This window comes from Malaclemys terrapin, chromosome 6 (genome assembly GCF_027887155.1).
Source record: "Malaclemys terrapin pileata isolate rMalTer1 chromosome 6, rMalTer1.hap1, whole genome shotgun sequence".
In the NCBI taxonomy this organism is placed as follows: Eukaryota; Metazoa; Chordata; order Testudines; family Emydidae; genus Malaclemys; species Malaclemys terrapin.
Window position 1 is genome coordinate 93,961,007 of NC_071510.1, and position 288,358 is coordinate 94,249,364.

Genomic DNA, 288,358 nt, shown 5'->3' on the forward strand with positions numbered 1-288,358 from the left:
GTTTGTCTTTTTAAACAATCATTGATTCCTTGATCAAAAATGGGTCCCTAGAATACAAAAACAAATATTCTTGTTATGGAATTTTGCATATCAGAGAAAATGCTCTTATCTGAGGTTAGGGAGGGGAGATTCTGCAGTGCACAACACAAAGACTCAACCCTCAAACAACAGTCACAACAGACCTTCTTCCTGGAGGGTAGAAAGCATTATATAAACATTTCTTCTCGTTTCCTCTACACTCCTTGAATCCCATAATATTCCTGTACAATGGGGTGAAGCATGAAACACCCCAGGGAGCGAATGCACTTTCCTTCTCAGAAGGAGAACGCTGCTATGCTGTGGTAAGATTGGCTCAAGTCATCAGCCACTTTCTCCAAATCTAATCAGACATAGCACATCCCTGATTCATCAGGCTTCTGCTCTAACCCAATACCTCAGGTGCTGGGCCTGACTACAAATCTATGCTCCACCATCCCTGTTAGTAGTAATGCAGTAATGGTCACTTCTGAATTTGCCTCACTTGAGGTATTGCACAATAGCTTTCTCTACAGCATGAAACAGAATTTTTCATAGTACAATGTGGGATATTTTACATATATAGCATCTTTAAGACCAAAGGCGCACGTTACAAACTCTGAGCTCAATCTGCCTCTGAAGATGCACATGGAGATTCAAGCACTCTAAGGGACAAGACTGCAGACCTGTTTCCAGGATACACAGAATGGAATGCAGACACCTTTATAGCCTTGTCTACATTCAAATTGTTTTCTTAAAACTTCCCACCAGTGCTCCTGTCAGTGGGAGCAACAATGGAAGTGTTAGTATAGATTGGGTATCAGTGGTCCCCATTGTTGTAACCACTGCTCTGAGCAGGGTTTGATGACATTGTGATTATAATGCTGGTGGCGTCTATTTTGGCACACTACCAATGTTACTATCACTGGTGGAGCTGCAGTGGTTGCAGCAGTGGTGGAAAATTTTTAGGGGGGAAAAAACACTCTAAAGTAGATACGGTCTAGGATGGAGGGCGGCAGCGAACCACTGGCCAAGGACACCGGGCCAAAACCTTACTTTCTTTTTTACAAGAATTGCCATGGGATCTTCAACAGCCAGACAGAGCCGAGAGGATATCTATTTACAAGTGCCATTTGAAAGACAGCCCATTTCCCTTTTCACAGTAAACTGCATAATATACTGCTGGGGATACAGGGCTGAGTCAGCGTTGCAAGCCTATGAATTTATGTTTCAAAGGAGTTTAAGTACCATAGCTCAACCCCTATGTAGTAGTAGTAATAATAATACAGTACTTGGTACTTATAGTGCTTTTCATTGGTATATCTCAGTGCTTTACAGAAGTGGGCAAATATCCTTATCACCATTTTACAGATGGGAAGAGTGAAGCCTAGAAAGATGTGAATGATTTGCTCAAGACCACACATTGATTCATTGGGCAGAGCCAGAAAAAACATAAACGTCCAGGCTTCTGTGCCTTTAGCCATGGGACTACACTTCTTCTCTAGACAGCAAAGATATGAAGGCAATTTCTCCTCACACTGTCATTGTTTGTTTATTTATTTATTTGTTATACTTTCATAGTACAAAGCACCATTAAATCACATCACAATGAACAGTAAACACACCACCTGGGAGTCACTGGCCAGCAGCCTTCCTACACAATTTACAGTCTTCACGCAGCTTTGAGAAGTGCAGCATACCGCATCCTGTCCAGTCAGCCCCATCATCTAATCACACTTGCCGAGAGTACCCCTTGCCCCAGCACCAGAGCCTGCAAAACTTGCTTTGTCACTCTTCCTCTGCTCATCTGACTCACTTGTCCCACAAGCTCAAGTTTTCTTCCTTTTGTCGTCTAGATCAGGGGTTCTCAAACTGTGGGTCAGGACCCCTCAGGGGGTCTTGAGGTTACTACATGGGGGGGTCATGAGCAGTCAGCCCCAACCCCAGACCCCGCTTTGCATCCAGCATTTATAATGGTGTTAAATACACCTCTACCCCAATATAATGCTGTCCTCGAGAGCCAAAAAATCTTACTGCGTTATATCGAACCTGCTTTGATCCGCCGGAGTACGCAGCCCCGCCCCCCCGGAGCGCTGCTTTACCGCATTATATCCGAATTCATGTTATATTGGGTCACGTTATATCGGGGTAGAGGTGTATATTATAAAGTGTTTTTAATTTATAAGGGGGGTCACACTCAGAGGCTTGCTATGTGAAAGGGGTCACCAGTACAAAAGTTTGAGAATCACTGGTCTAGATGATATCAGGTATCATCCCGGTTATGTTGTAAGTTTGTGCACTTATCTCTTCATTATTTGCATGCAAAGTATAGCTAAAGCACAATAATTGCCTGTGGCATTTCAATTTGAAGGCAGAAAGCCTCTTAATGTCCTATTTCCTTAGCATCCACACCTCACATGCATATAGCAAGAGACTGCCATAATTTCATTTTACATGTCATAGTAATACCTTTACTACTCCAAATGTGGCTCAGTGTTGCTAGAGCAGTATTTGCAAATCCAGTTCTATTTCAGATCTCTAAGTGATGTTTAGCATCCCTTGTAGTCATGCTACCCAGCTATTTGAAGTGCTCAGTGCACTCCAATGCCTCCTCAGATTTGGGTAGGAATATCTTTTCAACAGACTAAGATGTCAACGTTATCTTTGGACCTAACTTCTCTGCTTCCACCATTACTCTTTCTAGCAATTTTTGCACTTATTCTTGCAATGTTTCAATCGGATCAATATCACTGGCAAAGCACAGATGACTAATTTTTCACTCACCAATGGGTACACCGTCCTACATTGCCCTTGCAGAACAAAAAATAGTTATCTTTCCTAAGGAACTGAGTTTCAGCTATTGGAGTTGCGTGTCTGAAGAGCTGGTATATCCAGTGTAAATAAATCATTAGAAATTAATGAGTTCTACTTACTGGACCCTAGTGTAAACCAACTGATGTCATCGGGACTACATCAAGGATGAATTTGAACCACTGAATTGATGCAAAATGACATTTTAGATAGTGGCTAGATAAATGGCCAGGGACTTCTGATATTTATCTTATTTGTTATAATTTAAAAAATATATTTCCCAGTTTATAACCATCTAGGCATGCACGTATTTGGCTTATGCAAACACATGTTTTTATTGCTCTTTCTCACATCCTCCCTCTATTGTTTCTTCCTATTTTTTGTTGCACCCAATAATTGGCATCTTGTTTTAAATTATATTTTAACTTTTTGAGACAGGGACTGTCTTTTACTCTTAGTTCATACATCACCAAGCACAAAGTACTCTAGTCCTGTTTGGAGTGTCTAGAAGCTGCCATAACACAAATAACAAAATAATGATAATAACAGCAAATCCAAGAAAGAGTGCATTTTTGTTTGATTGTATATTTCGTATATAGGGTGAAATCCTGGCCCCACTGAAGTCAATGGTAAAACTCCCATTGACTTCAATAGGCTCAGGATTTCACTCATGGAAATTTTCACCATATGAAAATGAAGTAATAAATCAAATGAGACTTTACATTTTAATGTATATTTGGCACAACCTTCAACTCCCCACAATCTATGAGGCATTCGTACCTGATGGCTTATATTTTCAAAATGTCCCCATTGTGGAATGTATATGAATTCTGTTGTTTTCATGTATAAAAACGCTGATTTTGCAATTGTCAGTTTTTCTTGGTTTATCCTTGCAGCAGACTTTTGAGATCATCATGGAAAGTTAAGGATTTCATGACATCAGAAAGGTTACTTAGGAGTAGCAGGAAAGACAGAGAACAAGTAATTCTGAAATGAAGAAAAAAACAGTCAGTTCTGTACAGCTTCTTGATTCTCAAAGTCTTTGGGGAAGAATTCCAAAATACACTATCAAAGACTGCCTCTGAATAAAAGAAAATGAGGATCTACTTGAAATTCCTACCAAAAGGAAACAAAATCGTCTCCTGAGTAAAGGAGGTATATTTGCAGCAACATGTTTTTTCTGAAATTATACAGAAACAAATGTTTCCCTGTTATGGGAAGAGGAGGAAATGAGAGGTGTACAGAACCCCATTAAGGGACTTATATGGAGTCCTGAAATAGATGAACGAATGCAAGAAGACCCTGGTGTGTACAATGAGCTCAAACTTCAGAAGTTACAAAGTGTCAGCCTCCTAGTTTATTATTTGTATTACCATAGTGCTTAGGAGGAGGAGTTAAACATTCAACTATCTGGCAGGGCAAAGGAGGGCAGAATCCATTCCATTGCTAGTAAGCCTCTGCATCCTAGTTCAGAATCCTGTTAATGTTCACCCTAATTTTCATCCACTCCTGGCAAGTGCTGCTTGACAATTTTTCATGCAGCAGGACCTCTATTTATTTGGTCAGATTTCTGGGCAGGGAAAACTTGCTAGCACCACCCTGGTAACTTACTAATTTTCTCCACTCACTGATGTGCTGTTCAGTTACCAGACACCAAAAAAAATTCTCCTTTGCATGGATAGATGGAATTACACCACTGGCCTAGGAAACTACTTCCTTTTCCCATCTGGTACTTCCAAGAGATTTATATCTTCTAGGGCTTTCCCCGCCTGAAATAATGGTAACGCTGCCCTTGTTAAGACTTCTCTTCACCCTCCCTCTGCTAGATCCAAATTGTTAATTTTTTTAAATGAAATGAATATATAGTTCTTACCACAATATGTCTGTGGAGTGCCAACGTTAGCAGGAGATTCTGAACAGAACAATTCATAAAGGAGTAATGAAAGCATTCCAGAAAGATTAAAAAAAAATCAAACTATGTCCTTGTGTTGATGCAGAATGTAGAGTGGGGGAATTTTTTTCCTTTTTCTCCCCAGGACAAAAAAAATACGTGCTTTCATTGTCTTGGAGCATTTCCATCTTAGATGGACCTATCCCCCCATCCAAGACTCCTACGGTCAGGATTATCCATCAATGGAGGAAATGGATGAGAGCCAAGGTTGAGATATTTGGCAATATGAAATGATGACCCTCTGAAGTACTGCAGGCACTGGAAAATGCGGGGGTTGGCTGGGCAGTGGACATCTCCATGAACTGGAGTGGACAGGTGTGCTCTGTGTACTCCACCCCAGTACAACCTGCACACACTGTACAGAGCAACCTGTTCTGCAGGGGAAAGGAGAACAGGAGGAGCACTTCAGATATCGTCTTCCACTACCATTGAGACAGACAGACAGAAGCTTGGAGTTTGGGGTTCATATAGTTTCACTGTTCTGCACTGGTTTTCAATGTTTTACACACACACACACACACACACACTTTAGTTCACGCTACACACTAGTTAATTCTTATTTGTGAATAAGCAGCTGGTATGCCTGTAATGGCTTTGTAACATTTTTTTCCCTTTTAGTTCTGTTGGTGTTGTTAACAGATTGGTTTGGTTGTACAATAGGTTGTTGTGTGGGAGTTTGCAAAGGAATGAAGAGCCAGGAAGTTGTGTCCTAAGCTTTTAATAATGTTGCAAAATCTCACAATCACATAAATCCTAAAAATCACATTAAACCTACAGTCACATTTAAAACCTATAACAAACTGACAGTTCATAGACTCATAGACTCATAGACTCATAGACATTAAGGTCAGAAGGGACCATTATGATCATCTGGTCTGACCCCCTGCATGCTGCAGGCCGCAAGACCCTTCCCTGTACTCTACCGTTGAAGTCCCCAGTCCTGTGTTTTAGTGACTTCAATCGGCTGAGACCCTCCTGCTAGTGATCCCTGCCCCATGCTGCGGAGGAAGGCGAAAAACCTCCAGAGGCTCAGCCAATCTACCCTGGAGGAAAATTCCTTCCCGACCCCAAATATGGCGATCAGTAATACCCCGAGCATATAGGCAAGAGTCTCTAGCCTGACCCTTGTTGGCCATTATGTTGTTCATGTACCATTGCTTGGTTTTCCTTGGCTACTATGTTTTATCATTAAACCATTCCCTCCATAAACTTATCCAACTTAATCTTAAAACCAGACAGGTCCGTCGCCCCCACCGTTTCCCTCGGAAGGCCGTTCCAATATTTCACCCCTCTGACGGTCAGAAACCTTCGTCTAATTTCTAGCCTAAACTTCCCCCCGGCCAGTTTGTATCCATTCGTTCTCGTGTCCACATTAGTACTAAACTGGAATAATTCCTCTCCCTCCCTTGTATTAACCCCTCTGATATATTTAAAGATAGCAATCATATCCCCCCTCAGCCTTCGCTTTGTCAGACTAAACAACCCAAGCTCCTCTAATCTCTTTTCATACGACAGGTTTTCCATTCCTCTGATCATCTTAGTCGCCCTTCTCTGCACCCGTTCCAGTTTGAGTTCATCTTTTTTAAACATTGGAGACCAGAACTGCACACAGTACTCCAAATGAGGTCTCACCAGCGCCTTATACAACGGAAGCAGGACCTCCCTATCTCTACTAGATATACCTCGCCTAATACATCCCAAGACCGCATTGGCTTTTTTCACCGCCACGTCACATTGCCGACTCATAGTCATCCTGCGGTCCACAAGGACCCCTAGGTCCTTCTCCTCTTCCGTTACTTCTAACCAATGCGTCCCCATCTTGTAACTAAAATTGTTATTATTCGTCCCCAAGTGCATAACCTTACACTTTTTACTATTAAATTTCATCCTATTTCTAATACTCCAATTCACAAGCTCATTCAAGTCTCCCTGCAGAGTATCCCTATCCTCCTCCGAGTTTGCAACTCCTCCCACCTTCGTATCATCCGCAAACTTTATCAGCCCACTCTTGCAATCTGTCCCGAGGTCAGTTATAAATAGATTAAATAAGATGGGTCCCAAAACCGAACCTTGAGGCACTCCACTAGTAACCTCCCTCCAACCCGACAATTCACCCTTTAATACGACCCGCTGCATTCTCCCCATTAACCAATTCCCTATCCACCTCTGGATTTTCATATCGATCCCCATGTTTTTCATTTTAACCAATAGTTCCTCATGGGGTACTGTATCAAACGCTTTACTGAAATCCAGGTAAATTAGGTCCACCGCATTTCCCTTATCTAATAAGTCCGTTACTTTCTCAAAGAAGGAGATCAGATTCGTTTGGCACGATCTGCCCTTCGTAAAACCATGCTGTAATTTATCGCATTTGCCATTAACTTCAAGGTCCTCAACTAGTTTCTCTTTCAGAATCTTCTCCAGCACCTTGCACACTACTGATGTTAAACTAACAGGCCTATAGTTACCCGGGTCACTTTTTTTCCCTTTCTTGAAAATAGGAACCACATTGGCTATTCTCCAGTCTAACGGGACTACCCCCGAGTTTACAGATTCATTAAATATAGTCGCTAATGGGCCTGCTATTTCCCGCGCCAATTCCTTCAATATTCTCGGATGAAGATCGTCCGGTCCACCCGACTTAGTCCCATTAAGGCGTTCTAGTTTTGTTTCTACCTCGGATGCGGTAATCCCCCATCCCGAATCCCCCTCTGTAACGGTGCTAGTATCCCTAATACCTTCATTGGCCTCATTAAACACCGATGCAAAATATTCATTGAGATATTGCGCCATGCCTAGATTATCTTTAATCTCCTCTCCGGCTATAGTCTTCAGCGGTCCCACTTCTTCTTTCTTTGCTTTCTTCCTATTTATATGGCTGTAAAACCTCTTGCTATTACTTTTAATTCCCCTCGCTAAGTCCAACTCTTCCTGGCCTTTGGCCTTTCTCACTCTATCTCTACATTCTCTAACTTCGCTAAGGTAAGTTTCCTTACTGATCCCTCCCCTCTTCCACTCTTTGTACGCTTTCTGTTTTTTCCTAATCGCCCCTTTCAGCCGGTCGCTCATCCAGCTCGGTCTAAGTCTCTTGCTTAGTAATCTTTTTCCCTTTTTGGGGATACAGGCCTCTGACAGCTCTTGCATCTTTAACTTAAAGTAATCCCAGGCTTCTTCTGCCTTTAGGTCCCTTAATACGTTTGCCCAATCCACTTCCCTTACCAGTCCCCTTAATTTGTTAAAATTGGCCTTTTTAAAATTATAAACCCTAGTCTTTGACTTAATTCTGGTACTCTTTCCATTTAGTTTAAAGCGAATTAGCTCATGATCACTGGAGCCCAAGTTGTCCCCCACTACCACTTCCTCAACAAGGTCCTCACTACTTACCAGAATCAAATCTAAAATGGCCTCCCCCCTCGTCGGCTCAGCTACCACTTGATAAAGGAATTGATCCGCAAGCACATCTAGGAACATCTGAGCCCTATTATTGCTACTAGCGTTTGTTCCCCAATCGATATCCGGGAAGTTAAAGTCCCCCATAATTACACAGTTTCTATTAGTATTTACCTCCCTTAATACATTAAACAATTCCTTATCCATATCCTGGGTCGATCCCGGCGGTCTATAGCACACCCCAAGCACTATCCCCGGAGAGGCTCTAGTAGTACTTTTACCCAGCTTGAGTATCGCCCAGACGGACTCTGTATTATCTATTCCATCCACTATTATTTCTTCACAGCTTAATTCACTATTGACATACAATGCCACCCCCCCCCTTTACCTTTATCCCGGTCTTTCCTAAACAGCGCATACCCCTCCATACCTGCGTTCCAGTCGTGACTGCCATTCCACCACGTTTCAGTTATTCCTACGATATCCGGTTTCAATTCTCGGACCAAGAGCTCCAATTCCTCCATTTTATTACCTAGGCTTCTCGCATTGGTGTACAAACAGCCTAATATATGTTGTTTAGCCTGTCTCCCATTACTAGCACTGTATGTTGCGCTCCTCTTTGTGTTCGTCCCCCCTGTCCCTCCTATGTCCAATCTCATTTCCCCGGCTATGTCTCCTCTTATTACACTCAGCTTTTCAATACCGGAAACTGGCGTGGAGATTAACTGTGCATCTCCCAACCATCTCCCCAAACTTCCTAGTTTAAAGCTCTTTTGATAAGATGAGCCAGCCTCCCTCCCAGAAGTCTATTTCCTTCCCTACTCAGGTATTTCCTTCCCTACTCAGGTATTTCCTTCCCTACTCAGTTGTATAGTAGTATAACACAGTCTTGTCACAGGGTGGCTGGTTCTTGAAGGAGAGATGGGTCTGAGCCCCGCCTGTGACACAGCCAACTCTCCTACCCAGATGGGGAAAATGAAGGTCATGTGACCCAATCAGGCCTCTGGAGTAGATAAGGAAGAAAGGCCTGGGAGAGACTTAGGGTGGAGCAGAGGTCTGAGCCAGAGGAGCTTCAGGGAGCAAAAAGGCTCCTGCAGGAAACCCTAAGACACCAGAGGAGACAGTCTAGTGGAAAAAAGGACTGAGGTGATGTGATGTGACCTGGCCTCCAGAGAGGGAAGGCTGGAAGACTGCAGCCTAGTAGAGATGCCCTGGAGGAAGGGCTACTGTTATGAAGGTTTTGTTTTAAGTTCTGTGTCTTGAAAGACTTTGTTTCCTGCCTGTCTGGACCCAGCAGAGGGCAATTTAAAGGATTAGGCAGAAGCACAACACAAATTGTGGAAAGGGGGTTCTGTGTGATCCCTTAGCCAAGGGGGAAGGATTTGGTCCTGGAGGGCCACTGGAAATCATCTAAAGATTCAGCAAATTAGACCCCAGAAGGGGAATCATGTTTTAAATATTTGGACTGTGGAAAATTACAGGAAGACTCAGGACAGAACTGAAGAGTATGTGTGCGCCTACAGCATCATCCCATGTTATATGGGGTTGCTTTGGAAGTGGGGGTCTTGCTACAATCAGTACAAAATGATTAAAACAGTTCAAACCATTACTGCATTACAGGCTGCTATTGCAGCATCACATCTCCTCATGCATGTCACCCAGAATGCAGAGAATGCAGGCACACAAGTCATCCCTTATTTCCCATGCCCACCTGGACCCAGCCCCAGTGATACTAGAAGCAGTTTATGGTTGCTTGTACCAGGCCTGCAAATCAGCAGCATCTTGAGACCACTCCATGTGAGAATACTCACTTTTAGCTTTGCACATGTTATGCAGGATGCAGCAGGCCACAATCATATGGAAATTGTAACAAACTTTGGCCAAGCCTCATTGGCTGGGTATAAAGATATTAGATGGGGGTACTGGAGAAGCTACAGGAGCAACATAGAATCATAGGAGTGGAAGGGACATTGAGAGGTCATCTAGTCCAGTTCCCTGCACTCATGGCAGGACTAAGTATGATTTAGAGTATTCCTGATAGGTGTTTGTCTAACCTGATTTTAAAAATCTCCAATGATGGAGATTCCACAACCTCCCTAGGTAATTTATTCCAGTGCTTAACCACCCTGATAATTAGGAAGTTTTTCCTAATGTCCAACCTAAACCTCCCTTGCTGCAATTTAAGCCCATTGCTTCTTTTTCTATCCTCAGAGGTTAACATCAGTAAGAGTATTCAGCAAAGCTAATGCCCATGTGATGTAGCAAAGAGGTAAAAGGATAGAAAGTACAGGTGGAAGATAGAAAGCTTGTTGTAGGAAAAGCTCCAATAATGGAAATTCATGCACCACTGTAGTCACCTGATATTTTCAAAATGTGGTCATTACTGAGGCTGGCTAACTTGTCATATTAGCATATGCAAATTGATAGTGACTATGGAAATCATCCCAATACAGATCATGATAGTTTGCAGCATCATGCTTAGGCTGGCAAAAATGTCATCTTTCTCTTTCCAGGCTATGTAAATGTCTCTCAAGAGACTGTTAAAGACACCTCAGTCATGTCTTGAGGATGCCAAAGACTCTTTCTGGTACTTACCTTGTTGCACTACTTCTCTGCTAGAGTCAGAGAATGGGTTACAGAGGTCATGAGCCAGATGTGCCTGGGTAAGCTATAAATTAAAGGATTTACCCTTGTTACACATTGTGGTATTGTATCAATATATATAGATTTATGTATAACATGCCTTTGGCAGCCCTCAACGAGCAGCCAACCTACCAGGACCGTACCATCAACAAAGAGCTCTGGAAAGTTCTGATTGTCCTAGGATTAAGACGTTAGGACAGGAACCTGGGAATAGGTCCACATAGCAGCAAAAACCTTTCTGGCACTGCAACCAGTCACCATACTCATAAAATGAGTGGATTTCCTATTTTCTTGCAGGCCACATTATGCATCCTGGGTGCTCACAGCAAAACATGCATATTAATCACTGGATCCAGAACAGATGGGAACAGTAACACACAATAGATTCCTGCATTATCCACTATCTCACCGTTTTGGCTTGTTCCTTGACTTCCTCCCTGGCAGCTGCTACTACTTTTGTATAGGAGCCATGAGAGGACTGAATGAAGACCATATTGTCTTGTACCTCCAAGTTAATTGAACCACAATTAATCTGCATATACCAAAGATGGCTTGGCCAAATCCCACATGATTCTGAAGATAGGCTGTGGAAGTCTATTTTAGTGACCCACCCTCAAGCCAGCCTGTTTGTGCACACCCATCCTTTGGTGGTCACAGGCTGTGGGTACACCCAGCCTCCAATATCCTCCCATTTCTCCCTTGTGTCCCAAAATAAACACCCATATGTAGAGTTGTATGCAGGTCTGCAAGCTTCTGAAAATTTGGCCATCAACATATAGAACTCAATAATATCAGTGAAATCCCAAAAAATGGCAATAAAACCACATATTCTCTACTTTCAAACTGTGTAAATGTAATTTGACCATTTCATTTATCAAAAATCGGCACCATCATCAAAACTTACTGATTATGGTGCACTGAGAGGTCAAAAGAAGGAAAAATCCAGAAGGTTCTAGAGTTGGGGAAAAAAAAGTTCCAGCATTACAAATCTTTAAAAAGTAGAAATTGAAAATGATTTCTGACAAGATCAAGATCAGTTTATTATGAAATAATCAGCAGGGAGGAAAGTAGACCATAGGAGACCAGTTTAGCCCAAGGTATAACTCTACAGTAGTCAATGGAACTGCATGTGCTTACATTAATTAGATATGAATTTATCACTACTTCCCCTTTTATATGATAAAAAATTAATCAAAGAGAAAATAAAACTGTGTCTAAAAATTAAAATGTAGTACAGATAAACTTCCATGTTAATTTATATATAATACAGTCTGGCAAAATTAGACCTTACATATAAGAATTTCATAACATTCACAGAACAAAGACAGAATCCAGTGGTTTCAAACTATAGTTTTTCATGTACCTCATTTTCAGTTTAAGGACTTAGACGCATTTTAACAGCTAACAATTAATTGGTTAGTTTTAGGTTCTGTCAGATCCTGATGACTGATATATCTAGTGACATATTTCATTTAAGCAATCATGGATAGTTGTCAATAAAATATGAAAAGAAATACGGCAGTGCAATAAATCTGTACATTGTTTACAGAGCAGCGATGATTAAACTTTCAAAGGGGCAATAACAGAATCAACAAGAGCAGTGTAAGAATCTGAATAGAATAGAACAAATAATGAATAAGTATGAAAAGTGGTGGTTTTGTGATGCAGCAGTTGGACAGAAGTGTGGGCGAATACAGCTCTGGCCAAAAAAATGTTTGTTAAATTAATATTTTTTAAACATACTGATGGAAGCCTACTCAGAGAATGCAGTGTTTTGGCTGTGTTGTACTGGCAGATTGTTTGGTGGCCATCTAGAGTAAATAGTTTTATGTATTACAGGTATGAATTGCACCCTCTGTACAGTTCAGGGTACATGTACTTAATTTAGTAAAAACACATGCAAGCCTGCCACTTTTCAGAAGCAAAACTATAATGTCTAAATCCCAAACCAATTTTTCTCCCACCTACTCTTTTCAGAAAAATGTCTGGGGTAAGATGTGGGCTTTGCACTATACCCTAAAGGAAAATAACGTTATGCTCTGAACCAGCTAAGAAACCAATTCCAGAGTCAAAGGCCCTCTACTGAGAACACCCAAGTACCAATACATTGATGTTACAATCCAGGAACTGCTAGTTTAAGTGCTCCAAATGTCTTCTATTGAAGTGGCTACTCATGGAGAGGGGTGGTCTTTCAAGTAACCAGGATTCAAGACATATTAGCTTTGACATAGACAACAATGGAACAGTACTGCTGAGATCTGCAGACCAGAGATGCCAAGTAGGAGCCACTGCTAAATGAAGCCATGAAAATCCCATAGCACTTGGAAATGGACTGGGAAAAGACGCAATCCAAAGCTGTTGAATGAGTGCTGTTGACACAAAGTCTATTCAGATGCCCAAGGATCTATAAGGAGCTCTGTGAACATACCCTTCGACAGTGAACTTGTAAAGAAAGAAAACGTTTAGAAATTTTTTTAAAAACAGGGGTTTAATTTCCACCCTCAAGTTTAATCTTAAAGGAGAAGTCTAACAGGCAGCAAGATACATCAGCATGTGCAGGAGCCATTCAGGGCTCTTCTGGTATTTACCCACCCTGTCGACAGAAGTAGAACTCTGCACAAAATTGCTGAGTAAATTCTGGTTACTGATTGTGGCAAGTGTGGCTTCTTAACTTGCCAAGGATATGAGAGGAGGGCATTAGGGAACTACAAAAAGAGAAAAGGGAATCCTTCAGAAATCCCTCAGAAGAGCCAGGCTTGTGGAAAAGCTTAAGCTGAAATTTGTGTTTGGCTAATATATGAATTACCAATGCAGCCAAAATCCAGGAAAGGCTAAGGCTACGTCTACACTACCCGCCTGAATCGGCGGGTAGAAATCGATCTCTCGGGGATTGAATTATCGCGTCTTGTTGGGACGCGACAATTGATCCCCAAATCGACGCTTGTACTCCACCAGCACAGGTAGGAGTAAGCGCCGTTGACGGGGGAGCCGCGGAGGTCAATTTGCCGCCGTCCTCACAGCAGGGTAAGTCGGCTCGGATATGTCGAATTCAGCTACACTATTCGCGTAGCTGAATTTGCGTATCTTAAATCGACCCCCGCTCCCCCCCCGTAGTGAGGACGTAGCCTAAGTGTGATCTTATATAGCATTAAAGACTGGTTACAGCAAGGTGGGAACGTAACCTCCTCACATGAGGAAAACGGACTTAGGCTCAGAACCACAAAGGGAATGAGGTATGGCAACAATCAGCATTGCAAGCCTGACTTGTATGTTCCTAGAAAATCACAGGAAAAACGATAGGAGCCACAAAGCCTGAGTTAGGCACCTAGATTCCCTATACAATGCATGGGGAGAGATAGGTGCCTAAGAATGGGATTCCCAAAAGCCAGCAACTAGGCAGAGGGTGCCTGAACTAGCCAATGGGAGATGCCCATGAAAGGGCTGTGTCCTGAGCTCTGCCCCTCTCAAAGTTGGGTGCATATGTCTCTTCTTCTGAGCCACAGCTGGGAACCCTCTCCTAGAATCAGGCAGTCTAGACACCTAAGCAGTTTCTTGGAGAATGAGCTCGCCCCACACCCCCTTCACACAAAACGAGTGGAGGAGGAGGTGCTGGTGCCTTCCTTAGAGGATTTAGGCCAGTGATTAGAGCACTCGCCTAGGTTCCATTCCCCGCTCAGGAAAAGGGAAAGAAAGGAGTTGCACAGGGGTCTTTCACTTCTCAGGAGAGGTGTTCTGCCCACTGAGCTATGGGATATTCTTATGTGAGCCTCTCTCCATCTCTCCTGTTGAAACTGCTCCACAGTGTATAAATAATTAAAGAGTTGGAGCTGGGAGAATGTACTCTGAGGCCTTGACTACACTACAGGGGAAATTTGATCAAGGCTACACAATTTGAGTTACATGACTAGTGTAACTCAAATCCATGTAGCTTAGATCTACTTACCATGGGGTCCACACTACGTGATATCGACAGGAGATGCTCTCCTGTCGAGTCCCCCTACTCTTCTTGATCCAGGAGTCAATGGAAGAGCGATATATGGTCAATTTAGTAGGTCTTCACTAGACCCACTAAATAGACCACTGATGCACTTGATTGCCGCTCGTCGGTCCCCCAGTAAGTGTAGACAAGCCCCGAGTCTCCTACCTCCCAGATGCTGGCCTAACCACCCAGGTACAAAGTCACTCATTTTCTTTCTGGCCCAATGACTCTTATTTATACACAGTGGAACAGCTTCAACAGGAGCAATTGAGCACAACTACCAGGTCAGACCCCATAGGTGAGATAGGTGTTCCTCCACCTACCTTTCCCTGGCTTGTGTATTGTGCTCAGGTTTATGTGGGAGACAGGGCTTAGAGTGAGGAAGCATTGTGCCTTGGTAACTTTTACAGCAACAATTTAGGCTCTTACAGTGTTAGGAAGCAGCCAAGAGAGGATTTTGTGGGTTGCAGTGGTGCCAAAAACTGGGATTTAGGTGCATAATTCCTTGTATGGCTATGGACCTTACTAACAGTTTAATACAAGGTATTCAGCTTAAGTGAGCTAATAGACTAAAAAAAGTAATTAAACTTTGTTATACAAAATAGACAAATGTTTTAAAGTTCCTACTGCTGATTCCTGCTAACAAATTGTTTTCCTAAGAATTTTATATTGCAAAGATAAAAACGTCTCTCCGTGAATTGCCATTCACACCATTGATGCATATATGAATGTTATATAATAATTTAGAGAGGGAATGTATGTAATATTTCAGTTGTACATTTGTCTCTTAAATAAATGAAGCTACAGTAAACCTTGCCAAAGTTTACTAAAGGATAAGGCAGGCTCAAAAGTAAATCAAGGACATTGAAATGTGACAGAGTGTGTTTAGTGTAGTTAAGCAAATATGATTTTGCTATTGTAAAGAAGACTTAAAAGAAAACTGAAAGGTAGTGACCAGGAGGTAACCTGGGAAATAACTCAAGAAAGAGGATGCAAAGGCTTTGACAAAATGTTACATTCTCCTGATAAGGAGATGAATGAACATCTCAAAATTAATTAAGTCACCATGTATCCAGGGATGAAAGTAAAATTGAGCTGGTACGGGGCCGACTCTGGCCCCACCCCGGAAGGGGCAGAACCTTGGGTGGAAGGGGCAGGGCTTAGGGTCAGCGTCCCCCAGCCAGCCCATCTGTGCTACCTGGCCTGCGCCGCCTGCAGCTCCAGTGGCACTTTAAAGGGTCCACAGCTCCGGCTGCTGCTGCTGCTACCGCAGCCCAGGTCATTGCTGGGGGGACCTGGCAGGGCCATCGATAAGGGGGCGCAAAAGGGGCAGCGACTTTAAAGTCAGTGGTACTGGCTGGTACTAGTGGCCACTTTTTTACCGGTACGCTGGCCCGTACCGCCTTACTTTCACCCCTGCATGTAACATCAAGGCTTTGGAAACCATTCTGAACCCTCCTCTGCCTGCCAAGTGAGTTTGGCTTTTGTGGATCTGTCTGTCAAGGCTTTATCAAATTTGTGCTCTCCTGCATATAGTCATTGAAAAACACTAGCTAGATATACACTGGGGGAGAGGAGTGGTACTGTAAACAAGCTTTACCCACAATACAATGTATATTTCTGTTAAAATGATCAGATAAGATAGAGTTAATGTTTACATATAAATTGTTATTATGCTTCTGAGTTAATACTCCATTGAGATGAATAGAACAGATCATATCCCTCTTAGAGTTATTGTTTTGGGCTGTTAGTCTGATCATTCAATTATTTTTCACATTTAGAAGTTTATTTTCTTAACCATGAAGACTAAAGAATTTTATTTTTTAAATAAAAACTTAAATCCTGCAGAAACTGATGTGGCCTCCATAAAAGTGTCGCTACAGCACACCACAAATACCAGCCCAATCTGTCTTTTGTACATGGGAAAGGCAACATTGCTGATTACTACATTGAGACTGTCTTGTGGGCTGAGTCAAGTGTTCCGTGAACTTCTTATAAAGAGGCTTGGGCTCCCATCCTGCAAACACTTACACACATGCTAAACTTTTCCACCATGAGTAGTTCTACTGAAAGCATACAACTCTTAACGTCAACATTGGGAAATCATGCACTGCTGGTGTCTGTGCTGTATCTTTTCTTAGGACGGTTGGCATCTTCATCTATGACAGATGGTGAGAATCGCAGCCTATGATGTAGATGGTTTCCAATGTCTCATGTGACTGACTAGTCCAATCTGAGATTTGCATGATCTTTGGCAGTTATTGCAAATGTATGTAGCTTGGTTGGGAGCTGCTTGCTTCCTACGGCCTCTTTTCTCTTCAAACTGTAGGAGCCAGCGCCTGTCATGGACTTCGATGCCCCGATGGAGATGATGGCGCCACTTGTTATGATCACTTGCCAAGATTTCCCATTGCTCAGGATCAATTCCAAATTCCTTTTCTTAGGACAAATTGAGGAATTTATGCTTCGGGCTATCAACTCTCTCATTTTCACAAACACTAAAAATTCACACTTTTAAAATGCAAGAGAGAAAATTTGCTCAAGTCCTATAAGTTTTGATCAAGGGGGAAACAATTTATGTAAATTTTACTTAAATATTCTGTATTTCTTTGTGTCCTATAATCTGCTTATAGTTGTATCCAGATTGTGAAAATGAATGAGATATCCCGTGATTTTTCTGATTTCTAGAGATTAACAATCTACAATTTAACCTTTTTTTTGCCTTTGTTCTAACATGTATGCAATAACTAGTAAAATATGTCACACATGCTGCAACAGCTCACTCCAACCTGTCTTTTTTTACACTCCCAGATGGCTACAAGTGTCATGATAAATGTTACTGCAAAATGAAGCCATAAAACTGGTACTACAAATTCATATTTATTCAAATTATTTTTGGACCAAAGTGTTCTATGCCTGGTCTCTGCTGTAAGATTAATTTTCTGGAGAAAATCAGTGCCATTTGTGTTCAGCCATTTTTCAGCTGTATGTGTGTGTAATGCACTTATTATACTACCTTTTTTTTTTTAATTAAGATAGCTCAAAACAAAGGTAGTCCTCAGTTACGTATAGAAATTTAAAAGAAAAAATAAAGCATTTATTTTCACTACTTTAATTACATTTATTGTCAAAGGTATTTATGAAATGCTTGCGAGTATTATCTTATTATTTTGATGAATTTGCAATTTTGATAGTTAAACAACTTCTGGTTTTAGTTGTAAACTGAGCAAATTTGATATTCATATCATTGGGGAACAATACATATGAATTATCAAAAAGTCATTTTAACAGCCGTTTTCATACTATCACTGCCATTTAATGAAGGCTTAAATATTCTTTTAATCGGCTCTGTCTAACCCTTTGTTCTACAGGCATAAACACAGAGCGGTAGTGAAATTATTTAGATTCACGCCACAAAAGAAAGTGAATGCAATCATTGCAGGATTCTGCTGTAGGATATGCTGTAGAGTGCCATGGTGAAAGTCATGTAACTGTTCTTTTGTTAAGCTAGTTGGCAGGGACTGGTTGTGGGGGAGAGGAGAGGAGAGGACAGAAATCCTCCCATGCTTCTAGATAGTAAGACCTTTGAAATAGGAGGCCTATCAAAATAGGTCACTGTAACAGCCTGTTATTTTACCTTTAGGGTGCACCCTCCTGCCCAGACATAGCATTGCAGGGGACTTCACTGCTCTCATCTCCCTCTGGTGGCCACTTTCTTGGCCATGATAACCAGTTCCAGCCAGTGTCTTCCCCCAACTCCTCCCTGGGAGTGAGTCTTCTATGGCTCAGCCCTCCAGGTAAGTCACCTAACAGTTCAGTCCCCTTTTGGGGTAGCAGAGTCCCAGTTGGCATAAACAAAAAGATCTCTCATCGCACTGAGGCCCAACTCTGAACCAAAGGTCCTTCACCTCTCTGGGGCTCAACTTCAATACCTCATCATGTCAGGGTGCTGACTCCCCGGCTTTTCCTGACGAGAGTCCACTCAAACTGGCCTTTGGCCCCTTGTGGGCTTCTATCTCATTCCCTGAGCCTCACAGACCTAGCCCAGGGCTCCCCTCCTCTCTAGGGCCCTGCCACAGGACTTAACCCTAGTCCTGCAGCAATGCTTTCTGGCCACAGACAATCCTAAAATACTGGCCCTTCCTCTAGGCCCTTTGCAAGGGAGTTCCCTCTCCCTAGCTCACCTTTCCTCCTCAACTTTGTCTCTATCTTTGTTTTTTTGGTGCAGCAGCCTCACCATACGAAGCTATGACTGCCACTTTGTTCATTCATTTTTGGCAAGTCCCTTCCCCCCCGCCCCCAATCTAGTATCCTTAAGGAAATGCAGCAAGAAAGACCTTAGGGAAAATAAAAGTTACTTGTCAAATGCCTAAATTCCTGATGGAAGTAAGCGGGGTTATGTGTGGAGTCCGACTAGGATTGTCTGAGGATGATATCAAAAAGAATACAGGTGACTATAAAGTATTGTTTGTTGAATGGCTACTTAGTAAGAGAGAGGAGAAAAGCGGCCATTATGTGTACATTCTATCAGTAGATCTCCACCTTGCATTGTTTTAGCTGTTTGTATGTCACCATCACGTTGCTTTATCCATTCTGTCATTTTTGGCAGTTAACATCTCCTATTTTCACAGCTTCTGTCACTGACTAGACAATTATAAAATTTTGACTTTAATCCTATTTTCATTCTTCATTTCTACACATTCCTTCTTCAAATCCTGATATCGAGTCTTTTTTTCTTTTTGCTGACCTGAGACCGTTCCTCATCCCCTGCTTCTCTTTCATAGTCCACGGCAACTTCCCCTACCCATCCGTTTCCGTGGTCAGCCTCCTTTCAGCTGGGGACCAGCTGCAGTCAGCCTAGTCGCCAGCAGCCTCCAGCGTAGTCCAGCCAACTCAGCCAGTTTCTCCCAGCCAGGACTCCGCCACTCAATCTTCCAGCCAGCCTCCTTAACTGAGCTCCCTCAGCTCATTATAAAGTCTAGCTCTGCCTTTGGCCAGGTGGCAATTAGTTCAGTCACCTTCCAGGTGTGGAGCATGACTATTCAGGGTTCTTTCTCTTGCCTTGCAGGTGATGGGGGATCACCCCAATCACAGTCACATTTAATATATCTTATTTTAATGGGATATTTTTAAGTGGTTCCATGTATTCATGCCTAATTCTTAATACCTCCTGAGAGGTAAAATTAACCTGATCTAACTTGCATCCATGAGTAATAAATAATCTGTGCCACCTTCGCTGTTAGTACTAACAGCAGTCTGCAGAGGCAACAAGTTTCATTGTGTAAAATGTCATTGAGATCTCAGCAATCTGGTAACATAGGTGCTGACTAAAGCTGCACATTTTTTTGGATGAATAGTTTATTCAATGAAAAATGCAGTTTTGGGTCAACTGAAACTAGTCGTGAGTTTGGATCAAATTCAACTAAAAAGTTGGGCTGGGGAAAAAAGGAATAAATAAATCTGAAAAGGTCAAAGTGTTTTGTTTCGCCATTTCTGAGACTTTTTGTTTAGAAATGATGTTTCATTTGGCAAGTTAGCTAAATTTATTTAAAAAACAAAAGAGGGTTAAAAACACCACAAAAACTAAACAAAAAAACCCAACTTGTCCTGGGGTGAATGAAATGTTTTATTTAACTCAAAACTAAATCTTTTCAGTTTTGGTTTCAGTGAAGAAAAATTGAAAAATTTCCATTCTGAGTTGACCTGAAATGTAATGTTGGAGGGTTTTTTTTGGTTGTTGTTCAACCTCTGAATTGAAAAATCAACTCTTCACTCTGCTTTAGTGCTGACACTAGTGTTTCAGAGAGGACACCGCTCTAGTTCATGGTAGATGGGTAGGGCTTCCTGTCAAGCTGCCATGGCTTGGGAGAGGATTGCCTACTTTCTCTGGTCAGCATTGTGAAGGGCCCTTCAATTCTGGGCCCCTATTATTGTCTGTGAAGCAGGGCGGGGATAATAGTGTCCATGTGAGATGCTACACATAGGCACCTGGCTGAGTGTGGGAGTGAGGGGGAACCATGAGGGCAGCACCCTGAGATGTTCATGGACCTCCAGCTAAAACACCAGGGGTTCCGTGACAGCAACAGCAGCTTCTCTTCCCCCTCTAGTGGGCTTGGCCTGCCCCCTCCTCCGCTCCTGAGGGAGTGGGTGTTCAGGCACCATCTTGCCCTGCTGGGGATGTGGGGATGGAGCCTTTGTTACTTCAGGAGCAGGGCGGCTCCCCCTTTTCCGCTGCAGCTGGGCCTGGGGACAAGGACAGCCCCAGCCCCTGCTCAGAGCTCCTAGACGAGAGCCAGAGTGACCTAGTCATCCTCCACTTCAACAACGTGTATGAGGTGGAGTCCAAGCAGAAGGAGCCGGTAGGAGGCGCTGCCAGGTAGGAGCCACACCTGGCCCAGCCTGGATACTGAGATATGTGGGTGGGAGGGAATCGCACTCCCCACTCTCCTCCCAGGGAGGGAGGGGAAGAAACACCCTGTCCCTCCTGGGGTGCGTGAGGGCAGGCATGGCTGCCCCGTCTCACAGGGCACGAGCACGTTTGACAGCTCCGTGCATTCCCGCTCCCTGGCTGGAGCCTCGACCACATTGCAGGGCTGAAGGAAGGCAGCCGCCATAAGGCTGTAGTTCCACCTCTCTGCCACACAGGGCTCCTGTGGGGCCTGATGAGCTGGTCTACAAGTGGCCTCTTTGCCTTTCCTGTTGCTGCTTCCTCCGCTGGATCCCAGCAGGGTAAGAGCAGGTGGGAGAAGCAGGCAGTAACTACAGGGGCCAGCTGGCTTAGTACAGGCACTGGGCTGCCCCTACTAGTTCCCAACAAGACTGCCGTCCCACACACAGATCCTAGTAACCCTCCCGGCAGCACACCACTAGCACTCAGGAACCCCCAAAGCCCCCACTCATCCTTCTATCCCACCCACTCCCAACGTAACCCCATGTACCCTCCAGACCCCAAACACCCTAGATCCCTACCCTCAGCCCAGATACTCCAGCACCCATGCACTACAGCAATCTCAGCACCCTTCAGACACTCCAAAACAACACTCTCAAGTACCCACTGATCCAGGCACTCCTAGAAACCTTCCTGCACCCACCTACCTACCACGCACCCCGAGGCACCCTCGTCTTCCCACACATCCAGAAACCCACCCAGCCACAACTGCCTAGTTTTGTGCTACTTCATGTTTGACTTCTGGTCAGAGTGTGGATCCTAAACTGAAGCTTATGGTTATTTGCAAATAATTTCATTAAATAATTTGCACAAGATGTTACACACAGAACTACACAAAGTTTGGCAGCTGTTAGGGGTGGGTAAAATCCAGGAAATATCCTTTCCCTCCCCCTCTCTCTTTCTGGGATATGAGATGCAAAGAATATCCATTCCCTTCCCCCCTCCCCCCGTTATACCAGGAAAGATGAGGAACTAAGGAAATAACTCTCCCTGCACCCTCCCATGCTGACATAAAATGTTTGTGGGAGAGATGGACTGTAAGGGAAAGTAACTTCATCCCTACCCCCTCTCACAGTTCAGGGCAACTGCACCTGTACTCCCCCCTCTGTGGGCCACCAACAGCACCCAGCCTAAGCAACCAGCTCATCAGCCATCACCTCTCTTGCGTAGAGACCCCAGTCTCCCTTCCTCTGGACTGGCGTTTCTCCAGGCTGCACAGTTCCCTGCCTAAATAAGATATTCCCAGCAAGTCAGACTGCTTAAACAGCCCAGTGTCTGCACTTTGCATTCTCTTTGAAGACTATGAACAGCCTAATGGCCTACAGTTATAAGTGATAGAATAACTCTTTATAAGCACACGTTTATTTTTCAGATGAAAGCATTACAGAGAAAACATCTTAAAAAAAAATAAAAGAACCTACACATATGCTAAATATCTTCCCAGAGGTCACCCCCCTCTCTGCAACTCCAACCTGGGGCTCTGGTAGGTGTCAGTTGTTCAAAACCCACAACTGGGTTTTCTCTGTGGTTACAAGTTCATAATTTTGTCAGATTCAGAACCAGAACCTCCAAGAATGTTCAGTCTTTTCCTTTATATAGCTTGGGCCTTTGATCTTGGCCTCCTGTAACAGGTGATCAGCAGACAATGGCTCACTTCTCAGGGTAAAGCTTCAAAAGGCTGGGTATTTGCATAATCAAAGGTGGGGAATTTGCATTCACTTTCCCCTAGATATTCCCCAGGAAAAATACTTAACACATTTTGTCCTGAGTCCATTCTTTTCTGGCACATTGTTCAGTGTAGTCCTTTGAACCCCCAGGTATCACATCTGTCACATCTGCCCCCTTGAGAGGTTATATAGAATCCAGGCCCGCAATAATACATAAACCCTTCATTTAATACAATGGACCCTGAAGATACTTAAGCCTAATTCAATAGGATTTCCCAGGTATATTGAAGGAAATTGCTATATCTGTACGTAACAGGGTGTGCTGACTCCAGAGTTAACTCAGCATCCTGCCACTCAAATCCCCACCTGTGTACATTACTTGAACTTTGATTGAAAAACAGGCAGAAGGCAGAAATAGGTAGGACTGGCTGCTGCTACAGTACCCTTCCCCTGAAGCAAAAGAGGAAGGTAGTGACTCACTATAAATATAAAATACAATAAAATATGGCAGTGGGCTCTGGTTAAGGACCAAAGGGAATCAGGGGACCACCTCATGATATTGTCACACACACTATTCTTGGATACTGAGAAAGGGAGGCACCAGGCACCATTCCTTTCAGGCTATTTTGTGACATCAGGAAAAGGAGTGCTCTGAGGAAATTCTCCACCTTTTAATTCCCACCTAGGATACCACCAGGAAAAGTATGAGAACAGGGAAGTGCCCCCTCCTTTTATCCCTCCAATCCCATTGTAATAATGGAAGAGGATGGAACCAAGGAATCTGGCCTTATACCACTGTCTCCATTATATTAGGAAAGGGATAGGGAGGCAGGATTTGGCCCATGGTTCCCAGGTTGGGCAAACAGATGCAGAAATCAGCAACAACCACCACAAGCCTGTATAGCATTTGAGAAAGCTTACACTTATAGTGTATAATATTACTCACTATGGTGGCACCTGGTTGTGAACCATAGTTGTTTGTATTCTGAAAAGGGACATAAATTCTTGTTTTGCTCTAAAAGCAGGTGGCTGATTATGTGAAATTAGTTTTTATGTACTTTTGAGTTTTCTCAGTAGTTTTTGTTTGGTATCTCTTTATACATTTTTCCATTAGTAGTCCTTGAAATTGGGTTTTGTCTGAAATTTGTCCTTGGCAATCCAACCTTTCATTGTTGACTGATATCTTTTGAAAAGTATTGTCTAGATAGCCTAAATTTGGTGCAGAGGTAAATTCTGAGTAGATGTGGTACAATGTGTAGTTGTTTGGGTGTTTTAAAATTTGTACTTAGGGTCATTTTTATTGTTATTCATTATAACTGAATGTTAATGTGCCAGCACAGATGCATAAACTTTTTGTGTGTGCTGGTATATAAACTGGCAGATAAACACCTGTGTACCAGTGCATACACGAAACTTTCTATGTCAGATAAAACCTTCTCCATCAGGAGCTATACTTTTTTGTTCAGATTTTTATGCTACAGTGTGGAAGGGTTTTATGTGCCACTGGGCATAACAGAGGAAGGGTTTTGTGTGCTGTGGCTGGCAAATTAAACTTTTCTCTGTGAGCAGCTGCACTTCTTTCCTGAGCCAGGTTCACCCCACCCTGTCTCAACCAAGTCCCAACCCCCACTTAAATGTTATAAAATCTTAGGAATTAATACACAGAAAATTCATTGTGAAGCAGTTATGATTACTGCACACATAACACAGCTGACATGCTCACACAAAAGCAAGAATATGAAAAAGTAAGCCATCTAACAGTTTATACCTTCTTCTCTTCCATCCACAGGCACATTACTGTTACCACTCCCACAACCACAATACACTAGAGACCATGCACCAGAACCTTAATACAATCCCCTATAGACACTGGCCTTCCATCAACCTTTTCACCAGAGGATCACACCCCCACTTTAAGAAAACAGCTTAAATTTTTTATGATTACTGGATTCAGACATTGAAGACAGCTGGTGGGGAGATCCTGCAGAGATTCAAAAAGATGTAGCACGTCCTTATATTAAAACAAGCTTTTAAAATTCACAAGTATTGTGTTGCTGTCAATAGCTGCTGCTACTTATTCCCTGTCTAGGTTGAGTTAAAAATTGTGGTTTTTTTTCTTCAGAATATAGGATTTTCTCTTTTAAAATGTAGATTTGAATTATAGTTTAAAAGCAAAGAAAAGATGGTTAATTTCAAATGTTTTGTTCATTTGCATATTCTTCCTCATTTTTCCTTCTTCATCTTCTTTGTTCTTCTGTCACCTGTTCTTTCCTTTTATTTCCTCATTGTTTGCTTCCTGTACTTCCTACTGTTCCTCTATTTTTATATTTCACTTGTCTTCCTGTTCTAATTTTACTATTTTCATCTTTCTTTTTGTCCTGCCCTTTTCCCATCTCCTTTCTCATTATTCACTTTTTCACACACATTCTGATCTATATTTCCTGTATTTTTCCAGACCAAGTGGACGTGTTCATTGCTTTGTTTTCTGGTGTATCCAAGTGAGAATTAGAATGATAGTTTTGGAGCTAGGATGTTTGATGTGCAAATAAGATAGAATTCAATCATCTTTTCCTTGCTTTGGGGCTAAAGCTGGTAAGATTATGAAACACCATCCTGAAGAATTCATGATGAGCTGATTTTGACCAAAATACTATCTGTACTTATAAATGGAAAAAAAAAAAAGTTAGAGACAACTTGATCACAAGATGTAGAATCTATTCTGTTGGTAAATATAAAGGGCCAGATTCTTAGCTATGCCCCGGCCCCTTTGTGCTGAAGAGATGATGCAAAGAGCTGTCCTATTGTGGGGAATTCCAAGATTGCATATAGTATGCATAGCTGTAGCTATTGCCACATGCTCTAGGATAGGGGACTGTGGGGGCTAGGTGGGGCATTGCTAGAGAAAGTTGCAGGACTGATTTTGTGCTGGCAGATGTTTGATCTTGCACCAGGATTGAGGCAGGAGGAATCTCATTGGAAATATGGGAGAAAGTCACCTATGTGCCCCCAAAGGTGCATTGAGCAGAACTCAGGTGCCTGATGCCCTTGAAGATCTAACCCAAAGTAGGAAGAGAAAGAATTAAAGCACTGTCAGTCTATAATGACTGACACAAACTGTAATACACACTCTTGTATAGGTAACACTGAAATTTAAGCAGGATTGATTAAATTAAATGTACTGAGGTGTAATGTAAACAAATCTCCTAATTTTGAAAGGCATGGTACTGATAAGTGTTAATGTGTGTGTCAGGGTATTATATTCATTAACTAGAAGTATTTTAGATGGTTTGAACATATTAAGCAGACATCTGTTTAACATTACCCAGGCCCCATGGGAAAGTACTGTACTTTGTTAGATTCTATTAAATAAAGTATTTAGTCTGAATGTTTAAATGGACAGGATAAAAAAAAAAAGGTGATCCAGACATGAAGTATCCATGCCCTTCTGAGTGCCTCCATATGTAAATCTGAAAAATCAGCTGTCAAGGAAGTACAAAGAATGTTGGACAGCTAGTTGAAAAGACATAAGATTGAAACTTGAAGCTAGGAGACAGTGCTTTGTAAGACAGTAGTAGGATGTGCTGGTGTTATCAAATCTGATGCCTATTTAAAGGACAGCAAAAAGAGTCAGACCAATTCTGTTTTCTTCAGGAACAAACAATGAGTTGCACAAACATATGACCTTTGTTATTGGGCCCAAATCAGTTCTTCACATGCAAACTATGACGAATGTGCACCTCCATGTGGGTCATAGACTTCAGTGTAATGAAGGGAAAAGGAACAGAAAAGCTCAGGGGTCCATTAAAATATCTTTAATTTAAGATACCATAGGAAGTAAGAATTCAAATCACTAAAGTTCCCATGACAGCTTCATAAGAAACACCCCTTTATAAATTTTTCCCATAAAAGGTCTCTAATTGCATCCTTTCACAAAGCCTCCCGCTCTCCTTAAACATGAGCCAACTTCCAACCAGATTAAGACCCACAGGCTTCTACCTAGACTAAGCTTTCAAACTGGAACAACACCTTTAGGATTTGAGATCACCTAAAATGGATTAGCACACTAGAGTGAGCCCCTTTGCACTGAAGCAGGCTTTATAGTTCCCGAGCTCCACCTCTAATAAATTCTGGCCAATCATACACCCTCTCCTGACTTCAGATGGCCTCTCACTGCTACAGGAGAACTCTATTGATAAATTTTCCTACATTATAAAAACATTTTAGTTCAGGACAAAGGCAACTAACCAAAGGAAAGGAGAAACTGACTCTGTCAAACATACTCTTCAGTTGGTTTCTGCTTTCCGGTTTCTCCTTGTGACATAGGACTCATCTACACACAGACTTGCACAGGTTTTTTTTTTACATTCTTTTGTATTTTAATGTAATGACTATGCAATTGTCATACCATATAGTCACTGTGGAATGAACACTCACAATATAAAAAATATTGTTATCTAGTTTAGCATCCAAGAAGCTTAAAATCAACCTTAGATTTAAGGGTAACACCACTTCAATTATGACTAGTCATGTAACTCTTGGATACTGAGCCTTTTCTCCCACTGCATTTGCCATTCCTGCCACACTTTTTTCACTTTGCAGAATCAATATTGCTGAAAGCAACCTTTATTGTCAGTCTGCTTCAGGAAGTGCTGTTCTCAGAAGGATTGACATAGAGCACTGGTAAAGTGATTTAATGGCAGCAACATCAGCATTGATGAAATATTCCAGTAATTTGTACATGTTTTAAATATGAGGAGGATAGAGTAATATGGAAGAAAGAAAGGAAAGGGCTAGAAATGTGTGTTTAAAACGAAGACAGGGGAGAAGGCTAAAAGATAAGAGACAATATTTGGAAAAGAAGAAAACAGATAAGATGGAAATAGAAGAGGAAGGGCATGGGGGAGTGAAAGTTGAAATGAAGAAATGGAAAAGACAGGAGGGATACGGTTGTTGTTATTTATTATTTGTGTTAACATAGTGCCAAGGGGAAAATGCTGTTGCTATTTTCTGCCTCCAACTTCTCCCTGCTTCTTTTCCTCCCTTTCTGTTCAGAGATTCTCTTCTATAAAAACTCAAAGAATGGAGTGAACACTCCCTCACTTTTCTTTTGTGTCAAAGCATGTTTTCCTAGTTTGATGCAGTTGACAAACTCTAAAACAGAATTAATTCCACCCAGAAAAGAAAGCTATAAAGATGGTCCAACAGTTCTAACCATCTAATAAAGCAAGCTGAAAGTTGTGTTTTTTCTTGTAGCTTTGCTGCAGCTATAAAAAAGTTCAGTTCCCTGAATCCACTTAAAATATTTAGTGGAGACTGTTTAAATCCATCAGCTTTAAGTTCAATAACAAAAGGAAAACATATGATTCCTATATTAAATGCAGTGGGAGTACACTTCGCAGTCTTTGGTAAGTAAATGTTATTTACAGATGAAGTTCATAATATCTGTTAGTTTATTTACAGCTACCTTTTACAGGCGCACCCACAGTTAGATTGTAAGCTCTATAGTGACAAAAAGACTTAGATTGTGTGTCTCTAGTGTTCTTATGTCTTGTAAAACACCATTTATGTTGCTGCATGATGGATCAAATCCTCAACCCAGCAACTAGTCTGAAAGCTGGGGGGGCCTTGATGGATGAGCAGAAGTGTGTGGGAGAGAAATTGTCCCCTCCCTCAGGAAGGTGGGGAGCCTTTCAGTAGAAGATACCTGAGCCTGAGAGCTGAAAAGTGCTCTGCAGACACAATGTGTCTTTTCTTCCATTGGAGCAAGCACCACAGGATCTGTATAATGGCAGCTCCTTTGGCCTTGCCCCTGCAGGTTACTACACAAGGGAGTTTCTGTGGAGCAAGGCTTCACAATGCACAGGGGAGTGGGTCCACCCTGCAGAACCCTCCAAAACCCACCCTTTTTTTTGTGCAGCATAACTTCACTGCCGCCCTTTGCAGGATGCCCTCTGCAGCTATAGAGGAGGTGGCAGGATTTGCCTTTATAAATAGGGGACCAAAGAGGAAAGCAAATACTAGAGGCAAGGGCTCATAACAAAGAATGCCCTGCCAGCAGCCACCTCTTCTTCTTTATATACCAATCAGGCTCTAATTCAGATGCCTCTGATATTCATGAGTATGATGACATATGTCACAGGAGAGAGGAGGCCTCTTAGAGTCCCTGGCTATTTAGGGCTTTATAAGATTTTGGTTTTTGTCTTATAATCAACCTGCAAACCAATAGGCAGCCTGTGCGAAAGATAGAGCACATGTTTAATGTGTTTGTGAAAAGGAACAGCACTTAGCAAACAGATTAATATAATCTTCACATGAAACCAACTTTCTTTTTGATCCTGGGAGCAAGTGCCCACTCCTCTGAATAACCTCGGCCCAATAATGTCAGCACCAGTAGACCAGCTAAGCTAACTGATCTTTTCAGGTAGAAGAATGTGTTCCTATGAACCATAACAAATCAAACAAACACAAACTCTAGCTGGGTCTAGAGTTCTCTTAGGTAAATATATTGTGACGTTGTGCAGTCTATATGGTTTTATAAAAACATGATAAGTGAATATAATGTAACTGGGATAGTTTTAGAAAAATATGGTAAAAAGTGAATATAACGTAACTGGGATGTGCTTCATGCAAAAGGTCTCTTGTAAGGTATCATTACAAAGCTTATAATCTACTGAGTGTGATCATCCAATTTGTATAAATGTACCACTCTTGTATCTAAAACTAGAAATATAAAATATAACTCTGAGGGCCTATTGTAATTATGTAAAGTGTGGACCATTAATGATGGTTTGGAATCTTGATGACTCCCATTGTCTGCAGATGGCTGTGTTTACCTGTGAGTCTTCCTGTATATGTGTGTGCTGGCAAGTGGGCAATGAAGTCTTGCGGTGACATGTAATCATGTCACCTGAACTGGAATCCATCTTTAACCTGGTGCTTTTCCAGTGAGGGGGAGTGAAAACCCAGAGGGACAAAGGGTTCCCGCCTTATGCAAAAGATATATAAAGGGGTGGAAGAGAACAAAGGGGAGAGAGGAGCCATCATGAAGAATCCCCTAGCTATCACCTGAGCTGCAACAAGAGCTGTACCTGGGAAAGAATTGTGCCCAAGCCTGGAAGGTGTCCAGTCTGAGAAAAAACTTACTGAAGCATCTCTGAGGGTGAGATTATCTGTATTCAGTTTGATTAGGCATAGATTTGCACATTTTATTTTATTTTACTTGGTGACTTACTGTGTTCTGTCTGTTACTACTTGGAACCACTTAAATCCTATTTTCTGTATTTAATAAAATCACTTTTTATTTAGTAATTTACTCAGAGTATGTATTAATACCTGGGGAGCAAACAACTGTGCATATCTCTCTATCAGTGTTATAGAGGGTGAACAATTTATGAGTTTGCCCTGCATAAGCTTTATGCAGGGTAAAACGAATTTATCTGGGTTTAGACCCCATTGGGAGTTGGGCATCTGAGTGCTAAAGACAAGCACACTTCTGTGAGCTGTTTTCAGGTAAACTTGCAGCTTTGTGGCAAGTGATTCAGACCCTGGGTCTGTGTTGGGGCAGACGGGAGTGTCTGGCTCAGCAAGACAGGGTGCTGGAGTCCTGAGCTGGCAGGGAAAACAGGAGCAGAGGTAGTCTTGGCACATCAGGTGGCAGCTCCCAAGGGGGTTTCTGTGATCCAACCCGTCACATATATAATCAGACATATATGTATAGCTAAGGCGAGAGTAGCACTCGAGGTGCCATTCTGCCCAGTGCCAGGGCTTCTTCCTGGGCAAAAAAGGGGGAAGAGAAATGTATAAAGCAGCTACTTATTCTTCATTATATTGGGTTTTTCAAATATCTTTTCCGATGCAAACTTATTTGAGTGGACGAGCAAGGTCAGCTAGTCTTTTATTTTCCTTTCTACTTTTTGGTCACTGCTTTGCAAAGCAAAAAAGCCACTCAATAGACAGTAAAAAAAACAAAAACAACAACAACAACACTTCTGTATCACCAACTTTGTGTTTTCCTAGTCTTCCTATTCTAAATATACAGTGTACATTTGTATAGCACTATATAGACCGTAGCACTAGATAAAGGACCATATTTTCAGAGACGTGTATGTTTATAAAAACCTGTATTTGTGCATATTAACAGACACTTATGCATGAAATTGTCCCCTTTTGCATGTTAATAGAGTTTGTTCCAGGCCTGCGGGTTTTTGTACATTAACGTTTGGACCGTCCTCTCAAGCAGTTTGGCGTACAGAATTGTTTGGCATAATGCACAGTAGATATAGGGTTCCTGAAAGTCAGATACAATACCACAAATAATAGCTCCAAGACTTGATCCACTTACCTGTTTTATCCTGGCTGTACCAAAAGTCTCTCTTAAATAGGCCTAATTATTTACGCACACCTTTGTAATCTCTGGTAGTTTTTGGCATGGTACCAGAAAGCTTTTGGCATGGTACCAGAAAGCACTTTTTTCTTTCCCCCATTACATTTCAAAGGCCAACCAAAGACATGATATGATAAACTGAGAAATGTATCTTAATTTTTCTCTCAAGAATCTTGCCCTGGGTATTACATATGTTTTTTTTTCTAGCCATAAATATTGGGCTTGCTAAAACTTAGATAATCTATGTACAAAAAGAAGTAGATGCATAAAAATGGATATTTTGGGCAAAGCATTGTTGTCCTTTACTACAGTATAAAGCTGGGGTAACTACAGAAGTAAATGGAATGACTAACGGTTTTCACTGTTGTAAAAAAGAGGAATTTGGTTCTTTAGTTTGAAGAAAAAATTTCATATCTCTAATGCTATTCTAAATGAAATATAAAAATTAAAATTATCTCATATGACCACCTTTTGTTGTTAACCTTAACAAGCTAGCTTCTGGACTTTTGTATTTTTAGGAAATGATGAATTTGATTTTGGTGTTGATGTTCTGGAAGATTATATACAACAAATGAAATTTCCATGGTTCCTCAGCAATGTATATGACAGATTTACCTCTAAACCACTAGGCCATGGCTCAGTAAAAAAAGTAGTTAAATGGAATAATACGAAAATTGGTTTAATGGGATTAGTAGAAGAAGACTGGCTGGATACCTTGCCTACCATTAACAAATCAAACCTAAACTACATAGATTATGTCAAAGTAGGTAATAAAATATCTGCAGAACTTAAAGCAGAGGGAGCAGGACTTATAATTGCTATGACACACATGAAATGGATTAATGACATCAGACTTGCCCAGAACACCCAAGGAATAGATCTGGTTCTGGGCGGCCATGACCATGATTATGGAATCAAAAAGGTGAATGGAACTTGGATTGTCAAAAGTGGGTCTGATTTCAGGAATTTCTCAAAAATAAATATAAGAAAGTTTGGTGCATCATTTCAGTATACATTTCAAAGGATTGACATTTTGAGGAACCTAGAAGAAGATTCTTTTATAAAATCAGTGGTGGATGATTGTACTCAAAACCTGCAGGTAGGTACAACTTCCTTAAATATTTTGTTCTAGGAAAAGAAGATAATAATTGTTGTTTTAAGTGATCAGACTGATAACAGTGGGCCAAATTCTGATCTCAATTATGACATAAATCTGGATTAACGCCACTCTATTCTATTCAACGATATAGAACACAGACCCTTCACTGATGTCAGTGAAATTACTCTGCTTGTACAAATACAAATTAAATTGATTTTGCAAACAGATATAAAAGAAGTCATTTCATTTCAAGCCTACCAAAATTGACAGGCCCATTAAGGTGAAATTGAGGGCAAAATTCCTTCTTGATGTAACTCCACTGACTTCAGTGGAAGTATACCGAGAAAAAATTTGGCCCATTACATTTTAATGGCTTCAGCTTATTTTTTTTTAATGGAAAGTTAAACTTTGAAGTAGTGAATCCATGAGTGATTGCTATTAAAAGACACCACCTTATCAAATTTAGTTTTGAGATCAAGTATAAGGACAGAAGCCTCAGAACAACAGACAATTTTATCCATTTTGTATCTACAGTAAATATAGTCCCAACAATATATAATAAACCTCTCCTGGCAAACAAGAACACCATTAAAGTCCCTCTGTCCGTGAATCTGAAGAATTGCAGTGTCTATATACATGTGAATTAACAAAGTAGTGATAGAATCCTTCATTCTATGAGTGCTGAGGTCATTTCAATGGAAAGCCACTGGCCTTAATTAAGAACTTTCCTTCTTTTATTATTACAGCTATTGTCTATTATTTGTATTACTGTTGCACCTGGGAACCTAGAGCTTTATATTTAAGTACATTTCATTTATGTCTGTTGACATTTCCACTGAGAATAAAATATTTCCGACAAAATGTTAAAATGCCAAATAAGCTAGTTCCTCTGACATGCAATATTGATACCATTTATAGTCCTTGGCAGCTTCCTGCACAGCAGTCTTTAGTCTGTGTAGGAGCGTGCATCTATGAACTACTGTATTCTACAATCCTAAAGGGACTAAAACTCACAAGGACATTTTAATTGGATGGTCTGTATCCACAGGGGTACTAAAAACTAGCACACATTATAGGGGGACTTTGAAACTGTTAAACTCAGCTTGACTCTAACGTTGTTTGTAATCCCAGGATGACTGAATCTATCTTTAGATTCTCTATGCTAGGAAAAGTATCCATTCCTGACAATGAGCGTCAACCAGTACTCTTGAACTTGTGCTGAACACGGCTAGCTGAAAGAGTAGCCAAGAACAAACTGTTTTTCAGAAAGTTGTTTCAAAAATGGTGATTAAAACCTCAGAACAGGTTTCTTGATCTCAGCTGTTGTTTGCTGATTACTATTATCTGCACTCTGTATACAATATAACAGCAAGAAATGACAGAATGGGATTTCCCCTACCTAGTCAAACTCAAGAGAAATGTATTTTTGTAGGTCTGTATGGAATGTTAAGTTCTCATCAGTGCAGGTATATAATGGAAGCCAGGTGGCCTTGGAATTGTTGCTATTTGTCCATTGCCAGAATAAATCACCTTCTGTGCATCTATTCAGATTCACAGGGGATTGAGAAGAGACTATATTTTTCCATGGCTTGGCTTTCTTTTTTTTTTTTTCTGCTCAAAATTTTAAACGTTTTTACAGTGTAATCCTTTAGTTTTCATGACATAGTTGTTTCAAATAAATAGAGTCTGCTATAAACCCGTCTCTTTTTTAGCCTCTTTTAGAGGAAGTTCTTCGTCCCATCGACACAGAATTAAACGGTCGTGTTTCTACTGTAAGAAGATCAGAGAGTAACCTGGGAAACTAATAATGCAATGTTAATGATAACTAATGCAATGTTAGAAGCTACTCATGCTGATGTAGCATTACTCAATTCAGGTTGTCCTTTTAAAAAACATTTATTGTAATCCAAAATGTTTGGAATGTTTTAACATTAATTTACTTGTTAAAGACGGTAGCAATGTTTGGAATATTATTTAATTACTTAATTAGGAGTGGTCCCAGCCACTCATCTGAGTCAGAGTACATCAAGAAGTCAAGGGATTTGAAAAGGTCAAATGAGTTACCTTTCACTGATCAAAGCCCCTGAAGAAATCAGGAACTAGAGAATTTTTAGTGGAAAACAAATTAAGGTAAATTTGATTGGTTCATAGACAATGTGACAATTATAACATGTGTCCAAAAATATTAGGATGTCATAGAAGTAAACAAGTAAACTAACTGGCTGATTTTGGTAAGGTTTTGGAGTACATGCTAAGTTTATATACCATACCAAAACAAATGGAAATGGTATTAAAGCATTATATTATCAGGATGTCACCCGTTACCACCTTATTTGAAAACTGTACTCTTTTCTACCTTCCATCTTTGTCTAGTTCCTTTATCTCTTAAAGCATATGCTCTCCAAGGTAGGAACCATGCCTATTGTGTTTGTACTGTTGCTGGAAACAAACTAATGATAGTAATAGTAGTAAATGAGACTCAAAGGGGTTATAGTACAACAGTATCGCAATGAGACTAAATATCTAAGGTGAAATCTTGGCCTCATTTTGTAATTCTTCCCCCTCTCCTTCCCAAATAATAAAAAAAAATAAGAATAATAATGCATTTAAAAACCCTTTCATTTCCACATGTAAACACTTCACATTGGTACAAAGAACGATTTGCTTCCCTTTATTACCTATTCCAAAATTTGTTTAAAAAACACCTTCCACAAGTCTTCATGGACAAAGTTAGTTTGGTTGGATTAAAATCCTCCTTACTCTGCTACTCTTTTCCTAAGTAAGCAATTATTCTTTTATAAATAGTTTCCCTTTAAAACAAGAAATTTTGCTTGGTGCATGGTCTTATTTTTAAATTGGACAATTATTTGTTGTTACAAGCATGGCTTTTCAGTTTAAAAATGAAGACTGATCCTCCAGACACATGTTGCGCATTCTTGTGCAGAATTTACATATGTGAGTAGTCCCATATGTGTAAGTATTTGCACAATCAGGGTCTAAAGATATGCCTACTTCTATTCTGATTTTTGTCATCTTCTGGATTTTGTTTTTTTTTAAAGAGAATGTTGCCAACATAGTAGTTCTTCAGTGTAGAATTAGGCTTTTGATTGGTTCTTGCTGAATGTTTGTTTTAAAGGGAAAATGTTGAATGTACCTTTTTTTAATTCTAAAAGGGAGTTGTTGCTTGCATGTCTTAAAATTGAAAACATGATGGTGCTAGCTGGAGTCTTTTTGTCGGTTTTGTTTTGTTTTTAAGAAGGAAATGATTTGCCATGGTTTTTCATTTTTAAAATGGCAAGATTTGTTGTCAGAAAGGTTTTTGTTAATTTAAAACTGAAATTATTGTTCCAGGAAAACTCACCTTTTTGGCAGAGAATTAAATTAAAACTTTCAGGCCAAAAGATTTTGGAAAGTTAAAAATATGTATAAACAGGGAATTTTTGTGGAAACTGTTCGGTAAGCTTAACTATAGTAGGTGCTATTCAGCATCTACTCTAATATAGCTGCAAAGCACTTTGTGTTTCCCTGAGAAATAAGTCTACAATCTGTAAAGACTTCCACATATGCTTAATTTTATGCAGTGTGAACAGTCCCATTGAAGTCTCTAAAATTAGCATACTTTCTTATTTTTTTAAATCAATAGGACTATTTACAGCACATAAAGTTAGACATGTATATAAATCTTTGCAGTACCAGGGCCCATGACATCATTTAAATAATCATTAACAACAATATAAATCCTTTCTCATCAAGAAAACAAACCTTAAAACTTGTATCATTTCATTAGATAATCATGTTGTTTTCCCACAGTAGAAAAAGGACCAGGGAGTATCTTGATTTTCTTTTATGATGATTGTAGGTACCCTTTGTTCAAACCGTATACATCCTGCAGGAGATTTTACTATGCATGATCTTTTAACTATCCTTCCCATTGTGGACCCACTTCTAGTAGTCAGAATTACAGGAGGACAACTGTTGGAAGCTCTCAAAAATGGAGTCTACAGATATCCAGCTCTTGATGGAAGGTACATAGACTATTTATCCAACCCCTTTTTATATGAAAATGCCAATTGTTCTGAACATTTGTGGAAATTCTCCACACTGTCCCTATGAGTAGCCACTTTAATGCTGCTAACATTCAAATGCTCCAGGTAATGATAATGATGAATTCACAAGCCTATGTGATAACTGTATTGGGCATATTAATACACCACTCTAAGCAAGACAAATGACTAATATAAGTACAAACATAAAACCTATGGATACAGATAAATCTTTGTCACACACAATGTATGAAAACCTATACAAAATAAATGTGGTTCTTATTTGGAGCTTACTTTTTATAGTGAAAATAACAAAAATGAGGAAACCTCTATATGGCTGTCTAATAGGTATTACATTCTGGAACTAACTTGATTCCACACATATTAGATTGATTAATTGAACGTTCAGGTTATATGAATTAAATGGGTCAGTATGACAGGTTGGGATTTAGCAGTTGGTCCAAAAGTTCAGTTTGGCTCTTAAAAATGAAACCTGGAAACCATTGTGACAATGGTGCAAGAATTGGAGAATTCAGACCAATCACTCTGCAATCCGGTAGCCAAGATGTTTAACCCTGGGACCAATGGCCACTGGTAAGAAGAGTAAAAGCTGCCTTTTCAGTGTGGTATTTCATAGAGTAATCAGTGAAAGTCCTGTCTTTGGAAACATAGTATTACAAACATACCTCAAACACTGAATGAATTATTGTGAGTTGATGTAGCAGTTTACTGAAGTGTACCTGTTCAGAATTCTGGAAGGGTCAGTACTTTGGTTGGTTCTTTCTTCATACCAAAAAAATTTTTGTTTTAACTACCAGGTTTCCTCAAGTAGCAGGAATGGAATTTGGATTTGATCCAAATGCAGAACCAGGGCACCGAATTATAAGAGACTCTGTAAAGATTCAAGGACAATATCTCAAGAAGAACAAAGTCTATCAACTTGCCATTAAGTAGAGCTTAGCTAATGTAAGCTCTAATGTATTTAAATATTTTGAATGCTTTTCATGCTTCAAGAGTGTTGTTTTTATGAAATACTGACTTACGTTGATTGCTTAATTATGACACTGTAAGGGATTGCAATTTGACTCCATTGTAGATGTTGTTCATTCCATCCACCCTGTCGGAGAATAACAGAGTTCTCACTTTTTGTTTGGGTACAGCAAATCAGATACTTTATTTTCTCTCTATCAATTGCATAGAGGGAGAGAGCTAAACAGGTCTCTCTCAACAGGTAAACAATTACAGCAAGCATTTATACCTTTTGTTACAGACAATAATGAGCAACAGCTGCATTTTGTTTATACATAGGTCATTCTGATATCTTGTTTTGCTCACTAATGTAGACTCTTAGTCTACATTCCATATTATCTACACATTATCTACATAAGGTCGCAACAACTTCTCACACAGTTCTTTCCCACTCGCCTCACACATTCCTCGCTTCTACAAATCTTGCGTTATTAGGGTTACAGTTAGCCTGACTCTTGCTAACAAACTGTCATGCATTGCAATCCCCTTCCTGTCAGTTCTTTCTCTGCTTCCACAACCCCCAGAGTTTCTATCTGTCTTTATTTCTTATACAAATTTCTATAATTCTCCACCCCTCTTCTCATTCCTTTATTAGACCTGATATTAGACCTGATTTCTGAGTGTACTTTAACTTTCAGACCACACACTAAAATTCTGCTGGTGAATTTTGCACACGCAAATATTGTTTCTGCGTATTTAAATCAAGTGGTAGGTCACCCAGTAGACCCAATTATTGTACTTACATGCAAAATGTATGTGTGTTCAATTTGGAAGTTGTTTGAAAGTCTGTCTCCTAACATTCAATCTTACTCTGTTACTGAATACAATATTTTTAATCAAATCAGCCATAGCTACTATTCTAACAAATTTGTATACTTATGTATAATGGTTTAGAAATAGACAATTAAGTGCTCATATTTTAAAGATATTCTTCATTAAATATAATTATTACTTTTCAGGGAAAGGATGGCTATGTAATGTTTCAGAATTCTCCTAGGATGTATGATACAGAAACTGCACAGCTACTTTCCACAGTTGTTGTTAATCACTTTGAATCTATCAAGATTGTGCATGGCATCAAAAAGTGCATCTCCGGTCACCGAATGAGTTTAATTACCAAGTCCAAATCAGCATCACTAACAGGTAATTTAAAATATATCATATGAGGCACAATGGGCTACAATCCTTACTGTGGACTTCGGGCACCATTGCAATTACAAAGAATTAAGTGCATTTGTTCCTAACTTTCTAAATTTGTTGTGCAGCATTTAGTGATTTACCAAAGAATAATCTCTTTATCCACTAAAGGTAGCAATCAGGGCATATGGTCCATTGTGTGGGAATGGGACTGACCACTTTCTCCCAGAAGGTTGTCTTCTGCAGAGAGAGGGGTGGCAGGCTGCACAGGGAAGTTGAGGGAGGGAGATTTTTGAAGGGATGGAAGGATGGAGGAGGAACATAACAGACTTCAAAAGCTTAAACCCCTAAATTAGCATGAAATTCTGGTCTCCTTTGTCAGTCTTCAGTAAGAGGACTTAACATAAACAACCTAATGGACCTGTGTTTAACCACAGGGATTTGTACTCCTAATTTAGCTAGGTAATTCTGAAAATCTCACCCAGTATTTTGTTCTTTAAAGTCCTTTACCACAATCCCCATTTTTTTAGTGTCAGTCTCTTCCAAATGAATATTAGGCAAAAGCTGCCTTCTTTAAGAATATTAATTACTTGTCTGAAGGAGAGGGTATTGTTTTTGAGACATCCTCAGTTGATTCCACTCCAACTTGTACACCTTATCTGCCAGACACTTGTGCATCCATTCAGCAACTTCAATAGGATGAAATATTAAATTCTTCTTACCTCCATAACAGTAAAAAAGACATAAAGTTGAAGTATAGAAGAGAAACCTAAAAGGTATAATTCCCTTCTGGCAAGTTCACCCAGTCAGTAAAATCCTGTCAGTAATCCAGGGAGCTCTGCATTAAAATAGACTTTTCCTTTAGCCAGGGACATGCAGACTCCAGAAAGAATGGCATTATCCATAGTACATTTCATCCTTGCACAGAAAAAGTCTCTACCCATAACGGAGTAAGTTAAGGAATCCTCTAACAATCTCTGTCTTAAGTCTTTTTCAGTTTTCCCTATTTCCAAGAAACCAGAATCTGCCTTATTTACACATCATAATTCGCCTCACGATATTTCAGAGCAGATTTTCATTCAGAACCTTCAGCGTTCCATAGACAGGACATTCAGAGCATTTTTGTGAAGCAGGATATGAGTTAGCTAGATCTCTTTGCAGTAGGTACAATGTCAAGTATGCTTTAATCTCTTCCAGAAGATGGTCTTGACATTCTGTGGTTAAGCAGTCTGCTGTATGTTTTTTTGTCCAGTCCATCTAATCCTGGGAACTTTGTGGAATGTGAAGATAACTGGACATTAAAATATCCACATAGCTCTAAATTGGACAGGACAGACTGTCATATGTGCCTGTGAGTTATATGCCAAAAAATATAAACAATTTTCTAAAAAGTCTGACTCAAAACTCCATGCATCATTAGCCCTATTTGTAAGGCTGCGAAACTAATTTCTAACCTTAAATCTCACAAAGCATCTGTAAACTCTATAATGGGAATATTGTCTCTGGATTTGACCTGGCTTCTCCTGTATTACCTAAGTAGTGTATACTCTATTCAGGAACACAAGCTAAAAAACTACTGTTAGCAATCAACAATTTAGGTATCAAGATAACACTACTTTGAACAGAAACCTGCATTTTGACAAAAGCATTTGTTCATGTCTCCTCCTGGATGCCCAGTTACCATTTCAGATTCACCTTCCAAAATGTGACCTCTTATCTTTTCTTCTAATCCCTTTCCTCCCCTTCCATCCCTCTTCTCCATTGCCTGTCTTTCCTTGTCTCCTGGACTCAGAGGGCCTACTTTTTACTTTGCACCATTTTGGTGGCACAAAAGGGAGAAAACCTGGCCTTATCTCCCTGTTGGGACTACCTCCTGCATGGGGTCCTCGCTGTGAGCATTAAGGTGGCATAGCTGCTCCCTAATCCCCTTTCCCCACCATCCCTGTCACAATAGCTGCATTGGGTGCAGAGAAGAGGCATGACTTCAGCATGCTGTACTCAGGCTATCCAAAACTGGGAGGTATTATCAGCTGGTGCATGTAGAGCAGACCCCACATTGTTCTACTTGGGTCCAGGACAGAGAATCAGGAAGCCAGAACCTGATAGGCTCCCTTCTGCTGTAGCAAGCAGAACCTCAATGCATCAGAAATTCGGGCCATTTTTCTTTTTCTTTTTTCTTCCCACATATCCAGTCTCTCATTAAACCACATTTCTGTTTAATATTGTCAAAATCCACTCTCTTTACTAAATCCATGGCTAAACACAGGTCCATTAGCTGGTCAGCTGCTTACCTTGTGTGGCCTTGCAGCCAATTAACTCTCTTTTGTGTCCAAAATGCAATGCTGAAGTCATCTTCCTCACCTTCACCTCAAACCACGTTATTTGCCCTCTTTGAATTCCATGTTGGCTTCCTGTCTCTTATCACATCACATTCAAACTGTTCTTCCTTATCTACAGGCTCCTACATACACATATCCTTTTTCTCTCTACTCTTTCTAATCCTGCTCCTATACTGATTCCCTTTTCACACTTTTAGCTTTGTCTTCTATCAGAATGGTAGTGTGTGATGTCCCTTTTGCGCAACATATGCTAGCCTTAATTTGAGTGATGGATACATTCAAAATATCTAAAATAGCTAAATAGTTCCAGCATTCAATCTCCACGAGTCTGGGTAAAATTTGAACTAGGAAACTAAAAGTGAAAGGCAGTAGGTCATCCCATTATTAATCCCTTGAACAGTCATTAACCTCAGATTTATATATTTTAAACCTAGAGAGCTATAACGGCAGATTGGCCCACATTCTGCAAAAATTATTTCCTGGATTCTGGTATTTTCAACAAGCAAGAGAATGGTGCTTACCTTATTTGTTGATGTCTGAGCTAACATTATTAAAATATAGCTCTCTGGGTCTGCAAAGGGAGTACTCATGGTGAGCTTTGTTGAGCGTGTATTTATGAAGGTCCAATCAGAAAATTCCAGTTACTCATAAATAAGGCAGGTTTTTAGTATGTTAATTATTTTAATAGCTTATTCGCAGTATAGTCAGATGCGCATTTAGGTTGTTTACATGAAGAGAATTTAGTTTAATTAGCACTAACATTTCATGAATTTACCACAAGCCTTTGAAACAAGAACAGATACAAGCACATCAGTAGTTGCAGTGCCTGGCATAGAAGGAAGAATCTGTCACATTTCCAAGGAAATGAAGGAACACTTGCGACAACTAAGAATGGCAAGGAAAGAAGGGCTAAACACATTTCCCCCACTTAGCAAAGAATGAGAATTCTGACTCTGACTGACTGAAAGTGATAAATAATGTCACCAGCGATATAGAACCTGAAACCATATGAGCTGCTACTTCATTTGTTATATGTATTTTGCATATTTATTATAATTATTTAGCTTTTCCTTTCCACTGTACTTAAAATGTTCCCTTGGTTTGAGTGTTTATTCATTTGAAACAATTTAAAATAGTTCTTGCATTCATCAAATCTCTCTCTAAGAAAAATGTAATACAACCATTTTCTTGTATTTAAAATAATATACTAATGTTTGTTCATTTTGGAAATAACTTCTGGTTGCCTTTGTTAAAATGATGTTTTTCATATTGTTGCCATTTTACATATAGCTCTACTTGTAATTATAATGTCCACTACCCATAAGTACTAGCTTATAGTGAAGCTATATAATATTTACAGTATTAAATCTGAAAGTTATTTTTGTCTACTGACATAAGCCTAACTAATACATTCATAGAGAAAATGCTTCCACCGCATCACAGTAAAACTCAGATTATAGTAATGGTCAAAGGATGATGATAGACTGTGCTTGGCTGACTATTGCATGCCACTAAAATGTCACAAAATGGGAAAGTGTCATGTCAAATATTCATTGTTCCCTGTACGATCACCACTTAGTACCAATAAAGAAGAATCTGTACCCTCCTTAATGTACTGATGTTTCTAACTTGTCTGATATTTTGCTATGATTATCCATGCTACCTGTAAAGCCTGTGAAACGAAGAAAAACTTATACAAAGGGGTGATGAACATATTGAGATGTTTCTCTAATGCATTAATTGTTTTTAATTATAAAAAGAGACTTTTTTATTCCGATGCATTTAACGACATTTCCCGTTTAGCAGGTTCTGAGACGTCTGTCACAAATGCTCAATGTAGAGCACATTCTCTTAGAAATCAAGGGGGAGCTTTTCAAAGGCACAAATGGAAGTTAAGGCCTAACTCCCAATGACTTTCATGGACAATTACATGTCTAACTGCCATTAGTGCCTCTGTTTCTCCCCATGATAATGGGTCACAGCCTGAACTAAGGATGTCAATCAGCTATGGTGATTTACACCAGCTGAGGATCATACAACATTGGTGAGATATAACTTTTACTCGAATGTTGCAATTTTACCCTTTTCTTAATATCAAATGTAGTCATCCAAAACCAATGCCATAGTCTCAGCCCACTTCTGCCTTCCATCTGTGGCCATTCCCACAGAGCCAAAGGAACAGAAAGTTAGCTTAAAAAAGCCAGCTGTGATTTCCCTAAACAAGGGGTATCCTTGGCTGGTATAAAGCCAGCAAACGGTGGTATAAAGCCAGCATAGTGGAACTGACCCTTGCTAGTCCCAAGATGGCAAGAATTCAGCTTTTCTGGACCTACTTCTCTGGTGCACTGAGCACTGCTCCAGTGCATCCAATGATCTGGCCTTCTATGTTGTCAACTCATAAAGCTCATATGAATTTCAGGAGTAGTGTGTTCATAAACCAGGGGTTGAAAGGGACCACAAGGGTCATCTAACCCCCTGCCAAGATGCAGGATTTGTTATGTCTAATCTGTAAAATCTAATTTGTTGGTCTGTACAAAACCATAATTCCCCAAATTAACTTTAGACTGGGCTTGTGTACTAGCTGGTCACACTTGAAATGATCTGGCTTTGGATTTGAGCATCTTCTGTATCTGGAACTTTAAAGCCTTGCTGCCTAGTGGCATTCACAACCACACATGAGGTGCCTAGGGTGGGATTCACAAAAGGATTTAGGTGCCTAATTCTGACTGACTTCAATGGGATTTAGGTGCCTAAATACCTTTGTGAATCCTAAGCATCCAAGTTCCCCATATAATGCAGAAGAACAGTTAAGCGCCTAAAAATGGGATTCACTAAAACCAGGCAGTTGAACTGGGGAGCCAGCTAAGTTATCCAAATAGGAAATGCAAAGGTGGAGAGGGTGTGACCTAAGCTCCAGCTATCAAAGTGAGGAGATAGGCACCTACTGCTCGGCTGGAAGGAGGAAGGCTGGCACCTCTCTTTCCACTTAGGATTCACAACCACAAACCCTTCCCTGAAGTTAGGCGCTTAAGCCCAGGTAGTGGTTTTTCACAAATAAACAGGGAGGAGGAGTCCCATGTATAATCTTTAGCCTATTGGAGCAAGGGCCCTGGAACCTGTCTCTCCCATTTCTTAGGGCAGTGCCCTAACCACTAGGTTATACAGTTATTCTCATTCTTTCTGCCCAAATGTACCTATTGATACAGTTGAGCAGTGCCAGCAATGGTTAGGGCACTGTCCTGGGAGGTGGGAGAGCTAAATTCAATGCTCTACTTGACAGCATGCAGAGGGGGGAATTGACCCTTGCCGCCTACATCCTGGATGAACACTCTAACCAGCCAGCTAAAAGTGGAAAAGCATGCGACCACCTACTTGGACTGTTTTAGAGGGGCTCTGACCACACCTACCAGATTGGACCCCAAAAGATGGGGGAAGCCGTCATTTGTGAATCCTACTGCTGGATGATGTCAAGGCGGAGGTGGCTGGGAACATCCCCACCTGCTGAAATTTAGGTATCTTAGGGTCTTTAAAGGCAGAACCATAGGCACCAAGGCCTGAATCCACAAAGGGAACTTTTACCCTGAAATCATAGGCCCGACGTGAATTTAGGCACCTACAGGGTGAGGTAGGCGTTTTGTGAATTGCAGTGGAGATGGAGACTGACACCTAAATACCTTTGTAGTTCTGTGCCCTATGCACTTTAGCACAGGTGCCGACTTTTCAAACTGCCGAGGTGTGTGTGACCCCCAGCTCTGCTCCAGGCCCTGCCTCCACTCCACCCCTTCCCCCAAGACCCCACCCCTGCCCTGCCTCTTCCCACACCTGCCCCACCCCCCCGCCCCAACTCCTCCGGCCCAGTTCCGCCCCCTCCCCCCGAGGGCACCGTGTCCTCATCCCCCACCCCCAGCCTCTCTGAACGCCGCAATACAGTTCGCAGTGGGCGGGAGGCACTGATCCGCTGGGCCGCCAGAGGGCGGGAACTGGTGGGGGGGCTGCCGGCATTTTTTCAACGTGGGTGCTCCAGCTCTGGAGCACTCACGGAGTTGGCGCCTATGCACTTTAGGGTTAGGCAGCAGCTGAGCAGGGTTTTGTGAATTACAATGGAGTCTAAACATTGGCCATAGCCAGGGGCACCCCAGAAATTCTTCACATGGTAGGCAGCATGCACAGCCCCTCTGGCTGTTGCAGCTCAAAGTTTCTTTTCCAGCAAAACTCCCGCTTGGAGCAAGGAAACCAAAAAGAGTCCCCCACCAAAGCATGGCAGCTGCCAAGCCCAGTGCAGGGGGCGCTAGCGCGATCCTAGGTGTTATCACCAAAACCTGTGGCATCATACCCACTGCAGCCGCTGGCCCCAGCGCCTCACCCACTATGCTACGCTCAGCCTTCACCTTCCAGCCCAGCCCACCCAGGTGCAGCGTTATTCTCCATCTCTGTGCTGTCCTGCAGCCACTGAGCATGCCCCGGGGGGTGAGCATGCCGAGGAACAGCTGAACTGCTGCCCTTCCTAGCTCTGCCCCTGCCAGTTGTATGCACCACGTGTAACCTATGTACAGCAGCAGGCCCCATTGGACCTAGAGTGGCAGTCAGGTGCCTAAGTCCCGTTGTGAATCTACCCCAAGGCTCAGATTTCACAAAGCACGTTAAGCACCACCCCCCCCCACGTTCTTTTGCAGTCAAGGAGTGTAAGCATGTGCCTTGATTTCCTAAACTTTAGCCAATGTACTGCCTGTCTGTGAAGAATACGGGTAGCTGCAGCTGTTCCGAAACAAGCTAAGGCCTGTTCAAGAAGCAATTGCATACAGTAGAAGATTTTGAGCAATGCAAGCAGAAACTTCTCCCCCAGAGAGAAATTTAAATTCAGTGCCTTAGTGATCATCTAGTAACGCTCTAAAAGCTACTGTGAGTGTCTCAGTTTGTTCCTTACTAAGATACCATGCTTTGATGAGTGTGGGTTTTCTTGTGGAACACACCACTGCAGTGTATCTAACGGTCATTAGTCTACTGGGTCTGCCGAGAAGGATGGGGAATAGCCTGCCTGCATGATATGGGGATATCTACACCGCAATTAAACACCAGTGGCTGGCCTATGTCAGCTGACTCAGGGTCAGGCTGCAGGGCTGTAAAACTGTGGGGTAGTTATTTGGGCTTGGGCTGGAGCCTAAGCTCTGGGACCCTCTCTCCTCGTAGGGCCCCGGAGTGTGGGCTCTAGCCCATATCCAACGGTCCAAACTGCAATTTTACAGCCCTGCAGCACAAACCCTGCCAGCCCAAGGTGCTTAATTGCAGTAAAGATATACCTTAGGTGAGCACACTTCATGCTGTGCAAACTTGCTAGAATAAATGTATTAAAGTATTAGGTTGCTTTTACTTTTGTTTGAATTGAAATGAAATGTGGATGGTTTCAGCTAGCTGTAAATGATGTCTGACATATAAAATGGAACTAGGCTTTTGTGAAAGCCTGAGCTCCCCCCGACCCCACGCCTCATGCTTGATATATTCAAATATTTAAGAGCTGCTCCTGGACAAGAAAGGAACATTTTGTTTCTGAGAGTTTTTGCAGTATAGACTTGTGAGAGAGGATTTTAATCCTCAGTCAGTTTTCTCAGATAGCAATAGCCAGACGTTACAGCGAGCTCTAAGATTGTTTGCAGATCCTATTTTAAGGTAAAGTCTAATAAACATTATAAACAAAATTTGAAAGTAGTAGGGGTTGAACTTTACAAGACAATAAACCAGAAGCACTTGAATACTATGATGATGCACTCTACAGGAATGTTTATAAATAAACGATTAGACATGCTTTAGCTTACAACGCAGGGAGATGGACTATATAGCCAAGGTCCAGACTCCAGAGAAAATAATACAAAAATAGTAACAATAATGACAATAAGTAAATAAAAAGTTTTTGTGGTTCGTTCAAAAGCGGCTGGTGATCCAGATTTGGCTCCCAGTTCCCCTGTTGGCTACCCCTGAACTAGATAATGCAAAAAGGCCCTTTCAACTCTATTAGGAATAATTTTTAGCCGACATGTAGGTCCAGTCCAACTCCCATTTAAGTCAATGGGACCCTTTATCCTGTCTTTAATGGGAGCTGTATCAGATGCTGGAGGAAATAAATTCCTATCATGTCATATCTTTTGGCTGTCCTATACCTTGCACTACTTAATTGTGATTTTCTCTCACTCTCGGTGTTACTGCCTACATCTTGCTAGTGCTGTTGCACTTTAATTAGATTTCTGACATGGCCATCTAAAGCACAGGTAATTTAATTTGGAACATCTGATTGTAGCTTTAAAAGGAGCTGGTGATTCCAGGTAGCAGAAGGTAATGGTCACAAATCAGTAAAACATCCATTAAGTTCTAATGTCTGAGCCTTTCCTCCTGCCTTAGGCATTCCAAGGGCCAGATCCTGGCTTAGGCTCAGTCCTCTCTATGCCACTGCAGCAGCCAAAGTGGATTTAAAAGTGCTGTAAGCTTCTTCCTCTAGTCCAGGAATCCTCAGATGGCTTAGAACCAGTGTCGCTGGCTTTGTACCTGGTATTAGTGGGGAGGGGAGTGTGCAGTCAGAGCACACTGTGCTCTGGGAATGTAACAGCCCCTAAAGGGTGTAACTCAGCAGCTACAAGGTTCTAAGGGCTAGAGTCACAAGGGGAACTTAAGCACCAAAAGGGTCAGGTAAGCACTGAAGTCCAACATTTAGGCACTACTGGCATTCACAAACTACCTCTCAGTTTCTGCCTAACGCTAGAGGTACTTAAAAGACCAGGAGGCTAGGGCCACAAAGGGATTTAGGTGCCTAACTGCTGCATTAAGCACCTAAATCCAAATTTTAAACCCTCAATCCCCCATTCAGCTGTCTCCTACCCCATAGGTGCTTCAATTCCCCGTGGTAAAGACTCCTCAGTTGCAAATTTCTGCTGGTGGGCATATGCATGCCCTCTCAGTGCTGATGCCCAGTGACTAACTCATGTCTCAATCTCAGTCACTCCTGCTGAAGCTGTTCCACTTTGTATGGAATACTAGAGTATTCATTATAGCAGGGACTGCAGGAATGACCAGTGAATCACCGGGGAACAGCCAGCAATGGAACGCAAATTTCCTGACTTGGTTCTCGTGTTTTAACCATTACACCACATTGCTTTCTTAAACAGCTTTAAGTAACATTACAAACAAAAACTGTAAACTTGGGGACATGGTAGACTAGTGCCTTTCACTTCTATAGTCCTGAATGCCAATCACTGGCCAGATCGCCAATCAACATGAGTTGATGATGTTATTTTAATTTTAATTCCTAGTTGTGTAGCAATCTTTTAAAAAGAGAAAGAGAAAGATTACCAGAAAACCATGCTTTAACATCCTTCATGAAAGAAAACCAGGCAGGGCTGTAGAGTGCCTATAACATTAATTCATTGCAGACACTACCCAGATATCTCTTCTTGAAAGGATATAATATAAAGTTACCATATTCTTCCCTCCTCCAGTTTTATTCAAATCATTCCAGAACCAAATTAACTTTTGCAAGATTAAATGCATGGAGATAAAGCCATGGGCAAGGTAACCACAATCTTAGGGCAGGTCTTCACTACGGGGGTGGGGGGGGGGTGGGGGGGTCAATTTAAGATACGCAAATTCAGCTATGCGAATAGCGTAGCTGAATTCGACGTATCGGAGCCGACTTATCCCGCTGTGAGGACGGCGGCAAAATCGACCTCCGCGGCTCCCCGTCGACAGCGCTTACTCCTACCTCTGCTGGTGGAGTAAGCGCGTCGATTCAGGGATCGATTGTCGCGGCCCGACGAGACGCGATAATTCGATCCCTGAGAAATCGATTTCTACCCACCGATTCAGGCGGGTAGTGTAGACCTAGCCTTAGTATGTGTTTCTAATTAGAATATGTCTTTAAGACACGGGCAGATGCCATACAATGACTGGTAATAAGCCATTAAACTCAAACAACTAAAAGTATCTACAGCCCCTTGGATTTAAAGGTTTTGTGTCTCACATTTTGATTGTAGGTTTAAAGAATGTTTCTTTAGTGGTAACTAAATTATATAAAGACTTGATATCCCTAGAAAGAGATCATTGTAGGATTTTGCAAAGGTTTTCCATTTTGCACTTCCTCAGTAAATGAAGACAGTGATATAGACTATTTTATGTCAGAAAGTACCCAACCTCATTCATTTTACAGAAATTCGCTTATGTATATATCTTCCTTTTACTAATTCTGAGTTCCATCCTCTAGTTCAGAAATTTTACAGTATGCTGCAAAATTACAAATTTTAAAACTCCAAATTTTTATGACACAGTAAGTGGGATTTCATGCCACTAACTCAATAGGAAAACAGAATGAGTTGGTCCACCTTTTATTGGCTGCATTTACACATCCCTCTTCCGCCTTGTGGTAGAGGAAAATAAGGACATGTGGAGCACATTTAAGTGATTGCCTGATTTACATTTTAACTTCCAGTAAGGCATGCAGAGATCCTCCTGCTGGAAACAAAATAGTTTGATTGGAAATAGAACAGATTATCGTGACGCACTCTCCCTAGAGCAAAATCTCAGCCTTAAGTATAATGTAACTAGTGTGATTGCTACTGTTTAAAAATGGAACAGTTTTATCAGCTCACTATAAACAATCCATTTGTATTGTTCTTTTTATCTAGCAATAACATCAATGCTAAGGACTAAATTACAGCTGCTTGAACAGGGACGTGTTGGAGGCAATGAAGATGCAGGAGGCCTTTCCTCATTCCAATGTACTCATGCAAGGGGCAAACGTGTAAGCATTAGGAGTGCAAGTTGTGGGAAGGAGTTTAGTACTGCTGGTGGCTCTGGGGAAGGAGTGGTATTTGGTTTAGAAAAGGCCACCGTTCCCATCAAGTAGCCTGTGTAGGAGGAAGGGTGGTGGTTGGCTGCCCATTCTGAAAAGATGTTCTCATTGCATCAGCATTCCTTGAGATTGCGCAGGTGGTGGTGCACCTCTGCAGACCCCTAAGAAGCAGAATTGAGCCCTAAAAAGTTATCGCCCCCATCCCTTTTTGCCCACCCCTGCACACTCTCAAAAGACATTTTTAAAGTGCAAACCTAGCACCTGGATATGGGGTATTTACTGTCTGCAATTGCAGCTTTTAGCTTTTTATTTTCCATTAACAAAAAGAAAAATGGCAGTTTGGGTTCCCCTGGCTCTACTAACTGTTTGGGAATAGTTTCCACCTAATTAAAGAATGATTTTGGGAACCTATAAAGAGATCTGTCTGGCATTTTCCCTGCCCAGGCTACCTCTGAGGTATCTCCACAGACAAGGGTGAAGCAGTCAGTTATATAAGAATCCCCAAATAACAGAAGAATAGATGAAATCTATGGTAGAATTGCCTCAAGTAAGTGCGATACATATCACACAAGATAAACATCTTGAAGGAATCTGGAACTCCTGCCGTCCCTGACAAATCTAGAGAGACAAGGGTGGTGCTTTCAAGCTAACACAGAGCTCTTTTTCAGGTCTCACTACCAGAAGTTGGTCCACTAAACGCTATTACCTCACCCACCTTGTCTCTCTAATATCCCGGCACCGACCTGGTTACACCATCATCGCATACTGAAAAATCTAGGTTGTTTTCAGAAATAAAGAAATAAGTTGTGGGACCAGACTTAATACATGATTTTGTATTAACAACACACTGACCACTGCTGTAATAGAGATTAGATTAGTCAGTCCCCCATATTTCTTCTGGTCATACAGTTCGACCTCATTTCAAAGCATCATATGTGTATTTTTAAACAGTAACATTTTACATTTATTACCAACAACATGCTGAAAACAGTTTTTCCACTGACAGTATCATCATCATGCAGATACTTAGGCTTGGGTGGCAAGTGCGTGCCTGGGACGGAAGCCGTGGGGGGGGGGCGGTGTGTGAGGGCGGCAGTCAGGCAGCCTTCGGCGGCATGCCTGAGGGAGGTCTGCCGGTCTCGCGGCTTCGGTGGCTATTCCAGGATCAGCAGATCACCCACAGAAATGCCGCCGAATCTGCATGACTGCGGTGCTTGGGGTGGCAAAAAACATACAGCTGCCCCTGCCAGTGCCCTAGCACAAATCAGGCAGACTCACCCAGAATCTTAAGGTTCTTGGTCCCTCAGCAGTGTAAGCAATAGGATCACAAGCCACATACCCATTGACACTGGTGGTTTCACACCATCCCAGAGCTTATTTGCTGCCTTGGAAACATTCCACTCATTTTCTTTTTGACAGCAGTCAGCAAAAGAGCTCCTTGCCGTCACTAACTCTTCTCTGTCCTTTCCAGCTTCAGCGGCATGGGGGATCCTTTACTCTCTGCTCTCCAGGCTTTTTTCACAGTTCCTTCATCATTGCTGTCCTGAGAGTGCCAACAAGACTCGGGAAGGAAACTGCTGTAGCCTGACCACTACTTTGATTGCTAACAGAGTTGCCAGGTGTCCAGTTTTCAACCGGAATGCCTGGTCGAAAAGCGATCCTGGCTGCTCCGGTTAGCACTGCTGCCCAGGCCGTTAAAAGTCCAGTCAGCAGTGCTGTGGGGCTAAGGCAAGCTCCCTGCCTGCTGTGGCTTTGTGTGGCTCCCGGAAGCAGCAGCATGTCCCCCCTCTGGCTCCTACACATAGGGGCAGCCAGGGGGCTCCGCACGCTGCCCCCGCCCCAAGCTCCGGTTTTGTAGCTCCCTTTGGCTGGGAAACATGGCCAATGGGAGCCAGTGCCTGTGGATGGGGCAGTGCTCAGACCCGTCTGGCCGCGTCTCCGCATAGGCGCTGGAGGGGGGAAACATGCCCTTTCTTCTGGGAGCTGCTTGAGGTAAGCGCTGCCCAGAGCCTGCACCCCTGACCCCCTCTTGGCCTCCAACCCCCTGACCCAGCTCTGATCCCCCTCAGGCCCTCCGAACCTCTTGGTCCCAACCCAAAACACCCTCCTGCACCCCAAACCCCTCATCCCCAGCCCCTTCCCTCACACCCCCAATCCCCTCCTACACCCCAAATCCCTCATCCCCGTCCCCACACTAGAGCCCACATTCCCAACCGGCGCCTCCCCCCCCACCCCACCGCCTCAGCCTGGAGCTTCCTCCCATACGCCGAACCCCTTGGCTCCACCCCCCAGCCCAGAGCATCCTCCTACACCTCCAAGCCCCTCATCCCCAGCCCCACCTGAGTCTACAGCCCCGCACCCCAACTGCCTTCCCCAGCCTGGAGCCCCCCTCCCGCACTCTGAACCCCTCAGCCCCAGCCTGGAGCCCCTTCCTACACCCCAAATCCCTCATCCCTGGCCCCACCCCAGAGCCCGCAGCCCCAACTGGAGCTCTCACCACCCACCCACACCCCAACCATCTGGCCCAGCCTGCAGTCCCCTCCCACACTCTGAACCCCTCAGCCCCAGCCTGGAGCCCCCTCCTACACCCCAAATCCCTCATCCCTGGCCCCACCCCAGAGTCCACAGCCCCAGCCAGAGCCCTCACCCCTCCTGCATCCCAAGCCACTGCCTCAGCCCGCCACACCCTGAACTCCTCATTTCTGGCCCCACCCTGGAGCCTGCACCCCAAGCCTGAGCCCTCACCCCCTCTCCCACACCCCAACCCCCTGAGCCATCCTGGTGAAAATGAGTGAATGTGGGTGGGGAGAGCCAGCCACAGCGGGAGGGGGGAAATGGCGTGAGTGGTGGGCGTGGCCTCAGAGAAGGCATGGTGCGAGGGGGGGGCCTCAGAGAAGGGGCGGGGTAGTAACAAAAAGTAAATTTCCCTCTGTTGATACGCACACCTTCTTGTCAACTGTCTCATCCACCCTGACTGAATTGGCCTCATTAGCACTGACCCCCCCCACTTGGTAAGGCAACTCCCATCTTTTCATGGGCTGTATAGTTATACCTGCCTCTGTATTTTTCACTCCATGTATCTGATGAAGTGGGTTACAGCCCACAAAAGCTTATGCCCAAATACATTTGCTAGTCTCTAAGGTGCCACACGGACTCCTTGTTGGTTTTGCTGATACAGACTAACAGGGCTACCACTATGAAACCTGTTTTATAAATGTATACATGGAACCCCATGGTGCCACCCTACAGATGACTGTAAGTGGTATGTGCCTAAGGCATGCCACTAAAGACATCTTAGCCCTCTAGTGAAATGTGCCCTAATTCCTTCAGCAACAGGGACTGAAGCTAAAGTGTAAGCCTTGTGAATGCACATCCTATCCCATTTTGATAGTGAGATGTGATTGCTTGACCCTTTTGCTTGTCAGCATAGGACCTCCTAAATTGGTTAGTCCTATTAGGAAAATAAGATAAAGACCTTTTGCATCTGAAGTATGAAGCCTGTTTTCTCCTGCATGTACATGTGGCCTTGGAAAAAACACTGGCAGGTTACCTGACTGGTTAATGCAATATTCAGATACCACCTTAAGCAGGAACTTCAGATGAAGGCTTAGCACCACCTTGCCCTTATGAAAAACAGTAAAATGGGAGGGGGGTGGGAGATGCTGAGGGTGTGTAGTTCACTCACTCTTCTAGCAGGTGTTACTGATATAGCGAAAACAGTTTTAACTTGAGATATGAAATAAAGAACATTCTGTCATTGGTTTAAATGGAAGATTCATTAGCTGACCATACTGAGGTCTCATACTGCAGAAGGGACTTGGGTAGATGTTACTCATCCCTTTCATAAATCACTTAGACTCATATGTGAATACAGATTTCTTATCACTAAGAGTGTAGTACAGCACCATGGTTGCCAAATGCACCTTAACTGATGATAGAGAGACCTAAAAGTTTCAGCTGTAGCAGATCTGGAATGGTGGTTGGGATAATATTATTACTTTTTGCCCAGGTGTTCCATTTCAGGTTATAACTTACATGTTGATTCTCTCCTCCAGATAATAGGACATGTACCTCTAGAGAGGTAGGTTGCTCTCAGTCTATCCCAGTCCATCAGGTGTAGCAAATATAGGTCTGGGTGATAAGACGTCCATTCTGTTGAATCAACAGATCTAGAATAAAAGGGACAGATTGACAAAACTCCCATCCATAGATAAAGGAGGTCTGGGAACTATTGTCCTAGCCATGCCAGAGCCTCCAGAATTACTTTGGCTCTGTTCTGTTTTGTCTTTCTTATCACCTTCTGGATGAGGTGAAATGGGAGAAAGAGAAGACCCTCTCTCCAGCTTTTCAGGAATGCATCCAAGATGGATTAGTGTTCGCTTACTGGTTTTGAGCAAAATCTGGGCCTTTTTGCTGGTTTCAAAGAGATCTACCTCTGGATGACCCCCTTGGAGTCAAAGATCTTGCACATTAATGGTCACTTGTGCAGTTCTGATGCATCTCTGCTCAGCTTGCCTATCAGACTGTTGTCTTTCCTTGTCAGATGTACAGCCACTGGGTAGATGTCATACTGAATAATACTGTTCCCACAAAGCCACTGCTTCCCTGCTTGTTTATATAACATACCACTGTCTATAATGTCCTGTATTGTCTATAATGACTTGTACCACCAGGTGATGTAAGCGAGGTAGAAGAGATTTGTGAACCCAACATATTGCTCTGAGTTCTAACACACACATACACTTTTTCTTTTCTTGGGAATTTCAGTGGCCATACACTATCAAATTGTTGAAGTGAGCACTCCAGCCCAGGCTAAATGCATCTCTGGTTTGTGTAGCTGATGATGCTTGGGGGGTTGAAAGCCACTCCTTTCATAACACTGAGCCGCTGGAGTCCACCATGGCAAAGACAGGAGCTCATTCTTTAGTATGATTAAGGCTACGATTTAGTCACGGAGGTCATGGAAGTCACGGAATCCGGTCAGGAGCTGCAGGGTCCCCTACTGTGGTGGGGAACCCTCAGAGCTCCTGGCTGCTGTGGTGGTGGGGAGCCCCAGAGCTGCCTGTGGCAGGGGTTACTGGTCACCGTGGGAGGTGGAGGAACCCCCAAGCTCCCGGATGCCATGGGCGGCAGGAAACCCAGGTGCTCCTGGCCACGGGGGAATCCCTGAGCTCCCAGCTGCCATGGGAGGCAGGGAACCCCACAGCTCCCAGCTGCCACAGCTGTGGGTGAACCCCAAGCACCCAGCTGCTGCGGGCCCTTGGAGCTGGGGGGGTACCCTGAAGCTCCTGGCTGACATGGGAGGTGACGGTATCCCAGAGCTCCTGGCCCCCATGGGCAGCAGGGGCCCCCCAGAGCTGCAGGCAGCAAGGGGTACCCCACAACCCCAAGCTGCTGCAGGCAGCTCCTAGCCTCTGCGCAGCTTCCCCACTTCCGGTGGTGTGGGGACCCCCAAATCCCCATTTTTGTCATGGATATTTTTAGTAAAAGTCACGGGCAAAAAGGAAAAATTTACGGAAGCCGTGACCTGTCCGGGACTTTTACTAAAAATATCCGTGACAAAAATCTTAGCCTTACATATGATCGATGATACAGACCTACTGTCTACGTTCTGTCTCTAATTCTTTGCCAGTGAATGCTGGAGATATCTCTTTTTGAGTCGGGTGTAAAGTGTTATATATGTGGCTGAGGTTACAGGGTCCATTGATCTGAAAAGATGACTGAATATTGCAGCAGCAGGACTAAAGCTGATTGAATCTTTGCTAGCTCTTTTTTTGGTCAGGAATGCTTTGCCAATTTGGGAGTCCAGTATTGCCCCTATGATAGGAATCCTCTGTGCAAGTCTCAATAATGATTTTTCCCAGTTCATCCTTAGGTCTAACTTCTTAAATAAGGTGCATGTGTAAGCCATGGTTCGCAATACATTTTTCTGCTGCTGATGCTTTGATTAGCCAGTTGTAAGTACAGGTGTACAAAAATCTCTTTTCTCAGTAAGTGCACTGATGGGTATTGTTTCCTCGGATATCTGAACAATGGTGCACCATTCTGGGTTACTGGTATATTCCTAAAAGGGCTGGCTGTAGATCTCATGTCCTTCATGCTCTCATGGACCACATCTGTTTAGTCTTTGTTTCTGGAGGGAGTCTGATGATCTAAGCCAGGGGTCGGCAACCTTTCAGACGTGGTGTGCCGAGTCTTCATTTATTCACTCTCATTTAAGGTTTTGCGTGCCAGTAATACATTTTAACGTTTTTAGAAGGTCTCTTTCTATATGTTTATAATATATAATCTATTGTTGTATATAAAGTAAATAAGGTTTTTAAAATGTTTAAGAAGCTTCATTTAAAATTGAATTAAAATGCAGAGCCCCCCGGACCGGTGGCCAGGACCTGGCGGTGTGAGTGCCACTGAAAATCAGCTCACGTGCCGCCTTTGGCACATGTGCCATAGGTTGCCTACCCCTGATCTAAGCCATATGTATCATCTGAGAGAGGTGGCAGAAGCAGCTGCTCTGGCTAGAGTGTCAGAGGCAAAAAAATAACCCCCTTAAACTATGTTTTGCAATAAGCTGTCCTTCAGAAGGATTGTACAACTACCATCATCTTTTCCCAAAAATGGCATTAGTGGCATGTGACAACAACTTGATAATTAGCCACTCTTATACCAAGCATAGAAGAAAATACCCATCCCATCCATCCTTCTTGCTTTTTCAGAAGGTGTGGAGTGAATCTAACCACAGTAGATTGGACAGTAGCCTCTGGGCAAGTGTGAAAAAACAAGAAACTTTCATGTGGCAATTGGTATAATTTATCCATCTTTTTTACACTGACTGAGGAGATGCAGGAGTAGACCATACTGCTTTTGTCAGTTGCTACAGACTTACCAGAAGTGTAATTCTGTTTTTGGACGGAGAACCAACAATTCCAAAGATTGGGTTAAAAGAACAGGAGTACTTGTGGCACCTTAGAGACTAACAAATTTATTTGAGCATAAGCTTTCGTGGGCTACAGCCTACTTCTTCGGATGCATAGAATGGAACATATATTGAGGAGACATATATACACATACAGAGAGCATGAAAAGGTGGGAGTTGTCTTACCAACTCTGTGAGGCCAATTAAGTAAGAGGAAAAAAACTTTTGAAGTGATAATCAGGATAGCCCAGTACAGACAGTTTGATAATAACTGTGAGAATACTTACATGGGGAGATAGATTCAATGTAATGGCTCAGCCATTCCCAGTCTCTATTTAAGCCTAAATTAATCTAATTTGCATATCAATTCAAGCTCAGCAGTTTCTCGTTGGAGTCTGTTTTTGAAGCTTTTTTGTTGCAAAATTGCCACCCGCAGGTCTGTCATTGAATGACCAGACAGGTTAAAGTGTTCTCCTACTGGTTTTTGAATGTTATGATTCCTGATGTCAGATTTGTGTCCATTAATTCTTTTGCGTAGAGACTGTCCGGTTTGGCCAGTGTACATGGCAGAGGAGCATTGCTGGCACATGATGGCATATATCACATTGGTAGATGTGCAGGTGAACGAGCCCCTGATGGTATGGCTGATGAGATTAGGTCCTATGATGATGTCGCTTGAATAGATATGTGGGCAGAGTTGGCATCGGGCTTTGTTGCAAGGATAGGTTCCTGGGTCAGTGTTTTTGTTCAGTGATGTGTGGTTGCTGGTGAGTATTTGCTTCAGGTTGGGGGATTGTCTTTAAGCGAGGACAGGTCTGTCTCCCAAGACCTGTGAGAGTGAGGGATCAACTTTCAGGATAGGTTGTAGATCTTTGATGATGCACTGGAGAGGTTTAGTTGGGGGCTGAAGGTGACAGCTTGTGGTGTTCTATTATTTTCTTTGTTGGGCCTGTCTTGTAGGAGGTGACTTCTGGGTACTCGTCTGGCTCTGTCAATCTGTTTTTTCACTTCAGCAGGTGGGTACTGTAGTTTTAAGAATGCTTGATAGAGATCTTATAGGTGCTTGTCTCTGTCTGAGGGATTGGAGCAAATGCGGTTGTATCTTAGAGCTTGGTTGTAGACAATGGATCGTGTGGTGTGTCCTGGATGGAAGCTGGAGGCATGTAGGTAAGTATAGCGGTCAGTAGGTTTCCGGTATAGGGTGGTATTTATTGCTTATTAGCACAGTAGTGTCCAGGAAATGGACCGCTTGTGTGGATTGATCTAGGCTGAGGTTGATGGTGGGATGGAAATTATTGAAATCATGGTGGAATTCCTCAAGGGCTTTTTTTCCATGCGTTCAGAAGATGAAGATGTCATCAATGTAGTGCAAGTAGAGTAGGGACGTTAGGGGTCGAGAGCTAAGGAAGCGTTGTTCTAAGTCAGCCATGAAAATGTTGGCATACTGTGGGGCCATGCAGGTACCCATAGCAGTGCCGCTGACTTGAAGGTATATATTGTCCCCAAATGTGAAATAGTTGTGGGTGAGGACAAAGTCACAAAGTTCAGCCACCGGGTTAGCTGTGACATTATCGGGGATACTGTTCCTGATAGCTTGTAATCCATCTTTGTGTGGAATATTGGTGTAGAGGGCTTCTACATCCATAGTGGCCAGGATGGTGTTTTCTGGAAGATCACTGATGGATTGTAGTTTCCTCTGGAAGTCAGTGGTGTCTCAAAGATAGTTGGGAGTGCTGGTAGCGTAGGGCCTGAGGAGAGAGTCCACATAGCCAGACAATCCTGATGTTAGGGTGCCAATTCCTGAGATGATGGGGCGTCCAGGATTTCCAGGTTTATGGATCTTGGGTAGCAAATAGAATACCCCTGGTCGGGGTTCTAGGCATGTGTCTGTACAGATTTGTTCCTGTGCTTTGTCAGGGAGTTTTTTTTTAGCAGATGGTCTAGTTTCTTTAGGTAATCCTAAGTGGGATCAGAGGATAATGGCCTGTAGAATGTGGTGTTAGAGAGCTGTCTAGCAGTCTCTTGGTCATATTCCAATTTCCAATTTATTCATGATGACGACAGCACCTCCTTTGTCAGCCTTTTTGATTATGATGTCAGAGTTGTTTCTGAGGCTGTAGATGGCATTGTGTTCTGCATGGCTGAGGTTATGGGGCAAATGATGTTGCTTTTCCACAATTTCAGCCTTTACACGTTGACGGAAGCACTCTATGTAGAAGTCCAGTCTGTTGTTTCGACCGTCCGGGGGAGTCCACACAGAATCCTTTTTTTTGTTATGCTGGTAGGGAGGATTCTGTGGGTTAGTATGCTGTTCAGAGGTATGTTGGAAATATTCTTTGAGTCGGAGACGTTGAAAGTAGGATTCTAGGTCACCGCAGAACTGTATCATGTTCGTGGGTCTGGAGGGACAAAAGGAGAGACCCCGAGATAGGACAGACTCTTCTGCTGGGCTAAGAGTATAGCTGGAAAGATTAACAATATTGTTGGGTGGGTTAAGGGAACTACTGTAGTTGCTCCTTGTGGCATGTAGCAGTTTAGATAGTTTAGTGTCTTTTTTCCTTTGTAGAGAGGCAAAGTTTGTGCTGTAAATGGCTTGTCTAGTTTTTGTAAAGTCTATCCATGAGGAAGTTTATGTGGAAGGTTGGTTTTTTATGAGAGTATCCAGTTTTGAGAACTCATTCTTAATCTTTCCCTGTTTGCTGTATAGGATGCTGATCAGGTGGTTTCGCAGTTTCTTTGAGTGTGTGTGACAGTCTCTCAGCATAGTCTGTGAGATATGTAGATTGTAATGGATTTTTTACCTTTAGTCCTTTTGGTATGATGTCCATCTGTTTGCATTTGGAAAGGAAGATGATGTCTGTCTGTATCTGTACGAGTTTTTTCATGAAGTTGATGGATTTCCACTCCATACGGCTAAAGATTGGGTTAGAAGTCTCGACTGTCACAGAGGGGATCTTCAATGCATTTGCCATCCTGTCAACTAATCTGTGAAATAGTACTGCATCCTCAGAGCTAGGCACTACTGGAGTCATCTCCACATTTCCACCTGGAAAACTCGGATCCTTCTGTTCAGGATCCATTTGCTGCTATTCCTCAGGCTTCTCTGGCTCCCCCTCTTCTGAGAGTATGTCTGGTATGAGGATAGGTAATTGCTCTTTCTTTATATATTCCAGACAAATCCAGGAGTGTCAGATCTGATGATGGAAATCTTGCCTGCACTCTTGGAGAGGGAAGATTTCTAGTAGAATAGCGATTTTCTGAGGAATGTCTGGGAGAGGGCCATCTAGCCCAGGGGGTACATGCTAATTGCTAATCCACCCAGAAATCTATGCTTAGTTCCATTCCACAGTATCTGTCATGGTATGGATCCTCTGCATGTTTGTTTTGCAGAATATCTGTCCTTATGAAAATCCCTATCTGGCTAACTAGGGTGTTCAGCCTCCACTTCTGATTAAGGTTTCAACCTTGGATTCAACTCCAATAGTAGATGAGAGATCAGTGATCTCGGGGACAGAATAGAAAAGGTCTATAGCATCTTACCAGGAGACCCATGGAAGCATAAGGTGATTATTCATGAAGCTTCTCCACCCTTCTTTTCTTCTCTGGAGGAGAATCAATAGTATGGGGAACTAAAGTTCTTCTCTAAATTATGTTTGTGTTGAGGATCTGGATGGATAGGAGCAACAAATATCATAGTCAGTTGTTGAGGCGGCTCGGAATGGAGAGCTGGGTTAAGAATATCCAAAATGTTCATTTTCTGCTTCATTATAAGATCAGAATCCTTCTGTTTTGATACAGAAGATCTGATGGTCTAGGATCCGTACATAATGGCTCTGTAACATCCACTGAGTGTACTTTTTGGCTCTGCAGACAGATTCTATCTTGTGCACTGTCTTTTCGCAGAGCCAAAGTGACCGGATCCAATCGTGTCCCTCCCATATATTGACTTGGCTCACAGAGGCTCTCACCTGTGTGGTTTCTCTGCTTTTCAATTTTGGATCCAATCCTTTAGGATCATTCTTGGGTACTACAGATTTCTTGGAATTTTGAAACCTTCTACAAAGTTTTGTCCAGCTTCTTGTCCCTAGAAGCATCAGGAGATGATGCTGGTCTATGCTCGCTCATGGATCCAAGAGATATGCCAGATCTGGAAGGCCTGGCTGCCAGAGCCTCCTGCAGATGCACTGCTTGAAGTCTATTCTGACATTCATTCCAAGCCCTCGGGGTGAAAATACTCCAGACTAAGCTTCTGGAGGGAGTCTGTCTCTCCCCAAGGCAGATTAGGCATCATGTGTGAGCATACAATGCCAGAGCAAACAAGGGACATGAGGCACGCCTCTTGAATCCTGGCCTCTTAATCTTCAGATCCACAATCAGATCCTAATAGCAGAACCGAAGTTCTAACCACAAACTATTAAAACTACTGTTTAAAATACCTTTTTTCTTTTTAAAGGAAATAAAACTGATCATTAACACTAAAAATCTAACTATACTAAAATCTAATCTAATGAGAATGATAAAGGTGTAGAAGGCACCACCTAACGATAAGAATTCAGGCCAAGGACCTAGAATGCTTCCTGATCTGCCAGCTGGATTTTGAAAGGAACTGAAGCAGCCAGAGCATCCACCTCTCTTATATAGCCTCACCCTCAGAATGTTCGTGAACAGTGAGGAAAGAGGCAGGAGGAGGTGTGAGCACGCTCCAGCAGCACTGCTATCGAAGGGTCCATTGTCAGAGCTGCACCAGATGTGCAGCCCATGAATGGCAGTCTGCAGAGGGCACTCGACGCACTGACAGTGTTCAGGAATTTTTGCATAAGGAACTTCAAAGGAATAAATTCTGCCTTCAAATGCCTTGACTCAACTCCCAGCGACTTGAATGGGAATTACATGAATGCATCAGATGGCACAATCTGATCCTAATAAAAAGCGGTTTTGAATTCCAATTTAATTCTCTCCTGCTGATAGGATTTCTTTGAGAAGCAAGCCCTGGACTTTTTGTTACTAAGTACATATCTACTAACAAGTCCAGGATCATTCTTCGGATCATATTTGTTGGCCTGTTCAGCATTTTTTCTCCAGAATATATCAGAAATGAAGCTGTTTGTCCCATAAGATTTGACTGTTAATTTTTAATTAAAGAAGCTTAATGAAATCCCATCATCAGCCCAGATACCCCTGCAACCCAATTTTAGGAACAATTTCCCCTCTGATAATAATTTAAATATAAAAATACAATCAAGTAAAAAGTATAGTGTCCTAGATTAAAGATTATAGTTTACAGCTAAGCTTTCACTGCATAATGCAGGAAAGTAATTCCCAAGAGCACTGTTTACTTTATTGTTGGATGTTAATGTACGCTTACCAGAATTAAATTACTAAAGTTAGATAAATGCTAAAGAAACCTGCATGTTTCTAATCCAGTGGATCTTCAGATTTTTCCCTTTTTAAAATCATTGGGATTACACAAGTATAACTATAGGCAGAATTTGGCCATATGTGCACTACAGGAAATATGAGCAAATTAATTTCAGATGTTGAAACCCCTCCTCCATTAGAGCATCCTATACAGTAATGGCTAAAGTTTGCAAAGGCAGAGGTCCAATTGTTCCACTCCTTAATCAGAGGATTGTGTGTGAACAACAGGCGGGAAAAGGCCTCCACAAGGAGAGCTCCTTACCTTTAGACTGCACCTTGGTCTTGCATGCCAAGCGTGACAGCCCCCAGAATGTCTCCCCCCATCCGAAGTATTTCCCCTCACTCCCCCCTGACACAAACCTCAGAAAAAAGTGGGAGGGAGGTGGGAGCGTGTGAGAAAAACTCAGACTTCTGCAGTCCACACTTGACAGTGACCCACACCCCTTTCCACCTACACAGTTGGAACTTCAGAAGGGTTTCTACAGGGTTGAGGGAACATACCATGAAGGAGACAATCCCTGCTCCCCTAAGCCCACAAGTGAGGTATGAAGTCTCCATGTTGTCTAGGGAAGTGCTGGGGACCATGTGGATGTGGAGTAGAAACTTTCTTTCAGATTCCTGCTCTTGTTGCCAATGCTCTTTTGATGCCCAAACAGGTTAGCCTTTTACTCCGAAGATGAATTAATTGTTCACAGCGGGCTTTTTATGACAAGCCATTTCAGCTCTGAGTTGCTTTTTTATTTTTAGCTCTTTTGCAGGCTTGAAAAAACAATTAAGCGAAACATAAAAGGTGCTGATGGCACTGGAAACTCAGTTTTTCCATTTAGCCAGAGAAGAGGCACCTGCTAGGGAGTGGTAATGTGAGCTTCCTCATACTCGCTAATATTACAAGAGAAACCAAAGCGACCGATTTAGCTTGAAGACAGGAGCAGGAGCCAAACACGTCACAGTGCTAATGCTGGTGCTGACAATTACTCCCTCTGTGGCACTGGGAGAATCAAACTCTCAGCTCCATTTCCCCCGGTGTAAAGGGGGGTCCTGTTGTGAGGATTCATTCTAATACAGAAAAAGCTTTATTGTGAAGCAGTTAGGATTGCCACATCCCCACCCACAAAAGAGACTGAAATGTTCAAGTAAGCTCCCTAACTGTCCATACTCAATTCTCCTCTTCCCTGCCCCCTGAGTAAACACCTGGCCATTAGCACAACTACCTTTTACCACAGACCACACAACATAGCCTAACCTCTGCTCCTCTTTCACCCTTTTACACACCTCTTACCCAGATTATTTTTCCCCGGCACTATGGTGTAGGAGTTGGTTGTGTTGGGCAAGAGTAGTTTGTTAAAAAGAGATGAGTGCATGCAGAGAGTAAGGGCCTGTGATGCTTCAGGGGTTCATCCAGACCAGGAAAGGGTTGTGTCATGGTCTGCCCTGTAACGCAGGGTGCTTGTGGCTGTGCAGCTTTGGCTGAGAGCCCTGCCGCCAGTAGCATGCTCACAACACAGTGGTATCACCCTGGCTTCCATCAACCTGGTTACTCCTTGCAGGGTGACCCCCACAGCCCTTCCTATCCTGGGTCTCCCCAAAACCATCTCCCCTGCAGCATCCAGTCCCTCTCACTGCCCTCACAGGAGTTAAACTTGCTACCTTCAAAGAGACAGAATACACACAAGCCTGCTAGATAAGCTGAGGGTTTTACTCTTTAGTTTAATACACAGCACTGAGGTGATTTTGTAAACGTAAAACAAGTTTATTAACAATACAACCTAGATTTAAGTGATACCAAATAGAAGGAGTAGGGATACAAATGGTTACAAACGAAAGTAAAAACTAAAACTGAATTTAAACTAGAGTCTTTTGTTCAAAATAGTTTTCTCACCACAGTCATTCTTCCAGCTCGGCTGGCCCATCTTTAGCCAGGATCCAACATGGAGCCCAAAGCACTTTTCTTTGTCTCCTCAGGTGAAGGACGACAGAATGGCTTCTTGCCTTCTGTTATATCTTCCAAAGTTCATTGTCCCTATTTCAAGAGGCAGGAAGGTTTTCTAGGGTGCTGTCTCTATCCCTTGTCAAGACTTAATTGGTCATCTTCCCTCCCCATTCGCTTGCCTGATGGCATTGTTTACCTTGCATATAAATGTGTTTTTCATTGTCTTAGGTCACATCTTGCTTAATTTACATTGGAGATACGGCAAAGCCTGCAAAACAACATTCCTTTGTAGGACAGGTTGTGCTTCGACACTGTCCACGAAACACATTTGCGGAACATATTTTCAGCAAACATCTAGAATTCTGTATATATCACCCATACATACAAACACTAATGTTACCAGTTTGCATATGACACCTTACATGACAACTTTTAGATACAGATTATGACGGCGAGTTGGGGCAATGAGTGTGTAAGGCCAGATGAGAGTTATGATATGGTGTACCCTCTGCCAGTTGACACTGAGGGGCTCCCTGGGTCACAGGGGGCTGATGGAAATCTGGCATCTCTGGGGCTAGAGTGGAGTTAAGGTTGTGGAGTATGGTCTGGGGCCCCTGATAGTTGTGGTAATGGTAAGGTGTGATCCTTTCATATTCTTCCTTTTGTGGTTTGTCAGTTACATTATGGGTATATGTCTGTGAATATGTTGTGTATTGCAAGCCTGTGTGCTTCACAAAGACATTTTTGTGTATTAATTTCCTAGTTTTTAAAAATGTTTAATGGTGGGGGGGAGGTGGGAGAGGTAGGGGACTATGGGGGTGCAGGGGAGGACTTGTGGCGGGTAAAAGTGCAACTGATAATCAAAAGTTTGTCAGCAGCTGAGCATGAAACCTCATGTATGAGCAATTGTGCACCAGCTGCTAAAATCTCATTAGGTCTCTCGCATTATGCTGTTGTTTAATGTAGTTATCTGTTTGGAAGAATAACATGGGCATTTAGTACTAAATCATCCACAGAATGTATTCAGATCCAGAATAAAGAGTTGATGTGCCACTGTGGGTTATGACAAACTGGATAGTTCAATGCTTCTAGTCCATTTGGGTTTCCACACAAAGTACAAAAACAATTAAGAATGTTAGCATGAAAAAAAGATAATCGTGTTAATTATAACTCCCCTCCCCCCAAAATCTCTATTGCTTCCCAAAAACAGAATTAAAAGAGAAACATAAAATTGGTTGAAAAAAATATTCAAATTTAATTCCACCCAATATCTATTGACACAGCTGCAAAATATTATAAACAACTTCAGATTTTATTGAAAACACTGTAATATGAGGTTAGATAAGAATACATTCCAGAACAAGACCAAGTGCTTAAGAATAAAATTGCTCACAAAAGGACCTACTCCAGTTCCCACTGAAGTCAATAGGATTTTTGTGACAAAATTTCAATGGAAGCACATTTGAGACAGTAATAATGAACTAACATTTTCAAAGGAAAGAGGCAATAGAGAAAAGCAACTACAACTATTCTACCCCTTCTGGGTCTTTTTGAAGGAGAAACAGCTTTATATAAAAATCTGAAACAGTAAGTCCATCTCCTTTATTATCTGATTAATTCATTACTCTTTGCAATTAATAGCATTAACCAAAGCAACACTATAGCCAAAATATATAGCTTGACTAATATGTATATGCACCTTAGAAATGTTATATAAAATAATTTTAACACTAAATTTAGAAGAGTGTATCCATCCACCCACAATTATAGACTCTTGTAATTGTACAGACGGAGAAGGCAATACTACATTTGACTGTCTCCCTTCCTGTTTCATCTTTCAGAATAAACCCATGATAAAATGCTACTAGAAATTTTCTATGTAAGTTTACTTTCATTTAATTGGAGTTGTCTGGAATAGATTTCTTATGTATGAGTACATTTTGAAATATTAGCTAATTGATATATTCATCTGAGAAACATCCTACTTAAATTCTTAAATCTGATTTAATACTTTCCTCCCAAAAATCGTGTTTCACATTTTAAACTAGCACCAAGTTAGTTAAATTAGCTAAAGTAATTATTTCATGATACATCCTTTCAGTCTAATGCTTTTTGACCTCAGGAAGTGCAAATACATTTTGGCTGAAAAGGTGCTTCACATCCCTTCTCTTCGCTGAGCCAGGAACAGTTGATTTGCAAGTTTAAAAAACCAAAAGCTATAACTTGAGTTCTGGCACAGCTGAGAAACATGTTTTAAGTTTACTGAGAGTTTTATTGTGCCATGAGTTTTAATAAAACCTCTGAAGTTTTAATGGTGGGGTCCTGTTATGCCTAATGATCATCTATCAATAGTACAAGACAAGCTATTGTAATTAGAGGTAAAGTAATTGCATACACTAATTTTTCTTTTGCCCACAACTACATTGATGGTGAATTTCAATTACTACACTTCCCACTACCCTGTAGAGCAATATTAAAAGAAAGTGACCAAATCCATTCAGTCAACATAGTTTTAGCTGTACAGGTATTTTAACTGAAAAAAAAATCCTCAAAGGAATGTCTAATCTTAAAAAGTTATTTTATGCAGCTTGTGGAAAACTAAATGCTAGGAGCCAATGTGCTGCTGGAGGTGCCATCTTTCAGATGAGATACAAGTCTGAGGCCTTGCTCATTTCTGGCCTTGAGCCAGCAAAACACTTAAGCACATGCTTAACTTTAAATGGGCAGTCCCATTACAATTATTCAATTCCAACTCATCTCCTAGCAATCTGATGGAATGATATTAGCTAAATTGGAAGAGTGCTACATACTGAATAACCAGCAGCAGCTCCTGAGGTTACCAATGCAAATGCTGAAGTTAATGGGACTACTCATGCTTAAGTGCTTTCCTGGATCAGGGCGAGAGTTCTCAGTAGCTTACAGGACTGAGTCCCTTGAAATTAAATGCTCCCCTGTACTTCTCAAACATAGAAGTTTTAGCCACTGTGTCCTATCTTTGTGTACTGACATTTTACTATAGTGGCAGAAATCCCTCTAGCGGCATCAGCTGGAGAACTTCTTCCATTGCCCCTACCTTAAAAAATGTTTTGTAGTGGCTAGCATTGAAGGGTGGTTGCATCCCACCTCAAAAAGTGGCTGCATTTCAATACTGAGTGATTGATCCCTATATATATATAGACCTTAAAGTGCTTTGGGATCCTTCCACATGAAAGGTGCTAATAACAACTTTGAGACACACACACTGCCTGTGTTGGAGGATCCTCCCTCCATCATCCCTCTTTTACACGTGAGGAAATTGAGGCACCAGTAGATCTGATTTGCTTAAGGTTGCAAAGTATAGAGCCAAAAACGGAACTCCTCAAAACAAATCTTGATGGTTCATTTCTATATACTGGTGATTTTACAAATTATGGGTGGAAACCCTGGCCCCACTGAAATCAATGGCAAAACTCCCACTGACTTCAATGTGGCCAGGATTTCACTTTATGTTTTCAGTAAAGCTCAAGTCTTTGATGCCTATGTCAGAAGCATCCAGTAATTAGATCATTAGCCCCATGTCATGTTTGGTGTAGGCTAATACAATTCTGAATCATAAAAACTCCAGACCACACAAAGAAAGATCTGCATTCATTACTTCAAACCATTTCTATTTACATTGTCTTTGTTTGCATGATTCTTCAGTTTTACTAAACAAATAATGCAGTTCCCTAAAAAGGAAAGAAAAAATAACAAAGAAAACAGAAAACAATGAATCCTATGACCCAGTTGACAGAATAAATGTAGATTATCACCATGTCCATGTCAAACCACCATCCACGGCTATCATCCTCAAAATCCATATAGTCCATCCTGTGTGCAGCATGTGGGAAGTGCCTTCTTGCTACAGGATCTGTATGCCTTTGGAAACCTGCTGGAAAACAGATCATGTCACTTCAGTCCACTTATTCTTAAAAAAAAATATTTTAAGTGAATACAATGCTTATGAAAGGCGCTGGATTGAGAGCATCAGAAATGGATAGCCCCTATCTGAAGAGCTAATGCAGAATAGAAGCAGCACATCTCACCACCAGTGTACATCCCTCTTCCTGGAGAGGACTTTGATGGATCTCAGGGCATCCAAGACTCTGAGTCACTTTTTTACCCACTGTCGCTAATGAGAGGCGTCTTAGGGTAACTGGGCATTCCTGACGCTGCCAGACCTTCAGCCACTTAAGCATTCTCCTGTGGGCTTATGCCAGCCCTGTCTTTGCCTTGCAGGTTAACAAATAGGTGCATCCCCAATCCCCGAATCCCTTTGAATCATTCCCCTATGATATCCAGCCCCAGAGATTGGCTACCCACAGCAATTCCAAATCCTCGACCCCCAAAGGTGCAGTGTATCTCAGTTTAGCAGTTTTATCTTAACCCACTACTCCTGTAAACCACATAGCCCTTATGAGCATTTATAATAAAATAGAAGATTTTTTTTAAGTAAGAATAAAAAATGTACTATAAATAGAGTGGTGGAAGCAAGTGGTTACAATACAAAAAAAATCATAAAACACAAATCTGAATCTAAGCTTATCAATATCTACTTTTCCTACCCAATAAAGTAGATTTACCCCCCAAAAGTATAGTCCATTGCGGACTCAGGAGCCAAACATTTATGAAAGCACTCCCCTCTGCCAGGGGTTTTCCCCTCATTAAATGGATGTAGAATGTCTTTCCCTAAACTCTGTTATACTGTAACAGTTTTGTCTTTATTCACAGGCAGGACAAAATTTGACCGTTTATTCTTATTCTTTTCCCCCTGATTCTTAGCCAGAGTTTGATCCATGAGAATACTTTGCTTCTCAAACCAAAACTACTCAGTTTGTTCAGGTTTCAGAGTAGCAGCCGTGTTAGTCTGTATCCGCAAAAAGAAGAACAGGAGTACTTGTGGCACCTTAGAGACTAACAAATTTATTAGAGCATAAGCTTTCGTGGACTACAGCCCACTTCTTCGGATGCATATAGAATGGAACATATATTGAGGAGATATATATTGTAAGGGACTTTCTGAAAGCCCCTTTGAAAGTCCATATAAATTAAATCAACTGATTTTCCTATATCCACTGTTTACTGATTCATTCAAAAAGTGCTAGTCTACTAGTGATGCACAAATTTCCTTTGTAGAATCTGTTCTGGTTAGACCTTATATAATAATCATCTAAATAGAATTATAAAACATCTAGAAGTATAACTGACTAATTAGATAAGGCTTACTAGTCTGTAAACCCCCCTAACAGTTTAACCCCATGGCATTTTAGAGATCATGGGTGAAATTCTGACTCCAATGCAGTGAATGTCAAAACTCCAATTGACTTCATAAAGGATACGATTGCAACCCATAGTTTAAAAAAATGCCAAGCTACTGTGGAAGAGAAAAAATTATTCTATGGATTTGTACTGGGAGGCTATCTTAGGCCCCAGTCCTACAAAGACTTACATATATCCATTTAAGAAAGTAAGTAGCCCTATTGAAAAACATGAGGTTACTCACATGTTTAAAGGTAAGCAGAGGCTTAAGTTTTTGCAGGATATGGGCCTTGCTTATGTTTACATTTGGAAAACATTACCTTTACTTATTGAAAAATAGTGGAGTCTTGTTTACAACTTTTCCTGATGCTACAAAGATGTGATTTACATAAAAACCACATCTTGATTCAAAACCTGTATTTCAAATCTAGTTTTGATATTTAGAAGCATATTGTTATCTGCTTCTCTTTGATAACACTTGTTAAACATCATTTCCAAATATAAATCCGGATTTATTTGATCTGATTTCCATTTTTTGAATGAATTTGCAATTGACATTAAGTTCTATCACCACTGTTATAACTATGTGCTTTTATACATAAATCCTCAGTATATATTATCCTCTCCAGAGGGTCCTAATCAAGATTGCTATGTGTGATTTGCTTTTATTTATTTCCACTCTTATAGTAAATACAACACAAAATGCCAGAAGGCTATTTTTGCCTCAACAATTTTGAATCATCTTGTAATCAAAGTATAATTATGCAAACATTTAGTGACATTAGTTATGACTGGGTAGTTGCTAGAGCCTAAAAGATTTAGAGAAATATAATCCTTGATTTGTATCTCTATGTGATTTACTTTAAGCAAACCTGCATTAAATTTATCCTGGATTAGACTTTATAATGTAATCATTCTACATTCAAGAACAGCAATTTTAAAATAGGAAACTACTGCTAGTCTATAATTGTTCTTCCTGTAGAAATCCACAGAAATGCTTCTGATACTGCATTAAGAATATATACGACCCGATCCTGCTCACTTTATCCACACGAGTAATCCCACTGATTTCCATGAGCAAAGCAATCAGGATTTGACACTCAACATATGGAATAGATTTTAATTCCCTATTATTTGGATGTGTCTCCAAGCTAGTGCACTAAAAATAGCAGTGTGGACTTTGCAACTTGGGCAGTAGCTCCGGCTCTCAAACCCATTCTATCCTCTGAGTCTAATCTGGGGCATCTAGCCTGAGTCTATGCCAGAGGCACAATGTCCACATGGCTATTTTTAGCACATCCACTAGCTATTCTGAGCCACACTAGCACAATTTGTCTACCTCCACTGTGAGATTCACTCCCAGCTGCAGTGTAGACATACCTTAACTTACCATCTGTTAATCGATTAAGATTCAGTTGAAAGTGGCAATAGTACAACTAGGCTAGAAACTAAATCCTTGCTCTCAACACGTGCTAGTAAAGAAAAAAAAATGTTCCTTTGCCCTGAAATACATCGAAAACCTACTTGGATATGTTTAATTCATAGAAATTGGGGGTATATTTTTCCACACTAAATCATTATGAAAAAATGTTACTGCACAATCATTTAATCCACACTGTGTTTGTGGTCTCCTTTAGAAGAGTTATTCTAGGTGAGTAATTTCTGATAAGAAAAGGCCATTTGGACCATTTTACAAAAATTAGTGTGTTGACAATCACTGCATAATTAAGGTTGCAAATGAGTTTTGAGTACAAGTCTCTGATTCTGGCAGTCCCTCTAAACTATGTAAAAAAGTAATTCGTCTCAAAACTTGCAGACTCTTCTACTAAATTTTCATGACGTGAACAAGGGTTCCTGAATTATATCACCCTAAAAATAGGGGAATTTACTGGTGTTCAAAACCACTTAACAGATTTTGCTTCTTTAGAACAAGCACCCCTCCCAAAACCATCCCATCCAAAAAGCCGCCCCCCCCACTCCCCAAAAAAGAAGAAAACTAGAGAGGTGAAAAGACTATAAAGTCTAGTTTACTAGACTCATCCAGCTAAGATCTAGGGTATAATATTCAAAAGTGATTCAGGCACTTAGGAGCCTACATCCCTTTGACCTTCAGTCAGAATTAGGCTCCCAGGTGACTGAGTCATTTTGAAAATGGGATGGAACCACTAAGTACTTGTGAAAATTTCTCTTTTGGTGCCCAGGCCCAAAATTTAGTTGACTGAAATCTAATTTCAAAAGTTCATAACTTTGGATTATTTGAACATAGCTCAGCAATTTCAGCTTGACAAGCTCAGTTTAAAATGTCACATTACTGGTGGAGATGTAAACCTGAAAGAAAAAATACATTGAAGTCCCTTGTTTCCTTGCACAGATAGAGAAGGTGATCAGGGTGGCCTTCCCCTCTGTCTAAATGTGGACCTATCAAGGTGTGAATGAGAGAAGACTTCAGTTACCTTTAGGAAGCTCATTTGGGGCCACTCCTAATGCCCATAAGCCTTAAGAGGGTTATAGGAGCCACCTTCAACCCTCCTGGCCTTTGTAGGGTCGCAAGTCTCTATTAAAACCACATCAGTTCATTTGGGGCTGAAGGGACATATTGGCATGTGGGAGTCCAAAGAACCATACTACGGCTGAGACCTGTTCCCCATCCCTCCCCATCTAACTCCTCCTAAAGCTCATGAAGGTGCATTGTGGGGCATCAGTGACCTTCCTAATTTAAATATACACATTTGAAGAAAACATAGTACAGCACTCTAAATTAGAAAATATCAAAGTTAAGGTTGTCTGTGAAATCTTAACTCTGCTCCCTTGTATGTATGCATTTTGATACAGTCTTTGACAAGGGGACATACTATTTTAGCCACAGGACCCCTGCCTCATTCACTGTGAAGGCTGAACAGTCTTTAGTGAATGATGCTGCTCTTTGATATTTAGGCTAAGATTCTTAAAATCAAGTTGATATCCATATTTAGATACCTAAATAGGTGGAACTGATTTTCAAGTGCTGATATTTAAAACAAAAAATTAAACAAAGAAAGATTTCTATCATGTGTTCTTAGTAGCATACCACAGCAACTGTTATTTGTTAGACAGCGGTAGAACTTTCTGTCCTGCATATTATGCATATTCTGAGGAGACCTTGCAAGAAGAGCTTGTGTGGAGACATGCTTCACTGAGTGCCCTGTTTTATGAACGGAGTGAAGCAGATTTGTGATCCTGATCTTATTCAACGGTCGTTTTCCATGTTCAATGGAACGAGGCAGGGAGTGCAGCAGAAAGTTGGAGGGCACCAAAAGGAGCCTTGTCTCATTCCATGAACATCCTCACAAATCAAGGCACCTGTACATTAAAACAAGTTTTACTCAACACTTCATAAACATGCCAGCACAATCAGACATTGAATGAGAATTTCCACCCAAATCACAAGAATAAGCATGTAGAGTGCCACAGTAAAAACCTGTTCTTGGGTAACGGAAACAAGTCCATGTGCAAAGTAGGCTTTTTAGCCCTTATAAGTCACAGAAATCAGAAAGGATTTTCACAAGGCACAGAAAAAAGGCACATCTGTTACATATATCCCTGCCAAATTTCAAGTTTCTACAACCTCATTCTGAAGATCTAGTGGTATTCAAAATAAAGTTGCAAACAATAATAAAATTTTTTCTTAATTTTTTAATTTGTCTGAACCCATTTTGCTCCAGCTTAAAAGAAATAAGCCACTCTGAGCTGAGGAAAATTTCAGTTAAAAAGAAGTCTGAGAATAATATGCAATTGAAAAAGAATACTTATATTCGACATGCTGGTGCAACATTGGAATAATGAAGTTAACATGGAAGCATGTGGTGATTCTCCCAATTAAAACTACACCTACCAGTAGTGTGAAATGCAAGGCACTGATGTGGTTTACTGATATTTTATAATTGCTCTTTAAAAAATGTTTTTTAAGTGGAGAAATTCCTCAGAATAGTCTGTTGGTTTCACTAATTTCACTATGAAATTACATTTATAATAAACATCATTAAGAGATTTACAGAATGATTGTAAAAGCATTTACTTTTTATATCACTTGCTATTTTTCTGACTGTAAAATATCACCCATTTTGTTTTGTTACATTACATTTGTAACTTGTATGAACAAAAACACACACTCACTCTTAGCAATGGAGAATTTGTAAGCTAAACCCATCATTTAAAAAATGAATAATTTATTTTAATTAATGTATTTATTGAAATACACAGTATCAGGAGTACAGAGTATGGTTTGATATATAGAAATTGAGAGGGAGCTGCTGGCAGAGCATGTTCTGAAAGCTCGAAGATTTTGAAATTCAATTCCCCCCTTGAATCTGAAAAAACCTGAATCAGAGAACCATCAGGGATCATTGTAAGACTGATCTTTCCCAGGCATCTAAAAATGGAATTGGTGTGGAGCGGGGCGGGGGTGGCGGGGGAAGGGGAATTGTAATTGTAATTGTAATTGTCAGGGCAGTGAATTGCCTCTGGCGGGTTATCTTAAATTGTCAGAGTTACTATATATTTTTAGGTTATGACAATGGCACCTACACTATAGGGATGTGTACCCCTTTTAGCATTTCTATAAATCAAAATCAGTCAAATAAAATTCTGACAATTCTTTTGCACATCAATTAATTATTGTATCATAAAGTCAATATTAACAGTATTGGCCCACCCATACCCCTTTGAAACTGATGCGTGTTTTGCCATTGTTTACACTGACAGCAGTATCAAGTCCTGTCCACAGTTGATCTGACTCAGTCCAGAGCCCAGTACCTGACCCTACTAGCTGGACAGATGCCTAGGGGCATGAAGATCTGGAATCTTCCTCCCAGTCTGGCAGGCTAGAGATCAGCTGAAGAGCCACTTCATGGAGGCTACTCGAAGCAAATGGGTAAAGCAGCCTTCTTGGGGATTTATGTAGTCCCCAGATGAGTGGGAGGACAGGTGGATCTGTGCAGTGGTGGATTCACTGCCCCTCCTACAATCTGCCCATGCCCAGTCCCTGTTTGGTCACCCACCTATCTAGCCCACCCCCTTCTATAGCAGAATTACACCAGTTCGGCCACAAGGAGTCTGGCATAGTCATAGAGAATATGCTGGATGTCCATCTTCTATTATTTGATTAACTTTCATATGGGCAGAAAAAGTTATTCTCTTTGCTTATATATATATATATATATATATAACTATTACTATTATATATATATAACTATTACTCATTTGCAAATTCAGTTGAGCTCCATTAACATGCAGGTTGCCACAGATCCTTAAATAATCTCCAAATTGACTTCTGACAGTCATGTGTTTCGTCAGGATTTGAGCAGTAGTGATACCAAATGATGGACATTCTGTTGGGCTTATATCATTTATACCTGCTTTTCCAATCATTCTGATTCTGTAGGAGTGCCAAATATCCACTATGTTCTACATAGTTATAGCTCATTCATTGAGACCCTGTCATAAGGCAACTAACATAACAATGGAAAGAAAATCATATTAGAGTCAATATTGTGGTATAACCTTTAATTTATCATCAAGCTATTGCTAAAATGATTAACATAGATTTGATTCTTTGGACATTACAAGAAAAGTAGTAATTAGGCAACGTAGAGAAATTTAGTCCCCAGATATCAGTTGATAGGAAAAACATTAGTTCTTATCAAGTAACATCATAACTATTGGTACCTCCATAAGCAATCTTGTATTCTCTCGCTGTTTTATACAGCCCACAGAACTGGGCAATTAGAATCTACATAATTATATTGGAAAATGCTCAATGTTTAAAAATAAAAAAGTAAAGTATCGGATTACAGTGGCAGGATCCCAACAAAGGCAGTCAGCAGCAAGGGTCAGAGCAGGGGCAAACCTGAGACTGGGACTAGCAGAGGAGTTCATAGTCAGGTTCAAGGCCTGCGTCAATATCCAGGGTCAGAGTCCAAGTCTGGAAGCAAAGTCCAAATCAAGCGGAGGTCAAGCCAGGAATTGAGGAGCAGGAAGGGTCATGGTAACCAAGATATCCACACTGTTGCCTGAACACTTCCTGGGTGCTCTTTGGATTTACATAGGGCAGGGAGCCAATCAGGAGCCATGAGGCTGTTGTCTGTCAAACCCTTGAACTTTCCATGGTCTGTGTCCACAGCAGGTCATGGGAATGGAGCACAAACAGGTTACAGTTACTGTTGGGTGGCAGCCTGATGATACAAGTTGCCTGGTAGTGCTGCAGTCCTGGGCTCTGTACCCTAAGGGCCTTATGTATTATTTACATACAAATCTTATCATTAAGTTCTTGCTTCAATAAAGTAATTTCCTATACATACAGTAGTTATTTCACATACATACAGTAGTTATTTCACATTGTAACTTCCAATACTTTTCCTTGAGGTTTTACAAAGGATCACCAATACGTCTTTTGTACTGGTTCCTACAGTACTTAACATATATAAAATTACACTGAGTTCCAGCACAGGTTTCCAAGTTTTAAATCCTAAAAGCCAAAACATATTAAAAAAAAAAAACGCTTCTTTGAGTTCAGCATCCTTTTTGGCCTTTCACTGTTAAGTGCACAGCCAAACTCTTACGCAATTTACGCCTCTCGTAAGTAATATACGGGCCTTCAAAAAAGCCTTGCACCATTGTTCATCTGAAGTCTTTTGCTCTTTGAAATATTGCAAGATTAATTTAATGTAATTTAATTCAAAATTACGAACTTTTACAGCTGCCACAGAAAACTGGCAGCCTTAGTTTGGACAGGAAATGAAGGTGAGATTTTCAGTGTAAATAAGATGAACTGCCATTCAATGAGGTTTATTCTCCTATTTATAAGTTCGATATTTGAACACTAACTCTTGCTATCATTAATTTGAGTTTATAGACTTAAATTCCATGGACCGCTTTTGTCTGTTTTGTTGAAAGCAGCAATAATATTCTGAACATTAAATAGATAACCAAATACAAATAAGTGACAGCAATAACCACATGCTGTTTTATGGAGTAATAATTTGGTTCTCACTGATTAAAATACAAGACAGAAAGCTGAATAATATCTCTTAATGAGGGATCAGATTGGTAAAGAATATAGTGAAAGACAGAGATACTGTAGTGCACGACCTTACAGAACCTTCTGTAGTGCATGAATTTACAAAACCATGTAAAACTCATGCAGGCGGTTTGCAGGTACACTCTTACTTCCATAATCTAGCATTATTAATGTCAACAAAAAGTTGTTTGCTATTTTTCAGTGCACCACATTGACCAGTTTCATTAAAAATATTTAGCTCATACTGGAAAGTGGCTGTGCACAGTCCCTCCCCGCATTCAGAATGTAAAGCTAGCAACAATGTGTTTTCCTGTCTCAGACTTTCTTCTCTTGGACATAAGCACACGAAAGAAGAACTGAGGGTTGTGGAGGGAGGGATGAGCCTAGAATTGCTAGAATACCCATACTTTCTCCATCCGGACATCTGTGCTAATTCTATAATTAATACTTTGAGAGACATGAGCTTAATGGCTTCTCTGCATCTTGGAATGCATGCTAAAATAGGAGTAACTGAATTTTATACTTCAGGATGTAACAGTTATTGCAGGAGTCAGAATGGAATTCTGACACCCACTTGCCAGGCACATGATTGTCCAACTAGCAACAGGTGCATTATGTGGTGGGTTTGGATTTTTCTCCCCCTTCTTCTGAAGCATACGGTATTGACTGCCCTAAAGGCAGCATACCAGATGTTAATTGTATGGCAAATCCTATTTTCCTCTTCTAAAACCACAAAACTTTACCAGTTAAGGTTGCTAAGTAACAATAATATAAATTATGTATCACAGTTTACAAAATCCAAATACTTAAAACCAGTAAATGAAGAAGTAAGGATGTTATACAATAGGTTGCTCTGCACACATAGGGCTAGATAGAACTTTTAGTCTTAGCCCTGTTTAGGGGGCATAGAGCTGCACCATACCAGGGGCACCTCCAAAAGTTACAGTTCCTCCCCTGCTCCCCTCACTCTGATAGGGAAATAAATTGCCTCACCCCTTTTCAAGGTGCAGCTTATATTCCCCTGTGGAGAGGATCATGAAGGCCTGGCTCCTCTTACTCCCTGCCCATCTGCAGCCCCTGCTGTTGCTCCTGCACCTAGGAAAATCCAAGCAGCTCAGAGAGAGGATACTTATTCCCCCTGTAGCACCATGTACTCCCCCTGTAGCACAGGTCTAATATGATGGGGCACAATCTAACCCAGGATAAACACATTCTTAACATTCTGCATTTTAAAGAAACACGTTTCACCACAACTTTATTAGATGTATAATATGTATTATACTTATCTGAATTTTTATAGGTAAATAGTTTCATTCTAGGCAGTGGTTCTCAAACATTTCTATGGGGTGGACCCCATCCTGATAATGACACTGTCTTGTGGAAACCTTCCCTCCATTTGTGATTGTACAGATCATCTCCTCTATAACTAACAATCACACAGGACACCTCCCTTACATTTCACAACCACTTTGCTTTCCTGTGGTAACACATCAATATTTAACATATTCGGACTTCCATGACTTCTCTAGTCTCAATCCCTTCTTCACACACTCTGCTCCTCCTCTTCCATTGACTCAGTCACTGACTTTCTTCCTTGAACTTCCACTACCCTCTATTCTTTTGTCCCTCTCTCCTACCTCAAGGTCAGTTACTCAAAGACAGATTACTCCTAACATACACTTCATCTGCTCCAGCTCACTTCTCAGTGACTTCTTCTGAAAGGACCCACCATCATGCGGACGTCTTCCATTACAAAGTCATTCGCTTCTTCAGTTTGCCATCTTCCTGATCGAACTACACTATTTCTCTACCCTCCTTGATTCCCATGTTCATCATTCTAGAAGCCCATTCACCTTCTGACTTTTCTAAGCCCTTCGCCATTCTTTTCCAATCCTCTCTTTCCATGAAAGATTGCTGATTTTTCCAAAGAGAAGAACAACAAGATTCCTCACACCTTCTCTTTCAACATCCTCTCCTCTTCCCATCATCAACACTGAGATTTCTCACCAGTTTTCCTTCTCTAACCCCTCCAGCTACCCAGTGGCCCCATACCCTTCCCATCACTATTGTTTCCTTTCTCACCCTCCGCAACTTTTCACCCTCGGTCTAGTTTCTTCTCTACAGAATAGAAGAATACTCTGATTCCCTCATCCTTAAAATAAATTCACTCTTGACCCAACCTTCCCCTCCAGCAATGAATTAATCTCTCATTTTCCCTTTCTTTTCCACAATCAGTGAAGTCACCATCACCTTAAATTCCTAAATTCCTCTCCTTCATGCCACCCTTAATCTCCTCCAGACCAGCTTCTAACCTATTCACTTTACTGACACTGCTCTCAGCAAAGTCTCTAATGACCTATTGCTAGCCAAATCTTAGGGCCCCTGTTAAATATACCCTCCTCCGTGAAATCCTGTCCTCACTTGGCTTTTGTGATTCCATCCTCTCTGGGTTCTCCTCTTACTGTTCTGGTTGTTCTTTCAATGTCTTCTTGGCTAGTTCTCCTCCTCTCCCTTTCACTTTCCATGAGGCTTCATTTATGAAATACTCCTCTTTTCCCTCAGCACCCTTTCTTTGGGTTATTTCATCCCCTCTCAAGGCTTCTTCTACCACCATCTTTACACTGAACACTCACAAATCTATCCTTTCACTCTTGTTTGTCTCCGTCCAATTCTATCTCTGGGCCTTTCTCGCTAACATTTCTTCTTGGAAGTCTTGTTGTCAATTTAAATTTAATATAGCACAAATGGAATTCATCTTCCTTCTTAAACTCTCCCCAGTCTCCTTTTTCTCTATCATTGGTGAGAACCAAAGGCTAACTGGGAGAGATGGTCAGGCTTTTAGGTTGACTGGCTTGTCTCTATCCAGGTCCTTAGAAGTTCTGGAGCCACATCATTTACTGAAAGAATATGACTCAGTATCAGTTTTATAAATGTTATTAAAACTTTGAAACAAACACACAAAATCAAAAACAAAATCACTAAAGCTAAGCTTCTATTAATACTAAACTAAGAATAAAGCAATACAACTATCAAATAAAAATCAAATCAGCAGAGATATTCCAATACAGGCCATAAAACAACACTGATAAGTGGAAGTTTGACAATGCTGGTTTAGCAGTTTACAGCTGACAACTTTAAAGTTCTTAGGACATTTAAAGGAACAATACAAATCACACTTTCAGGAGTATCTTCATGAGACTATCTTTTAAGGCTTTTTACAGTTGGGGAAGTTTCTTTCTGGCACTTTCTTCATGTACACTTTACCGGTGCTCATGCACACATACATACAATCACACTTTCACACTCAAAAATTAAAAAATAAAAAGCCTGAGCCATCTCCCAGCTAATAAAAACAAAAAAGACAAACATAAAAGGGAAAACAGGATATTTAAGATATAACAGTGGAACTCTTCAGCTCTCAGTGTTCTGGATTCTCATGAAATTGGAACTGTACCTTCAGTCAATGAGCCAGATAGTGTTGCTGCTAGAACAGCACTAGTCATCAGCGGGCTCTCTTTAAGTGCTGAGTGAGACTGTTGAAAGGCTGCAGAAGCCTATTCATTGATGTCATAACTTCTTGTCCCTGAAGTGATTGGTCTTGGGAAAGGGTGCTAGAACAATTTGTATAGTGGGGGTGCTGAGAGACATTGAACCAAACTATAAACCCTGTATATGATGGAAACCACTTCAAGCCTGGGGGTGCGACAGCACAGCCCCCTCAGCAGCCTTTTCCAGCACCTATGGTCTTGGGGTTCTGGAACTTCAGTCTTCCCTTGGATGACTTGCTGACCCAATAGGCGAGGCTGCTTGCCTTATCCTTGATTCTTATGATTTGTGAGCTTTGCTCACTCCATTTAGCAGTGCTGCCCTCTAAAGACTTTAGAGAAATGAGGTGCAAAGTCTACCTTGGAGGCATGTAACATGGTCTAAACATCCTTGAATTAGGTCATCCTTACCCAATGTCAACCTAGGAAAGTCCTGCTTAAGCCAGTATCTTTAAAAATATTTGTTGTTTAAATACCAGAGACTGTAAGTATGGGATCCCCCTAAAATATCAAAAACACAAAATACAAGACCACTTTTTGAATAAGCTGATAGGGTCTTGTCTGAGTAAAAAGGTCTTGAGAGGACATAATATCACCAGTTTATGGAAAGTTTGACCAAAATCCTATAAATATAAATTGAAAAGATTTGGCAAGAGCCAGGCACTCAGCATTCATTCATCAGCAAAATTAAAATTAAATTTGAACATTTTATACCAGATGTTACCATTCTTGCAAACAAGACAATGTAGTAATCTTTATATATTTAGGAGCAAGGCCATAAAGCAAACAGCTTATCTTGCAAAACGTTCATTTTGATAGAAAAAAATTATTGTAAAGCTTATCAAGACAGAACTCATTTAAAAACGAAAATAATTAAAATTTTAAAATGTCTGTATCACCATATACCCTATTTCCCTCTCACATTGTTGACAAGCCTTAATCCCTGTCCCACCAGGTCTGTAACCTGATTGTCACCTTTGACTCTCCCAACCTTTGTTTTGCAAATCCAGATCATGTCCAATGTTGTCACTTTTTCCTCTAAACATATCTAAGATTCAGACTTTTCTCTCCATCCACACAGCTAAAATGCTAACCTAAATACTCATTATGTCTTGACTTCACTTGTAGTCTCAGCATTTCTGGCTTCCATGAATGACATACATATTCCTGCTCCAGTTTGTTCAAAATACAATTGTTAAATTCAGCTTCCTTGCTCATCATTGTAATCACGTCACCCCATTCTCCGAATGTCTCCACCGGTTTCTCCTTTCCTACTGCATCAAATTCAAGCTTTTTGTTCTCATTTTCTCCAATGTAATTGTTCTCCAATCAATTACACTACTGTTAAAAATTCACACCTTATTTACAGTCTGAATTTGTCAAGTTTCATCTTTCAACCACCAGATCAGGTTATACCCTTCTCTGCTAGATCAAACAGCCCATTATTAAATATTTCTTTCCCCATGTTGATATTTATAATCAAGTCACTCCTTAACCTTCTCTTTGTTAAACTGAATAGATTGAGCTCTTTGAAACTATCACTGTCAGGGATGTTTTTAAATCCTTTAATCAGTCTCATGACTCTTCTCTCAACCCTCTCTAATTTATCAACATCTGTCTTGTGGACACCAGAACTGGACCTAGTATTCCAACTGCAGTCACACCAGTGCTAAATATAGAAGTAATATAATCTACCTACTCCTACTCGAGGTTCTCCTGTTTATGCACCCAACAACTGGATTAGCCCTTTTGGTCACAGCATCGTACTGGGAGCTCATGTTCAACTGATTATCTTCCACAACTCCCAAATCTTTTTTAGAGTCACTGCTTCCCATCCTATAAGTATGGCCTACATTCTTTGTTTCTAGATGTGTACATTTAAAATGTATATTGTTTGTTTGTACCCAAGCAATCCAGATTACTCTGAATCAGTGACCTGTCATCATTATTTACCACTGCCCCAATTTTTGTGTTATCTGCAAACTAATGACAATTTTCTGTTTTCTTCCAGGTCACTGATAAAAATGTTAAGTAGAATAGGGCTAAGAACTGATCCCTGTGGGACCCCACTGGAAACACATCCACTCAATGATGATTCCACATTTAAAATTACATTGAGACCTATTAGTTAGCCAGTTTTTAATCCATTTAATGTGCCATGTTAATTTTATATCATTCTAGTTTTTTAATCAAAATGTTGTACCAAGTCAAAAGTCTTAGGGAGTTCTAAGTATATTACATCAACATTACTTTCATCAACCAAACCTGTCATCTTCTCAAACAAAGATATCAAGTTAGTTTGAAAGGACCTATTTTCTATAAACCCATGCTTATTTGCATTAATTATATTACCCTCATTTAATTCTTTATTGATCAAGTCCCGTATTAGCTACTCCATTATCTTGCCAGGGATTGATGTCAGGCTGCCAGGAGTCATCCTGGGCCATTCCATTCATTGAGCCTTTCTAAAAATTGACATAACATTAGCTTTTATCTTCTGTCCCCTATACCTATGAAGTTGAAAGGTTCTGTCCTGAAACTGAACTTGAGGGTCTGCAATGCTCAGGAATGCCTGTTATTAAGTGTTGCACTGTACTTGATTATCCCCTGCATGGCTATATCTGTGAGAATCCAGATGTCCAGGAAAAAGAACCCCTCCAAGCAAATCAAAGATGCCTATAGAAGTATGCTATAATAAACAACACTGGGTAATTTATAAAGAGTACTTACGATCCAGTTATGCTCTGTCACTGTAGGAAGCGTCTACACTATGGTGCTACAATGGTATAGCTACAGCACTGTAACTGTGCTGCTGTAGTGTCTGGAGCATAGACATGCCCTAAGTGAACTGCTGAATGTGCATGGGTTGAGGTGCACTGGCAGAGCTGTGGGGTGCCATGTGTCCCTTACCTGAGCCCCTAACCTTTCTCCCTTCCCCTACCTCCCATCCCCATTTATCCTGTGACTCATAACACCCCTCACCTTGCTGCAGCCCCAAACCCCAATTCCCCCTTTCCCATCCACTAGTGCCATTCACTCTTCTAAGAAGCATTCACATGTCTGATTTTTTCCCCCCGAAGACTTTGATTATATTCCCCTCAAAAGAAAACTGTCAAAGAAACTCACAAATTGTAGCAAATTCCAGCCACTCTGTCCAAAACTTCCTTTGTCTTAGGTGAGGGCTTGTGATTAACTTATCCTTAGACAAGTCAAACTGAATGGTGAGTTCACAGCCAGCAATCTCAATGACATCTGTGATTCATCCAGTCATTAGTATGTCTCAGACGACATCTACACAGCCCTGAAGTTTGGACTACAGAGCATGAACTGCAGAGTGCATTATGGTGCTGTCCAGGTAAATAGTTTGCATTAATGTTGCCTTTTTAAACAGGATTAAGTTAATGAAAACTAGGTTCTTTTTAGTCCATACCTGCAACATCCACAGCGCAGCGTGATAGTGTGTGCTGCAATTCACAACTCTGTAGTCCAAATTGCAGAGATGTGTAGACAAGCCCTCAGTTTAACAGTGAAAGCAGAAGACGTAAACCATTTTTTGGAGTGGGGGGGAAAGGATGTAATCCAGGAATCCCCAATCAAAAGACTCCAAATTTGGATCAGTAGTCCTACCCTGAGCTCCCTTAAGGCTCAGCAAATTTAAAAACAATCCAATTAACTGTTTAGATTTTAGAGGACATATAAGAGTAAAACTTTAAGGCATATAAAATAGCAGGAATGGAAACTCTCTATCTGTTTTTCTATACTGGCACATGCGCACTGTAAAGTGTACATTTTCTTAATACTGATCTCAGTTTGGGCCACCCAAAGATTAAGTGGTGCCTTGGATAAAATTCAACAGATTGAGACCATGTTGATCCACAGCACAACAATAGTTTGAGCTCTAGCTCTGCACAAAAAAAGAAAAATCTAGAAACTTTTTGAAAAATGGCTATTTTTTCCAGGGCTTATATCTCCACAAACCCTAGCCCATGTTGGGGTCATTAGAGTCACTAATCCTACCCTGCATCTCCTGAGGCACATCATATTACAAAGGAATCTCATTAAGCAAGCTGATTTTAGAAGACTTGCCTATAGGGGCGCTGCCACACCAGCATGATTACCTTGTAGACAGAAAGTACATTAATTTTTTATAACAAAATGTAATGCTCTAATTCAGCAGCTCTCAAACTGTGGGACAGGACCCCAAAGTGGGTCGCGACCCCATTTTAATGGGGTCGCCAGGGCTGGCATTAGACTTGCTGGGGCCCAGGGCTGAAGCCCAAGCCCAAGCCCCACCACCCTGGGTGGCAGGGCTCTGATTCCAGGTCCCCCTGCTTGGGACTGAAACGCTTGGGCTTTGGCTCCCCCCGTCTGGGGCAGCAGGGCTCAGGCTTCAGTCCCCCATCCTGGGGTCATGTAGTAATTTTTGTTGTCAGAAGAGGGTTATGGTACAATGAAGTTTGAGAACCCCTGCTCTAATTGAATATTCGTATACTATATTAACTGGTATTCAAGTGGATCTGGCTTTGATAAGTGTTTTATATAGCGTGAGTTCAATTGTCTTCTTGACTACACCTGTGAAGTCTCATTTAATTTAAGGGGCTTATATAAATATAAATGAATGCAAAATTTGGCTTATGATGTCCAATGTATAAAAGTCTATCTAGGCATGTATTTACTTAATTACACTTACCACAATTTAAAAAAATTAATCCAGTCCCTTCTTTAAATATCTTTTTAAGCTCTGGTTTTGCAGAGGCTCTTCAATTCCAGAAAGAGTTACTTTACAATTTCATCTTCAAAAATAAAGCAAAAATGAATGCTAGAATATAATATAATCTCTTGGTTTAGCTCTGACATAACACAAGTGATCTTTCAGCAAAACATTTCTGATGAGTTTATTTTTCGGTAATTGTATACTTATAGTACAGTTTTATGCACTCTTGTGAAATATTTCAGCACATTTTGAAGTCCCTCTTTTGAATGTGCAGTTAGCACATCTGCAAATACAAATGGGCATTTGCATATGCAAACTGAATATCAGGGCATCTCATTACTGATTAAGACATGCAAATGAGTTATACATTCAAAAGAATTATGTATAAAAGGGAGGCCCTTAATTTTTGTCCCTAAGCTCTAACTAGGATCCTACCAGTTAAAATTTATATCACACAGCATGACAAATTGGCAAAATCAAAGCATCTGCCAAAATTATGGGGTGTACTCATTGTTTCCCCTCCTATTTTCTCCCAGGATAATGATCTCTCTAAACAAGACGGGTTAAGCAAATGCAAGCACGTTTGGTGGAGTGGACTTTGTATGAATAACTTCCTTTGCCTGAACCCTTCTTATTATTTCCATGACCCTGTAGATTTTAATGTTCTATGTACTTAACAACCTTCAAAAAGATAAGACTTAAACAAAATATTTTCTTTCATACAGATTAGGTGTTTTATTATGAAAATTCACACTCCATCTATAACAATACATCATTTCTTGAACACTGAATGTTTTGAAAGCCCAGACATCTGGGCACCCATATATACAATGCACTCCATTTAAAATATGGTTCATACAGCAGTTGGTTGCATTTGACAAAAAGGTTTTCAAAATAAAGAGTATAATAAATATTTTATCTGTTCTAAGAAAAACAATCACAGTGGAGATGTGCTATACTGATGCTTGGAAAAGAAAAGCTAGCAAGGAGTTCAGGACTAGAAATAGAAAAGCTACAGTACATCAGTATTTTTGTGTAAAGAAAATAAGAAACTATGAACATGTTCTTTGCTATTTAGATTCTGAAAGACAACAATTTTACATTTTTCAGGACAATTCTCACAGCAATTATGATATGTACAGTGCCTAGGGATCATTTTAGATCAGTGAATAAATTCAGAAAATAAAATTGCTGGTCCAGACCTCAAGCCTATAATAATCCTGCACTTTATACAAGTTTGGATCAGTTCAGATAAAATAAATCTTCCTACATAATCTAATCTAAAGTCTGTTCAGCTGTCAAAAGCCTCCTTCTGCTGACATCTAGCCAAATCCATTGTGGACTTACACTCTCATCAGATCTGGCATTCTCTGATGGGAGGCTATTATCTTCAAGGTTCATTTATTCTGACTTCCACACTATTGAAGCTGAACACAACATTTTGGGGTGCTTTTGTCCTGTGGGAAGCCTGTCTTGCATTAAATTAGAAGACAACAACCAGCTCTGCACTAACTACTACAGCTGCTGGGTATGTACAGGGATGGCTCCAGGGTTTTGGCCGCCCCAAGCAGCCAAAACAAAAACAAAACAAAAACAAAAACAAAAAACAAAACAAAAAGCCGCGATCGCGATCTGCGGCGACAATTCGGCGGGAGGTCCTTCGCTCCCAGGTGGAGTGAGGGACCATCCGCCGAATACCTGGACGTGCCGCCCCTCTCCAGAGCGGCCGCCCCAAGCACCTGCTTGACAAGCTGGTGCCTGGAGCTGGCCCTGGGTATGTAATAACATCAGTTCTCTGTACACTTCCTTCACAGCCACTAAATGTGTTCTTAAGCAATGCAGTAAAGTACTGTACTGTAAAAAGGAAGGAACCTTCACCTTCAAAGGTCTGGACATTCCAGTCCCTGCCTACATCACTGCTACTTTCTAATCATATCCACCAGTAATACCAACCTCACTGCATCTTTTGTTTCCTTCTCCTCTAATTTCACCTCCTGCCTGAAATCCTTATCCCAGAAACTCAGACTCTCTTCATTCAAATCCTTCCTTAAAATCCATTTCTTCCACAAAGTCGACGAACTCTGACCTATTTCAGTATTACGCTGTTACTGCCCCAATTAATAAAAATATAGTCTAAGCAATAACCATTCTCCAGAGCTTATGGTGTGCTTGTTTGATCATTGCCTTTTACAGCTTGATCTTGCAAACAGCAATTCTGATCGGTGCCAAGAGTGCCCAACTCCCTCTATGCCCAGCATCTTGCCCAGTGGCATCTTAGACTGTAGTCCCCTAAGGGCAGTGACCTTGTCCTTATTTATTTATGTTCTGTCTGAGCTGAGCATGCAATTGGCACTTAATAAATGAGTGAAATAACATTACCAACTGTATGCCCATGTTTGCTCTTTACTGTGTTACAACAATAACACAATAAGCCCACCATAAATATAATATAAAAATAAAAATGTCTGAAAGAGAAAAAGAAAAGAAAGTCATGTGCTTGCTATTCCTTGGTTGCTGTCAGGAGCTTTTTGCCTGTGAGCAATACCAAAGAAGTCCTGCCAAACCATTAAACTTCACAAGTCTATGTGTACAATATTGATGCCCTGGAGCATTTCTTGTTGTTTTCAGTGTCAAAATGATGACCTTGGCTGACCCAGTTTTATAAGTAGTAACCTAGAATTCACCTTATTTGACCTGCGAACAGGACTGGATAGAGTCACCAAGAAAGTTAAAAATAGGTGACATATTTTTGACACGTTTTTAGAATCAAAGAGCCTTCGTCTTAAAAACAGGAAAAAATATTGTAATAATATTGTTGGCAAGACAGTATTCTGGAGAAGTATTCTCACAACTAGAATATTCTGATCACCTGATGTTATAGCACACCACCAGCTATATAGATGGAGCCCAAGAAAAGAAGAGACCTTGGACTGAAATAAAGGGATACACTGGGGAAGAGGGAAAAAAAATCAGACATTTCAATACTCTAGTCGACACTAAATTTTTAGTTAAGAGCCAATATTTTGGTGGGTTAAATTAGTTACAAGAGGACTATTGTTTCCTGCATAAATAGATACAATATTGCAAAGTGAAAAAACAACAAAGGACATAAAATGACGGTTAAGCATTTCTTATTCTGTTTCATGTGCAGAAAGCCAGCAGTATTCGGCCCTATTTAATAGATTTCTAAACTGGCATTTTACTCTTTTACAAGAGTGTAATTCTGTGGTTTCTTTCTAATGACCACACCTGGGACGGAAATTTTTCACAAAGAAAAAAAACAAATACCTCTCTATGTTTATAAAAGATTTTCCAAAATGTGTGTACAATTGTATATACAATTACTGTAACTGTGCACGCACACTGGACATTTAGATTTATAACTAAACATTTGCACATGAAAATTAAGACCTAACTGCACATGAACATGCTTGAAAACTAGGCTCTGCGTGTCTACAGTGTTATATTGTCCAAACAGTAATGTTTTTTGCAACGATTTTCTTACCTTCACAAACTCTGAATGGTTTCCTGCAGCTGGGCAGGGGCCATTTTGCAGAACTTGATTTTTGAAAGCTTTCTTTTAATTTTAAATATTCTGTTGGGAAGGAAGATTTCGTGGAGTTGTTCAGTTCTGTAATTAATGGAAAAGAAGATATAATTATAAAATGAATACATTCAGAAAAGGTATTTGGACAAATGCATAGTACAAAAAATAAAAAGGTCTCATCTATTGTATAACATCTCTGTAATTACTACATGTCTTTAGATCTTTTCAAGTTGATGAAGATCAAGAGAATGAGATTTTGCAGATACAGAAAGCATAATTCTTGAATTTATTCTTCAACCTCCTTATCTCCAAGCTTCCTACCGGCAAATGAAATTAAGACCAAGAAAAAATACTTTGCGGAATTACAAATATTCCACTTTTAAAATTAAGCAGGAAAACACATTAAAAATAAATGCAGACAAGCTATAAGTGACCACAGGCAGCATACATCACACACTTACTCAAACAATCCCTATTACAAAGTAGTGATGACCCAATGTACAGACATACACAATTAGAGCCAATGTACAGCATGTACAATTAGATAATCTTGGTAAACATTAGTAAATATAAAAGCATTTTCATGAACATAGAGTCTATACATCTGATTGTGATTCCATTACTCACGTTACAATACTAGTTATCAAGCCTAGTAGACAGGACTGGGGATAGAAAAATTGTCTAGAACATTTATTTACAGCAGATGTGGACAAACTTTTTGGCCCGAGGGCCACATCTGGGACAGTGTATGGTGAGCCATGAATACTCACAAAATTGGTGTTGGGGTGCGGGGGTGCAGGCTCTGGGGTGGGGCTGGGGATGAGAGGTTTGCGGTGCAGGAGGGAGCTCCAGGCTGGGGCAGGGGGTTGGGGTGCAGGTAGGTGAGGGCTTCAGCTGGGTGTGCAGGTTCTGGAGTGGGGCTGGGGATGAAAGGTTTGGGGTGCAGGAGGGTGCTCTGGGCTGGGATCAAGGGGTTTGGAGGGTGGGAAGGGGATCAGGGCTGGGGCAGAGGGTTGGGGCACAGGGGGGAGACTCAGGGGTGCAGGTTCTAGGTAGTGCTTACCTCAAGTGGCTCCTGGAAGCAGCGGCATGTCCCTTCTCCAGCTCCTACGCGGAAGCGTGGTTAGGCGGCTCTGCACGCTGCCCCGTCTGCAGGCACCGCCCCTGCAGCTCCCATTGGCTGCAGTTTCCAACCAATGGGAGCTGCAGGGGTGGCACTTGGGGCAGGGGCAGCATGCAGAGTGGAGCCCCCTGGCTGTCCCTACGCATAGGAGCTGGAGAGGGGCTATGCCGCTGCTTCCAGGAGCTGTGTGGAGCAGCCCCCGACCCTGCTCCCCGGCTGGATCGTGACAAGCCCTAGACCCCCCCTTCCCCAGTGGGAGCTCGAGGGCGGGATTAAAATGGCTGGTGGGCCGAATTTGGCCCGCAGGCTGTAGTTTGCCCACCCGATTTACAGTCATACCCATATTGTGGGTTAACAGGAATTATTATTTAATGAATGCTGATTGGAACCAAAGACACTTTCTTGGGGGATGGGATTAATAACCCTCTTGGATAAAGAGTTATTAGTCCCAAGCAGCCATTAATTATTTAAGAAATATTTGGAGGGCAATTTTATTATTCTAAAATGTTCTGAAAATAGGAACACAACCCAGCATGGGCAGGACCTTGCTGGCCACATTAACCTGCCCATAGCAATACACCCAAAGAAACCAACAGTGAGGAAAAAAAAAATCTTTAAAATGTTTTCCCTACCATAGTAAGGAACTGGACTGCAGATTCAAGAGATAGATTTGCAGAATCAGTGGGTAAGAAGAAAGGCTTTTAAAATCCAAGCATTGGCTACCAGAACTATGGGATTCCCTTCCAGGGCCAAGTCAATGTGGCTTCCATTGACTACTAATAGCTGTGCTCACAATTTCAAATTGGGCCTTTAAAAGACAGAGGCCACATAAGGCTCAGATGAAAATCAAGCCCCAGATACACACAGTCATTGGGTTCAGTTTATTACTTTAAAAACTTTGATACAGTTTTATGTACAGCCCTAGATGCCTTGTCAGTGATGGATGCTTTCTGAAACTTTTAAAGGCCAAATCTTTTCCTCTGTGCTGAAGCACAGAAAGCTGAGCTTGGTGTAGGCAGTTTTCAAAAAGACTAGGGAGGAAGGCTAGTGCTGCAGTAGCCCTTGCTATTGAAGATAAAGGTCAGTGGATTTGCATAATCAGAAGATTCACTGGCCTTGTTCCCACTCATCCCCAAGCTTGCTACTATAAATTCTACTGTGCAAGGATGCAGTGTCCCCTAGAGTTAACTATCATGGCACCCACAGAGCACAGAAATCCCCAAATCCTTTCACCATCCCTAGAAACCTCCACTAACGAGGAGGAAGGGGCCGGATTTGGCCCTATGTAAATTATTGACAATTTATAGCATGAACAACCCACATATGTCTTCACTAATGATTTTCAAAGTATGCAAAAGTTTTACATACTAACTGAATACATTTTCCTCCTACTAGACAATACACATTATACTCCTGGGGGAATTCTGCACCAAAAAATTAAAAATTCTGCACACAATATTTTAAATTCTGCATTTTTTTTGTCAAAAAAAAAAAAACGCAATCTAATCCAGCTAGTTTAAATTATTTTGGCAATTTATTTAAACTACAATACAGTGGATGGAGAATGCATGTGGGGAGCACTGGAGGAAGTTACCAAACCCCCTCTGTCTAATAGTAATGTAGCTAGTATTGACCCTTTACTTCTAATAATTAGTCAACAAATATATGCAGCCATATGCTTAGTGTTACATCATAAGCAACTGAAGAGCAAGTGAGGGCTGGGGACTCAAACTCACAATTTATACTGGCTACTGACCATTTCCAAAAAGGTCAGTAGCAAAAAGTTCATGGAGCACATTTAGATAGGAAATTTTCAAAAATTTAGACCAGTTCTAATCACTAAAGTACCATAAGCATTTATAAGGCCGCACTGTCCTTTACAATAAGGCTCATTTACACCACTCTCGCAATGTAAAGGAACCTTACAATTTTATACCTGTTTTATACTCTGGGGGAATTCACTAAGAACAATGGGAACAATTCACTAAGCAGGCAGGCTGCTACATTCTCCTCTGCCTGAGGGAACAGAGCCTGCTCCAAGCCTACCTCTTGAGAAATACCCTAAAGCCCTGCTCCTCCGCCCCAAGGGTGCTGCAATAGTGAGAGGGACAGAGTGTCTCTCTCTCTCTCTCTCTCTCTCTCTCTCACACACGACTACCCAGCCCCGCCCCCCAAGGCAGTGATTTACGGTCTCTACTGGCTACTCTGGGTGTCCAAACCGACCTGTCTGCACTGCCAGGGAGTGGGTGCATGACCGCTCTTGCTGCTTCCCTTCGACAGAACAAGGAGTAATGGTCTCAAGTTGCAGTGGGAGAGGTTTAGGTTGGATATTAGGAAAAACCTTTTTCAGTAGTAGGGTGGAGAAGCACTGGAATGGGTTACCTAGGGAGGTGGTGAAATCTCCTTCCTTAGATTTTTAAGGACAGGCTTGACGAAGCCCTGGCTGGGATGATTTAGTTGGGGATTGGTCCTGCTTTGAGCAGCGGGTTGGACTAGATGACCTCCTGAGGTCCCTTCCAACCCTGATATTCTGTGATTCCATGATTCCCCATCAGAAATCATTTTTCTTCAGGGGCCATGAATTCTGCACACGCGCAGTGATACAGAATTCCCTCAGGAGTAACATTAGCCAAAACATTTCAATTTTGTTACTCAAAATTAGGCATCTAAATCCATATTTAGGGATATCTAAAAGTTGCTTGATTTTCAGAGGAGATTAGCTCCAACAACTCCCATTGGCTCCAGCTGCAGGAACTCTGCACCTCTGAAAATCACTTTTATTTAGGTGCCTAGATATGGAACACTGAGTGATGTAGCAAGGTGGATTTGAACATTTACCTACACCTCTCTTGCCTTGTGACATGCAACTTTCAGTTATGGTTAGTATTTAAAACTGCATAGGAAAAAAGTGAATTTCTGAGCACCTCCCTAGCTGTTTCTGAAGAGGGCTTTTAAAAACAAAATGAATTATACTAAAAGACACTTGCAGAAAGTACTATTCAGAATACATAATACTGTAGCAGGGGAAATCAGGTTTCCAGTCAGTAGTATTAGCGTAAAATATAAAAAATGGCAAATTCTTCAGTAGCCTGCATAGATTTATAGCAGCAATACCTTTTTAACATAGCTTTTAAAAGTCTTAAGGAATCTCCCGTGAGAAAGCCTATATGTATCCTTCAGATTAGTCTGGCACCACTCATTTCCCCATATGTATTGATTTATTAATTCCCCTATGGATATTGTAACATCAATATTTCTTTGTTGATTTAACACTTACTCAACATATAATGAACTGGCAACTATAATACATGTTCCTTAGTACTTTTATACTATAACAAGGCAAACTAGATTTTTTTGTTTTCAAGTGAGCCGGTAAGTGATATCACACTAACAGTATATGAATTACACAGACTACAAAATTCCTCCATTAAAATTATTCATACTAATCACATCTCATAAGCTTGTTGTGCCTTCCTGTTCTTGAGGTTGTATTACAGTGTGGCCACACATATGAAGTCAAATTTTTTACTTTTATAAAACCACATATTGGAATAAGACACAATTACAAAAATAAAATGTTGCAAGTATTTCACTTGTAAGAAATTACATACATACTGTACCTCAAAAAGTTTTAACATTTTGGCAACTACATTTTAGCATTTATTCAGGTTTTCTCCATGATACTTTATTATAGCATACTTTGGGGAAGAGCTTCTCCTCTCTACACAGATAACTTCTTATGCCAACACCCTTATGCACCATGGATGAAATCCACTCCATCTTTGTAAAGCCAAAAGATTATCAAGCTTTATACATGTTGAGTGTGGAGGGATTGCAGCCTTTATGCTCCGGACGCAAAGGGTGTTAGAGGCACTCATTCTGCATAAGGATTGAATCTCTGTCCTGATGCCATTACAACCCTACCAGCCTATGTGGGGTTGGTGCAGAGACCCTTTCTGCATCATGCAAGGAATATACAGGCACGCCTGTATGATTTCTCTGGCTGCACTGATCTGTGCATCCTCTATGCAGGGCTTAAGTGGTCCAGAGGGCCTTGCCCCCATATCACAAGTGAATTTTACCTACTAATATAATATATGGAAATATACCTATCTCATAGAACTAGAAGGGACCCTGAAAGGTCATTGAGTCCAGCCCCCTGCCTTCACTAGCAGGACCAAGATCCCTAAATGGCCCCCTCAAGGATTGAACTCATAACCCTGGGTTTAGCAGGCCAATGCTCAAACCACTGAGCTATTCCTCCCCATTTGAGTGTGCCTTTTAAAATATCTGAATTTGCAGTTTTGCCCCACCTTCCCTCCCCCCGCCCAAGACCTCACTCATTTCACATAGTACTACTCACCCCTTGCTTTCCTCACATCCCTGTTCACCTTGAACAACTACAATTCACCTTCCCTCCCAAGCTCTATAGAGTCAGAAGAGCAGAGCTCAGGAGTCTGGGGGGCAGGCTGGCCAGTGTCTAAGGCTCAGATCCTCCAAGGTGCAAAATGGGAGTTAGGCATCTATATGCAAAATAGGAGTTAGGCATCTAACTACCTTTGAGTATCTGGGTCTAAGAACAGAATTAGATGGTGGACCTTGACAGTTCTGTCAGGTTTTATTTTAGTCTATGATGAAATTAGTTTAAGATGAATAGAGAAATAATTATTTTTGTGATTAAGTGTAAAATTTGAAACGTTGCCTTTTAGGGACATATTCTGACAATGCGTGCAAGTATAAAGTTTGGAGTTTGTGGTTAAGTTACACTGAGCCAAAGAAACAAGAGACGTCAAGGGTAAATTTCAAAAAGGAAACATTTTTAAAGTGTTTCCTCTGCAAAAGCTAATAAATATTTAAGAAGGAATGTACAGGAAGAGTTATTGCACCAAAACTGGAAATTAAATGCACCCACTAAGGTCTGAAATAGAGGGATTTTAGTCACACTTCAAATGCAAACAAATCTCAATGCACTCTTAACTATGGAGTCATTAATTATGTGTGTCACTGGGTCAAATTCTGCTCTGAATATACTTATTCTGGATTTACCGAAATGTACATTATTATTTATACATGACAACAGAATTTAGCTGACTGTATATTGTTAGCAGGGCTCTTGCTATATTTTTAACAGCATATTTATTCAAACCAAAAATGGGAAAAGGAAAAGTTACAAGTGTTTTCTATATTTAAAAAAGTTTCATTTTTATACCTGTTTGGAAAAAGACTCTGGCAATTATAGTACGGCACAGTGGACACGGAGTGTTGGTTGGGTTGTCTTTGGCAAGCATCCGCAAGCAAGGTTCACAAAAGATGTGGTGGCATGGATAGCACATATATGGATTGAAATAAACATCCAAGCACACTGCACAGAGGTAGCTTTCTTTATCTCCTCTTTGTTCATGCTCGTCATCTGTATTCAGGTTATCATTCAGAGTCTGCAAGGAAAAAGAAAAGAAAAATCTCTTCACAGCTCAGTTTAAAACTTTCAGACCAGTCGAGTAGGAGGGAAGGTGGTCTTCTATTATATCTAAGGAATAAAGGTAGGATTCCCAATGGTTAATACATAATTCTTTCAAAGAGATAATGAACCATCCTCAAGTGACAGAAATGCCTCTTACAACAAGCATATTGAGGGAAACAATTATGAACATCAGACCTGGGAGCCTAAAAGTAAAGAGAAACATGGAACCAAAAAACTGGATAAAAATATAGCAATTTACAGATTCCTGCCTTTCCTATAAATCTTAATATTTTCTCGGTAATTTTATAACAATAAAGAGCTGCTAAGTTTAACACAAAAATTTAGAAACCATAAAAACATAACACTATATGCATTTCTTCTGCCTTTGAAAAAACATTGTCCATTTGTGGAAGGCATGCTCCAGCGAGGATAATGACTCAAAATTTTTGGCAAGTGCATGGTTTTGCCAAAACCAGTTGCTCTGTATTTTCATAAGCTAATCTACTTGTAGGAGGACCAACCTGGTCCTTCCATATGGTTTGCAGATTGCATGAGCACTAAAGCGTTACACCCTTATGCCAAGTACTAGCCTCAGACAACCTTTCATTCTTGCTCAGAAATGGGACCTGTGCATCAGCCCCCCCAGTAATGGGGGCCTATCCATTAGCATTTCCCTTGTCTCTGAACTAATGTGGAAATTTAACAATTAAGGAGCCCTCACTATAGGGCTGCCCCTTTACAAAGTCTGAAGACAAGCTGGAAAAGAGAAGCAATGAAGTAGCACTGGTGTTTAGTAGAAGACAGAAATGACTCAGCTTTAGCAGCACTGTGGCAGTGAGGAAAACCACAAGTCAGCCATGTGACAACCCATGAACAAAATCTACTATGAAGCCCAGAGAACTGGAAAAAAGTCAACCCTCTGCTGTCCCAGCAGGGCCAGCTCTAGGCACCAGCAAAACAAGCTGGTGCTTGGGGCGGCACATTTTTAGGGCCGGCATGGCCGGCGCCAGAATGCCGCCCCTGCCGCCCCTAAAAATGTGCCCCGGCTGCCCTAGCTTCTGCTCGCACACTGCTGCTCGCCCTCCCTCCCAGGCTCTCAAACCTGGAAGGGAGGGGGAGATCCTGAGTGGCCGCAGCGCTCGAAACAGCTGATTCTTGCGCCGCTGCTCCCCCTCCCTCCCAGGCTTGAGAGCCTGGGGGGAGGAGGCAGGGCTGGGGATTTGGGGAAGGGGCGGAGTTGAGGCGGGGCCGGGGGGTGGGGTAAGAAAAAAACGGGGGTTGGGGGGGCAGCCAAAATTGATTTTGCTTGGGGTGGCAAAAATCCTAGAGCCGGCCCTGTGTCCCACGAACGGATATGAGTTTTGGGAGAAAAGGAGAGATATTGGGGGAGAAGGGTAGAGATTGTCTGACTACCTGCAAGTTAGAAATGTTGTGTGGATCAATTAAGGAGTTCAGCAAACTGAAGGCAAAATGACTTGGAAGACCCCAGAGTAATGGGAGGTTCCCAGGAAGGTTTGGAATCTTTATAACATGTGCATGCAGGGAAATCCCAGAGCCCACTGCAACTAGTAAGATGGAAGTATCGCTAATGTGCAGTGAGACCCTATTTAGGAGTAATTTAATTTAGTGGATCAGGACAGTAAGTTCACTTTTTTACAGCCTTATACACCCTTTGTAAAAGACCTACAAACCCTGCCTACTTACCTACACACACCCTGCACAAGATGGAAGTACAAAGTCAAAAGCACAGGGAATTGCCAACATACAGTAAAGAAATTGGTGCAACATAATTTGAATGAGAGCTAAGTAGAAGTTTACAGTTGAACTGTTGAACTATTATAACCGAAGTCTCAAGCTGAACTATTATTGTTCATTATTTGTAATTACGGCAATACCCAGATGCTCCAATCAAGATCAGCACTGCACAGAGTGCTTTACAAGTGTAAATCAGATGACTGTCCCAGCTTTAAAGAGTTTACAATATGCATGAAATATGACAGCTGCTTGTAGAACACTATGGATGTAAAAGAGGGGCAAGGTAAGAATGCCAATGATAGGAACATGTCACCACTAGTGCACCCTTCTCATGCCTGGATACAGCATTGCAGGGGATTTTGCTCCAGCACTCCTTGGTGGTCACTGCCATAGCCCAGAAATAGCGCATCTCTACCCAAGTCTTCCATGGCCTGGCGCTCTGGCCAGGCATGGGCAACAGGGGCAGAGAGGTAAGGGCCATTGCCACCCCACTTTTTAAAGAGGGGGGCCATACCTCTCACTTTTGAGCACTGAACTCAGCAGGGGAGCAATGGGGGGCAGAACCCCGTTGACTCCTGACTGGAGCTGAGTGGCATAATGGCAGAGTTCCTTCCCTTCTGGCATGACAGAGGGGTGTCCAGGCCAAACTCAGTGAATGGCACTGGGGCCCTTTGCACCAAGTCACAAGGCTTAAACTAACGCAGATTTGGCCTTGCCACCCTTCCATCCTTACAAATGAGATGCCGGGACAAATCTGAGTGATTGGCATTGCAACCTGCCACATAAGGTCACACCACCACTCGAATTTGGACCATTTTGGTTGCTTGCCTGGGTCCTCACTTTTGCAGTCCTCCCAGTGCCCTTGCAAATTCAAAGTTCAATTCCCTTCCTGGGTAACAAAAGATCCAACTGTAAGTCCAAATAAATAGCTAAACTAATAGTTCTTCTTCCCCTCTTGAACTACTCTAAAGTCTTCTGTTTTTGCCCCTTACTCCTGGGCCTTAACGATTTCCTCCTACACTGCTTCTTCCCCAGCAGGATTCCCCCACTGCTGCCCTTCCCCAGGGACTCCAGCAGTTTGCCCCAGGGGTCTCCCTGCTCCTTACAGGCCTCATCTCAAGTCCTTCCCTGTATCTCTTCCAACCTGAATTTCCCAGGCCCTTCCCAGAGATATCCCTCCCCTTGCTCCTCTCTCCTGAGTCTCTTATCCCCTAGACTGAGTTCACAGTTCAGTTTCTTGCTCTCTAGTCCCCACCGGTAGGGGTAGTCATTATAATTAGGTCTCCATCACCCTCAGCTGTTTGGTCATAGGCAAGGCTGAACCTGACTTGACTTAAAGGGCCAGCCAGCCTGTGACAGTATCCAAAGCATTAATAATATTCAAGCCTTATATAGCACTTTTGATCCCGAGATCTCAAAACACTTTATAAACAGAAGTAAGTAGCATTAGTCCCATTTTACAGATGGGGAAACTTAGACACAGAAAAAAGTGACTTTTCCAAGATCATCCAAAAGGGGAGTAGCAGAGCTGGTAAGAGAACTCAGGATTCCTGAGTCCCAGTCCAGTGCTCTATCCACTACGTCCCCCAGAAACAGAAATGGAGATGAAAGGATACATTTAAATGCAGATGGAGAAACCAGGAGGTTAAGCATGTGAGAGAGGAGTCTAGAATGAGATTGTAAAGCTGGGTAACTGGAAGGATGGTACCAAGATAGATAGATAGAGTGACAGAGAAGGGAGTGGGGACAGCTGGATGGTGGAGGAGTTTTGTGTACACCATGTTCAGCCTGAATTGGCAGCTGGACATCCAGGTAGAAATGATAGAAAGACCACTGAAAATGAGGGGCTGAATGAAGGAGGAGAGGTCTGAAGTGGAGTACCAGATTTAGGAAATACTGGTAGAGGGATAATACTTACAACCAACTAATTGAAACCAAAGAGGTAAACTATACAATAAGTCCCACAAAAACATTTATCCCATGATACCAAAATAGCAAAATCACTCCCTCTTAAGTGACTTATTTAAAAAAATACATTTGACCAGCTTAGAATGTACTGAGTAAATTAAAAAAATGTCCACGTTCAGCGGGAAATAAAAAAGGGAAGACAAAAATCAGTACTACACTTTTAAAATCATCTTGCAAAAATACCTGTCCCAAATTAAAACTGCAGAAAACATGCAAAATTTATTTGGAAAAAATACTAACCTAGCAAAAATTAATGATCAAAGTTAGAATATTTTAAATGGCCTTGGAGTAAAATAGACATTAGAGAATGTGTTCCACATAAGTCACTTTTGAAACAGAGGCACAAATGCCTAAAGATACCTGCATATGTTTTGGGCAACGCAAGCACCGCTCCAAGCATGACTGGTAGCTAATTTACTATTTCATGATATTTATGTCAATAAATTGTCCTGAAATGGTGAGTGACTGATAACACAAGGAGGAGAAAGTCAGTACCGTTTATTTATTTCTAGGCTCCTATTCTGTAGACTTTGTATTTACCAAAAGCTGATACAACAGAGTGCACCCACCCTCCCATCTAATTAATGTAAGATTAGCATTTTGGAATTGGATTTTTAATTGTGCAAGTAAAAAGGCTGTCTCACTTTAAATTAACAACAAAAGGGATAGCTCAACATGTAAGCATTCAAACCCTTAAATATAAAACACACATTTTATCAGAACAACAAAGTGGGTGAGGTAATATCTTTTATTGGACCAACTTCTGTTGGTGAGAGAGACAAGCTTTTGAGCTACACAGAGCTCGTCTTCAAGTTCTTCCAAATTAGGCCAAGAGGCCCTTTGAGGTTTGTGTACCTTCAGGCACTGTTTTGGTTGACAAGTATATTCAGTGCAGACCTTCTTTTTCGCAGGCTTCTGGCAAACTTAAGCTTAAAACCTATAGATCAGAGATGAGCAGAGAGGCCAATGCCTCTGGCCTACATATCTGTATTATAAGTTAATTCACTCTATGCTACTTGCACTCTAAATTTCTCCCTATACGGCCACTCTCACTAAAATCCAAAAACAAGTTACAAACTTCAGAGCAGAGCAAAGTAGTTTAAGCAGCTCTCAGGAGTTACCTATTGCCAGGAGCCATGTCCTCCTTTCAGGCTTTTCTGCTTCAGCTTGTGCTGGATAAATTGCTCATGGGAAAAAACCAACTAAAATGCTACCTTCTTCTACAGATAACTATTGTTTAAAGCAGATACCATATCTTCTTTTTTCTTGTTTTCATATTTAGAAGAAGCTATAGGCAATGGGATTGGTCATCTAAAATGATGAAATACTTCAGACCACAGTTTCTGAGCCCATGATTAATTATGTGTAGTGTGCACAAACTTTTGATTAATCTCTTATAGGGAAGAAAAAAGGCAACAATAAATACGTTGGGTAAACACTCAAACTGAAACTCGTAAAATGCTTAACAACTAAAATAAGATCATATCAATATAAAACGTGTCAACATTTAAAAGAGCTCGGTCAGGATACCAGGAAGTCAGGGTCAAGCACCTGGTTACGGACAGGAAGCAAGTAGTAGCAGACTCTGGGACAAACCGGGGACAGGAGCTGGAGTCTAAGGTTCACAGAAAGGCAAGGTTTGGAGCAGAAGCAAGCAGATGATTTGCATCATTTCTCAGACAGCTCCCTGTAATTACTTCCTGTTTTTTTACTGGCATGGGCCAATTAGTGTGCTGCAGGGGGCCACCACTCAAACCTCACTGTGCACTACTTCCTGCAATATCTAGCTTCACAGAGTCCCCCAACAGAAATATAGCCTGAGCTCCTGATGATCATGCAGAAGCATTGGCTGCCTCAGATCTCTGTAGTCCCACATTCTAGTCCTGCAAGTGCTTCCACAATGATCCCCCATAGGATTTCATACTGGATTATCATAATGGGACCTTTGGGCTTTAAACATCTATGAATGTCTTACACTAAAACTGCATTTAAAGATCATTTCTCTCAGCTAGAGAAGAACCTGCCTTGTTATAGGACATCAAAGACATAATGAGCATGTTGTCAGTTCTGTGTTAAAGTAATTGACCTGATATAGACATGCTTGGGCAACTACATCATCAGGCCAAAATAGCATTATATGAATAAATTTGAGGTGGAAGTCCTGCCTTAAAAGAGGGATCAGCATACATACTGTGCAGCCCAGAAGGTTCACAGAGCCTCTACATGGCAGTGTTGGGTTACTATGCCTGCCTGAGCCAGAGTTCTTCCATGTTTAACTCTAATCGGCCTCAACAACCAAGGACAGGAATTGGAATGTGTAAACAGCTAGTTAGCAATTACGACCTTGTTCATTTCAGGTACCAAACAATAATGATGAGGTTGGCATGTTTCTAGCTGGGGAAGGGGTAATAAACTAAGGGCAAATAGAACCAAATAACTGTTTAGAGAGAAGTTACTAACAAGCTAGATTTATAGCCCTAGAATGATTTAGTTGCTTAAATGTATAAACATGCCTTTGGTAGAGAGGGGAGGGAGAGTAGGGGGGGGTGGTAGGAAGGGGGAGAGAGGAGGGGCTTAGTTGTAAAATGTATAAAGAAGAGAGAAACTGTTTTTGCTGGTGTGCTTGATTTGAGACTTGCCTGTCTCCTTGCACCACTTTGAGATCTCAAATAAACTTTGATTGTTTCTCCACCCCAGTATGTTTAGTGGCGCGAAGCACTCCGGGCAACGAACCTCACTGTTGCTGTCCTCGGGCCCCTGTGCCGGCAACAGCAGTAGAAGTAGATGAACATTGGGATGGATTACAGTCAGTATCTTATTCTAGCTCTCTTATTCCCCAAACAGCTATCTAAAACTGTTGCAAGGAAGTGAGATACTTCACGCTGAAAAAGCCATTTGGTAAGTGCAGGTCTGTTTTCTGATTGTTTAGGGAACTGTGTCCTTTTTACATTCTCAGTGAAGTTCTAACTCTTCCCATCAAAATAATTAATTATAATCATTTGGGAAAAAAGCATTTCAAAATTTTTAATTTAAAGCTTCATTAGAGCTGCAGGAAATGTGATAACCCCAATGATCTGTTACTGCCATATACTATTTAAAGTATCAGTTAAGTGAGTCTATCATTAACAATCTATTTTCAGTGAAAATAGTATCTGAAGACATGACTGGATTACTTCAAGAAAATTTAAACCCATTATTACAGTTTGATACAAGAAAAAAAATCAATTTCATTCAGTCTAATATTATTTTAAAGAATAAAGCACTGTTTTTTGGAACAAATGAAACACAACATCCATGAAGACTAATAAAGGAGTAGACAACATATTTACCTATTTCTTGCCCTCCTTTATGCACACCTGGCATTGATTAAAAAAATGACTGTAAGCCCAATCACATAATGTATTTATTTTTATTAGAGAGCTACAAGGTGGGTGAGGCAATATATTTTAACGGCCAAGCTTCAAGATTATCAGAAAAAGAAGAACAGGAGTACTTGTGGCACCTTAGAGACTAACAAATTTATTAGAGCATAAGCTTTCGTGGACTACAGCCCACTTCTTCGGAAAGATTATCAGAGTGTCACAACTAGATAGAATAGATTGTTTAGCATAAGTAGTTAACACATATTTCAAGGGAGCATTCAAAGTAAAGTGGCCCATTAACATCCAAGGTAAAGTAGCCCATTAACATCCCTCCAGTCTTAGGTAAGAAAGGGGAAAAAAGCTGGGGAAGGGGCCTGTTTAAATGGGGTATAGATTGTTGTTATAAACTATAAATCCAGTGTCTCTATTCAACCCATGATTTTTAGTATCTTGGAAAGTTATGAATTTAAACTCGTAGGTTCGTCTTTTAAGATGTTGTGCAGGTTTCCTTTGACAATGAGGACTGAAAATTCAGATATAGAGTGACTGCTTTGTAAAAAGTGTTCAACTACAGGTGATACAGTATTTTCCTCTTTTATCATTTTTCTCTGTGAGTTCAGTTGAGAGCATAGTGATTGTCTTGTTTCACCCACATAGTTGTTATTGGGCCACTGAGTGCACCACATGTTGTAATAGGCATGTATAGTACACATGGATCTCGAAAGGTGTGTTGTGGGGAATGTTGATCATTGTTTTTCCCTTTCCCCCCTATGACTGGACTGGAGAGGTGTCATCTTGAATGGTCCTTTGAAATGTGTGTTAACTACTAAGGCTAAACAATCTATTCCACCTTTTATTTAGTGGTGACAGTCTTGAGTACATTTCCAGGACTTGAAGAAGAGCTCCGAGTAACCTCCAAAGCTGGTTTCTCTCACCAACAGAAGCTGGGGCCGTATCTCTCTAATATGCTGGGACAAACAGGGCTACAACACTACTGTATATATTTATATTATGGTAGTGCCCAGAATTCCCAATCAGTATTGGCTTGCATTGTTATGGATGCTGTACTCATATAAAGATGCAGCCCCTGCCAAAGACAGATTATGTGTTTTATTTTTTTAAGAAGTTATGATGACATTCAGCTTAATCCAAGTAATTAGATATGGAGTTATTTAGGCACTCTTTGTTATGTTGCTTGATTAATCCCTCTGGATCTTTCCATGTACTAATTGAGCTGTCTCCTCTTAGAATACACATCTAAACTGGCAACTCAAGATATTATTACTTTCCTGAAAATTGCTGTTAGAAGAATTATATTTATCACGTTAAAAACTCTTGGGAAAACAGCTCTTCCTGAAGCTAGTGGCAACTGTTTCACTGAATAAATAAATTAAAATTGTATTATTTCTATTAAAATAATTAAATTATCAAAATTAATATAGAGGAGGGCCATAAATATACTCTGCGTATTTAGAATCAAATCCTTATTAATGTGTGAGAATTTATGCCTACTACATATAGCAAGAAAATAGGAAGTGTCTATCATTCTATGAGCGTCATCATTTTGACTTTGATTTTGAAACTAATAAAATAAATATTAATTTGCACTTAAAATGAGTTACGGTAACCATTAAAGTTATTTCTGATGTTGGCAACTAAAACATTTCAGTGAATGTACCTGTAGCAGTGAGTCTCAGAGCCCAGGTCTACATGCGTGGGCTTGAGTGGCTCTCGCTACAGCGCTAAAAATAGCTGTGTAGATGATCCTGCTTGGACTGGAGCTCAGGCTCTGAGACCCGGGGGAGGTGAGTGAGAACGAGACTGCAGTGAGTGAGAAAGGCTCTTGCAGGGAAGACCTTAAGACCAGAGGAGGTTCCCCAGCTAGGAAGGTCTGGGAGTAGTTTGCTAAAGCAGAAAAGCACTGAGAGATCGGGGAGTTTAGGGCTGTACCCAGTTTAAGATGGAGAGAAGATTTTTCTGTTTAAATTTGAACTTTAAGTTAATAAAACAGAGCCTAATGAGGACTGTTGCTACTGGACTTGTAAAAGCCTTTTTTTAAAGTTTATTGAGGAACGAAGAGGGAAACTGAGGTGAGGGGCTGCTTGCACGGCTACCCTGAGGCCACAGGGGGAACCCGAGAGAAGGCCACTTGTTGACATTGGAGAAGTTGACAGGATTTGCAAGACCCCCCCTATGGTCAACGAGGAAAGGGAATGCATAATTAGTACATAGAAACATCTAAGGGTGGCAGGACAGGCCTGCTGGGTGCGAAAAGGACATCAATACAATGATCTTGGGAAGGGACATTAATGGGCTGCTCTTCTTGATGGAGAGATATCAGAAGGAACAAGCAGCTTTTAAAGAAGCCAGGCAGCTGCCCTGAAGGAAAGGACAAGTTAGCCATGGATAAGAAGGGCTTTGAGTGGCAAATTGATATGCTGGTGGTGGGGGACAAAAAAGGCTTCATCTTTAGGTGGCAGAGATGTAGGCACCTTTGAGAGAGGGCAGTTTCTGTCTGAAAGCAGTCAGATGAAAGGAGAGAGGCAGAGGCTGCAGAGTGAGACCAACAGAGGCCAATGAAATAAATAAATCATTCCCCTGGGTAGAACTTGCCGTAGGGTGGGCAAAGTTCAAAGGGTTGTTTGTGTCACAGAGTGGCTCAGATCTTAATGGCTGGAAGGCCTCGGGCTAGCCAACCCTAATTACTAGAGGCACACCTGGGTTGGATCAGGTGATACCATTATATGAGCAATAGGAAGCTGCAACTGTGGGGAGGAGAGGGGATCTATGGAGAGTCTGCAGTGAGTGAGAGGCTCCTCCAGGGAAGATCCTAAGAGCAAGATCCTAAGGCCCAGCTAGGAAGGGCTGGGAGAAGACTGCTAACGTAGAAAAACCCTGAAGCTAGGTCCACACTACCCGCCTGAATCGGCGGGTAGAAATTGACCTCTCGGGGATCGATTTATCGCGTCCCGTTGGGACGCGACAATCGATCCCTGAATCGGCGCTCTTACTCCACCAGCGGAGGTGGGAGTAAGCGCCGTCGACAGAAAGCCGCAGAAGTCGATTTTGCCGCCGTCCTCTCAGCAGGGTAAGTCGGCTGCGATACGTCGAATTCAGCTACGCTATTCACGTAGCTGAATTTGCGTATCTTAAATCGACTCCCCCCTGTAGTGTAGATGTACCCTGAGACGCCAGGGCAGTTTGGGGCTGTGTCCAGCTTAAGGCTGGAGGGAAGATTTTTGTGTTTAAATCTGGAAGTTAAGTTAACAAACCAGAGCCTAAGGAGGGCTGCTGCTACTGAACTTGTAAAAAGCCTTTTTTGAGTTAACTGAGGAACCAAAAGGGGAAAATGAGGCACCGTGCCGCTTAGAGGTCTGCCATGAAGCCAGGAGAGGGTGCCCAAGAGGAGGCCACTCATTGACAGTGTCATTGCATCTAGGAGTAAAGCAAATACTTAATACCAATAATTTAATTTAATTTAATCTCAATCAGTGTTTCACACAGAGGGTGAAATTAATCCCAGAACAGAATCCTGAACAAGCTCCTATCTTCCACTTAAAGCTTTGATACAGCATTTAAATAGTGCATAAAACCTTGCATGGACTCTCTCTGTGAGAATTTCACCCAAAGAGAACACACAGGGTTTTTTTTTTTGCAGAAGCTGCAGTATGAAGCAGCTTGCACTGCTCCTCATCATTAAATATCTCCTTTTCATTTCACAAATTGATGTGATGCTGTGCTGGGAGCTACATATGTACTAAACATACTGATGGGATTTACAGATGTATTTAAATAGGAAGATTAAATGATAGACGAAGTAATATTCACTCTGCAAACAGGACTACGGTCTAGTACAGTGGTTCTCAAACTTTTTTTTTTCGTGGACCACTTGAAAATTGCTGAGGGTCTTTGTGGACCACTTACTGATCTTTCCAAATGTTGTTTGTACCATTAGCTAACTATTGTAAAGCGCTTTGGATAAAAGTGCTATATAAAAAAAACCTTAATAATAAACATTTTTTTGTTCTACGAATAAAAGCACACAACTCATATTTTAATAACAGTAGTCTTACCTTTCTAATGCGATGGATGTGCTCCCAGTCTCTAAGTTGGGGCTGGAAAGGAGTGGGGTCTCTCCCTCTCTCCCCTGCCGTGGCAGCCCCTGAGCTGGGCTGGGAAGGGGTGGGGTCTCTCCCTCTCTCCCCCACTGCAGCAGCCCCCGAGTAGGGCTGGGTAGGAGAGGGGATCTCTCCCCCGCCACGGCAGCCCCCAAGCTGGGGCTAAGAAGGAGGGGGGGGTGGGTCTCTTCCCGGCAGCCGCAGCCCTGGAGCTGGGGAAAGTTGCCTTTTTCTCTGGCTGCTGCAGACCTGCACATCCTAAATTCCTTGACTTTAGCAAAGCTTTTGATACGGTCTCCCACAGTATTCTTGCCAGCAAGTTAAAGAAGTATGGGCTGGATGAATGGACTATAAGGTGGATAGAAAGCTGGCTAGATCGTCGGGCTCAACGGGTAGTGATCAATGGCTCCATGTCTAGTTGGCAGCCGGTTTCAAGCGGAGTACCCCAAGGGTTGGTCCTGGGGCTGGTTTTGTTCAATACCTTCATTAATGATCTGGAGGATGCCATGGACTGCACCCTCAGCAAGTTTGCAGATGACACAAAACTGGGAGGAATGGTAGAGACGCTGGAGGTTAGGGATAGGATACAGAGGAACCTAGACAAATTAGAGGATTGGGTCAAAAGAAATCTGATGAGGTTCAACAAGGACAAGTGCAGAGTCCTGCACTTAGGATGGAAGAATCCCATGCACTGCTACAGACTAGGGACCGAGTGGCTAGTCGGCAGTTCTAAAGAAAAGGACCTAGAGCTTACAGTGGACGAGAAGCTGGATATGAGTCAACAGTGTGCCCTTGTTGCCAAGAAGGCTAACGACATTTTGGGCTGTATAAGTAGGGGAATTGCCAGCAGATGGAGGGATGTGATCATTCCCCTCTATTTGGCATTGGTGAGGCCTCATCTGGAGTACTGTGTCCAGTTTTGGGCCCCACACTACAAGAAGGATGTGGAAAAACTGGAAAGAGTCCAGCGGAGGGCAACAAAAATAATTAGGGGGCTGGAGCACATGACTTATGAGGAGAGGCTGAGGGAACTGGAATTGTTTAGTCTGCAGAAGAGAAGAATGAGGAGAGATTTGATAGCTGCTTTCAACTACCTGAAAGGGGGTTCCAAAGAGGATGGATCTAGACTGTTCTCAGTGGTAGCAGATGACAGAACAAGGAGTAATGGTCTCAAATTGCAGTGGGGGAGGTTTAGGTTGGATATTAGGAAAAACTTGTTCACTGGGAGGGTGGTGAAGCACTGGAATGGGTTACCTAGGGAGGTAGTGGAATCTCCTTCCTTAGAGGTTTTTAAGGTCAAGCTTGACGAAGCCCAGGCTGGGATGATTTAGTTGGGGATTGGTCCTGCTTTGAGCAGAGGGTTGGACTAGATGACCTCCTGAGGTCCCTTCCAACACTGATATTCTATGATTCTATGAAATTCCTCCCATCCCATCTTCTCACCCCACTGCCCCCTCCCACCTACCTCCTATTCCCCCTAAGGCCACCACCTCACCTTACATGTGCATCTTCTCCAGGGGTCCAAGCACCTAATTAGTGGAACCATGCCTGCGTGACTCCACTAATTAGATGGGTGGCCCTTCATTCTCTTGTGGGCAGCCAGGTGTGCACCTTAGAGGGAACTATCCGTGGACCACTGAATGGAGCTTGTGAACCACAGTTTGAGAACCTCTGGTTTAGTAGATAGACAGTGATTGCTCAGATGTATCTGTCTAAAATATATATTTTCCTCTACTAGTAGAAGTACTGCTACATGATAAAAAAAGGCTCTTTTCTATTCATTTCACTTATATGAAGAACTATAAAACTAATACAATCTATTTGTGCTGAAATGTTAATCCTGTACTTATGAAAATAGCCTGTATATTAATCTTAAGGTCATGACACAGGATGTTTTTCAAATAGATATCCTCTAAGAATTATTTTTGAAAAGTTCTATGGCCTGTATTATATGTGAGATTAGATCACAGTGGTACCTCCTGGCCTCAGAATCTGCAAGTCTATCAGTTGACCTGCTGCACTGAAATAATAGCTGAGCATTTGCATTTATTCTGGCATTCTCTCAGTATGCTGGATCTCTATGTGTGTGTGTATATATATATATATATCATTCTGTCAGGAAAAATATAACAAAATGGTGCAAAATGATGTCTGGAACAGTTTTGGCAGCTCTGTATAAATATAATCACAGCATTCTAAACAATGCATCTGATCTTCTTATTGTCATCCACCATAATATCAACCGTCATTTACACAGCATGGATGGAATAATCTCAGTTAATAGACAGCATATGAAGATTATTTTTATGCAGATTACCAACTCCTCTTATCATTACAACCATATCCAGATAGCAGACTGAGAGAGAAGGGGGGGGCAGAGTTCCCACCCTGTTCTGAACAGAATCTACACAAATACTCATCAATGCAGTCCAAATGTATCCCTTTTTCTGGGGTTTAGCTTTATAAGTAACAACAACATAAACTTTAGTCTTCTGCCCAAGCTTCATTGTTCCTAGGGTTTCTTTATTCTAGATACCAGTTACCTCTTTTCAGATGACTGCATTCTGGATATAAGGGAGGATAGACTACCAAGCACAAGAAAAGAGTCAGCAACTCCCAGCAGGGGTCTAATATCTGAAAACACAATCGGTCAACAGAAGAACTCAGCAACCCTGTTACAGAGCTAAAGAATCCACACTTATGTATGGGCTGTGATTGCTGGCTATGCATAACTGTCACTATTCTAGCCAAAGGGCTGTAATAACAGCCACAGAGAAGATGTGTTGCAGCAGCGTACTGTGTCCATAGTTTAAGGTTAGCACGGATTCCATTACTTTCCCTAATTTTTTAATTTCCCTACCCAAAGCCTGATGACAGGCTTTATCTGGGGAGCTGTGAGAGAGGAAAGGGGTAAATTTCAACCTAAATTAATTATTTAATATTATATGGCTACAGCTAATAAACATACAGTCTTGACCATAGTCACTATTAATAGTGGTTAACCTATAGCTATTCATCCACATTACTAGCACCGACAAGATTCAGACAAAGTTTTCCAACAAGACGGGAAAAAAATAAAATAAAACCTTTCTTGTAGAGCTCATTTTGTTCTTTACAGAATACAACCTATGTAAAGATTGCTGGGGCTACTGTAGGAAACTTCATCCAAACAGGTTCACAGGAGATAGATCTACCAACACTATTTGTATGAGATCAAGATTTTCAAAAATAGTTCTATAAAGTTAGGTTCCTAAACCAATATTTAGACACCTAAATAAGTGTCCTGATTTTCAGAAGTTCTGAGTACCTAGTGGGAGCTATTGAGTGATCCTCACTTTTGAAATCTCAGGCCACCTATTCGTAGGCCCGGCTTGGCATGAGTAATTAAACATAGGGGAGACCTCATTTCTTGGAAGACAGGATTAGGGAGGTAACAAAATCAGAAGGCTTAAAATGAAATGTTTCTGCTAAAATAAATAAATGGGTTAGTAAGCTAAAAGACAGAATGTCTGAGCTAGCTAAGGTAAGAGGGGGAATGCCTAGGAAACCTAAGAACAAGATAACAACGGGCAAGAGAATTTGGGAACATAAAGATGAGATAAAGTGTAAATGCGAATATGGACAGCACATGGACAGAGAATTTTGTACAGAGACCAGTTCCTGCAAAGTCACCAAACCAATCCCAAAATATGTGATACAATGAATGGTGAATGTAATGTCATCTGTAACTATATATAAAGGGAGTTTCTGTGTAACTTTAGATGAGCAGTAAGCCCTGTACCCAGACACTATACAACTGAGCCTGATCGACTCAAGTGTAGTTTGATTGTATGCTAATAAAGAAACCTCAGTGATGAATTCAGAATTGAGCTGAGTTCTCGGGAACCGAGTGGATAAAGTCTTGGAGGCTAATGAGTGGATAAGGTCTCAGAAGCTGCCCCACTGTACTCCTGTGTAGGGGAATCCTCCAGCGGCATGAAGCTGGATAGCTGGCTCTACTTCACACCCCACTGCGGCGCTACACAGCCACTCATTGCAGCCATCCTCCTGGCAGAGAGGCATGGTCAAGGAAAAGGGGCATTGCTGGAGTTCTCTTCCCAGAGCAACTCCTTAGTGGTTGTTGCATCCAGGACAATTTAGAGAACCTTGGGATTGTTCTAAGTTGCTGTTTGTAATCAGACTGGAAGCCAGCTGGCTGAAGATCACAGAGTCCTTTGTGGCTCCTCCCTGAGTGAGACCAGCTACCAAGCAGCCAGTCTCAATGGATCATCTGACCAAACGTTTTAAAGCGTCTGAGCCTGAATTTCCTCACTTCCATTGGGGGTAAAGGTGAAGTAACTTCAGTGAAGTCAGTGGAGATAACTGACAATAGTCAGGCCCAATATATTTTAACCTCTACTTCCAGAATATCCTACCAAATCAACCTAGTCATCTATATTTTGTTCCAAAAGTTATTTTAATTTTTTTTCATATTTCTTATTCAATTAGAATTTTTTTTAAATACCATACGAAGAATAATATACTAAAAGGAAATAAAAAGTAAGCCACTGCATTTTTAGTAATGACGAAGAAAACACCTGCACACATGTATGTTTTTATGGTATATGGAGCAACTTTGTACATCTTTTCTCTCAAACAAGCTATATTTGATATATGATTATTAATATTATGAGACACAGACATATTGCATCTTACCTTAAACAAGATGTAATATATTTTTGGCTTATAATTAGCACATTGCATCTTATTTCATACTATGCCTTTGGGGTTTAGGTTGGCAAAGCTTCCCTTCTTTGAGAGTCTTCTTGCAAAATCCTCTAAGGGACTGAATAATGAGCCCTAATGATTTCAAGCCTTCTGCCCAGTTATAGTTTAATATCACAGAATTTTATCCTGTGAGCTTTCTTGCAATACTGCTCAAAAATTAAATAGGCAATTCCAGCCAAATTCAGAGGATTTAAGACTTTTTTTGAGTGGCAGGGCAAGAAAATGGGAAATGCAGTTTAACATCTGCTATTTTACACTTGTCTGCCTGGACTCAGGAAAAAAAAAGGGAATAAATATTACATTTAACCTTGGTGCAGTATACTGACCAACACAAGGATTTAATGATTAATGTATCAAAGTCCTTGTAAACATAAGCATAGTTTACTTAAAAATGTAAAAAAGATTAACATGGTTAATTTTTTAAAAAAGAATGCAAAACAAAAAATACTGTATTGCTATACAAAATGCTGGTTGGAACCTGTCTAGAATACTCAGTGTGGCATTACACCCCATATTTTTCATAGTAATATCATTATAGTTAACCCATAATCACATCATAATGTATTTTATGCAAGATAAGTCATGTAAGATATAATTGAAAAGGTTTGATTTACTGACTATGATTATCATATTTGTATGCATGTATCATTTTGGTATCTGAAATTAGGAATTTTGTCTATGCATCTATTACAAATGTGTTTACACCTGGGGAATGCCCACTAGGCAAAATGCAATCAGTCTAGATTGCTGGTTGGGAAGGGCCATTAGGGAGAACAATAGGCCTTAGAAGAAGCTAATCTCCCTCCAGGGAGCCTTCCTGGGGTTGCTACAAACAGCCTCTGACTCATGGTTGCTATGACACTATGGGGTCATGTGACCAAGTCAGCTGGTACTGGGCTCCATCTTGGAATACCAGTGTTTGTCCACTGAAAGGGGTGGGAACCAAACTTGGAGACAAACGGTTCCCACCATATGCAAAAACTATTTAATACAGGGGAGTGACTTCATCATGGTTCTTCACTGACTCCCCGCCCAAGAAAACTGCTGGAAACACCTGAGGAAAAAGGACTGGACTGCGTGAGAAGTTTTGGACCCAGGGTAGAGGGATTTCTAGCCGGCAAAAGGAATACCTGGAGTATTTAAGCTACAAGCAAGTTCAGCTTGCCCTCAAGAATCTCTGCAAACTGCCTAAATCAACAATTAGGATGAGAATTTGCTACTCATATCCAATCTCATTAGTATACTAATCTTAGAATGCATTTTGTTTATTTGCAAGGTAATCTGCTTTGATCTGTTTGCTATCCCTTATAATCACTTAAAATCTATCTTTTGTAGTTAATACACTTGTTTTTATTTTGTCTAAAACCAATGTGTGGAAATCATAACTTGGAGCAGAAAGCTGTTGCATATCTTCCTCCACATTGAGGGAGGGGGTGAATTTCATGAGCTTATGCTGTGCAGTTTCCTGTGAAGTGCAAGACTGTATCATTTTGGGCTTACCCTCTAGAGGGGGTGTGTGCCTAAGAAGCTGGTAAGTGCCCTAGCTGTATAGCCTTCCCATGTAGGGACTGGTCAGAAAGTCTGTCTGAATGTTACTACAGCTGTGTGTGTGTGTGTGTGTGTGTGTGTGTGTGTGTGTCCCTACCTGTGTGCTGGTGAAAGTGAGAGACTGGGAGCATGTCTGTAGCTTGTCACAGCATTAGAGGGTGACTGGTGGGCCAGGGGGGCTCAGTGTTACCCTAGTTTCAGGTGGCACCCTGGGGGGAACCCATCACACTCAGTATTGTTGATCATGTTATAAAGAGGATATTTCCATACCGGGATTGTGGCTATAGTAATCAGAATGATTCTCAATTTTTAATTTTTTTTTTGGTCATGGACTCTTTTTGATGCTTGGCCCTGTAGCCAATGATTTTAGTTTGATTAATCATAGCAGCACACAATAAATGAATAATAATCTGTTATCTATATTCATTGTCTGTTAATTAGAGTTAATTTGGAGGATTATAGGTGTATAAGATTGATCAGTATTTAAAGGAAACATGTATTAGATATAAGTAAGACAAGCTGAAATACAAGAATCTATAGGCTGAAGCCTGCAAGATTTTAGCTTAACTATTTTAGGCCTTGTAGACAAGAAATGCTGACATAAGAAAATAACCAAGAAATAACCCAATACTCTAAGATTATGGGAAAAGAGGTACCAAGTGGTAATATTGCAGAAGTCTAGCAGGAAGATTAAATTTTAAATTATAAAATGCTGTAAAAGCAAATATTGTCTCCAACATGTGTCTTAACCACAGGATACAGGTGTTACATCAATGTTAATGAGAACCTGCACAGCCTATAGAATTTAGGATCCCTTGTGTTTCTAGGGGACACAGACCAATAAGAAAGAGAGGGTTGACACTTTCATGTACATGCACAGAATGTAGGTATAGACAGAATCATATTACAGTACAGACACACTTACGCGCGGATGTCGGGAGTCAAGCCGTCATGACCACGTGTTAACGGACTGCGGGTTAAGAGGGCCATGCTGAAATATCTTAAGATATCTACACACACACACACACACGTATAATTATCTGGGATTATATACATATTCACAGCGTCTCAAATACTGCAGGCCTATCTGCTAACGGCGCTTTGCAAGAATATAAATTCAAATGTGTAACCTAATTAAAACATTGTTATTACTACATAGGGGTGAAAGTAACTCAGGACAATTACCGGTATGGGGCGGGGGTGGCTCTGGCCCCAGGAAGGGACGGGGCCTTGAGCGGAAGGGGCAGGGCTAGGGGTCAGCATCCCCCAGCCAGCCCTTCCAGGCCGCCTGGTCCATGTTGCCCAGGTTCCCATGGCAATTTAAAGGGCCCAGGGCTCCAAATGCTGCTGCTGCTGCAGTAGCGGTGTCCGGAGCCCCAGGCCCTTTTAAATCGCCGGCCCCGGGGCAGCTGCTCCCTTTGTCCCCTCTCTGTCAGCAGCTGAAGGGAGGCAAAAGGGGTAGGGACCTTAAAGTTGCTGCGCCTGCCTCCCCCCCCGCACCCTTTGGCAGCCCAGCTGCCCTTTTTGTCTCCCCCGTCGGCGGCCCTGCTGGTAGGATCCCTACTGGCAGGGCTGCCGATGGGGGAAGGGGCAGCAACATTAAAGCACTGCCACGGCAGCGCTTTAAGGATGGTCCTTTGCTGTGGCAGCGCTTTGAGGATCCACAGCAGCGCTTTAACATCGCTGCCCCTCCCCCGCATCAGCGTTAAAGACGTACAACATGTTTCCGCTCCGCATTTCCTGTTGATTTCTATGTCAGTGAGTCTGTAGCACTACATAGCAAGTTCCTGTATCGCGTGTTAATGAGTCTCATGTGTTAAATAGGTAGCACTGGGAGGCATGGCACTACTGCGCGTCAAGCGGATACACGCGTAAACCGGTCTGTACTGTATTAAAAAAGGGTGCCCAGAGCGGGAAAAGAGAGTTTCCTATGGGAAACTCTCAGCAGGAACCATCCCCGTATTAAGTATCGGGGGTAGCCATGTTAGCCTGTATCCAAGGAGTCCAGTGACACCTTAAAGACTAACATTTATTAGGGCATAAGCTTTCATGGGTAAAAAACCTCACTTCTTCAGATGCAGAAGTTTTTTACCCACGAAAGCTTATGCTCAAATAAATCTGTTAGTCTTTAAGATGCATCCCCATATTGATGACCAATCCATGAAAGGGCCATCAGACTCCAATACCATCTAGGAGGATGTGAATATGTCTATAGTTATAACTAGTACATGGATATATTTAGGAATTCTATATGCTGTGACATTTATAACTTTGTTGGCAACCTTAATAAAACTGCTAAAAGATATTGGACCTTGTTCTTGTTGCTGTATGTGTTACTTGCCTATGGTTCCTATGGGCTCTGGATCCAGAACAAAGAGAGACAACTCTGTTGAACTTGAAACTGTAGCCGCCAGAGCCGAACCCACTGTAGTATTATTAACATTAAATAAAATAAAAGGCTATAGCCCCGATTTGAAGGTCAGTCTAGCAGAGTTTGTAGCTTTCCTGTACTCATTCATTTTGGGGTTTGCATGCATTGGCACTGACTTCCTCTGGGCCCGGGGGGTACTCAATCCACCGCTCCGCCCTGGAGCGCCCATGGAGTCGGCTTATATTTGCATCCATCAGTGGGTTTTCAACCATTGCTTCTCTTGGATGTCTTGCATTGCAGTGATTTCTGTCTGAGAAAGATACAGACACCAAGTTGCTTTGTGAATCAATTACCAGACGGTACTAACAGAATGAATAATTGCTGCTTCTTTCTCCAAGCCCAGGCATTCATTACACAAAGACACCTCCTATATAGTCTCACATCACAGAGTGGGATTCTTGTTCTTGTCTTTAAACTCAGAATATCTCTGTGATGGACGACGTCTAGAAAGCAGTAATGTCAAACCTGACATCTGGGTGATAGATGGCAGCAAACTAGATATAATCTTGAATAGCGAAATGGAAAGAAAGACACAAGACAATTTTGAATTGTCTCATAAAACAGAGCTGCATGTCCCTCTCTGCATTATATTGGTGAGACCAAACCTGGAACACTGCCTTCAGTCCTGGGCATTTCAGTACCAGAAAACAGAGAAAATGGAAGAAGTGTAAAGAAAAGCAACAAAAGTGATTCGGAGTCGAGGGATTGGTTTGTAATGAATAAATAAACAAACAGACAAATTCAGGTTACTATAAAAGGGCTACTATGTATAGCTTAGCTACATGACAATTAATGGGACATGATAACAGTGTAAAAGCATTTGAAAGCATAAACAGACTGGGCATATAACTAGAAATAACAGGATGAAATTAAAAAAAAAAGAGAACATTTAGGCTAAATGGCTGAAATGCTTTTCTTATAATGAGAGCCAACCAATTGTGGAATAATCTCCTAATAGAAGTAATGGAAGCATCATCTCTTGGGACTTAAGACAAACTGGACAAAGCACTAGAAAACTTATTGTAGAGAATAAATCTGCATTGGCAAAGAGATGGATCTGATGACCAAATACATTGAAGTTCTATGAATCTATTATTCATGTGATGTGGCACTTTGCTGCATTGGCACCAAAAAATTTGTTCTGAGCAAAGTTTAAGGAGAATGGTCTTAGAAAATTGATGGCATCTGGGTGGCATACAAAAAGTATTCAAAATTATTAAAGCATATGCCAAAGCTGAACCACACAATGCGTTCATGCTAGTGAGTGGTTCAAAGAGAAAAATACACAAATGAGTTCCACAGGAAAACTAATACTTTCAATTTTTATGACGATCCAGTTATTATAATATCCTCTTAAAATAGTGACAGAATTCATATTCCTCTGCTCATTCCCAGAGAATGGATAAAGGAGCATTTCCCATGCAAGCATGATGGAAGAAGTTGTTGGTTTTTAAGAAAAAATTTGCTCTCCTGGGTATTTCCGCAGCAGTTTTATTCCCTGTAAATCTTGCTTGTATAAAGAAAGGGAAATGTAGTTCTGCTTGGGTGTTTTTGGATTCCCAGAGGTCAAACCAGGAAGTTCTTTCAGAGAATGGTTCCACATTAGAACTTTAAAAATCCTTGTTACTAAGTTTTTACATTGCTGTATCCTTGCATTTATTTTTGCAGTTTTTGAGGGTCAACGTTACATCTGATGTGCAGTGTAAATTGGGTGAGGCAACAGTGAATATGGATGGATTATTTAGGTATAAGGAACAGGACAGATCCTTTAATGGTTCATTGCCAGAGCTTAAAAAAATGCAGGATTCTTGTAGATTAGGTTTTGGGAGTTTTAGCTGGACTTCACTGAGGCCTGGGTCTACACACACAGAAGTTTCATCAGTTTAACCCAGGTGTGATTTTATACCTGTACATCCTTGTGTGTAGATACTCTTAAGTAGGTTTAAACTTGGCTTATATTAGTTTAGCTTGCACCTATAAATTACAGGAGCAAGCTAACCTGTGTAAACTGCATTTAACCTGTTGGAAGAGTGTCCACACACAAAGTTGCATGAGTTTAATGGCACACCTTTAGTTAGAACCAGTGCAACATCTGTATGTAGACCAGACCTGAAACACACTTTCAGCTTGTGATAAATGAAGTGTGGGGGGGAGCTCCCTTTTATGGACACTCAGCCAGCCAGTTAGCTATAAAGTCCCTCTTGGTGGCTGTTCTCTGCTTGCTTTACCCGTAAAGGATTAAGAAGTCTCCCTGGCTAGGTAAAGGAAAGGAGTGGGCACCTGACCAAAAGAGCCAATGGGATGGGTAGAACTTTTTAAAATCAGAAAAAACTTCCCCTTTGTCTGTTGTTGTTCTCCAGGAAAGAGGGGAACAGGGCAGCAGTTATGCTATCAGAAGCTTTAAGCCAGGTATGAAAAATCATCAGATTATACCTAGAACTACTTATTGGAAACCCCCAGATGTGTAAGTAGATGAGGAATATCTAGAAAGACGTGATTAGGTTTATTTATTTTATTTTGTAAGGCTTGTGGACTCCTCTGTGCTAACCCCACATGCTTTTGTTTTACTTGTAACCTTTAAGCTGGATTTCAAGAAGCTATCTTGATGCTTAATCCTTGTATTGTTTTAATAAAATGTACCTTTTTTAAGAACAGGATTGAATTTTTGTGTCCCTAAGAGGTTTGTGCATATGTTGTTTAATTAGCTGGTGGCAACAGCCAGTTTTCTTTGTTTTCCTTCTCAGCTATTCCCTGGAGGGGGAGTGAAAAGGCTTGAGGGTACCCCATAGAAAGGAATTCCCAAGTGTGCCTTCCTGGGCTTCAAAAAGGGGGTGTTTGCACTTGAGTGGTGGCAGCATCTAACCATCCAAGGTCAGAGAGAAGCTGTAACCTTGGGAGTTTAATACAAGCCTGGAGTGGCCAATATTAATTTTTAAGATCCTTGCAGGCCCCTACCTTCTGCATTTCAGCCTTACCATTTTTTACAATAAAATGTGCTTGCTAATTGAATACACTGTTAACTGAGAAGTACTATTCCAAAAGGAATAATTTGTTTTCCTTTCACAAACAATGGCAATAGCAAACCATGCATGATATTCAGAGGACATTATATTATTTACATGATCTATACAGTGAAGTCATATAGTTAATTTGTTCAGCTCCAAGAAATAAACATGTCAAAACAGTTACATTGTTTATTTCCTTACAAATGAAACGTAGATGTGATTGGAGATGTTATGCTTTTGGTTTATGAGCTATATTTTCATAATCAAAACATCAAAATAAATCTGTATAATTATTGAAATATGTATTATTTGAGCTACTTGAAAGCAGACCAGCTGAAAACATTATTTAAGCATGACAAACAAATTTAGAATATCTTTTAAACATCAATTGTATTGTTTCATATTTAGGATTATTTAACTTCAGAAATTATCCCCATACAGTGAGCACTATAGAAAGGAATTTACAGTTATGTTAGAAATCTCTATGAAGTAAACATGCAAACCCTAAGTGCTGAGAAGATGCATAACTGAATATTCCCACTAAACATCTTTGATTAACCAATACTCAGGTGTTCAGGAAGTACATAGTTGCAAAACTGGTTATTCAAATTTGTGTTACTTGGCACTCAAATCTTCAGGCATCATTTCATAATCTTTGCATCTTGAAATTAATTCAGTTTTCAAATATCTATCCTAGGTTACATTTACATAGTATCTTTGTGCCAAAGGATCATAAAATTCTTTAAAAACAACATATTTGGCACAGTGGCTAAGGTATCAGACTACAGCTCAGGAGACATCAGTTCTATTCCTAGCTCTGCCCAAGATGTGCTGTATGAGCTTGGGCAAGTCCCCTCAGCTCCTTGGTTTAACCATTTGTAAAATGGGGATTTCATGTTTATTTTCTTTATAAAGCATTTTGAGATCCTTAGATGAAAAGCTGCATATTTCTGTTTCTAAATAAAAAATATATAGTTTTAAAAAACCATAAGTCTAGGTGCCCCTGAAAATTAACTAAAATCACAATTAATATAAACAAAAGAGAACCAGCAGCAACCCCACAAGTTATACAAATAACTAAAAAGCAACAGAGGGTCCTGTGGCACCTTTGAGACTAACAGAAGTACTGGGAGCATAAGCTTTCGTGGGTCAGAACCTCACTTCTTCAGATGCAAGAGTTGCATCTGAAGAAGTGAGGTTCTGACCCACGAAAGCTTATGCTCCCAGTACTTCTGTTAGTCTCAAAGGTGCCACAGGACCCTCTGTTGCTTTTTACAGATTCAGACTAACACGGCTACCCCTCTGATACTTGACAAATAACTAAATAAATTATACATCATAGATATAATAAAAGAAATACCACACCATCGCTAACTATCAGCTCTGCTCTCATACAGCATCTCATTCCACAAAAACCCCTTTAAAAAGATTTGTCCTTATGGCCAAGTGATTCAGGCTATTTTATAAGTAAGAGGAGCACATATTCAAGAGAAGGGGCTCTAATAAAGACCCTGCAGGCAGCCCCATCTTTTATACAGAATATATGCCCACCACTAAAATGAAGCCACTGCAGCGTTAATCATGGCATCTGTTTAACAATGCACAGCAACATTACAAACCAGTATAAAACAGTTGGACACAGCTGCATGTAGGATACATATACTAGTTTGCTAGAATTACTTTTCTGTGCTTTTGTGCCCTACATTTTCATTTAAACAATATTTGCAATAAGAGTTTGCATTTACTATCAGTTAAAATAAAATAAAAACAGCAATGGGAACAGATTTTTATTTTTATTTTATTTCTGCTGGCACTGAAAATGCAATTTTATTCACATCCATTTTTTCAATGACTCCAGTCCCTAACTTTTAGCCACTTTATGAGCACTAATAGCTACAATTTGCAAAAGAGGCCTGTTTGTATAATAGATTGAATGATCTCTATCTGTGTCAAATGGCACACATAAGAGTCAAACGTCAGAGAGGTTAGAGATGAGATAATCAAAGAGGTTCTGGTCACAATGACAAAGTCTGGTGAATACCAAGTAGGATGCTGTGATGCCAGCCTATTGTCATTACAGGAAATATATACTTATATCACAAGGCGCAAATAATTGATTCAAAATTACTCTTTCCCTTTTTGTAGGGAGAACTGGTTCATAGGGATGGAGCACAGTTCTCTTGTATTTTGGAGTTCTCTCCTTAGTGTGTTCTTTTGTTGTAACACTTAGTCATATCGCATGCCAATCTGTAATTTCTCCTAATTATTCCATTGTTAGCAGAGTTTAAAACAGCAACATATTTCACTAATGAAAGGACCTATATAGATGCTCCTATTGTTCTCATTATTTTCAGCTACAATTATTTGTTTGAAAACCTTTAATAACTTTGTAGGGGGAAGCTGCACAGTGAACATTTTATACTAACTGCATTGTAATGGCAACTTTATTACAGTGTTTTTTAATCAGATAGTCTCTCAAGAAATTGAAGTTACCATATCGGTCAGTCTGTTGCAGTTGTAAAATTACAAGGATGGCTTGTGAAATTACCAAAGTTTTAGCATCTCAGTGATGTGATGAATGCCATGTATATATGTAAACCTCCTATAAGTTATCTAATTAATTTCCTGTATTTTCTTGCTCAAATAATTGAAATGATAAAGCTCCCTTCTTAGGCCCTCCCCCACCAAGAGCATTGCACAAGCAAAAACAAATAATGTAATAAAAATGAAAACATTGTAAGAAACCACATATAGTAAGCAAAAAAAAAAAGACTTGAAAGTGAGATGGGGAGGCCTTTAAAGATAAAGTTCAGCTTTAATATACAATTTCCGTATCTAGATAGGCAGGTGTATACATAAACACCTTTTGAAAATGTTGTAAGCACCCAGCTGCTTGCATTGATTTCAGAGCTCAGATCAGTAGGTACCTAAATAGTTCTGTTCAAAGGGGGGTGCTGGGTGATAGGCACCTCTGAAACCCAGGCCACTTACTGAGATCCCTAAATTTAGGGCCTCATTTTTAAAAAATCTTGACCAATCAGAACATAAATTGAACACTGTCTCCTGGATCAAGGAAAATAGAAGACAGCAAACCACTGAATCCAGTGATAGGTTTTAGGAATTTCAAATGGCTGAAAAGATTCTCAGAAGAAAATATCAAACACATTTTTGGTATTCCAAGGAAATACAGCTGATGTGCAGAAGAATGAGCAGAATTTGACACAAGTGCCCATATTGTAGGCTGCAACCAGACACACAGATTACTGATGCCAGAGCATCAAAGAAAAAATGAGGCTACTTATTCAACAAACTCATGTGAGTCAGTTAAAAATAGATATAGAAAAATCACAAGTTATATAAAATCAATAGTCCTATAAAAATAGTTAAGTCAACTCTACAGTGTAATAAAAATCAAGAACAAATGCTTGTACAAAGTACTTAAAGCCAAACTTAACAAAAAACAAAACCCAAACAAAAAAATAAAACCTGTCATATTTTATTGAAAGTGGCTCTATTAATTCTTTTCAAGATCTCAGCAAGGGGTTGTTCCTGCACATTAAGGATAATCAGTGCTGAAGTGGGTGAACAGGGGTTTGGCACTCAAAAACAGGTACTCCTGCTGGATCAGAAGTTGCAGAAAAAAACCAAGTGTAGACAGGGTCACTTGCCACACTGTATATTAAGACCTTCCCCACCCAGAACACTACTCAACATTGTAAACATTGGCCTGTCTACACTACAGAAATTTTGCAAAGTTTCCCCATCATTGCTAACACCAATACAGCTTCACTGGAGTTACAAACTGTTGGAGTCCCAGGACTCCCAGTGTTGAGGGGTCACCAATAATTTAAGCACTACTTCGATTAAACATGCCTTGAATAGGTTTAGAAGACATTTGCTCAAAATGCTGATGACTGCTATTACCCTGTGTACACTGGGACCCCAACTGTGGCTAACACAAGTGAAATTGCACTGGTATTAACAACAATGGGAATGTTTTGCTGAATTTCCACAGAGTAGAAAAGGGTCATGAGAAAAGTATGAAAAAGGGGACACATTTGAGGAAGTATGTCTGTATTTTGGAGGAAATGGATTTACAATAAAAGATAAACTGCTGTTTTTAACAAAACAAAAAATTACTTGGACTCTCAGGTAGAAATGAAACCTGTACTTACCTTATGGTATTGCAGTTAATGAGCAGAAGTAGGAAATGTGGCATTCAAAAGGGATACCATACATGCATGCACTGCCCTGTTCCCTACCACCTTCCCCTCACTTCACAATGCTTTGTTAATACTGCAGAATTATGGCTATATTCTTTAAACCAATGAGTACTGTGACAAAGTTCCTCCTCTACCTTGGTGGGTCCTGTGCATATTGGCGGATTTGCTCGCTTCACAGATTCACCCTGTGGGTCAGGAAACAGTCCAGAGACCTTCCCCTCTGGAAGAAGCTATAGTCCAGGTCAGTTCCTCCTGTGTTTGATCAGGAGTTGGGAGGTATGGGGGGAACCTGGGCCCACCCTCTACTCCGGGTTCCAGCCGAGGGCCCTGTGGACTGCAGCTGTTTAGAGTGCCTCCTGGTACAGCTGCACGACACCTACAACTCTCTGGGCTACTTCCCCATGGCCTCCTCCCAACTCCTTCTTTGTCCTTATCACTGGACCTTCCTCCTGATGTCTGATAATGCTTGTACTTCTCAGTCCTCCAGCAGTACGCCTACTCACTCTCAGCTTCTTACACACCTCTTGCTCCCTTTTTTTTTTTTTTTTTTTTTTTTTTTTCCTTTCTCTCTCCCCCCCCCCCTGCTTGACTGGAGTGAGCCCTTTTATAGCATCAGAGGGGCCTTAATTAGAGTCAGGTGCTTAACTGCCTCACCTGACTCTTAGCAGGTTAATTGGAGTCAGGTGGTCTATTAGCCTGGAGCAGCCCCTGTTCTGGTCACTCAGGGAACAGAAAACTACTTATCCAGTGGCCAGTATATCTCCCTTCTGCAACTCTGCTGTTCCCAACTTGTCTGGGTCTATCACAGTGCTCACTGTGCACATTCCACAAGAATACTGCTTAGTTATTCAGAGGCATAAATTGGAAGCCAGTCCCAGATTTCAGGCGAATGAAGAGCACTAAAAATGCCACATGCAGGGGAGGACTGATCACCCTTTCTCTCTTTTTTTTTCCTGGTTCACCGCCCCGGCCTACAGCCAGATGCTCAACTTAAATATTGGGGGCTATGTCTACACTGCATAGTAAGCCTGGGCCTGTGGGACCCGCACCTGAAAAATTGGTGTTTCAAAGCTTGTGCTTGGGATCCACACTGCATTGTAAATCCAGGCCACCCAACCATGCTGATGCTAGGGTGACCAGACAGCAAGTATGAAATATCGGGACGGGGGGCGGGAGGGGTTAATAGGATTCTATATAAGAAAAAGACCCAAAAATCGGGACTGTCCCTATAAAATCGGGACATCTGGTCACCCTAGCTGATGCGTCCATACTGCTTTATGCAGACCCGAGTAAGATCTTCTGCTTCTGGGGAGGCATCAAGATATCCCAGGGGTCCTAGCACCCTCACCAGCTGTAGCTGCCTCTAGGGTTTGGTTCATAGTGGATTGTGGTCAGTCCATCCTGCCTGACTTGATCAGAGGTGATTTGAGCCCACCAACACATCCAGCCAAGCCATTTTTGAATCTGCATGCTCCCAGTTGATCCCATCAACATGATCCCAACTCAGTGGAAGAACTTCTCCAATTCATGCTGTCAGTCCTATTTTGGGAATCATGCAGAGCATCTGTGAGATGCTGGTGGACATTTTAGCGGCAATATCTGACCTGCCAAAGCACCTCTCCCCTGATGCTGCTCATGCCTGTTGCCATAGCCACATATTCCTGGTATTTAAGAGCATGGCCACAAACACAGACTGGTGGGATCGCCTTGTCATGTGGACCTAGGATGAACAGCAGTGGCTCCAGAACTTTTGCATGATGAAGCAGACATTACTGGAGGTTTGTTATCAGCTTGCCCTGACCCTTTAGTGCCAGGAAACACAAATGAGGAAGGCTAGGCTGGTCCAGAAGCAGGGTGCTACAACTGTCTGAAAGTTGGCTACCTCTGATTGCTACAGGTCTGTTACTAAACAGTTTGGAAGTCAATTGTGGGGGTGTTGTGGCAGAGGTTTGTGAGGCAACCAGGACGGTGGTTTACCTACAGGTGGTGGGCATTACAAATGTTCCTGAAATAATTGCTGGCTTTGAGAGAATGGGTTTTCCAAACTGTGCTGGGGCCATTGATGAGACTCATGCCATAGTTTGCCCCTCACAAGGAACACAAGTACATAAACTGCAAGAGGTATTACTCCATCTCTATGCAGGCTCGGATAGACCACAGAGGCAGATTAATGGATGCTAATGTGGGATGCACTGGCAAGGGACATGACGTCAGGATTTTCTGGAAATTGGGACTTTACCTTCCTGGACAAGCTGGGACATTATTCCCACTGAATGATATTGTTATAAATGGAGTCACTGGCCCCACTGTTATTCTAGGGTCCCCCACTTACCGCCTTTTGCCATGGGTTACAAAACCAAATCCTGATTTCAGAGAAGCAGGTAAAAGAACATTCAGCTACACACTAGTAGCTGTAGGATGGTGGCTGACTATGCATTTGGCAGCTTGAACTCTGCTGGTACTGCCTTCAGAACCATTTGGATGCCAGTATCGTCAGTGCTGACTGCATTATTGTGGCCTGCTGTGTTCTGCACAATGTCTGAGAGGATAAGAGAGAATCTTTTTGCCAAAAGTGGATTTAAGGCACTGCTAGATTGCTGAACTGGTACACACAGCCAGAAAGTGCACCTGTCATTACTGGAGCTGGATCCACATGTGCAACAGAAATCAGGGATGCTTTGTGCGCCCACATAATGGGCATACATGGTCCCATGCATGAGGGAAAGTGAAATGGTATTTGTAATTGTGGTGTTTCTGGGTGTGGGGCAACTGAGGGAGTATTTTTTAAATGTATTTTATTATGAATTTTGCAAACACTTTTAATGTACCTTTTCACAAAGTGTGCTGAAATGTATGGAGATTTTTTTATGCTTATGGATTACCGTGATGACTTTTCTTGCATTTTTTGTAATTTTACTGAGACTGGCCATGTACTTAAACCCACAATTTATGGAGCACCGTGATGAAGTTCCACCTCGTTACATATATTTAAAAATTGCTAATGCAGCCTGGTGTGCAAATTCAACACTTTACTTTAAACATGTATTTAAACATAAGATACCAATTTAAAAACCTGTCATGCAAACCAGCTGCCATCCAAACATACAACACAGTAACCAAACACAGTGCAAAAACAGAGAAAGGTGTGTTTTGCACGTGTGGGCCACAACTGTTCCATATACTAGTCTGTGACATGGAACAGCCAAGCCCTGATTTGCCCAAAGGCTGAATAGTCTGCAGGATACAATACTGTGGAGGGGATCCAGGGAGTAGGGCTGGTTCAGGAAGTGCAGGTGGCAGCGCACTTGGGTGGCCAGGAATGCAAGTAACTGCTCAAACAGCAACTTCTGCTGTGCTCTGTCTTCCTTCCTCAAACTGCAGTCACACCCCAAGAACTATGCCTCCAACCTTTCCTCATGCTGTGCATTCTCTCTTTCACCCTTCTTGCATCTTTATCTTTCTAGTACTCAGTCTGATCTTTCTGCTGACTGGTTTTATCGAGAATCTCTCCCATCAACACATTTAAAACTTTCTTTCTCCTTGCCCATAGCTGGAGGGTTTGCTCTTCCAAGCTCCTGGTGCTATATATTTGCCCTGTGGAGGTGAAGGGGCCTTGAAAGAAAAGACCACATTATTGTCTGACCATGATAAAAAAAATTACATTTTCTACTCTTTAAAGGAGCTGCTTTTCTTCAAGGTCAAAAGATGATACTTTTTATCAATGGGCTCATAGGTGCCAACTCCATGGATGCTCCAGGGCTGGAGCACCCATGTTAAAAAAAATAATGGGTGCTCAGCACCCACCAGACACAGCTCCTTCGGCGGCTGCCGCCAAACAGCTGATTGGTGGCCACCATCCTCCAAATACTAACTCCACAGGAATAGCCTTCCCGACCTCAGCATGAGAGTCACTTCTTGCCCTTCATCTATCAGCTGTCTCTCCTCTGGTGCCATCTCTGCTCAGCAGATTGTCATGCACCTTGACTTTGTGGTAGGCTGCCTTGAGCTGCTGGGTTTGTTCTCTGGACTGATCGATCCCCCAAAGCCACCAGTTGCTCCAATATAGCTTTGTAGACTTGATAATTTCTTGTGCTTTTGCTGAAGTCAACCATCTTGCTTGCCTCACACTAGAGATTAACCAGAATCTGGCTGTGTTCCTCTGAAGCTAGCAATGCATTTGATGCAGGTCTTCTTGTTAGTGCTGGCCATAGTTCACACACAGGAGGGCTAACTGTGTTTCCAGTTGAACAATCCATGTGGAAATGAAGGTTTAAATGCTGAGCACCTGTATTTGACCCAGGGGGTTGCTTTTGATTCCTGGGAATCAAGTGGGAAGTTTTGGGATGGAAGGTCTTTGAAACGCTGGCTCAGTCAATTGTGGGGATAAAGTTGGTGAGTCTGACAACCTGGACTTGATCTGCATTCACCCTGCTAAATGCCTGGGCTTGGACTCGTATTATAGTGGGATTCAGGCTCGGACAGATATCTCTGGCTGAGGCCATGGACCCAGTCCTGAGGACTCTCTGACCTGAGTCAGACTGAGTTGTGCCTGGGTGATAGAGGGGGTTGGGCTTAAACCCGAGTCAGAGCCCAGGTTTACTATGCGGCGTAGGCAGAGACTGCAACCCAGATGCAGACTTAGGCCATGACTAAGCTCCTACATTGATGTCAGCAGGCACTGGATCATGCCCCAACAGATTAAAAAAAAAACAGCAACAGGTAATTCACACAGATTGCTTGAATAGGTTTGAATGACAGGTAGTAAAATAATTCAATTCCATAACCTGACACCAGATTCGGACTATAAGTTTACAAAATCTATAAAATCTCCTGTAATATGTAATTCTCATTATAACAAGTAAATTACAGACCAAACTACTCTTTTGACATTTTAATGGACATTGTGGGTAAAATCTGGGGCTCACTGAAGTCAGTAAAAATTTTGCCATTTATTTCAACGAGGTCAGGATTTCATCCTATAACATGAGGATAGGGAATTCACCAAGTTGGAAATGAGTTTGCATAAAGCAGTTCAACTTGTATCTAATTACTACTTCAGTTACTTTATTAATTACTAATTATTATTATCACTATTTATGCAGGTACAGGTTGTGACTCCATAGTTTAGGCTGTAACCAGGAGTGCATTATCAATCTTGCTTTGACAACCCTCTAACTTTTAACAGGGACAATATATTCCTATAAAATGTTTTTGTGATCGTTTTAGGCATAAACAAGATTTTTTCTAAGGTTCCAGTAGTTGTTTTGAAAGGGCAAATTCTTAAAATGACCTCTTTGTAATTTGTAACGGGTGTCATGAAGTTTTGGCCCTCCACTCCTCCAAACAGTTCACACTGTCTAAAATGACAGCCTTGAGACAGTAAGAAAAATATATATTCATGATAAAGCTCCACTTATTTGGATTTACACAAATGTTAAATGGGATTTATCCATAAAGTCTAGGCACCCTTGACATTACTTAAATATATAACAAAATAAATACCCAAACATAACTAAAACGCAACAGTATAATGCAATGCAACTCACTACCAGCAGACAAGACACCTCAAAAGTTTTAATTCCCTTCCTATTTCCAAATGCTGGGGGTTGGAGATAAGCCTAGCAGCATGCCAAGGTTTGGGGTATTACACAGAACTGGGAGAGCAAATTCCAAAAGTGGGGCCCTTATAGAAAATGCCCAGCCCTCCTCATTAACATTGGGCTTCAGCTTGAAGACCTTTGCTGATTTCAGCTGTGGGAATCTGGTGATCTCTCAGTGAGTTAGGCTTTCGGCAACTTAAGGATTTACAGATTTATACAAAGTCCTTAACCATCATTAAAAATCAACTGGAGACCAATTCAAATTATGAAGCACTGGTTGAACATGCTCACATCAAGGCATTCAATTTAAGAAGTGGGCTATTATATTCTCCCCTGGCTTCACTTTCTGGATGATTTTAAGATGTAGCCCCAGAACATCTCTCTCCATGGTAAAATGCTTTTAGATATAGATTATCATTATTATTATTTGTTTCCAGTAGTTTGCTTTCAATGTTCTACTTTCTAAACATAAAAGAAAGGCCAGTCTGTGCCCTGGAGACTAAACTATCTAAAAGAGGGACTGACAAACAAATAGACAATGGGTAAGGAAAAAGAGTAAAACATACCAAATTGGTAATAAAATATTTTAATGACAAAACAATTTTGTTTTGTAAGCTATATAGATGATCCTCAAGAAACTCCATCCTAGTCATAATCAGCCATTTAGTTTATTGAACATTTTGCAGTAGAAGCAAATCTTCTGGAAGGCTGGGATACGAATGCTGGGATACAAATTGGTTCACGTCTTTCCTAAAGACACACATTTATTGTGAAGCATACAAAAAACTAACCGGCTGATTATGGCTAGAGAGTGGGTGCTTGAGGATAACCAATACATCTTACAAAAAATAATGTGTTATTGAAACATTGTGTTACAGACACTATTATTGTAATTCTAAATAATAATATTGGTAACATCAGTAAGTATTTTCACTAGAGAGGAAACAGTTCGAAATACTTTCAGTGACTGTCAAAACTGTCTCACATTAGTGACTTGTATGGTAGGATATTTACCATACTTCATATAAACCTATTATGACTATCGTTTCCACTTAGTAGAAATATTTATCAATTTTTGCAGTCTCAGCCATGAAAGGCTACCGAAGAATAGAAATTTCACTGCTGCCAGCCTGAAAGCCCTTTCAAAAGTGACACTAAGAAGATATAAGCAAGTTTGAAAACTTGTAAAATTAATGGGAGATAGTTTAACTGCAATGCACAACTGTTATATAACATTTTAATGTGAATGTATAGTTATTTAAAATCTGCTCCATGATGAGAGGAACTTAATAAAAAGGAGATAACCATTTCTCTAAATAGACTCCCTGCAAAATAACTCTATTAAATTACTTCTTGTGTCAAAGCTCTATATTCCAATCTGATACAAAAAATATGTATTCAGATTACCAGAATTTAATGGATTTCAGATTTGTATAAATGTGAAAAGATATGGCGTTTCCACTAACATGTGAACATGCATGACACCAAAGTGTATGTTCATTTTTAATTAATCTGTTTATACATACAGTACAAATTTACACCTAGAAAAAAGCAGAAAAAATAACCTTTCCTGAAAATCCAAAATAACCTTATTAAAACTCTGCAGAAGAGAGCCTCCCAGGAGAACATCCCACATTATTCACGTCTCCCAAGTGAGATCCTGTAAACTTTCCAAAATTAGATATATAGAATGCTGAACAGTGTCCTGGGATAAACATTAATATCAAAACTGTCTAGACCTCTCAGATGTGACTACTGTGAGGCAGGAGTTTGGGACCGAGCTACTTCTTTCCTCCCCATGAAATACCACGGCACTTGCAACCTCGGATGGCTCTTTAATAGCCTCTTTTTAAAAGCCTGCACTTTAAAATTGGCCCTCTCCTCTAGTCCACCGGAGTTCTGATGTGTGATCATTTTTTCTCTTGGACTTTTGGTGAGTGGATGTGCTAAGAGTCTTAGGTGGCTGAATGAGGGAAGGCTCTCTTTTGCTGGGTAAATTATATTTTGACAGTTGAGGTTAATAGGTAAGAGTGTTCTTTAGTTTTGTATATTTTAAACAGCTGTACAAACACCTAAAGGTGTTAAAATAGATGATCTAAAGACATTTGCAGAATAAATTTCATTTTTATTTCTTTCCAGAGTTCACATAGTGCAGCAACCCAAGTTCCACTCCTCCACAGAGAGAACAAAAAACTGTTATGAAAAAGAACTATAACTTCCAGGAAGACAATTAACCCAATTCCATAAAGCATGCAAAGTACCATCATTAGTGTGCCAGTTTTTGATTGGCTGCCGGCCTGCCACATAATGATTTCTTTAATAATAATAAGTATCAGATATGTGATTTATGTCAGTTCCTTAATGAAAAACAGAGCATGTTTGTAGCAATGAAGTTTACTTTTACATTTTAATCACAGACTTGTTTATATTTCTGTTGCATTCAAGGAATAAAATGCACTAAGCTTCACTCTTTTCATCTTGTGGTTTCAATGGAAATGTCTTTTGCCACTTTACTGAATACTACCTAACAGAACAAGTGCAATCTTAGAGTACATCTATACTGCATACCACTGGTGGCGGCATGTAGGGTATGTAGCTATACATCACAGTGAAAAACAGGCTGCATCCACATTGCAGTGTGTAGCTACATGTGTCAGTGAAAGGCTCTGGGGGGTGTAGGGGAAGAGGAAGCAGAGAAAGGTTCTTCCCCAATTCCCTGTGGCGGGAAAAGGCTCCAGCAACAGGGAAGCAATGGGACACTACCCTGCTAAAAGTAGCCGTGTGGATGGAGTAGACACTGCTTTGGCATTTAGAGAGCTCTGTAGGATACATACCCACAGGGTGCAGGCATGTCTTTACTCAATTAAGCAGGCCTCACTATCTACACTGCTATTTATACCTGTGCTAGGGGAGTGTATAGTGTATGTACTCTACAGCCTGCTGTAAGGGATGTGCAGTGTAAACATACCCTTAAGGGGTGTGTGGGTGTGTGTGGCCTTCCATCCAGGGGCAAAATGCCAGTTCTTGTGTGAGCTTTGAGGATAGATCCATTCGTGACAATGAGAGTGGGGCCATGCCAACTTCCAGCCAGCAGAGCTACTCATCATGCATCCCCATGCTGTGTAGAGTTCTGAAAGAAACATCTCTGCACCATCACCAACACAGCCCTGATTCTTCAAGGCACATCCAAGCTTTAAGTGTCTAACACAAAATCCATGAAAGCAAAGAAATTCAAAGTTAAGGATGAAAGAACATCTCTAACAAGCCATGTCCCTATTACCCCATTTCTTAGCTCTTGTGATTTTTATGCCTTTGTCACCCCTGGGCTGGACTACAGCTATTCAACATACCTGGGTATGAAGGCTTCAGTTCTTAGTAAAGTCCAGCTAATAATGGATGCTGCGGCATGTCTCTTCAGCAACACAGGCTACCATGAGTACATCATGCCTGTCCACTGCTCTCTCCGTTGGCTTCCCATAGAATTTCGAATCATGTTAAAGGTCTCAGTCCTTATCTTCAAAGCTTTCCGTGGCCTGGGCCTAGGATATCTAGAAGACCATTTAAAACAAGGACGGAAACCATTGTCGACAACTACACTTCTCTGGCACAATGGAACTCTCAATAATAAGAGTAAAGCTTGTCTATGCAGGAGCTAGAACTTTCTCAGGGCTAGTAAGAGATGGTGTAATGAACTCTCCCAGGAACTAGGAACCATCACAAACCTCACCACTTTCTGTTCCAAGTCCAAGCCACATTTATTTGACCTGGCCTTCTTTAATAAATACGTAGCAACAGGTACATTCATTTTTTTTTTTAAATAAAAATTCCCAACACTACCAAAACAAGACACTCCCCCCCCTTCCTCCCCCCACAAGTCTCCCCTTGGGGAGAGGATGAGAGAACAAACAACATGTGACAGATTTGTAGTCATGTGCCAGGCCCCATGGGTCTCGAATGCAGGTCTTGGGAGACATCACACTCCAATCCTCCAACCAGCAGCTCACAGATAGGAGCTGTGATTGGGATCCATGAAGCCCAACTGGGGCACAAGCCCAGCCCCTACACTCTGGGAGAGTTCCATGGCTCCTGATTGGGTTGCAGCCCCTATTTAAGCCAGAGAACGAAATAGAAAGTTGTCTGCACAACTGAGCTTCATCTTGCCATTGACCACTGGTCTGGTGTTTTCCTGTTCCTGGCTTCTCATCCTGGCCTCCTAGTATCCGGATATGGCCTGACTCTTGGTACTGCTTCCTGGTTCCTGCCATCTGGTTCTGTAGCCTGAACCTGATCTCTTCGTATCCTGACTTGGCCTGACTTTTGGTAACTACCTCCTGGTTCCTGCCCTCTGGCTCCATTGCCCAAACCTGACCTCCTCATACCCTGACTTGGCCTGACTCGCGGTAACTGACTCTTGATCCCTGCCCTCCGGTTTGTCTCTCGATTCTGATCTCCTGGCATTCCAACCCAGCCTGATTCCTGGTAACTGGCTCCTGGCAGCTCGACCTGTGCCTGACACTAATCCCTAGGCCAGGCTGCCCATGCCCCATCCCGGACATCAGGTTTAATAGGCTACTGGAAGGCACTCAAACACTATGATGAGCATGGTATCCATATAGAATCAAATAGAAACCCATATAGAATCAAATAGAAAATATTATTTGAAATCATTTTTGTGGTTTAATTTCCCTGGGAGTCTTTTCACAGTTCTATGGAAAGAAATTTCAAACCTCTACAGTTTATTGTGTAAGTATACCTAGGCCAATGTTAAAAGTGTGTGATAATTATTCCCTAAGGGACAGAACTTGTATTACTTGCACACCAACTCTCTTAGTAGTTTTAGAGTGTGCTTTGGGTCCTCATAGATTTCAAGCTAAGGCCCTAGTTCAGGAAACAAAATCCATGGGCGGGATCTAGGATACATGAATATTAACGTGGCTCACATGACACATTCAGATTCTCCACAATCCAAGCTGTAATTACAAAAAGAAGTAAGTTTCTTGCCCTCATAGCGGCTGAGACAACATTTCGAATGTGAATCAAATGTAACCGATGCAGTAACCTGAGTGTGCAGACAGTCTGAAACAATCATTCAGAGGTGTGAACATCTCTTCTCCATTAACTTGATTGGAGTATTAACTTTAAAGCCCAGGTCACAATTAAATGCCAGCATTAACTATTTTGGATGGAATGGGCATAGGATGGGAGTGAAGCAAACTGGGGCCTGATCTACACTACAGACTTATATTGGTATAACTATGTCACTCAGTGGTGTGAAAAATTCACACCCTGTAATGTAGTTATATTGAGCTAACCCTCCCTCCTCCTCCCCCCCTCCCTGTGTAGACAGTGCTATGTCGATGAGAGAGCTTCTCCTGTCGACATAGCTACCGCCTCTCATCAAGGTGGATTAACTACACCAACAGGAGAAGCTCTTCTGTCAGCATTGGAGCATCTTCACTAAAGAGCTACAGTGGTGCAATATTGACCTGCCCTCAGTTGGGAACGGGGAGTTGTTGCAGGGTAAAAAAAGCAGAGAAGAGAACAGAGAAGTGTCGCAAAACCAGGAAAGAGGGAGAGGTAAACAAAGAAAGGAGAATAAGGAAGGAACAGAAACAAAAGCAGAAATAGCAATGTGGCTAAAGGAAAAAAATATATTCTTACTGATAAATGTGATATTAAGGTGTTGAACAAATATTAAATAACTAAATGTTCATTTACTATTACTAAGCATTGTGCATTATGGGGAATACCATGTTTTGAATTTATACCCCAGCCCATGGATCATAATTAAAAATAAAATTTGGCACTCTACCCCAAATGACCTCCAAAGGAATTCTGGCGGGCAATGGGGAAGTGGGCATAGTCATGATCAGTGACACTGCAACAGCCCAAGCATCACAGAATTGTGGGAGGTGCTGGGCTGCAGAAGGTCGGTAGATAGTGTGAATATGCAGTCAGCAACAGATGTTGATGGCAAATAACCTTTCTTTCTTACTTTAGATGGCTTCTGCATATTTCCTCCTGTGGGAATACAACTTAAAAATACAGACTTGAGATTCATATTTAAACAAGGATTGCAGAACCACCCTCCTAAAACAAACATCTGATTTAGATTCCACATAAAAAATAGCAGTGTTTAACTGTGTAAAAAACACTACAGAAGCAGGCCATCAACACCTTATCTCTTGATTTACAAGTAGTGTCACCCTACTTAAGGCATAACATATCTCAGTGCACAATCTAATCCATTTAGACCCACATGGAGTGGAAATGAGTAAGTCTTTACACTGATCCAGAAAAGTTATAAAGTCTTGCTGACCTCCTAAAAACCTTAGCTCTTCTAAGGAAAACTTTCAGAACAAAAAGTGAATATCCCTATGTGCACAGATAAAAGAAGGAAAAGGGGTACATGGCCTTTTATAACCTCAACTGCAAATAGTCAGAGACATAAGGGGGCTGTTATCCAGTACCAACTGCCATTACTTTTCTGGACATCTACTAAAGTTGAGCAGCACCAGAAGGTGCATTTCATAAGTGAGAATCTGCATAGACCACCTTGAAGAAGATTTTCTTATTTTTAATTTAAATAAAGTTTGAATTGAAAACATATTCTGAATAGTGCAGAATGGTCAGCTGGCAAAAAACTTAACTGTTTAACTTTGAAGGCCATTAACTCAAGAAGAACATCTTAGGCACTTGGCAATTTAATGAAAGATTTGCTTTTCATGGAGCTGCACTTTTGTCATGTAGGCATTTTTAGACTGAGATAATACTTTGTTTTCGACCACAGTTACTTATTTATGCAGACATTACATAAAATATTCATTAATACTATTATATCTTAAAAATGAAGATAACAGCTCTTGAAAAAGCACATAGTCTTTCATAAGATCATTGATTGAAAACTCTTTTACCTACCAAATGAAGCTAAATTAATAATTTAGACTGCTCCAAAACACCACAATCAATACAACTTCTTTTAACTCAACTGGAGAAAAATACCTTATTAAAAAAATACCTTATAAATTGTGGAGTTAATTCCTGCTTTGCACCAGACACACATCAAATATAGTTCTCATATATTAGAGGACAAAATGGTTGCAGCTGCTAGCAAGTAGAAGAAAATAAAATAAGGAGAAATTACCAGCCTCAGTGAAAACTCTGCAGCATTAAGTAGCTCATATACTAGTTAAGTCAGCCACATGATTTTAGTGAACTTTTATAATGCACAATGCCTGTTGGAAAAGTTTTCCTATTTCTAATCAGTGAAAATCACTAAATGCATTCTGCCACACCTCTCCCCCGCCTCCAATGTGCCTAATTCTGCATTCCATATTCAACATGCTCACAATGGCAGTTTTTGCCTAAAAAAAGAACACTTGTTTTTCCTTTTTCACCAGATCAAGTTTAAATGTGAAGGCCCGTTATAATTTTTCTCTCACAGTGTTTCTGGGTACATGGTAGATAAAAAATGATGATTCATTAAAAAAAAATTTTTTTTTTATTTACATTGAATTAAAAAAAAATAAACCTCTTATTTAAAATAAAATTTCAGAATGAAACCTACCTTAAGACCTAAGCTTATTATATTTTAATTTTATTTAAATTGTAAACAAAAAATAATATCAACCAGTAAATGTTTAAAACTTGGCAGCAAAGTAAGTCAAACCACTAAACTGATGGAAGTCAGAGGCTAACTACCTCGAACCAGAGTTTGTTGAAATGCAAAACCAACTTTTGACAGCAGTAGCCTCTTCTTCAGGTGCAAAGAGAATACGGTCTTCATTTCAGTTTATTAAACTAGTTCAGTTCAATGACTTGTTCATTTGAAGTTAAGAAACCAATTGGAAGGTGAAAAAGCAGGAAAGCTTATTTTCTTCTTCCTATCTATGAATAAAAGCTAGGTGTGAGAGGAGGAGATTTACTAGTTCTAAAATACTGAAGGACATGATGAACAGAAACAATCAGTTTAATTCACTAACTTCAGATAATACTTCCTTTGTTTAATAAGTCATTTTTAAATGCAACACATTTTTTTCTTCGATATCCAGCACATTTAAGGTAGTTTTATTTAATAAAAAAATTAAAATGCTGTTTTGGGGATTATTATTTGAATTTTCATCCAAGCAGAGCTTGACACAAATCACATGTAAATCATCATCTAGTAGATAAAAGTGCATCATTTTCTAGCATAATAAAAATGCAAAAATTAAGAATCTAAATAAATGTAAGTTACACATTAAATGTAAGTTAAATGTAAGTTACACATTTATTGCAGCAATTATATTTTTATAGATCTAGTGTATTCTCCTGGTTAGCAAAAAGAAGCACCAAATTCAGTGTAAAGACTATATTTAGTTTGCTAATCAACATGTTTCAATGGTTACCAACCAATAAGAATCAACCTTTCTTTAGGAAAATCACTACAAAGTACAAATGTAAAACATGATTAATATCAAAGATGTTAATCAAACTTTCCTGATTGTTGATAGGGTTGCCAACGCTCCAGGATTGTCCTGGAATTGCCAGGAATTAAAGATTAATCTTTAATTAAAGATGATGATGTGTGATGAAACCGCTGGGAATACATTCTACCAAAACTGGCAACCCTAATTGTTGATTTAAATCACTTCACCCTGACTATGTCTCTTATCACATGCCGCCTACTCTACACTGTTTGTTTGCTTCTCAAACAACTGTACAAGAATATTTTCCTCCCATTTGTACACACTAAATATTCCTTCCTGACATGGTATGGTCAGCTATTACCCTCTCCTTAACTCCAACTTCTGTCACAATGACTACAAGAAACAAGAATTTATTTTATTTGGGGAGATTTGGGGTTTATTTTTTATTTGTTTGCTTTTTGATGCCCCATGCAACTGTACAAGCCTTTGTTGAGTAACTGCTTAATTCTATTGCTCCAACTCATGTCCCTCTCCTACTATCTCCTCCCTGCAGTTTTGTTACTTCCTTCCACTGAGACATTTCTGAGGCTTGGTCTACACTACCCCCCCCAATTCGAACTAAGGTACGCAACTTCAGCTACGTGAATAACGTAGCTGAAGTCGAAGTACCTTAGTTCGAACTTACCTTGGTCCACACGCGGCAGGCAGGCTCCCCCGTCGACTCCGCGGTACTCCTCTCGCCGAGCTGGAGTACCGCAGTCGACGGCGAGCACTTCCGGGTTCGACTTATCGCGTCCAGACTAGACGCGATAAGTCGAACCCAGAACTTCGATTTCCAGCCGTCGAACTACCTGGTAAGTGTAGCCAAGGCCTGAAAGTAGATTGTATGCCCCTGAAGTAGACTGTCCTTGAAGCAGATACCATGTATTTTAGCTATATTATGAAGTACATTATTGGGTTTTATAAAAGAATAATGAAGGCTGTAGAATACTGGAACTCTTCAAGACTTAAAATAAGCGGCTATAAATAATTCCTAAGGAAAAGCTACATAGCTAAATAAATGTTGGCTATAAATAGAACTTTTTGGACTTGAACTTTAGTGAAAAACTATTACTATTCATACAGGGACACTATATAATTACATGTGCTCGTGAGATCCTAAGCACACAGCCAATGATTTTGTTGTAGCACTTCCATGCTGCTCTGCTCTTTTTCCTGAATAGGTCAACCTAGAATGTATCTAGGTTATGCAGCTTTGTGGTGCTTACGCACTTCAGAAGGCAATGTAAATTCTGGTCTAGATAAGATCCATGAAGAGGACCACAGTTCAGACGTAGCACAACCTTTTGACTCTTTACTTCTCTAGCTAGAGAAAGAGTACAAAACGATTTTCTTATGTTTAGGAGAGGAATTTCTAATCTTGCACAGTGAAGCTAAGCCAAGCTTCAAGTAAAAGAATAAAACGGCATAGTGTTGCAAGAATTAGATCTGATTTTCTGCCAATTTTTTTTTTTACTTCAGTTGTGTGAGTTTTTTGTAACTGCATATTATGGCAGCATTTTAAATTACTTACAAAAGCAGCACCCACTATCACAGTTATGCAGTGGTGAAATGTATCCACTATGCCAATCCCTTGCCAATTTTTCAAGAGATTGCAATGAGCCAGATGTTTCTAAAAGCCATTATTTTGAAGAAAAACAATGGCAAAAGAAAAATGTACCCACTGAGATGAAAAAAGAGAACGGTACTATTATGCAATATAATTTTTATTAATGGGTCAATGTTGTAGTTAAGGTTGTGTCAGCATTCCCAAAACTCACTCTTATTTTCAGACGTTTCTGACTTTGGTGTTAAAAATTTGTCAGTGAGAGAACTTCAATCAGTGATTTTTTAATTTTACTCAAAACCGTTTGGACATTTTTATGTTACAATAGGATAAAAATATAACGTTTGCAATTTCAGATTATTTTTGTAAATCTGTTATCACTAATCTTTCCTAGATTGCTGGTTTGTAATGTTTATTATATTCTTATGGTTAGTTCTCCACTTCTACTCAGGCTACACTTGGCAGAGGACCTAGGATTTGAGGGAAGGGACAGAAGAAAGGGTGCCTTAATATGCCTTTCAGGTCCCTGATTCTGGGACCAATTGAGGATTAAATCTCATCTCAGGGTCTGTCTTCACTGAACAGTTAGCCCAGGTGATTGGCACATGGGTGTGCACACCCAGGTTAGCTCAGTTCAAGTGAGAGCGTTCCCACAGCAAAGTCCTAACCACATTACTGTGTTCTCATTTTTTCTACACTTGACCATATGTCTGTGGTCATATCCCATGGTTCTTGTGCTGAGACAGTCTAAGATTCTTTCCTAATCAGTTGTGTCAATAGCAGGAGAACTTGTCTGTCCTTCAAGAGGGAATTGTGGGAAGGCATTGAAGGACTATCAGATCTTAAGTGGTTTTGCCTGTGAACTCACTGCAAAGTGGGTGGGCTCCAGCCCAAGTTAAAGTGGACCTCAGGCTCTAACCCTTCCCACCCAGCCATGTAAGTTAGGCCAGGCTTAAAGCCCTCTAACCAGGGTAAGAGGTTTTTCCTATATGAATAGTAGAGGAGGAGGAGGTTGGGTTAAAACCTGGGTAAGAGCCCAGGTTAACTGTGCAGTGAAGACATATCCTCAGTTGTGCTAGTTATACCAGTTCCTTAAGAAATGTTCCATTGGCTGTGGATTTCTGATGTGTAACCCGCCCTGGTCACAACCGTTTTGCCTCCTGCCACACCCCTATGCCTGCGGGGAGAGAATGGCATAGTTGTTGAGGTTTTACACTTGCTGGGGAGTCCCCTATATTAAGACAATTGCCATCATCTTTGAGATTGCAGAGTGGCATACAGGGAATGGAACTGGGAGCTAGAATCCATCCCATCAGATATAAAAAAATTCAACATTTACACTAATATCTATCACACATTCATTGAATTAAACATACTCAGACCTAATCAAGGACTTATTTATTATTATTTATTATTAAAAGAATTCTACATATTTTTCTTGTAAAAGTAGTCTCTCTTTTTTCTCCCTCTACAGAATATTGTCAGATTCCATATATTATATATGAGGGCATTTATTTCTGAACAATTTAAAAAAAAAGATTTCTAATGCGGCTACTGATCACTGTTTTCCTTTAAAAATATAACTGATATTTACAGTAGTACAGAAATACTGCACATGGCTAGAGCCATAAAATAAAGATTCCCTCAGTATGCTCCAATACAACATATCCTGAGGATACACAATGTACTAATAATCCATGGATTAACGGTTCATTAAGTACATGTGAGCATGTAAGAATATAGCGGTTCCAAAGACATACAAGTCCATTTTAGCAAACTGTAGACAATGGATCAATAAACTAAATTTCTGTATCTATGTTGCAAAATATCAATAAACTGATTGTACAACAAGCTTCGACATAATTCCATTCACAGGAAATCACTGGTATAATATCTTATAAATTTCCACCAAGAACAATTATGATTCATATAGACGGAAGTAACAAAATGATTCAATTGATGATATACATCAGTGAGAGACTATAATGGCAAATGACCAAGTCTCTTTTACTGATACTCTTATGGTTACAATGATGCTCCTGCAATCCAAAGAGATTTAAACACACACACAAAACTAGTAGTCAGGACAAATAACAAATGTAAGTTTTGTATTATACTATAAACTAAATGGGTTAAAAATATTCAGAGGTAGATCCTGGGATGTGTTGCACCTGTTTTCCACCACAATTCTGTGTATTTTGGTCACAAAAGCTGTATAAGTGGCCCAGACAGCATCAACCATGCGCAAGGCTGATGCTACAGTGGCATGCTGCTCACAGGGATTCATACACTACATTCCCTCCTTACTGTTGATATTGAGGGGAAAGGGAAGTATGATTACTGAAAACAAGTTGTGGCTAGGTCACAACTCTGCTATGCCAATCCTGAGGTAGGTGGTCAATCTATGGCTCTTAGAGGCTCCCGTTCTTCGAAGTAGCCCTAATGCAGTTCATAGCAGGGACATGCACAAAGTGGCACATGGCGCACAGCAGTGCCCATAGCACAGTTTTTGCTTTTGCTGAATTACGTGAAGACTTCAGGATGTAGCCCTTGCAATTAAGTTTGGTACCGAAGGCTCAATCTTGTAAGGTGCTGCATACCCTCAGCTCCTATTGCTCAGTCCTTAAATGGGGATAACTCAGTTTAAATCCTAAGATTTTGGGAAGCACCGTACATTGTATGATTTTATATCACATACAGTATATGTTGTGTGGAGCTGCAAAATATTTTCAATAAGAATTTATTAGGAATTACTTTGGTTCAGCTGTGCTCTCACCCTTCTTCTATTTGCTTTTAATGAAAAATCATTTGTGCAGTTAAAAGATTAAAAATGTTTTTGAAGTTAAAACTGTTTGAAAGGTTTTTTGTTAACTGTATAAGTTTACAGTGTTTAGAAAGTTCAATATACCTGAAAATATTCCAAAGGCATATATTTTTGGATAAGGGGCAAAAGGGAGGGAATACTTCTTAATGGCTAATGATTCTTTTATTTTAAAATAAAGATACAGATATAGTCAATTTATTGATGAGGAATGAGTGTTGTTTTCATCAGTGTGAAGCAACTACAAAATCAGGCCTAACACTGCACTTCACTGTGTGCAACTGGGCCCCTGAGCTTCAATGCAGCTCTGTGCTGGCACAATGACTGAAGGATCGGGGCCTAAATTATTTCATAGTGCAAGCACAACTGAGAAGTAGAACAACGTTTTGTTTGCTTCATTTACTATTCAGGAACACAGGGTCTATTATTAAAAACATTTTTTAAAGTCCAACTTTTTATTGAATTGGTTTTTACAAGATCAGTAATTGTTTATAATAATATTTATTAAAAACAACTCAGTTAAATGATTATATTAATATTCCAGAGTACCAGCCACCATCTCATAGCAATGTCCCTATTTAAAGCTGTTTATAGTTATTGGCACTATACAAACAAGATTCCGGTCCTGATTCAAAGTCCACTGAAGTCAGTGATAGTCTTTCCATTGACTTTATTGGGTTTTGACGAAGAACCTCAGTGAATAAAATCTCCTGTTTTTTTTTTTTTTGGGGGGGGGGGGTACACTGTGTATTTTGGCAGTCATTCCCAGATAATTACAGTCTGTTCATGATCAGACTAGATAATTACAATGGACCTTCCTTGTCTAGAAATGTATGACTCTATGTGGAATACATTCATCTTGAGAATGACACTGGCATAATCATCTAGATATAGATTCACTATATTTCTTTACTCTAAAAATATATAGACTCACCTAATTTAAGGAAAATGCGGCATTGGCAAGTGTGCCATAACTATTAACATAGTCACTAGCATAGAATGAGCTAAACTAATTTCTAAAGAAGATTTGTAGAAAAGTACAATAATTAGACATTCAAGCTCTCCTGAATTCTCATGGATGTACTGTTTATATCCTGCAAAAAAATCTTACTGTTATAAACCAGAAGGGTCTTCTGTTGTGTTGCAGCTGAAAACAATAATATATCACCACAGTAACTATGAAGATGGTGTATTTGTTTTTCGGCTCAGTAATTGTCTGTTTAAGGAATGTGACCATTCAAGACAAATCTATATCTGCCAAGAATAGTTCTCCTATATGATGCTTTTTCTTCTAATGCATATAATCAATTTCCACTTCACTACTATGAATGATGAAATCTGTCTTCATCTTTACTGTATCCTAATCAGCACTCCCTTTCATGTCTGTCAGTCCAGGCTAGGATTTAGACCCATCCTGCATGGGGTGACCTTAACTAGAATAAGCTCTATTTACTAAAATCTAGCGGCTAGATAGCCTGGAAGAACTGCAGGGTGTGTCTGTATTTAGTGGCCCAAACAAATATCTAAACAATATGCATCTAGTGATCTAAACAAAATAACTCCTTATATATAATCTATTTCATCCAAAAAGGATTAAACCCCAAACTGTTTAATAGCTAATAAAATCTCAAACATTTTACACATTAATTCAAGTCGTCTAAAACAGAAAAAAATATAGACAACAGCTACGAAGGCAGTGAAAGATGACATCTCCTTCCTCAATGTCTTATAAAAACTGGGGGACATCATTTGTGGAATCCCCTTATTTAACTCTTCCAGAAGCCACTGTGCTAAATCAGTCACCCAAAAGAAATGTTCTTTACCTGAATTTCTGACCCAATTGCTGCTTCAGCAATAGCTTTTTTAAGATTTTCCTAAACAGGAAAATGCTCTCCATTTTGCCTTTGTTTCTGGGTTTAACTTTGTAAAGAATAAAACTTTATAAGAATGTTTATATATAGTAGTATGTTTTGCTTCCCTAGTAGGTTCTGGAATTTTCACTTTGTCACAAACGTCTGTAAGAGTACAAAAAAAGGACTGCTCCTATCTCCTACCCAGGATTCTTAAACACAATACTGCTTCTAATCCTGTTTGCTCTTTCAGTATATATTGGATCTTCTGCTATATCGGGTTGCAAGATAATAGGGACCAATCATTCCTGCTCCAAGTTCATTTTCTCCAACCAATTCAGGGAACCTGATGAGTCTAACATTCTAGCCAAGCTGATTCTCCACTCTGTTTAAGGTTTTATTTTCTTTCTTTCATGATGGCTGCGTGACGACTAACTCACACCCCTTTTCATGTTTTAATCCGAGATTTCTGCTTTTTTTCTTACTGGCATTAAACAGCTCTCCAAGTCTGTTATTTGTGTTACCAGTGAATCAGATTTTGTATCTAAAATATCAACTATAATATGGACACTGCCAAAGTTTGCTTTTCTAGTAGTGTATTTCAAAGGACATGCTGTACCCCATCTCTCCCACTTCTAGGGCTGAGACATGTTGCTCTCCAGATGAAGATAAAAGAGTCTGTTGTCTTTTTACTTGGTGATTTTGGATGTAAAATGTCCTTTGGACTGCCGCCGCACCACCCTTTTTGTTTTTGCTACACATTCCTTTTTTATAATGCTTTACTCAAATTATAAACTAAAATGTTTATACTTATGCAGAGTTAAAAGTCTGGGTTTCAGCAGTGTTTTGAGAAAAGGTCGGGATTTTTTAGGGATGAAGGAGAAGGAGAAGCACTATTGTTTAATATAATTCATCTTGCTCATCCCTAATTAGCTGTAATTTCTGAACATGTAAGATTACTACTAAATTGGTATTTTTTCCTTTCTTAAACCATTCAGTACATTCAAGTGTTGTCTTGCTGGTATAATTCTTATGACATTCTGGATACCACATATTTGGCCCAAATTTTGCTAACCAAGATTTCTAAATTCCCATTCACCTGCTGGAACATGAAAGAATTTAGGCCCAGATCCACATTAATACTTAGGTGCCTAAATGTGGTGTTTAGGCACCTAAGCCCCACTTTTAGCTGAGACTGAGCTCAACAAATCCCCATTTGGCTACCACCAAATCATGTAGATTCCTAAACTGACTCAGGGCCTCAATTTTTAGGGTAAAAGTTTCTAAGCATCTATGTTTCTGCCTCTGCATGCGTGCTGTTACCTCACTCTAGGTATCCAGATGCCTATCTCCTGCCTAAGGCCCAGAGGGTGAGCGCGTGAGACTGACTCTGTAGCCTTGTGGTTAGGACACCCACTTGGGAGACTGGAGACTCAAAGATCCTGATCCAATGATTCTTGAAAAGCAGGACAGCTGCAACAAGAGAGACTGAAGGAAACCCACCACATCAGAATACTGCATACTTCAGTAGATAGAGCACTCTCCTGAGAGGTGGAAAACCCAATTCTGCCTGAGGGGGAGAAAGGATTTGAACAAATGTCTCCTACCTCTTTTGTCCCTCTCAGGCAGAACTGAACCTGGGTTTCCTATCTCCTAGGTAAGCGCTCTAAAGACTGAGCTAAAAGTTACGAGGTAGGCATCACCACCACCACCTCCTCCGGCAATATTGTGTGGAATGAAGCAGGTGTCTAACTCATTCTCACAAGAAATGACGTAGGCCTCTAAGCCTCCTGACTCCAGGAGAGGTTTTTCAGGCTGTGAACTGCAAGCAGAGATAAGCACTTCCTTGAAGTCTGGACATAGGCGTCTAACTCCATGAAAAGGCTGGGGCTTAAGATACACCCGTCATCAGCATCTCCTATTGGCTAACTTAGATATTTCCCTATCAAGTGTGCTGACTTTTGTAGATCACACTTTCAAGGCCCTATCTCTCCTCATTCAAAGTACAGGGAGTCTCAGCATCTAAGTACTGAGCTATCCCTCCCCCCCCCCCATTACATTGTTGTTACTGTGATTTTCTAGGCAACTAAAAGTTAGATGTTGCAACTACAAGTACCTTTGAGGATCCAGGCCTTAGTACCTTACAATGAGGTGCTTAATTTTAGTACCTGGACTGTATATTTGTTTGACTTACCCTTAGCAGCTCAGGGTCATCTGACAGGTACTTACATACCTCTGACTGAATTTTACCTATTTCCCAGAGGAAACAGATACTATCTTGTAAGTAGTTTTAAAGTATTTCACAAGCAGTTGAGAGACTTGGAACTTAACATGAATGTGAAAATCTGTTACTAACCAAGGCTTTTCACTGGAAGGTTTTGCAAATGAAAACTTTCCCTGATGTTGTATAGCTTTTGAATCTTAGTAAGTACTGAAGTTCTTCCTTGTTTTGAGCTATGATTTCTCTACACTTCATAAATCTAAAAGAAAATAAACATATCAAATAGCAAATAAACTGACTATGGCACACTCAGAAGTGCATATACCTTTATGAAAAGACAAAAACACAAATAAAGGCATACACAGAAAAAAAAACTCATGAAAAAAATGCAGTTATTGCATGCATATTTAGAACATATTTTGATTAGTTCTGCACAAAAGCAGCTAGACGATTACTAAAAAAACATGTATAAATAATTATTTTTGACAACTGAATTCAAACAAATCACCACGCCAAAATGTATCTTGTAATCACTGCTTCAATGAAAAGTACCAAATTTTTTATGGGAAAGGGGAAAAGGGTTGCAGTTATCTTATAGTCAAAGGCCTAATTTGAAAATGTCTCCTCTGCTACTATGGATAAATTGCTAAGCAATAACCTTTTTCATTTGTTTAATGCCAGATGTGTAAGATAAATGTATTATTGTGCTGTACAGGATCACTAGATTAATCATATCCAGACTCCATTTAATTAGTTCAGCTTATTGACAGCACATTTAATTGAGAGATGTAGACTACCATGCAACATAACTTTAGTCTTTTCCAGTGGCATATGCAACAATTCCTCTCCAGTAATTTCACTATAGGAACCTCTGCTATATTATCAAATTTACAGTTGCTATTAATTTTTACATGATTTTTCTGTTTTATTGTCTGGTATCCTATTGATGCTTGCAGTTTCTTACAATTCCCAGTGATTATTCACAGTTTGCACAAAGTGGTAATTTTTAAGGAAATGTAAAAATTAATATTATCCGTTTGTAAAAAGACTGTTTCCCACTCAGTGTAATTGTGGAATGCTCAGGTCTGGACGTTTGTTAGTGTAGATTCCAAGGAAAGTGACTGAGTCTAAATAAAACTCACAGGTAGTTTAGTTACTACAAAACTCTTTATCATCTGGCTATAATAGGAGGAGGACAAGAGATACTGGATGTGCTTTAATTAGGCTGCAAGTTTATTATTAATTGTTTGGGAGTACCTGGCAGATAAAAGTATACAGTGCAGATAACTCCACGATCATTTTAAAATCTACCCAGGGGGCTTCCTCAGCATCCCCCTTCCATCCTGTTCCCCAGCCAGCCCACTGCTGCGACCTGAGCACCACCACCCTTGCATAAGGGTTAAAGGTGGGCTATAAAGGAAGGGGGAGTTGACTCCCTGCTGTGCCAGTCATATAAGCCACAAACCCCCATTTCCATTTCTTTAACAAACAACTCTAAATCCTTTACCAAGCTATTTATCTGATCACTGTATCCCTTCCCTGTGGAGTACCTTCACTGGACAGCCGCCACAAGGAGGTGCCAGCAATTAGCTTGGCTGCCTCCCCCCACACCTAGCTGGGTTCCCAGACATCTCCTAATGTCCCCTTTAATATCAGCAAAACACGTCAGCCCCAAGTCTGACAGGTGAACCCCATTCTCCCTGAATAATTATGGTGCCCCTTATGCTATGTCGGGATGTGAAATTACTATGACTCCCATGAATTTGGCCACCTCCCTATTCACACACCTCCTAGCCTTGTAGTCCCGAGGGAGCTTCACAGCTCCCAGTCACACCCTGCATTGCAGCATGTCCAACCAATTTTTACTCCCATGAAACGTTCCAAGGTCTGCCCCAAGTCCCTCTTAGCATTAAGGCTACCCCTTTACATGTTCCCAGATCATTTTCCCCTAGGGGCATCACAATTATATCTGTTGCCCACTCATGGGATCCCACAGTATAAAGAAGAGGCATCAGCTGGTCCCATAACATGCCCCTCCTTCCACGCCAGCTCAGAACTGCTTCATCACTGAGCCCCACCTGCAAACCCTCTGACAACCTGGAAGCCCACCTGTGGGCTCAGTAATACTGTGTCTGCAGAACCACACCACTGCCTGCCTGGCCCGTCTTCCTGCCTCTGGAATGAAAACAAACACGGATTTCCCACCTTGGCTCTCACGTACATTCTGTATGCTTCTGAATGCCAAGGCCCAACTGCCTGAATTGCTCTAACCCCCATACTCAGCTGAGCTACTGCTATTTCTGCCCCAATCCTGAATGGGTGGGAACCAAATTCTTGGGTTGGGAGCCACAACCCATAACAAACTGGTATGTGAGGGCCCTCCTGTCACAGTGCATAAAGTAGGGTTACCATATTTCAGCAAGCAAAAAAGAGGACGGGAGGAGCCCCGCCCCTGCCCCTCCCACTTCCCGCCCCCCCCAGAACCCCCAACCCTCCCCCCGTTCCTTGTCCCCTGACTGCCCCCTCCTGGGACCCCTGCCCCTAACTGCCCCCCGGGACTCCACCCCCTATCTAAGCCTCCCTGCCTCTTGTCCCCTGACTGCCCCAACCCTTATCCACACCCCCACCCCCAGACAGACCCCTGGGACTCCCACGCCCCATCCAACCACTCCCCACCCCCTGACAGCCCCCCCCAGAACTCCCAACCCATCTAAACCCCTCTGCTCCCTGTCCCCTGACTGCTCCGATCCCTCTCCCCACTCCTGCCCCGACAGCTCCCCTCCAGAACTCCCAGCCCCCCACCCCCCCGCTCCTTGTCCCCTGACTGCCCCCTCCTGGGACCCCTGCTCCTAACTGCCCTCCAGAACCCCACCCCTTACCTAAGACTCCCTGTTCCTTGTCCCCTAACTGCCCCCTCCTAAGACCCCCCCCAACTGCCCCCCAGGACCCTACCCCCTACCTGTAACCTGACTGCCCAAAACTTTCTCCACTCCCCCCAAAAAGCCCCCCCCCGAACTCCCGACCCCCCCCCGTTTCTTGACTGCCCCCTCCAGAACCTCCCTGCCCCTTCTCCTGCCCCCTGGCCCCCTTACCCTGCTGCTCAGAACAGGGTGTTGGGCTCTGTGCGAGCCGGACACGTGGGCTGCGCTCCCCAGCACAACACACAACCCGGTCCCTGACCCTGCACATTGCTGCCGGACCGGGACACTGGGCTGCAGGGAAGGAGGAGCTGCCGGCTCAGAATGCAGGGAGGGAGGGGGGGGAGGGAGGAGGAGCTCTTCTACAGCTGCTCCGGAGTCCAGCCCGTGACTTTCCTGCAGCCCTCCCAGCCGCTCGCTCTGCTCTGCCGGGGAGGGGGGAAATCCCGGACATTTTGAGTGATTTACAAATTCCCCCCGGACGCTATTTTTAGCACAAAAAGGAGGACATGTCCGGGTAAATCCGGACGAATGGTAACCCTAGCATAAAGAGGGGCCCATCCCTTCCCAGTCTTATTGCCACGTATGCCCTCAAAGTCTCCACAGGGTTCACCACCCTGCCTGTAAGATAATGGATTCACCCTGGCCCCCTTGATCTGTATTTGACTTCTGCAAGTTTAATATAACTGTTTGCCCCTCCCAGTGTCTCTCTCTCCTTCCAAGGCCCTTCCAGAAGAATCCCTATAGGACCCAGGTACTAACTCGTTGATCCTAAAAGCTCTAAAACATGCTAGTCCAGAAATGCTACCATGAACACCACCACCTCCTGTCCACAACAACTTACGTTCTCCAGGATCAACACAGATCCCTAAGCATATCAACTATGATGGGACGACATGTATCCTTCCTGGCGCCAGTGCTTTGTGACCACCCCACTAGAAACCTTCAAACTAAGAAACTGCTGAAAGGATCTTGGTAACTGTTCAGTCTGCTGACAAACATAAGGGTTGATAGGAAACTGGAGATGGTGTCGTTGGCAACCCAAAGACTGGCATTCTTAACTATGTACTGGAGCACATGTTCCTCTGTAACGGGCCACACAGAGGCCACATAGGTGACCAGGCTTCCAGATCCTGAAATTGCACAAAATTATTAAAACTTCTCTCATAGTGCTGCAAGACTTGCAGAGTCACCAACCTCTGCACTAACACTGCTACACTGATGACGATCATATGCCAAGGTTACATAGTGCTAGCAGCATCCACTCAGATTCCTTGCTGGCTCCTGGTGCCACCTCCCGAAATCTGTCCATCTGCAAACGAATCAATGCGTCTGCTATGCTCTTATCAACCTCAAGCACATCCTTGGAAGAAGAACAGATATTAAGGCTGAAACACTGTAGCCCTTACCAACCTCATGCCCCTGTGTGATCTGGAGGACTGACGATTAACAACATACCACCACCATGTTGTCACACCAGAAACACACTCTTTATTAGCAAACTCTGTTCCCCCAAGTAACCACTGCAACCAAAATGGGAAAAAATTCCAGAAACATTATGCCCTGCACTATCTCTTTTTGCATTCAGGTGGAGGGCCATTGCTGGGTACACCAACTGCCTTGGTAAAATACCCCAAAACGCATAGCTCCCAAAGCACCCAAGCTGATTTTAAATCAACCTCCAGTAACCATTCCTCTCTCCATAACAACACACCATTAAAATGGCTCAGAAACTGTTTTCACACCTCCAAATCCTTTCCTCTCTCTAGTAATTCTCATAAAACGGTGAGGTCTTGCTATGCCTGTAGTGGCCACTGCCAGCCAGGCACAGAATGTCTGCTCTGGGCCACCACCCGGCAGGCAAAGTTAAGGTGCGCATTAATAGATTGCGGCTCACCAAGTGTAACTTTCTGGGCCCCCTATACCTCTCCTAAGCAAGCTCAGTAGCTCCTGAAGCTTATCCTGAGGGAGCCGCAATCTGGCAGCCTTTATCTAACTCGTTTCACAGGTAGGTCAGTGTAGTGGAAGGTCCCTCTGGTTTTAACTCTGATAGGAATACCCCCCAATTTTTTAGCAAAGGCCTGAAAGGTGTCCAACAGATTAACATACTTGTCCAACTTTGTCCTGCTTGTGAACAAAATATAGTCTAAAAAATGTACAGCAAATAGTACATTTTAGACCATTTTTTGTTCAGTGTAGCAATGTACTATATTTTTCTAATGCCAAACAGGATATTGCACATCCCATGGGGGGCATAGCTTTAGGAAAATAAAAATTGTTCCTTAAAAGAGAAACCCAAAAGATTGAAGTCTGATGGATGCACTGGCAGCAGTCAAAAAGCATAATTGATATCACACACAGCCCCCCCCCCCCCGCCCCCTGCAACCCTTGGGGCAGCAATTCTATTGCACAAATTTACAGTCTCTGTTAATGTGTGATTCGAAAGATGCCCAGAAAACTCCCACCTTTAGGGGCTCCCATCCCCTGGCAAGGGGTCAACGCCACCTATCGCCTGTTTCCCAAACTCAGGACCATGCTGGGCTTCCATTACTACCCCTTCCCAATCCCACACCCATGTGTGCTCCCAGCTGCTGAAATAACTGCAGGTTAGTTTGCAGCAGCTGTGTAATACCATTAGGATCTACAAAAGGTGTGTGTACCCCAGACATCTCTGATACAGCACCAAGGATTCCCGATCCTCCCCCAGGTCTATTTATTTCCCTGCTAGGTCCAACCTCCCCTTCCCCATGTAAGTCCCCCAAGCGGAAAAGTGAGCCAGATCCCTGAACCCCACCGAGGTCCCCCCTACAGACACCCATTGCCGCATTGGGTGGCAAGGGCTCACCTGCACACCCTGCCCCAGCAAGCTCTATCTGGTGCTAATCACACTTGCCTCTGCCAGCCGTAGCACCCTCCTCTCCTGCAATTTGTTGAACCAAATGTCCTGGCTCTTGAGCAACCCACTACACCCTGCAAGCCCTGCAGTGCTGTGGAAACAATCTGAAAAGCAACTGCCTGGACCACCTGAATCAATTCTCTGGTGCCTGTCCCACCTGCAAACACAGTCAGCTCACCCACAGGGGTGTTTGTTTCTCCTGAAGGAGACTCCCTTTGATTAACCGACAGACCAGCCTGAGATCCTCCAACCCCAGTCCAGCCCAAGTGGTGAGGATCCCACCGCCTGGTCCCCCCATGGCCTCTCTAGCCCCACTCCGGTCATCCTGTGCTGGGTTTGAAAATCCCTCCCCTCCCTATTCTAGCACTCCTGCTATGCCTAGCTGGAAGGGGGAAGTCATTGTACCCCTCGCTCTTGCCTACCTGCTCTGGCTTGAAGCAAAGCCTGAAACCCAATCCCTCTCACCTACTCCCACAGCCTGCCTGCTACAGCAGCCATGGGTGGGTTGGGGTCCTTTCCCCCTCCCCGCTGATTTGATACAGCTCTGAGCTCTTTCACTAACTGACTCATCTTCCCTGCTGTTCCCACCCGCTTCGCCCTCTGTGGTCTGGAGGGGGGGAATTCCATCCCCTTTCCCCACTCTCAATGTCCTATTCCCACGCGGCACCATGCACACTGCAGAGCCAGAGTCCTTGCTACTCCATAGAATCATAGAATATCAGGGTTGGAAGGGACCTCAGGAGGTCATCTAGTCCAATCCCCTGCTCAAAGCAGGACCAATCCATACTGCTGCTCCACTTGGTCTGGGTGAAAGAGGGCTTCTCCCGCCCAGCTTGCACCTATATAATCTCCCCTCTCTTCTGGTCACCTGGGGGATGAGTGAGCATCCCCACACTGACTCGCAGTGTGTGCAGCAACCTCTGTGCTTCTCTACCCCTTTAGGAGGTATACCCATTTCCCTGGCAAGCCAGATAACGTTCCCCACCCCACTGAATGTGCGGTGTGGCCATTCTAAGCTCAACTTGGCTCTCTCAAACAAAAAACAAAATTGTTTTTCACTAGGGAGAAAGGTATCTCTTGGCCACTCCAACAATTAAAGATCTCAACAAATTTTCTAAGGACTTCCTTCATGTTCATGCAGTATTGCTACTGAGTTCCTGCTCTCTATTACACTCCTATGCAGTCCAGATTTTAGCTCTGAAGGCCTCCATTACATTTATTCAGTACCTACCATGTTACTAAAAAGTATTAAAACTCTAAAATACATTAGTTGCTTATTTGCTGCTTAAAAACATAAAATACCCAGGGGGTACATCAACTCATCTAGATGTTTGCCTAGTTTTACAACAGGCTACATAAAAAACACTAGCAAAATCAGTACAACCTAAAATTTCATACAATGACTTGTTTATACTGCTCTATAAACGATACACTGATGTGTAAGTATAATATTTATATTCCAATTGATTTATTTTATAATTATACCTCTACCCCGATATAACGCTGTCCTCGGGAGCCAAAAAATCTTACCGCGTTATAGGTGAAACCGCGTTATACTGAACTTGCTTTGATCCGCCGGAGCGTGCAGCCCCGCCCCCCTGGAGCCGCTGCTTTACTGCGTTATATCCAAATTCGTGTTATATCGGGTCGCGTTATATCGGGGTAGAGGTTTATATGGTAAAAATGAGAAAGTAAGCAATTTGTCAGTAATAGTGTACTGTGACACTTTTGTATTTTTATATCTAAGTTTGTAAGCAAGTAGTTTTTAAATGAGGTGAAACTTGGGGTACACAAGACAATCAGACTCCTGAAAGGGGTACAGTAGTCTGGAAATGTTGAGAGCCACTACCTTAAACTCTTCATCAACACTATTTTGGACACACAGCGATGGGTCAGCAAATATGTCACTCATAAACTGCCTGACTTCAAAGCTGACTGCCATCAATGAAATATATGCTAATATGAAAGAACTTTGGTCAGGCCCCAAAAAATCTTAATTTCTTCCTTGCCTCATTTATGTCCAGCAAGTTCTCAGGCTCTGCAATGATGGGAAAGGTGGCAGATGATGGAGTCTTCCACCCAACCTGTGCAGTGCTGAGCACAATTGCAGTATTTCTGCTATTCTGATGACAAGAGCAGCAGCGAATTAGCAATGCTAAACTATCCCAGAAAGGGTCAGCAAGGAAACAGGGCCATTGCAGACAGCAAATGTGGCCTGCCACAAAGAGGAGCATACAATGCAACCCCCCCAAAAGGTGAGCATACACTACACAAAATACCTCTCAGAGCTCCTGCTCTAATGGCGAGACACCTGCACAACTACTGAAAATATATACATAAGAAATAAAACAAAGCCTATCATTGGAATTACACCAGGGGTTCATTTGGCCCAGTATTTGAAACAGTAACTCTGGAGAATAATGCAGTTTAACTTCAAAATCATCGCATCAAAAAAACAAAAAAACAAAAAAGCAAGAGATACAAAGAAGCTACACATGCATATATTCAAAGACACATTATCTCAGTACTGATATGTTCCCGTTACCTCATGGATTTCAAGCCATGCCTCCATTTTTGTGGATGGAATTTTGTTATGCACGCACACTTGTGCATCTGCAGTGACTTGCTTGGAGAAAGTATGCAAGAATTGAGTGTATAAAATTATGCCTACAAAAACAGAGCCCAGATCTGAAAACCAAGCCTCAAAACAATGAAAAATTATTCAAAATGATTTCTCATAAATGATATACTACTGAGAACAGTCACATTCATTTGTTGGCACACAATCAAATTATAAGGCCTTCTGCAAAAACTCTTTCTACAAAATTCATTTAGTATTGCAGATTTTCTTTTTACCATCTGTTGAGCGCTTTTCTCCACTTATAACAACTCTGTTCTATATGCAAGAAGCATGCAGTGCCTCCTAAATTAAAAAGGGTCACAGAAAAAAAGAACTACTCCCAGAGCCAAAAAGAAAACTATTACTGATCAAAAATGTGTGCTCTTAAAGTTTAGCAAGTCCTTGTTTAAAATCAAGCTGTTTCTTTTGAAGCCCACTCCAATGAAATGCCAAGTGCCCAACTCCTATTTACTTCAATAGGAGTTGAGGATGCTCAGCCCCTCATAAGATTAGAAGTGTGGTATGTAAACATTTTGCCAAATTTTATATCATGACCTAATTCCAAACAATGTTTGAAAAAAGGAATTTTCCCGGGTCCATGTTTGACTTTTAAACAAGAGTGTATAAAATATACCAGAATGCTACCCTCTAACTCTATATGTGAAAGAGACGAACAGTCTGGGGGAGTCTGGGGGAGGCCCTAAAAGGTTGCGTCCTTTCTAAATAAAAGGCTAAAACTCTTCTGACATCTAGGGTATGACAAGCAGCTTCCTCTCTAATTTGGAGATGTTTCTGGTACAAACTGGAAGCTTAGTGACCTGGTTAATGTGGAAGTCTGAGGTGACCGTAGGTAAAAAGCGGGGCTATGTCCAGAAAGATACCTTTTCATTATAAAAGGTGGTGTAGGGAGGGTCAGCCATTAAAGCTCCTGATTCTCCAAGTCTCCTAGCAGAGGTAATAGACTCTAAGAATGCAATTTTCATGGAGAGGTGTAGAAGGGGATACACTTAGCCAGTGGTTTGAAGGGAGGCCTCATCAGGGAATTAAGGACCAAATTTAAACCCCATGCCAGACTAAGGCTGTCTAGCATGGGGGAAAGGGTTTGATAATCCTTTAATAAATTGAGAGGTGGTAGGGTGCACGAAGACAGAGCCCTTTGACTATGGAGTAGAAAGCTGTAATTGCTGCTGGATGAACCCTAACAGAACTCAGAGACAGCCCAGAGTTCTTCAAATTCAGAAGGTGCTGTTCAAAACACCAGTGATGGAACCTCTTCCACTTTTGCGGGTACATCTTTCCAGTTGATTATTTTCTAATGTTGAGCAAAAAACTGATCTTGCTCTTCCCTGGCAATTTATATAGTATATGGGGGCTCTGTTGTCTGTCAATATTCTTACAGATCAGCCTTTGATCACAGGTAGGAAGTGTTTGCAAATCTATCTGACTGCTCTGAGTTCCAGTAAATTGATGTGAGGAATGGATTATTGAGTAGACAATTTGACTGTGATGATGAGCTCCCCATCCAACAAGAGACACATCAGTCATTTGTCACAGAGGGAGATGGGGGACTGAAGGGAAGTCTGGAACATACTTTGACTGGGTTCTTTCACCAATTGAGGGAACGTAGATCCTTCTGTAGAATCAATACTAATTTGCCATGACGGTATTTACTGGGGGTGTAAACAGTCCTCAGCCAAACCTGCAAGAGATGAAGGTGTAGCCTGGTGTGTACTGTCAAAGTGCCAGATGGCCCAGGAGTGGCAAATACATTCTGGCTGTTGTCTGAGGACTCATTTCAACCTGAGAAATGAGGTCTGTTAGTGTTATAAACCAGTCCATTGGTAAGTAAGCCCTGAATATTGTGGAGTCTGTGACAGCTCCGATAAACTATACATTGGACTGGTGCAAAGTGGACTTTTTTCTGTTAAGTTGAAGTCCCAGCATGTCGAATAGAGTTATGGCCTTTCTCACTGCAATGTGAACTTTGCTGTAAAAGGGGGCCTTAAGAAATCAATCATCAAGACGGGGGAAGACAACTATTCTCCATTGACGTTGTTGAACAGCTACAACTGCTAAAACTTTTGTTGCTGGGGGTGGTGGGGAGTCCAAAGGGGGAGCACTTGATTTTGAAAGTGCTCCTGGCTAACTCCCTTTATTTTTGCATCTGATTATCTATGCGGATGGTAAGGTCCACAAAGGTGTCTAGGCCTGTAGGACTCTCTATGCAGGCCAGTTCATCTTTGATTTCTTCCTGAAAGTCCCATCCGAACAGGTACACCTGCACTTCTTGGTTCCACTCTGTATCTGCTGTGAGGCAGCAGAGGCATGCGGCAGGAGGCCACTGTGGCTTGCCCCTGCTGGAGTCCCCTTAGGGCAGCCTTGGCCATTCAAGCTCGGTGCGGGTCATCGAAGATGGCTGACTCTGACTGAAGAAAGCCATCACAGTTCAACAGTGCTGAGCTACGGCCTTCCAGCAAGAAGGAGGCCCAGTTGAATGCATCTCCTGTAGGCAGGCTGATTACCAAGGCCACTTTGGGGACACATGAGAAACAGAAAGTGGCATTGGTTCATGAAACCCAGAACTGCTCGCAGTTTCCTTTGAACTATTTGGGCAAGATGCTGCAGGCTGTGTTTGCAGCACAGTATTCTCAACACTGAACTGCCTCATTTTCTCCTCCAGCTGCTGGTTGTCCGAGGTCAGCTGCATAACTTGGGCCTGCAGTGCTTGATTATCCACCTGGAGGCGGAGGGCCCATTTGGGAGTCTGAAGTTTCTGATGGCCACAGTGGTGCTGCTGGGTCCGTCCTTCTTACACCAGGCTCAGCCCTGCAGAGTTACTGTGGTCCTAAAAAGCTGTCACTGGGTTGCAGTTGCGGGTGGCCAGACCTAGTAGTCATAGCCAGAGTCCAGAATCATGAGACGGCAGTCAAGAACCGGCTTGATCAGGATACCGGGAGGTCTGAAGTAGGAGAAACTGGAGATCAGAACCACAAGTCATATGCCAGGATTCATGGTTAGTCGGGATGCCAGGAAATGAAGCTGCAGGAGCTGGATGCACAAAGCACAGTCCAGAGCAGGGTGGATCCCAGTTGTCTGGACAGCTTCCTGTTTTTGCTGCTGGCTTAAGTATAGCCAGCGGCCAATCTGCTGCTCTGGGACTCTGTCAATTGGATATCAAGGGCAGACCTCACCCTGGGGCTGGGCTTTGTAGGTCCCAGGTAAGCAATTGTCAGTAGGCTGCCAGGTGGAGGGTTGGAGTGTGGCTGCTCCCATGAACCCTATGGGCCCTGGCCCAAGACATGTTGGTCATGGCAACTGGGAAGTGAATGGGGTGAGACATCTGTGCTGTTTGTCACTTGCTAAATTTACTCTTAATTGCAGGCATGCAAATTCCAAGAGATTGGAGGGAAGTCCTGGAATCTTTTTTAAGAGTGCAAGGACTCATCAGTGGATTCATTGAATAGTTTGGATTTGTCAAAGGAGAGATCCCCAACAGTATTGTGGACTCTCTCAGGATCCGCAGTGACTGATGTCAAGAAACAGCACATAACAATTGCTGTTGATACTGAGCATGCTGCAATGTAAGCTGCTTCCAGGGATGCTGGAAGAGATGCCCTCACTAACAACTGGCCTGCATTGACGATAGCCTGAAATTGCTCTCGTTGTTCTTGTGGCAGATGGGTCAATAAAGGCACTGAACTTCCCATAGTTGGTGTAGTTGTATTTTGTCATCAGGAGTTGTTACTTGGTGATTCTAAATTGTAGTGAAGCAGAATAATTACTTTTATGGCCAAACAAATCTAACCTCTTTTGGTCCTTATCATGAGAGGTGAATCTTAAAGTGGTGTTGCTCATTACATTCATTGACTGCATTAACTACCTAAGAGCATGAGGTTGAATACAGGGACTCTGATCCATTAAGGGGAACACAGCAGTTTTTATCAGCTCTCTTGCAGTAGAGGGTATGGTAGTTGGACTCTGTCAAACTGTCTTTGCAAGTTCAAGCAGAACCTTGTTTGTAGGCAGAGTTATCTTACCAATGGAGGCAGTACGAAGGATGTTAATCAGTTTATGCTGAAACTCATTAATCTCTTCCAACAGGATCTGGAGAGAATCTGCAATATCATGAGACCCCAAGATTGCTTAAAATCATGCATGTCTGAGTGGGATGGTGGCATCACTGCATCATCAGGTGAGGAGAAAGAGACATTAGTGGCAGGGGCTGATAAAAAGCTACATCTATCCACTGATCCTCAAAAGACTCCTTTTGAGGAGATGACCAATGGGAGAGATCTGGATGGGAGAGATCTGTTGCCTCTGATGCTCTTTATGAGTGTAGCTAGGAGCTCAGGAGAACTGTTCCCTACAGATAGCCTATGCAACCCAGAATGATCAGTGGGGAGGTTCACATGGGAAGGAAGGGGGCACCCATGAATGCTCAGACCAGGAGGAGCAAGGGGTGGCCTGTGCCTTGAGGATTCCTTTATGGAGAAGGTGTTGGGAGAGGCAGCTCTGGATTGGTAATTGAGTGAATCCTGAACAGAAATCTGGCAGTCAGAGGAGCTCTCTCATCATAGTCCAGGGGAGAGATAGGGCACATGATCATTAATTTGGGACAGGGAATCTACCCATTTGAGTGGGCACCAGAAAGCATGTCTGTGTCAGGGAATGGTTCAATACCAGCAAGAAACGGGAATCCGATACCAAGAGTCTTTCAATACCCATCAGAAGAGGTGATTCTGGTTCATCCAAAATGACCAAATTTTTAGATTGTCATCCTGAGTCCCAGTCCAGCATCTTAATCACAAAACCATCTTGCCAAGGTTTGCATTTTAAAAGCTGTCATAATTTCTTATCTACCTGTTTAATCTGAGTTTAAATTAACATTAGTAGCATAATAAAAACTAACCTTTTAAAAATTGATCAACATGTATCTTTATAAGACAGACACTTTTTAGCTTCAATATATTATTGAAGAGATACAAAAACACATATCAGTTGTCAAGTTATAAATTAAAGCCAAGAGCCCAACACATTTCCTTGACCTGAGTTTCAATGACCCTTTCCAATGAGATGCTGTAAATTCTAAACAAACCACATATTCTTTCTGTAACTAAACAATTGTAAAACCAAATAAAATCAAATTTAAAGAAAGGCAAAAAGACAGTTCCCTGGATGAGCTCTTTTAGACATTTTATCATAAATTTCAGGCCGGGGCACACTTTCGGTATAAGTACATATATAACAAGATCCTTAATAAAGACATCTTATAATAGAAATCTGGCAGATTCTTGACTATAGTAACAGTAAGAAGCACCACTGTTATTCTTAAAACGTAGGATTGTTAGAAATAAACACTGTAACTGTTGTACTCTTATTACCTTTCTAACAATATACAGTACTGTACCAAACCTGTTTCCTGAACTATACTGTATGCTGTTCTTTGATGGAAGTTAACAGTTTTCCATCATTTTGTAGTTAGAGGAAGTTTGGTGCCCCCTGCTGTTAAAAAACACAATTTAGCCATTACATCTCGTTCTATGCAGTCCTCATTCTATGCAGTCCTTTATAGAACTCTCTATACAGACTACTTATGATTTAAGGCTGATGAATTTTAACACAATTATAAACACTGTAACATGTACCTCATTCTAACACACAAAATGTATTAATATAGTCTGGCTTACCATAATAGCTGGCGGTGGTACCTACAAGCTGTATGCACATTACGTACCACTCAGGTTTGGCCCTGCAGTCCCTCTGTCATAGGACCAAAACTGAGTGAGTGGCATTGTAATCCCTGTATTCAGGGTGGGGTAGGGGGAAGAAGGGTGTCAGCACCGTTCAGGTCTGACCCTGCAGCCACAGGGTTAAACCTGAGCGGGCACACTGGGCAGTAGGGCAGCCAGCACTGCTGCTTCTCACAACAGCTGTGGGGCTCGCTCCTGCACCAGGGCTCTCTCCTGGAGGCCTACCCAGCCTTGCCCCACCTTCAGCAACCCGTGTCCCCCTCCAGAATGAGGAGTGACACTGCACCTGGGCAGGATGGACTGGAAGGTGGGGGCTGAGTGTGGCGCAGATCAGACGGGCGAGGTGCTGGGGCCAGCGGCTGCAGTGGGGATGGCTCCACAGGGACTGACACAGTGTACCACAGGAAAAATTCACTTGCCTTCAATGGGCTAAACCCAGAGAATAAACCTCTGCATTTACAGATGAATTTGTCCAAAGTCTGAAAATATATCCCCTCTCTCTCTCTCTCAAGCTGATAGTGGGAGGAAAAGGTTTAATTAAAAATAAATAAAAATGAAATACACAATACACTTGTATAGAGAAGGATTAGGATAAATTCACCTCACATCAGGAAAAAGTCCTACACAGAGACTCCCACAATGAGCACTGCAGTGAGATGTTCCTGATCTAACCTCTTTCAATCAACCCCCTATAAGCTTATGCACTTTCATTTTTGTGAATTTTTATCATCTGATTGCTAAGTATGTGGTGACAAGCAAGCTGAAAATCATGGCACTGAGACACCACAGAACAATTCATTGTTCAAAACACAAGTCCACTTGTGGCACTACCCACATCCTCTGGTCCTAAGTAGGATGGTACAAAGTGGGGTGACATGGTAGGGTTAGTGAAGGAAGCCTAGGAAGAAGGGTCGGGTTCGCAGATTAACTGGAGGAGTGTGTGTGGGGGGGGGGGGCTTGGAAAGAGGTCTGGTGGTAAGGAGGAAGGATTTTCTTCTTTTGTGACACGTCGGACTAGGTCATGTATTTCTGTAAGTATGGTTTGCACTTCTGAGTCCATACTCTTATGGGGGTGTGATGACTGCACACCTTGCCACGTGTGCTTAGAGAGCCTGAAAAGCACATTTATAAATGATCATTTAAATATTCCATACATAAGACTAGCCTTAATGCAACATTAAGGTTGAGAAATCAAGCACTCTGAAGTCAGAAAATACAGAACTAAGATTGAACTCTAATTTTTAGTTTTCCCACTCAGCAGATATACCTTAAAATCTCTCTATGTTATTATAGCCAGAGCTGTGCAGATATTTTTGGTTCGGTGGCCATTCCAAAAGTCTAAAATATTTCATTTGGGGTTGAATGAAACATTGTTTACAATTTGAAATGAAACATTTCTTTTTATCTGAGTTATTTTAATGAGTTACTTTAATGAAATCAAAGTCAATTTAGAAAAGTCAAGTCATTTCAAATTAAAATGTTTCATTTGGAAAATGTCAAAAAAAAATTTGTTTCAGCCAAAAAATATCATCCATTCTAATTATAAATGAATGAAAAAATAGACTTATGGATAGGTAATAGCTTCTCCAACTAAAGAACCAGATTTGCATTCCTTTTTTAGCCCAATCTTGTCCCCTTCTAAAATCTCTAAAAAAAATAGCAATTTCCATTTCAAGTTTTGATTGTTTAACCTGTGGCAGTAGAAGATTCTTGCCAAATGTGAGGGTGTTCAAGTGAGGCATTTTTGAGATAAGAGATTTCAGTGGAATAACAGTATCTACAGACAAGCTACTGAAAAGAAATATCCTCAGCGATGTTAGTGATCAGATTTCAATAATAATTCCCACTCTTTCTGAAACAAAATGATTCCATCACTCTTCTTTCATATTCACATCAAAGATATGAAGACCCACCTGGTAAACTCTATTATTATAGGTTAAAAACTAAAACTAGGCATCACTTTCTCAAAACTGTTATGTTAAAACACAGAAGTGAATATTGCTTGTATCTGTCAAGAAAACTAGAGTACTCAGGTTAAAATCCTGGCTCCACTGAAGTCAACTGGAGTTTTGCCATTGACTTCAATGGGGTCAGAATTTCATCCTGAGTATCTAGAGTATTCATTTTAAATGGCCTCTCCTTCTAAACTCACATAAAAGGTGCTTCAGCTTAAATAAGAAAATTAGCCTTATAGTACATATAAAACTAAACAATTTGTTTTCTGGTGTTATTCTTGTATCTCTGTGTAGCTCCTGTGCTATTCCTGGAGCTCCAGTGTTATCCACATTAGCACAGCTTGCAGCTTCAGCAGACTTTGATGTTAATCATACAGAAAGACCACAGGCTCGGTTCAGTGGCGAAGACTCGGACAAGTTTATTGTCAACAAAGCACGGTATCAGTACCACGGTTCACTGGTTATAAGCACACTAATGCATGTAATGTGACAAGGTATCAGCTCATTAAACGTAATGTCCCCTAACCAATACAAAGATGCCTCTTCTTCCACTCTCCTTTTATACATTGATACAAACAAGTTACATATTACATTCCATACTAGTTACCATCCTTGTACCATGTATCTCATAGTTTGACCAAAACATCCTCATCCATTATCCTGACTTCCCAGCCTTATCTTTACGAGAGGTCTTTGTATTCTTGCGACATCCTCTCAGAAATATGTTTGCTTGGTCAGCTACTGTTACTACTCTAACCTCTCCAGCGCATCATCAAAGATCTACAACCTATCCTGAAAGATGATCCCTCACTCTCACAGATCTTGGGAGACAGACCTGTCCTCGCTTACAGACAACCCCCCAACCTGAAGCAAATACTCACCAGCAACCACACATCACTGAACAAAAACACTGACCCAGGAACCTATCCTTGCAACAAAGCCCAATGCCAACTCTGCCCACATATCTATTCAAGTGACATCATCATAGGACCTAATCACATCAGCCATGCCATCAGGGGCTTGTTCACCTGCACATCTACCAATGTGATATATGCCATCATGTGCCAGCAATGCCCCTCTGCCATGTACATTGGCCAAACCAGACAGTCTCTACGCAAAAGAATTAATGGACACAAATCTGACATCAGGAATCATAACATTCAAAAACCAGTAGGAGAACACTTTAACCTGTCTGGTCATTCAATGACAGACCTGCGGGTGACAATTTTGCAACAAAAAAGCTTCAAAAGCAGACTCCAACGAGAAACTGCTGAGCTTGAATTGATATGCAAATTAGATACAATCAACTTAGGCTTAAATAGAGACTGGGAATGGCTGAACCATTACAAACATTGAATCTATCTCCCCATGTAAGTATTCTCACACTTCTTAGCCCAGTACAGACAGTTTGATATCTTGATTATCACTTCAAAAGTTTTTTTTCCTCTTACTTAATTGGCTTCTCAGAGTTGGCAAGACAACTCCCACCTGTTCATGCTCTCTGTATGTGTGTATATATATCTCCTCAATATATGTTCCATTCTATGCATCCAAAGAAGTTGGCTGTAGCCCACGAAAGCTTATGCTCAAATAAATTTGTTAGTCTCTAAGGTGCCACAAGTACTCCTGTTCTTTTTGCGGATACAGACTAACACGGCTGCTACTCTGAAAACTACTCTAACTAGGCCTACTTTGGTTTACAGTCTACTTTTGTTCATACTTGTAGCCATGTCAGTGGCTCCAGCAAGGCCTACATCTGGTAACTAACAAATAATTTATTCAAGGACATTACAAAATTAGTTTTTTCCCAGATTATACTGAACATAATCTCCCAATTAATATTTATCCTGCTGCTTACTGAATCTGCTTCCATTTTTGTGGCTACTATCACACCATGAGATGCAGAGACACCGACTTTCTGGTGTCCCCAGGGATGCTCGATCCCTGCTCCGCCCCAGGCCTCACCCCCACTCCACCCCTTCCCCCAAGGCTCCAACCCTACCTGCCTCTTCCCACCCCCGCTCTGCCCCACCCCTTCCTGTCCCTATTCTGCCCCCGCTCCGCCTCTTCCTGCCCTGTTCTATCCCCTCCCCCAAGCACACCCCACCCTTGCTCAGCCTCTTCCTGCCCCTGCTCCTCCCCCTTTCCCTCCAGCAGGGCCAGCTTAATGACCTGCGGGGCTCGATTCCAATACCCGGCAGCAGTCTGGGGCTTCAGCAGCACTTTGCGGCGGGGGGTCCGCTCTGGGGCTTCCGCGGCACTGAAGGCCCCCCAGCCGCCAAAATGCTGCCGAAGACCCCCGGAGCGGACCCCCTGCCACCGACATGCCGCCGAAAATCCCCGGAGCGGGGCCCCCATAGGCGCGGGGCCCGATTCCGGGGAATCGGGTGAATCAACTTAAAGCCGGCCCTGCCCTCCAGCCCCTCCTGCACATTGCTAAATAGCTGATCACTGGTGGGTGGGAGGCGCTGGGGAGGGGCTGATCGGTGGGGCTGCCAGTGAGTGCTGAGCACCCACTATTTTTTTCCCATGGGTGCTCCAACCCCAGAGTCGGCACCTATGATGAGAGGTGTGATAACCTAGGTTTCAGTCAGGCTTCCATAATACAGATAATCCTTTAAAAATAAAAACTGGTGTTTTCATTGTATTACACTGTAAAATGTTAAAATATTAAGATTAAATTTAAAATACTAAATCAAGTTTTGGCTATAATTGAGAACCAATGCCATGTAAAAAACAAACATAACAACATATGACCAATACCTGCTCAGTTAAAGTAAACATGTTGTTTACACATATCACTAAATACTTTCTTCTGAATTTGAACATTCAATAAGTAGGTTTATCATGTGTAACAACATCCTCTGATGCATCAAATATATAAATAGAGAGGAATTGGGGAGGTGAGGGTTAAAAAAGGAAAGATAATTTTGTAAATGTATTTCTCGTTCTTCAAGCCCTCAAAGTGCGGGGGGGGTGGGGTGGGGGAGACATTACAGAGAGAAACTTAACATACTTTTAAAAAGTGTGGTGGCTGTGTAGGTCTTATGTGGTTTTGCACTCTGGAACCTGTGAAATTCCACACATAAAATGTCCTTGTAGCTGCCATTTTGGACTCCTTCCACAATAGCAATTAAGGCTGAGATTTTCAAAGCTACCTCAGGGATTTGGATACCTAACCTACATTTAAATTAATAGAAAATGGGCATCCAAATTCCCTCAGTTAGCTTTTAAAATCCCACTCAAAGTTTTAAAAGCTTTTTTTTTTCCTTCTTCATTTCAGAGAGGTATTTTAAAGCCAAAACAAAAATTTTAAAATGTCACATAATGGCAATGAGAATTCTCTCCTTGAAAGAAATATAAAATTGCAGCTGCACTATGATTGGTTTCATGGGACAGTGCAAAATCTTGTGATTTGTCTGAAGGCCAATCAGAGATACAAGTTGGAACACTGTATTTAACTTAGAAATACAGCAGCTGCACCTGCATAATCATTTATCCAGACTGATTTTTTCCACTGTACTAATTCTGAAATCAATTAATTGATTTTAATATGAGTTTTTGTGGTATTCTAGTGGCTCCATTTACAGTGTATTGTAATGGCTCTAAATGACTCATGGACCTAATCCAATCGGAATGAAATTATGCCTATACAATAGTATATATATTAAGGGTGAAATACACTTTGTGCAGAGGATTAATGCAAGGTCTATATACCATGTAAGTCCTCACGAGTACAGCCTGAGTGGTGCTTTGGCCTTGTGCTGGCCCTCTGGCAAACAGGTGAATTTCACTCCAGAGTATAGTATTGTCTTAAAAGAAAATCAACACAAAAAAATCTGAAACTACTAAAATTAATATTACATTTTGATATCTACTACTAAAAGAGTACAGCCTATTCAAATAGTTTGTTTTGAGTGTAAAATTATAGTGTATGTATAGTGTACCGAATTTAAGCACTATGAAGTTTAAACCAATTATTAACTCCTGAAATACTGGGTTTACAGTGGCTTTACATTCCATAGCTGAAATATAGTAGAATGGTGTCCCTACTAGCATTGTTAAAATTACATATCCCCATAAAAACAGCAGTGATTTCTTGAGTAGATACTATATCTCTGACCTGAATAATACCTATTTTTACCTCTTACCAGGCATGTGCTATTTTACTGCTGGAAGTTTTAGAATCCTTCCTGAAATTTATACTGAGGACATTCTATTAATATTTATATTATACAGTAGATTATAATTAATCTCATTCCTTCATTTTCTCTGACCTAGCAATAACTTTGTTGTTTGTTATAATACCTGTTCCTGGTCATTTTGTAAAACCTCTCATGACCATCCCTGGTAAAACAAAAATAGTTTCACCTTTTAATTCTGTTCTTTCCTTTTATGGTTTCAGTAAATAGAAAACTATAATTACAGTCACACTGCTATTACATAATTAAAAAAAATAATCAGAAAGTTTAGTGTAGCTGGATACTTTATTCATCAGTGAGATATTTTCAATGAAAAAATAGAATGTAAAGATTATATAGGAAAACAAACTTCTTGGGGCTAATTCTCTACTGACTTTCACATTGTGACTTTCACTCACACCTGTGCAAAGCAAATGTAAAATGTTATCAGATCTCAATGGTAGGATTTTACTCCCCGTTTGCATATGGGTAAATATCACAAAAGCTGTAAGGGAGCAGAGAATCAGACCCCTTCAATTTTTAAAAATTCTTAAAGGCTATCATCTCTTATATTGAAAATAATCTGTTACTATTGTTATACATAATCATTTTATAAGTAATAGTTAAATGTAAGTCTTCTGACACAGCTTTTACAAATTTTACCTGTCTGGTCATTACTTTTGTGAAAAGTGTGTCATGCTAACTTTGTAGTCAGAAAATCCTGAGAGTCAGTGCTTGCAATTTATAAGAACTGGGTTCAAGTTTGCTTTGGTCACATCAAGTAAGTTTTATGGTATTAGAATACTACTGCAGATTTGTTTCTACATCATAAAACTACAAGAAATGTGACAGAAACTGACTAGACTAGCAATCTCCATTCATGAAAATGTGGTTCTGTAGTCAAAAAGCAGTATTGCTGCAGTAGAGAAAAAACTGAACTGGAAAAACCAAGTATGTAGGAAGGTTCCACAACTTTTGTTTTCACGATGCCTGGCTGTGGACAGTACTATTAATCTTTCACATGCACTAAAAGGCAACATTTAAAAAAAAAAAACCCTCTCTTAAAGCTCCTCTCTTACTGACACACCAAATTGTACAAGCAAAGCTGTGGGTCATTTTTCACACACTCACCTGCTTCTGAAGCCACCTTTCTCGTTTTCTTTGTTTTTTCCTCAAATTTTTCAACTTGTTTCTCTCTCTTTTGCTTAGCTTTTGATTGACAGCAACCAAGGAAAAATTGGCAGGCTGCAGAAGATCAACAGATGTGATGTGTTGCTGTCCAATGTCCTCTTCTACAGCACTAACAGATGAAGAGAGGTCCATCATGAAAGGCAGTTGGTCAGCAGTGGCATCCCCAGAACATTGATCAGAAGCTTCAAAATTGCAGTCACATTCTGTCTCTCTACAGGTTAATGTATTGCAGGAAGTAACTGAAAACTTTTTTGGTAGCTCATCAGTATCAGAATTATACAGGCCCTGAAAGGAATTATTATATCTACTGGACTCTAATTGCAAGCTACTTCTTGGGTAAATGGGTTGTGTTTCATTTTGCCTGTGGTAAATAGGCCCCTTACTGGAAACCCCATACAAACTAGGCAACAAGACATGTCTCTCTCTGATATTCAAATCCAAACTGTGTGTTTTTCTATGACAAGTTTTTACAGTGCATCTCTCATTCACAGGCCATGAAGCTGAAGGACTTTTTTTTTTATTAAACACTTTGAAGTGCAGTTTTTTATTGTTCATCTCAAAGCTGGTTGATCTCACCTCTAGGCAAAGTGCTTCTGTTAATCTTCCAGTACCATTTGTGTTTTTGGCATTGTCTGAAAGCCCTTGATTTCTGGGTCCCAAAATTCCACCTGTCACGCTGTGCTGTATTTTGTTATTAGAACCAGATGGAACTTTGCAAAGTGACGTGTGTTTTACTGATGATCTTGCTAATCTAAATGAACAAGCTGGCTGATAATCAATCCAACTCTTGCAGAGATGTATATTTGCAAACAGGCCACAAGAACATTTTGTATTGCTGACAAAGTTAAAGCCTCCCAAACGGGCCCCACAGAATGGGCAGTTCAGTTTTCCAATCATCCACTCTGCCTATAGATGAGAGAAAAAACAATGAATTAATTGTAAATAAAAAAAAAGTAACCACTAGATTATTTTTTCCTCCAGCAAAGGGGTCCACTTTTTGTTTTGTGAGACAAAAAACAGACTGCACAGTAAAAACAAAACCAAACACAAATCAAACTAGACCTTTGAAAACTGTCCTTTATAAATGGGGGGGGGGGACCAAAACCTCTAGAAAGACAACACATTTCAAAATATAGGTGCTTAAAAATATTCTTAAATATTCCTAGAAAATGTTGTGGATAGAGTGAGGATGGTACTGAATCACTAATAAAACATTAGACCAGGAGTGGGCAACGTTTGGGACGTGGCTCGCCAGGGTAAGCACCCTGGCGGGCCGGGCCAGTTTATTTACCTATTCACGCGGCAGGTTCGGCCGATCGTGGCCCCCACTGGCTGCGGTTTGCTGTCCCGGGCCAATGGGGGCGGTGGGAAGCCGCGGCCAGCACATCGCTCGCCCGCGCCGCTTCTCGCCACCCCCATTGGCCCGGGACGGCGAACCGCGGCCAACGGGGGCCGCGATCGGCCAAACCTGCCGCGTCATCAGGTAAATGAACTGGCCCGGCCCAGGTGCTTACCCTGGCGAGCCACATGCCAAACGTTGCCAACCCCTGCATTAGACTCTTTAAAATGATTAAATCAGTCCACAAACTAATTGTGACTTAGCACAAGTTAAATTTTCTGAGTGCTGATACACCTTTTGTGTACCAAACACAGAGGGAAGAGATTTCCCACAAAAAATGAATAAAGCTCCACTTATTATACAAATTCAAAAGAGTTATTTTGTACTTTAAGTAACAATGTAAGGTACAAGCAAATACACTAAAAATGAAAAATCCATAGCAGAACTGGCATCAGTAAAAGTAAGCTGAACATTGTAGGTACTAAAACACATTCTCTACGCAGCGAATTTTAAAATGGAGTTATTCAGTGAAATTATCAACAATATTTTTTCATTATTATGTCACTGCTTCTTTTTTAAGGGAAATACATACCAAAGCTCCAATACTGCAAACACTCATGCACATTCATTACTTATGAATGGAATAGTTCAAATTAATATATTAATTTATTCAATGGAGCTATTTGTATGGGTAAAGTAACATACGTTTTAGTGTTTGCAGGATTAAGGCCCAATTGATTAGACAACATTATAGATGTAGGCTAGATATTTTTAACTCAGGAACCTAAAGTTATATTATAGGAGGAGCTGGTAGCACTGCCTATTATTAAGGTTGCCTGACACTTCCCATTATTCAGCTTGCGTCTGATGAACTGGGCATCACCCACGAAAGCTTATGCTCCAATACTTCTGTTAGTCTTAAAGGTGCCACAGGACCCTCTGTTGCTTTTTACATTACTCAGCTTGTTACTTAGAACTCTGACAAACTTTGGGCAAAAAGTTTCCATAACTAGTGTCTGCCTCAGGCTGAATTTTTTTGGGAAGTTTCAGCCAAAATGGCATAGCCATTTCAGGAAACGAGGTTAAGGAAAAATAAATTGTTTTGTAATGTTAAAAAATTTTCTGGAGACCTTTTCTTTAACAATCTCTAGTGCCCCTATGCTTTAGAGTAGGGGGAGCGGAGAGATTAGGACTGAGAATTGGGGAGCGGGTGAAAGGAGAGACAGATTTTGATAAGGAGCTAGGTTGCAGAGGGACAACTGGAACTAGCTGGACAAAAAAAACTAAGAAAAGAAGTCAGGGAGGGAGAAAACAATTGAAGTCCAGGAGGGAGAGGAGAGAGATTGGACGCGGAACCAGGAGTGGAGGAAAGGCTACAGACTGGGAGAGTGGGGGTAGACTGGAACTCAGATGGGACTCAAGGGAAGACTGGGACTGCCTGAGCAAAGAGACTGGAACAGTGTTGAGAAGCCTGAGGAATGGAGACTGAGACTGGTTAGGCAAAGGAGCACAGGATTGGGATCAGGGCTGAGAAAGAGAGGGGACTGGGACAGGGAGGGAGAAAACAATTGAAGTCCAGGAGGGAGAGGAGAGAGATTGGACGCGGAACCAGGAGTGGAGGAAAGGCTACAGACTGGGAGAGTGGGGGTAGACTGGAACTCAGATGGGACTCAAGGGAAGACTGGGACTGCCTGAGCAAAGAGACTGGAACAGTGTTGAGAAGCCTGAGGAATGGAGACTGAGACTGGTTAGGCAAAGGAGCACAGGATTGGGATCAGGGCTGAGAAAGAGAGGGGACTGGGACAGGGAGGGAGAAAACAATTGAAGTCCAGGAGGGAGAGGAGAGAGATTGGACGCGGAACCAGGAGTGGAGGAAAGGCTACAGACTGGGAGAGTGGGGGTAGACTGGAACTCAGATGGGACTCAAGGGAAGACTGGGACTGCCTGAGCAAAGAGACTGGAACAGTGTTGAGAAGCCTGAGGAATGGAGACTGAGACTGGTTAGGCAAAGGAGCACAGGATTGGGATCAGGGCTGAGAAAGAGAGGGGACTGGGACAGAAACAGTTTGGTGGTGACCAGGCAAGAGCGGTCAAGCTTAGGGAGCACACAGAAGGTCTGTGTCCACTAGAGCACACTTCTCTGTAGAGTCTGGAAAGGAACCCAAGATGCCCGAGTTCACCATTTCTCTGCTGTCATCAAATATCTGTGAAACCCAGTGACAAAGTGTTTGACTCATCCCCTCTAGTGCCAGTCCATGCAGATGATGACAACCTACTGCTGATGTGTGTTATCAGTTAGCTGAAGTGACAGATGTCTGTGCAATAGATAAAACAGTTACCTATCTTTCGTAACTGTTGTTCTTCAAGAGGTGTTGCTCATGTCCATTCCATTCTAGGTGTGTGCACGCACACATGCACAGTTGTCAGAGACTTTTGCCTTAGCGGTATCTGTAGGGTCAGCTGTGGTGCCCCCTTGAGTGCCGCGCTCATGCGTCGGTATATTAGGTGCCACTGACACTACACCCTCTCAGTTTCTTCTTGCCAGCAACTCCAACAGAGGAGTAGGAGGGCAGGTAATGGAATGGACATGAGCAACGCATCTCAAAGAACAACCATTACAAAAGGTAGGTAACCATTTTTTCTTCAAGTGCTTGCTCATGTCAATTCCATTCTAGTGACTCACAAGCAGTATTCTCGGAGGTGGGATAGCTTAGTGGCTTGTAGTACTGCCCTACTGAAGCCAGCATCGTCACGGGCCTGCTGGGTAAGTGCGTAATGGGACATGAATGTGTGGACGAATGACCAGGTAGCCACCCTACAGATGTCCTGGATAGGCACTTGAGCCAGAAAAGCTGCTGAAGAGGCCTGTGCCCTGGTCAAGTGGGTGGTTACAATCGCCGGGGGTGGCACCTTCACCTGATCGTAGCAGTAGCGAATGCTGGCGGTGATCCAAGAAGAAATTCTTTGAGTGGACACTGGGCGACCTTTCATCCTGTCGGCCACCATGGCGAACAATTGTGTCAACTTGCAGAATGGCTTGGTTCTTTCCATGTAGAAGACTAACATCCTCCTGACGTCTAAGGAATGCAGCCTACGCGCCTCCTCCTCCTCCTCTGACTTATGCAGCTTTGGAAAAAAGACAGGTAAGAAAATGTTCTGGCTTGTATGAAACTGAGAGGCCACCTTGGGCAGGAAAACCAGGTGTGGCCTCAGCTGGACTGTGTCTTTGTAAAAGACCATATAGGGCGGTTCCAAGGTGAACGCCCTAATCTCAGAGTCCCGGTGGGCAGATGTTATTGTAACTAAGAACACGACCTTCCAGAGGGACGGGGAGGGAGGTGAGACAGAGGGTCGGCTACGAACTGCAGGGTGTAACCCAATGGTCCGAGGTTAGCCGAGACCAGATGTATTGGAAGGGGCAGAGGCGGTCGAGGAAAGAGAGGGAGGATGGATCCAGTGAAGTGACTGGGGTGTAGTCCTGACCGCACCCTCAAAATGACTTCTTCTGGCCTCCCTGGTTTCTGGGAGGGTCAGGCTGAGCAGACGGGTGGGAAGATGATGGGTGTCACCGCTTAGACCCCTTGCCTTGGTCCTTTTTCTTGTAAAAACCCAATCGGGGAGTTCTCCAGGACCTACACTATGGGGGCAGAGGAGACAGAGGACGGAATGGCTTCCTGGCCTGTTGGGGAGTGTGAAGGCCCAAGGAGCAGAGGGAGGCCAGGGAGTCTTTAAGGCCATGGAGCCTTGAGAACGTGAGCTCGGAGAAGAGCTCTGCCTCCTCAAATGGGAGGTCCTGAATAGTGGCCTGCATCTCCTGGGACAACCCGGAGGACTGCAACCAGGACCTGCACCTCATGGCCACAATGGAGGCGACCACCCTGGCCGCTGAGCCAGTAGCATCCCAGGCCATTTAGAGGGCTCCCCTCGCCACTGCTGTGCCCTCGTCCACCAAAGCGGCGAACTCCTGAGCTCGATCTTGTGGGAGGGCCTCTTTGAACTTGTTAAAGGAGTCCCACAATTTAAAATTGTATCTGCCTAACAAGGCCTGGTGGTTAGACACCCTGAATTGTAGGCTAGCCATTGAATAAATCTTTCTGACAAATAAATCAAGTCTCTTGGCATCTTTGTTCTTTGGTGTGCCACTAACATAGCCCTGCCTGTCCGTTTCATTCACAGCAGACACAACCAGTGACGCCGCTGGAGGGTGCATGTAGAGGTATTCGAACCCTTTTGCAGGGATGTAATACTTCTTTTCCATCTTCTTAGAAGTCGGCAGAATGGAAGAGGGGGTTTTACACAGCAATTTGGCAATTTTAAGGACCCCTGGGTGGACGGGCAGCGTGACCCGGACCGGGGTGGAGAAGGATATAACGTTAAAGAGGTGGTCGGACTCCTCCGCGACCTCCTCAATCTGTAGGTTCAAGTTAGCGGCCACCCTTTTAAGGAGGGCCCGGTGCCACTTGAAGTCATCGGGGAGACTACCTGTTTGGGAGTGACCCACCACTGCTTCATCCGGGCAGGGCCGTAGCAACAAAGAACGTGGCCCCCTCCGAACGGTGGCCATCTCCGAACATATGTCCGGGCGGGGCCCCTTACAATGCAGAAACTGGAATGTGGTATTTATTTTGCCACTTTTAGGGGCCCCCTTCCTTGCACGGGGCCCCTTACAACACAGAAACTGGAATGCGGTATTTATTTTGCCACTTTTAGGGGCCCCCTTCCTTGCGGGGCCCCCTCCGGTTGGAGGGTACGGAGGGCGCTCGCTACGCCTTTGCATCTGGGTATGACGATGACGACTACACCACCTGTGAAGGAGCAGGTTCCTCCTCCCTCTCCGAAGCAGCTGGGAGGGCTGGTGGAAACACGGGACCGGCATTACTGGCACACCCCACGGGTTCCAATAGGGCCATTGAGCGGGCCACAGTTCCTGCTGCTATGTTGTCGCTGACGGTGGTGAATCACCTCTTTCTGGTGAAGAGTTGAATTCCCAGTCCGACTTGGACCACTGCCCTTCCAGCAACCAGGGCAGAGCCATCGAGGCCTGAGTATGCTGACTGAATATGGTCTGCAACCAGTGAGGCGAGGGCCAGGAATGGTGCCTGCCCAATGAATGGTACCGGGGGAAGGGGACGAGTGCTGTGACAAGGAGCGCCCCCGCCCAGGCAGGGACCAAAGTCTGGGAGACTGTCTGGGAGAAGGTGACCTGGACCACGGCAATCTCTGATAGGAAGCTCGCCAGTACCGGTGGTATGGGGACTGACCGTACGGGGAGCGGCGCAACCCCTGCCAGTGGTGCACTCCGCACTGATGCCAAAGTGCTCAGCGTGGGGTCCGAGTGGGAGTGCTCCGATGCAGGATGAAGTGCAACCTCCAGGAGGAGGGCCCTCAAGCAGATATTCCACTCCTTTTGGGTTATAGGTCGAAAGTTTTTACGGATTCGACACTTGTCCTTTCTACGGGATTCCCCTGAACACTTCAAGCAGCTGTCGTGGGGGGCACTGATAGGCATCAGCCAGTTGCATGACAAGCATGGTTTGAAGCCGGGAGAGTGGGGTATGCCCTGCTCCGGGGCGAAGTCCCAGCTGGGACTCTAACTACCAATTAACCTAACACTTAACTTAATGGCTAACTAAGTACCTACAAACTATATTCAAAGAAGATAACAAAGGCTGTAAAGAACCGCAAATGCTCTTGCGTCTACAAGACAAGGAGCTCCAACCAACCATCACAGGCGGTAAGAAGGAACTGAGAGGAAGTAGGGTTGGCGGTGCAGCACTCAAGGGGGTGCCACAGCCAACCCTACTGATACCGCTAAGGTAAAAGTCTCTGACAACTGTGCACATGGGCACGCACACACCTAGAACGGAATTGACATGAGCAAGCACTCAAAGAAGAACTAAAGGTTCCAACCCTGTTGATTAATCTTGTGCATTTCAGTGTGATGCCACATGATGGAATTACTGTTTTTTCAGTCTACTTTTTTTAAAACCTAGGAAATTACACACACAAAAACTGTTAAAAGATCATCATTAAGGTTACAAAGTCAAGCACTCAAAATTAGGAAATGACTGTGCAACCTTAATTTGTTCCCCTTATGCACACATATTATGATACAATCTTTAGTTACATGATCACATACTATTTTTTTTCATAAGACCCATGTCTCATTCAGTGCACAAATTGGACGGTACTCACCTAATGAGCAGCTATTTAATATTTTGTTTCCTCCTCATTGTTCAATGTGTGGCCTCACGCCTTATTTACTGAACACTATCCAAACCCTGCTCTGAAGACAGAATTATTAATTTCCTCATAGGCTTCCTTATGCTATGCAACACTATGGTATCAGAATGCTTCACAAACTTTAATGAATTTAATGAACAAGATCCTGTTTCTATATATTAGTATATATGCAAATAAATAAATACAATAACAAATACTATATGTCAATGCCACCTTAATGCAATGGCTCTCAACCTTTCCAGACTACTGTACCCCTTTTAGGAGTCTGATTTGTCTTGCGTACCCCCAAGTTTCACCTCACTTAAAAACTACTTGCTTACAAAATCAGATATAAAAATACAAAAGTGTCACAGCACATTACTACTGAAAAATTGCTTACTTTCTCATTTTTATCATTTAATTATAAAATAAATCAATTGAAATATAAATATTATACTTTCATTTCAGTGTATAGTATATAGGGCAGGATAAACAAGTCATTGTCTGTATGAAATTTTAGTTTGTATTGACTTTGCTAGTGCTTTTTATGCAGCCTGTTGTAAAACTAGGCAAATATCTAGATGAGATGATTACCCTGGAAGACCTCTGCGTATCCCCAGGGATACACATACCCCTGGTTGAGAACCACTGCCTTAATGCATGTTATTAACTCAAGAAACAGTCCCCCTTATACAAGATACCAGAAGTATATCCATCTGATACATCAGAAATGATGCCCTGACTAATGCCTGCTGCCCCTCTTTATTCTCCAAATAAAATATCAAATGCTATGTTTATAAATCCAGGAACCTACCTTTTCTATTGCACATTTTACCCAGTCTGGAAGAGCTTCCAAGTTCATGTGCCATACATTGCAAGTATACTCAGAAGCATCTGAATAATGGGATTTCTGTTAAATAAAGTCACATTACATTGTTAATCAACATTCATGTATGTATTCGTTTCTTAGAATAGAGCTTTTAGAATCAAATACAAAGGAAATTATTAGAAAATTAGGTAGGGGAGATAACTATTTAAAAAAATAAAGCACTTCATGGACCGATTAATTTAGTTACTAACTGCTAAATCCATAGATCCCGGGGCACCCACTAAACCGGTAATTGGGTAACTGCTTTAAGTAACAGTGTGTTTCTGGGTCTGCAGACAGTAGACGGATTCTCTGACACGTATTCCTTTGTACCATAGAGAAAATATAAAATTAGTTTTGCCTTTTTTTGATCTGGTAGAACAATGTTTTGACCTTGTCTACACTACAACTAAGTGTACTAGTACATTGATTTCAAAAATAGTTTCTCTGCCAGGGCAACATCTGTCATATATCTTTATAATTCTTTCTTTCTGTCTTTCTTTCTTTCATCTGTTCCAGAATAGGCCACTGCATAATCTTAAAAATAGTTTTAAAATTGTTTTTCTAAAATGCTGGTTATTGTAGTATAGACAAGTGTATTACCAAGGCATATTACTGTGTTACAATGGCAATAATGTGAACAACCAAAAAGAAGAAACAAAATTGCGATGAACAAGTATTTGTAACTAAGAATATTTCTAGACAGCAGTTGAGCCTTAAAATTGTTAACATTTTACTAACTGCACTTTAAGTAATTACAACCATCCACCATCCTTTCATTCTGAAGTTACTGGACATAGAACTAAGTCACTGCAGCATGTGTAAGGTATGAAACTCAGCAGGACACGTAGAGTTCTATTGTGCTGGAAATAGGGGAAGAGAGGAGGTATCACAGACATGGCAAATGGATTCCTTACACATAGATCCTCTGTCCATTAGTGGAGGAGCTCCGGAAACTACAAAAATTGCTTTCCTAATGCACTGCTGTCTGGGAAAGACTAGATTCAGTCTTCTTCCTGAGGTCCATTAAGAAGACCTGCACAAAGTCAATTTACTCCAGTTTTGCACAAGAGTCAGGATTTCTATCTAAATGTTTATATCATGTTCATCACCTTGGTATCTGGTCCTAAGATTTGTTCCTAAAGTCTCCAAGTCTTCTTTATTTATTATTCAGCTGCCATTATGTCTTCCACCATGAGTTTGAAGTGAATGCTTTCTCTCAGCCTGGGTACTTAAAGAACAGTTTGGCTGACAACCTGTAGATAATGAACTTATCATTTCAGCGCAATACTCGCTTTTCAATGTCCCAGAAAAATTATTTACCTTTAATTGTTATCCTCTGTTGACATGTCACAGCAGAGCACTAGTTTCAATTCCATATTCCTATGAATGATGAAAATGGAGTTCCCTAAGCACTAATTTCTAAAGCATCCAGCATGCACCAATGGAATACTGATGCCCCCCAGTGCTCTGACCACAAGTTCATTTCCCAGAAAGAGGTGAAACTACTCCCACAATATTAAAAATACCTGAATGATAAAGTAACAAAATATTTCAAAACCTCAAACTCAGTAGAGGCGGGAGAGAGGTAATCTCTTATAACGTGCAGTAACTTAAAGGATAGCAATAGACAATTAAGTCTCTCTTTTCTGAAGATATATAACCCTAGTCTTTGGAAACTAAAAAGCTCCAAGGATGTCTCTATAAAACAAGGCAGCAATGTAAGAAAAACATGCAACAGGAAGTAAGAACTGCAAACAAGGTTAATGTACTTAACAGTAGACAGACAGTAGATTTTTGAGTGAAGGAATACATTGAATAAATGTTGATGTTTTTGATAAAGAAAGAACACATCTCTTAAAACATACACCAGAAGGAAAGATATTCCAAAAATAAGATCGTTATATGGTGAGAAAGTTTGGATTCCCTTGCTCCAAACAAACTTTCTATAGCACACTAAGGCCTGGTCTACCCTAGGGGGAAGATCGACCTAAGATACGCAACTTCAGCTATGAGAATAGCATAGTTGAAGTCGACATATCTTAGTTCGACTTACCTCGCGTCCTCACGGCGCGGGGTCGATTGCCGCAGCTCCCCCGTCGACTTTGCTTTTGCCTCTCGCCGAGCTTGAGTTCAGCAGTCGATGGGAGAGCAATCGGGGATCGATTTATCGCATCTACACTACACGTGATAAATCGAGCCCTGATAGATCGATCGCTACCCGCCGATCCGGTGGGTAGTGTAGACGTACCCTAAGTGTAAACAGGAGCTATGTCTACCTCAGACAGGTAAGGCCTCAGAGATGGGATGCTGACCAGACTGAAGTCTAACAAGATTGAGGGTTTTTTTATTAAATTTTCTGGTCTTCATGTTGGTGATAATCGAGCCTTCCAATTTCAGTTACAACTGTGCATATCCAGAATAACTCCACTGCCCTCAAAGGAGTACTTCTGAATTTACACTACTGAAAGCAGAATTTGGCCCTAACTGTTCTGAGAAAAGATCGGTATAAAGAAAGATTATTCCTAAATGACTATCAAAAATGTGCATAGCAAAAAGGTTCATACAGGACATGGCATATTTGAACAAGTTATGTGCATTATGTCTCTAACATACAAATTCACTCAAAACAGTTCTGATTATTTTGGGGGGAGATTTTAGCGCACCATCCAGAGAAGATTACTATGTAATTTCAGTAACTCTTGAAAAATTATTTACGTTGTTTAACTGACCAATTAATGTTAACTAATTACAATTTATATACACACATTCCTTTTTAACACCAGTAACAGGACACACTACTAGATAGTCATTTGCCTTTTGGTTGTGTCAAGTTTTTGTTTGCGCCAGAAAGATGTCAATGGATAAAAGAAATCTATAGCTAATACATTTTTTTTAAAATAGCAGTTTAATTGTTGATTTTTAAAAATAACAATAATGCTTTCTTTTTAGATGAGTTGTTTTATCAACTGTGCAGTCTGCAGAGTAACTTTTCTGGTGGAATTTTTATACAGAGAAAATAAAAAGTACATCTGCTGTACATAACTGTAGTACATTTTCTCTCTGTTAGCATTTTATTTTGCTTTCTAAGATGACAAGAATAGAAAATATTCATATTTCATTTATTTTATTCCTTTATTATTAAAATATTAGGAACCAAATAGCTTTCATAATCTCCTAAATTACTGCAAAGATTTATATTGTAGAGATAAATGACAGAATGCTGGTGCTATAGCATTTCAGAACAAATTCAAACAATTGCCGATCCCTGCTTTACACTCTTTAGGGATCATAGATCCTCACCAAATCATTAGAAAGGACTTTAAAAATAATTAACTAAAGAATTAAAGAACACAGAATATACAAAGGCAACACAAAAAATGTCTTCAGAACATGAGAAATAACAAGTGGCATTCTGAGATGCAGTAGTTAATGTACTGTGAAAGAGATTTTCGAATTGGGAAAACTTGGAAGATATCGTTTTATCATAAATTGAAGTGTAGTCCCAATGATAAAGTATAGGATAGAATAAATTCTTAATGTAATCACTTACTATAACTCCCATTCTCCTCAATGAGAGTTACATGGATTTGTTGAAGAAATAATATATTCTTATCTATTCTTCTTGTGAAACAGTGAATGGGTTTATTCACATACTACATTTCTAACATAATAACTAAGCACGCTTCAAAAGCTATTAAAAATCCTACAGCAAAAAAAAAAAAAGGATTCTAACTGCTGTTTTGTACTTAATAATCCCTTTAGTGCAACAGTAGTTTTAAACTATTTCTTTTGAAAAAATCTTGTATCCTACTCTGACAAGTTTCTATATTAAAGTCCTTCCAACAATCCATTTCAATCTAATCCTAAATCAGAGAGATCCCCTTTTGTTTGAAAGCCAACAAACAGAAAACATTAACAAACACCGCCTCCCTCTCCAGACCCTGAACATCTGTAACAACACGGTCAGGGTGAATTTCATTTACACTAAGGCCACTTTACACAGCTCTGGCCATGTCAAGCGGCCTTAAAGAGGGAGTACATTATATTCACACACACATTAGGGCCCCCTCACATGATTAGAAGGGTGTAAATGGCATTATCATAAATGAAAAATCAGGCTCTCAGCCTTCCCACTACCACGGGGATAGTTGGTAAGTTCTTGGCCCTGCTGTGCCACCGACAGGACTTTTAATGGCCCAGTCAGTGGTGCTGACCGGAGCCGCCAGTGTCCCTTTTCGACTGAGCATTCCTGTCAAAAAACGGATACCTAGCAACTCTACCCCTTCTCAGCATTCATATTTGATTCTGTGGCTGCAGACGTGTTTGGGCTCCATTTTACAGATATGCCTCAGGCCAGAACTTGGGCCTAACAACTGAGATATAAATAATGTTGTGAAAAAATCAATACATTGAGACAGCCATATTTTTATGGACATATGAATGATGAGTTCTGAGAACAATAGCCTATGAGACTCTAGGGTTTTAAATTGTGTAGTTATGGAAACCAATATGCCTTTGTGAGTTTGTAACTGTATAAAATCTCTGATCACTGACTGGCTGTAAAGCAATATTTAATGCTATATTGTTTATATTATTCTCTTAAAAGAATGAAAATTAATTTCAATCCCTAGTCATTACATCCTTTTCCACTGGCAAGCATGGCATTTTGGAGTGTTTCTGGTGCATCAGAAAATCAATATAGTGTATTCTGTTTACTTTTCTCTTTGATCCAACATCATAAAAGATGTCAGCGGGGTGGTGACTATCTTGGGAAAGACAGCTTGATAATTAACTGCTGTTGCAAAGCAGCAGGAGGTGCTCATCCATTGTTTTCTGTATGATTATTTTTAATTAAGATGTTGTGAATTAAAAAAAATAGTATTTTAAATGTGTAGGCCATTCTGTTGTAAGAGGCGTCAGCTCTGGTGAGTTATGATATTTTTTATCACATTTCCTATGCCCCACCTTTTTAAGTAAACAGCAGCAGTCAATCTGACACGTAGAAATATCTGGCATATGTAAAATTAACTTTACTAAAAATGCATGTCAGTATGAAACCCACAGAACTCACTGCTACAAGATATTAAGGCAACAAGTTTATTGGAATTCAAAAAAAGGTTTGGACTTTTACATGAATAATAAAAATATCTACATTTACACAAGCTAGCATACAAATGTATAAGGCATATCAACCCTCATCATGCTGCAGAACATAAAGGTAATAACTAAGGTCTAGATTCACAAAGGGGACTTATGCACTGCAGCACCTAACTCCTAGGTTCCCTGCTGCCCAATACAATTCACAGTCCCAAGTTAGGTGCCCAGACTCCCCATGCATTGTATGGGGAGAGTTAGGAGGCTAAGAAAGGGATTCTCAGAAGCCAGAAAAAAGCTCTGAATGGAGAACTGCCTAAGCTAGCCAGGAGTGAAATGTGGAGGAAATGGGCTGGGCTTAGGGCCCAGAGCCACAAAAGTTATGTCTACACTGCCTGCAGGAGCGAGCCTCCCAGCGCAGGTTGACAGATAATTGTGTGGATTTGTGTAGGTTGCAAATGAGGGGTGTGTGCTGTGGTGAGGGACTATATGTATTTGGGGTTACTGTGTGTGCTGACTGTGATGTTGTGTTTGGGTTGTGTTCCTGTGTCTGGGGGAATGGGGGTTGTGCTGGGAGATTTGTGTTGATTTATGCAGGTGGGAGTTGGGTCAAGTAATCTACCACCTGTGCAGTCTCCCTCATATTACCAATGAAACGGATGTATGCAAATTAGCTGTAGAGTAAGGGTGGTGATTATGCTACCTCTGACATCGCATTGGTCTAAGACTCTTGGCATGGCATAGATACATGCCTTACTGTAGCTGTACACCACACAGGAGTAATTTGTTAAATTAAAATGGCTAAGAACATAAAATCTGGATGGTAACAGACAACAAAACCCAGTGATGATTCAACCTGGTGATATTCCGAACAGAAAGAGCCCTGACCCATGCTTGTTGCTGTTTTCATTGCTTCACACTGACTGTACAGACATTTTGGCTGCAGAGTGACACACAGCGACATTCCTGGAATCTTATTATATATAGGTACTAAAATCAATGGCAATGGGAAAATAAAGAAGCTATACTTACTTCAAATAGTTGTTTTCCATTACATTTTATGAGGCAATCAGAATTTGCTATGTATTTTCTACACTTCCAGCAATGAAGCATGTCAACTTCTAGGCTATTCATTTTAACGTCTGGTTCTTCAACTGTTTATCTGTTAGAGCTACAAAGACAATAAAAAGGTATAATTCATTTAAGCACCTATAATCTGTTCAAATTACAGAGGGTGTCAGCCTGCGATTCTGAGTCACATGAACAGTCCCTACTCACACTAGCAACATATACTATTACAACTTTGATTTTATATAGTACTTTTCATCCAGCTAATTACTCTTAGGGGAATTCTGCACCAAACAATTAAAAATTCTGCGCACAATATTTTAAAATTCTGCAAATTTTATTTGTCAAAATAATACTACATAATCATGCCAGTTTCAATTATTTTGAAAATTTATTTCAAAATACCTGTCAGCAAGTATGTCTGTAACAATACAGACACTCATAAAAATTCCACCAGGAGACGAGTTAAAGAAACCCCTACGACAGCCCAGTTCCTGTATCCTTGTCTCCTCCCTCCCCTAGAGCTCAGCCGGAGGGCCAGACACCCACAACCCCTCCCTCCCAGAACCCAGCCATGGGACCCCCACAGCCAATACACCCAAACCCCAGCCATTGGGTCCCCCAGCCCAGACACCTATCCCTCTACCCCTCAGAGCCCAGGGATCCAGAGGGAGAAATAGCTTGATGCTCAGTCCCAGGCTAGTGTGGAGTTTCCTGCATGCCACTGTCTCCTTCCCTCAGGGCATGCGGGGAACTGCAGCTGTCGGGAACCTTTTAGCTCCTTTCTCCTCCCCCCAGCAGTGTCTTCTATATGTGAGCTGGGCTCTGCTGGGTCCAGCGGCCCCTAGTGGCAGCCCACAGCACTGCAGCCCATTTCTGTGAGGGAAAGGAAATTCAGCTTGCACAATGTTAATTTCTGCAAGATTCTGCATTGCACAGTAGCAAAGATTTCCCCCAGGAGTAAATAGTTATATAGCACCATATATCTGCATAGTTCTTTAGAATACCAAAAAGACAAGGTCCCTTCCCCATTGAGTTTGCTATCTAAAACTCTGATCTGGCAAGTTACTCTGTGTGAGAGGACCCCTACCATTACAGTCAACAGAGACATCACTCTGGCCCAAGGGTCAACCCACTTGCAAGACAGAGACTTAAATTAAGACACACCACCAACCAGAAAGAGATGACATTTGATATTCTGTCTTTGCTCATCACTGTATTCCATAATTTTCTTTGGTCTTCCCTATGGCTCTTCCCTGAAGACTCTTCCCCATCCCAATTTCTCTTTCAAACTTTCTGTCAGGGACCTCATAAAACTCTCCCTTGCCCCTTCCCTCCCAGAAATCCATCTCCTGTTCCAGTCCCCTGCTTTTTCTGATTTCCTTGGCCCAGCTACTTGAAAATTAAACCAAAGATTTATGTTTAAAGGTCTCCTGGATCATGGTACTCTGGCCATCCCTATTCTAAGCCTTGAAAGATTACATTGAAATTAAAATCAGCATTTGAAATTAGTGGCAAAAGATCACAGAAAGGATTCTGTGTGTGCCTGCAATATCAATTTGCAACTGAGTCAAAAATTTCACACTTATTTCTATTGACTTTTCATTAATAATACACTGAGAGATATCTAACAAATTGTTTGTACAGCCTATTGCCTTCCTTTGCATTTCTCTCTAACAAGCAATAGCCTAGGATGCATGTCATCTATCTGCTCGGGTTCGGAAGAAAGATCATCTGATTAAAGGAAAAGCGATGAAATGATGCAAATATTTATGTCAAAAACTGAGTACTTGTTTCAGCAGAAAGTACTTGCTCTTCATTCTGCTTTTCCTCCACAATAAACTAGGCTTCTGCTCTCTTACCAAAGCTTTAGTTGTAACAATATTCTGTTTACTTAAATGGTAACTATGATTATAACATACAACCAGACTATTAAAAAAAACAACCCATGCTCAGACACTGAAATAAGACAGATCGCTTCAGTGCATTTCATATTTTTCTGCAGCTTTCAATCCGCAGGTAAAGTATGAACTTATGTTAAAACTCCAGTATTCTTTTATTTCTAGACAAACTAATAGAATAGTATTAGTAATAAGTAGGAGCTTCAGATCAATATTAGTTGAACGAAAGATCATGGTAGGTGCATTTAAGTAAAAACAGAATATTCACATTCAAGACCTTGTCTTGCACATGGCAAAAATTTAATAAAATGCAAATGCTTTGAACCACACAGGACATCCCTGTATCTTGAGTTTTGCCTACACAGTTACTGTCAACACAGTTACTTTAATAGCCCATCAGCATATGACATATTTGAAAGCAGCAGTCAAAGGGTATGCAAATGTTAAATGTCTCTCTCAAGAAAGTATTCAATTCAAATTCAGGTTTTGAAATGTAATGAATACGACCACTCAGGGAATGCTGCTGCAAATATAATTTTGAACACACCTTAAATGCACTGTGAAAATGTAATTTCAAATTATGCATTTATAAATATACAAAATTAGCTTTGATCTATTTGACTGATGGTAGGTCTTTCTTGTCTATCTTATAATATACATTAATAATTATGTATTTAGTCCAACAATGCACCAATGAGGATCTCAAGAGTACAACCAATCTATAAGGTCTGCTAGAGGTGTTTCTTTGTATACAGTTTTGAGTTTCTTTGACTAGCTCAAATTTGTATTTCAGAAGTTTCCAAATAAAGCTCTCGTCCTTGACATTTACCTGTATTCAAACAAGGCCTGTTTATCTATATATTACATTATGCTCCATTTCATTTTTCATACCATTAAAAGAATCCATCTTATTATAACAACATCTGGCACGCACTCAATCATTTATTTTGCTAAATAGATGATCACTTGCTTTTTGTTGCTTCACAATATGAGCATTTTCAAAACAGATTTTTCTTATCTGCCCCATGTCCATATGCAAAGACAGTTTAGTTAATTTTATGCATTCATAATAAGAATTTTACAGTAACTGTCTCATTTCTTTCTACCTTTTCTGTCAGAACATGCCTTTAGTGTACAGCTATGTCAAACCATAGTTTAAAAAATGGAAATAAATAACTTGGAGGAACAAATTACAGCAGTTTGCAGTATTATTCTACCCTAGCAGTTGTTTTTAATGAGAAAATTCCTGAAGGTCTATTAAAGTTCTGCACACCTGTGCTTTTCTTCAGTTCTCACTATGGAGGAAACAGACAACCTATAGCCCAATTTGTTGCAAATAAAGATCTGTGTAACAAAAGGATTTTTTTAAAATAAATGCTTGCATATAATCTCCCATAATGAACTCTGCTTCTTTAGTGCTAGACTTGGCACAAATGTGTCTGTGGGGTTTGTATTTTGCAGAAGCAGAATACGAATTCTTACTGAAGTGGATGATAAGGGGGAAAACAGTACAGTCTTAACAATAGATTACTTTGTTATTTTGCAAAGTCTATACTAAAATGAGTAGTGTTTAGGGGGACTGCTTCTTTGTTAAGTACTTCAACAGTAGTAACAGAGCAATTTTAATTGTCCAGTGCTGTACTATAATAGCTGACTTAAATTAATAATAGAATGGAGAACCTCACATTTAAATCACTGTCTCATATGTTCAGAAACCTTTAGCTGAAGAGCACTGTGAACTTAAAAGGCTAATCATAGCCAGAATATGAGTGGAACCTGAAGTTCAAGCCACCCCTATATGCAGAGAGGTTAGTAGTGAGGTACCCCAAGAATCATTGAAGCACAATTGTTCAACATAGGTAACTAACAACCTAGAAGGTGGAGTGAATAGTGAAGAGAAAACATTTGCCAATAACATTCTTTAGATTAGTCAAGACTTGTAATGACCATGAGGACCTTCAAAAGGACCAGAGAAGACTAGGTAACTGGGCAATACAACGCAAGATAAAATTCAGCATAAACAAGTGCAAAATAATTCAAATTGGAAAGCATAACTTTAACAACTAATATACACCAGAGTGCATTCTGAATTAGTTTAAGTTCTCAGAAACGAGATGTAAGCATTGTGGACAGCTCAGTGAAGACATCTCTGAAAATATTATAATGCTGTTACATAGGTGGAATTAGGGTGACCAGATGTTCCGATTTTATAGGGCCAGTCCCAATTTTTGGGTCTTTTTCTTATATAGGCTCCTATTACCCTCCACCCACCCCCGTCCTGATTTTTCACACTTGCTGTCTGGTCACCCTAGGTGGACTGGAGAGACTCACAGCCTCCTCTCCCCAAACACTGATCAGCTCCAGTAGCTCAGCATTGCTCCAAGCAGGAGATCCATTGCTCCCTGGAGCAGGCATCGTCACCTGGCCAGATGATAAGTGAGCACTTGCCAAGAAAACAAGAAGGAGACTTTCAAAGCTCCGGGAGCTTTACAGGGGGAGGTGGATGTCTGTTTACCTGGCAGCAGAGCTGCTGGCCAGAGTGGTCACTTAGACACTATGGGATATCCTCCAGAGGCTAAAAGTTCTGTAAACTGGAAGAACATGTCTTCACTTGCACACTACCGCAAAAGTATCACCAGTAAGAGCTGTATGCCTCTCATGGAGGTGGTTTTCTGAGTTTCATCGCAAAAAGTCATTGGCAAGTGTAGATGCTCCCATGGTTTTTGCGCAAAAGAGGGATTTTTTCCACTTTAAATGGCAAATGTAGACATGCCCTTAAGCACTACAGTGGTGCAGCTGTAGCGCTAGACAAGCCCCAACTCACTGGTCTTTACCACCCTTCATCTTGACAGCAGGAAGGCACAAACCATTTGAATTGCATTTTGTCAGAAGGAACCCGACCTCCATAGAGCTTGTCAAGCCTGCTGATATCAGCAGTGCAGGCGAGGGATCACGGGGTAACTCACGCTGGCCTTGGGGACCCACTGACAGCTCAACTATTTCTTCATTGCACAAAGCAGAGAGATCACGAACTCCAACCAGCTCCCTGGAGGCACAGGCCCCCTGGTAGGGTGACCAGACAGCAAATGTGAAAAATCAGGACAGTGGGTCAGGGTGGGGGGCAAGTGGAGAGAGCCACAGGCGGGTTTTCCCCTCCCCAAGCACACAAGCAACCTGCGGCTCGTCTCCCCAGGGGAGGCGCGTGGGGAGGGGACCCAGCAGCGGCCTCGGGAAACTCGGCCGGTTTGCCAGCGACCCCGCAGCCAAACCCGCCCCGGCCCGTCGCTGGCCAGGGAGCGCCGCAGCCAGTCACGGACCCCACGCACCCCCCGGGAGGGGCCGCCCAGCCCCACTCGGAGGCCGGGCCTGCCCCGCAGGGCTGGGGATGGCTGTGTCCCGGGCTGGCGCCTGGCGCGGCCGCCCAGGCTTAGGGGCACAGGCCAGGCGGAGCTAGCAGCGCCCCCCGCTTACCGGACGGGGGTGTCCGTCAGTCAGGCCGCGGCGCCGGCCGCTCGAGCAGGCGCGGGGCCGGGTACTGGCGGAGACTCCGGGTTGGGTGCAACTGCTGCCGACGGGAAGAGACGGGAGACAAACAGCAGCGAAAAGCGCTCCGTGCCGGGCTATGGGGCAGGCTGGGGCGGTGGGAAGCAGCTGCTGCACCGGGGACTGCGGGAGCTGGGAGACGGGGTGCGGGCTCCAGTGTGGGACACAGTTAGCGACTGGAACTGCTGATCCCCTTCCCCGCACCGCCGCTTCCGCCTCCTGGGGTGAGGGAGAGCAACAGGGCAGCGCACGGTGCCTCTTCACTCAGCTCGGCCCGACTGGGGATGGGTGTTAGGGAAGGGATCTAGACCAGGGGTAGGCAAAGGCGGCACGCGAGCTGATTTTCAGTGGCACTCACACTGCCCAGGTCCTGGCCACCGGTCCGGGGGGCTCTGCATTTTAATTTAATTTTAAATGACACTTCTTAAACATTTTAAAAACCTTATTTACGTGACATACAACAATAGTTTAGTTATACACCTCTACTCCGATATAACGCTGTCCGCGGGAGCCAAAAAATCTTACCACATTATAGGTGAAACTGCGTTATATCGAACTTGCTTTGATCTGCCAGAGGGCGCAGTCTCGCCCCCCGGAGCGCTGCTTTACTGCATTATATCCGAATTCATGTTATATCGGGTCGCGTTATATCGGGGTAGAGGTGTGTATTATAGACTTATAGAATGAGACCTTCTAAAAACGTTAAAATGTATTACTGGCACGTGAAACCTTCAATTAGAGTGAATAAATGAAAACTTGGCACACCACTTCTGAAAAGTTGTCAACCCCTGGTCTAGACCCTTTCCCAGGGGTCAGCTGCAAGTTTAATGGCCGTTCGGATGAAGGAGCAGATGAAGACACTCTAGTGTTGGTATCCCGGAGCCCCTGTCAGGGACCAGACCACATTGGGCTAGGCGCTGTACAAACACAGAGTCCTTACACATCTTACAAACTATACCACAGGAGACAACAGATGGCTAGATGCAGACGGGTGTACAAGAAAACAACGAGACACTTATCAGTGATGGGCAGGAATCACAGCACAACAGCAGTCTAACTGTCAGTCAAGTTTTTTGTAGGAATCACCCCATATGAGCATCCCCTATTAGAAACTGGCTCTGAGCTGTGTTGCCAGTCCCTCATGTTCAGGTATCATGAGGCAAACTCCAAAAAAATCATGATTGGCTTAAAACATATTAGATTTGTAATAGTAATAACTTTTAGGTTCATTTTATTTACCTTCAGGTTTTTGAGCCATCAGGGTGCCCCAGTCACATTTCCAAGCTTTTCTCCAAAACCACAAGAGCTAGATACTTTTTTAATGAAAGCGGAATTTCATGTAATCAAAAGGATTACAGGAGCTGGGGTTTTAAGTACAACACCAAATATCTCAATAATTCACAATAAACTTACAGCAAAAATACTGCTGTTTCAATGGGACATTTAAACTTTCCCATCAGGCTTTTTAAACAAATCTTCCTCATTCAGCTTGTCCAAGTCTCACATCCATTTAGAATATAACATAAGAATGGCTCTACTAGTCAGATCAATGGTTCAGCTAGCCCAGTATCCTGTCTTCTCACAGTGTCCAATGCCAGATGCTTCAGAAGGAATGAACAGAACAGGACAATTAGCAAGTGATCCATCCCCTGTCATCGAATCCTGCTTTCTGACAGTCAGAGTTTAGGGACACCCAGACAATGGGGTTACATCCCTGACCATCTTGGCTAGTAGCCATTGATGGCCCTATCCTCATGAACTTATCTAATTCTTTTGAACCCAGTTATACTTTTGGCCTTCACAAGCTGCCTTGGCAATAAGTTCCACAGGTTGACTGTGCGTTATGTAAAGAAGTACTTCCTTATGTTCATTTTAAACCTGCTGCCTAATAATTTCATTGGGTGATCCTTGGTTTCCATGTTAAGGGATAAATAACATTTCATTATTCACTTTTTCCACATCATTCATGATTTTATAGACATCTATGCCATCCTTAGTTGAGTCGTCTCTTTTCTAAACTAAACAGTCCCAGTCTTTTTAATTTCTCCTTGTATGGAAACTGTTCCATATCCCTAATCATTTCTGTCTGCCCTTTTACACTTGACTTGCCAGAGTTTATGCTCCTTTCTATTTACCTCAGTAGGATTTGACTTCCAATCATGGGCGGTGGGTATAATAGGCCAGGGGAGACTCTGCCTCCCCAGCACTGCCGCGTCCACTGGACTCCTGGTTGTGGGGTTTGGCAGGGGAAGAGTTTGTTTTATTATGCCCCATGCAGGTTCTGGCTGAGGAGGCGGTATGTGCTATTCAGTTTCCTGGGCTCATAAGTCATCTCCCTGGACTCCAGAGAGATTATGGATGAACCCAGGAAGCTGCGTAGCAAATACTGCCTCCTCAGCTGCCCTGGAACCTGCCTGGGGCATAGCAAAAGTTTCTTCCGAGGAGAGTCCGAGATGTTTTTCCCCGTGGCAGCTTAGGGTCTGGGAAGGCGCAGTGCAGCTGGCTCAGGACACCTCCGGACAAGGGAGGGGGCGGGGCAGTAGGGGCAGAGCTGTGGGCTAGTCTCCCCAAAGGGGAGGCTCCACACACTGCCCCTACTTCCAGTTTTTAAAATATGTCATTTTGTTTCTTACCGCCTCTTTTACTCTGTTGTTTAACCATGGTGGCATTTTTTGGTCCTCTCACTGTTTTTTTAATTTGGGGCATACATATAGTTTGAACCTCTATTATGGTGTTTTAAAAAAGTTTCCATGCAGTTTACAGGCATTTCATTCTTGTGACTCTTCCTTTTTAATTTCTGTTTAACTAGCATCCTCATTTCTGTGTAGTTCCCCCTTTTGAAATTAAATGCTACTGTGGTAGGTTTCTTTGGCATTTTCTCCCCTACAAGGATGTTACATTTAATTTCATTATGATTTCTATTACCAAGCACTTCTGCTACATTCGCCTCTTGGACCAGATCCTGTGGACCACTTAGGACTAAATCAAGAATTGCCTCTCCCCTTGTGGGTTCCTGGACTAGCTGCTCCAAAAATCAGTCAATAACGGTGTCTAGAAATTTTATCTCTGCCTTTCATCCTCAGGTGTCATGTTCCCATTCAATATGAGATAGTTGAGATCCCCCATTTTTATTGAATTTTCTATTTTTGTAGCCTCTCTAAGCTCCCTGGGCATTTCACAGTCACTGTCACCATCCTGGCAAAGTGATCAGTAGTATATTCCTGCTGCCTGTATTTCTTTCCTCAGTCTACATAAACTCAATGTATACCAAATTTGCCTTTATCTTGCACCTAAACTTACTGTTATCATCTGTTGTTCAAAAAATATTTACACCTTTAATACTAAATCATGAACCTGAGTTTATAATAGTCCTTACTCCATCCCTGTCTCAATGATTTTAATCTCCCTGAGTTTGCATTCATACTGGACTATACATTCAGTGTCTGTACAGATATTTTGCATGCTACTTCTATTTTTTCATCTTTAAAAACTTGTTACTGATCAAACATGGCATCTTTTTATAGTGCTATAAGGTAAAGCCACCTCCCACACAAGTGTTTATGTAAAAAAATCCTCTTTTAAAGATGAAGTCATCTGTTTCCCATTTTAGGACAGAGTGGTCTGTTGGTAAATATTTTAATATACAGTGACCTATCATTTTTCCCTGATGCAAGGAACAGTAGTCAGAGTAGGACCCGAGGCTGGAAAGTTCCGATTTTTAAAGAATACCCAGTTTTCAACTCCTTCTGCCAGTCTTGCTTCTTGCACTCCAGATAGGCTTCATCCCCAGGAAGAACAGGTGGTTTCCATCACTGCATTGCCCTCCTTTCGAGATTGTGGCTGTATGACTCCCTGGAGCCTAGGAACCTCACTGATGGATTGTCATGCAGATCCAGTCATCCAGAATATTCATTAGCTGCCCTTGCTACATCCTTCATCCTTGGAAAATTCTACTAATGTTTTGGGGTTGTACTAATGCTCATAGACCCCTCCAGTGAAGGAGAGGGTGCATCTACTTTCTGATGCTGCAAACTCCCATCATAGATATTCTATGACTGGTTAATGAGTTATAAAAAGGTGCCAATGTATTCTATAGTTGTAAAATTGCCATGGAATCCTCTCATCACTGTAGAAGACTGATTTTGAAGCTAAGCTTCTAGTCTTTTATAACATTCCTAGCCCTTCTGGCTGTGGAGAAAATCTTGAAAACATGAACATGAAAAATTGATGCATTGTTGTTTTCCTGTAATCTCACAAACACTGAAACTATAGTTCAGTGGTGTGCGCTATCCCCATTCATCACAATAGGTCACAAACTCTGTAAGCTAAAAACACTTTAAATCTCAACACTTAACTATTTCACTACTCATCGTTTTAGCAGAAATATCTAGCTTGTGCTTTTCCCAATGGCAAACTGCCTCCCACCTCTACCCTCGTGGTGAATTTGAGATTTAAGGCCATGTCTGCTCTACCACTTTTGTCAGTATAACTTATGTCGCTCAGGGGTATGAAAAAACACACCCCTGAGCAACATAAGTTACACCAACAGAAGTACAGGTATGGACAGTACTATGTTGGTGAGACAGCTTCTCCCACTGACATAGCTACTGCCGCTCATAGAAGTAGTTTTATTATATTGACAGGAGAGCTCTCTCCCATTGGCATAGAGCGGCTACAAGAGCGATCTTACAGTGGCATAGCTGCATCACTACAGTTGTTTCGCTGAAAGCTCGCTAGTGTAGACATGGCCTAAATAAGTAAAACAGGAGATAGTGTACTAATTGTATTGTTGTGGGTTCAGTGAAGCATCCTTGAGGCTGGTGGGCATAGCAGCTGCCCTTCATTTAAGATAACTGTGAGAGAGAGTTACACAGCCACCTAAAACAATGGCATATATGAGACCACCCACAAATTTGAACCAGGTAGGCAGAGGGCATTGGCTGGGCATTGTTTGGGTAAGCGTGTGTGTTGGGGCTGTAAGCAAAGAAATGATCTCCCTTTATTTTGGTTCCAGCTGTGCTCAGGAAAACAGGACTTTGTACATTCTTTGTAAACAAACAAGATTGCACCAAAGGTACCAGATTCCACCCTCTCTCCTTCAAACTGGAAAAAAACTACAAGAATCTGAATTTGGCAAGTCACGAAGGTCAAAAAAGACTGTTATTCATTTTCACAATCCCACACTGCCACAGAATCCTATGCACAACTGCAGTAGTCACGCCGGAACTTGACAAACTCAAGCAGGTGATTAAGACATTTTTTTAGCTTGCTTTTCTGGTCATAGCAGTAGTGCAGAGGAGAATTGTCCAGACTGCCTAAGCCAAGCTTTTATCAGCCAGAAGCCAAAGATAGGAGAGAGGCATCAGAAGAAAGAGCCTTATGAGAGAGAAAATAATATGATTATTGTATAGTATTTGTACTATTGTAGCATCTAGGAGCACTAATTATATACAAGGACTCCATTATGTTAGGTGCTGTATAAACAAAACAAAAAGATAGATTGTAAGCTCTTTGGGGGCAGGGACTAAGTATAAGCCAAGAGACAACCGACGGACAGACAGACAGACAGATGGGGGAGTACAAGGAAACAGTATTTGTCAGCATGATAGGCATTCATCTCAGCACACCAGCAGCCTAACCATTTCTGAGGTTTTTTTATAGGCATCACAGCAAAGGAGAGTTTTAACAAGGGATTTGGAAGAGGAAAATGAGGGACAGCCTGGGAGAAAGCACGAAGGTGCTTGTTTGAAAAATTGACAAGTGAGGGATGGAGGCTGATATAATGGGTCTATTGGAGGCAGGAGCTGCTATCCTGATAGTGAATGAGCAATGATAGGCATGATGGGGATAGGTTGTGATGAGCCTTAAAAATGAATATAAGTAGCTTATGTTTGATGCGGGGAGAGAGAGGGAGCCAGATGAGGGGTGACAGGGTCAAAGTGGCTGGCTGGGAAAATGATCTTTGCAGCAGCATTCTAAATGAGGGGCAAGACTGATTTGTCAAGGCCAGAGAAAAGATGTTCTAGTCATTGAGATGTAAGATGATGAAAGCCTGGGCAAGAGTTTTAGCTATGCAGATGGATAGGGAAGGCCATATTTAGAGGTGTTATACAAAAAAAATTGGCAAAATTTAGCCTGGATTTGAAGTCCTAGAGAAAGGTCTGAGTTGAAGGTGACATCCATATTACTGGGGTAAGTAACAGGCCGGAGGGTAGTGTTATCCTCAGTGAGTGAGGAAAGAGATAGCAGGGAGGGCTTGGGCAAAGGAAAGTTTAAGAGCTTTGTTTTAGCCACGTTGAGCTTGAAGCGATGGCCGGACATCCACAAGGAGCAACCTCAGATTCACATCCCAGGTGTCGCTCAAGTTTCATTTGACTCAATGGAGAAGGTGCTACCAGCTGGCTCCCTTCTCACCTAGACTGGTCCGGACATTTCTCAGGATCAGGAACATGGTGAGATGGCAAAGCCTAGGGCAGGGATCGGCAACTTTTGGCACGCAGCTCACCAGGGTAAGCACCCTGGCGGGCTGGGCTGGTTTGTTTACCTGCCGCGTCCCCAGGTTCGGCCGATTGTGGCTCCCACTGGCCGCGGTTTGCCGCTCCAGGCCAATGGGGGTGGTGGGAAGCAGCGGCCAGCACATCCCTCGGCCCACAGGAGGCTTACCCTGGCGAGCTGCATGCCAAAGGTTTCTGATCCCTGGCCTAGGGTCTCACCAAGTGAGGACCGTGATGGTGAAGCTTAGTGTTACAAAGTCACACTTTTTTCTTCCTCCTCTCCTCATTCCCAACCAAGTTGCCAAGTACTATCTGGGGGGAAAAAAACTGTTCAAAAAGTGGGGACAACTTTGTCTCATTGAAATTAGCCAACCAAAACAAACATCCATATATGAGAACTTCCTTACATCTCAATAACATTTTGGCCTGTTATAACACTTCTGTGACTTCACCAGGAGCTTTTGAAACTCCTAATCTCAAGTCTTTCACTTGAAACCCATCCAGAGTAAATTCTATTCTATATAGGTTCTTATACTATCATGCTCATCACTGTAGTAGCTGAGTGACTTCCGGTAGCGCATTAAGCAACATGATAAAACATATGTCATGTAATCGTTTACTATACTCTCTGCAGGGGGAGAAGTATGTGCAGTAGAATGTCTTGTTTTGGTACGGTTTGGTAGGTGATTTTTTGTGAGTTTGTTGTGGTGGTGTTTCAAAATTCACATTGCTGTGTATCTATGAAAAGATGGCAGGGTCAAAGACACGAACCTTGCACTTGGAGGGCAATGTGGTATTAGGTTTGTGAGGATCTTTAGTTCCTGGGGGAATTCATTCCACAGTTTTGGCCTGGCACCCAAGAAAGTTCTGTCTCCTGCACAGACAAGCTTCACCCTTACTGTAGAGAGTTGCATTGTGCCACGATTTTCATCCAGGAGACTTAGGCAGTCTTTTAGATATTCTAGGCCCAGCTCATGGATCATACTGAAGATAAAGATCAAGACCTTAAACTTGATTCAAAATTCTATGGGAAGCTATTGTAGAGAACACAGGACAGGTCTTCTGTGCTTGCCATAGCCAGTGTTGCAGAGAAGACGTGCTGCAGTGTTCTGTACTAGTTGGAGTTTGCTAAATTCTAAAGGCTTCAGGCCCAGCCATATAGTCTTGCCGAAGTGACGGAGACATGAATAACTGAGGCCAGGTCATCTTCCAACAGGAAGGAATTGAGTCTTCTAGCCAGCTTGAGTTGATAGAAAGCATTATTCATGGATGCTGCTACATGAGAGTTTAGTGTAAGTGAGGAATCAAAGGAATCCTAAACTGACAATCATAGGTGTGTGCCTTCAACCAAAAGGAGATTGTACTGTGGGTCAAACTCTTCAGAGTGCTCTTTTCTGCCCACCAGTATCACCTCTCTCTTACTCAGGTTTCAGCTTCATCTTGAGCTGATCACATCCGAGCACTGGGATATCTTGTTGGTAATGGTGTAGTGAAGGATAGATAGAGCTCTGTCATCTGCATATTATTGACATTTGAGTCCATGTCATCTGACCAATTCACCTAGTGGTTGGATGTAGATGCTGAATAGGACTGGAGAGAGAGAGAGAATTGATCCTTGTGGGACTCCACAAGTGTGGGGTCTAGTGGTGGAGATGCAGTTTCCCATCACTACTCATTGGGTGCATCCCTTCTGGAAGAACTCAAACCATTTTAGCATATTACCTTGGACTTCTGCCCCCCTCTCAGGTAAGACAGAAGTGTCTCATGGTCAACCATGTTGAATACTGCAGAGAGGTCCAGAAAGATGAGAATGGATGTCTGTTCTCTATTAAAGGACAATCGGAGATCATCCATCAGTGCCACTAAAACAGTTTAAGTTCCATGTCCTAGCCTGAATCCAAATTATTCTGGGTCTAGAATGTTAGCTTCAATTAGATGAGTTTGTATGTGGCCTTTGGCCAACTTTTCTATAAGCTTGCTCAGGAATTGAAGATTTGACACAGGGAAAATTGATGTACCCAGGGTGGGTTTCTTCAGTATTGGTCAGACTATTGCATGTTTGCAGGAAAAGGGGAAAGTTCTTTCTTTGAATGATGCATTTCCTATTTCAGTCAGGAATTGCATTAGTTTTTCATGATTTTCCTTCACAAAAAATGAAAGGCATGGGTCAGATTCACAAGTCTTGGTCAAGACTCTTTTAGGGTGTCCAGAACTTCTTGAAGACTGAATGTACTCAACTCTGGGAATGCAGTTGGTTGATGGATATAGGTGGAACAGATCCATGCCATCTGAGAAACCTTCATAAATCTAATGTGCATGATCTTTTCAGTGAAGTAGGATGATAGTTCTTCACAGTGTTTGGTGGCCAATTCGGATGCAGGTTATAGGCACTCAGGATTGATTAAATTGTCAGTCATCCTGGATGGCTCCTTGGGAGGGATTTGGCAGCATCAATGGAGGTTGATAGGAAAGTTTTCTTGACCTATAATACAGCCTCAGCGTATGATTTGAGGAATTTCTCCCATTGGTGCTCAAGTTTCCACCCCTCTGCTTTTCATCCAGCACAGGTGTCAGAAAAACAAGGCAATCTGTATGGGTAGTGGGGAGGGAGGAACTGTTTGGGGGCCAATATGTCTATAGTCAAGGGTAGTGTACAATAATGATGATTCACTAGGTCCTCGACTCCTCATCCTGTGGATTCAGTGCTGTTGTTCTTTAGCAGGCTTTGGAAATTGTCGAAGACTATGAGCCTTCGTGGTTGAATAAGGAGAATTGATCTTATGCCTGGAGGTGAAAGGTCTCTGAGCACTGCCTTAATGAGGAGATGATCTGTCCAAGAGAGTGGCTGGATTTGGATGTCCTTAATCTTGACATTTACGATGAAGATCAAGTCCAGGGTATGACCAGCTGCATGGGTTGGACCAGACATACCCCATGAAAGTTCTAGCAAGGCAAGGGAGGAGATGAATTTTGGGACATTTGCATCTGTGTCCTTGTCAATATGCCCATTGAAATCTTGCAGGACAAAGAGTCTGGTGCATTTTACCACCATTGCTGACGAAGTATCAGTAAGCTCTTTTATGAAAAGAGTCCAGCAGGAGGAAATATCAGTGGCATCAGACATCCACTTCCTTCAAATAAGTCCTCTGTCTTGACATGATGTCCTTGTCACCCTTTCCTGCTTTGGAAGAGAGGTGGAGAGAAGAAAGGAAGGGAGATAGCACTTACCATTTCATCATGATTCAGTTAGAGTTATAAAGTGACCACCTGGTCAGCAGGTGGTGGTGAACACTGGAGGAGCAGGGCTGGGGCTCAGGGCTCCTTCCTTATATGAGAGTAGAGTCCTTTGGCAGCCTCGTTCATGGTGATGGTTCTGTGCCGAAGGAAGAGGCTGCCTCACTTTTACCATTTAGACAATTTCTCTCATTTTTGTTTCCAAATAATTTCTTTAACTATAACCTGTGCTCATTTTTATAAACAATTTTGTATAATGTGTTGACAGGCAAAGATAGCCTTTGATCACATTCACTCACATTGGACAGTTAATACTCCCCGCTGGGAACAAGCCGCAGTTTACACAACAGTACACAGTGTCAGTTTTCTGAGTTCTTACTTTCCTGAAATTTCTGCTGCTGGAATGTGTGAAGACCATTGTTTAAATCACAGATAAAAACTGACAGTGCTGTCTTTTACTTGTGATTCTGACAAGATTTCTGGTAACAACATAACTATGTAGACTGTAAGCTTCTTGGGGCAGAGATCATGGGTTGTATATATTTGTTCAGTTCCTAGCACATGGGGCCCCAATCCTCATTAGAGCCTTTGGACACTACTGTGCTTTAAATATTGAGCACCACCACAACAGAGATCTACCAGAATAGCCCTGCTTTCAGCTATTGCAGCTTAGAGGAAAGACATTACTGTATTATTGAGTTGCTGAACTCCAACGTCACAGAAATTAAACAGCATGGTAACTTCTTTGAAAATGAACTTGCACTGAAATGAACCATTTTTTCCATCTCATTGCATATCAGTCAACGAGCTATTACTCCCTCTTCTCAAAAGCTGTCTCTTTTATTTCTGAAAAGAGGGATCATCGGGGTCCTTTGTGAGTCTAGAGTGATAATTACTGTTGGGATGCTGTGCTAATTGCTTCTGCGTTGCTCCGTAGAGCACATTGGTTGCTCACAAAAATTACTGAAAGATATTTTGGCTCTGACATGATTGAATAGTCATCGTCCATAGAAGCTGGAGAGGATTATTTTGGAATAATTTTAAATAATGTACAATATATTAAAAAGTAAAACAAAGAAGCAGTAAACAAAAGAAATATATGAGCGCTGAACTGTTGTGGGTTAACAGACACTTAAGTAGAGGGTCTCGCTAGTTTCTATAAAGAGGAGAGAGAAACAAGAAATCAAAGAGAAAAACAAGGAGGAGTTAATTAAAGAGCAGGCTACAACTGTTTTGTAATTAGTTTAGGGCCTACTCCAGTGAGATACTGGATGAATGGGAGTGGAGGGCATCTTAAAATTTTATTATTCTGCGAATTGTTTTGTAGTTGTCTGTGTGTTTCCTTTGTTTTCTTCTCTCCCTCCCCGTTCCTTGCAAAAATTAATATGTTAGTGGTTGTAGGCATTGTGGAAGGAATAAGGAAAGGGTGGGGTCCTACATGGAATACTGGGATTTGATGATCCTGGGGGAAGAGCCATGCAGATGGCAATGGGAGAAAGAAATGGAGTGGGCAGTGTGACTTGCATCACAGAGGGAGCAGAAGGAGTGAGGAAGGACATAATAAGAAATAAGATCTGAGATACAGGCTTGAGGTGAAGTTGGGCAGGGCGGGTGGCAGGGTGGGAAGAATTTGCTGCTGGTGGATGCTATAGGAGTGTACTGTGGGTGGCCCAGGATGCTTGGTTCTCTTGGGGAACCAGTAATCTTTAACATTAGTAAGGGAGAGCTTACAGTTAGCTCTTTGTTAAAAGGTGGTCAACAGCATCACTGTTTGATTTACAGAAAAGGAAAACAATTTTCCAAAATGCTAGTTTAGTTATGCAGTATCACTGTTCAAAGCAGAAAAAAAGATTTGTTCAAAATCTTGGCCAATACATTGGAGAGGGTGTTAATTGTAATGAGTGATTCAGACCAGGTGGTGAACTTTATTCAGCAAGTCTGATCACTAGGTCACCAGAAATCTGATCTTGTGGGCAGCCAGCTAGATGTTCTAAGGCACACAGTTTCCTAAGCCTTGTCTACACACACACAACATGAACTTGTTTAATTAAACCCCTGTGTGGACACTCTTATTTTGGGGTCAGAGTAGCTTATTTTGGTTTAGCTAGAGCTGTTCAGAAAGGTGGATTTTCTGTTCCACAAAATATTCAAGATTTTGAACAGATTTTCATTCTGAATTGGAGATAACTGAAATGGACATTTTTGGTTTGCTGGCTGCGTGCCTGGTGGGTGCGTGTGCATGCACTATTTGCTTCCCCAGCTGGAGAGCTGGCCACTCAGGGAGCCTGGGAGCCTGGCAGTCTGCCAAGAGGACAGTTTGGGGAGCCCAGGGATCCTACCAACTGAGATCCAAAGATCCCACTAGCCATGGAGCTGGACACTCTGGAAGCTGGGGAACCAGGAAGTCTGGGCTTCCCAGTAGCCTTCCAGACAAGCTGCAGAGAAGCTGGAGGTGGTGTATGAACTGGCAGGAAACCAGGCAGAGGCAGCTAGCTAGCCAGCCAACCAGTTTGGTTTCCGTCAAAAGTTTCAACAGAATTGACACCTCCCAGGGAATGTTTTGATTCTGAACAATCAGCATTTTCTGCTGGAAAACTGTATCATCAAAAAATTTTCAACTAGCTCTAGGTGTAGTCTAAATTTAGTCCTAATCAATTTAACCTAAACCAAAATATGCCTCTCTCCAACTGAAATACTAGTGTGTTCACACAGGGGTTTGCACTTGTTTAACTAAACTAGTTTAAATTTCCATGGCTCGGATCAAGTTGGGTGACTGTCTCACGTAGGCTCCTTTGAAAATTCCAGCCTAAATCTTTCTGATTTCTCTTTTCCACATAGAACTAGGTATCGTAAACTCATAGAAGATTAGGGTTGGAAAAGACTTCAGGAGGTCATCTAGTCCAACCCCCTGCTTAAAGCAGGACCAACCCCAACTAAATCTAATAATAATAGGCAATGATGCTTGCTTATCCTCTTATTATTAAGTAGGAACTTCTAGGGCCCCCTCACAATATCTAAGCACTTTAACTATTACTGTTGAGTGGTTACTTATTGCAGTTAGGCTTGAGAGATATAAATTATGCTCTGTTTTGATAAATATTATATTTTACTGTGTGGCAATGGTAATTTGTGTGCATTTCACTACCTTTTGAAACGCATACACCTAATTTTCACTTTTGACTCATCAGTTTAGGAACATTTCTCGTTACAAATTGAATTGTAGCAAAATGTAATTTCTTCCCCTTCCCTGGGAGAAAAATCTTTAGAGATATTTGGAGTTAGATCCAAATCTAATTTGGTAGGGTCATTATATTAGTATGCAATTCTGGAGTCTTTCCTGTACAGAAAAGGTATGGTCTCCAGCTTATTTAACAAAACAACATTTGCCTTCATTTCATTTCCATGCACAATCAGGTCAACCTGAAAATTAGCATGCTTGGCCAGGATAAACTTTGGGTAACATTTTCAAAACTGTTAAGTGACTTAGGAACCTAAGTGACTTGTGTGCTTTTGAACATTTTACTCTATGTGGGGAAAATGAAATTAATAATAAATATCAAGGGATTCCCTAAATACAGCAAATCTAGTGCTTTTTTGTGCATGGCTAGTGAAAAAAATTGTAAAAAGTGCTTATATCACTGAAATGACCTTGGAAAGAGCCAGTGCTCACTATCTAAACCAAGGCAGATTTAGTTAAAATATAATTTCAGTTAAAAAAAAAGTTTCCTAAAAAAAAAATTACAATTTGTGGGGAGGGAGAGGGGGTCAATTATTATATGCAGGCCTTTCTCCCAGATTGTGTGTGTGTGAAAAAAATTCTGTTCAAAGTTGAGCTGCTGAGTAGCAAAATATAAAGGGGAAGATTTAAGCATCTGTCTGTAAAAGAGGGATGTCCCTCTGGGTATTTCTAACAGTGGAGCTGGGAATGTGATTCCAAACTCAAGGAGAAATACAGTACTCATGCTAGCTCTCATCAAACTAGTGTGCAAAAAATAGTAGTGTAGCCATGGAAGCATGATCAACCAGGGATGCCCCCCGGATTTCCCAATGATACCCACCATCAATTCCAATAGAGCCATTCCTGCTTGCAGTCACTGGCCCCTGCGCCTCACTCACCAAGTCCATGCCATGCTCAGCCCCCACCTTCCAGTCCAGCCCACCCAGATGTAGTGTCATTCCCCATCCCTGAGAGGGGACCCGGGCTACTGGAAGTGGGGCAAGGCCAGGCAGGATCCTGGGCAGGAACCCTGGTGCAGGAGTCAACCCTATGGCAGCAACAAAAAGCAGCAGCACTGCCCCCCCACCCACACTGTCTAGTATGCTCACTCAGGTTTGCCTCCACAGCGCCTCTGTCCTGATGGCAGTGGGGCCAAAATTAAGTGAGTGGTGCTGCAATCCTCCTGTGCACGTAGGGGTTACAATGCCACTCACTCAGTTTTGTTCCAGCAGGCCCCTCATCACAACTCTGAAGGGACCATGGGGCCAAACCAGTAGGTAGCTGTGCTGTGTGGCCAGTGCTGCTCCTTCCTACCACTGCCAATAATACACACCATTCTTGCATTTGTTCTTAACTCCAGCAGATGGCTGGGTGAGAAAGAGTATGTTTCTCGAACCCACAGGATTTATGTGAGAAAGGCATCTATAACACGGCTCCTACTCTGAAAATCTATAGAATAGTTCTTAAAATACCTAAAGCAGTTCTTGTTACCTCTGTTCCCCTAAAAACCAACCCAGGGTCACACTTGTATTAGTTTTATTACAATGCCGTTGTTAGGTCAGATAGAAAAGAGATGGAGCTTATTCATACACGCACACATTCACTGCATTCATACCTTCATGCACCCACACTTACACAGGCGGAGAGTTACCAGAGAGAGACAGCATGGAGGCCGAGAAGCCGAAGCGTGGTAGATCTGGTGTGTCCACTTGTGGTCACGAATCCAGGCTGCTGAGCAGGTCAAGGAGCAGCCGCTTGTGTGTGTGGCTGCTTCCTTTTATTTTGGAACTGGGCGCTCCTGTCATGTACAGTGAGTTTTTCTTCTGTGTCCGTCACCGAGAAGCATTCCCAGTCCCTGTTCCTTTCATGCATCTTTTCTTTACAGCACTCCGTGATTGCCTTCTCAGGGCAGATTACATCAGGCACACCTGGCTCCTGGCTCTCTTCTCCTTGCAGTTCCTCTCCGCCCAATCCCACATACACTCCCTTATCTTCCCCACACACTCCTTCGTTCACACGCTCTCTGATTGAGTGATGGGATATTACAAAGCTTGGAAATTCATACAAGTGGTAACTTGAAAAGGTTACAGAACTTGCAAAGGTTACAAAACTTCAAAGGCTATGCTAACAATCACTGAAGTTACAAAGTCTGCAAAAAGATTGCAGAATTTAGTGATACAAGTTACAAATCTTACAATCGCATTTGAGCGGAGGCTTTACATAACAGTTCTACATGCATCCGAAGAAGTGGGTGGTATTCACCCACAAAAGCTCATGCTCCGGTACGTCTGTTAGTCTATAAGGTGCCACTTTTTCTGCTTTTACAGAATCCAGACTCACACGGCTACCCCTCTGATACATAACAGTTCTAAGTTAAACAAACTTTGCTCTCTAAAAGATCACATATATATATTTTATGGGTGTGTTTAATGCTGAGAAATCATGTTATTTTCACCTACATTTTTCATTTGCATGTTAATGTAACAAGTTGTGTCACCTTGAATTGTATTGGACTGTTTCACTGAACTCTATGTTGAGGGAGGAGAGATTGGCTATTCTCTAACCACCAAGTATTTGGACAGGCTGCCTGAATTGGCATCAGAGCTGTAATCTCAAAATTATCTTAACCTGTGAGTGATTTGATCCTAACTGCATCAGCTATTTGGCTGGATCCTAAATATATCAACTTGCTTTGAAATTGTTAATACCCTATTATTTTTGGGACTCTTAACTAAACAAGATTGTTGTCTTTGCACATTATTACATCGAGTTTATAAGAAAGTGTTGGTTGGTTTATTTAGATGATTTAATCAACCTGCTAATTAATTAGAGGATTTGATGTTAACCCATTTTATTTTAATAGGATTTATTTATATGTATTTTATGCTTTTGCTTAGTTATTTAGTTTAGTTTATGAAATACATAAGATTGGAGACCTATGTGGTTTGGATATTTCCTCCCCAGACATAAGAGTCCCAAACTTGAGGAGGTCCTGGAGTAAAAGAGAGGCAACTCTGTGACCCACCTACCAGCAGTTCACAGAACTGCCCCTATAGTTCTCCTATAAACTGTGCCTGAACTGAAACACCGTTGATTTTTTAGGTAAAGTTAACATATATTGATCATTGCTTTCAATAAGCAACATGGATTCCAGAACCTTTGAGCTCCTGTTGTGGTGGAAATGAGCCAGTCAATCTAAAGGCTGACCAGTAAATAGACAGATATACAGTAAAAACTGTTTTATCCAGCACTTCATCGTCTGGAAAGCTCTATAAACTGGCATTTCTGATCATCATTGAAAGTCCGGTTTATAGTCTAGTTGGCACGGGGCTGGCAGGGGGTTGGTTTGTGTGAGAGGGCTTGGGGTGCCAGATCCATGGGTGCTCACCTCGGGCAGCTCCTCACAAGCGGCAACCTGTCCCGGCTGCTCCTAGGCAGAGGCACAGCAGGTGGCTCTGAGCACTGCCTACACCCGCAGGCGCTGCCCCCGTAGCTCCCATTGGCCGTGGTTCTTGGCCAATGGGAGCTGTGGAGCCAGCGCTCTGGGCGGAGCCAACATGCAGAGCTACCTGCCACACCTCCGCTTAGGAGCAGCCGGGACAGGTCGCCGCTTGGAGGGAGCCACGCAAGGTGGGCGCCCCCAGATCCGGCACCCCGAGCCGCCTCCTGCAAACCAACCCCGAGCCCCATCCAAACTCCCTCCCTCTGAATTAACTGACATTTTTCACTTACCAGCACTCCCATTCCCCCAACATGCGGATAAAACAGATTTTACTGTACAAAGTTATCAGACTTTGGTTTTTGCCTCTACAGAGAGACACAGTAGACAAAATTGGTTATAGCTAGTAATTATTTTTTCTGTGTGTTAATAAGTATTTCTTAATCCCTATGGAATGTAAAACTTGTTAGAATTAAGATTTCTGCCTGGCTGCACTACTTTAAAGCTCAAGGAAAGGCAGATCTCTCTGCCTACTCTGACATACTAGTATTGGTCCTTTAATATTGAAAATACATCAATTTACTTTAGTCATAGTTGTAGTTCCACACTGAGTACATCTACATTCCGAACTTCTGCATCCAATTTACACACAGAATCTTAGAAATGTAAGACTAAGAGGGAGCATGATAAATCATCTAGTCCAGTCCCCTGCATTGAGGTAAAACTATGCATTAGCCAGACCATCTCTGACAGGTGTTTGTCTAATGTGTTGTTAAAAACCTCCAGTGATGGAGATTCCACCCACAACCTCCCTAGATAATTTGTTCCAGTGCTTAACTATCCTTACATTTAGGAAGTTTTTCCTAATATCTAACCTAAATCTCCCTTGCTGCAATTTAAGCCTATTGCTTCTTGTCCTATCCTCAGTGGTTAAGGAGAATAATTGATCATCTTCCTCTTTATAACAATTTTTTACATACTTGAAGACTCTTATGTCCCCCCTCAGTCTTCTCTTCTCCAGACTATACAAACCCTACTTTTTCCAATCTTTCCTCATAGGTGATGTTATCTAGATCTTTAGTCATTTTTACTGCTCTTCTCTGCACTTCCTTCAATTTGTCTGCATCTTTCTTGAAGTGTGATGCCCAGAGCGGGACACAATATTCCAGTTCAGGCCTTATCAGTGCTGAGTAGAATGGAAGAATTACTTCTTGTGTTTTGTTTACAATTCTCCTGTTAATGCATTCCAGAATGATGTTTGCTTTTTTTGCAACAGTATTACATTGTTGACACATACTTAGTTTGTGATCCACTACATCCCCCCCCAGATCTTTTTCTGCACTACTCCTTCATAGGCAATCATTGCCCATTTTGTATTTGTGCAATTGATTAGTCCTTCCTAAGTGGAGTACTTTTCATTTGTCCTTATTGAATTTCATCCTATTTACTTCAGACCATTTCTCCAGTTTGTCAACATCATTTTGAATTCTAATCCTGTCCTCCAAAACTCTTGCAACCCCTACTAACTTGATATCATCTGCAAATGTTATAAGTATACACTCTCTATGCCATTATCCAAATGATTTATGAAGATATTGAATAGAACTGGACCCAAGACAGATCCCTGCGGGACCCACTTGATATGCCCTTCCAGCTCTATTATGAACCATTGCTAATTACTGTCTGAGTATTGTCTTCCAGTCAGTTGTGCACCCAATTTATAGTAGGTTCGTCTAGCATATATTTCTCAGAATAGCCTCTCTCCCAGTCACTTTATCCACCTTCTGTAATAAAAAGTTATCCCCAATGCATTCTAAGAACTTCTTGGATAATCTGTGCCCGCTGTGTTATGTCTGGGCAGTTGAAGTCTGTCGTCACTACCAAGTCCTGTGTTTTGGATGATTTTGTTGACTGTTTAAAAAAAGCCTCATCCACCTCTTCTTCCTGGTTAGGAGGTCTTTAGTAAACACCTACCATGACATCATGCTTATTTTTTACCCCTTTTATCCTTACCTAGAGACTCTCAGCAGGTTTGCCTCCCACTTCTATCTCAATCTCAGTGCAAGTATATGCATCATTGATGTATACCACTCTGTCCTATAGCGTAAGAGCATGTAGGAGTAAGTAATCCAGGGCGTGATCATTCCACCTGGGTGTAGGCAGAGATTCATGTAAAGAGGGAAGATCCAGCATGTAAGGCATTCACAAGAAAGTCAGGAGAGACAGGTCCAATTCCCTTATCTGCCAAAGACTTCCTGTGTAATCTTGGGCAAGTCATTCTGTCTCTGTGTGCTTTAGTTTTCCATCTGTAGAACAGGGATAATAATACTTCCCTACCTCACAGGGGCATTGTGAGAATAAATACACTAAAGATTGTGAGGTGCTCAGATACTATGGTGATGCAGGCCATGTAAGACTAATCGAGACAGATATGTGGAGCAGAGGTAAAAGTGCGCTATACACCCTCCAGTAACAAGTAGGGATCTTCCCAAAAGATGGTAGACTTCAGGTGGAGAAGGTACAAGGCTGGTACTCTCCACCTGTGCATCACAATGTAGCTTGCTGGCACACACAGATTTATGCCAATATACAACATGTAGTTAACATAAAGCCACATCACTCATTTCCATATAATTCTTGAGCAGAATCAGTATTACGCTACAGACACCCCATAGTAACTTCTCTAATCAGGTGACACATGGGACATTTTGGCTGATATACCCAGTTCCAGAACTCCCAGACCTTCGGGATAGTCACATTAGACAAATGAGAGTGTACTCTGCCTATATTTACCAAATGTTCTTTAAGGCATTTTAAAGGAATGTAATACTATTCATTACATGACATACACAAACACTGTTTTTAGGTTGTAAAGTCAAGCACTTGAAAGTTAGGAAATGCCAGAATTAGGTTGCCTGTGTAACCTTAATTCTGCCGCCTTGTGGTCCACCTGTGCACTGAATGAAGCAGTGATCCACTGGACAAAAATAGGACAGGATCATGGAATCAAACACTGTATTATAATGCAGCTGCATGCAGGGACTGAAGTAAGGTTGCATGGTCAACTATGAATCTGGCATTTCCTAACTTTTGCGTGCTTGACATTGCAACACAAATAATATGTGTTTTTTTAATGCAGGATTTTTTGTATGTAATTTCCTAGGTTTGTTTCTTTCTTTCTTTTTTTTTTAAAAAGGAAAGTTGTACAAGTTATATCATGTACGACTGTAACAACCCCCATCATGCATCATCAGCACGGTTTGAACCCTGAACTTTCAGCACTTTGCTACTAATTTCTCATTTGAGCTACTAAATTCACTAGCATCTGGAAAAGGCTGTAATCCATGGGAAATGGGCCACAACTACTATGTCTTGGGTCCAGACAGAGATTAGGGGGATCTTGACCCTCACAGTTTGGGGTGGACTGCTAGGACTATGTGCTGGGTCTGCAGGAATTATGTGGGAAACCTGGCTTGGCTCTCTCTTTCCCACACAGGAGCTAGAGGAGCTCCTGCCTCATGTGGTACCTTAGAGATAAGGCTGGAAAGGATAACAGCAGAAACAACCGAAAGGAAGAAGTTATATTATCAGATCGCAAGGGAGTAACTTTCTCAGAGACTATTCTAAAAGATGGTTGGATCTAATTGTCCGGGTTGTCTCCTATGAAACGTCTGTTTGTAAGGACCTAAACATGTTTGTTGCAATGGGAGGATTAAAGGGTAATTATATCATCTTTGGTAAAGGGGAGCCTCATTAATTCTATAGATTGAGTTTCTGAAGGTGAATGCCTGGCTGCGAAGATGGTGTCGCCAGGAGGGCTTTGGCTTCCTAGACCACGGGATGCTATTTGAGGAAGGACTGCTAGGCGTTCACCTTTCGAGGAAGGGAAAGACCCTATTTGGGCACAGACTGGCTAACCTAGTGAGGAGGGCTTTAAACTAGGTTCAACGGGGACAGGTGAGCAAAGCCCACAGGTAAGTGGGGAACATGGAGACCGGGGAAATGAGTCGGAAACGAGAGGGAGTGTAGGCTATATTGGCAGAGAGAAAGGAGAGTCAGGACAAAACTGGGAGGAAAGATCAAACCAGTATCTTAGATGCCTATATACAAATGCGAGAAGTATGGGTAATAAGCAGGAAGAACTGGAAGTGCTAATAAATAAATACAACTATGACATTGTTGGCATCACTGAAACTTGGTGGGATAATACACATGATTGAAATGTTGGTGTGGATGGATACAGCTTGCTCAGGAAGTATAGACGGGGAAAAAGGGAGGAGGTGTTGCCTTATATATTAAAAATGTACACACTTGGACTGAGGTAGAGATGGACATAGGAGACGGAAGTGTTGAGAGTCTCTGGGTTAGGCTAAAAGGGGTAAAAAACAAGGGTGATGTCATGCTAAGAGTCTACTACAAGCCACCTAACCACGTGGAAGAGGTGGATGAGGCTTTTTTTAAACAAATAACAAAATCATCCAAAGCCCAAGATTTGGTGGTAATGGGGGACTTCAACTATCCGGATATATGTTGGGAAAATAACACAGCAGGGCACAGACTATCCAACAAATTCTTGGACTGCATTGCAGACAACTTTTTATTTCAGAAGGTTGAAAAAGCTACTAGGGGGGAAGCTGTTCTAGACTTGATTTTAACAAATAGGGAGGAACTCGTTGAGAATTTGAAAGTAGAAGGCAGCTTGGGTGAAAGTGCTCATGAAATCAAAGAGTTTGCAATTCTAAGGAAGGGTAGAAGGGAGAACAGCAAAATAGAGACAATGGATTTCAGGAAGGCAGATTTTGGTAAGCTCAGAGAGCTGATAGGTAAGGTCCCATGGGAATCAAGACTGAGGGGGAAAAACAACTGAGGAGAGTTGGCAGTTTTTCAAAGGGACACTATTAAGGGCCCAAAAGCAAGCTATTCCGCTGGTTAGGAAAGATAGAAAATGTGGCAAAAGACCACCTTGGCTTAAGCACGAGATCTTGCATGATCTAAAAAATAAAAAGGAGTCATATAAAAATGGAAACTAGGACAGATTACAAAGGATGAATATAGGCAAACAACACAGGAATGCAGGGGCAAGATTAGAAAGGCAAAGGCACAAAATGAGCTCAAACTAGCTACGGGAATAAAGGGAAACAAGAAGACTTCTTATCAATACATTAGAAGCAAGAGGAAGACCAAAGACAGGGTAGGCCCACTGCTTAGTGAAGAGGGAGAAACAGTAACAGGAAACTTGGAAATGGCAGAGATGCTTAATGACTTCTTTGTTTCGGTCTTCACCGAGAAGTCTGAAGGAATGCCTAACATAGTGAATGCTAATAGGAAGGGGGTAGGTTTAGCAGATAAAATAAAAAAAGAACAAGTTAAAGCTCACTTAGAAAAGTTAGATGTCTGCAAGTCACCAGGGCCTGATGAAATGCATCCTAGAATACTCAAGGAGCTAATAGAGGAGGTATCTGAGCCTCTAGCTATTATCTTTGGGAAATCATGGGAGACGGGAGAGATTCCAGAAGACTGGAAAAGGGCAAATATAGTGCCCATCTATAAAAAGGGAAATAAAAACAACCCAGGAAACTACAGACCAGTTAGTTTAACTTCTGTGCCAGGGAGGATAATGGAGCAAGTAATTAAGGAAATCATCTGCAAACACTTGGAAGGTGGTAAGGTGATAGGGAACAGCCAGCATGGATTTGTAAAGAACAAATCATGTCAAACCAATCTGATAGCTTTCTTCGATAGGATAATGAGTCTTGTGGATAAGGGAGAAGCTGTGGATGTGGTATACCTAGACTTTAGTAAGGCATTTGATACGGTCTCGCATGATATTCTTATCGATAAACTAGGCAAATACAATTTAGGTGGGGCTACTATAAGGTGGGTGCATAACTGGCTGGATAACCGTACTCAGAGAGTTGTTATTAATGGTTCCCAATCCTGCTGGAAAGGTATAACGAGTGGGGTTCTGCAGGGGTCTGTTCTGGGACCGGCTCTGTTCAATATCTTCATTAATGACTTAGATATTGGCATAGAAAGTATGCTTATTAAGTTTGCAGATGATACCAAACTGGGAGGGATTAGAACTGCTTTGGAGGACAGGGTCATAATTCAAAATGATCTGGACAAATTGGAGAAATGGTCTGAGGTCAACAGGATGAAGTTTAACAAAGACAAATGCAAAGTGCTCCACTTAGGAAAAAAAAATCAGTTTCACACATACAGAATGGGAAGAGACTGTCTAGGAAGGAGTACGGCAGAAAGGGATCTAGGGGTTATAGTGAACCACAAGCTAAATATGAGTCAACAGTGTGATGCTGTTGCAAAAAAGCAAACATGATTCTGGGATGTATTAATAGGTGTGTTGTGAGCAAGACACGAGAAGTCATTCTTCCACTCTACTCTGCTCTGGTTAGGCCTCAGCTGGAGTATTGTGTCCCGTTCTGGGCACCGCATTTCAAGAAAGATGTGGAGAAATTAGAAAGGGTCCAGAGAAGAGCAACAAGAATGATTAAAGGTCTAGAGAACATGACCTATGAAGGAAGGCTGAAAGAATTGGGTTTGTTTAGTTTGGAAAAGAGAAGACTGAGAGGGGACATGATAGCAGTTTTCAGGTATCTAAAAGGGTGTCATAAGGAGGAGGGAGAAAACTTGTTCACCTTAGCCTCTAAGGATAGAACAAGAAGCAATGGGCTTAAACTGCAGCAAGGGAGGTCTAGGTTGGACATTAGGAAAAAGTTCCTAACTGTCAGGGTGGTTAAACACTGGAATAAATTGCCTAGGGAGGTTGTGGAATCTCCATCTCTGGAGATATTTAAGAGTAGGTTAGATAAATGTCTATCAGGGATGGTCTAGACAGTATTTGGTCCTGCCATGCGGGCAGGGGACTGGACTGGATGACCTCTCGAGGTCCCTTCCAGTCCTAGAATCTATGAATCTATAAGAGACACAAGCATCTGTGGACTGCCAGTTTTTATTCAGCTGTAGACCTTGTTGGAAAATTCCTAATAAAATGAAATGTTGAAAAAAATGGGAATGAAGATTTTTCACAAACCACCCGCTCCAAAGTTTTCCGACCAGTTCTGCTCAAAAATTCCTAGTTGTGGGAGCTTTAATTTACACAAGACTCCAGTAAATTCTGATGTTTTTACCACTATCTTTTTCTCCATTGTAGAAATAGCCTTGGAGAGCAGAACTTGACATAACTCCCCCTAGATCATATCAGTTTCAGTTGCTTCTAAGCGGAGATACATGTAAATTAAATGAATTATGCCTGTCAAACTGGAAATTGCTTTGAGTTTATAGAATCATTAAATCAATTTAGTTTTTAATCAGTGTTTATACATATGTCTAATGAATTTGATCCTGTACCTGACAAATGTGAAATAAATAGAAAAAGAAGTCGAGAGAATGAATAAGTCATTTGACTGACAAAGAAAACTATACAATCTATTTTCTGTTTTAAGACATATAGCTTTAAGCACAATTTCTCCTTTTATATGTTGTGTTTAGAAAACAAAGGACAAATCACCTTGGCCGGGTAGGATGTTTATAAGAAATGCAGCTATGCACATCTTGAAAAACTGCATTGTTTTCAAACAATTTAGAAGTCAGATAATGATGTTTGAAGATAGACCTATGTACCTATCTCATAATGCAAATTTAAATGAACACACTACCGGTCAAGTATTTTCTATGAATAATAATTATTTTGCAGAGATTTCTAGTGAGTACTCTCAGGTGCACATTATGTTTGTTTCACATTCTTTCAATAGACTCCATTAGCATATTTCTGAATTCCCTCTATACGGTGTACAGTATATTTAAATGCATTATACTTTATAAAACTAAATAACCCTCAATATGTAACAATAATCAATTTGCAAGTAAAAGTCATTTAGATATTTAGCAGTTACTCTAAAATCAGCACGTTTAAGTACATGCTTTCAGTTTCAATAAACAAACAAATAATTGGGAATGTCTGATGATGGCACTCATTCATTTTACGTTCAAAGCATGACATCTCCAATCACACCTTACTTTCAACTGAGGAAATATTCAATATTGTGAAGACCTTAGAATTTGTAATTTTACAGTATATCAAAAGAAACACAAGTGTGTGTTGGTGCTTTGTCTTTCTAAGATGATGCTGTGTTCAAATATCCTGTATATTCAAAAGAACCTCCCTGTAGTAGGTCCTAGCCGGGGCTCGACCCTTCCGGGCAGGAGGGGAGCCACACCGACTCACTACTGTGGGAACAAGCAGTCAGTTAGTCCCGAAACTCCGGCTCTTTGGTGCCGAGTCGGAGCAACCACAGTTAAAGCTCAGGCCCTCGACTGCAGGGGCTGAGCGAGCAAGCAGTTCAGAACCCAGGCCCTGGATCAGGGCGGGGCAACCACAGTTAGCCCAGGCCCTTGGTTGCAGGGGCTGAGCGAGCAGACAGTTCAGAGCCCAGGCCCTGGATCAGGGCGGGGCAAACACGGTTAGCTCAGGCCCTTGGTTGCAGGGGCTGAGCGAGCAGACAGTTCAGAGCCCAGGCCCTGGATCAGGGCGGGGCAAACACGGTTAGCTCAGGCCCTTGGTTGCAGGGGCTGAGCGAGCAGACAGTTCAGAGCCCAGGCCCTGGATCAGGGCGGGGCAAACACAGTTAAGCTCAGGCCCTTGTTTGCAGGGGCTGAGCGAGCAACTAGTTCAGAGCCCAGGCAAGGCACGCCTAGGCTTTCTGTAGCCGAGTGTTGGGTGAGGGGGATGCCTGTCACCCGTGAGCGGGGATGGCAGGGGGGAACGCAGGCCCACCCACTCCACTGCGTTCCAGCCCGGGGCCCTAACAGCGGTTGCTGCCGCTGCTGGTCAGTGGGGTATCCAAACCGCAACACACTGACATAGGCTCACACTCAGGTGCAGCCGGACCGGGGTCGGCTACCCCCGGGCTACTTCCGTGATCCCCCTCAAAGCCTACCTCGTTCGTTGCGCCGGGATCGGGCCAGTCCATCTGCATGGGCTCCTCTCTGCCCGGGCTCGGCGGCAAGTCCGGTAGCTCTGCCGGGAAGTCCGGCCAATGGTCCTCAGGCGGCTCCTCTGGATAGCAGCAGGGGCGAAGGGGTTCGGGTCCAGTCTCACCCTCAGGGTTAGTGGGGTGCGGTTCCCAGGGATTCTCCCAGTGGCGGGCGTGAACGGGCTCCGGCGGCTCCTCCTCGTAGCGGGCCCGGGGTAGCTCAGGCCAGCTAGGGTCCAGGCCTCGGTCTTCGACGGTCTCCTGGCCGGGAGCTCCCGGCCGCACGTCTGTTCCCTGTGGTGGCTGGCTGCCGACTGAGCTCTGGCGGCCGGCCTTTATACTTCCTGTCCCACCCCTTGACTTCCGGGGGGCGGGGACAGGCGGTGGTGGTCCCACCCACTCTGGTGCCTGCACGTGGGCTCCCTCTTCTGGGCAGGAGGGGAGCCACACCGACTCACTACACTCCCACACTCATGTCTAATAATGGCAAGTATACCATGAATAATCATAGTATGAGGTCTCTGACTTCATCTCACAGATATACCAAGTAATCTTTTTGTCATATGTTCATCTAAAACAGGGGTCGGCAACGTTCAGCATGCGGCTCGCCAGGGTAAGCACCCTGGCGGGCCGGGCCAGTTTTATTTACCTGCTGACGCGGCAGGTTCGGCCGATCGCAGCCCCCACTGGCTGCGGTTTGCCGTCCCGGGCCAATGGGGGCAGCAAGAAGCAGCACAGGTGAGCGATGTGCTGGCCGCAGCTTCTCGCCACCCCCATTGGCCCGGGATGGCGAACCGCGGCCAGTGGGGGCTGCGATCGGCCGAACCTGCCGCGTCAGCAGGTAAATAAAACTGGCCCGGCCCGCCAGGGTGCTTATCCTGGTGAGCCACGTGCCTAATGTTGCCAACCCCTGATCTAAAATATGTTCTGCAGTGAGATCTACAATGAATGATTTGTTGCCCTTAGTTATTTGTCTGTCTAGATGGCTTCCATGACCATAATATTTGATCATCTCTATATTTCTTAAATATGAACTTCAGTTTATCAGAGCCTAAACCTTTTAGGCTGTCAGAGTTTTGAGTTCCCTGATCAATGGTACTGGACTATCTAATGCTCTATCTTTGTTTTATAAGTAGACTTGTAATGAAAATGTTCATTTTCTAAAGCTTTTCACTTGGCCAACTCAGCTCTGTGATTTCGCCCTTTTGTAAAACACCTTGGAATGCTTGTTCTAAAACTTGTATAAAAGCTAGTTTTGATTAGGTTTATCTTCTATATCTGTTCTAAAGGCCAGACAGGAAAAAGTCATTATGTAAATAGAAAACCGATTAAAGTGTTAAATCGATTCTTTATTGAGATCATGATTGTCCCTTCCAACTTTGAAGTCTATGAGATCGTAATCTTACATATCAATATATAACCTAGGAGCAGATACTAGTTTGAACTAGAGTAAGATTGGAGAAAGATCTAGGCTGTAATCATTGTATTTGTGCCATTTTATTGAAAACGCCAAGGGACAGACTAAATTGACTAATATTAAGAAGACAAACACTGATCTAGATTAATGCTATATCAGGATTTCAAATATATGAAAGTTTACAGTGTAAATTGGATAGAGGAAAAAATCTGGGTAGATTTAAGCGATGCATACAAGAACATGCTTTAAGAGAATACAATACAGTAGGTATCTGAGTATGTATCCATTTATAGAGTGCCTAAAGGTCCTGATCCTGAAATTTACAATGGGCAGGAGACAAGGGGACTCTGTGCATTGTAAATTGCAGGATTGGAGCCTAAGTGTACATGGCATTTTACAGACAAAGACAATCTCACTCCCAGCTTGTTTATAATCTACATGTGACCTTATGCATTCAGAAGTAAAGGGAGACGTGGTGGGATTGGATTAAAGTGAGGACAAGGAATGTGACAATTTATAATGATGTGATATTTACATTTTACTGTGCATAGAAAAGGAATTTATTTCAGTAGGCTGTGTGCATGAAACAATGGTTGGGTAGAAGGGTTTGTAATATAGGAAACCCCTGGAACTTGGTCTTAATGATAGTGTGTGTGACCCTCTTGTCCACTATAATTTACTTAGATTGTAAGCTCTTTGGAGTACAGTAGGGTCCTGGTCCATGACTGGGGCTTGTAGGTGCTACCAGAAGACAAACAATAAATAATAATAATAAATTAGTAGGCACTCACTTGTTTCAGGTGAGCTGCCATTCTTCAGAGAACAGTTGATCCTCGGGTTTCTCATGATCACTGCACCAAATATCGGCCACAGTATTCCCTCCTCTTTGCTGCAGAATTCCAAGATCCCTGGCTGTGTCCCAGTAGGTTGCTTTAAGAGGCATTGGGAATCTTTTTCCTTTTAATTGGACTATTAACATCACTGACATTCTAGGAAATAATGGTTTATTGATTTCTGTGTTAAAATTGTTATTCTTTCCAGGGAGGCACGTGTTACTTACCTACTATGTTGTGAGATAACACAGCACAGTAACTTTGTTATAAATTAGCATGCTACACCACATTTTAAATATTGTAATTAATGAGGAATAAGTGAAGCAATTGAATCTTCCTGTATTTGAATCCTGAGTAACACAACATATTTATATTTCCACAGAGATACCCCATGATAAAGATGCTTGATTCTCCTTACTTGCCCTGATCAGAGGATAAATGGTAGGAATTGTTTGTACTTTACAATCAAAATTAATTTATCGCAAACTTTTATACAGCACTAAGCCAGACAGTATCTGGGGGCCCCATACACAACTTAGATTAAGTTAAAAACATTTCCTACGTATAAAAATTAACACCTATTGACTTCCTAAACCACCACAACTTTAAAAAGAACAGAGAAAAGGAAGACCTTTTAACAATATGATAAGGAAAATGAGGGATTTATTTAAACACCTGGAGAAAGTCACTTACCTGAATGTAGGTAGGTTCAGGCCTAAATGAATTTCTTGCAGTTCTTAATTCCAGAGGTAAAGACCTACTATCAAAAATTCTGTCCCTCCAGGACCCTTGGGAATCGTTAAAAGAACCTAAAAAGATAGAAATAGTGGTTATTCCGGCCTTAAAGTGAAGAAAGACTGAACTCCTATCCCCATGTGCCCTCAACAATCCCTCACTTGATCTCATTAGCCCCTCCTCCTCCACCATCCTGTCCTCATTTTCTAGTATGTAAACGCCAATGTGTGTTTTGACAACGTTTGGGGATATATCTTTATAAAATAAACTCAGGAGGACAAATTCTGCTTTCAGTTGAACCTAGATAAATCCATAGCATTCCATAGGGTTGCATAGATGAAAATAAGTACAGAATTTGGCTCTCTCTGTTTCCATTGGGTTTTTTCATCCTTCTTTCTTTTTTTTTTTATTTTAACAGTATATTTTGGTGCATCTTTACCTCTCTAACGTGTGTTTTAACTCAGTCATTTTTCTCTGTTTAACATTTTTCTAAATTTCTTTTTGTCCCCCTCAAAGACTTTCTTTATATTTCCTCTATCTTCAAAGTCCTATTTTCCTTTCTGATATTGTCTCTTCCATTTTTATACACTCCTAATTTCTTATTTATGTTCCATATTTTCTCCCTTTCCAATTTGGTGTTTTGCTCCGTTTTATTTTTTCTTCTTTTCCCTTTGTCAAACTTCTCCCTTCTCTATTAAATCTCTTTCTTTCTATTATCGTCCTTCCCTTTCCTTAGTTGAATTCAGCGGAAACATGTTGTGGCCCACAGTGCACCCAGGAGTATCTTACATAAGGCAAACATAATGGCTGCCAGTACTAACTTTGCTCCAGATAATCAGCCTCCAACCAGATGAGAGATCAGAAAACATTGCCTAAGGGCTAGTCTATACTGGGAACTTACATCAGGATAGCTACATGTCTCAGGGCTGTGAAAAATCCATACCCCTGAGAGATATAGCTCTGCAGACCTAACCCCTAGTGTAGACAGCGTTAGATCAACAAGAGAATTTGCCCATCAACATAGCTACCACCTCTTGGGGAGGTGGATTCCCAATGCCGATGAGAGAACCCTTCAACTGGCATAGGTAGTGTCTGCACTGAAGTGTTACAGCTGAGCGCTGCAGCTGTGCTGCTGTTGTTGTTTATGTGTAGACTTTAGTTTAGACCCATCTGGCAAAGGCTTGGCTGACAATATGAACTTTTCATCACACTGCAAAAGCCATAGCCTCTAACAGACCAGCAGAGGGAGTGAGTTCCACTGTCAGTGATCCTCCATTAAGAATGCCCTGACTCAAACCCATGAGAACACCAACAGACTGTAATCAATAGCACCTCTACTGACAAAGCAAGGATAATGGTGATGATGATGCATTGGTGTGGGGGAGAGGTGTCAAAGACAACCAGGTCCCAAACTATATAGAGCAAAAGCAATTTCTTGCATTGGTTGGGATTCTTCTCATCTTAGAAAAGAAGTTTAAAGAGACTAAGAACTAAGGATGCAGAAATAATGATTATTTGAGTAAAAGTGTAAGACATTACTGAGGAATTATTTTAAATCATTGGACTGTGATGACATTTATTATTGATGGTTGCTACAAATCAAATATTGCTGAATGATATTAAGCCTTTAATAGGCCAATTTATTTTGTTATTGGAATATATAATTTTTCACGTCTGTTCATTAGAGTGTAGATTGAAATGATTTTTTGTGCAGAAAGATTTATTGGTTAACATTAATTTTATGACTTGTTTTGGAAAAAAAGATTATGAACAAGCAGCAAACACCTCATACAAGCAGATTGACTGGCGCAGTACGCAATTAATTCTGTAGTAATGCCCAGAAAACTAGGCATTCCATAATGATCAATATGTTGTAAACAAGCAACAATATAAAGCCCACGAAAAATGATAGTGTTGAACTTTTGTTCTTAATACTTTTGATGGACTGCCATGAAGGACATTTCCTGGAAATTAATAGGGTTAATGACCCTCAACTTCTCCATGGGCCATCAACATCTCACAACCAGTCATTAATCCCCAGCATAGAACATACAACTCAGTAGCTGTTGCTTAAGTAACTTTAATCTTTATTAGTTTAAGCTTTGAACCTATATGTAAAATGTAGGGATCAATGATGAACATGATGGTTCCGCTCTCAGAACGTGTCTATGAGGAAGAAAGAATTGTTGTTAAATAATGAGTGGAAACAAAAAGTGGAGGACATTGGAGTTTGGTGAAGTATTCAACAACTGCTTTCCTTCAGTTTCTACTAAAAACAGGAAAGAGTAGGTAGACAGAGGTGAACTGGTTCAGACAAAATAAATATGGGCCTGAACCTCAGCTTAAGCCTTGAATATGCCTAAAATCTGGCTTGCTTTTTACCAGTCACCAGCTAGGTATCTCTCCTTCCATATATTCAGAAGTTTGTTAAAAAATCTACATGAAAATAGGGAAATCATAAACATGTTCTCTTGCTTCTATAGTTTAGGTACAACATTAGTTTACTTGGTTTCCATGAACTAAGAATAGCAGGTCAAAGTATATCACATTGGAGAGAGGTAAGAAATAGGGTTCAACAAAATCAGTAGTAGGAACAGTACTATTCAGTATTTCTCATTAATGATTCAGAGAATATATTAATTTGTAGATTGCTAAAATTTTGTGATGCACTGCCTCCTACTTTGGAATCAAGCACAAAAGATAGAAGAAAATTATGGAGTGATCTGGAGGTCTCAGAAAGCAAATCTTTTATATCTTGATGAGATTCAGCTTATATATGCAGCACTAAAGTACAGAGTAGAAATAATGAAGAATTGTTTGAATTATTATCTATACACATTATAATTTGAAATATACCAGAAGAGTATACCCAGGTGAAAATGGCAAAACAAACAAAAAAATAATGAATTTTTTCATGATACTTTATTGCACTTTTGATTTTTCACCCATGACATTTCAAGTTTTTATAAAACTTGTTTTTACTAAAATATACAAAAAAGTTGAAAGGCTATTTGTGTGTGAAAGTTTGAACATGGGAGTTTTGAAAAAGTTGGAGGAAAAGATGGAGTTGTCCCAAAATCCTTGTGATAGAGAGGCTAATGAGCAGAGAGGCCTGAGTTCTTTTCCCCATCTTCTCTCTTCTGCCAGTGCTCTAATGTTCCTATATAAGAGCAAAGTACTTTCTCTCACTGGGCCTCAAATTGCCAGTGTCAAAGAGATAAATATTTTCTTCTCTTTTACAAACAGGGAAACTGAAGCTAAGAGAAGTTAACTGAAATGCCCAGTGTCACACATGAAGTCACTGTCAGAACCAGGATTTGGACACAGGCCTCTTGTCTTCCATTTTTACAGGTAGCCCACAAGATCACAGTGCGTCCTAAGCAAGTAATTTACAGATACATTTTCAGGACTACTCACTGATTTAGGTGCCTAATTTGAGACACCTAGGGCTAGTTTCACAAAGGAACTTAGGCACTGCAACATTGGGGGAAAGGGGAAGAGATGTGCTCATGATTTTTAGCCCGTGACTCACCCTTTTAGTCCCTCAGTCTCTGGTTGAAGCTGTTCCAATGTGGATAAATACATAAAGAGTCATTGGACTAGACAAAAAGTGAAAGCTCACACAAGAATGAGAAGAACGCTATTGCCAGGTGATTACAGCACTCCCCCAAAATGTAGGAGATCCATGATTCAGTGCCCTTGCTCCAATTATTTATCCACAGTGGAACAACTTTTACAGGAGAGGCTGAAGGACCCCAACATTAGAATATCCCATAACCCAGGGGTTGGGGCACTCACTTAAGAGGTAGTAGATTCCCTGTTCAAATTCTTTCTCCCCTTTCAGATGGAGAGGGGGATTTGAACTGGTGATCTCCCACATCCCAGGTGAGTACCCTAGCCACTGGGCAAAAAGTTATGAGGGCTGCTGCCTCCTTTTGTGTGAGCTTGCTCTGAGCACACTTACAAGCTTGATTCCACAGATGAGTTAGGCAGGTGAATGCTTATCTTATTCCAAGTTTGTGCCTCTTACTGGGGCTTAGGTATCTGGTCACCTAGAGTGAGGCAGTAGTACATCTGCTCAGAGGTAGAAACATGGGCACTGAGGCCTAGGCAAAAAACTTAGGCACCTAGCAAGTCTAGGTGCCTACAGCATTTGGTGGCATCTGAGTGGGGGGTTTGTAAATACCAGTGGTGCCTAATTCTGGGATTTATGCACCTAAAGCAACAGCTGGGCACCTAAGCACTTTTGTGTGTCTAGCCTTTAGAGTCCACTTTAGAGATTTGAGAATTCACAACTTCAGGTTTTTTCAAATGGATGTCAGGTGCTCAGCCATTCTCAAAACTCAGACTCCTAGATGTCTCAATTTGGGCATCCAAAATTAGTAAACTCATTTCAAAACATAGACCTTAACTTCTCTTTGCCTATGTTTTCTCAACTATAAAATGGGGTAATGACTTTTTCTATGTGAAATATATATGGTTTGATATGACTGTATTGCTACAGGAAGGTAGGTGCATCTCCATCCTCTTATGCAATGGTTTAGAGTTGAGGAACAGGAGCTGACAGGCTGCTGATTTGTACAACAGGGCACTGGGCACAAGGCATTCTCAACAGATGGCCTTTGAGTCCAGAAATAGTTTCCCCACCAACTCCTTGTCTAAGGAAGCCTAACTATAGTGATCTTCAGAGCATGCTGCAACTCTTCTCTATTCATCTATGTACTTTGTCCACATTAATACAGTCCTGTTTGAAAGAGGACTACGTTGACACAAACCAGGTACCTTTTAGCTTGTGCCAGTAGTGTCCACATGGGGCAATTACAGTGGAACACTTAGGTGCGCTTTGCATTTCACACCCCATTGTTTGCACGGTGGCAGTACCTGTAGGTAAAAGTACCTGTCAGGGTGGTTTAAAGGGAAAGGGTATTTTTACCTTGATATTTTGTTTTGATAACTTTCTTCACATATATAAAGATTTCAATTAAATAATTAATTACAACTGATTTGATATACAGAAGAATCCCAAGAAACTACCCTCACTGGTCTCTAGAATTCAGCACATCTAACATAGAGGGCGAAAGATAACAAATGCACCTTAAAAATCAAACGAAAAGTATTATTCAATTATTTATGTGCTTGTCAATCAAAGACTTTTTTAAATAAGAAATAAAACATTTACAAAGATAAAGGAGTTTGAACTTGCCCCCAACAAAATAGAAAATCAAGATCAAACAGGAATGGTAGCACACAAAGGGAATGCATTTTTGTCATTGGAATTATCATCAAAACGCTAAAGTTAATGGAGAGATCCATATGACAAGTCAGTGCAATGTGTCTCTGTTCAGCACAAAATGTACAAAATATAAAAATCCAGCACTGGTAGGGAATATAGTTTTTGGATGACCCAGTAGGCCTTTCCAAGTTTAGTTTCTCTGATTTTTTAATACTGCATTCAGAGCAAAACCAGTTCCTGGGGATTAACATAAGAATGGCCATGTTGGGTCAGACCAGTAGTCCATCTAGCCCGGTATCCTGTCTTCCAACAGCAGCCAATGTCAGATGTTTCAGATGGAATCAACAGAACAGGGCAATTATCAGGTGATCCATGCCTTGTCGTCCAGTCCCAGCTTCTGGCAATCAGAGGTTTTGGGACACCCTGCTCATGGGGTTGTGTCCTCGACTATCTTGGCTAATAGCTATTGATGGACTTACCCTCCATGAACCTATCTAATTCTTTTTTGAACCCAGTTATGTTTTTGGCCTTCACAACATCCCTTGGCAATGAATTCCACAGGTTGACTGTGTTTTGTGTGAAGAAGCACTTCTTCTGTTGATTTTTAATCTCTCCTGGTCTGGAAGCTGTTCCCTTCCTCTAATCATGTATGTTGCCCTTTTCTGTACATTTTCCATTTCTAATATCTTTTTAGGTGCCAAATCTGAAGAACTGTCCCAGACTAAGAGGTCAGAGGAGGTTTTGGAACAAATTCATAATTTAAATAATAATAAGTCACCAGAACCAGATGGTATTCACCCAAGAGTTTGAAGGAATTCAAATATGAAATTGCAGAGCTGCTAACTGTGGTATGTAACCTATCACTTAAATCTGTACCAGAGGACTGGTGGATAGCTAATGTAATGCTGATTTTTTAAAAAAGGCTCCAGACATGATCCTCGCAATTACAGGCTGGTAAGAGTGAGATGTCAGGAGCAAGGCAAGGAATCAGGAAGGTCTGATTGCAGCAGCAAGCCAGGGATCTACCTAGCTGCACAGACAGCCTCCATGTTTCTTCCCTAGGCCTTAAATAGCATGCCTAGGCCAATCAGGGAATGCGGTAGGCTCCACTAGTCAGGACCTGTGTGGGTGGGACATCCAGTGGTGCTTAAATCTGTAGGGCTCTATAGGCTGCTATTTGTTGCTTCACCAAGATGGTCAGGTGGACCTGGCAGCTGCCTTGGAACCTATAGACAGGGACGGCTCCAGGCACCAGCACACCAAGCACGGGCCTGGGGCGGCAAGCTGCAGGGGGTGGTGCGCCGGTCGCTGTGAGGGTGGCAGTCAGGCTGTCTTCAGCGGCATGCCTGGAGGAGATCCGCCAGTCCCGCAGTTTTGGCGGCAATTTGGCAGCAGGTACGCCGAAGGCGTGGGACCGGAGGACCTCCGCAGGCATGCCACCGAAAGCCGCCTAACTGCTGTGCTTGGGGTGGCAAAATACATAGAGCCACCCCTGCCTGTAGACAGATTCCAGACCCATAGAGCCTCACAGTTAGATGTGGCATCATGGTGCCTAAATTTTAGACATCTAGAAAAAAGAATCACAGGAATGACACTGCAGTTTACAAAGCTTCAGTTAGGCACCTGGGTTTCTATATAAGGAATGGGGAGAGATAGGCACCTTAGACGGTGATCCACAAAGCCAGCATGCTAGGTGAGGAGACTGATAAGTCAGCCCATGGGAGATGCTGACCTAAAGGTGGGTGTGCCCAGCCCCTCCAGACATAAGCACCTAAGTCTGGCTGCAGGGAGGTGCTTATCTCTGCTTGTGATCCATAAGCCAGGGAAAGATAGGTAGCTGAATGCCCTAGTTGCATGCAAGGCTCAAAAGGATGACCTCCTTTATAATCTTTAGTCTAGCGGATAGGGTATTGTGACACAGAGGCCCATTAGTGCCAACAGGTAGAGTTCACTGTTCTTTACAAGCAACTCCTGCCTCAGACCTATCAAACTCACTACATTCAATATCCCCATTTTCAAGGTATTTATCCATGAAGGGTAGTATGTGAGATCTCTACTGTAACTTATCAATACTCAATCACTGTGATTTGGGTGTAGGAGTAATATTTAAGGAATAATGTAACTATATTAACAATTATGCAGTGTGGTCTTAGAGTAAAAGTCAGGCACCAGGAATCATATGTCTCAGCGATGGCCCATTCAAATGGGAGTGAATGGTCACCTCTCCCTGGCCAGCTGGTGATGTAATGAAGGTGGCCAATCTAGAAGTCAGTCAGTCAATGGAAGACCATCAAAGACAACCACAGATGATCAAAACCACATGGCGGTAAAAAGGAACATTACAACAGACAAGGGATCACTCTGTCTGCGAATAAAGACAAAAGCCTTGACTCAGTACATCACAGGCTGGAGAAAGCTGCTCAGTGAATGGATGCAGAGGGTCTGTCTAGGCGAGTGAGGCTGATTTTCATGAAAGATTGGATCCTGGTTCCTCTGAAGCCAGCCAAACTCTTCAAGAGACTGAACTTTGTGTGTGTGTGTGGGGGGAGAAACCTAGTTTATTAGAAAGGAAAAGTAACTATTAATTAGCGTAAGCCCTCGTTTATGTTTTATAATTTTGTTTTTTTTTGTAGCCATTTGTTTCCATTCACTCTAATTTCTAGTGAATTTCTATTCTTTCTTAATTAAACCACCTTTTGGTTTATTATAAGTATTGTGCATTGTACAGGAGCAGTGATTTAAAGTAAAACCGGGGTACACTGCTCCTTTGGGGCAGAGGAGCTGGGATTTCTGAGACTAGCTGGTGTCAGGGTCCGGATATCACTGGGGAATGCTTCAAAGGTGATTTCAGACTGGGGTGCACCTATTGTTCACCTACAAGGTAAAGACAGTTAATGACTTTGTGTCTCTCTATACTTCAAAGCAGCATCCTAGAGCACCCACATTCACCACTGTCATATAATCATATGTTTTGTACAAACTATGCCTTGTGAGGTATCATTTTAAAAGTCTTGATCAGTTGAACATTAATATCCTATTGGATTGTATATGTTATCATCCTACATGGAGTTATGCAGTTTTGCTGTATGTGTTATTGAAATATGTTGTGAAGTTGGGAACACCCACAACCAGCCTTTCAGGTACAACAATAGAATAGCCAGATATGCTGATGGCCCGTTAAAGGGAATCCACTCTCCCCCTGGCCATTCCAGAAGACTTCTCAGAGAGAGCACAGACAATGGAGAGTGCTTGACCAAGACTAGTCCCTAAGGCTATGTCTACATTGCACTTTTGTCATTAAAACCTTTGTCACTCAGGGGTGTGAAAAAACACACCCCAGAATGACAAAAGTTTTGATGAAAAGCGCCGGCGTGGGCACCGCTTCATTGGCAGGAGACTCTCCCGCTGCCAAAGCTACCACCTCTCATTGGGTGTAGTTTTATTTTGTTTCAGGAGAGCTCTCTTCTGGTGACAAAGAGCGGCTACACTGCGTACCTTACAATGTTGCGGCTGTGCCGTTGTAAGGTGCGAAGTGTAGCCTAAGATGGAACACCAAAGTGGGAAGCTATAAAGAAATCTGTTAACCTTCCTTAAAACAAAGGGGAGATTCAGTGATTGCTTTTAACAGACCCTTAGCCCAATTGATTAGATTAAAATAAAGGCATTTTTTCTTACCTTTCATGTGAAGTATTGAATAATTCTTGTGTTAACCTAATAAATTGATGTCATTATTCATTGTAGTAACTGGCCAGCCAGATACATTGAACCATTGATCTATTGATTTAATTTCAATTACAACCCTAATTTGCATTGCTTTATATTGGATTAGAGAAATTAGAAGTAAATTGGTTCATGACATATTAGCTTAGCATCATATCCTTTTAATAAATCCATAAAAGCACATTAGACTGGTTTCCCTCTGAAAACATCAACATGGGAAAATGTATTTAGCGCTAAAGGTAAATACATTGAGTAGCTCCTGCACCAGCATTTTGATAAAAATCCTCTCACCACTGCACTGTTCCACAAGCTAATACAGGGTTTCTCAAGCTTCACCATAGCAAGTCTCTGCTAAGCAAGAGTACTTCCTCCTTTGTCATTGTAAAATTTATAAAACTATCTTTATTGAAATTTCATAAGATAAAAGAACAAACCTTATACACATCCTGGTGCTGCTGGTTGAGTTTTTGGGGACTACTGAGTACTTAGTCTGATAATGCGACTGGCACACCAAGTACTTTCTATTTCATAGTTTTTCTCCTTCGATCCCCCTTGTATGACTCCACTGTTGCCACATTTACATTCTCACGTCCCTCTCCCTGCTTGGTTGTTAATCATCTCAGTATCTCTATTACCTCCCCTAGGAGAGGGAATTTATTGGTTTTTACTGGCTATATCTGTTTCTATGTGTAAAGAATATATGGCTTTGGTCAGTCAGTAATCGCCTATCAAGTGTCTCTCCCTATGGCTGATGTGTTCATTTCGCTGTTGAAATAAACAAACAAAAGCTTTCCCTGATTTGTAAGCATCCAAGGCTATCCAGGAGTCTCAGACTTTTTTTAAAGTAACCCACAGAAATACAATATTGAACACCAATAATGAAGAATGCACTTGTTTCCCTCTGGGATTTTGTTAAAATATTTTGTTAGTCTTTAAAAGATTTTTATTTTTTCTTCCTCTGAACTACTGTTCAGCAGGCCAGCTCCACCTTCCACTCCTCACTACCAACCCCAGGCTTAACATGGCTCTCACCACATCCCATGACTGTTTATTCAGATGGTGGCCAGTCCCTGTATGAACAAGGAAGTACATGAGTGAACACTGGGCGATCAAAAGAACTCCCTTCCCAGTCTTAGGAACCTACTCAAAGACCAAGCACACCCAAAACAGGCTCTGCTCTCTTCCAGCAACTGCACAAGCACCTAGATGCATGAAGTAGGTTAGTGCATGAAGAAAAGGTCTGTGCTCTGCAGGACTTTCAAAATTTAGCAGCACTTAAATGTGTCTTAATCAGACATTACCTGGCTTTAAGTCTTCTTTAAGAGAAATGGACTTTTAAGGTCTGCAGAATGTTGCTCATTTGAGAAGGAAAATAAAAACTCCTCCTACTCACCTTCTGTATGGTCCTGATTTTGATGCTCAATTGATGCCATGTTAGGTAGGAACTGCAGCCTAGTCCCAACCCATGGTAATAAACTCCTCCTCCCCAGGAAGTAAAAGCAGCTTTGATTGCACCCTATTTGGCAGAAAAGAGTTTGTTTCTGCCAAGTGTTATTTTTCACTTGTGCCTCTCCAATCTGTTGGTTGGCTGGCTGATGGGAGAAGTGGGAGAGAAATGGACAGAAAAAAGGAGGAATGGCAACTATAATTAGTTTCATATCTGCCAATCCATCCCAAAGGGGCTTAAGCTCTTGGCTGTTAACTCAACACTTAATGTATTGGAAGGCCTGTAGTAGCTTTTAACCCTTTCCATAGAGATGTAAAGTTTTCACTGTGATGGGCAAGGTATGAACATCTGAATAGATGGATAATAATAGATGGATATTATTTTCATACTATTGCAACTTTTAGTCCAGTACTATCTATGCATTAAGGATAAGAACATAGAGTCATATTTTCCAAACCAGCAGTAACTGATTTGGATTCAGGGCATCAAACCCAGCTCCTCTCTATATACATTCAAATAAAGATCTGCTGTGATTATTGGCAGAAGGATGATCAATAAAAGCAACTCTGGTAATAAATCCTATTAAAAGAACACGGATTGTATCATGAACCTACCATCAGTTACTGGATTTATAAGCTACATTGTCACTTACTTGACAACTAGCAGTCAGTTTACCTACCCTGTTAGTTCAGACTGAAAAGGATTTTTCTTACTGTACAGCCATACTGTGAGTTTGTGCTGACAATTACCAGCTCTATTCATTTGTAGTTGTGTATCTGAAAATCTCCATTGTATTTCTCAGTGGTTTAGAGTTTGGTCCTGGTGTATGATACCCCCCAAATAGCTGAGAGAACACTGAAGAGCCATTACAAAAGCATTGTGATCTGTGAGGACACTTCCCCAAAGCATGGGTGAAATTCACCATTGAGCAGAGGGCCAGCACATCTCCTCTGCACCCAGGAGTGGCGCCAGGGTTTTTGCCGCCCTAGGTGGCAGCGCTTCTCTTCTGAGCATTCGGCAGTGGGGGTCCTTCCGCTCTGTGTCTTCGGGGTACTTCACTCGCTCCGGGACCCGGCGCCGAATTTCCGCTGAAGACCCAGAGCGGAAGGACCCCCCGCCGCGCCGAATTTCTGCCAACCATGGCAAAATGCCACCCTCCAAATCCTGCCACCCTAGGTGACCACCTAGGGTCACCTAGTGGAAGCGCCGGCCCTGTCTGCACCACTTACATCCAGTTTAAGCCCTACTTTGAGGGCTGGAGAATCAGGGGCAGAGATGGAAGGGAAGAACTGGGGGAGCAGGTGCACAGAAACCATTACTGTCTTGCTTGGGGTTTTCTGATTGAATTTCAATTTCTATCCCTTCTTTGTGCACCTGAGGGGCTCCAGGGAGCACGTGGAAGAGTCCCTGTTCTTTGCCTCAGTGGCAGAAATCTGAGTTAGCACCTCAAAAGTTTGCATTTCCTCATCTTCTACCCTTCCTCATACAGCTGCCTGCAATCTGTGTGCTACAGGGCCAGGAGTCCCCAGCGGCAGCCAAGTGAGCTGCATCCTATACTATATCAGCTGCACTACAGTGTCTTTACGGCATATTCCTCCTCCCATTGCCTGCTTGCAGGCATCTGTCATGGAGCTTCACCCTCTAGTCCCCTCTTCCTGGGGTTTCATCTCTCTGTGCAGCTTTTCCCAGTCTGTTGCTAAGGAGCTTCCTCTGGGCATCTCTTAGCCTCTCTGGCAGCTGCCTGAAACCCCTTCACCATTGCTGTCCTCTCTCTTCAGGACCAGCCCCAAGGTATAACATCCCTACCACAGCTGTCCTCTCTCGGTTCTCTCCCATTGGGCCTGAAGTTCTTTCTTTATAAGAACCACCCAGTCTGGTTCTCTCCAGCTGGATCTAAGCCTTAATTAGAAATCTCCCCTCCAGCTGTCATAGAATGGGCTAACTGGTCCCTCAGACTCCACATTAACCATTTATTTGCCATTGTGGGGCTTATGTCCTATCACAGCCCCATTCAATTGGAGGACACACAGGTTTCACATTTAAACAGTATTTCACAAGTAGAAGTTAGAAACTTAAGGCCTGATTTTCAGAAAGGCTGAGCATCCAGAACTTTACTTTAAGTCAATAAATTCTGTTGGGGCTCAGCACCTCTGCAAAAAAAAGTTTAAGTACAGTACTGGAGAAAATGTTAAAGATACCAAAAATGCAGAAGAAGATCATAAATCTGTAAAAGCTTGGAATTTCCATGACACAGTCTAACTATCTTCCTGATAATACTGTTCCCATTGATTGTGAGCCAGTGTGGAAGACCAAGCCGAAGGGGTCTTTTTGGGTACGTTCACTGTTTTTGTTCTACGGGGGCAATATTTTGTTCATTTAAATCCTAAATAATGCTGACGATTTCCATTGGGAAGCTCATTTGTTCCAGTTTACCTTTTATGAGAACTCTCATGTACAGGTGAAACCAGAAGATACTCTAGAAAAAGGAAATTGGGCATGCAAAAATAATCTGTCCATCTGGCCAAGTGGCTCATCTTCTTAAGATGTTTTCCATTTTTATGCTTCTTCAGCAGCAGTGTACAAAAATACTTGCACTGTTGGAAAAATAGGCAGACTAAAGGGGGAAAAAAAATCTCCATTGTAGTCCATGGGAGTTTCTCATTGCTGTTGATCGTTGCTGCATATCTTGTCAATTTCCAATAAGAAGTTAACACAGTATTTTATAGACAACTTGAGTTTGAAATCAGATCCGAACTTCCCTACAGTCTGGGGTTGTTCAGGTTTGGGGTTTTATTTCAGTACCTTCTTTACAAATATCTGACTTAAAATATTCTGAGGTGTTTGTCAATCTGGTAAAGACTGTGTTTGACCCTCGAATTACTGTAAATGGGAACACTAAAACAGTTACACCATCACTGTTTATCACTTTAATATTTTTTTTTTTTTTTTTTTGAGGGCAGAGGTGCTGATGTGGTGCTATCAAATGAGCCATCATTAATTCATTACCTTATAGTCTTTCTGCTCTGCTGGAGAAATACAGCCAACAAGTCCATTTCCCTCCCACTGTGATGACTACTGAGAGCAGCTTTTGCCCTGCTGACTTTCAACAACGATGAGCAAGATTTTTACTTCGCTCTCTCTGAAAAGGGACAGTGAAGCCTGAGAATTCTCTGCCATATTACTTGAGTACTAATAGAGAGGCAGCCATAACTATTTCCTCCATTCCAGGGCTATTATTTATTATGTAAATAATGTGAGATGACCCAAGAGGGCCATTGTTTTGCCAACCCCCCTGATGTTGTGCACTCTACATGATCAACCAATGTATTAAATACAATGATGTAATCAGAAGACAATGATTAACTCTCAGAGACATTATTCTGCTTGATTAAATACAAAAGGTGTCAGGGAAGCACTTTAACACAAGGAAGGCAAGTTAAAGCTATTAAATTGTTAATCACATTAGTCTAAGTTAAATATATTCCAAATATGTCTGAAATGAGCAGTCAAGTGTTTTTCAACCACATCATCCCCAGCAGGGCTCCCATCACTAGTACAAGGGGAACTCCCTCTTTAAATCCAATCCAATCCCTCTATTTATGCTTCAAGCCCTAGATGGCACATGCAGCAGTGATGGAGGAACATTTGGGTGTCCTATTCTAAATCTAAGACTGGTAAGGCTTTCCTATAGACCACATTAACATCTGCCTACATCACTGGAAAATATATTGCAGTTGTATTCTTCTTGGCACGTGCTGCTACCAGCTGCAGGTCCTCTTGAGGCTGTGAAAAATCAATGGAACTGGGTTGAAGCAAGAACCTTCAGACATGGATGGAACAAGATTTTCTTTAATTGCCAAGTTAGTCTATGTTCTGGGAACCAGAGAGAAAAAGAGCAATATGATGAACCTGCAGGCTAGAGAAGCTAAAGATTTATCCCACATTTTAACAGGTTTCAGAGTAGCAGCAGTGTTAGTCTGTATCCACAAAAAGAACAGGAGTACTTGTGGCACCTTAGAGACTAACAAATTTATTAGAGCATAAGCTTTCGCATCCGAAGAAGTGGGCTGTAGTCCACGAAAGCTTATGATCTAATAAATTTGTTAGTCTCTAAGGTGCCACAAGTACTCCTGTTCTTCCCACATTTTAAAGATCTAAAGGTGTTTCTCTCCTCTCCTAAGTATTAAGAAGTGTTGATTGTTCAAATTTATGTAATTTCAAATCTTCTCATCAAAGGCTTCAAAAACACATATTGAATTTCCTTCCTTGCCGTCAAGCTAAGAGTTGTTAACACCAAGTAAAAGTAAATCCTAAACAGAAATATAATAGAGTGTCCTCCCACAGAGGGATTCTATCTGCCTTTGTGTTACTCATCCTTTCTGAATCTGAGTATGCTTTGTTCAGGTCCCTTGTACACAAGTAAAGCTACATCAAGAAAGGCTATTCAGAAAAGATATTAAAAAGAGATTCACACTGCAACAATTTGTGAATTTTCTAGAGGTGAATGCTGCACAAATACCAGAAGACTACTGACTGTAAATAGTGTGCAATGTAGTCAGTAAACTATAATGCAAACCTCAGAAAGAGAGGGAAATATATTGCCTCTGGATGGGAACTGAATGAGCATTTAAGGCCAGCTGCCTTCTGACTCACAACTCCTATGCATTTCAGAGGTTTCCCTGAGTATGGGCTGCAGAAGGAAGCCCTTTGAGTAATGGAAGAGACCACTTATAGCTGGCATATAGGGGTAATTTCCACAGCTTCTCCCCTGCATATAAAGTATATTATGTAGCTCAGACAGATAGGAAGTATATTGACTCATCACAAAGTAGACATGCCAAACCCACGAAAACACACACACACACACACACACAAATTGGACTTGTTTTGGCTTAATAGGCTTGTGAGTTGCTTCTTGGCTAGTTTGTGGCTTGTAGCTTGTTGCCTTTTTTTTTTTTTTTATCAGCTCCCAGCAAGCAGGGGCAAGGGACAAGTGCAGGGAAAGAGTCAAGGGTCCACAGTGGGCCCACCACAGTCCCAGACTGCACACCGGGGGGGCGGGGGGGGGGAAAAAATCTAGTCACATAGAGTGTTGGGATTCTTAGGGATTGGCTTGTTTTGGCCTTGTTTTGAAATGGGATTAGCTTGATTTTGTCTTATTGTGAAAGTCTGGGTGCTTATTTGCCGTGTGAAAGTTGGCAACTGTTCTATAAAGGGGTAGGTCAGGGATCGGCAACATTTGGCACCTGGCCCATCAGGGAACTCCGCTGGTGAACCACGGCCAGTGGGAGCTGCCATCGGCCGAACCTGCAGACGCGGCAGGTAAACAAACCGTCCTGGCCCGCCAGTGGCTTTCCCTGACAGGCTGCATGCCAAAGGTTGCCGATCCCTGGTGTAGGTTATTAAATGTCAGAGTCCCCAGCCTAAGAGCTTGCAATCCAGACACAGAAAAGAGACAAAGGAGGTGGGGAAGGGCATGCAATTATAAATGTTAATTCTTATACAATGGACATTTATATTAAAAATTGTGATAAAATGTTTGCAAGTTTGCCTGGTAGATGATTTTCAATGCACACTAATGCTTCTGCTGCCATTGAATGGCAGTTTTGCTACATTGACTTTGGTGGAAACAGACTTTGGTAAATGATCTGTAAAATTCCACAAAAACAAACCTTCCCCCCGCACCACTGCCAAGCTTTTTTCTTCTTGTAAACCAATAAAATCTCCAGCTTAGCAAACTCCTATGTCTTGTGCACTCCTAATGCATCAATACTGGCAATGACACAGACCTATAGGTACAGCAATATTTTCCGAAGCTGCTGTAATAGGATTGCATTTTATATACCAATAACTCTGCAATTAAATGGTACACCAGACAGGAGGAGTCAAGTGGTCAGATTAAGGCTCTGCATTGCAGCCACTGCACAGGCTGAGCTATAAAGATACAGACAAAATATTCCAGGGATAACATGTTTCTTAACAATAGACCTGATTTTTTTTTTTATTGCACTTGTTGCCGGACAGAGTGCCCGAGGAAAGCAACCGCGGGGTTCATTGCCCGGTGTGCTTCGCGCCACTGAACAAACCAGGGTGGAGAAGCAATCAAAGTTTATTTGAGATCTCAAAGCGGTGCAAGGAGACTGGCACGTCTCAGATCAAGCACACCATCATAAGCAGCTTTTCTCTTTTTATACATTTTGCAGCTAAGCTCTTCCCTTCTCCCCCCCTCCCCCCTCCTATAATAGTTACATTAAGCAGGTAGCAATTACATTTAAGCAGTTAAGTCATCTTGGCGGCTATAAGTCTAGCTTGTTAGTAACTCTCCTCTGAATTGTTATCTTATCCCTTTCCTTTTGAACTGCTATCTCCCCTTCAGCCAGAAACATGCAGGCCTCATTATTACCACTTGGTACTGGTATGAGTGGTGTTGCAACTGATAACTGGCTGTTACACATTCCGATTTCTGCATCTGGCTTTTGAGGTCGATTAGATTTTAAACATGGAGAGACTTTGGTTCATTTAGGCCTAATGCAGGAAGGCTTCATCGACACTCGTGGTCTTCCACCCTCCCGAGTTACCTAGGGTTATGCCTACTGACAACAACACACTCTTGACCTGGAACTAGTTGTCCTGTCTGACAGATCCTTTGAAGAGCAGTTGAAATAATGAAGTTACAGACCAAAATTAAATTTTATTTTTTTCCATTACCTACCGCCACAGTTAATTTGAGCTAGAACGTCTTTCTTCTGTCTTAACTGGTTTAGGAGATTATTTATGAGGATTAGCTCAGAGTTGCTGTGATTCCTATTTTAAAACATTCTATCACTTGCTGCAAAGTAGGCATAAAACAGATAGGAAGATATTACAGAATTTAACAAGTCAGTGGAAAATAAAATATAGGTGGTATAATTGGCAGAACACCAGAAACAAAGTCAGGAGACTAAACTATCTTCATTCACAGAATAAATAGAAACATTAACAATGATTTGCCAACTTATGGCATTGAGCTGTAAATGTTCTAGGGTATCAATACATTTCTCTTATGTTTCTAATTGAAAAAGTATCAGAGGGGTAGCCATGTTAGTCTGAATCTGTAAAAAGCAACAGAGGGTCCTGTGGCACCTTTAAGACTAACAGAAGTATTGGGAGCATAAGCTTTCGTGGGTAAGAACCTCAAGGGACTAGCATCTGAAGAAGTGAGGTTCTCACCCACGAAAGCTTATGCTCCCAATACTTCTGTTAGTCTTAAAGGTGCCACAGGACCCTCTGTTGCTTTTTAATTGAAAAAGTAGTTCAATAATTAAAAACATTCATTTTTATCTTTTATACGCACTTACATACACTGCACTTCGATCTTAAAACCTCAGGAACTGTATTCCTCACATGTTATTTCTTTCTATTTGAAACAATCATTTGACTTTACTGCAGAGGAATTATGGTTGTAAAAAAATTTACACATTTGCTCTATCGAGCAGTCAAATGACTTCAGTGAGACTTTCCAGGAGCAAGGGAAGCAGGATTTGGCCCTTAGCTAAACTGCTATATTTAAGATTGTTAAGGTTTTCCACAAGATCTTTTGAAGAACCAATAAGATTTTTGTTGATTGTTTAAATAAAATAAGTTTCTGGTTCACTCATCTGAGGAGCTATGGCATCCAGTTCTGTTCATGAGTTCCTCTAAGATACCCACAGATTCCCTCACTGTACAGCTGTGTATCTTCCCTGCCTGCAATCATAGCCTTGTGACATTTCACTGGGGCACCCAACGCTTTGAGCTGCTTGCATCTGGTGCACATATTTTACCTGGCTTTGCAAGCCATAGGTCTGATTCCTGCTTGCAAAAAGACTGGGTCATCTGTACCCTACCTCATTGCCTCTTGGCCTTCCAATTTCATTGGTTTCCCCAGCTCTTTTCTGGGCTCTGACTTACATAGTTTTTTTTCCTATCACTTTTAATATCAGAATAATTGTAAGTGTAATTATTCTAATTATACTATTAATATTCAGAATTCAGTTAATCAAAATTACATTTTCCTAATGGACAATAATTGCTTGTACAATCAGTTACACATTTATGATCCTGGAGAAATATGGTGCAAAAATCAATATTCATCTTAATTGCTTTCTAAACATTGTTTTCTTATTACAAGTTTAATCACAAATCCCTTAATTAGTATAAAATGCAGCATGTTACTGGTGCTACCCAGGCTCTGGAGAAAGCGGCATTAACTCCAGCTCCCCTTGTAGTGCTTAGGAGAAAGGCTAGAGAAGTGGCTGTTTGGGAAACAAAAGGGAATGAAGAGCTAAGGCTCCATACTTGTGAAGACTAGTTTGAACCCTATGCTGCAGAATTTCTCTGTTATCTTTCTGAGTAAACTGATGTAGTTTACTTTTGTGTTGTAAACACGAATGCCTGGGAAAAGCCCTAGCCTGCAACTGTCCCCCCCCACCCCCCGCTGCGTCTTTTCACTAGGTTACTAATAGTCTGATAGTTGTGTTTGTTTAGATGCTACTTTTGGAGTCCTGGTCCATCACTAGGATTCCTATGCGCTGCGGTAATGCAAACTAACAACCACTTTTCATGGACATAAGCAAATAGGCAACTCTCTACAATTCAGCACTTCCCCTTTTCCTATAATTATAGCATAAAAATTGCAGTTCACAAGAAAAGTAAAGCAAAATCACTCCACAGTTAAATCCTTTTTTGATTTTTTTTCTTTCCAACCACTTCCTTGAACTTTGACTAACAAATCCCTAAAAGAAATCTGATCTGAGACCTTATTGATGTCCCAAGGTGAGCAGGTATAGCTTAATTAAACCTCTCCTGTCTGGGCTACAGCAATTTTATGCATTAGCCAGTTTGCACACTTTCATTACCATCTATTAAGAGTCTAATTCAAGTAAATGGTTAGAGACGTACATTCTTTTCCTCTGCTCTTCTTACATTTACGTTTCTATACAAAAAGCCCAGAGCAATTGGAAATGGCCATAGTTAGTTTTGTTGCTACAGTGTTCCGTGCACTATTATTTTCATGAAGTCTATAAAGTCAGCTTTTACTCAGGTAAGTGGTTATAAAATATTGTCACAAGTATGCTCTCAAAGACTTCCATATAAGATCTGCTCAGCTTTTGAAAAAAGCATTTTTGCCTTGTAACTACCAACATTTCAAACTCATCTGGGATCTGAAAGTCAAACTGTGGCCTTTCTGTTCATACAGCCCCCATGATGATGCACAAGGCAGAACTAAGGCCTTGTCTCTCCTCTATAGCTGAACTAGCTCTGCTGTGTGAATAGGAGACCTCTCTGATGCATCACTGAATGTCAAATTCTCTCAGACTTCAATGGAGTAAGACATGTATATGAGGGCAGAATTTAGCACTAACACTAATATAATCTGTGCACTACCTAATAATGTGCATTGTACATGTCAGAAACGTTGGGGGCTGTACTCTTACTCACATTAAGACAATAATTAATGGCAAAGGATTAGATTAGACAGTCAATTCGGATACGTTTGTTCCAGCATCCTGGTGTGAAACTGCCCTAAAGAGGAAAGATCCAGCCTGTGGAGGGTATCACTTGTGAAAGGGATCACCAGGTCATTTTCAGCTGCCTTACTGACTACTACACTACCCCCCCCCCCCCCCCCCGCATAGTCCCCACTGCAAGGAGTCTCCCTACTGAAAAGAAGGTGGACTGTGGATGCGACTGATTCCCAGCTGCCAGGCAGCCCCGGGGGCTCTTGGCAGCCTGGGTAGTTTACAGCAGATATCGGGCAGCAATGAGCTTTACTGGGAGACTGTTCCAATGCTGACTGAACGAGTACTGAGGGGCCAGAAAATGGTATTGTGCTGAGTACAGCTCAGCTAAATTAGAGGTGTGCCTGAGACGGTCTGGGCAGTGCACTCATGGCCACAATCTCCTTGCAGGTATTGAGCTCCATAAATTCATGGGGTATCGTTTTTACTTTGAAATGGCAAAATGTCTCCTCTTTTCCCAGGCTGATGTTTTGACATTGGGAGTTTGGGCCCTGCTGCACTAGCAGTAATGAAAAACAACAGCTAACAGAAGAGACATTTTCCCAAGTGAGCTCAGGGCACACTGCCAAATGGCTGAGCTCTCCACATGAGGAAAAGTACTGAAGAGGGCAACTGTGAAGGTCTTTAGCTTGGCATTGGAAACAATGGTGAAATACCTCAGGTGTTTCCTTGACTAAGTGGGAGTGTAGAGTAAAAATCATTGCATGTCTTCTCTACTAAAATGTCTAGGAAATGATGAAGTACTGGATTGTCATGTCATCCAATTCATGTTTCTGCTTTTTACAAGTAGTTTTTACAGGATATTTTTTCCATTTAAATCTACCAGCCTGTTCCACTTGGTATGTTTTGAAGGGATATGCTTTTTTGTTCTATCACTCAAATCAATGCTCTGTCTTTTCATATTTTACTTGGCCAGTGCTTTTCTCTCTTTTGGATTCAGCTGAGTTTTCTTAATGATGTTTTAAAGAGTCTGTTAGCCTTACATGCTAGACATTTTCCTTTCAGATTGTTTATACACCTTCTCTGGAGTTAAAATAGACTCCACAATTCTTCTCTCTCTGTGTCTCACAGAGAAAAGAAAGGAAGGGGCCAGGGAAATAAGAACTCTGTCTCCACCTCCAGAGGTGGCACAGAGATCTGTACTAGGTTTTGGGTCTCAAGATTTCCCACTCCATGGTTTAGCCAGAGCTCAAGCTGAGGCATTGGCAACTGCAAGTGGTGCAGCAGTTGTCAGATTGTCCCACTGCATTGCACGTTGTAGCCTAGGTGCACTTAATCTTCTGTTGCTTTAGGTTTACATTCTCTCTATACAACTGGGCACTGGGGGCCTAGAAGCACACACTATATGACTTTGAGCAGGCCCTGGACAACTAGGAGCTTTGGCTGCACAGCAAGAGACACAGGCTTATCCTGTCACTGTGCAGCTAGCGATCAGCATCTTGTGGCTGATTGTAAGCACGACTTGCACACTCATGGGGTGGATGCAGCCAACACAAGAACCTCCTTTGCTGTGTTACCTCTTCCATACCCTACTGCTAGTCCTGTCATTGGGCACTCCTCTTCAATGGGCATGCAGCAGGGTCCCAAGAGGGAAGCCACTTGGGAATGCATGTAATGTTAAAGTGGAATTTGGGGCAAGTAGATTAAGGGAAGAGAGCCTGAAGCTAAAGGTTTGTGTGGGCATGAATGCATGCACAGCCTCTACTAACTTTACCCACTCATGCAGAGCAGAACGTCACCATTTCCACCACCAGAAGACTTTCCACACTGACAAAGGCAAGGGCAGGATTTGCTCCATTGTGCATGTTAAAATAAGTGTAATTTTAACACTGCAATCTTTAGCATTCGCCTACATTAAGCTTGTGTCTGTGGCTGGAGTGTGCGTAGCCTTGTCTGTACATGAAAGTTGCAACAGTTTAAAATTAAATTTACTTAAACCATGTTAAAATCCTAATGTAGATTAACTTAAACTAGTTTAACTCAGTTTAGCTTGAGTCAGTAAATTACCTATGTAAGCTAAACAAATATACACATGGGATGACCAGGTTTAAGTGTACCTATATTGTGTTTACACCAGTTTAATTCTATCAATTTTAATTGATTTAGTTAAACTAAATCAACTTTTGTATATAAGCAAGGCCTGTGTCTCTGTTGTTGTCTCTTCCTTTCTGCCAGCCTCATGATTGCCTTTACATCATGTTTTTAATTTTGTTTCAGAACACTAATCTGAGAAGAAAAAAGGAGAACTGAAGTTAAAAAAATTAATGTTAAGAAAATGAAAAATTGTATCACTTGTGCCTGAGGATGTCAGTTATATTAGATGACTCAAAAAGGCAATTAAAATTACAAAAAAGACCAAAATAAAGAACAAATTTTTTAAAAGCAAGATGAAAATATTCTTTCCATATTCACTTGTTTCTTTCATAGCGATTTGTTTATAGTTATTCCTTGGTTATAAACTATTTTATCTTCAGGTGAGGAAACATGTCATAGGGGGATATGTGTTCTTAAATTTAAATGTAATGAATGTTGTGTAAAAATATGTATATATTTCACTGTGTTTTTAGTTTTTGGGGACACACCTCTCTCTCAAATACCAAAGGATTTATTCAATGGCCTATGAGCCCCATTCTGATGCCTGAGAATCATATCTCTCAACGCAAAGTGGAACAATATATATTGGGGAGAGGCTAGCAGCAGTCTCCATACCGAAGTGCTGCACCAGGATACTATGGTCATGCAAAAAATGTACGTGATGGTAGTGGTGGAAAAAACCCAACACCATCACTGGTTGAAGGCAGGAAGGGATCCATGATTTCTTGCAGACACAAGTTGAAGTTAGCCCTGTACTGCAATACCTGCCAGGAATATCAGTCTTAAGAGAAGGGCCCTCTAGCTGGAAGCTATAAAAAGGTGGGCTGCTCCTCGGTCTGAGTTGGACTGAGTAACACTGAACAATCAGCCCTAGAAGCAGTCTGGCCTTGGGACTAGGACTATGGACTTAATATTGTTGTTCACAGTCAGGATCCAGACATCCAGCAGGAGAACAGAGGGTCTGAACCCTAAAGAATATGCAAGTGAATCAACTGAGATTACACAATATTACTTTACTGTAAAAAGGTGTCTTATTTAAGCTGGTGACACATGGGTAATCAATGAAATGTATGGGTATTACACACGAGGAATTATGGATACTCACTGATATTATGCTTTAAAGTCTGTGACTAAACAAAGGGAAAAAACAGTCTCTCCCAGACAGGAGGGAAGGTAGCCATCTACTTATCTCCAGTGTAAATTAAGCATTGTGGAATCCAAACAATGGAATCCACATTTACATCAAATCAGCAGGAGGATGGGAAATCAATCAGGAAGGGAAGAACAGGAGGAGGTTTTCCTGAGTTTGAAAACAAAGATGAACTTTGGGGACATAAGGAACTGCTGACTGACTTTGGGGTATTCATCACTGAGGGGATGATAGGATGCAGCACCCTTCAAGCCTGTGAAAAGTGGGGCCCCTAATCTGGCAGAATAGGGATGCTGAAAACTGGATGCAAGTAAGGAAATTGCTTAGGCAAAGGTTGCAAATTGCTAGAATAAAGTTTTAGTCACTAGAAAGCAAGTTGTGTTTGTTTTATTTGTAACCTTTCCTCTGTCTCCTATTCTTACTTATTATCACTTAAATCTGTTCTTTGTTAATAAACAGAATCTTGTTTTACTACAAAACCTTCTCAGTGCTGTGCTTCAAACTGAAGGGTAAAATCTGAAGCCAAATTAATAGGCTGATATGTGCTCTCTCTTTGGAGGCAGCAAACTTGATAACTTCTGCCAGGGTCCAGTGAGAGGGACTGGACACTGCAGGGGAGACGGTTTGGGGGTGACTTGGGACTGGAAGGCTGTTGGGGTCACCCTCAAGGAGTAACCAGGCTGGTGCAAACCAGAGTGAGGCCATTGAGCTATAAGCAGGCTGTCGGTGTCAGGGCTCGGAGCAAAGCTGCACAGCACAGGAGCACCCAGGTTTACAGGGAAGGTGGTGACAGAACTCCTTACTGGTCTGGGTGGGCCCTCAAAGCATCACAGGCTTATTGTTAATAAGTTAGTCGTCTTGTCAACTCTCACAATACTATCACAAGTCTGGCCAATTTCTAAATAAGAATTGACTTCTTAATTGCATCTAGTATATTGGCTAAGATTCAAAATCCTGACATCCATAACTTGCTACCCAGCCATCCAGGTTCTTTATGATCAGAGACTTAAATCCGAGCTACATCACTTTCCTAATTATACTGAAGGTTCACTGTGGATTTACACAGGAGGCTGGAAAGCATGGTGGAGCCAATGTGAATTTTGGAAAGACAATTTGATCAGTGCTGTTTGGATTTGTGTCAAATATTTCCTACAGAAATATTTCGGCACCAAACGTCACGTGGCTATGTTTAAAATTAATGTTTCAAATTGATATTGTCCTATCAGATATGCCCAGCTGACAAGTCCATCAGTCACAGAGTTTCTTGACAGTTAAAGTTTACCAGTTGAGTTTTGCAGAATTCATGTGAAACACCTGCAGCAAACAGTCATATAAAGGGACTTTCTTCAATATTCTCATCAGTACAGGCCTATAGATTATTTTCATACCTGATCTTCTGTATGGGTATCTCTAGAATAGGATAAAAGGTGTTTTAAAAAAGACATGTTTGTTAATACATTAAAAAAAAAAAATTAATGTTAATACATTTTTTAAACCCTAGTGTAGACAGCACAAGTTGTATTTTAACATGTATTAGCTGATCAAGATTAACCTTCTGATTCCCCTATGGGACCCCTTAGCTAGCTAATATCCGTTAAAATACAATTTGCACTATGTACGCTAGGGTTTTAAAAACTGTTAGTGAAAGCGTTAGCCAACGCATTCTAAGTCCCTCCCTCCTCCCCAACATCTTTTATCCTGGTCTAAATATACCCAACAACAGTAATAGCTAGCAAAGATACCAGTATAACTCCTTTGGTAAAACAACACAGGTGACCTCATTTAGACCTCCTCTAAAGGATTCATATTTTCAAGATTGTCAAATAGATGTAAAACCATAATAGCTTAAGTAAACTTAATGCAGCCTCTTGTAGCAATCTGTCTGCATATAGTTATAAAATCATAGCAATATCTCCATTATATGGTAATAACTTGATCTCTCTGTATTGCAGTGTTTGATTATAGAGATACAGGGGTTCTAAAGGATACTATGGAAAGAAAATTAATTTGACTTTATGACTAAAAAGTATGAGACATCCATAAAAAGAAATATTGAAAATCAGGTACCATGGCAACACATAATAGTTCTAAGATTTAATTCATTAGTGATTAGGGACAAGTTTTAAAAGCAATAACATTAATAAGCAATACAAATTCCTTCAACTTTCAGATTTCTCTATGATTGAGAGGGAAGTGATTATATATATATATATATATATATATATATATATATATATAAATTCCACCCAGATTCAGCAGAATCCAATCAAGTTTGCATATAATGATTTCTTAAAGTCTGTTCAGCCTTCTCATGAGCTTCCTTACCAGAGGCACTGGAAAGATATCAATGAATTTACAATAATGACAATTGACAATTATAATTGTTAATGATAGATTCAGAGTAACTTATCTGAGAATGTCAAAGCACTTTCTAAAACCTTAATGAATTAAGTCTCTCAAAATTTATGTGAGGTAGATAATCTTCGTTTTTCAGATAGAGAATTAGAGGCAAAGAGAGATTAAGTGACTTGCCCAGGGTTATATAGGAAATCTATGGCAGAGCCAGAAATAAAATCCTGATCTCCTGTCTCCCAGTCCTTTGCATTAACCACTAGCTCATACTGTACTATACAAATATTAACTGTTAAATTGCACGGAGGGCTAATGTTTACCTGTATCAAGATTAGTAATCTTGGGTCTGTTTGCTTGTGCCTTTACCTGAAGAAAAGGCTATGAGGTTCTGAATGGATACAGTTTTCCTTTAATGCTTTGCCAAGGCAGACATCACCCCACTAGTCCCAGGAGTACAGGGCCCCGTAATTGTGAATTTCATGCATCTTTTTCCTAAAGACTGAATAAATTATCCTTTCAGTTTGACCAACATTTTCCCCATCCTCCACAGCTGTACTTCGATCTAAATGGACAGAATGAGATGGATTTTGTGCAGGTTATGGTTTTCCCAAGATTTGTTACACTGCAAGACATGTAACCACCACCAGGTGACTTTTGTAAATTCAGTGCTCATGTACATTACAGAATTACCATTCTCATATCTATGCAGGTTCTCTCCCTCCCCTCATCCCACAATGCAAACTTCTGTGAGTTGGGCAAACATCCAGTAATGCTCCCTACAATATTTTTTTACCCCCTTAAAATCCATTCTCTATTTTGTGCATATGTAATGAAAAAAATCTGTGCTGACATACTAAAGTGATGAGCACAGAATCAATACCTAGCTAGAGAGAGAAATCCCACTGAGATACTTTAACATGATCATGGACACCTGGGACATTTTTTTCAGAAGAGAATCCCAGTACTACAGTACACTGGGACTCCTTTGCTGAAATGATACAAGTAGAACGAAACACCAAGCTAGTGACAGAAAAATACATATGTTAATTAGCTAAATAAATGTTGGCTTTATGAGTACTTAAATATTGATGTAATAGTAAGGATGTAAACCTTTCTAAGTAGCGGATTTTACAATATATACTGTATTCACCAGTCCCCGTCCCCCTGTTAAAAAAACCCTTGAGAGCAGAGTTAAGGTTGCCTGTTGCTATTTTGTGCCCTTCCAGAATGTTCAGTTCAGCTAAATTTAAACCTATGAGAACCAAGAATTACAGAGTTAAGGTACATGCTAACACAACCTTAACTCTGCCCCCTAGAGCTGGCAATAGCCACTGGAATTCTCCTCATGCACTCCAGCTGTGTTCACACAGGCACTTAGGGAGAGGGGCTCAGACCCACAACCCAGAGGGGCAGGGCTTCTTCGAGTGCCAACTCACATGGAAGGGCAGGGAGGGAGGCTCAGAGGGGCAGGCCCCCTTCAGTTTCCAGCACACACATGAGAGGAGAGAATGTGGAGTTGACAGGAACCCCTGAACCAATCACCTCCTTCTGCCTCTGTCACTCCCCATGTCCCCACACCCAGTGTCCCACCACTCTCCTAACCCTCTCCTCATGGCTTGAGCCCCTCGACCTCTCCCCTACAACCCATCCCCACTCATCCTCTTCTCCTAATCCCCCCTCCCCTTTCTGCAGCCCAACCCCCTCATCTATTCCACCCTCTGATCCCCTCCCTTCTTTGCACTCTCCCAATCCCCCCCAGAATTGTTCCACATTCCCCCTCACTGCTCCAATCCCCCATATTCTCTAGCTCTGCGCCATAAGAGGTATAAGAATCTGATAAAGTTATAAGCAGCTCATGCTAGGGGCTGCAAATCAGGAACTCCTTGATCCTCAGCACACTGGAAATATGATTACAATATCCTGTCTTTCAACTTCCCTCTAGTTAATCAATGCTAATTGACTAATCAATGGTGGCTGTGTGCTGTAATAATCCCCCCTACAGGCGGAAAATTAGCAACATGCTCAGCTATCATTCTCCCATATCCGCACAGAGCATGTATAAATTACTATCTTTAAGAAAAGAGTGAGAGCTCCTATTAATTTAGCTGTACAAATTAGGAGGACACATTTCCTGCCCCCCACCCACCCACAAAAAAAGCTCTTAGATAGGTAGATGGTAACAACTTCCCTGCAGATCATTTCCAGATTTCTCCAAAGGTAGGGTTTGAATTTACAGTAAGAGCTGGCCAGAAAATTTCCATAAGAAGAGTTTTCCATCAGAAAACATCATTTTGAAGAAACCAATTTTTGTCCTGAAATTGTATAATTTTGACAAAATTTCCCATGGAAAACAACTGTTTAGAAATTTAAAAAATATTGTTTCCAACAATGTAGTTGGGGAGAAATTTCAAAAATTTGCTTCACAATAAAAGTTTTGTTTTGAATTTTTTTCTTCATTTTTATTACTTTTACATAGTTCATGCTATGTCAGTAGTGGTAGTTTTCAGGGTAGCAGCTGTGTTAGTCTGTATCCTCAAAAAGAACAGGAGTACTTGTGGCACCTTAGAGACTAACAAATTTATTAGAGCATAAGCTTTCACGGGCTACAACCCACTTCATCGGATGCATATAGAGTGAAACATATATTGAGGAGATATATATACACACACATACAGAGAGCATGAACAGGTGGGAGTTGTCTGAGAGGCCAATTAAGTAAGAGGAAAAAAAACCTTTTGAAGTGATAATCAAGCTAGCCCAGTACAGACAGTTTGATAAGAAGTGTGAGAATACTTACAAGGGGAGATAGATTCAATGTTTGTAATGGCTCAGCCATTCCCAGTCCCGATGCCAACTCTGCCCACATATCTATTCAAGTGACATCATCATAGGGCCTAATCACATCAGCCATACCATCAGGGGCTCGTTCACCTGCACATCTACCAATGTGATATATGCCATCATGTGCCAGCAATGCCCCTCTGCCATGTACATTGGCCAAACCAGACAGTCTCTACGCAAAAGAATTAATGGACACAAATCTGACATCAGGAATCATAATACTCAAAAACCAGTGGGAGAACACTTTAACCTGTCTGGTCATTCAGTGACAGACCTGTGGGTGGCTATATTACAACAGAAAAACTTCAAAAACAGACTCCAACGAGAGACTGCTGAGCTGGAATTGATATGCAAACTAGACACAATCAACTCCGGTTTGAATAAGGACTGGGAATGGCTGAGCCATTACAAACATTGAATCTATCTCCCCTTGTAAGTACTCTCACACTTCTTATCACACTGTCTGTACTGGGCTAGCTTGATTATCACTTCAAAGTTTTTTTTTTTTTTTCCTCTTACTTAATTGGCCTCTCAGACAACTCCCACCTGTTCATGCTCTCTGTATGTGTGTGTATATATATCTCCTCAATATATGTTTCACTCTATATGCATCCGATGAAGTGGGTTGTAGCCCGTGAAAGCTTATGTCTAATAAATTTGTTAGTCTCTAAGGTGCCACAAGTACTCCTGTTCTTTTAGTAGTGGTAGTGTGTAACATGCCATGCCATGTCATAGCATGTCAGAATAGCATCAGACAGACATTAAACTAATGTAATCTTCTGAAAAGCAGCAGGAGTTCATGGGATAGTTAGGTTTCAGAGTAGCAGCCGTGTTAGTCTGTATCCGCAAAAAGAAGAACAGGAGTACTTGGGGCACCTTAGAGACTAACAAATTTATTAGAGCATAAGCTTTCGTGGACTACAGCCCACTTCTTCGGATGCATATAGAATGGAACATATATTGAGGAGATATATATACACACACATACAGAGAGCATGAACAGGTGGGAGTTGTCTGAGAGGCCAATTAAGTAAGAGGAAAAAAAAAAAAAAACTTTGAAGTGATAATCAAGCTAGCCCAGTACAGACAGTGTGATAAGAAGTGTGAGAGTACTTACAAGGGGAGATAGATTCAATGTTTGTAATGGCTCAGCCATTCCCAGTCCTTATTCAAACCGGAGTTGATTGTGTCTAGTTTGCATATCAATTCCAGCTCAGCAGTCTCTCGTTGGAGTCTGTTTTTGAAGTTTTTCTGTTGTAATATAGCCACCCGCAGGTCTGTCACTGAATGACCAGACAGGTTAAAGTGTTCTCCCACTGGTTTTTGAGTATTTTGATTCCTGATGTCAGATTTGTGTCCATTGATTCTTTGTTCATAGTGGAATCTTCTCTGTAAATATACCATGTTGAGAGTGAATAGGAGACTCACCGAATCCCAGGTATTTCCACAAGCTGCTGGTGCTTTACAATGGATGGCACAATATTGAAAAAAAAAAAAATTGCTGGAGAGTAATGAATGCCTCAGCTTGTCTTTGCACAGTGGGGCCTGTTTGAGAAGTATACAATATATGCAACTACCACTGTAATCTTCAATCATCCCTGTGCAGTCTCTTGCAGTGCATCTGAGTGGATGAAATCATCCATGACACATGTGTTTTCATTATTCAACATAATGCTAGGGAGGCTCTAGGCTAGACAGTGAGGTGATCAGCCAAGAACCTTGTATGATGCACAGTGCATAAATCATGTCACCCTATGTTATAAATTATACAATCAATACACAGTATAATATAATGTGATAAAGAGCATATGATTTATGCAATATGTACCATAAAAGGAATTTTTTTCCTTTGGCTGTCCAGCCTGGGGCCTTCACAGCTCCCATTATAGAAAATGATATAACATGGATGACTCAACTGAATTCAACATGCAAACAACCATTTGTGTAGTTGACAAGATTGGGTTCTGATTCTCAAATGGAGGAAAGAAAAGCTGAGGACCAGATTGTGAGTGGCCATTGTGGGAGTCTGCAAAGCCCACAGGTAAGTGGGGAACATGGAGACCGGGGAAATGAGTCGGAAACAAGAGGGAGTGTGGGCTATATTGGCAGAGAGAAAGGAGAGTCAGGAAAAAACTGGGAGGAAAGATCAAACCAGTATCTTAGATGCCTATATACAAATGCGAGAAGTATGGGGAATAAGCAGGAAGAACTGGAAGTGCTAATAAATAAATACAACTATGACATTGTTGGCATCACTGAAACTTGGTGGGATAATACACATGATTGGAATGTTGGTGTGGATGGGTACAGCTTGCTCAGGAAGGATAGACAGGGGAAAAAGGGAGGAGGTGTTGCCTTATATATTAAAAATGTACACACTTGGACTGAGGTAGAGATGGACATAGGAGACGGAAGTGTTGAGAGTCTCTGGGTTAGGCTTAAAGGGGCAAAAAACAAGGGAGATGTCATGCTAGGCGTCTACTACAGGCCACCTAACCAGGTGGAAGAGGTGGATGAGGCTTTTTTCAAGCAACTAACAAAATCATCCAAAGCCCAAGATTTGGTGGTGATGGGGGACTTCAACTATCCGGATATATGTTGGGAAAATAACACAGCGGGGAACAGACTATCCAACAAATTCTTGGACTGCATTGGAGACAACTTTTTATTTCAGAAGGTTGAAAAAGCTACTAGGGGGGAAGCTGTTCTAGACTTGATTTTAACAAATAGGGAGGAACTCGTTGAGAATGTGAAAGTAGAAGGCAGCCTGGGTGAAAGTGATCATGAAATCATAGACTTTGCAATTCTAAGGAAGGGTAGAAGGGAGAACAGCAAAATAGAGACAATGGATTTCAGGAAGGCAGATTTTGGGAAGCTCAGAGAGCTGATAGGTAAGGTCCCATGGGAATCAAGACTGAGGGGAAAAACAACTGAGGAGAGTTGGCAGTTTTTCAAAGGGACACTATTAAGGGCCCAAAAGGAAGCTATTCCGCTGGTTAGGAAAGATAGAAAATGTGGCAAAAGACCACCTTGGCTTAACCACGAGATCTTGCACGATCTAAAAAATAAAAAGGAGTCATATAAAAAATGGAAACTAGGACAGATTACAAAGGATGAATATAGGCAAACAACACAGGAATGCAGGGGCAAGATTAGAAAGGCAAAGGCACAAAATGAGCTCAAACTAGCTACGGGAATAAAAGGAAACAAGAAGACTTTTTATCAATACATTAGAAGCAAGAGGAAGACCAAAGACAGGGTAGGCCCACTGCTTAGTGAAGAGGGAGAAACAGTAACAGGAAACTTGGAAATGGCAGAGATGCTTAATGACTTCTTTGTTTCGGTCTTCACCGAGAAGTCTGAAGGAATGCCTAACATAGTGAATGCTAATGGGAAGGGGGTAGGTTTAGCGGATAAAATAAAAAAAGAACAAGTTAAACATCACTTAGAAAAGTTAGATGCCTACAAGTCACCCGGGCCTGATGAAATGCATCCTAGAATACTCAAGGAGCTAATAGAGGAGGTATCTGAGCCTCTAGCTATTATCTTAGGAAAGTCATGGGAGACGGGAGAGATTCCAGAAGACTGGAAAAGGGCAAATATAGTGCCCATCTATAAAAAGGGAAATAAAAACAACCCAGGTAACTACAGACCAGTTAGTTTAACTTCTGTGCCAGGGAAGATAATGGAGCAAGTAATTAAGGAAATCGTCTGCCAACACTTGGAAGGTGGTAAGGTGATAGGGAATAGCCAGCATGGATTTGTGAAGAACAAATCATGTCAAACCAATCTGATAGCTTTCTTTGATAGGATAACGAGCCTTGTGGATAAGGGTGAAGCAGTGGATGTGGTATACCTAGACTTTAGTAAGGCATTTGATACGGTCTCGCATGATATTCTTATCGATAAACTAGGCAAATACAAATTAGATGGGGCTACTATAAGGTGGGTGCATAACTGGCTGGATAATCGTACTCAGAGAGTTGTTGTTAATGGTTCCCAATCCTGCTGGAAAGGCGTAACGAGTGGGGTACCGCAGGGGTCTGTTTTGGGACCGGCTCTGTTCAATATCTTCATCAACGACTTAGATATTGGCATAGAAAGTACGCTTATTAAGTTTGCGGATGATACAAACTGGGAGGGATTGCAACTACTTTGGAAGACAGGGTCATAATTCAAAATGATCTGGACAAATTGGAGAAATGGTCTGAGTTAAACAGGATGAAGTTTAACAAAGACAAATGCAAAGTGCTCCACTTAGGAAGGAAAAATCAATTTCACACATACAGAATGGGAAAAGACTGTCTAGGAAGGAGTACGGCAGAAAGGGATCTAGGGGTTATAGTGGACCACAAGCTAAATATGAGTCAACAGTGTGATGCTGTTGCAAAAAAAGCAAACATGATTCTGGGATGCATTAACAGGTGTGTTGTGAGCAAGACACGAGAAGTCATTCTTCCGCTCTACTCTGCTCTGGTTAGGCCTCAGCTGGAGTATTGTGTCCAGTTCTGGGCGCCGCATTTTAAGAAAGATGTGGAGAAACTGGAAAGGGTCCAAAGAAGAGCAACAAGAATGATTAAAGGTCTTGAGAACATGACCTATGAAGGAAGGCTGAAAGAATTGGGTTTGTTTAGTTTGGAAAAGAGAAGACTGAGAGGGGACATGATAGCAGTTTTCAGGTATATAAAAGGGTGTCATAAGGAGGAGGGAGAGAACTTGTTCACCTTAGCCTCTAAGGATAGAACCAGAAACAATGGGTTTAAACTGCAGCAAGGGAGGTCTAGATTGGACATTAGGAAAAAGTTCCTAACTGTCAGGGTGGTTAAACACTGGAACAAATTGCCTAGGGAGGTTGTGGAATCTCCGTCTCTGGAGATATTTAAGAGTAGGTTAGATAAATGTCTATTAGGGATGGTCTAGGCAGTATTTGGTCCTGCCATGCGGGCAGGGGACTGGACTCGATGACCTCTCGAGGTCCCTTCCAGTCCTAGAATCTATGAATCTATGAATAAGGGAGGTGGGGTGCACCAGAGACCCTTTGAGCAACTGCACAAGAGCTTCCCTGCCCTTTGGAGTGCATGTCACCAAAAAAGGGACAGAGAAGGATGGGGAGGAGGCAGCGTCAGAGTCCTGCCCCACGTCAGCACCAGTCTCTCTCATCGTCCCATAGGCTGTAACCCCCTAGGCAAGTTAGCAGACAGGAGTTTCGAGATTCCAGGCAGACATAGATAGCTGCTATTAATAGTTTCCCTGGATTTTTCTGGATTCAATCACTGCAAAGTAGGTCCTTTGGGTTAAGACTAGATTTGGTTTCTCCTAAAATGAGAAATCTTGAACAGCAAACAGAATCAGCAACCAAAAATAATGGTTTTTGTCCTTGTGTTCTGGGACTCCCCCTGATACAACAGAAAAAAGATTGTGGGACCCATATTCTCTCTCATCTAGCTATCAACAAAAGGGGGATGATCACCACCTGCGGTGACCTGTTCACAACCCCCAAGTTGAGAACCCATGTTGAATTTAGTATACAGCAAGCCTGAGGCTATGGAAAACTTAGTGAAATCCTGTGATGATAGCATTCTTAAATTTCCCAATGTTATAGATAAGAATAAGCTTTTTCATAGTTTTAGAGTATTAAATGCCTTAGCTCAGTGGTCCCCAAACTGTGGGATGTGCCTCCCTAGAGGGATGCAGAGGAACATTCAGAGGGGCTCAGCAGGGTCTGGGCCAGCCCCCTGGCGGGGGGGCAGGGAGGGAGTGCTACCCAACCCCTTTCTGACTCCAGCTCTGCTCTGGCCCCACCCCCCAGCTCCTGACCAAGTCCCGTGGCTCCAGACCACAGGTGTGGACAGGTTACATTATGGGGGAGGGACCTGCATGACAGAAAAAAAGTTTGGGGACCACTGCCTTACCTACCTATGAATTCCACCTGCTTCAGATTAAAAAAAAAAAATCCATCACAAGTCAGTGTACTCTATTGTCAGATTCTATTCTTTTCCCCAGAACTGTTTTATATGGGAAAGTCCCATAAAGGAGAAAATATAATCTTTCCATAGAACTTTTTTTCTTTAAACCACCCTATAGAATTTGACAATAAATTCCTTCTACAGAATTCTATAGAATTGTTTAAAAAAGCCCTTTAGAAAGGATACCATTCTCTATGAAATTCAAGAGAGTAATTTCTCTGTTTTCTTCCTTATTACATCACATAGAACTTTCCCAGAGGGTTTCTTGTAATTTTGGGCTCCTCGTGGGATCAAGAATGAGTCATGATATATGTCTGAAGATTGAAAAATTACAGTACATTTTGTTACAAGATAAAAGAATTTGTGGGAGCCAGGCTTTATGGCACAGGATTTGTCCCTTTTCTTTAAGCAAAGCTGAAATGGTATCTGGCTGTGATCTGGGACAGTTGCAGTCACTGCATTTGACTAAAATGTGCACTCCAATTTTAAGGAAGCAGAGTATGGTATAAGTAACTGCCTCAGTACCCAGATCTCAGGTACAGAGAAAGCTCTCTTCATGCACAGCTGTGTTAAAAATATACTTCTATGGGCAAATGTGAGCAAGAAGATGGCCAAGTAATTTAAAGGATATGAGATGATTTACTGAATTGTAATGAGTAGGGCAACCAGCTCTTTGAGTTGACAAATTGGTGATACATTTCACAGAGGGGAAAGGGTTTTCAGAGCTTGCAGTGGTCTAGGAGATTGAAATCAATGGGGAGTTCTGCTGTATGGGCCCTATAACTTTATGATTCTGCACTGGTGAATAGCACAGGAGAGGGTCAGGTTGGATAAAAGAGAGGGGAAGAGATCTAGCCATAGACTTCATAAGTGAATTTCAAATGACAAAGAAAATTTATTAGACCAGTTCTATTATTCTACTATGAAAACGCTATGCTGATGAAAGAGTTTACTCAGCTGTGAGCTAAAGGGAATAAAATACAGAAATTATGGAAACTGGTTCATGTATGAAAACACGTCAACTATCTTTTCATTGCTAGGATTCTAAGTAAGATTTATTTTGAGTAGAAAGCTCTTAATAGCCACTGATGGGAATTGCTTGCAAAGAAAAAAACCCTCTATCATTATTTCTTGGGAAATCTTCTCAGTGAATTTTTGTTCCCTAGTTTGCCTCTGCTTAATTGCTTAAGTTTCAGTGCTTTACACCGTGTTTTCTCGGTGCTCTCTCACTGCTTTAGGGAAATATTTCCTTCCATTTATTTTACATTGATAATTTTGCTTGTTTCTGCCCATCCCTTGCTTGGAGACAGTCTCTGCCTGTGTTAAAAAACAAAACAAAAACAAACAAATAAATAAAAATTAACCTATTAGCTGTTTCATGCTGTTGCAGGACCTATTTATATTTTGGTGATGAATGGTGAGGAGGGATGTCTGTCTGCTGAAAGTGGATTTCCATTTCAAAATAGAGGGCACATGGGTTCTGGCAGGCTCATTGGAGATGCATCACATGCAGTAACTCAGCTGACAAGGTCAAAGGATGATTTTATAGCAGTTGACAGGCATTCTCCCAGCAGTCAGATGATCTGGGGTGACCTAGCCTGGTTAAATGTGAGATCAGCATAGTTATGCCTAGCGTATTAAGCAAGTCCCATGTCACATGCGCCTGCTCCACAGAGAGGAAGCTGAACAGAAAATTTGTTGGATGGCAGTTGCAGGAGTTACTGAACCATCCTGCAGTCCCTGGGCATCCCAGCTGCAATGTAGATGCATCCTAAGTGGCCTGCCTACCCATAGAACCCTAACCCACCCATACTCTTGTGGGTGGACAGTGCACTGTGATCAGGACTGAATGTTTCTTGGGCAGGTGATGGGGGAGCAGTATAATGGGCTTCCCCTCTCTCAGTAGCTGGACTGCTGGTGGCTGTGGTTTGAGAGGCTGGGGGAGGGAAGCACAGAATTGAAACCAAAAGTCCTTTTGGTGAGCAGTGTTGCTCTGGCTCTATGAAAGTTTGTTGGATTTTTAGAGAATATGGTGGCTCTTTATTCCTTCTGCTACCCCACAAGTTACAGTTATGCTAGATTTTGGTACTTGTCCTGGATTAGAACTGAAATTTCATTTCTTTTATAATGTGTGGTGATATAAAGTCATGGAAAAGTGTAAGGGTTCACCTGTTTGACAGGCAAGTCTTTAACCTGGTAACTGATTTGTATTTTTAATTGTTTTGTTTGCTGTAAGATGTGATCAGGTTCTTTGATGTCTTCTCCATATACAGTATATTACAATACTCACTCCCAGAGCACTCAGTTGAAACTGAATATTTTGAAGCCTGCTGTACAATCTTAACTGGATTTTATTTTAACAACTTCATGCAGTGTTGATGGTTCCGATGAAAGCAATTAATTACTGAAAGTTATTTCCATTACAGAGACTATCATAAGAGGAATAACTGAATAATTCTGCGTGAGAGGCTCCGATAAAGCTGTGTGAACCATCTGCAAGTATGGTCATGAGGGGGAGATATTTTTACAGTGAAGAAATACTGGGGTAGCAATTCTGAAAGAGTGATGTCTCAAAAGACATAGCTGGCAACCCGTAAGTGCTTCATCTTCCATAGCAAGCATGACTGACAGGTGGATATGATTTACAGCCATATTTAAGAGGTATTGAAATACAATAAAGAAGGAAATTCTCACCTTTTACCAAACTCCAGAAGGTAAGGAAGATAAAAAAATATATAGGCCTGGATTCTCTATTATTTTCCACTGTGTACTGGTTTACTCCTAAACAGAGTGGACATAAAATGCTACTACTCTGATCTGGAATATTTTAGCACCTACTCTGTACAAGTGTAAATGAATATACTAAGTACACCTCTACCCCGATATAACGCGACCCGATATAACATGAATTCAGATATAATACGGTAAAGCAGCGCTCTGGGGTGGGGAGGGGGGCGATGGCGCGGGGCTGCGCACTCCGGCATATCACAGCAAGTTGGATATAACCCTGGTTTCACCTATAACGCAGTAAGATTTTTTGGCTCCCGAGAACAGCGTTATATGGGGGTAGAGGTGTACAGTGTGGTGGGGAATAAAGCCCATAAGATATAACAAGTAATGTATATTATAGAATTATGTATGCAACATGGATAGATTTACAACACCGTATCTATATATTTCTAGTCTGCCCATCATTGTGGTATTTGGGCACCAACTAGTACAGTGATTTCATATTGCATCACTGTTAGTTCTGTATGATTTATGTAGCATAAAGAAAGGACAGATGATCTTAGAGGGTAAAGCAGACAAGCTGTCTAAGATTTTAGACCATGTTACACAAGTGCAAGGAATAATACCAGCCTCACAAACCATGTATCACAGCACCCTAGTTTTGCTACCTTTCGCTATTATTAGTCTGCTGAACCTCACAGTTAGAGAGGGGCCCACAAAATGTAAGACAGACTGGGGTTATGTTCCTTTTTGCCCAGAATCCCAGCTGATTGCTGGATATGGGAATTATTCCCCCTCCTACCTCTTCTCTGTTCCCACCCAACATATGGGCTACTGGGCCTGCAGAGGGCTCTCTGTGGGTCTAGAGACAGACTAATGGATATAAGCTGACCCCACTCCTTTTTGTGGGAGTGGAGGAAAGAATTCCTTCTACTACAGAACTTGTGAGATAATTCCACCTTCAACACTCAATCTCTTTGTAAAGCATTACAAGGCCAAAGTATTATTCACTGATGGTTACATCTACAAAAATTAAAGGAATATAAACATACAGCATTTAAAGAAAAAGATGAAAGAAGTGAGGTAACTGCCATTTGTCTAAACATACCTGACAGACATTATGGACATAAAGAACATGATGTTTTGAGGCCCTGTTTGTCTGGGCCTGTACTGCATTTACAGTGGCAAATGGACATTTAGATGCTTGACTATCATTTGTGCATGCAAATATCCTACCTGTTCACACAGAAGTAGGCCTACAAATGCATACATAAAGCTACACAGACATTGGACCTCACTGTATGAAAGTGTGTCTGTAAATTATTAGGATGTAAGAAGATAGAATCAAAAGTAGACCATCTTATTCAGCTGAGTGTAATATCACAATTGTTGTAATTGTGGACATGTAATTATCAGTAATTGATACGTTTAAGAGGCTATCCACAACCTTAAGGAAAAAAGCCAATCTTTGCATTTACACGAGGCATTCTGCAACATGTTAAAATGATTACAGCATCCAATCTTACTAATACTTTTCTTGCACCACTATGGATTAAGACCAACTTCATAAGACAATTTGAATAGAAAAAAGAATTAAAAATTAGAGCTATAATACCAGATGATATACATGTAATCAAAGGAGGCCAGTGTAACAAATATCAGCTACCATTGCCTCACAGTTGCTTCTTTCAGCAGCTATGTTCAAGGATTCATGCAAAGATAGGGGACAACTGGTCTGTTTCAACTCTTTCACCTCTAGAAGAACACGTTAAGAAATATGGAAACAAAAGTCACTTTGTAGGAATTACTTGCAGGTGGTTTAATGCTCTGTATTACCCCCGTCAATCTCAGTCTCAAAGAAAAATGGGGAAAAGAACTTTTCCTCACTATCACAACAGAAAGCTGGGAGGACATCTGGCTTAACATGAAAGATATTTCCAGTTCCTTATCCTTGCGATTCTTAAACAGGTACTACTGGACTCCAGAACATTTAAGGCTAGATTGCATTTTGAACATTCACTGTGTTTCCAAACAGCCACATGCCAATCTTTCACACATCCTCTATATCTGTCAAACAGTGCACGTGTTCTCAAACGTCATATTCAATGCTCTCAAAAACTGTAAGTGTCGCTTGTTTTTTTCCTTCACCAAGCTTGTGTATTTCAGGGGTGTTGGATGAGTTGGTATTGCCAGTTAACATTAAGATTACAATAACTAGAATTATTTTGAGAAAATGGAAATCTGCAATTCCTCCCTCATACACAGATTGGCTTAGTGAGCTCTCCACTACTGCATTCATGAAAACATGACTTTGCCTAATAGAAACTCCTGGAAAAATGAGTATGGCTGGTCACATGTGAAACTATTGATACTTTTGCAATTTAATATATATTAGTTCAATACTCATAGGTTATGATCCCACTTATGTATCTATTCAGTCACTTTAATAATTGAGCTCCTGCATGACCTCTACAGGTTCAGGTTTTTTGTTTTTTATTCCATCTTTTACAAATAATGAATATTGAAATTTGCTATTTATATGCTATTTCCATCTTTGCCTGGATTTGTATGCTTTGTTTCATTATGTGTTTATATTTTATATAAAATATAAAGTTTAAAAGAAACTGACATGAGCATCAGGCCTAGTGGTTGGAGCAGTGGCAGTCAGGTCTAGTGATTGGTGCGGTGGCAGCCAAACCAGGAACCAGAGCCGAAGGTCAGACCCAGAATCAGGAGTCTTTGGAACAAAGCAAGAATGGGGCTGGGAGTCAGGCTGCAGCAAGGGCAGGGCTGGGAACAAGCCTGTGGAGTCTATCACCATTGTCAGGCAGGGAAGAGTTCCAAGCCATGAAATGATGTTGGGCAGACTGAATGGCTCTTTCTCCTGTGACGTTTATATGCCTGCCCTGAGAATCACCAGACCAGCTTCTGGCTTGTGGATTGGCTGGAGCCTAGCACAAGATTGACTCGTCAGTGCATGTAGCTTAATCAGGCTCTAGTTCAGGGATGACTCATCACTTCGGATATCTATCACATATTTACTCTGACTACATTAGTTTGCACTGAAGTCAAATTTTCATATATATTTGAATGTTTGTTTATACATACATATATATATGTATGTATACACACACACACATACACACACGTGCATGTAATATACATACGTACAATGAATAAATAAATGTATACCCATGTATACACAAATATATTGTGTGTGCACATTTTATATGCATAGTAAATATAGATATGCAAGTATAGCTTGGCAAAAAGCATAGGAGAGTATGCAGGGCCGGCTCTAGGATTTTTGCCGCCCAAAGCAAAAACAATTTTGGCCGCCCCCCCCGCCCCTTCTTTAATTACCCCACCCCCGGCCCCGCCTCAACTCCGCCCCTTCCCCAAATCCCCAGCCCTGCCTCCTCCCCCCAGGCTCTCACGCCTAGGAGGGAGGGAGGGGGAGAAGCGGCGCCCGCGCCACGGCCACTCGGAGTCTCCCTCCTCCCAGGTTTGAGAACCTGGGACAGAGGGGGAGCAGCAGCGCGCGAAACGGCCGCTCGGGATCTCCCCCCACCTCCCAGGTTTGAGAGCCTGGGAGGGAGGGGGAGACTCCGAGTGACCGCGGCGCGGGTGCCGCTTCTCCCCCTTCCTCCCAGGTTCTCAAGCCTGGGAGGGAGGGGGAGACCCCCGAGCCACGGCGGCGCGCGAAACAGCTGATTCGTGCGCCGCTGCTCCCCCTCCCTCCCAGGTTTGAGAGCCTGGGAGGGAGGACGAGCAGTGGCGCGCGAATCAGCTGTTTCGTGAGCCCTGGCAGCAGCAGCGGAGGTGAGCTAGGGTGGCCGGGGCACATTTTTAGGGGCGGCATTCTGGTGCTGGCCATGCAGCCCCTAAAAATGTGCCGCCCCAAGCACCAGCTTGTTTTGCTGGTGCCTAGAGCCGGCCCTGAGAGTATGTAAACATTTCCTAAGGGGGGGGGGGGGGGGAAAAACACTCACTAGTCATTGGAGAATTCAACGATCCTGAATCTGACTGCATTAAAAACTACAAAATGGCAAAGGAAGCAACCATATTTCTGCACGTAATGCAAGACTATTTTCTTTTAAAGTTTGTTGAGCAAGCAATGAAATTAGAAACTATTCTGACTTACTCCAAAGGAACAAACCAGATTTAGTAAATGAGAGTAACAGTGGTGAACTTTTAGGGCCCAGCAATCAAGCATAATCCAATGTAAGATGTATGCAGAGATCTGTTCATAAAAATTATATGTTCCAAGGGCAGATGCTAATGGAACATGAAGGAACTTGAACAAAATTGATGGAATCAATTACAGAAACTCTGCAGTGAAAAAGTGGGAAGCTTCAAAGCAACAGATAAGGATAATAAAATATTCTAAATGGCAGGCCATATTACTGAAGCTGGGGAAGAGAGGTGTAACTTATACAGTCTGGCTAGCGTGGTAGCCCAGGTACCCCGATATAACACAAATTCAGATATAACGCGGTAAAGCAGTGCTCTGGTGTTGGATAAGGGGCAGAGGGTCTCGGGGGCGGTCAGGGGATGGGGGGTTGAATGGTTCAGAGGTTCTGGGGGAGAGGTGGTCAGGGGACAGGGAATGGGGGCGTTGGATAGGGCATGGGAGTCCTGGGGGTGATTAGGGATGGGGGGGGGTCTCTGGAGGGGATGGTCAGGAGACAAGGAGAAGGGGGGCTTAGATAGGGGGTGGGGTCTTGTGAGGGGTGGTTAGGGACGAGGGGTCTCTGGAGGGGTAGTCAGGGGGGGTTGGATGGTTCGGGGGTTCTGAGGGGTCAGTCAGGGGGCAGGAAGTAGGTGGGGATTGGATAGGGGGCAGGGCCAGGCTGTTTTGGGAGGCACAGCCTTCCCTACCTGGCCCTCCATACAATTTTGAACCCCAATGTGGCCCTTGGGCCAAAAAATTTGCCCACCCCTGCATTAGACGTTCTCATCTCTCCCGTCTATTTTAATCTCATTTCTAAATTGTGTGCAGTATAGACTAAGCTTAAGTTGTCTCACTAGTTGTATTTTGGAAACATTGTAACTCTGTGCTGACATTTTCTAAACAATTTAAAAAAATTGTTAGCATTAACACAGTATTAAAATACCATTGACGTGATGGCAAGTAGTTCACAGCCATGGAAACGAAAGGCATAGACAGGCAAAGAAAAATGGGAAGTTTTGGACAGACTGAAATCAGGAATGAGCCAAGCGAAGGTCTCAAAAGAACTAGGAGTGGGGGAATCAACATTAAGAGGGTGGATCAAAGATGAGGAAAAATTACGATCAATGCTAGTTGAACTGGATGAAAGTGAAGGCCTGGAAAGGAAACGCCTAAAAACTGCCCAGGATAACCAACTAGATAGAGCAATATTTATGTAGTTTACCCAAGAATGCTTCAACGGCACGCCAATTTCATAGAGTCATAGAATATCAGGGTTGGAAGGGACCTCAGGAGGTCATCTAGTCCACCCCCTGCTCAAAGCAGGACCAATTCCCAACTAAATCATCGCAGCCAGGGTTTTGTCAAGCCTGACCTTAAAAACCTCTAAGAAAGGAGATTCCACCACCTCCTTAGGTAACCCATTCCAGTGCTTCATCACCCTCCTAGTGAACAAGTTTTTCCTAATATCCAACCTAAACCTCCCCCACTGCAACTTGAGACCATTACTCCTTGTTCTGTCATCTGGTGCCACTGAAAACAGTCTAGATCCATCCTCTTTGGAACCCCCTTTCAGGTAGTTGAAAGCAGCTATCAAATCCCCCCTCATTCTTCTCTTCTGCAGACTAAACAATCCCAGTTCCCTCAGCCTCTCCTCATAAGTCGTGTGCTCCAGCCCCCTAATCATTTTTGTTGCCTTTCGCTAGACTCTCTCCAATTTTTCCACATCCTTCTTGTAGTGTGGGGCCCAAAACTGGACACAGTACTCCAGATGAGGCCTCACCAATGTCGAATCGAGGGGAATGATCACGTCCCTCGATCTGCTGGCAATACCCCTACTTATACAGCCCAAAATGCCATTAGCCTTCTTGGCAACAAGAGCACACTGTTGACTCATATCCAGCTTCTTGTCCTCTGTAACCCCTAGGTCATTTTCTGCAGAACTGCTGCCTAGCCATTTGGTCCCTAGTCTGTAGCAGTGCATGGGATTCTTCCATCCTAAGTGCAGGACTCTGCACTTGTTCTTGTTGAACCTCATCAAGTTTCTTTTGGCCCAATCCTCTAATTTGTCTAGGTCCCCCTGTATCCTATCCCTACCCTCCAGCATATCTACCATTCCTCCCAGTTTTGTGTCATCTGCAAACTTGCTGAGGGTGCAGTCCACGCCATCCTCCAGATCATTAATGAAGATATTGAACAAAAACAGCCCCAGGATCAACCCTTGGGGCACTCCGCTTGATACCGGCTGCCAACTAGACATGGAGCCATTGATCACTACCCGTTGAGCCTGATGATCTAGCCAGCTTTCTATCCACCTTATAGTCCATTCATCCAGCCCATACTTCTTTAACTTGCTGGCAAGAATACTGTGGGAGACCGTATCTAAAGCTTTGCTAAAGTCAAGGAATTACATGTCCACTGCTTTCCCCTCATCCACAGAGCCAGTTATCTCCTCATAGAAGGCAATTAGGTTAGTCAGGCATGACTTGCCCTTGGTGAATCCATGCTGACTGTTCCTGATCACTTTCCTCTCCGCTATGTGCTTCAGAATTGATTCCTTGAGGACCTGCTCCATGATTTTTCCAGGGACTGAGGTGAGGCTGACTGGCCTGTAGTTCTCCAGATCCTCCTCCTTCCCTTTTTTAAAGATGGGCACTACATTAGCCTTTTTCCAGTCATCTGGGACCTCCCCTGATTGCCATGAGTTTTCGAAGATAATGGCCAATGGCTCTGCAATGACATCCGCCAACTCCTTTAGCACCCTCGGATGCAGTGCATCCGGCCCCATGGATTTGTGCTCATCCCGCTTTTCTAAATAGTCCCGAACCACTTCTTTCTCCACAGAAGGCTAGTCACTTCCTCCCTATGCTGTGCTGCCCAGTGCAGCAGTCTGGGAGCTGACCTTGTTTGTGAAGACAGAGGCAAAAAAAACATTGAGTACATTAGCTTTTTCCACATCCTCTGTCACTAGGTTGCCTCCCTCATTCAGTAAGGGGCCCACACTTTCCTTGACTTTCTTCTTGTTGCTAACATGCCTGAAGAAATCCTTCTTGTTACTCTTAACATCTCTTGCTAGCTGCAACTCCAACTGTGATTTGGCCTTCCTGATTTCACTTCTGCGTGCCTGAGCAATATTTTTATACTCCTTCCTGGTCATTTGTCCAGTCTTCCACTTCTTGTAAGCTTCTTTTTTGTGTTTAAGATCAGCAAGGATTTCACTGTTAAGCCAGACAGGTCACCTGCCATATTTACTATTCTTTCTACACTACTATTTCTGGTGACATTATAAGGAAAAGGAAACAAGCAGAGAAATTGAAGAAGGATCTCGATTTTAGATGCTCGGGCGAGGACACTTCTGCACATCAAGGTAACACATTTAAAGCCAGCAGTGGATGGCTTAATCATTTTAAAAAACGTCATGGCATTCGGCAAGTCGCAATTTCAGGAGAGACGCGCTCCGCAGATATAAAAGCTTGTGACGAATACCCACTAAAGTTACAAGAGATCATCATTGAGGGTGGCTATGCTTCGGAGCAAATCTATAGCGCTGATGAAACTGGCTTATGTTACCGTATGCTGCCGGATAGAACACTTGCTTCTAGGACCAAAGAACAAAAGGCTGAAGGTTTTAAGGTGATAAAAGAGAGAGTGAAAATACTTTTCTGCATGAATAAAAACCAGTTCACATAAACTTAAACCTCTGTGCATAGGCAAATCCAGGTCACCTAGGGCTTTCCACCATAAGAACATGGATTCACTTTCATTCATTTATCGCTATTCAAAAAATGCTTGGATGACATTGGATATTTCCGAGGAATGGTTTAAGAAATATTTTGTACCAGTTGTCCGGAGCCACCTACGCAGACAGAACCTGGAGCCAAAGGCATTGCTCCTACTTGACAACTGTCCCGTCCACCCCCCAGTTGAGACCTTAACCAGCAAAGACGGGAAGATAAAGGTGAGCTACCCTCCTAAGAACGTGACATCCAAAATACAGCCCCTAGATCAAGGCATTATAGCCATATTTAAAATGAACTATCATAAAGCCTTAGTAAAGAAAATTGTTGAGGACAACAGTAGCATAATGGATGTAATCAAGAAATTGAATTTGCTGGATGTGTTTAACTTAGGCGACACTGTCTGGCTAGGAATCACTCCGTCAATGATAGAGAAATGTTGGCATTGTGGTCTCAACAGTGCTTTTGTCACTGAAAGCAACAACAACCAAGAGGAGGAAGACGACGAAGATGAGAACAACTTTGAAGGTTTTACGGAAGAGGCCATGGAGGCAGAATGAGTCTACAGGGAACTTATGGCTCAAAGTGGGATAGCTGGTGTTCAAGAGTGGATGGAGGTGGATGCTATGTGTCCAACCTATGAATGACTTACAGATGTAGATATAATTCATAATGTTGCCCCTCAACCACCTGGTACCTCAGAAAATGTGTCTAACCCTGAGGATAGTGACCGAAGAACCCTCAGAGCCACCGCCCAAAGATGCTGATGTGGTTGTAGGGTTAGAGATTGGTCTTAAGTGGCTAGAAAGCCAGGATGTGGATAGACTGCAAATATAGCAGTTAAAATCCATAATTGACCTGGCAAAGAAGAAGGCTCGCAGTAGCATGAAGCAACAAAGTATAACAAGTTTTTTTTTAAAAAATTAAAAAAGATGTTAAGGGGTGCATCTTAAATAAGAAAACATCTTGTACCCCAAAAAGAGGTATTTACCATTTTATCAATGTCTCTAAAACTTGATTACTTTACCTTTTTAGCTTCATTTTAACTTTTTCTATAAGTAAAAACTCCCATCTCCAAAATGTTTTCAAACTATTTAATAGGTAACAGTTCATATTACTTAACAATCTACTTATAACATATAGTAGTTGGCTAAGTGACAAAGTGGCCCATGTTCCTATTTGCTAAAATACCAAAATTCTTTTTTACAACTATTTGTAAGGACGTGTAATTAAAAGCGTTTTCTGATATTTGATGTGAATTTTGCATTTTCCTAAGCATTACACACAGACCAAACGATTGATGTCTGATGAAACCTAACCCATGGTTGCATTTAGCAGTGTTTAGTACCTGTGTTGTTAATACACTATCTTTTAAGTAAGCTTATAAAATAATTGTTGTAACTAAAGAAAGGAGATACAATTTAACCATTGTAGAACAGATTTATTTACTGCATGCACAGTGTTAGTTCTAACAAAAATTATTTGCTGACTATTAATAACGGAAATGCTCAAGGCCAAAGCAAGTTCGATATAACGCGGTTTCACCTATAACGTGGTAAGATTTTTTGGCTCCCGAGGACAGCGTTATATCAGGGTAGAGGTATATATGGGAGTTGATCAGACAGGCAGAAGAGGAAGTTTGATACCTGCCCTCCCTGTAGGGCTTTTTACTGGGGAAAGGCACTTCTAGAATCAGGGGCGGGGCGGGGATCCTTATGGGATGTGCTGAATCAGCATGTTCCCCAGCTACCCTAGCTGCATCTACTCCCTCTCCAGTGCATTTAATATTTTGGTTTATTTTGGCTCCCTATGTGCACTCCCAACCCCCCTAAAAAATAGTGGAGAGCAAGTTGTAGCTGCCTTCTGCCACTGCCTGACATTCTGCCTCCAGGGCCCTGCTCCTGGCATTCCACTCGTGGAAATAAATGTGAACCTGGCCTTAATATGGCACTGCGTGTTTATTCTATAAATTGGAAAAAATATACCATTACATTTATGTTTCACAAGGTGTAACCCCAGAAATTTTGTATTATGTAGATGGGGAGGAGGTGTTCCTTTAAGAACACTAATATTTTTCTCAGGCTGAAAGGCAGGAGAGACTGATGGAACTCTATGGATTTCTTTTGCCTTTGGTCATCTTACGACTAGTAGAATTCTTGGTCCGATCTTGTCTAGCAGCACCAGTGCTGTGGAGGCAGTGTTCTTAGCCCAGGGTGGGTGGGTTTGTACGTGCATGAGAGAGAGAGCGCACGCCCATGCAAGTGACTCTTGCTCTAATCATTAGACAACACTTTCCTTTGACAAAGATAAAAGTCAACGCTAATTATTAGAGAAATTAAAAGAACAGCATAAAGCATCTATTTCAGTTAGCGCTAGAAAAGACACTATCATAACTGGTTCTGAAGAGTGACATAGGACTGCTCTGTTAACAATTCCTAACTCAAAGAAAGGATTCCTGCCCACCATTCTCAGCTTGTAGGGTAGAGTAGGCAGTGAAACAGACAATGGAAGGATATGCACTCAAGCATACGAGAGAGACGTCCGAGTTCTAAATGCTACACGTAGATACTGGTTGATAGAATAAGTTCTTTACCCAGGGGGCAACACAGAGGAAAAAAGGTGGCAGCATTCTACTTCCACAAACCCAAACTCAATCCATAGTTGCAGGTGTCCCTCATAAGGCTGCTGTTTATCCTCAAATGATTGGCAGTGAAACAGCTAACCATGTTGATATTTAAATTGTCATCATTAGGTTTCAGAAAGAGCAACATAGAGGAGTATAGCAGTTCACACCTCTCTGGGGGCTGTTGTTTCAATCTGTCTGTTTACAGACTCAATAAGGCAATACTGTATGGCCATTCATTCACATTTGAAAGAATAGATTTTTAAACCTACATTCTGAAAGAACAGATCTGTGCTGGTACAGAATGTCACTCCACTGAGTATCAGGTCAACCCATTCCTTGGTTTTACCCCTTGTACACCAGGACTGGTGTTGCTTAGCACAAATAATACTCATTATCTGATTCCAAAGTCATTGCTTTGCAAAGTGATCTCTATAATTTAATATTGAGCACTGCCAAAATACTTTAAAAAAGTGAAGGATTTTGTGGTTGTTTGGGTTAAATATGTATCTGTAACATGCAGTAACATGGAATTAATTTTCATTTAATTATAGCATCACAAGCTGAAAGGGATTTTGTCAAGGTTTAAAGTGTGATATGCCTTTTCTTCCTTGCAAAAGCGATGTTTAATGTTTTTATTTTCAAAAAATGAATGATTGTTCACTTTTTACTCTAAACAATGAAATCAGTGGAAGCAGTTCAGTGCTTGTCAGAAGCCTTAAAACAACAAACCAGTGTGCATGGCTGAAAAATGGAAAGTGGGGCAGGGAAGAGGAGAGAATGGTGAGGAAATGTATTGCAAACTTCCAAAGAGATATTCAAATAGGGAGAAAATATTGGTGTGAAGTTATTAAAAATACATTGACTATGTCCTTTGAAATATCCTAAAGCTAAAAATCCAGAACATATACTGGAAGGAAAAAAATTATAAAGATTCTAATTCCCATAAATTAGAAGCAGTGACTGGAAGTTGAAGCCAGACAAAGTCAGTTTAGAAATTAAGCACAAATTCATAACAGTGAGAGTGATTAAGCACTGGAACAAACTACCAAGGGTAGTAGTGGATTCTGCATCTCTTGATGTCTTCAGATCAAGACTGTATGCTTTTATGTAAGAGATGCTTTAGCTAGGCATAAGTTATGCTTTAGTCAAAAACACAAGTTACTGGGCTCTGAGATAGGGTGCTTTACTCACTGCTAAAATGGTGCCTCCTTCTGGCCATTCTGGGAATTAGCTTCATGAGGTCAACACCCCATCCCATAGTTGCACACCATTTCTCCATCCTTCTCTCTCACCCAGGAGCTGCCTCTTTGTGGGTCAGCCCTCCAGCCAGGTCACTATTCGTGTTTTCCCCTTCCGCAGTACCAAAGGGTTTCTTCCACAATCCCAGGCAATCTTCCTACTCACTGCCTCATAACACCACTTTCTCAGAGACTGGCAGGGGAACCCAGGCCCACCCCCTAATCCAGGCTCTTGCTCAGGGACCCTCTTACCAGAAGAGAAGATCTGTTCTCTCCTGGATCTTACTGCCTTTCCTGGAGCCCTTTCCTTACCATCTGGCACTCCCGCCCTCTCTGGGTTTGCCAACTTCACTGCTCCCTCCTCCCAGGAAGTAACAAAAGGCTATGCATCTCTGCAGTCCCCAAACTCTCCTCCCAGGGCATAACTGTCAACTTTCCCAGCAGCCTCTCTTCTACTAACAATTTCCTGCCTTTGTAAATCCAGCCCAGCTCCTTCCTCCTCAGCTGGGCTCCCTCATTCAATCAGGGGATTGAGCTACCTGATTCCCCTCACCTGCAGCTTGTTGGGTGACTTAGCTCCTTTCTCAGTCTGCATTAACCCTTTCAGGGCAAGTGTGGGGTGAACACCCCATCACAGACTCCATGCATGGGGACCAGGTGAAGGGTAATGATTTGTGAGATATAGGAGCTCAGACTGGATGATCTAATGGGCCCATCTGGCCTGAAAATGAATCTATGAAAAAAGTCTCTTTTCTCTACTTCCCAACATGCTCTTTCACTAACCAAATTGAAGCTACTTCAACAAATATGTACAGGGGCGGGGGAGGTCTTGTCATTCCTGTCTACCAAACATTTTTCTATGTTGTGAATGTTGCTAATTTCAGTGAAGTCTCATCTCTAATTTCAGTGAAGCTGCCAAATGCTTCTAATCTGTAGCCAAGTTCAGTGTCACTGTCAAGCAAATTCAATCAACTTCCTTTTTTGTCGTTTGGGAAAAAATCCCCTCTAGATGTTGGAGCAAAACATAAAAATCCCCCAAGTCCTATAACCAATGGAAAGTCAATCCTATGTGCTAAGATAAAAGATAAAGCAACCCTCCCTCCAATATGCTCTTGGCAGCATGTTACAAGGGAAGTTGCAGATGCTGTGCCCAAAACTTTTGTGATGAAACTCAGAACCAGGCAAAAGTTTCCAAGATTCCCCATTACCCAGAGGAACCCCTTCCAGGTTTCTTTGTCAATCTTCCACTTTTCAAATCCCCTTCATTATCCCTAATTCTTCTTACCTGGGTCTGTAAAATAAGGGCTGAGGAAGAACCACCCAGCATTGCATAGTGCCTCTCAGCAGAGAGAAACAGATTATACTTTCAGGTTGGAGGAGTGAAAGATGTCTTCCAACTAGCCGGTAATGATACTGATGTGCTGCCACAGGCATGAAGACAGGCAACGAGGAAGTGTGGGAGGATGACTAAAACCTATGCCTAAAGTCACCACTGTTTAAATCAATCAAGGCTAGCCAATGACAAGCCAGGTTCCATTTAGGTCATTTTCTGCAGATTATCAGTTAGTAAGCTGAATAAAACATGCTTCTTAATACAAGTTCATAAATGCCTTGGGGATACTACTTCATGAGCAGTTTGACGGGGGGCTATAGAACAGTGCAATGATGTAAGCAGTTCTAGTCCAACATCATAATCATTCATGTGGCCCTCACTAATTCTAGCAGAGAGAACTTCAGATGCTGAGTCGCTTTGGACAAATTGTCAAGATAAAAAAGGCCTGAAGTCCATAACAATGGAGACATGAGTTTATACACCCACATTTGCCCATGCAATTACTGCTAGTCAGCAGACAAACTGGTCAATTGCAAGTGTAATTGTCTATTTAGGCACCAGCTAGCTGTGTGTGCGTATGTGGCACTTGCACAGGAAAATGTAAGTGTGCAATTTTACTGGACCTTGGGCCTCCTGTCTTGGTCCTTATTTTGTATGATTGTAGCTGCAGAATTGAGTGGTGCCATTGGATATTACCAATCTTTTCACACCAGAAATAACAATGGGAATAATAATTTAATATCTAAAGCTCACACTTCCCCAGTGAGTACTTTCTTAACACTGAGGTGGGATTTTCAAAAGAACCCAGCCCTGGCCTAACTCTGTGCCCATTGAAGTCAACTGTGTAGCACCCACGAAAAGATTGTCATGGCTGCGGCAACCCCCCTAGCAGCTGTGACCCTCTCACTCACACAGAGGGTTGCACAAAGTATCTGCATCGTTAAAGGTCCATCAGACAAACTTCCATCCCCACTCTGGCCTTACAGCACAACCCACCTACTGATTGAGAGATGAAGGCCCTGCAAAACAAGGCAACATCTGGGTTTCCTGCATCCTGGTCCCTCCACCCAGCAAAACTGCACCAGTTCTACTGTCTGTGCCTCTGTGTCCGCAGGGTGGAGGGGGCAGGATTACTGAGTATAGACTGGATCAGTTTTCCCTTGATGTAGTTTCATTACGAGTGTCTTAATCATCGTCTTTGAAGACGCGTTAGCATTTATTTTGAGAACCGGAGAATTAGCCATGGGTTTTCCTGCTTTTTACCCCAGGCTTCCATACTTATGCATGTTCCCTGTGAGCACTATAACCCATTTACATTAAACCCTGTCTTTTCCTTTTTAATGGAAAGATTATTCTTTAAAATTACCAGTTTCATTATTGTTGGATTATATAAATTCCAGTCAGTGGTCTTTATTGCACTTCTTTGTAATTCCAACTAAGAAACATTTAACATCAAACTTTTGTCACGGTTTTAACACTTTCTTTAACTGCTTGTTATTTAGTGACAGGGTCCTCCTGACCCCCTTTTTTGTTACATTACTAAGGTTTCTGCCCAACTTTTCCAAGTACTAGTCACAAGAAGATGTGAGGAATTTTGGCCATTTCGCAACTCAGCTATAAGTTTTATCAGCTCCAGTCAGCCAGATCACTGGGCTTGTTCTTTGATCCAGGAATGGAAGACTTGTTTCTTTTTCAGTGTGAAAGCCGTTCTTGTTATTTCTGTAGATGAATGACTAATTTACATCCACACTCAATAGGCTGAGAGGTAGGTTAACTTTTAAATGTTTTCCAAGCAGAATTCTCCTGGACCTCCACTGTTGTTTCCAAATGTTTAGTACCAAAAAGGATTCAAATCTGGGACAATGTGCGGTTGCATGGCAACTCTCACAATGTCTTGCACAAATAATACCTCCCTTGGCTCAGATTCCCCAAAGTTGGGGCAGGAAGGAAGAAGCCACAAAAATGTCACAGACTACAACATTTCCAGGTGTGTCTGAGCCCTGCCAAGTGACAAAGGATAGGTGGAGTAGCATTTGGGGCTTTCCAACACTTTTCTGCCTCCCCCAGTCCTTAGAGCAGTTGGGAACTGGTTCAGCCTCAGGGGTGTTCTAGTTTGAGATGGAATGTCCTGTAGGGGCTGCTAAAGGCTTCATGGAAAGAGCTGCAAAGAGGAAGCTATTTGCATTGTACAACAGTATGTTCTGGATCCTATGAAACCTAGGAACTATAGGACATGATCTTGAGTGCCACCTATCAGCATTTGATCTATTAACTATTTACATATGTCCAGTTACAGACACTCTTGCAACAGAGGCTCTTCCACCAGTTCAGGATTACTGGAGCACTGTAGTCTCTGGGCACACCCTGTTTGACTCCTAACACGCACCCCCTACATTGGTGGGGCCATAAGCAGGTGGGGTAGAGCCAAATAAATGACCTTTATGCCACCCCTGGATTCTCCTACACAAGGGGAGACTCCAATTGCCCTGTTAGTGCACTTCTCTACTCTCCTTTGTGCAGCACGAGTGGTGGACAAGAGTCTGGCTAAGAGTTATATTTTCCCTAAGCAAATTAACAGTAAAACCAGTAAAGCACTTTTAGGTTAAAGAATGAGGATGGTGGGTGATACTCTGGATTTTGTTTTCCAGATTTTGCAAATAAATCTTTTGGTAAATGTAATTTTTCAATTTATAAACCAGACTATTCCAATTTATTTTAAAATCCCAACAACATTTCCTGGATTTTCAAAATGTCAAACATTTTTGCAAAAATGGCTTTTCATTTTTCAACAAGTTTTAATGTGTGTGCAGTAAAGAATCCTAAGTGTATTAACTCGGTTTTACGCAAGTGTGTGATTGCATTCAGTAACAATAAGGAATTAAAATACTTGCTGTTTTGGCCCTTGATTCAGCAAGATACTTGAAGGACATAAATCCACACCATGTAGAGATCAAGCATAGGAATTTATTACATACAGCGCTGGCGGAGTGTCACCTTACTTATTAGGCTCAGAGACACTGTCAATCAATTGATTACAATAGAATATATAGATTTTCCATGGGTGGGGGAAAGTGACAGAGTAGGCAGTTCCACACCCCGGGATAGGTTTTGCAGCAAGACAAGATAGTACATTAGCCAATGGTTAACAGGTTACATAATGTCTCCGCCCATGGTCTCAACTTTGCAAACTTTATAAGTGTACTCTCTATGCCTTATCTAAATCATTGATTAAGATATTGAACAGAACTGGACCCAGAACCGATCCCTGCAGGACCCCACTCAATATGCCCTTCCAGCATGACTGTGAACCACTGATAACTACTCTCTGGGAATGATTTTCCAATCAGTTATGCCCACCTTATAGCAGCTCCATCTAGGTTGTATGTTTGTGCCAACCACCTTATTTCTAAACTTTAGCAACAAAAACTAAGATGACATAAGATGAGGGGTTTGCAAACCCTCCTCCATCCTTCATTATTATTAGCATAGATTCCAAATAGCTGGCAGCTTTCTGTGCCTGTCATAGTTTTCCTTTGAAAACAAGATGCACAAATTAAGTTGCCATTGGGGCCAACAAGTTTCCATGAGAAACACTTGTTATTGATATTGCTCCAGGGTCTGTATAAAACCAGCTTCTTTGCTGAAGGGAAGCAGTGGCAGCACAGCCTTAGGACACTGGCTGTTTCTGGCTCATTGATGGGAGAGAGTTGCATGCTGGGTATTATGGGCCTGGTCCTGATGTCATTTATACCAGCTTTACACCAATGTACTTCTAATAGAATTACTCAGGATTTATACCAGTATGAAATCAGAAATCAGGCCACTTGTATTAGGAAGAGGGTTTAAAGAGTCTGGAAGTGTTCAATTAGGTTGTGGATTTGCAGCCTGTGGCCTATTAGTCCTGTTCAGCTACTGGGACACTTGGAAATTGCCTTTGAGCTTTGCAGTACCCATTGGCCTTGACTTTTATTACTCTGGTATAATTGAGGACTAAGTATATTGAAGTCATTGGAGTTATGCTGAGGTAAATCCATTCTGTGAGAGAGACAAATCAGCCAATTACGTTTATGCTATCCATAGATGAATGTCTCTAGAGAAGCCTTGGCAGAGACACTGCTCCCAGGAACTCTGTTTTAGGACAGGGTCCAACACTATTGGAGAAGCAGTTACAAATAGTAGTTCATCTGTGGTAGCTGCTAAACCATCCGTTTAAATAATGACTTAGCCCTACCTGCTCTGCTATCAGTTTAGAACTTGCTGCTGTTGGAATTTTAGAAATTCAGATCTCCATGAAAAATATTCTGTTTGCAATCAACTCCATAGGGATCCTCTTGGATGCCAACATTGAAGAATATGGCCCCAGGTTGGTTATACTGGAAACAACATTTGAGACAGTGCAGGATAATTTATGAGTGAGTACCACCCCAGAGAGCTTTAAATCTGAAATTGAGTCAGTTAAGTCAGATTCATCTTTAGTATATCTTACAATTTTTTTTGCCTACAAAAGTAGGAATTTTAGAAAATCAAATACATGTTTATTAATAATCAGAGTTTTGAGGTTGAAGAGGGAATTGAAAGAGCGGAGACTATTTTCAGAGAATCGGTTATAACATAAAAAATTATTAAAAAGACAAGGTGGGAGAGGTAATATCTTTTGGTGGACCAACTTCTGCTGGTGAAAGAGACAAGCTCTCAAACTACAGAGGTCCCTGAAGAAGAGCTCTGTGTACCTCGAGAATTTGTCTCTTTCACCAGCAGAAGTTGGTCCACCAAAAGATATTACCTCACCCACCTTCTCTCTTTAATATTTTGGGACCAACACGGCAATAGCAACACTTCAAACAAATAATTAAAACAACTTTTGATGCTCTGGTCTTTACTGAAAATGTATCTAGATTTTCTGGTCTTTTTTGAGTCCCACAACTGAATCTGATTTGACTGAGAAATAATTCTGGGATAGCACAGGAGATTCTCAATTCCTGAACATAATATTTTCATCTTTCTGTGATAAAAACAGGGTTTGGGTACTTGTGAAGTAAAAGATGCTTGTGTTCTAGGACGCACAAACCAGCCTAAGGTAAATATCTGCTCACATGCCTCACGAGTCAGGCGATCAGGATTTGGTTCATCTTCTTTTTGGGGCCTTAACGCAATCTACATAAGAGGAGATGACACTGTAGTTATTCAAAGTATCTAACATGCATTTGGGAAGTGAAAAATAAACTAACAATATTAATAGCATTGATAATAACAAGGCCATGTCTTGAATTAGGAATACTATTGCTGTTCTTTGTCCTCTCAAGTTTCATTTTCTTCTAGATAGAGTCAAATATGTGTTTATGGATTTTAATTTCTGATTATGCTCAAACATTTCTGGATTTGAGCTTTGTGGTGTCCTGGAAAAATTAACAAGATCCTGATTCAATTAATGATAAGCCTGAAATACATGTTGGATGAAATCCTGGTCCCAGTGAAGTCAATGGTAAAATTCCTACTGACTTCATTGGGGCTTGGATTTTACCTGTTATTTTTAATCAGTTTTGAGTACTAGAAAGTATTTTCCTGAGTATGAGCCCAAATTCAGGGGCATACTTAATAGTTCCATTGGCCTGGTGCCTCCTGAAGTGCCTAATGTTATACAAGTGCTTAAATACCTTGCTGACTCAAGGTCCATATCTTCAGTACAAGTAATCACTCTGATTGGAGAGAATTTAAGTGACGCCTAGAAGAAAATAGTTGTCATGTGAACGTAGATTCCAAAGACCCTTTGTGGCTGGATTTATGTTTTCCATAATCCTGATTATCAAATTATTTTTAAGAAAAGAGTGGCATTAGGCAGCTTTCCATAAATAGTGGCTAATCCTGCAGCCCTTATGAATGCAAAATGCACGTTAAAGTCAGTGGGGATTTTTCCTGAACAAAGACTGTATGACTTGCCCCTAATTTATGATTAATTGATATTCCTCTATTGAGAATTAAGATATAAATTGGGACACTTTTCTGATACCTATGAGGTGGATCACACATCTAATATCATCAGAGAAGGAAGAAACTAAAGCAGATCCATCCTCAGTGAACAAAGATCGGCAATTGAATGGAAAATGTAAAAAAAAAAAAAAGTTAGCAAATGTAATATGTACAAATTGAAACTGCTCCTAGGCAGCCTTTATTTATACAACAGTCCCTCATGCAGGAGGCAACTCAAGTTCCCATAGAAAACAGAGATATTACAAGGATACTGTTATGGTAAGAGTGAACTGTTTGGGAACAATGTATGCACTGATGCGGCAAAAACTGTCTGTCATCCAAATCAGGCATGCAGCCCAGGAGGCTGTACCTCCTGATATGGTGATCAGTGTTGTGAAAGGCTCACTGTCATGATGTAGTGTGGCAGATATTCCAGCGGCTGCCCCACTTATCAGTTGGCAAATATTTTCATGTTCATAGAGACACGTATTTTCACAATTGTCCATGCGCCTTAGCATAATCACGGATTTCCATTCACTTTCCTGTGTCTCATGAAACTGTCTTAATCCCCATCTCTATAAAAATGGGGCCGTGAATGTCCAGGTTTAAAATGTTACTACCAGCATTGCTTTACTAAGTGCTAAAGAATAATTGAAGACAATTGCATACTAGAGAGACACTGCAGCAGGGCCGGCTCCAGGCACCAGGCAACCAAGCACATGCTTGGGGCGGCACCTGGTAAGGGGCGGCGGGGGGAACACGGTGCGGCATTCTGCGGGGGGGGGGGCGCTCCGGCGGCGCTGTGCTCGGCGGGGGGGGCAGACTCCGGCGGCGCGGTATTCGGTGGGTGGCAGCGGGGCGCGGCACTCGGGGGGGCGGCGGGGGGCGCGGCGGGGGGCGCAGCGCTCGGGGGGGGTTCCGGCGGCGCTTGGCGGAGGGGGCGGCTCCGGCAGCGCGGCATTCGGTGGGTGGCGGCGCGGGCGCAGTGCTCGGCGGGGGGGCGGCACGGGGTGCGGCGCTCGGGGGGGTTCCGGCGGTGCTCGGCGGGGGGGGCGGGCTCCGGCAGCGCGGCATTCGGCGGGTGGCGGCGCGGGTGCAGTGCTCGGCGGGGGGGGCGGCGCGGGGCGCGGCACTCGGGGGGGGGTTCCGGCAGTGCTCGGCGGGGGGGGCGGGCTCCGGCAGCGCGGCATTCGGCGGGTGGCAGCGCGGGCGCAGTGCTCGGCGGGTGGCGGCGTGGGCGTGGCGCTCGACGGGAGGGCGGCGCGGGGGGCGGTGCTTGGGGGGGTTCCGGCGGTGCTCGGCTGGGGGGGGCGGGCTCCGGCGGCGCGGCGCTTGGCAGGGGGGCGGCGCGGGGCACGGTGCTCAGGGGGGGTTCCGGCGGCGCTCGTGGGGAGGGGCGGGCTCCGGCGGCGCGGGGCGGGGTGCGGTGCTCGGCGGCGGGGGAGAGGGCTCGGGGGGGCGGCGCTCTTTTTTGCTGCTTGGGGCAGCAAAAAAGTTAGAGCCGGCCCTGCACTGCAGGGTACCTTCTGTCAGCTGATTTTTCAGCCTCTTCTTCTTACCTCCGCACAGCTAACAGAGAAGCCTGGACAATATCTGAATGAGCCAGATCCTCAGCTGGTGTAAACTGATATAACTCAATGGCAATCAGTGTTAATTTTCTGCCCTTTTTTCAAATTCAAATTCAAATAATGGAGATATCCCATCTCCTAGAACTGGAAGGGACCTTGAAAGGTCATCGAGTCCAGCCCCCTGCCTTCACTAGCAGGACCAAGTACTGATTTTGCCCCAGATTCCCAAGTGGCCCCCTCAAGGATTGAACTCACAACCCTGGGTTTAGCAGGCCAATGCTCAAACCACTGAGCTATCCCTCCCTTTCTTATGTAACAGAGGATAGTCTTGTTATTTATAGACATGTTTAATTCATTTTTGAATCCCAGTAAGCTTTTGGCCTCTGTTATAGCTTGTGGCAAGGAGTTCTACGGGTTAATTACGTGTTTGATTTCAGTGAGGCTATGCTGATTTACATCAGCTGAGGATCTGGTCCCATACATTTAAAGGGTTAACTCTAACCATTTCTCAAGCTTCTTAATTCAGGAACATTCTTTAGGATTTGCTGTTAGGACCATGCTATTCCATCTGAACGTCAACAATTAATCAGGTAATGTATTCAGAGTTAGTAAGATGGTCAACATTATCACTGATAAGTAATGGTTAGGAAGCCTGCTGTGTATTTAAAAGTAGGAGAGAAACATGCTGGAGAAACTGAAAGTTGTACATAACCCAGTAAGGGTTAAAACTTGACTACACATGCCTTGGGTAGCCTACTGCAAGGAGCGAGAAACCTTGCCTACAGAAGCATACATAGTTCTGAAAAGCAAGAGCATAATATCAAGTAAATTAGCTGCCCAGATGCCATGCATAGGTATTTGAAAATTTCACACTTATTCATGTTTATCCACAAAAGGGAAGAACTTAACCCCGTAGCCTTATTCACAAATGTACTGCTTCTGGGGATGGAACTTTTGCAACAAAAAACGTGGCAGCAAGTGGGATGTTCAGAAGAAGAGCTTGGAGGGATGGAAAGATTTCCATGTGAAGAGAGAGTGAAAAGACATGGATTATTTAATTTAGAAAGGCGATGAATAAAAAGGGACATGAGAGAGATATATAAAATTATCGTTATTATATAGAAGATCATTCTGATACTCCTATATATCCTTTCTCTTAAGAGAAGAAAAAGAAGCCATCCAATTAAATGTAAGACGTAACAAATTTAAAAGTGATAGAGGGAATAATTTTTTTTTTTACACAACACATAATTAATCTGTGGAACTCACTGCCAATTCTAGCACTGATGCCAAGAGCACAGGAGGGTTCCAAAAAGAGTAAGAGATTTATATCACTAAGAAGAACACTCTCATTTAAATTAGCTAGAATAAGAATGTATATAAGGGATATAAATCTAAATCCTCCTGCTTCAGAACATACATCAATCTTAGATTGCCTGGGATTAGGATATAGCCCACAGATATTTTAGTGCATACTTGTCTGTTATGCAGTTTTACACCTTTCTCTGAAACGTCTGGTGCTGGCCATTGTCATAGAAAGAGGAACCATTGGTTTGAACTGGTAGGGCATTGCCTGAGTGCAGATAGAAAACCGCCTGTGTGCTTGTGAGTTTCTGAAGAGCTCCTGGGCCAAATTCTTCTGTCAATTACACTGGTGCAACCCCATCGATTTCAAGAATTTCAAGCCAATTGATTTGCCTCATTGTAGCTGAGAGGAGAATCTGGTTCAATGTTTGGAGGCACCTGATGTGATGCCTTGGCTCCATTCCACTCAAATGGCAGTTTTTCTGTTGACTTCAGTGGGGCCAGGATTTCATCCCTGATTTTTTTTCAGAACCTGCTTTATCTAACTGTCATTCTAACTAATTTGTGATTAGATTGAAATACTGAACAATGATATTTTAACCACTGTTTAGAGGCTATAAATCCCAAATTCAACAGAAAATCCCTCTAGCCTTTGAGTTATACAAGCAAGATCATAGATACTGTTTTTCCAGAACCCAGTTCTATATGGTTTAGAAGCCAGGCAGATTATTTTCCTTGGATCATATTATCACCGGAATAAGAAACTATAAATATCTTCTTCCTTATCCCTCCTTGTCCAGTAATAATTGGATGCAACATAATTTATCCCCAAGATGGCAATTTTGCTTTGACATTGAGGTAAACAAAACCAGATTTATTTGGGTGTTGTTCAAAAAACACCATCTCACTCCTAATTCCCCTCCCCCCCCAAGAAGCCTTAGCTGGCGTATTAACGTATAAATTTTCCCAGAAAGGTCCACAGAAACAGAAAATGGAGAGCAAATAAAATGTAGCTGCAAAGAGCCTGAATTCAAAGTCAAGGATCACAATATTGACCTCTTCCTAAAAAGGAAGAGGAGGTGGAACAGAAGTGGTAGAAGTGTATAGACATGCAAAATTTCTATATGGTTGTAGCATGAATTCCAACTAACTGTATTTAAAAAAGTCCATGAAGAATTTTTGTTAAGTTTTTGGTTTAACTGAATTCAGATTGTAGTCTGATATGTGGTTAAATGGGGACTAATGGGGAATAAATTGGTCTTTATGCCCCTGCATGGCTTCCATTCATATCTGCTGCAGGGGCTTGGGAGGAAAGCAGAGGCTGCATACCTGGTACTTCTCCCCCTGGAAGGGCAGTGGTGGAAAGATTCTGCATCCACCCCCATTGCGGTGGCCAGCATAGTTGAGCTAGTCCTAGGGTGGACGATAATTAATCAACTTCTGGTAAAGGCTAGTAGCTTACTACTATTCCCCGAAAGCAGGGAAGGAATTGTTCCTCTTAGATGCACAATTCCTTCCTTCCCTGGGCTGTTCTGGGACCATGCAGTTATGTGCCACCCCTTACCCTGGGGTAGAGGGGAAAAGGACTGGCAAGCCCCAAATGATTAACATGAAACATACATTAGCTAGAAAAACAGTTTGAAATGAAAATGGAAGATCTTGAAATGAGTAGATTGTGTACAATCCATTTTGATGATCTAATATGAATGGCCATAAACTATGACTTCTAAAAATACTGAGGTGAAGGCCTGGCTAACAGCTATTTCAAACTCTAGTTGTTCAGAACGTTCTCACCAGCATGTTTGAAATGCTCTCAGATTTTATTTTGTGAACAGATAAAAAGTGCAGGCTCTTTTTATAGGAGGCATCAAGTAAAACCAAGAAGTGTATACAGTTGCTTTGTACTTATTCCCAGGACACACAAAGCAATTACATGGCACTCACTACATAGCTACTTCCAGCAGTTTTAAGTGATCTCAGGGATTCAACCAGCTATTTGTGTCCCATGAGAGAAATACAAAAGATAAAGATAGACACACAAATATTTTCTTTTACAAACCTAAGAATGATTTTATTTTAATTTCATAATTGTGTTGCACTTGTTAGTACGGAAAGCGTGAGCATTAACCGCTGCTGTAAAGAGCAGTAAGTGAAATAAGAATTCCCTGGGCTGTTTTAATTGCTTGAGTTGTCATTTCTTGGAGCTAAAAGAGAATCATGGACACAAGACTTGATGGATAATTGAAGGGCAAATTGCTTTCTAACTAATTTTTTCAATAATGTAGTACTTTTAATTGATAAGTACCTCAAGTGTGAGGTTTCTGATAGAATGAACATATGAACAGTTGGACTAGAACAACATTTAGAATAATACAGTTTTGATGGTCTTGGCAGATGTCATTGGAAAAGTAATTTTCCCTATATTTGCAATAAGTTTTGGAATTTGACCTCACTGTGATTAGACATTAATGCTATTTGGACATAAAACAAGTGATTTGTTTTATATACACTTGCAAGAACTTTATTCAATTAACAGGATAAATTCAGTCAGTAGAGCTCATTCCTTCCTAAAATTTAACATATATACACTGAATATACCTTTTCTTCTACTAGGCTTTTCTACCATTACACATACAGTATAGTCTGTGATTGTTTTAGGAGATTATACACAGATTTGGTTTAAAATAGTATTTCTAGTCATAGCTAAGTAAGATATTGCACAGCAAATTTTCACAAACTGACACAAACCTTTGTTTGGGGAATAAAACCACACACTTAACTTACTAAGTCATTGAACTCCTGTGGGAAAATCCTGTGTGACACATGGAATAATAGAGTCTCTTTCCCTCAGAAGCTGTGCTGTTTAACACTGGAAACAGACATTTTTATTGATTAAGGAGAAAAACAGATCCTACATAACTCATCTTCCATGTTGCATAAAGCCCTGACATGACAGCAGCCGGACGCCACCAGTAACATCTACATTTTGGTGATTTAATGCAAGAACATTATTTTTTTTTATTTCTGATAAAATGATAAACAGATTTACTGTTTTATTACATCCCTAAAGCTGAGACCTATAAAAACATAGCCAGGGAGATGATGAACTGCCACTGCACTCTAAAACACTTACACTTCTCTTTCTATTACTTTGGCTCCTTTGAATGCTGCTATACATCTCCTACTTTCAGAAATGGCAATTCCTATTGACTTCGTCACAAATCATCATCTAGAAGCCAATATTTATTCAAAGTCCTTTTCATGCCATTTGAATAAAGGTCCCTCTCGCATATAGTACAGGCTATTCTATATTTTTAGGGGGGAAATAAATCTCTTGCAATTTATCCAAAAAAAGGGGAGGGTGGAAAGCTGAAAGATTAAGACTAAATTGAATAAAAATAAATATACATTTAAGGCTGAGAACAGCCTTATAAATCCTGGAATGAATTGTTAATACTCATTTTAGCAATTGTCCAGCTACAGCTTAATTGCCAAATTACTGGAATCTGGGGTATACGTTCAACTACAGAAAAATTGATAATTTTAATAGTAAACTGGTTTTATGGCTTGCTCTTAAAAGATGAATGTAAATGTTTACTGAGAAGTAGATGCAGTCATCTTAATTAGCAGCTAGTAAAAGACTGATTCAACCAAGAAGTAGTGTTATTGTAGTCAGCCATTCTGGAATTATGTAACAGTGAGCTCTTATTATAAAGATTTATTTGGCTAATGTCAGATGAGAAAAATGACCTGGGAGAGTATATTTGTCTAAGGCAATTACAAGCATAACATTGTATCTTTTAAAATCTGGCCTTTTAAGGCTGCCTCAGACCATTCAGGTGGTGCAAAGCTCCTTTAACGTTGGTTTAACTGACTGCATGGGTATTCCCCTGACAAAGGGTAATCCCAGAATACTGGATCCTAAACCCAAGTGCAGGTGGTATGATTAGGAAAATAGGGGTGTGGCTAAAACTCTGCAGCAGACTGGTGACCTCTGGTTGCCAGAATGCTCCTCTGAATATCACTGCAGTTGACACAACTAAGGCTTTTTTTGCTCTGTGATACCAGACCTGTGCTCAACAGTGTGAAGATGAGGAAAGTGCAGGGATGGTTTACGACACCTTTGTAGCCCTTTCCCCCACCAGAGCTGCAGCAGGTGCAGAAGTGCCAGTCCTGAGGATCTGGCCTAATGTTTATCATGTAATTTTCAGTCACTAAAGTGAGAGACCCAGATTCTCTGGACCAGTGCAAGGGGGTGTAAATTGTCCTCACTCAGGGTTATGCTATAACTTTAGTTTCTTCTGAGAGCTCCTGGCATAAAGGAGACTCACCCTATGAACACTGACACCATTTTTGATTGGGCACCAATAATAATTTAGGACTGCAAGTGAAACAAAAAGGTAGCTAACTGCCACCTGCTAGTATTCAAATACAAAATTCAAAGCAATGTGTGACACCATTCTCAGTAGCATCATAACCAGGAACAGTGCAACTAGAGACAGGCTGTTCCCTTCTCTATATTGAGCAACTGAAATCAATTTTCTGAAATACAGAATAATCTTTGAAATGAAATAAATAATCACATTCATGCTCATCCAGGGCACCAATCCCAAACATTCAAGGGCTGAGCACGATATGCCTTTGGTAGTGTTCTGTGGGAGCTGGAGTGGCTGAGGGGGGAAGGGAAGCAGCATCTCTGCAGGGTTGTTACTCTGAAGGTGGGGAAGTGGCATGTCAGGAGTAGGGCAGGAACAAATCTGGGGAGCATGCTACATGACATGCTTCTCCTGAGACCTGATGGATGCCTGAGTGGAAATCCATGTGGGATAATGTACTAGCAACTGAATTAACTCTCACTGTACCCTGTGCCCTCCATCCGGAGTGGGGATTATGGCCCAGGTAGAGACCTGCCAAGGGCAGCAGAGTCCTTTAAGGCCTCATCTTGCTATGGTTGGAGGGAACAGTAGAGAAGCTAGGCCTGGGGGGCCCTCATTTGGACTGTTCAGTCATTTACATGCTTAGTAATATTTGAGACTTATGTTAAAGTGCCTAGGCCATCACACCACTAAGGAGTGAGATGCCCCTTTGCCTGCACCACTTCTCCCTCTCATGGAGGTGGCTCCCTCTACTGGCCACAATTTAACTCAGCCTCCCCCCCCAGAACACATCCATGTTACTGATGTAACTGTAAGGCAGGTGGCTGAAAAGTTTCAAATAAAAAAAAAAGTGTGTGTGTGTGTTTGAACATTTCCCCATTGTTTGACCTGCTCTAGATAGGATACCCATTTTCAGAACCATCCATCACTTTTGCTACCCCCTCCCTCAACAATCAATTGGGGGCCTCAGTGCCTCTGAAAAAACAAACCCTACTTGCCTCATGTTTGGGCAGCCCAGAATTGAAGCACCCAGGATCAGAGGACACTTTGGCAGTTCTGGCCTATGTTATCTTCCCAAGGCTATACAAGGAGTCTGTGGCAGAATCTGCATTCAAACTCCGGGCTTCTTGCTTCCCAATGTTGTGCTCCACCCGTTTGCCCAGGATCGTTAAAAATTACCTCTTAGCCAGAGGCACTGGGTTGTTGGTTTTTTAAAACTAGATCTAATCCCCTGGAAGCCATTACTGTGCTGTGAATTTCACCTGCTATTAGCAGGGAAATAATGTCTGAACCCTGTTGTGTTAGGAGTAAGCCATACCTAAGTATCAGTCATTGACATGTCCTATTTCCCCTCACCTTTCATACAACGGAGCGTAGGGTATATAACCAGAAAACATTGCAGGCTACTACCTTGTCTGCCCATCAGCTCTACATGCCCAAGGGATTTCAAGCTTGAAAGCCTGAAAGTTCAGTTCTGCAGCTGCATAGCCTCTCTTCTAAACAATAAGTCACACCCGAACTAAAAGAGGTTATCCAAACCTGATAAAGTTCTGAACACAGCGGTATCTTTGGGGGCCACTCCTAAGTACAGATTAACAAGTAGGCGTGTGTGTACATGGGTCATTGGTCCTAATTATAAATGTAATTTATTTGGAAATTGTCAAAAATCTTGCTGTCAAGACATTTGCATGGCAGCAACGCAAACTAATCTGAAAGAGCCTTTCACGATATTAAAATTATTGTGTGACAGGAGGATAAAAATCATACCAAGTAAGCTTCCCAGTAATGTCACCTTCCAAGTAAAGCAAAAGTTAAACCTCTCAATCATAAAACTTTGCATGTGATCCCTGATCAGAAGCTGTTTCCTACTCTTCTGACTGTTTGGGATGTTTACTGGATATTGACCTATTTATTTGTGATACGTCAACCTGATACTATTTTTATTTAAGATTGTTCCCAGTGATATTTTTCTCATTTCATTCTCTCTTTCAGACCCAGCCTTTCCCTCTTTTATCAAGAGCAAATGTAACGTTATTTTTTATCTTCTGAGGATCGTGATTGCAATAGTTTGTTGCATTGTAATTTCCTGTAATGCAACTTTAAGAAAGATAGCTCGGCGCTGCTGTGTTTGGAGGGAAATAGAACTTTGACATCAGATTTCCGCGCACTGGTACCAAGGCTCCGATGACATACACTGTCCTGCTTGTTTCAGGGCTTTGGCTGAAATGACATGAAACACCACGAATAGGGGGTTCATTACTATAGCGCTTTGAAATGATTGAGTGGGAACTGTGCACAAACAATACATCTCAGGACATCTACACCACACTACTGTATATCGACCTATCTTGATTTTTTTTAAGTTGCTTTATTGATTGCTCTGCTACCCATCTAACAGCCCAAGAGTTTCATGATCACTGATGCCAGAACCATCATTTGACGCAGTGTAAGTGGAATTACCTGTAGCGTGTGTGTGTACCTATCTATACACACGTCATGGTCCGCACACTTCACTTGGTAGCACTTTGCCATTTACTTTGATTTTAAAATACATTACTCAATAAAATGAGAGCGTTACCTGTATCTTGAAGATTCCAGGCATGCCTATTTCCCCATGCCACTCACCATATTGGCATACATTTGTTTTCCTTTGTAATTCAGACTGCCACTCATTTGTTCCTTTCATTCAAGCAATTATAAAAACCCATTGCCGTCTAGTAGAGGAGCCAAATAATTATAACCTCAAATCGGAGTGATAAACTGCAATGTGGGAAATTGTTTAATGTATTGTGATCTCTGTGTGGCATGCTAATAAAGCGCAGAATTCCCCCAAGTATATGATACAAAAAGTACGTGTTTGGATTGGTTCTGCTTAGCTCCAAGCGACCTGCCTTTGCATCTCTTGCTGCGCGACTTGCAAGGGCCCCCGGGGAAGGGCAATTCGATTTAAAGTTTTCCCCCTGAAGAAGCGAAGCCGCGTGTTCTAGGAACTGAAGTGCTGCAGAGAGAGAATGACTTCTGCGGAGAAGTCACCTCCAGCTGCCTTGTGTGAGCTCCTCCCGGAGGGTGTGCCGGACCCCTGTCGCCTCAGGTATGTGAGAGCCGCGATCCCTGCCAAGCTCGACGCCGTGTACCTGCAGGTGGCGACAAATGCCCTTGAAGTTTGGCGCTGTCCCGGGTGCTGAAGGCGGAACGCGAAGCGAGTGAACACAGCTGGCCCATGGCAGCGGCCGAAGAGTTTCACTTGAGTCTCGGGAAAAGCGTCTGCAGCGTGGGCTGCTCTAGCTAAGGCCGGGGATCCTTCCCTGTCACTCCCGGTTCCACACGGCTAACAGAGCGACTCCCACTGGGGTAGGAGTTTGCATTTAAAAGCTAACCGCGAAGGAAAGGGCTGAAGCTGCGCGGGGAGGGGAATAGGAGTCAGCCACACACTCAGTTATGTGCCTCATCCACTTCAGCCTGCACATGTCCCCCCGATTCCTCAGTCCTGGCATGTGGCCACATCGGGCATGTTACCGCATAGCCAGAACGCGCCGCGCTCCCCTCCCCCCGCCAACGTGCCGGGCCCTTGAAGGGCCACAGGGCTGGGGACGATGCAAGCCCACGTCTCAATAAACAGGAACGCCACCGCCCGGGCACCCAAGCTCAGGCCCTGGGGGCTGACTGGTGTCTTGGCGCGGACGGATCACAGGGTGACGCTGGAGGTAGTTGGAAAGCCACCCAGTGTGGAGGCACCAGCTAGTTCCAAACGGGCTGCCTGGGCTTTCCTCTGGGAGGGACGAACAAGGGGGAGGAGGAGGGGACTCGCATCGCTTGCTACTGACCCAGCGGGTGCAGAGGATGCTCCGCCCGCGCTGTTGATGAAAGGGACAGGAGTACAATGGCAGCCCAGCAGCGAGAGCCACCCCAGAGGAGAGGGGGCGGGGGAAGAGAGCGAAAGCAGGGACAGGGGCGGGGGGAGGGGCAGAGCAGATCAAACAGTGAGCGAGCGGGAGGGGAGAGGAGGGGGAGCAGGACCAGCCAGAGGGAGTGAAGGGGAGAAGCAGCCAGCGCGAGCGAGGCTGCTCCGTGCCAGCCCCTCGGAGCCCGGCAGGCTCCTGCTGGGAGGGGAGTGGCGAGGCCGGATCGGGATGGACAGGCACAGCCTCTCTCCGCCGCCTGACGCCCTGTGAACCGCGCGCTCTCTGGATGCCCGCAGCCGCTCCCTCCCGTGGCTCTCCGGCGTGGCCAGGCGCACTGGCGGCGCGGCACGCCCGGGGGCCCGAGGCGATGACTCGCGGCAGGAGAGCGGAGCGCTCCCCACCTGCCAGCCCGAGCCCGGAGGAGTGACAGTGCCGCGCTCTGCCCATGCGCTCCTAGCTGCCCCGGCATGGATGTGGCCAACAACACTACCTCCCCCACCGAGCAGTCCTCCGCGAGGGGCCAGGGCGCCGCGGTGACCCTCAGCTACCAGCTCCTCACCTCCCTCTTCCTGGGCACCCTCATCCTCTGCGCCCTGCTGGGCAACGCCTGTGTGATCGCGGCCATAGCCCTGGAGCGCTCCCTGCAGAACGTGGCCAACTATCTTATAGGCTCCCTGGCCGTCACCGACCTGATGGTCTCGGTGCTGGTGCTCCCCATGGCCGCCCTCTACCAGGTGCTGAACAAGTGGACGCTGGGGCAGGTCACCTGCGATATCTTCATCTCCCTAGACGTGCTGTGCTGCACCTCCTCCATCCTCCACCTGTGCGCCATCGCCCTGGACAGGTACTGGGCCATCACCGACCCCATAGACTATGTCAACAAGCGGACTCCCAGGCGAGCGGCTGTGCTCATCAGCCTGACCTGGCTCATCGGCTTCTTGATATCCATCCCGCCCATGCTGGGCTGGCGGACGCCAGAGGACAGGTCGGACCCCGACGCCTGCACTATCAGCAAGGACCACGGGTACACCATCTACTCCACCTTCGGCGCCTTCTACATCCCCCTGCTGCTGATGCTGGTGCTCTACGGACGGATCTTCAGGGCGGCCCGGTTCCGGATCCGCAAGACCGTCAAGAAAGCGGAGAAGAAGAAGATCGCCGACACCTGCCTGACGGTCTCCCCGGCCAGCCAGCAGAGGAAAAGCAACGGGGAGCCCAGCAAGAGCTGGAAGCGGACGGTGGAGCCCAAGCCCAGCGCGTGTGTCAACGGGGCCGTGAGACACGGGGAGGATGGAGCTGCTCTGGAGGTCATCGAGGTCCAGCACTATCACAACTCCTCCAAAACTCACCTGCCCCTGCCCAGCGACCCCTGCAGCACCCCGCTGGCGCCATCCTTCGAGAAGAAGAACGAGAGGAGCACCGAAGCCAAGAGAAAGATGGCTCTGGCCAGGGAAAGGAAAACGGTCAAAACCCTGGGCATCATTATGGGCACGTTCATCCTCTGCTGGCTGCCCTTCTTCATCGTGGCCCTGGTCTTGCCCTTTTGTGACAGTGAGTGCTACATGCCGGACTGGCTGGGGGCAGTCATCAACTGGCTGGGCTACTCCAACTCCCTCCTCAACCCCGTCATCTACGCCTATTTCAACAAAGATTTCCAAAGTGCTTTTAAGAAAATTATCAAATGCAAGTTTTGCAGGCAGTGAAGGACACTCCCTTCTCGGGAGCTCCCTGCGCTTGCTTCATCAAACTCCACATCTCTTCTGCTACTAGAGTCTCTGCTTGTGCCCTCCTCCCCCCCACCGGTGACCACTCTCCCCAGGACTGCGGCAGGGGCAGCTCCACTTTACCGCGCAGCACCGGAGCGTCTCCTCCTCTTTACAACACACAGCGCGCGGCAAATCCAAGTAGTTCAGATTCCAGTGCAGCGTCTGCCATCGTTCCACGGGGAGACAATGCCGCTCCGGATTCCAATCCCTCACCTCTCAAAGCGTTACAAACGGAGTCAGCCCCTTTCTGAACTACTGCAAACTTAGCACTTGCAATTCAGCGCTTTGGAAAACTGACTAGCACGTGTTCCCCGAACTAACCTGAGCACCGTCTGCTCCTCTGAGTTTACACAGTACTCAGCCTGTGTAATGACACCTTATTTCGCCACTTGTATTTATTTTGGGTAGACCTTGGGTTTGCAGATCGTTGCTTGTGGTCGCTGTTAACCACCTTGTCTGCCCGGGTAGCATCGGTAAAATAAACCATCCTATGCATAAAACCTTCTTGTCTGTTTTTCTTGGATTAAAAGAAGATTGCAGAGCGCTCTGAGTCTAACCTAGATCTGGTCGAGTAAGTACGAACGTGGAGGGTTTGAAGCAGTTCTTTCCACAGTGGAAGAAGGGGCTTAAAAGTTACGTCGCTGGCAGCGAGATTGAAAAGCGAATGTCGTTTTTTTGGGGAAAACATAATTTTATAACCTTTCAAGGTACTTCTGATCACATTACTAACTGATATGTCTGTATCATGTATTTATAATAGCCCGCTTGTTACGTTACTACCTTTCAGTGCATGGGAGTTACGTTGTTTACACGAGAGGGATTTTGCTAAACATGAAATCATTACAATTCACCTAAATTAAAAACAGATTTTAAAAAACCCACCCTAATAGAACAAGGATTTCTCATTAAGAAAACCCACGGAACCCATCTTCGTGACTATCAGGCGCAAACAAATATATTGTTTAAAAATTCTTGAAAATAAGACGCAGGTTTTCATTTTGAAAAGCACCTTAAAAGTATTACTAGGAATCACACTGCTCGTTTGGGAAACAAACAGCCGTGCAGCATTTTACTGAAGTTTGAAACTATTTGCTAGGTGCTGCTTTCTCTCTCTTGCCCTATCTCTCCCCCCGCCAAACCAGGGTAATCTCATTTTAATGCTGTGTAGTGAAAAGGGCAAATGTGAGTAAACCGGTGAGTCTTTCTCCCAGCACAGGTGATTAGCTACGGTATTGCTGCTGAACAAACACTCATACTATAGCAAGGAATAAAGAGTGTACTAGTCACTTCACTTGCAAAGTGTGGAAAAGTAAACAAACACTGTCAGCTCTGACTTCTTGGCAGTTCAACAAAACTTTCCTGAATACTTGGCCCAATGCTAATTCCCCCCTTTAAACAAAAATCCCACCTTTAACTCAAGAAAGTTAGAGAGGTGGTTTTTTTTTTTGTTTGTTTTGTTTTTTTTTGATACTTTGCTTTTGATGAGAATGAAGAAATAACCTGATTTGTACTGAAAGGTATTACTAACAGCTCTTTCTAAAGTCAGAAATTGGGGTAGCCTAAACTGTGATTTCAATTGAATTGCCAGAATGTCTATTTTGTACAGTGCCTCTTAGTTTCATACAGGGTATGCATCGTGATCTGTTATTCTGTTCAGATCTGACAGGGTTGCATATTATTTTGCACTATTAAACGGGTTGAATTCTTTGTATTTGGGAAGGTAGTTTGAGATCGAATGCTTGAGCCAAAAATACATATTTTTCTTCTTTAGTTTGTCGTAATCTGTACTACCTATAGGTAAATGGGAATGTTAATTCTGTGCTTCACGTGAATGTAAATGTCAAGTCGTTTATGAATTTAAACAGCTTTCAAAGTTAAATGATAGCAATGCTTTGAATATGTTCAGATAGTCTAATTTATTATAAGAAAATTTATTTGACCTCATTTTCTCAATTAAAGTGAACTTTGATCTTCTCTTCCCCTTTCTCTCTGATCACTCCTAACTACGCACACATTCTGGATTTTCTTTATTTGAAAACGAAGTTGTATTTCTAAGTGCAAAAGATACCAAGGAAAATTAATGTCCAGTCATTTATGAAGGAGTTGAAAATTTAGCCTACCACTTAAATCGAAGATCTTGTGACTTGAGTTCAAAGAACCAGCAAGTGCGTTATAAGTGACTGGTTTTAATTTTGTTGAACCTATAAGGAATCTATCTCCACATACACGTATCCAGTAGGCTGGCGTGTGTTTGAAACAATGATACAATCACACGTGCGACTATGTATGTGAGAGAGAGTGGGTTGATGGTTCTATGTATATCTCACTTATATTTCAAATTTAAACCTGTTTAAATTTAATCTGAACGGTGTATTCTCTCCCCCTCCCCCCATGTTTTACTTGCAGCAGAAGTCAGAATCTCCCTGGCATTTCAGAAACTTTTTAAAAAACTTGCTAACGCTGAAAACTTTTATCGTAGCCAATAGATCGATGTTTCAGTTTCACTCTCCCCCTCTTATTCAAAGAGAAGCGATAGCTCCAGAGGAGGTGGTCCTCCTGTCCCGTTTGGAACTAGCTAGTGCCTCCACACTGGGTGGCTTTCAAACTACCTCCAGCGTCACCCTGTGATCCGTCCGCGCCAAGACACCAGTCAGCCACGCTTTGCACTAGGGGTGGAAGGACAAAAACCGAGGACGTGTTTGCAGGAGGGAGCCATCTCTAAGGTCACTCGATTGATCTGGCCAGCAGGTCGGTGTCTAGAGTGAAAGGGCTGGAAATGCCAGTGCAGCACGCGCCAGCGTAATTCCATTCTCAATTACGCTGCACTGAGGCAGAGTTCTTAATTAAAGGGCCTCCCCTGCGCACGCTGACCCCCAGGGCAGGAGGTAGGCCACCAATGGCCAACAGACAAAAACACCCCTCATTAGCATTGGATCATGAGTGCAGGCTTGTTTTGCTTGCGACAGTTTGGGGATGACGTTAGCCAAAAGGCAGTAAGGGGCTTTAACGACTGACTCAGACCTAGCCCTAGCCCAGAAGAACTGGTTTTAAAGGGACAGTAGCACGTTTCAGCCTGGAATCTATTTCCCCTCCCTAGCCCCTCTTTTTGTAGTCATCGGGGTGCCTCAGCTGCCCCTAAGAAGGGCTTCTCTGGGGCGGGGGGTTATATTTCCCCAGTCTCTCAGGTACTTACAGAGCAGCTCCAAGAGGATTACGGGCCAGGCGCAGTAGTAAGGCGAGGATTGCAGCCCTCTGCTAAAACCATGAGTGTCTGCCATTGGCCCCTCAACTGCCGCCCTCACAATCTCCACTTCAAAGAGACGGGCAGCAGCTGGCAGAGGGGAAGGGGGCAGCCTCACCTCTCCTACTCATGGCAGGCTCAGAGCACTCGTGTAGGGCTGGAGTTGTTTCCCTTTTCTTCAGGGACGGGAAACTTATTTCCAAGCTGATCACTGGAGATGAAGCCCCAGCACCTCTCACTCAATCGCTCGGGATTTAGCGGGTGGGATTTTGTTCTCTTGTACCCAGACTCCAGAGAGTTCTTGCAAGCAAAACTCTGGAGAACTAGTGAGAGAAATTCAGTTCAATGCAGATGCTGTGATTTGTCTCTAGGGGAGGGTAGCTACCAGCCTGACAGCACTCTGGCCTCTTTAGTAGTCTGTCCATGCTAATTGACCATGATAATTGGGTGCTCCAAGGGAGGATTAAAATGCTAAAAGAAAGGAGCACTAGTTCTAGTAAAGACTGTGTATTAGCACTACAGGAAGAGGTAATAATACTCACTCTGATATGTATGTTAAAGAAAATGGGTGTAACTGCTGTGGTAGATATATAATGATGGGAGGAGGTTTCTAATGTAAAACCAGAGCATGTTAGTGTAGATTTTCCACTGGTTTCACAAAAAGATGAAAAATATACTCTCAACAATCCACTTTTGCTTATTTTATCCCAGTGTTGTTGTTTTTTTAAAAAAACTAAAAGTATGCATCCACTCAAGTAGCCTGCATCCAGCGGTGGCTCCAGGCACCAGCGCTCCAAGCACGTGCCTGGGGCGGCAAGCCGTGGGGGGGAGGGGAGGGGGGGGTGGCCTGCCGATCTCTGCTTGGGAGGCAGTCAGGCTGCCTTCGGCGGCATGCCTGCAGGAGGTCTGCTGGTCCTGCGGATTCGGCGGCGGGTATGCCGAATCCGCGGGACTGGCAGACCTCCCACAGGCATGCCGCCGAATCCGCGGGACCAGTGGACCTCCCGCAAGCATGCCACCGAATCCGCGGGACTGGGGACCTCCCGCAGGCATGCCGCTGAAGGCAGCCTACCTGCCGTGCTTGGGGTGGCAAAAAAGCTAGAGCCACCCCTGCCTGCATCTATTATGTGGAGATTACCTATCTCATAGTACTGGAAGGGACCTTGAAAGGTCATTGAGTCCAGTCCCCTGCCTTCACAGCAGGACCAAGTACCATCCCTGATATATTTTTGCCACAGATCCCTAAATGAATTCACAACCCTGGGTTTGGCAGGCCAATGCTCAAACCACTGTATAACTGATCTCCCCATCTTCCACATCATCAACAGTAGTGACACTCATCCCAGGGCCAGGTTGGAAAAAGAGTTCTGAGAGTATTAACTACATTTAAAAATAGGTAGGCACAAAATATTGACATTTTATTTTCAAGTTTCCAGGTTGTTCCTGATAATTCTACCATCTTTTTCTTTTACATAGCAGAAAGTAGCGAACACAGTAGAAATACAGAAAAGAACAGAAACAACAAGGAATCTGGTTGCCCCTTAAAGACTAACAGCTTTATTTGGGCATAAGCTTTCGTGGGTAAAAAACCTCACTTTCACCCACGCAAGCTTATGCCCAAATAAATCTGTTAGTCCGGTGGCACCTTAAAGACTCCTTGTTGTTTCTGTGGATACAGACTAACACGGCTACCCCTGATACTAGAAAAGAACCCCC

The 288,358-nt window shown here is 42.0% G+C and overlaps 2 protein-coding genes and 1 long non-coding RNA gene across 8 annotated transcripts; 2 read left to right on the forward strand and 1 right to left on the reverse strand.

The window, feature by feature from the left end:
- Positions 1 to 31,992: 31,992 nt before the first annotated feature.
- Positions 31,993 to 42,540, forward strand: LOC128839762 (uncharacterized). Its single transcript, XR_008445524.1, has 5 exons — positions 31,993 to 32,386; positions 36,246 to 36,411; positions 37,248 to 37,395; positions 38,418 to 38,601; positions 41,716 to 42,540. It is a non-coding gene; the product is annotated as an uncharacterized LOC128839762 (long non-coding RNA).
- Positions 42,541 to 65,260: 22,720 nt separating this feature from the next.
- Positions 65,261 to 186,153, reverse strand: RNF180 (ring finger protein 180). Of its 6 annotated transcripts, none has more exons than XM_054033016.1 (7): positions 185,907 to 186,153; positions 180,499 to 180,637; positions 174,316 to 174,411; positions 165,881 to 166,846; positions 94,495 to 94,720; positions 88,121 to 88,246; positions 65,261 to 67,932 (listed from the first exon to the last, which is right to left on the reverse strand). In XM_054033016.1, exons 2-7 carry the CDS (start codon positions 180,598 to 180,600, stop codon positions 67,733 to 67,735), a joined length of 1,716 nt encoding a protein of 571 aa, XP_053888991.1. In that variant the 5' UTR covers positions 180,601 to 180,637; positions 185,907 to 186,153; the 3' UTR covers positions 65,261 to 67,732. The 6 variants fall into 6 exon arrangements, 5 of the variants coding, with proteins under 5 accessions (XP_053888991.1, XP_053888990.1, XP_053888993.1 ...); XM_054033015.1 differs by having other exon boundaries at positions 65,261 to 67,935; XM_054033018.1 differs by lacking the exons at positions 180,499 to 180,637; positions 185,907 to 186,153 and adding an exon at positions 173,475 to 173,565 and having other exon boundaries at positions 65,261 to 67,935; positions 174,316 to 174,384.
- A 95,677-nt stretch (positions 186,154 to 281,830) lies between these two features.
- On the forward strand, positions 281,831 to 285,321 carry HTR1A (5-hydroxytryptamine receptor 1A). The gene has a single exon (XM_054032398.1). The coding sequence runs from the start codon at positions 282,103 to 282,105 to the stop codon at positions 283,336 to 283,338; it is 1,236 nt and encodes a 411-aa protein (XP_053888373.1). The 5' UTR covers positions 281,831 to 282,102; the 3' UTR covers positions 283,339 to 285,321.
- Positions 285,322 to 288,358: the final 3,037 nt, after the last annotated feature.

What these genes read in the sequence shown, in the direction of transcription:
- HTR1A (XM_054032398.1), top strand. Translation starts at nt 282,103, where the DNA reads ATGGATGTGGCCAACAACACTACCTCCCCCACCGAGCAGTCCTCCGCG.
- RNF180 (XM_054033015.1), bottom strand. Translation starts at nt 180,600, where the DNA reads ATGAATAGCCTAGAAGTTGACATGCTTCATTGCTGGAAGTGTAGAAAA. An exon ending in TAAAATGTGCAATAGAAAAG is followed by an intron (nt 166,847 to 174,315) that starts GTAGGTTCCTGG and finishes TCTCATCTATAG; the next exon opens with GCAGAGTGGATGATTGGAAA. An exon ending in CAGAGTCTTTTTCCAAACAG is followed by an intron (nt 88,247 to 94,494) that starts GTATAAAAATGA and finishes CATTAATTACAG; the next exon opens with AACTGAACAACTCCACGAAA.